The 234,540-nt window shown below is 36.5% G+C and overlaps 2 protein-coding genes and 1 long non-coding RNA gene across 9 annotated transcripts; 1 reads left to right on the top strand and 2 right to left on the bottom strand.

Annotated features, from left to right (window-relative positions):
- The first annotated feature begins 11,760 nt into the window (after positions 1–11,760).
- On the top strand, positions 11,761–44,735 carry GTF2B (general transcription factor IIB). The gene is made up of 7 exons (XM_042952661.1): positions 11,761–11,856; positions 16,752–16,858; positions 34,816–34,949; positions 38,822–38,968; positions 39,101–39,230; positions 41,470–41,751; positions 43,732–44,735. Exons 1-7 carry the CDS (start codon positions 11,840–11,842, stop codon positions 43,863–43,865), a joined length of 951 nt encoding a protein of 316 aa, XP_042808595.1. The 5' UTR covers positions 11,761–11,839; the 3' UTR covers positions 43,866–44,735.
- Positions 44,736–47,785: 3,050 nt separating this feature from the next.
- Positions 47,786–73,455, bottom strand: LOC122227891. 2 transcript variants are annotated; one of them, XR_006206264.1, is made up of 4 exons: positions 72,745–73,455; positions 66,617–66,743; positions 56,716–56,837; positions 47,786–48,306 (listed from the first exon to the last, which is right to left on the bottom strand). It is a non-coding gene; the product is annotated as an uncharacterized LOC122227891 (long non-coding RNA). The 2 variants fall into 2 exon arrangements; XR_006206265.1 differs by lacking the exon at positions 66,617–66,743.
- A 94-nt stretch (positions 73,456–73,549) lies between these two features.
- On the bottom strand, positions 73,550–202,785 carry PKN2 (protein kinase N2). Of its 6 annotated transcripts, none has more exons than XM_042952655.1 (22): positions 202,401–202,785; positions 154,108–154,408; positions 136,454–136,608; positions 128,397–128,514; positions 127,946–128,091; positions 127,641–127,854; positions 118,000–118,185; positions 116,969–117,078; positions 100,668–100,811; positions 100,274–100,349; positions 99,501–99,675; positions 99,135–99,261; positions 98,522–98,652; positions 98,364–98,439; positions 98,193–98,284; positions 91,604–91,780; positions 86,719–86,781; positions 85,461–85,537; positions 80,248–80,390; positions 76,880–76,987; positions 76,440–76,520; positions 73,550–76,354 (listed from the first exon to the last, which is right to left on the bottom strand). In XM_042952655.1, the coding sequence occupies exons 1-22, from the start codon at positions 202,446–202,448 to the stop codon at positions 76,151–76,153; spliced, it is 2,952 nt and encodes a 983-aa protein (XP_042808589.1). In that variant the 5' UTR covers positions 202,449–202,785; the 3' UTR covers positions 73,550–76,150. The 6 variants fall into 6 exon arrangements, with proteins under 6 accessions (XP_042808589.1, XP_042808591.1, XP_042808592.1 ...); XM_042952657.1 differs by lacking the exon at positions 202,401–202,785 and adding an exon at positions 187,446–188,082; XM_042952658.1 differs by lacking the exon at positions 202,401–202,785 and adding an exon at positions 173,781–174,288.
- Positions 202,786–234,540: the final 31,755 nt, after the last annotated feature.

The raw sequence follows: 234,540 nt of genomic DNA, 5'->3' as shown, positions 1-234,540 counted from the left end.
TGCCCTTCTCCTGGTAAGACCCTAGCCTGGGAAGTAACCATTTAAAATTTTTTTAATTTTTTAATTTTGTTTATTTATTTTGAGAGAGACCGAGAGAGAGCAAGAGAGAAAATCCCAAGCAGGCTCCATGCAGTCAGAGCCAAGCCCGACGCGGGGCTCAAACCCATGAACCGTGAGATCATGACCTGAGCCAAAATCGAGAGTCAGATGTTAAACTGAGCCACCCAGGTGCCCAGGAAGTAGCAGACCATTTTAAAAGAAAGTCAGCTCATGAAATTTCTCTGGTGAAAACCCCTCAAGGCCATTTCATCTCACCTCAGAGTAAAAACCAAAATCATTATTCTGACCTTCCAGCTCCTGCATGACCTGATCCTGCTCTTCTGTAATCTCATCTCCTACAAGTCTCCCCTTCCCTCGAGGCACTCCTTGAGAATCCCTGATCACAGGTGTAGCTCCAGATTAGATCTTTTTTTTTTTTTTTTTTTAATTTGGTATTTAAGTAATCTCTCCACCCAACATGGGCTCGAACTCATAATCTTGAGATCAAGAGTCGCATGCTCTGGGCCAGCCAGGTGCCCCCAGATCAGGTCCTTTGCACCTGAGGTTCCCTCTTCCTGGAATACTTACCCCCAGTGTTCACCTGGCTACCTCAGATCTTTATTTAAATGTCACTTCAGGGGAATTTATCTGACCCACCTTCAAAATTGTAAACCCTGCCTCCCTCCATCCCCTTTTCCTGACTTATTTTTCTCCTTGGCACTTAGCACCATGGAAGTTACAACATGTCTCTCTTATTTAATGTACCATCCATGTCCTCTCCTAATACCTATTCCATGAGACCAGGGATTTTAATGGTCTGTTCACTGCTGTATCTCCAGCACCTAAAGCAGAGTCTGGCATGTTGTAGGCACTCAACAAAAATTTGAATTTCTGCAGATGGAATTTGGCACTCAGAACAACATTGGTTCTTTGTTGTTGTTTTGTCTTTAACCACTGGCTCTCTCTTTAGCCCTTGTTCTTCTCTTATGAATGATTTTTGAAGTGCCAAAGATTGTTCCTAAAACTGCTGATATGATTAGCATGTCTCAGAGTCTTCTTCCTGACTCCCGAGTCATCTGTGCTGAGGGATCCAGCTAATCACTAATGGGATTCTGTCTGGTCTCTGGAAGCCCAATCCCAAGATATAGGACTCAAAGTTGTGTTTGGCTCCTAGCTCCAAGATAATTATATTCAATTAGTGGTCTGCAAGCATTTTTAAGCCAGTAGTGCATATATACACATGCAAACGCACACACATGCACAAATGCATACATAAAAGCTTAAAATTACATCCATCTCCCTTTTGCCTGGCAATAAATATTTCTAATCAGGCTCTGCTTTTCTAAAATCATATTGAAAGGATACCTCAGCCTCTGCTCTCCAAACATGGAGAAATAAGCACTTAAATCAGTGCAACATTTCTGGAAGGCAATTTCACAATATCTATCAAAATGTTTTGAGCATGACCCTTGATGCCCTGATTCTATCGCTAGGTATTTATGTTCTTTTTAAAATTTTTTTTTAAATATTTATTTTTTGAGAAAGACAGAGTGTGAGCCAGGGAGGGACAGAGAGAGAGGGAGACAGAATCCGAAGCAGGCTCCAGGCTCTGAGCTGTCAGCACAAAGTTCAGTGTGGGGCTCAAACCCATGAACCGGGAGATCATGACCTGAGCTGAAGTCAGATGCTTAACCCACTGAGCGACCCAGGTGCCCTGGTACCTATGCTCTTTTAACATGTAAACATTTGTCTATACATATGAACAAGAGTGTTCATGACAGCATTGTTTATAATACCAAAAAACTGGAAATAACCAATTCCTCCATTACTGATGGTGTAGTTAAATAAATTATGTATATAGTCAAAAAATGAAGTTCATTTCTGTTACTTGAAAAAAAAAATGAATAGACTAGTGAATATTATATGTTTGTGCAAATAAAACAAAAGTACATCAATGAATTAATATGCCAGGGTACAGTATGGGTTCATTTGCATGAGTTTGACTTGTGCAAATTAGATATTGGAACATATAAAATTTTTAACAGTTTTTCTTGTGCTCAGAATTTTAAATAATTTTAACTTCCCAAATTAGAAATTCATTTAAAATATTACATGATTTCAAACCTGGCAGGCCCAGTGCTTACACAGTTGCAACATAGTAGTGTCACCTGAGCTGTAAACATTGCCATCTTTTGGCCAAAGTGCTAAGGCAGGAGGGAGTTTGGGCGGTCTGAAGAACTGAACGACCGTCAGTGTGGTATGGCGCCCCCTGGTGCTGTTTTCAGGCAGAGACTTTTATTCAGGAAATGGGAGTAGCTGTCTGCAGTGCTGACAACTGATCTTAAGAACTGATCTTAAGACAACTGATCAGCATTTACAATTGTGTGGAAAAGTAAATTTCCATTAATAGATCCAAATACTTTTGAGTTCCAAATAAAAGTCCTTGAAGGTATGAGCCATCATAGTGTAGTTTAGTAGTTTGAAGGCAAGTCATAACTAAATTCTTACTAACTTAACTTTAATTCTCATTAAAGTGTAGCTAATATGTTACTCTGGAACAATTTTATGAGAATCTGAAAGAATCAAACAAATCTAGTTATTTTATATGTAGAGATTTGTGACCATTTAGTTTGGTGGGAAATTCTCAGAATTTCTTTTTTCTTTTTTTTTTTTTTTTTAACGTTTATTTATTTTTGAGACAGACAGAGACAGAGCATGAACGGGGAAGGGTCAGAGAGAGAGGGAGACACAGAATCCGAAACAGGCTCCAGGCTCTGAGCGGGTCAGCACAGAGCCCGACACGGGGCCGAACCCACGGACTGCGAGATCATGACCTGAGCCGAAGTCGGCTGCCCAACCGACTGAGCCACCCAGGCGCCCCTCAGGATTTCTATTGTAAAATCAAACTAATGACCTTGGGTTTCTGAGGAATCTTTTTTTTTTTTTTTTTAAACACTAGCTTTCATACATAACAGAAAAGAAAGCAGAAAGGTATAACCAATACCTCATTTGCAAAATAAACAATAATAGAAGACTACAGCAAGAGTGTAACTTAACCGAAAGGGTAAAGATGATAATCCACAGACCTGCTAGAAACGAGCATTTGATGAGAGGCTACAAAGTTAGCCTGAGTGGTCAGAATAGAGGAATGCAAAAAGTGGCACGGGTTTGTGATGGCAGGTTTTATACTGCATCTTGATGCAAAAGCCATAGAATAAGGTCGTTAGAACAGTGGAAGATGGCTAACCAATTAGGGCTTTGTCCTTTTAATTAAAAAGCTGCGTCCAAATTTACTTTGGTTTTTCTTTAACTTGAAAAAATCCACTTGCAGTAAAAGTATTCTATATAAGTGATGGTGTACCGAATACCAGCTCTATTAAGCTCTATTTGAGAATTACTTATCTTGGGGCGCCTGGGTGGCTCAGTCGGTTAAGCGTCCGACTTCGGCTCAGGTCATGATCTCGCGGTCAGTGGGTTCGAGCCCCGTGTCGGGCTCTGTGCTGACAGCTCAGAGCCTGAGGCTTGTTTCAGATTCTGTGTCTCCCTCTTTCTCTGACCCTCCCCTGTTCGTGCTTCCCTCTTTCTCTGACCCTCCCCTGTTCCTGCTCTCTCTCTCTGTCTCAAAAATAAATAAATGTTTAGAAAAAAAAAAAAAGCAGAGAATTACTTATCTTACTGTCACACTCATTACATGACTTGGTTTAGCAGTGGGTGCACTGCTAATACTCAGATAATAGTAATACCAGTAATGAGAGCAGAGACTCTTGATGTCAGAACATGAGTCCGTGAGCAGACTACCCATTTTGACTAAGATCAGTGGTAGAACAGTGTGTGGCAAATACCTTACTTCACAAGTGTGGGGCAGGGTCCGTTCATCTCGTTAATGTGAAAGAGTAAGAATACTAGGTACGAAAGGTCAGAAAATAGCAAGAGTGAACAGGTATAATGGACAATTTTGTAGAAGAGAGAAAGCATGAAGGATGCAGAAAAAGGGAAAGCTATAATTCAGAAAGCTCTTTTGGTGAGCCTGACTAATTTCGTCTAATTATTGTGAAGAACAGTCAGAATAATGATATTTTAAATATATTATTTCTTTTATTCAACCAACAACCCATACAAACCAACATTTATTGGGTGTCTTCTGTGTGCAAAGGATTAGTCACAAAGGTCCAAGGAAAATTATGCTTCAGCCCTCAGTGAGCTCACTGCACTTTCCTTTCAAGCACCTGAAATAGCAGAATCAGCAGTGGTAAAGCATTGCTTAAAACAGATCCCTGGTACATGCATTGGTTTTACCACTTACATTGCACTAAGACTTAAGGACCTTCTGTACATCATTCCCCTATTTCAAAGGCAGAGGTTGCTTCCTATTTTAGAGCATTATTACCAAAGCTCCAATTTTCCTATTTTTAGCATTTATCTTGCTTCCAGTGTTATATTATTATAAATAATGCTGCAATGGACATCTTTACAAACATAGTATCCCATATTTTAGATTATTTCCTTACTTTGGTTCTCAGAAGAGGGATTGCTGGCACAAGAGGTTTTAATATTCTTGGAGTATTGCCAAATTGCTTTCTAAAAGGTTGTATTGATTTATACTAGTGAGCAACACATGCTAATAATGAGACAAGCAATTTTATATTCTTATTACATGGTCATCCTTTATAATTAACACTTTCAGAGTTTTCATTTAATATTCAAATCATATGAGATTATTTGGAAATAGGTACTTATTTTATACAGTAAGGTTTTTAGCACATGATTTTCATGGAAACAATATCTAATATTAAAACTTAGTCTTGGGGTGCCTGGGTGGCTCAGTCTGTTGAATGTCCGACTTCGGCTCAGGTCATGATCTCACAGCTCGTAAGTTCGAGCCCTGCGTCAGGCTCTGTGCTGACAGCTCGGAGCCTGGAGCCCACTTTGGATTCTGTGTCTCCCTCTCTCTGCCCCTAACCCACTTGCATTCTGTCTCTCTCTCTCCAAAATAAACATAAAAAAATTTAAAAAAAAAACTTAGTTTTTAAGAAAGTGTCAAGTAACAGGTCACATGAATATGAACATGTCCATGTTCTTATTTTCCCCCAATAGTTCATCAAGGCACTTGAAAACCATTAACAGAATTTTAAAGCTAAATGATTTAAAAAATTTTTTTTTAACGTTTATTTATTTTTAAGAGAGAGAGAGAGAGAGAGAGCACGAGTGGAGGAGGGGCAGAGAGAGGGAGACACAGAATCTGAGGCGGGCTCCAGGCTCTGAGCTGTTAGCACAGAGCCTGTTGCGGGGCTTGAACTCGTGAACCATGGGATCATGACTTGAGCCGAAGTCAGACGCTTAACCAACTGAGCCATCCAGGTGTCCCTAAAGGTAAATCTTATGTACACTAAAATAAATATGCTTAAAAACATTTTTAGGAATTATAATCACGTAGATCGTTTAATGTCCTCATATTTTTTATTAGAAAATGAGGAAGTTGGTATTTTGGGAAAAATATTAGTTTTAAGACATAGAATAAAACAGCATTAAACAGTGCAGCATAACTTTTGATGTCACATACTTAATGCCAAATTATATCTTTTTGGAAAAATATTAATTTTAATAGTGACAAGGTATTAATCGAACTTTCTATTTTTTTTAAATGTTTATTTATTTTTGACAGAGAGAGAGAGAGAGACAGAGCATGAGCGGGGGAGGGGCAGAGAGAGAGGGAGACACAATCTGAAGCAGGCTCTGGGCTCCAAGCTGTCAGCACAGAGCCCGACGTGGGGCTTGAATTCACAGACCGTGAGATCATGACCTGAGTTGAAGTTGGACGCTCAACCGACTGAGCCACCCAGGCACCCCTAATTGAACCTTTTAGAGTTATTTTGTTTTGTTTTCCTTTTATCAGAGTATTTTAGAAGTTTAAGAGAAAAGTACCCACTGAATATTGAATTAAAAAGTGAACTAATTTCTAACAATCTTTGTTCCTGATTGTGTAAGGAGATAACTGACAGTTAATATCATCCGCTTACAGATTATTAATGTTTTAAGCCTAAATTCTACTTTCTAGCATGTGGAGTAGCTGCTGGCTTTTCTCAGTGAAAAGCTAGATTTATTCTCAAATGGAGGACAAGCTGCCAATACTGGGGCCTAAAAGATGTCACATAAATCAACAAACAAATGGAAAAGTTAAATTCAGGATCATGTACACAAGTACATTTAGCAGTGGGACATGAGCCAGGCACATTTCAGTGCAGGCAGCACACGGTCTGACAAACACAAGTAATCTTATGCAGACAGCTGATCAGAATATTTTAGAGCACAGCTGCCCCATACAATCAAGCCCACACGGTTGCTGCAGGTACACTGCTTGTTGAATCTATTCCCTGATCTCCAAGTCTGTAAATTGAATTTCTGTACATTGGGTTTCTATTAGGAGGCATACTGTGTGGACTCTGATGCAAATTGCCAGGGTTCCAATCCCAGCTCTGCCATTTACTAGCCTTGTGTTTTCAGGCCATTCTTAACCATCCTGTGCCTCAAATTTCCCTATCTATAAAATGGGGACAGGAACACTATCCAACTTATAGCTTTGTTGGAAAGATTAATTGAATTAATATACACAAATCCTTAAAATAGTACCTGGCACATAATAAGCACTCTGTGAGTGTAGGTTACTTTTTTTAAATAATAAACCAAGTAAGCCTTGGTTCTACCTTTATTTTTTTTCAAAAGAAATTTTTTTTAACGTTTATTCATTTTTGAGAGACAGAGCATGAGCAGGGAAGGGGCAGGGAGAGGGAGGGAGACACAGAATCCGAAGCAGGCTCCAGGTTCCCAGCTGTCAGCACAGAGCTTGATGCGGGGCTGGAACTCATGAACTGCGATATGACCTGAGCTGAAGTCAGAGGCTTAACCGACTGAGCCACCCAGGCTCCCCTACCTTTATCCTTTTTAATACATTTTTTAAAATGTTTATTCTTTTTTTGAGAGAAAGAGACAGAGCATGAGTGGAGGAGGGGCAGAGAGAGAGGGAGACAGAATCTGAAACAGGCTCTAGTCTCTGAGCTGTCAGCATAGAGTCTGACACGGGGCTCGAATTCACAAACTGTGAGATCATGACCTGAGCCAAAGTCGGACGCTCAATCAGCTGAGCCACTCAGGCACCCTTAACTTTATTATTTTTTTTTTAATGTTTATTTATTTATTTTTGAGAGAGAAAGAGAGAGAGGGAGAGAGAATCCCAAGCAGCCTCCACGCTATCATCACGGAGCCTGACACGGGGCTCCATCCCACAAATTGTGAGACCTGAACCGAAATCAAGAGTCAGACGCTCATTAGACTGAGCTACCCAGGTGCTCCTGTATGTGACTATCATTAATATCATGATTATTAACTTTTATTACCACTTCTACCTGAATTTAAAGAAAAATTTTATGTCTTTATTAAAGAATCAGAAGGATAGGGATGACTGGGTGGCTCAGTTGGTTGAGCGACCGACTCTTGGTTTTAGCTCAGGTCATGATCTCACGGTTCGGTCTGCAGGTTTGAGCCCCGCATTGGGCTCGGTGCTAACAGTACGGAGCCTGCTCAGGATTCTTTCTCCCTCTCTGCCCCTCCCCAACTGGAGCATGTGCTTGCTCTCTCTCTCTCAAAATAAATAAATAAACTTAAAAAAAAATCGAAAGGATAGTGAATGCTTCTACAAATAGCATCTGTATTTCCCAGGGGACAGTAATTTGGGCCCCAAAATATAGTCCTGCAGTATCAGTTACATAGTGGACATGCATAGAAGGGGACAAATTTTAGAGTCAGGTTTTCCTGGTTTGAATTCTACCTCCACCACTAACTTCTTGTGTGACCCTGGGCACTTTACCCACTCAAACTCTCTAAGCCTTTAGAAGGAGAATAACATCTTGCCTGATATGACAACCCAGATAGATAACCTAACGAATGTGAGGTACCTGACAGATGGCCTGACGCATAAGGACCTTAGTTCTGGCACTTCCCATGTGGGGCCCTCCTTTTCCCTCTCTGGCTCCCTGCCACCTTCAGCAGGATTTTACTTTTCTGCCTGGTGAAATCAAACCACCACAAAGCAGGCCCAGGACAATCACCAACTGAAAACTTCGTGTGTAAGGTAATTGGTAATATAGTAAGTATTATAGTGCTATTTTTAAGACACGTACGCTAAAATATGCGTGCGTCAAGGTGATGTGTGGGATTTGTTCCTAAAATGCTTTAGCAAGGGGAGACAGAAAGGAAGAAACAGATACATGAAACAAATGCAGCAAAATCTTGATACTCGTTTAATCAAGAAGAGAGACACCTGAGGATTCATTATGTTATGCTCTAATTTTTCGTGTGTTTGAATGTCTTCATACATGATAAAAATTTGAACAATTAAAAAACCCCCGCACATTTCTGGAAGTAATAATATTACATTAGTTATCAGGCGCATGAGGCTTCATCCCATTTCTAAGAGTCCAAGTCAGGTCTGGTCATATATTTCACTGAATCCTCTGTTCTTCCTAGTCCAGCAGAATATGTCATTTAATTTCCAAGTGAATATTTTTCAAGCCTTGCTTACATTAGGAAAATGTTATTTTCTCTAATGTCACCATAACAGACACTTAAATATCAATGTTTCCAAAAGTGAGGTCACAAGATAAATTCAATGAACCTCTACAACATTATGCCAAGTAAAAGAAGCCAGACAACATATTATATGATTCCATTGACATGAAAAGTCCAGAAAAGGCAAATCTATAAGACAGAGAGTAGATTAGTGATTCCTGGGGCTGGAAGTGGAATTTGCATTAACTGTACATGGTCATGAGTGCTTTTATTTGGATGATGGGAATGTGCTAAAACTGGATTGTAGGGATGTATGCACAACTTGGTAAAGTTACTAAAGGGGTGCTTAGCTGGCTCAGTCAGTAGAGCATGTGACTCTTGATCTAAGGGCTGTGGGTTTGAGCCCCACATTGGGTGTAAAGATTACTTAGAAATAAAATCTTAAAATAAAAATTTTAAATTACTAAAAATCACTAATTTCTAAAGAGGTGAATTCTGTAGTATGTGATTATACATCAATAAAGTTTTTAAAAATATTTCTAAGTGGGTCACGCACTTTTAAAAAATCATTTATTAGGCACGTAAAAGCATTTTACACTTCAGAAGAACCATAGCACATCAAGTGATGTGAACGTTTAAAATAAATACTTAAGTTAAAAAAGATGAGTTTGGGGCATCTGGATGGCTCAGTCAGTTAAGTGTCTAACTTCAGCTCAGGTCATGATCTCACGGTCTATGGGTTTGAGCCCCATGTCAGGCTCTATGCTGACAGCTCAGAGCCTGGGGCCTGCTTCGGATTCTGTGTCTCCCTCTTTCTCTGCCTCTCCCCAGCTTGTGCTCTCTCTCTCTCTCTCAATAATAAATAAATAAAGTTAAAAAAAAGTTTAAATTAAAAAAAAGATGAGTTGATTTAAATAATTGATTTGAGTGAATTATCTTACTTAATTCAGTCACATATTTAAGTTAAATAAAAATGACGATATTAACAAACCAGAAGTTTTGTTAAATTCTAGTCTGGGTCGTTAATTCCTATGTGATAAAACCCTAACTGTGAGTGTGTGTGTGTGTGTGTGTGTGTGTGTGTGTGTGTGTGTGTTGTGTTTTTTAATCTCAGGATCAGATGTAAAGATAAAATGGGATAACTGTTGATGCAAATGCTGTATAAATTGCCAATGCTGTACTAACAACAAAAAAGGAACGGCTTACCTAAATGGTTTCTATTTTAATATAAAAGAAATCCTGGGGCGCCTGGGTGGCGCAGTCGGTTAAGCGTCAGACTTCAGCCAGGTCACGATCTCGCGGTCCGTGAGTTCGAGCCCCGCATCAGGCTCTGGGCTGATGGCTCAGAGCCTGGAGCCTGTTTCCGATTCTGTGTCTCCCTCTCTCTCTGCCCCTCCCCCGTTCATGCTCTGTCTCTCTCTGTCCCAAAAAAAAAAAAAAAAAGTTGAAAAAAAAATTTAAAAAAATATAAAAGAAATCCTAACTAGGTTATGACAGATGAGAGACTCTCCAGGTGAGGCAGGAGTAATTTAACAGGTTGCCCAGCTTTCTTGCTCCAGGGTTTCAACCCCTCGGATTTCTTCCTTTTGGAAACATTACTGAATTCCTACCATAAACCATTAGGTGGTAGGTCCTTCTTCCTTTTTTTTTCTAAAATTTTTTATTAACATTTATTTATTTTTGAGAGACAGAGAGAGACAGAGTGTGAGCCGGGGAGGGGCAGAGACAGAGGGAGACACAGAATCCGAAGCAGGCTCTGGGCTCTGATCTGTCAGCACAGAGTCCGATGCAGGGTTCAAACTCATGAACGGTGAGATCGTGACCTGAGCCGAAGTCGGACGCTCAACCACTGAGCCACCCAGGTGCCTGCGTAGGTCCTTATTCTCGATCTTCCAGAGGTGCCTAGTTGTCCTCTTCTTCCTCCTCTCCCTCTTCCTCTCCCAAGTCAAGGTTCTCTACCTATGAAAACTTCCTGCCCCTTTGGGGTGGAGCACCCCCAAGCCCTTTTCTGGTTGCACTTGGCACAGCTGAAATGAACGGACATTTTTGAAACTTTTCCAGATATTAAGGGGGAACCCCCACCTCCACCCACCACCCCCCTGCCCCGCCACCAGCCAAAGTACAGTCATGTTTTTAAAAACAGAATTACACATAGGAAGACTGAAGGAAATGAGACAAAACAAAACTATCCTGTCTCCAGCCAGATTTCATTTCCTAAACTTCTGCTTCTTACACCCCTTGTTCTTTCCAAGAAAGCGAGTCTTGCCCATCTTTCAAGAAACAATGAGGGCTCAGTGGCATTTAAGTCCCATGTCCAAATGAACAAAGCAGCCACTATATTCCAAGTCCTCATCCCCATAGAAACCTGGAGCACCCTTTTCTTCTGATTCCTACAGGGACAAGGGTGGTTTATTTTCAGCAGATTGGTGGTAGTGTTGTTATTATTATTACTATTCTGAGGTTAGTTTGGCTAATTAATAAATCTAAGGAACTTTTGAGGTATCAAACGTTCTACTAAGTTCTCTGTACTTCAGCTAACAGCCAAATTTGCAAAGACCGTGAAAATAAATTAGGATAGGGCTCACATCTCCCTGTCTCAGGGGTGCGGAGTGTTCTTACAAGGTTTTGTTTCATCTCCTGCCAATTCTAAAGGGGTATGTAAAGCAGATACTATTACCTCTTGTACCGAAAGGAGAAGGAACGTGCCTAAGAAGTCACAGCTTGCCTGAATTGACACCTGTTCTGGCTGACCTAAGTGAATTTCTCTCTTTATTTCAAATTCCTTAGTGGAATCACCCGTCTGGGCCAGTAAGAAATGCGCTCAAACTGGAGTAACTGATTCCCCACTGGGAGGGGGATGGTTAGCCCTCGGTAATGCGGGCTTTGCCCCACCACGCAGGCCGGGTTGTCTTTGTGTTTTATATCAGCAGGCTGAGGGTATCTCTGGTGTACCCCGTTTGCTGAGTTCCCTTGAGAATTTTCCTGGGTAGTTTCGTCGATTGGCTCAGCACCATAGTATATCACAGAAACGGAATACGAAACTGAAAAAACGCAAAGCACGTGGCGTACAGGATCTCACTTTTCTTGGCCTTTCTCCCGACCCGTAGCCGCGCCCTGTTACGACTGCGTGGGTGACTCGCCTATAAAAGGCCGTCTCCGAGCGTCTTGTCGCCACAATCTCTTCCTGTTCTTGGTGCGTTTGTTGTGGCTTCTAGCTGGGACCGCAGTGGCCGTGAAGATGGCGTCTACCAGCCGGTTAGTATGTCCGGCCGAGTCGGGCGAGGTGAGGGGCGGGCGGGAAGTGCCAGGGTTGCTAGGCTGCTGCCGGGGCTGCCGCGTCGGGCAGAGAGCCCCGGAGGTGCGGGGAGAGGCGGCGGACTGGCTGGCCGACCCGGACAAAGGCACTTCCAGACGGCAGTGCTGTCAGGGGTGTCGCAGGGAGTACCGAGCCGTCTGCGTTACCACTCCACAGTCCTGACTTGTTTTCTCACCCAGACACCAACCCTGTGGGGGCCCCTGTGTTCCCAGCCCTGGCTTCGCATCTTTTGGGGGGGGTATTTTAACCCGTCTTTTTTCTTGTTAATTTTTCCTACGCTTGCTTTTCCAGCTGTGGCTCAACCAGCCCGCGATCCTTTCCAAAGGGCGAGAAGGGGTTAGTCCCAGGCCCCTATCGATCTGACAGCTAGAAAGTTAGGGACGTCAGCATTGGTAAGCCTGGTGGAAACTGGTTACCATCCCAGAGGCCTTCTGAAATGGAAGCTAGGGCATTTACCAAGAGTTGATAGGTTTCCTTCTAAGAGGTTTATTTTTCTACAAATGTCTTCTGCTTACTCCTGAAGAAAATCTTGCTTGCAGAAAATTATTTGCATATGTTGGGAAGTCACTGTCTAATATATTTTTAAAATGTGATGTATTCCTATCTACAGGAAATGCTTGCACTGCCCTTAGAGACAGCCTTTAATCCTGTGATCAGAAAAATGCTTGTAGACCCTAATTATATCTCTCATGATCACTATGAGGTAGATATTAGTATTTTTGCATAAATGTAAACTGAGTCATGCCAAGGTTGACTTTTCCAAGGTTAGTGTTCGAACAAAGTGTAGAATCTCTTACCTGTTTTCTGTTATCGCACAGTTGGTCCCTAGTTAACTCATAATGTATTAAAAGTATCAAATTAAGTACAAATTCAAATTAAGTACAGTATCAAATTCTGTAGCTTCTGAGAGGCAACTGTGGCATAATTTTCTGAACTTGTTATCTTCTGTGGAATTGAGTTCCTGATGAAAGCCATTATCACAAAGTAGTAAGCTGAAGTCCATGCCGTTTTGTGTAACTGCTAAGACTTACTACTTCATGTTACTGTAGTTTTAGAAAAGGTGTTGGGGAGGCAGTGTTAGCTAAAACAACCTGGAAACAACTCTTAAAGCCACTGACACTCTTGTTTACTGATTGTAATTTTATGATTGAATGCTCAATCATTCTGTCTGGGTGTGGCTCTGTTGGGAAACGCTTCCTTGTAGGTAAGTGGAAAACTTCAGTTTCCCAAAGACATCTAAATACGACTTATATTCTCTCGTGGCGATAGATCTGAAAGGTAAATGTGATACTTGGGCACAGCTTTTCCATACGATAGGACAGGAAATTGTAAGAAACGTTGCAACATTAAATATAGTAAATTCACGTGATAGATTCTTTACCAAAATAATTTTGCTTTGTGTGAGTTTTTTCTTCTTCCTTTGTTAAAAAATAATCTTTGAAATGAATTTTTTTCTGGAGATGTCTAGGTTTTAAATATGTGTGTCATTGCAGTTGTCTGTCTCTGAAGTTTTTCTACCAGTGAGAACAAAGGTTAAGTGTTAGTATTTCTGCCTTGAGCTTTGTTCCCCTCCCTGAGGAAGATGTACAGTTACTAGGTTATGAAACCGCCTGATGTTTTCACAGAGAAGAGCACGAATGTGAGTTCAGGTCTAAACTGCACTACTTAGTCTGTGATTTCAGGCTAATCATTCTCTGATCGTAATCTTTGGAAGGGAAATATGCTTACTTTGCAGGGTTGCTGTGAAGAGTACTGATATATTTATGGCATTAGACACACAGTGGACTCCCAATAAGTGATAGCTATAAAGTGAGATTTGGATTTATGTGGTTTCTTAGGTCCTTTAAATGATTTTAATGTCATTAGTGTTTGGTTGTTTACACCATTCCTTTCCTTTCGTTTCTCTCTCTTACTTCCCCCCACCACCCCACTCTTGTGGTTCCTCTTTTACATCACTCTTGTGGGTATTCTGATCGAAAGTTGACCAGTTTGTCATGATTCATTTTATTTTGGATCGGTAACACAAATAGTACAAAAACAAAACGAAAAGTGAAAAGCAGTTTCTTTTCTTCCCTCTCAGCCATCTCATTCTCCCTCAGAGCAGCCACTGTGACCAGTTTCTTGGTGTTTTCCTAATGATTCTGAGGTTTAACAAACATATGCATGTCTCTTCTTCCCCCAAAGGATGTTGTAAATACTGTTCACTACCTTGCTTTTTACCTTTTTTCATGAAGTTAGTACACACATTTTAAGTGCACGGTTTAGTTGGAAAATGAGCACACACACATAGCTACCACCCAGGTCAAGAAATTAAATACGACTCGCACCCTGGAAGCCTCCTTGTGCCCTCAGTCATTACCCTTTCCCAAAGATAACCACATCCCAACTTCTAACTCCATAGATTTGTTTTGCCCACTTTAAGGTTTATATAAATGGCTTATATTTTCTTCTCTGTCTAGTTTCTTTTGAACAACATTTTGAGAGTCATCTTTGTGATTGCAAAAACTGTAATTCATACTTTGTCCAGTTTTGTATAAAATCCCTACCTTACTCTTTTCACTTAGCATATCTGGTTTTTTGGGGGTTTTTTGGCATATTTTTGAGGTGTTTACATATCATTTATATACTTACAGACAAGATAATTCTACTTTTTAATAGCAAAAACTATATTAGTCCTTATAGTTGTATGATATGTGCCATATGGCTGCCCATTTGCAATTACTGTTATTCTAACATTTTCCTTTATTTCAACATAGTTTTTCATAATTTATACTAAGTTCTTAATTTATTTGTTATAATGTATTAGAATATTTTCCTAATAGGAATTTATGGAATGAGTGTGACTATAAAGCAAATCTCCAGTTCTCTATTTCCCCATTTTCCCACTGAAAAGATCCAAGACATGTTCTGGTTAACTTAAATATATACATTTTGGGAACGTGGATTATTTTATCACTTTTTCAGTGAGAATCACCTGTGTTGAGAGTTAACTTTCCGATTTGTGTTTGCTGACATTAGAAATTTATCCAAAACCACAAATACCTACTTACTACTGTAAGAATGGTCGATGATGTCTTCTGAGTGTATATTTGTGATGGCTATAACATAACCTTGTATTGTAGTATTTCAAGTGAACGTTTAAAGAGGGCTTATTTTGCATAATACCAAATATTTATTTATTTAAGTAATCTCTATACCCAACATGGGGCTTGAACTCACAAACCTGATATCAAGAGTTGCACATTCTTCCAACTGAGCCAAACAGGTGCCCCTACAGAGTTCATGTTCTTTTTTTTTTTCTTTTTGAGAGAGAGTGCGCGAGCGTGCACACATGAGCCGGATAGAGGAGCTGAGGGGGAGAGGGAGAATCTTAAGCAGGCTCCAAACTCAGCACAGAGCTCAACCCGGGGTTTGATCCCATGACTCTGAGATCATGACCTGAGCCGAAATCAAGACAGTCATTCAACCAACGGAGCCACCCAGGTGCCCCGATACCAAACATTCATAATTGTGTATAATTAATAAATCCATGTTAAATATTTTTGTTGCTTTTTATATTATTTTATATCTTGTTAAAAAATGTTTATTGATTTATTCTGAGAGAAAGCACGCTCTACCTGGGGAGGGGCAGAGGGAGAGAGAGACTCCTAAGTAGGCTCCATGCTGTCAGCACAGAGCCCTACACTGGGCCGTATCCCATGAACCTGAGCCAAAATCAAGAATCGGATGCCTCAGGGTGCCTGGGTGACTCAGTCGGTTACGCGTCTGACTTCAAGTCAGGTCATGATTTTGCAGTTCATGGGTTCAAGCCCTGCATTGGGCTCTGTGCCGACAGCTCGGAGCCTGGAGCCTGTTTCGGATTCTGTGTCTCCCTCTCTCTGCCTCTCCCCAACTTGTGCTCTGTCTCTCTCTCTCTCTCTCAAAAATAAAATAAAACATTAAAAAAAAAAAAAAGAGTCAGGTGCCTAACCAGCTGAACCAGCAAGGTGCCCCATTTTATTACTACTTTTTAAAGTGAGCTCTACACCCAACGTGGGGCTTGAACTCACAACCCTGAGATCCAGAATCACGTGCTCTACTGACTGAGCCAGCCTGGTGCCCCCTTTGTTGCTTTCTAAAACTGATTTTATTTTGTCTTTTAAGATTAGTGTGTCTTCTGCAAACTGCTTTATTTTCAAAATAAAATGATCAAGCACATTAGTACTATGACAAATAGAATAAAAAGTAGTTTTTGAAACCATTTCTTGAGTGATCTAGCAAACTCAGTTTCTGGACTAAATGAAATCATTGATCTTAAGTTCAGCAGAGGTATATCTACCACCCTCCTTTATCATACCCATTAGGTTCAGTGTGTACTATTCTAAATCTATTACTAAAATATCCAGCAAGTAGGAAAAAACAAGACTTGAAATGTATTCTCTGACCAGAGAAGTAAGTGATAAGTCACACAATCCAGATGATTATATGTAAATGTCACAGGTTATAAATGGTAGCTAGTCATTTCTATGCTAATCAGGATTTTTTAAAATCTCAGTAGCCTGTACGAAGAGAAAAAAACACTTGCTTTCCATTTAGGTTTTTAAAGCTTCCATGTCTGCAAATAAGTTACTGTTCTTAGAAAAAACAATTCCAGTGGAATCTATCTGTTAATGACTAGCTGGAATTAAAAATTACCTAACTGGGATATTTATTTTGAAGATTTCGCTTGAGTGTATTATACATGGATAGTATTGGAAAAGTATTCAGAACCCTCATTTTTTTCCCCTAGAACACTACTTTGTTACATGTTGGTTGGGAGGATATAAAAACAATTTTTTTTTTTTTTTTTATTTAGTTTGGATGCTCTTCCAAGAGTCACATGTCCAAACCATCCAGATGCGATTTTAGTGGAGGACTACAGAGCTGGTGATATGATCTGTCCAGAATGTGGCCTGGTTGTAGGTGAGCAATTATTTTGGTTTTAACTGAAATCACTATTTTAGGTACTTTGCTTTTGTGTATTTCCCAAAGTGTCTTTTAATGAATACATTTTGATTTTTTCCCTACAGGTAATTCATATTTATTATAAAACAAAAAGAATTAGAAAAGAGTAAAATCAGAGACACCATATTTTATTGTTTATACGAATGCATATATTTCATAATGTGGGGTATGAAGGAACATTTAAAATTGAGACAGCCCGTCCAGAAGAAAAAGCCCTCAGTCCATAGTCTCCTGAGTCCTTAGTCTTAACTATTTGATGGGGTTTGGGGATGGTAGTAGTGACGCTTGTGTGTATGAAATAATAAATTTAATCCAACTTTTGTGGCTTTTAGATATTTAAACATGATTCGTTTCAGGGTAGTAAAGGTATAGCTGTACTGAGTCTCATTCCAGGCCTTTTAGTTAATAGATCCCATTAAATAGAATGACTTAAGAATTTCTAGTATAAAATTGTTATTGTCAGAAATACTGCTCATAGGAAATTCTTAAAAAATGAGAACAAACTGAGGGCTGATGGGGGGTGGGAGGGAGGGGAAGGGTGGGTGATGGGTATTGAAGAGGGGGCATCTTTTGGGATGAGCACTGGGTGTTGTATGGAAACCAATTTGGCAATAAATTTCATATATTTAAAAAAAAATACTGCTTACAGTTTTTCATTTTGTTCCTGCTTTCTTACTTACCCAGATATGTAGCAGAACTTTAGAATATTCTTATGGTGGAGTTGTATTTAGCAACTGGAACAAAGGAGTAATACTTAGCAGTTCGAAATGCTTAAAAATGAAAGTGCTAGTAGGATTATGGGATGTATAACAGAAACATTGGTGGTGATATACTGTGGAATAGTGTTGGAGGATATAGGTAACATTCATCCACGTAGCCTGCTTGCCTCAGACCTCCAGTGGGAGGCTTAAATCATACAGAGTTGTTAACAGGAACTGAAATCCACTTATAGTTGAATTCTTCTCAATAAGCAATATTAACAACTTATATATGCTGGGCACTTTTTAAAATGATTTCTATATTCATTAAGTTTATCCTCAGAGAAACCTTTGAGGTGAGCGCCAATATTACCTTCATTGTAGAGATGAGAAACTCAAGTTTAGTGTGGCAGTGTAGCTCTACTGTCCGCACGGAGCCAATTTTCTATCCTGTATTGGCTTTTGTAATAAAATGAGTTCAGTCTGATTGGCAAACTGTGACCCACTGCCCGTTTTATATATGACCTGCCTGGTGAGAATGGCTTTTACATTTTTAAGTGGTTGAAAACAGTCAAAAGAATACTAACATTTGGGGACATACGAAAATAGTATCAAATTCAAATTTCAGTATCCATACATAAAGTTTTATTGGAACACAGCCACACTTGCTTGTTACATATTATCTATGACTGCTTTCACATGATGACAGTAGGACTCTGTAGTTACAAAAGAAACCATATGTGGTGCTCTCATCACTTCATACTGCCGCCCAGTGCACCATAAATCCCAGGAATGCACTTAAAACTCCTCAGCATCTTGAGTACAAAGTTTATCTCCATGCTGCAGCATTTTATTTTGTTACCATTGCATACCCATCGTGTCAAAAAACAGAAAGAAAAAAAGTGAACTTTGAAAGCCATGCCCTTAAGGTACAGTGGAGTGTAGGTTATTTTGTTATTGATCAAGATGGCAAAGCTCTGTGTTTATTATTCAGTGGTACGATAACTCTGCTAATAGATACAAGAAACTTAGGCATAAGCACTCATCCTGCCAATTCAGTAAAACAGCGATCAGAAAATTTAGAAAATGTAATGTCAATTATCTCATCACAGCAGAATTTCTTCACAAAAATAAAAGAATAAAAATAAGGCTGCATCTAAAATAAGTTTCTGAGTGGCTTATTTGTAGCTTATGCAGGGAAAGTCAACGATTAGTTAATGATGAGTTAATTAGTTCATGTTTGTTTGATTGTGGTAGTTGAAGAAATGTGTCCAGAGAAAACTTACTTAAGATGAACAGCTTCTCAGAAAAACAGTTGCTTGAAGAGTTGAGGATGTTGGGAACAACATCGATAGTCAATCAATTAAAGTCCAGGCAAATATCAAGGGTTTCTCCTAGACTCCTGATGACTAGGTAGATGTTACTGATACTGCTGAGTTGTTTATTCAAGGAGTCAGTGCAGAGTTTCTAGAGTTTGAATTGTCTGCATGGAAAAACTGCAGGAGAAACTAGTTTTAAGGAAATTACAAGAATGCTAATTCAGTACAACCTGAAGTGGAAACTGCTAAGATATATTATAACTGATAGATGGTAAAAATACGTGTGGAAGAAGTCTTAGGTGGACAGATTTACAAAGATTGTGAAAATGTAAGGTTTTTAAAGCTTCTAGTTATTCATTGTATTCATCAACAGGTACTTGGTAGAAAAGGTTTGAATCTATCATGTTACTGATCAGTAGGGTCAGTAGTGAACTTCATTCACTCTCGTGGACTTAACGGTCATCACTTCATTGAATCTTTGTCAGAAATAGAAGCTGACTATCTTGACTTGCCCACCACACAGTAATTTGGTAGCTTAGCTGCAGCAAAGTTTTCTTGTAATTGTTTTTGAGCTCAGGGCCAAGGTTGAAATCTTTCTGAACCAGTACTGCCTTCAGCCACTGCTGTTTAACACTGAATGGCTTTAGAAATTAGCTTTTGCTGCAGACTTACTAATACTTCATAATGAATTCAACCTAGAATCGGAAGGCAGAACAGTGCGGATACGTTAAAATCACACTGAGGTAAGGTCAGTTTGACAACAGCTAACATTATTTGAATCCCATATGGCGTCAAATTGCTTTAATGTATTTTATATACTTTCATTGCTGTCCAAAGTTAAAACGGGAAGTAGGGTCTTCATTCCCACACAAATCTGCAGCAGGTATATATTTAAAACTCAGACTGTATTTTAATCGGTATTTTCCAGACCTGAATGTAAGTGCAGAGGAAATTTTCATATTTCCAAATCCACTTAACTCTGCAATTAAGGAGCTTCCACCTAACTTTCAATTGGGAGTGATTAATCTACAATGTAATGACATGTTAAAAGGCAAAATATCAGAAGAATGTAATAAAATTCTATAAATGCCTTTCAGGCAGTGAATATGCTCAATTAAAATCATATGCTTGCAGATTAATATCAGTATTTGGCAGTACTTATCTGTGTGTGAAAAAGACTTAAAAAAGTGAAATACATAAAATCCTATTAACAGCATTGACAGATAACATTTGTAATTGATTTTGATGATAGAGAACACGAACTGGATTCCAGTTAAGTGAAATATTCTCACCCCAAAAGAGAATGCTGTTCTTTCTCAGTAGTAGATTTGTATTACAATAAATTATCCTCAATTTTTATATTTTTAATTTCATCGGTAAAAAACCAGTGGAGTCTTTCCTCTTTATGGAAGTACCTATGTAGTATCCTCAGTTTAGCCTCTTGACCCACAAACCCTAAAATATTTACTATATGGCCCTTTACAGAAAAGGTTTGCCAACCTGTAAGTTAAATGAGAGCATTCTAATTCCAAAGTATTAAGATCAAACTGATAGTATGTAAGAGTGAGACAGAAGATTGAAGGTAATTGCAGCTTCTTGGGTCTCGTAAACGGAGCCATTTAAAAAGTAGTGCAGAAATACTGCATTATATCTCCAGCCCTTCCATCTGCTTCACTTCTGCTTCAGACTAGCAAGATATAGTTGGGTGAGATTAACCAACTGGAGAAGGAAGATCTCATTCACAAGGCTTTACATGCTTTTTTATGCTTGAAATCACGAACTTTTACTTGCATTTTTCTGCTTATATCTAAGCCAAAGGAAGTTAATTTTCTTTTAGTTTTGTTTAATTATCAGTCTTGAACACCAGCATTGGAACTACGATATTTTATCCTAACTAAAGCAACTAGGCTAAATTGTAAAGCCTGAAAATTAAAAAAAAAAAAAAAAAAATACAATCTGATTAAACTTCCTTTATATACACAGAAGTATCTTCTTGTAACAGTTGGTTTTTCTGACCTAAACTGTAACAAACACCTGTTTTAAAAGATACGGTACTAGCCTCATTCGCATATTTGTAGCATGTGTAATATAACCTGCAGTGTGTCCTGCAAGTGAAGAAACTATTCCATGAAGGTGGGCAGGCAAGACTCTGCTAACAAAGTTCTGTTTTGCTGAAGAGATGATCAAATTATGTTGAAAAGAGCTTAATTGAACATGACAGACCATGAGTCAAATTTTAAAAAACATGTGCATGCGAGCAGATACACACAAACACGTATATTACTATCATAGATCCATAATAAATTTAGATTCTATGTATATTTAATTAGACTTGCATCAGCTTGCTTGTTCATTTATTTTAAATTTTTATGATTTTTTTTTTTTTTTTTTTTTTTTTTTTTTTTTTTGAGAGAGTGCATAAGCAGGGGAGAGGGGCAAAGGGAGAGAGAGACAGTCTCAAGCAGGCCCTCACCCAGCATGGAACCTGATGTGAGGCTCGATCCCAGGACCCTGGGATTATGACCTGAGCCAAAATCAAGAGTTGGATGCTCAACCTACTGAGCCACCTAAGCACCCCCAACTTGCTGGCTTAAAGGCATATGCTCTTTGTTGCCAGCTCAGTTCTGCCTTTATCTCTTATGCTATGGAGATAGGGAAGAAATTAGGTGAGGCAAATATTCCACAATCCACTAAGGGCATAAGACTAGTGGCTCTTTTCATACTTGTGTTCATGGAAATTTAAATCCAGCTGTCATCATGTGTCTCCTAATAAATTGTCTTGGTTTACATGGTTTGCGTGTGCTTACTGTAACATTTTACCTGGTCTGAAACTTTTTAGATTATACCATATTTATTGAATAAATGTTTACAGTAGGGTTAGGTTTAAATATCACCAGACAACTTTAGAAACTGGAACTCTTAGAATTGTTTTTGGACAACTCTGTACTTAACTAACATTTAATTTGGCTCAAAACTTAGGGCAGCCCATTGTCACTAACTCCTCTATTTATTTATTTGAAAGCATGCAAGTGGGTTAGAGGGGCAGAGAGAGAGAGAGAGAGAGAGAGAGAAAGAGAAAGAGAAAGAGAATATCCCAGGCAGGCTCTAAGCTCAGCATGGAGCACGATGCAGGGCTTGATTCCATGGCTCTGGGATCATGACCTAAGCCAAAACCAAGAGTCAGATGCTCAACCAACTGAGCCACCCAGGTTCCCCCAGCTACTCTTAATTTCCAACTCAAGACTAGATACTGCTCAACTGTCCTCTTTGGAGGCATATATTACCCCTTGCAACTGTCACCTTTTTTAGTGAAATAATTTGCAATAAAAAATATATTAATTTCACAGGATAAAAACTGCTTTTTCTCCAGTGTCTAACAACACTTTTTTTTTTTTTTTTTTTTTTTTTTTTTTTTTACTGTCCTTTAAACCTTCATTCAGTCTCCTTGAGGCCCACCACTGAGTCCCAAAACCAATGCCAAAGTGTTTTTGATTTTTCTTAAAGAAACATCGTACTTACAGGAGCCAGTTTCTGTTTTGATTACATAACAAACTATTGGAGAACTTAGTAGCTTATAGTAACCATTTTCTTTTGCTTATAGTTTTATGGGTCAGTAGTTTGGGAAGGACTTACCTGGGCCATTGTTTCTTTCCACATGGCACTGATTGGACCTGGAGTATTCACTTCCATGATGGCTTTTTCACTTATATTTCTGGCTCCTCTCTGTTCTTTGGCCTCCCCACACAGGCCATGCTCTAGGATTTCTCCACAGTTATCTCAGAGTAGTCATATCTCATACATGGTGGTTGATTTCCAAGAGAAATATCCTAAGAGCATGTGTTTCAAGAGTGTGGAAGCTGGACTCAGGTAGTTAAGGGCTATGCCTGGCATAGGATCACTTCTGTATTGGTCAGAATAGTCATAGGGCCCACCTAGATTGGAAGGAATAGAGAGACGCCAACCACCAATCAGTGTCATAGACAGGGTCATGTTTCAGAAGAACATGTTGATGACACATATTATTGCTGCCATCTTTGGAAAAATACAGTTGGTCAGACATTCATTGTCTTTAATTTTTTTCCTCAGTACTTAAGTCGTATTTAGTTTCACCTGTAGCTTGTTCCCAATCTTTTGTGGCTATTTTAAATACTGTTTAGCATGTAATAATTGTCTAATTGACTTTCCTCTTTTTATTTGAATTATAGGATTTTTTTAATTTTTTTTTTTTTTTTTTTGAGAGAGAGAGAGAGAGCACGAGTGGGGGAGAGGCAGAGAGAGAGAGGGACAGAGGACCTGAAGTAGGTTCTGCGCTGACAGCAATGAGCCCAGTGTGGGGCTTGAACTCACAAACCGTGTGGTCATGACTTGGGCTGAAGTTGGACACTCTATCGACTGTGCCACCCAGGTGCCACTTGAATTATAGGATTTTTTTTTAAATTTTATTTTCAATTTTTAAAATTTATATCCAAATTAGTTAGCATATAGTGCAACAATGATTTCAGGAGTAGATTCTTTAGTGCCCCTTACCCATTTAGCCCATCTCCCCTCTCACAACCCCCCCAGTAACCCTCTGTTTGTTCTCCATATTTAAGAGTCTTTTATGTTTTGTTCCCCTCCCTGTTTTTATATTATTTTTGTTTCCCTTCCCTTATCTTCATCTGTTTTGTCTCCTAAAGTCCTCATATGAGTGAAGTCATATGATGTTTGTCTTTCTCTGACTAATTTCACTTAGCATAATACCCACCAGTTCCATCCACTGAGATTATGTGAGATCAGTTGCAAATGGCAAGATTTCATTCTTTTTGATTGCCGAGTAATACTCCATTGTGTATGTATGTATGTGTATGTATAGATATATATATATATATATATATATATCTATCTATACATACACATCTCACATCTTCTTATCCATTCATCCATTGATGGACATTTGGGCTCTTTCCATACTTTGGCTACTGTTGATATTGCTGCTATAAACATGGGGGTGCATGTGTCCCTTCGAAACAGCACACCTGTATCCCGTGGATAAATGCCTGGTAGTGCAATTGCTGGGTCATAGGGTAGTTCTATTTTTAGTTTTTTGAGGAACCTCCATACTGTGTTCCAGAATGGCTGCACCAGCTTGCATTCCCAGAATTATAGGATTTTTATTTTAAACATAGGAAGTGTTTTGATTTGTCATTGGCTGTTTAATCTTACCAGTGATCTGTAGGATATTGTTACTGATCTCTAAAATAAGGCCAACTTTTAAAGCAAAGCTTTGTCAATTCTACCATGAAACTATAGGCTTTAACAGCACTGTTTTGTGGGATCACCCCCCCACACACACACACAAATCCTAACAGTGTGATTGTGTCACTTTAAAATTGAGCACTAGGTGGCAGTATAATATTTAGGTTATCAATTTGTTCATAAATTTGACCTTGTACATTGTTTATAGTCCGCAAAGTATTAGGTTAGTAAGCTGCTGTAATAGCTGCTAAAACATGAAATTGGTTATGACTTTTATAAATTAGGATTTCAAATAGGTAGTGTTTAGATCTACTGGTATCATTTCTAGTAAAAGCCACTTTTTATGTACCATTTAAAACTGAATTCTTTCATTGTTCTTAGAAGGAATGTAAGGAAACAACCAGAAAATAGTATAGGTAGATTTGAATGAGAAAAATGAGTCAATTTGACCTGTCTTTCCTAAAGTTATTCTGGATATTGTTTATACAGTGATTCTGAAGGATGAATGTATGAATGTGCATTAAGAATCAGCTGTTCAGGGGCACCTGGGTGGCTCAGGTCATGATCTCACGGTTCATGAGTTTGAGCCCCACATCAGGCTCTCTGCTGTCAGCGCAGAGCCTGCTTCAGATCCTCTGTCCCCCTCTCTCTGCCCCTCCCCTGCTCTCTCTCCTTCTCTGTCTCAAAAACAAATAAATATTTAAAAAAAAAAAAAAAAGAATCAACTCTAAAGATTCCAGACCCCATTTCTAGAAATTCTAGCATATTAAGAAACACAAATCTGTACTATTAACTTTACGGTTTACCATATTTTTTTATACATCTTCTGTACTTTTAGAGTTTTCATATTTCATGTCTCCAGACCTAGACTGCATAGCCTGTAGAGCAGATATCTTACGTATGTCCATAGCTCCTAGTGTAACTAGGGGCCCTCGATTCTAGGCTCGGCTCAACTAGTTAATGAGCTATGTAAGTAACTAACCAAGTTATATAATTTCTCTAAGCCTGACTTTCTTCACGTGTAAAAAGAAGTCATCTCCCTGCCCCAAAACAGGGAGCAGGTACCATACATCTTAGAATTGTTAGGAATTGTTAAGAATCAAATGAAATAATGTATAAAATATATAGTATGATTTCAGTATGAGATTTCAGTGATACATTTTTTGTGGGTGCAAGTAGGTAGGTGATTCTAAGTCTGAGATGCCATTCTTCATAACAGGTCATTTGCAAAATGTATTTGAGTGGGTCTAGCATAGTGAATGCTCTTCAGCCATATCATTTTAAAGATTACTGGATTACCATCTTTAAATTTGCATTAGTGATGGGGCCCCTGAGTGGCTCACTCGGTTGAGTGTCCGGCTTTGGCTCAGGTCATGATCTCATGACTCAGCTCATGAGTTGGAGCCTGGAGCCTGCTTCATATTCTGTGTCTCCCTCTTCCCTGCTCATGCTCGTGCTCTCTCTCTCTCAAAAATAAATTTTAAAAAGAATTTTTTTTAAAATAAAAAAAATAAATTTGCATTAGTGTTTCCTAAAGGAAATATTCAGGTTTAATTTAATATGTTTAAGCTATATTTTAAAATTAAGGAATATTCACTTTCAAATTCTTGCTTTAGCATCTCTTATAAGCCATCAGAGACTACCTTCTTACCTAATTTAGAATTTTTAACTAATTCAATTATTATTATTATTTTTTTAGAGACCGTGTGAGCAGGGGAGAAGGGCAGAGGAGGAGAGAGAATCTCAAGCAGGCTCCATGCTCAGCATGGAGCCCAGCATGGGGCTTGATCCCACAACCCTGGGATCCTGACCTGAGCTAAAATCAAGAGGCAAGACGCTCAACTGACTGAGCTACCCAGGCATCCCTAGAATTTTTAATGTAGATGTTACTTTAAGCATCAGAGAATTACTAACTTTACTCAGTTTACACAGCTACCCTTTGAGTGACACTGATGCTTTGAGTACTTAGGTAATTAGCTGAAGATTCCACATTTAGTAAGTGACAGAGTGGTTCAAATCCAGGTCTGTAGGACTTAGCAGGCCTGTTTCTGTTAAAGCAGTGTGCTGGGCAGGGAGAGTGAAAGAAGTATCAGATGCTGTAAGCAAGCTCTGGAGCAACTCTGGCTAGCGCGTGAAAGGGAGGAGGGTGCCTTAATACAACATAGCATGGTAAAAGCTCTATTACAGTTCTTCCAAGTTTGGTAAGAACACAAAGGAAGGAAGCAGTGATTTCCTGGGGAAATTGCTGTTGAATTTACATTGAAATATGACCATTAAGCATGAGTAAAGGTTTATGGAGGGAAGGTCATTCCAAGTGGAGGGAAAAAGAAACATGTGTCTTAGGATAGAGGCCTGAAAGTACTGGTATGTGAATGACTCAAATTATTGTGACTAAGGTTAGGATGCATCTTCCATGAGAGCTGCGGGTCTCTAGCTTAGATGCTGCTGCAAACCTGCCTGTATTTGAGGAAAAGCAAGATGTATTGACATACTCCGGGATGGAATTTACAATGCATTTTGCATTTTCCTTTACAAATGATTTTCCAAGTGGTAATTATACTCTCGACTTGTACAGTTTTGTGTTTGTTTTTTAAGGGCCTAAACGTCATAGGTAAAGTACGCTTTTATGGGCTGGTCTGGGAAATTAACCATGATGTGGGTTGTTTCTAAGGGATAATTCATTTTGAGTTCTTACTCAGTTTACATTTGGGGAAGATAAAACTGTGATTTAGAGACTGGCTATAGTATTAATGGTATTTCTTTTTAAAGTATCTGTTGATCAGACTTCTCTTGAAAATTATCTTTAATCCAGGCTTTCTGATAAGAATGTTTAGTAACACTAAACCAAAAATCAGGATTCTTTGAAATATCATAAGAAGGAATGGTTAGAAAGGGGTAAATGACTGAAGAAGGTGTGAAAGCTAAAGATGCATTTCAGTTTCAGCATTAGATTTAACAAATGTAATGTGTTGACTTAAACAATTTTCCACAGTACCTTAGTATTTTTTTAATTTAAAAACTCCCAATTTGGGGGGCGCCTGGGTGGCTCAGTCAGTTAAGCGTCCGCCTTCAGCTCAGGTCATGATCTCACAGTTTGTGAGTTCAAGCCCCTCGTCGGGCTCTGTGCTGACAGCTCAGAGCCTGGAGCCTGCTTCAGATTCTGTCTCCTTCTCTCTCTGCCCCTCCCCAACTTGTTCGTGTTCTCTCTGTCTCTGTCTCTCTCTCTCTCTCTCTCTCTCTCTCAAAAATAAATAAATGTAAAACTTTCTGAGGGTTGAAAAAAATTTTTTTTCCCAATTTGGGGTGCGTGGGTGGCTCCCTTGGTTAAGTGTCTGGTTTGGGCTCAGCTCATGATCTCACAGTTTGTGGGTTTGAGCCCCGTGTCGGGCTCAGTGCTGACAGCTCAGAGCCTGGAGCCTGCTTCAGCCTGGAGAGATTCTGTGTTTCCCTCTCTCTCTGCCCCTCCCCTACTCACACTCTGTCTCTTTCTCTCTGTCTCTCTCTCCCTCTCTCCAAAATAAATAAATATGAAAAAAAATAATTAAAAAAAAACTCCATGCTTAGGGTTTGTCCACCTTGAGTACTGCATTTTGATTATTGAACTTTTAGAGTTGGCATGTTTTGAAAAATTTTGTAGTTCAGACAAAATGGTTTTAGATAAATCTAGCCTGTGTCCACAAGTAACTTGCAGACTGTTGTTCTAAGACTCCTACTTCTGAATTTTCTACTGGTTGTATACCAAAATGCTTAAGTAAGATCATTTTCCAGAAAGATGGCAGAAAGAATTGAAATTTGGGGTGATTCTAATACTCTTTTTTAAAATACCTTTATTAATTTAAGTTTACAATAAGAAACAAAAACGTTTTGAATCTAGGTCAGGCCTAGAAAATCACTCTCCAATATTGGCTTCCTGGCTGTTTTTAGTATGTTGCAGTATTCCCCTGCAGTGTTTAGATTGCTACTATGAGCCATTCTAGGTTTTTCTCTTGTTTTGCTTTTTGTTTTGTTTTGTTTTAAATTTTAGAGTGCGTGAGTGGGGGATAGAGGGAGAAGGAGCCCTAAGCAGACTCCATGGTCAGTGCAGAGCCTGATTAGGGGCTCGATCCCACAACCCTGGAATCATGGCCTGAGCTGAAATCAACCAACTGAGCCACCTAGGTGTGCCCCAAGCCATTCTGGTTTTAATGTTGTACTACAAAATACCTCTGGTTGGATTTGTAGTTTATAACTTGCTTGGTTAGGAGCTTACATATCTGTCTTTGTGTACTGTTTCCTTTAGAGTATAAGGCAAAGTATACTGGTTCTACTGGACATTCTTTCTCCTCTCCTTTCTCTCATAGCTAACCCATTATTCCTTGTAGTAGTAGAGGCCACTGATCGTCCCACTCTTTCTTTAGTAATAGAATCCCTATGTTTTAACTGGGCATGTTGCTGCCCAACTGGACTGTATTTCCCAGCTTCCCTTGTAGCCAGGTATGACCATGTGATCTAACCAGTGGATTGTACATAAAACGGGTATGTACACCTCTAGATCCTGCCATAAGGAAGTGCCTCCTCTTTCTTCTTTCCACTGGCTAGAATGCAGACATGATAAAGGGAACCACCAACAGCCATATTAGGCTGGAAAATCGCATCATGATGAAGCTGGCTTATTAAAAAGATAGGAGGAGCCTGGGTCACACTAGTCTATGACTATTAACTATGGACTGTTAATGTGAGAAAGTTATAGCCTGTTTTAAGTCACTATTATTTTTGCTTTAATTACAAACCTGCCTGTATCCTTCCTAATAAATTTGTAGAGTCATACTGGGAATTTATTTTATTTGGGTCATATCTTAACTGCTAGGGACTGTGGGTATGCAGAGAGACAGAATTACTGGTAGTGGTGGATTGGGAGGTTTTCCAACATGACCACCACCACTGGACATGGATTGATAGTTCTTTAGTACAGGAGTACAGGATGAATAGGCACAAAAGTCCACATGGAGCTTCTAAAGACAGATTATTACAATGAAGAGGAGCAGTGATCCAGCGGACTGAACAAAATTCTCCTGATGTAGCTCGCTAGAAGGAAGTTATGGAAAATAAATGATTTTTGTGATCAGTGAAATAGTTTCCATAATATTTCTATTAAATGTTGTCAGAGGGATGCCTGGATGGCTCAGTCGGTTGAGCACCTGACTCTGAATTTCAGCTCAGGTCATGATCTCATGGTTTGTGGGATTGAGCCCCCGTGTTGGGCTCCGCGCTGACAGGGCGGAGCCTGCTTGGGATTCTCTCTCCCTCTCTCTCTGCCCCTCCCTTGCACGTGTGTGCTTGCTCGCTCTCATAAATAAGTTTTTTAAAATGTCAGAAAGAAATAAGATAGCACAAGGAAACAAACACAATAAAACTGTTTGAGATAGTGATTAGCTGACAACATTCTAGGAAATTGGATCAGTAAAGCAGAGAAGAAACCTGAGACTATAAAGAGTGAATGAGAAAGTGGTAAAGACAAGATAGCCATTATGGTTCTACTTGAAGATCCAGGTGAATATTGTAAAGTATTAAAGGTACAATAGAAGAAAACGTTACATTGTACCAGAAGACCCTTAGGGTTGCAAGTCAATCCACACACCAGTGGGGAATGTATCTTTTAAACATTTAAAAAATGTTATTAGTCAAGACTTGCAAATAATCAGCCAGTAAAATTAACTCTGATTCCTTGGTTTGTTGTGTGGCAGAAAAAGGAAGTCCTAGAGCAATCTTTTTTTTTTTTTAATGAATTTATACATAAATCCCACAAAATACAGTGCTTGATTCTGTTTGCTAATTGTCATGTGGAAGAACATTGATGATTATTTGCTAATAATTCTGGTTCTTCTCTTCTGAGCTACATGGCACATTTATGTTTCCATCCCCTCCAGAGTTAAGCATCATTCCTTGACTGGCTTTGGTCAAGGACATGTGAGTGGAAATGTTACTGTTGGAAAGTATATATAAGTCAGTGCATAACTTAATACATTCCCTTCCCCCTAGCATGTCTCAAGTGGCAGGAATTCTATCATCTTGAATAAGGATGGCATAGAAAGCTGTCCTACCCCTATATAGACATGTGGTATGAATAAGAAAGAAATCTTCATTTTAAGCCGCTAACCTTCTGAAATTACTTATTACTCCAGAGTAACTTAATTTATCGTAACACATAAGTACTAGAAGAATAATAACCCACAAACAACTATGGCTCGCTTTTATAATGTAAAAAGATAGTAGGTAAGAAATGCTATGGTTTGCTAAGATGACAGACATTTAATGAACTCAACACATTCTTAATAATGTAAGACACTCTGCATTGGAGTAGAATGATGTTTTAATAGATGACTATTTCAGTTCACCTGTTACTTTTCTGCATAATGTTGAAATATTGGAGACATTTCTGTTTTAAATCAAAGGCATTGTTTTGAAAGTTCTGACAAGCGCTTTAGATATAATATAGAAATGGGAGTTAAACATTGGAAGGGGAACAAGTTCTTTGCCACTGATGAGATTCTATATCTAGAATATTCAGATCAAATTTTAAAAATTAATAGTCTATTAAAAGTGGCTGAATATAAGCATATAAAATATTACAGCAATTACTAGTTAGAAAATGAGATTTTTAACAGAAAAAAATTAGATCTAGTCATAAATGTGACATACATATAATCTAAAAGATGAGTTTGAGAAAGAGTATATATATTCCCTTGTCCAAGAAGATTGTTATTCACAAAATCATGGATAGGTTTGGTGTGACTTAATTCAAAATCAACAATATTATGGTGGGAGCGAATTTTTATTTTTAATTTATTGAGGTCTAATTGCATGCAGTAAAATGCACAGATCCCAGATATACAGTTTGCATTTTGACATCTGGACACTGCATATACTGGTATAATCACACTAATCAAGGTGTTTAGACCATTTCCTTCCATTCCCAGAAGTTCCCATATGTTTCTTTCTAATCTGTTACCTCTGCCCCCCACCCCCAGCCCAGTAGCAACCACTGTACTGATTTCTATTTTCAGAGATTATTTTGCCTGTTTTTGGACTTCCTATAAAAATTTTTATTTATTTATTTGTTTTGAAAGAGACAGAGACAGCATGTGAGCAGGGGAGGGGCAAAAAGGCAAAGAGAAAAAATCCCAAGCAGGCTCCCCCTACATGGGGCTCAAACTCATGAAACTGCAAGATCATAACTCGAGCAGAAACTAAGAGTCAGACGCTTAAGCAGCTTAGCCACCCCGGTGCCCCTGAACCTCCTATAACTAGAATTATATAGTAGTTTTTTTATTTTTTATTTTTTATTATTTTTTTTAGTAATTGACTTTTTTCGGGCTCAGCATATAGTTTTTGAAATGCATTTACATCACTGCATGTATCAGTAGTTTATTTGTGGAGGGATATCCCATTGTATACATTTTCCTGTTAACACACATTTGGGTTGTTTCCAGTTTTTAGCTAATATGAGTAATGCTGCTGTGAAGATTCTTGTATGAGACTTTCTGTCTCGTGTTCATTTTACAAAAATTAGTGTTTGGTTGAGAACATAACTGGTAAACATTTCTATGTTTTTCCTGTTTGTGGAACATTAAAGGATATGGGAGGTTGTGTGTGTGTGTGTGTGTGTGTGTGTGTGTGTGTGTGTGTGTGTGTATTGGCAGGCTTCTTTGCTGAAGGTTGATTATACACTTACCCTTGAAAAGACTGTATTGCAGTTTCCTTCCAGAGCATCTTTTAAAATGCTGCCTCATTTAGGTTTCTTCAAATGAAAATCCTTTATGCACTCTGATTTTTCTGAATGGTCTGCCCTATTTTGTTACTCGTGCACTTAATCTGGTGCTCTAGTTATAGTTTCATGATGTGCTATTTGAGTTATTTTGGAAATTTTATTTCTTATAAATGCTATGTTTTGAGCAGTAAAATATAAAAAGAGGGAATGTCTCTTAGCACAAATCACAGATTGTTGAATGAGTCATGTAGATTGTTCCCACGTATGTGGAAAAATTACATCACTACCCGGTTCTGGCTTTTCTATTTATACTGTCCTAGGCCAACTCCCGCCACCCCCCTTTTTTCCCTAATCCATCTTGTCTTTCTAAAGGCAGTGCAAAGCAACCAATAAAAGAGACTCTTGGTAGGTTTTTGGGGGGCCAAAAGGAAAATGGTATGAAATAAAGTCTTAGCCAAGATGTTTCATCTTTAGATTTCTAGAGAGACTTAAAAAGATGTGAGCATACCTACCTGCCTTTTCATATACCGTGTTCTCTTAATTCATTCATTAAACAAATTAATGATGACATTTGAGTTTTTATTTGAACTTAGATTTTTGCAAGTAACTCCAGATATGAAGGCCACAGTTTTTTGTTATGTGCATGTTTGTGTATTTTTGTTTTTTGACTAGGAAAGTTAGATATAGTGTGTGGAGACATCATAGTATCCCTTTAATTGTCAGATGCTATTAAAGGGGCTGACCTGTTTAAAAAATCTTGTTTTGGTGTTTATGATGTGGATTTGGTGAACAGAGCTTTTCATGGAACAGGCACAATATGATCTAATTTTAATTTAAGGAAAAAACATACACATGAATTAAAAAGGCAGAAAGTATATATACCAAAATATTTACAGTGGCTTTCCCTAGTGTTGAGAATACAGGTAGTTTTGTTTTGCATACACACAAACACACACACACACACACACACATTTGTAAGCAGGCATTATTATAATTCTGTTATGAAAAGGAAGAAAAATCAGTCTTTTTAAATTGGTCTCTGAGATACAGACCTTGTTTAGTTAGTATTACAGTGAGACTTCAGTCCATAATTACAGGTTTTGTTACTTTCAGGTAAGTTTTTAAAATCTTAATTTATATAATTAGAATTGCTTCCCAAGTTTAGTGATGTTTATTTTTTTGAGAGGGAAGCAGAAAAATCCATCATGACAGTCCCATCCATTTAACCTTCTTTTGCTCTTATTTGGGGCCACCTGCTCAATCTCTCATCTCCTGAAGTTGCCTTATAAACTGATCTGCCTGCTTCTGCTTTCCTTGGCCATTCTTACTACATACGGGTAGGGCAGATGGGGACCCTGCCTCTCATCTCAGTTCCCTTGTAACAGGAAATAGTCCAAGTGATATCTGGTTACTCCCAAGTGTTTTGAGTGTTCAAAGAAATATAAATTATTCCAGAACCATCAGGAATGATTCTGTTGCACATTTACCTCCGTCCTTAAATAAAGCAGTAAGATTAGATTAAGATTACTATACTTGGTTCATAAGCATTTTAATTAATGTACTACATAGACAGTATCTCAGAGGATTTAACAGAGTTTACGTTGAGTTCCTTCCTTCTTTTCTCTTTGCTGTCCTTCTGGTCATATACCTGTAGCGGAGCACTCTGCTACTGTTAAAGTCTCAAAAGGAGGGAGATGTCAGAAGATGTGTCAAACTATTTTCATTTTCCTAGTAGTAGATAGCTAATATCAGGCACTCACCTTGAACTTTTTAATCACTTTACATGCAGGTGCTGTACCTGTTTTGGCTTATTTAATCTTTATGATCTTTAGACTGTGAGGTTATTAGGGAGATTTAAAGCTGAGAAATGCCATGATTTGTCCAAGGCTAAGTGGCAAATGGTACAGTCTGTGCTCGTAACCATTATATTAATTGACTGTCACCAGAAGCTCTTTTAATTGCTGAGTTAACTAATTTCTGCCATTTCTTTCTCCTTTCTCTTTAGGCAACATTGAAAATGGTCTGGTTCCTGCTCTCAGTTTTGTCACACTTTGGTGGAAAAGCTCATGTTTTACAAATCCAGTATAGAACAGTCTTTGGGATCAGTTGCACATTTCCATTCTAGTTGTGTCATCTTACACAAATTTTATTTCTAAAGTGGCAGTAAAAGTGGTACCTACCTTTATCAGACTGGAAGGATTAACAGAGAACATTTACACAGTGACTAGCGTGGGCAGCTGTTCAGTGGTAATAACTCTTGTCGCTGTGGAGATGTTACGAGCTACTGAGCATTCCCCCCAAAGCAGTGATCAACCAAATCTGTTCCTATTTAGTTTCCTAGCGTGACCTATTTTACCACTGGCCCTTTGCTTAAAAAGAAAATACCTACCTGGTTTTCTTCTCACTAATTCTAGGCTTAACATTTTACTCTGTATAAATTATTTAGCCAGAAATATTTTTTTCATTTAGTAGTTACTAAAACATAAGTTTCAGCTTAGTTCTTTGCAAAACATTTCCCATGAAAGCTTAATTTTTTTTTTTATATGAAACTGTGTGCATTAATACCATTGTGAAAAGTGCTTTCTGGTTTTTTCTATGTCCCTTGCAAATTTTGGTTTTGAATCACATTTATCTTTGTATAACATATGAATAGCTTTATTTTGCTGTGTGTGTTTATTTTGACTAATACTTTTTTCTTCCAAAAGTTAGAATATGACTAATCAAAGCATAATGTCTAAAAAGGGTTATTGGCCTGGCATCATAGTTAAAGGAACGCTTTAGGACAGATGTCTGAGACCTGATACTTAAGCTGGAGCCTAGATGTCCATGTTGAGATTTCCTAGGAATAAAAGCGCCTGAGTTGGGCATTAAAGAGTGTTCAGTAGATCCTATTTAGACTTGTGCTTGTATTTTTAGGTGACCGAGTTATTGACGTGGGGTCTGAATGGAGAACTTTCAGCAATGATAAAGCAACAAAAGATCCATCTCGAGTTGGAGACTCTCAGAATCCTCTACTGAGTGACGGAGATTTGTCAACCATGATTGGCAAGGTAATAAATCCGCTCAACAGGAAGTAGCAAGTATGGACTAACCAAAGACCTGGGGGTTTTGGAAACTTTGCAAAAGTATCAGTCACTGCCCCGTGAGGAATCTTGACCTGAGAATGAGATTTACCAGTCATACTGTTGTGGAATGATTATTCCCTTACACATATCTTCCACACAGATCAAAATTACAGTCTTTATATCTTAGGCCCTTGTTTTCATGAAGCACATTTTGCCCAAAAATTGAATGTAGAATGATCTTTATGAGGTCTTATTGATATGTTCCTTGAATATTATAAATGTCTTTTCTTTCCCCCCCACATTACCTAAGATAATTGTAGGTCAGCATAGCCTGTTTTCTAATATTGGTGAATTTATGACCTACCTAAATGACGTATAAAGCTTCACACTCCTCAGCAGTGAAGTGAGAGTAAGAGTACTTCATAGAAACATTGAGGGTTACATGGGAACGTATTGTAAAGTGTTTATAACAACATGTAGTGTGTATTCAGTAAATGGTAGTGGCTGCTATTAGATAAGGCAGTAGTGTAATCTGTCTGGCAACCTGGCTCTTTTTTGCTCTTTTATCTGAATTGGAAGTAGTGGGGGCAATATTCAAGAAAACTAATCAAGTGATGCTGTTTCAGAACTTCATCTATACCACTGCATAGTCTATTTTTAAGAAAGTGTTCTGAAAAGGCAAGTTATTAATTATTTTTTCATGCTCTATAAAGTACATATAAAATTTGAAAAGTGGTATATAGGCTTTGAAAAAAGCTGATAGTATCTTAAGTAGGTGATTTCTGCATTTGCTTTAGCCTTACAGGCTGAGTAAAAAGCATACTGAGGACATCTTAAAATCTAAGATCACAGCTAATGGACACTGTAACTTCTTTTAGTGTTTGTTTTTTAATAGGAAATACATGACTCATACACAAATGTAAAAAGAACACAATAAATTTTCTCTTGACCCCCAAACTCAGTTCCCACCACAACCCTCTTTCCCTGTCAAAAACAGGATAACCACTATCACTTGTTTTCTCCTGTATCCTTTGACCGTTGTTTATGCCTACCCTGCAGAAATTCTTAAGATGCTACATTTGTCATACACTGAATTTCTGTATGTATTTGGGAATATTTCTGGACATTCTGTCCTGGCCTAGTCAGTCACATGTCACACCACACTGTGTTAATATCTAGTAGTATTAGTTTTTCCTCGTTGCTCTTCTTTCTTAGCATTTTCTTCACTAGTCTTTTCCATTTAAAGGTTAGGATCACTTTGTTAAAAAAAAAAAGTTGGTATTTTCAGTGAGGTTTTGGTTAGACTTATTTGCAAGTTGACTTAGGGAAAGTAGACTTCTTCCTGTCCAGAAACATAGTATGCTTTTCCACTTCCTTAAGTCATGTGTGTCCTTCAGAGGATGTTTTCTTCATAAGGGTCTTGAATGTTTAAGTTGATTCCTAGATATTTGTATTTTTTTGTTGTTTTGTATTGGCGCTTTTGTTTTTCATTGTCTTCTGTTTGGTTATACGTATGAAGGCTATTGATTTCTATTCATTTTGACCTTGCCTCTAATGAATTCTATTATTTTTAGCAGTTTTACAGTGATTTTGAGTGTTCTAAGTATATAAAAAGACTACCTGCAAATCGTTTACCACTTCCTTCTCAAATTAGTACTTCTAATTTTTCTCTTGCCTAATTTTAAAATAATTACACCAGTATAGTTAATATAATTTTTGTCTAATTACATTATGTAATTATAATTACATTATATTGGCTAGTTTTCCTAGTACAGGGATACCTTAGAGATGCTGCGGGTTTGGTTCCAGACCACCACAGTAACACAAATATTCCAATAAAGAGAGTCAAATGCCTTTTTGTAGCTTCCCAGTACATATAAAAGTCATACTTATGCTGTACCGTAGTCTATTAAGTATGCAGTAGCATTATGTAAAAAAAAAAAAATGCATATGCCTTAATTTAAAAATACTGTATTGCTAATAACCATAATGTGAGCTTTCAGCAAGTTACAACCTTATTGCTGGTACAGGGTCTTGCCTCGATGTTGATGGTTTCTGAAGGGTAGGTGACTGTGGCAAATTTTTTTTAAAGTTTATTTATTGATTTTGAGAGAACACGCATGTGCATGTGTGAGCAGGGGAGGGGTAGAGAGGGGGAGAGTGAGAATCTCAAGTAGGCCCTGTGCTGTCAGCGCAGAACCCAACGTGAGGCTTGATCCCATGACCGTGAGTGAGATCATGACCTGAGCAGAAATAAAAGAGTCAGACATTTAACGGAGCCACCCAGATGTCCTGGCAATTTCTTAAAATGAGACAGTAATGAAGTTTGCTCTGTCAATTGACTATTCCTTTTCACAAGTGATTTCTCTGTAGCTTGTGATGCTGTTTGATAGTGTTTTACCCACAGTAGAACTTCTCTGAAAATTGGGAGTCAGTCCTCTCAAACCCTGCAGCTGCTTTATCAACTAAGTTTATGGAAGTCCTAGATGGCATCTTCTTCCAGTAGAAGGCTGTAAATCTGTTTGGTGTAGCCGCCTTCATGAATTCTCTTAGCTGGATCTTCTGGATAACTTGCTGCAGCTTCTACATCTCTTGCTGCTTCACCTTGCACTTTCTGTACTATAGACAGCTTCTTTTCCTTAAACCTCACGAACCAACCTCTGCTAGCTTCCAAATTTCTCCTGCAGCATCCTCACCTCTCTCCACCTTTATAGAAAGGAATAGAGTTAGGGCCTTGCTCTGGGATTAGGCTTTGGGGATTGTTGTGGCTGGTTTGACTTTCTGTGCAGACTTCTAAAACTTTTTCCACATTAGCAATACGGCTGTTGCATTTTCTTATCATTGGTGTGTTCACTGGAGTAGCACTTTTAATTTTCTTCAAGAACTTTCCCTTTGCATTCACAACTTGGCTGTTTGGCACAAGAGCCCTGTCGTTTGGCCTGTCTCAGCTTTTGACATGCCTTCCTCACTACGCTTAACATTTCTAGCTTTTGATTTAAAACGAGAAACATAGGACTATTCCTTTGACTTGAACATGGAGAGGCCATTATGGGGTTATTAATTAGCCTGATTTCAGTATTGTGTCTCAGGGAATAGGGAGGCCTGAGGAGAGGGAGAAAGGTGGGGAGACCAGCTGCTCAGTGGCGCAGTGAGAACATGCAGATTTATTAAGTTTCCCGTCTTAGAAGTGTGCAGTTTGTGGAGTCCCAAAACAATTACGAGAGTAACATCAAAGATCACTGATCACAGATCACCATAATGAATAAGTTTGAAATATTGCAAGAATGTGACATAGAGATCTGGAGTCAGCAAATGCTGTTGGAAAAATGGTGCCAAGAGACTTGATCAATGTAGGGTTGCTACAAACCTTCAATTTGTTAACAACAACCACCACCACCACCACCCCAATAACAAAATACAGTCTCTGCTAAATGCGGTAAAGTGAAGCACAGTAAAACAGAGCATGCCTTTTTTCTCCATTAATCGTTGTTCTGGCCTAAGCCTGGAGGAGTGATTTTCTAATAAGCACCACCCACTCATTTGTAGTATTTTGCGAGTTCTTCTCGAAAAATGGCTTTTGAATTTTGTTTGCCTGCCTTTATAGCACCTTTGGAGAAGATCCTTCAATTTTTCTCCCTAGGTCTGTTAATGTGACAGTTTGTGTTATTGGCTTCTCTCACAGATACTCATTTAAACCATCTTAACCTGGTATTTGTTCTACTAAGGAATAGGGAGGAGCCACAGGGTAGATTTCTTGGGCATATGGAGTCAGATCATGTAAGTTATGTTTTCTTAGAAATGTCGGTTCATTCTTTGAAAACTTTTTTTGCATAAAGTTATAAAACTTTGTTTTACAGGGTACAGGAGCTGCAAGTTTTGATGAATTTGGCAATTCTAAGTACCAAAATCGGAGAACAATGAGTAGTTCTGATCGGGCAATGATGAATGCTTTCAAAGAAATCACTACTATGGCAGACAGAATCAACCTCCCTCGAAATATAGTTGTAAGTTCTTGTCTGTCTTCTTTAAGCCATTCTGGCATTGACTTAGCATAATTTAATGAACATATGAAATTTTGATATTGCAACTAATTAAATGGCCTAGAGTTAATTAAACTTCGCTTCTTTGCTTTAAAGGATCGAACAAATAATTTATTCAAGCAAGTGTATGAACAGAAGAGCCTGAAGGGAAGAGCTAATGATGCCATAGCTTCCGCTTGTCTCTATATTGCCTGTAGACAAGAAGGGGTTCCTAGGACATTTAAAGGTAAGTTTTTAGTTGCGAAGATAAAAATGTTTTCTATGTTAAAGTAACAGACTGAAGTCAAGGAGCTTTGACACTACGTAGCTGAGTCATGTCTTCCTGGTTACCTCCAGTAATCCATCTTTGTATCATTTCCAGATGCCTCCTTATTTTGTTCCTTGACAGAAGATCTTAGCCATGTTCTTTTCCAGCTGTTTTAGTCATTCTAGTCCACGTAAGCTCCGTGTTCTTTGCTCGTGAGATCTTCTGACTGACTTCATCTTGTGGGCTTTGAGGCCTGGCTTCGTAGGCCAGAGTAAGCCTTTGTTACCAAGCGTGTACCCTTGATGCATGGAAAACCATTTCCACTCCTAGCACAGGTCTCTACAGGTGAGGGAATCAGGCCTTAGAAAACATTCTCGAGGTTTACAATTTGCACTTTTACACTTAAGCTGAAGGCTTTGGGAGAACTCGTATTTTTGTCCAGTTTGCAGTCACGAATACATGACAGCCTATTGGCTGTGACGCTCACACTGACTTGCCCTCCAGAGTTCGTTTTAGCTTAAGATTTTCATTACCTTTCATTCATCAGTGAGTACTTTACGATGCGGCAGTGGCTTTTATCATCATCATCGTTTTTATTATTACAACTAAAACGAAGGCTTTTGGTCTGAAAGTGGTAGTTTAGTATTTAGAATAACAGGGTCGAATATTTGATCTCATGTTATTATGCCTATAATCCCAGGGGTTGCATGTACATGTGACATTGGGTAGCTTGAGAAGTACGCTTTAGCTTTGAGGTTTTTTGTTTTTTTTTTCCCGTGATAGACATACTTCTTATAACAGATTAATACATAAATATCAACAAAGTTTGGATTAGAAGAAACTTAACTTGTTTGAATTGAAATTTCAGAGAAGTTAATATTTTGAGATATTAAGAACCTACATTTAACTTGTTTGAAAGACTTCTTTACAGCTAAAGTAAAAATGGTATGTTGTATACCATGCATGTATATATATACACACCATGTATACTATATATGAGTTTTGGGTGGACAGTATTATACATTTGACCCTTGAACAACACGAATTTGAACTGTGTGCATCCACTGATACACTGATTTTTTTTTATATAGTACTGTAGTTGCTCTTATAATATCCTTAATATTTTCTTTAGCTTACTTTATTATAAAAACAGTCTATAATACGTATACAAAATCAGTGTTGACTGTTATCGATAAGGCTTCCTGTCGATAATACACTATTGGTAGTTAAGTTTTGGGGGAATAAAGAGTTCTCTGTGGAGCTGTGACTGTGCTGGGGGTTGGCACCCCCTAACCCGAGTTGTTCAGGGGTCAGCTGTAATTTGATGTCTGTAATCACTATGAAGTAATCACTAAAAGTCTAGTTACCATCCATCATCAGACAGTTGCCTCCCTTCACTTGTTTTGTCTACTCCCCAAGTCCTTTCTCCTCTGGTAATCGCCAGTGTGCTGTCTGTATCCATGAGTTTTTGTTTCATTTGTCTGTTTTGGTTTTTTTGGATTCCACTTACAAGGGAAATCATTTGTCTTTCTCGGGCTCATTTCACTTAGCATAATACCCTCTAGGCCCATCCATGTTGTTGCAAATGACAAGATTTCATTCTTTTTTTATGGCTGGGTAGTATCCATCGTGTTTATATAGCACCTCTTCATCCATCTCTCCACTGATGGACATTTGGATAGTTTCCATTTCTTGCCTTTTGTAAATAATGTTGCATTGAACGTAGGGGTGCATATATCTTTTTGAATCAGTGTGTTAGTATTCTTTGTATGAATACCCAGAAGTGGAATAGCTGGATCATACGGTTTTTCTGTTCTTAGTGTTTTGAGGGGCTCCATAGTGGCACCAATTTACATTCCCACCAACAGTGCATGAGGGTTTCCTTTCCCCCACATCTTCTCCCCTAAGACTCGCTATTTCTTGTCTTTTTGAAAATAGCCATTCTGACCAGCATGTGCTGATATCTCGTTGTGGTTTTGATTTGCATTTTCCTATGATTAGTGATGTCGAGCATCTTTTCACATGCCTGTTGGCCATCCGCATGTTGTCTTTGGAAAAGTATCCATTCAGATCCCCTGCCCATTTTTTAATCAGGCCATTTAAAGCATAATTGCATTTTTGCAAATAGAATATATTTTACAATCAGAAATGATTTTTTAGTGAACCATATGACTTATGTGGATTTAAATTTTTTTTTTTTTTTTTTTTTTTTTTTCAGAAATATGTGCCGTGTCACGAATTTCTAAGAAAGAAATCGGTCGATGCTTTAAACTTATTTTGAAAGCTCTAGAAACCAGTGTGGATTTGATTACAACCGGGGACTTCATGTCCAGGTTTTGTTCCAACCTTTGTCTTCCTAAACAAGTACAGATGGCAGCTACACACATAGCCCGTAAAGCTGTGGAATTGGACTTGGTTCCTGGAAGGAGCCCGATATCTGTGGCAGCGGCAGCCATTTACATGGCCTCACAGGCCTCCGCTGAGAAGAGGACCCAAAAAGGTAGGATTCTTTCTCAGGAAGGGCAGTGATGAAACTGAAGTTTTAGTGTGTCATTGTATTTCCATTTTAGGTACAAAGCAGGTAAATGTCCCAAACCCACATTTAAGAGGTAGTTTCTTAGAGTCAAAACTGACAAGCAAAATACTACATTTTCTTAAGTGGCTCATAAACAAAAATATTTGTGGAGTTGTAACTCTGTGTATGACATGCTTTGTTCCCATTCACTTTAAGAATTGAGTTTGTCCATTTTTCATTTCTAGAAGTTGTTTTTGTCCCACCTAAACATTATTTTGAATAGTTCTTTTTTCCCCTCAAAACTTAACCAAAATTTTTTATATCTTGAGAGGTGGGGGCCATGCCTGTTTCCTGCTGTCCGGCGTGGCCCGCACAGCTCGGCACATGGGAAATTTGTGCTGATCGGCAGCTGTAACATTCCTCGAAGCCTCTTCTCTTTCTCCTTTCATATGTTACTCACTTTCTTAATGAAGATCCTGATAGAAGTAGTTCAGCCTTCTAGTATATGTGCTGCCAAAGTGAGCACAGTAGTTCAGCCTTCTAAAGCCAGTTTTGAGTTTACTGTCATAGGGGAACTTTCAAACAGAAGTCCTAAGTGAATTTCTTTACAAGCATGTATTCATCAATTACTTCTCTGATCCTTAAAAAGATGCATAAAGAAAAAGGAGCAGTCAGTTCAAAATTGAAAAGGTAGCGAAATTCCTTGCTGCGATGACTGTACTACCCTACTCAGAACAGCCTTTCGCCTCAGCTTAGGCCGTATGTTTCTATATTAATAAAAGTAATACATCACATAGAAGAATGATTAGAAGGAAGCCAGCCATTGGTTATCTGTTCCCTTTGGCCTCCAGTCATATTTTTTAAGGAAATTTTGAGTCTTCTGGTAAAATTGAGAAGTTGAAGCAAAGCAGATTGTCCTTACCTTTATTCCTACTTGTAAAGTTTGTTCTAATCAACACAGAAATATTGATCTTGGCACTTTGTTACATGAAGTTCTTTGTTTTTAAGGCCCCTTTCTTCCCTTCCCAGCGGCCGGTTGGCGTTCACTGGTATCTGTGTCTAGAGGATAAGAAACTTACAATTAGCTCGTTGCACAGTGATGGCAGGCATCCACACTGAAAACTCGTAAAACCTTATGATTTGAACTGTGGAAAGGTTATGGTAAAATGAGTTTGTTTTAAAGCCTGTCTTTTAAAACTCCATTTCGTTTAAGTATTTATAACCCAATACTTGTCAAGTGGCAGTCCTTTGGGACTTTTTAGTAAAAAGGAAGAAAGGTGACAATGACTTTGAAGGGTAAACGTGGATCTACTGTACACTAGAAATACTCGTGAGCTCCCTGTGCTCAGTGTTCTGTGTTTGCAAGAGTGGAAGCTTCCCATTGTGCTAGAACGTACAGCTGTATCAAGTAGCTGTGTGTACTATCTGAGGTACGAAGTAGACAGAAGAGGTTGTGGAACTATTTCTAGTACGATTCCCTTTTAGCTTGAACCTTTTAACCAGAGAACCTCTTAACAGAATTAACTAGAAGTTAATTAGAAGAGGAACTTTTAAAAATAGCAATGATGATGTGAGTTTCTTCATAAGAATGTATTCATGGGTTACTCCCGGGATCCTCAGAAAGACTTCCTGTCTTTCTAGATACTAGATCCTATGGCTAGTATAATTGTTACCACTCATGGTGCTGTGCCCTGGGCATTGTTCCAATGTTTTACATCTAGTGAATCTTTTCCTACTACTGTGACAGCCCTTTGATGTAATAAGGGCTCCTACCTCATTATTGTTACTAACTGTAGCCCTCCATTCTGCCTCTTCGTATGGACTTCCATCGTCAGGTTTTAAAAATCAACATTTCTCGTTTTCTCACTGTGGCTTTTATATTACCGTATCTCACAAACTGGAATGCAGGTAGTGGAAGGAGATAGGATGGAAGTTATCCTTAATATGTTGATTTCCGTCTTTTAGAAATTGGAGATATTGCTGGTGTCGCTGATGTTACAATCAGACAGTCCTACAGGCTGATCTATCCTCGAGCTCCAGATCTGTTTCCTACAGACTTCAAATTTGACACCCCTGTGGACAAACTACCACAGCTGTAAATCGAGGCAGCTGATGTCAAACTCCTGTGAACACTGAACTCGGCCTGTTGTACATAGCCTATACCAAGTGCTGGATTGAGCCTTTCTTTAATAAGGAAAAACAAAAGACATGGTACGCATTCCAGGGCTAAATATTAATTGCTTGGCATTCTGTATGTATATACTAGTGAAACATATTTAATGATTTAAATTTCTTATTGAATTTGCTTTCTTTTGTAGCAACCTAGGAAACTGTATTTTGGAAGATATTTGAAATTATGTAATTCTTGAATAAAACGTTTTTCAAAACTAAAGTTTTTGTTATAATTACATGTTACATGTAATTTATAATTACAAATAATGCATATCATTGCAGCTAATAAAGCTGATAGAGGTTCTCGTTTTGTTTTTTTCCATTTATAGATTTAGGTGTTTTTTTGTATAACAAAGTCAGAGGTTTGGGGAACCACTTTTGACATCAAGAACATCGGGGGGCCTGTGTGAATTCTTAACTGTACATATAGAACAGTAAGAAGTGAACTGGACCTTGAAAGGCACTGGCTTGAGAGATATAAAAACATTCCTGTGTTTTTCCTCAGTGAGCTTATGGAGCAGAGAAGATGAAATCTGTTGGCCTACCAACATCAATTTTTGGATGTTACCATTTTGTAACTATTTTTACTTACTGATATAAAGAATATTTAAAATGGAGGTTATTGGGCCTCGGAATGTCTGGTAATTTTTCTAGTAAGTACGCCCCCTGTAGGTGATTGGGATGTGAAGGTGTTCATTGTAAGCAAAGACCAATAAAATGTTGCCCTTTTACCAACTAGCTTACAAGGGGACTCGAATCCATGCTAGACACACACTACTGTAGACGGCACTGCCTCAGAGCAGGTGTACAGTTCTGACACGTAACGAGCTTAGCACCGGGTTAGAAGTACGTCTCCTGTTGCAGCCTAGTAGGGGGATTCAGACTCTAGTCCAAAAAGGGGCTTGCGCCTCTAGAGGATCAGACCTTCTCTCGTTTCTGTTGGCCACGGAATGGGGATGACTGCTGGGCCAGGAAGACAAATGCTGTTTCTCCCTTGTACAAAATCTGCGACACGCAAACGGCACTACTCAAAGCCGGGGGAGAACACCAGAGAAGTAAACGCAAGCACACTGTCACCAAATACGGGATCGCAAGGCTCGTGAGGACTCCAGGCAGAACTCATCCCACCCAGCATGAAACTCAGGACAAGAAATCTTAGGTCAGTCAGTGTCTCCCTCGGCACCCCCATCTTTGGTCCCCAGCACTGCACCTCTGCATTTTTCCAAGTACAGACTGAGAGCAGGGGTCCTCCCCTCTGTTCTCCCCAGTTTATAGCGACTGACCACAAAACTTCCCATCCACTGAAGACTCTTCACTGCAAGCTGCAACCAGTTAACTAGATCTTAAAATAGTCATTTTTGCTATTATCATAAGTACATGCACATTATAGAACATTTGGAAAATGCATAACGATAGCACCCAGAAGCCACTTAGGAGTGAGCACCGGTATTTTGGTATTTTTTTCTTTCCTGCTGTTGTGCTGTGTTTTATTTTTAAAACATAGTTGGCAGTTCAGGTATACTAATATGATTAGTATTTTCATTTTACTGGCTAGAAAAATGGAGATAAGCATAAAGGGGATTAAAAAACCTAGCCCCTACCAGTCTGCTGTGTCAACATTTTGCTCTATTTTTTGTGTTCTATCCATTGAAAGAGCTTAGATCAGTAGAACTGATTTTAAAGATTAATCTGGGGGCAGAAGGTATATTTGGGGGATGTAATTTATATTCTGGTAGATAACCTCTGAAAATAAAATTCTAGTTTTAAAAACTCTACGCCACCCAGATGGTTTGATCTGTTTAACTCAATTGCAGATATTGAAAGAAGTACCTCATCAAGAGCTAAAGTAGCAGGGTCACTTGTTCTTTCCTCGTACCCCAGGCCTCAGAGCATGTGTGTCCTTGATAAGGACAGCTGTGTTTGGAAGTGATGCATTGTTAATGACCCTGTTGAGGAGTCATTTCATCTGACCACTAGAACATTTTCACTTAGGGAAGGGGGGCAATCCACAGCAATGCAACATTTTGGCCTCTGGCCCCTCTAGCGTTCTCTCTAGCTCAATGGGACTTACTCCTTATTTGTCCATCTGCTTCAAGGCTGTTATAGAGGTTTAAAATCCACTCGTGATGTGGGGTGTTTAGTTGTAACTACTTGATTGCTTAGTACGGCAAAATTAGTAATACTTAGAAATTCAAAAAAATCATGGCCAGGTCTTTCTAACCAGCAAAAGGAATCTGACCCATATTCTAAACCAGGGATTGTGCATGGTTTCACAAAACCCACCTTGTTGAGAGCTGATCACACCAAGAAGTTGAAGCCAGCTTCTGTGTGGGCTACATTTTGGCCAGTTATGGATATTCCCCATGCAAGGCAATTTCTGTGAAGATAAAGTGGGTCCATCTTGTAACAGTTGAAACCTTGGTTAAGGTGGTCCATTCCATTCCCAGTATTTAAAACAAGGACTCACTACAGTCCACTTTGACAGTCTCTACTATGACTACAAGTTCGAGGGTTTGATAAGTTTCATGGAATCTGGGGCGCCTGGGTGGCTCAGTCGGTTAAGCATCAGACTGTTGATTTTGGCTCAGGTCATGATTTCATGCTTCATGGGATCGGGCCTTGTTTCTGGCTCTGCACTGACAGTGCAGAGCCTTGCTTGGGATTCTCTCTCTCTCTGCCCCTCCCCATGCTTTCTTTTTCTCTCTCAAATGAACATTAAAAAAAAAAAAGAAGTTTCATGGAATCTGAGTTTGAGCACTCTGGTCCAATCTCATTTTGTAGATTAGAGAAGACTGGAGAAATCAAAAGATGTGTCCAAGTTTACTATTAGGAAAGAGGACAGACTCAGGTCCCTTGATCACTCAATCTAGTGCTGGTTTCTATTAAACTATACTATTAGGTTTTATTTCACAAGAGGATGCCTTAGGACTGACTTTAGTTGTAACTTTCAAATACAATTCGGTTCAGTTATGAAATTAACAAAATTATTCAATGCAATACTCGTATCTGGCTTTTTGGGGAAAGCTCTTCAGAGTGAGTTTCTGAATTATTTTTGAATCAGCTCAGGTGGCAAGGAGTTAATAGCTAGAGATCACTCTAGCTCTTTCTCCAAACTAAATGCTTCTTAAACTAGATGCCTCTTGATAGTAAGCCTTTGTGTTCAAACCAACAAACGTACTTTACCCATGGTTGTCTTTGGTTTCTGAGCTAATTTAATATCACAGGTGCAAGATTTACTTTAATTATCAAGATGAACAGCTGAGGGGGTCCGCCTATTACCCATCTGGTCCTAATCCAGCCAGGAGGCCTCTCTATGCCCCATGCCAATATTTCCAATTGTCAGTGGCCCTGACTTTTCCTGTTGCTGGAGTTTTAATCTCATCTGCCAATTGTGGAACTACTGACAGATTCCCCAGTCCCCTAAACACCTCCCTCCCTCTCCCCCTCCTGGATATTTCCACATACACACTCATTTCATCAGGATCTCAAGACTTCAAGGTGTCACTACAAAAGTACCATTCAGCTGATCTCTAGGCCACAGAGGCCCAGCGTCTGGCACAAGCATAAACCTCCATTCATAACCTTCACTGGCATTTCTCTAGTCAAGGGGACTTTTAATCGCCATCCCGGGAGACTGCAACTCTTGCTTAAGGAAAGAGGAAGGGAGGCGGGCTCACCTGGGTGACTCAGTAGGTTGAGCATCCGACTTCGGCTCAGGTCACGATCTCACAGTTTGTGGGTTCAAGCCCCACGTCGGGCTCGGTGCTGAGAGCTCAGAGCCTGGAGCCTGCTTCGCATTCTGTGTCCTGCTCGCTCTCTGCCCTTCCCCCATTTGTGCTCTGTTTCTCTCTCTCAAAAATAAACATTAAAAAAGAGGAAGAAGGAAAAAGTGACCACAGAGCTTTTCTTTTCCTCTGCACATTATCAGAACAATTCTCAAGCACTGTCTGTGATCTGCAACAGCCTGTGGCTGGCACAGCCACTATTGGAAATGATCAATGTTTTCAGACATCTGAGAAAGAAGGAAGATGGCTGGAAGGCAAGGTACTTAGGAAGAAAACAGAGAGAAGTGGCATTTTGTTGAATTGAAGATTCTGCCAAGAGGTAATTTGTTTCAAACTGACACAGGTGATGAAACCACAAGAGAACTGGGCCCAGTGCCTTTAGAGATATTGGAAAGCCTAGCTTGTTCTACATTGTTCCAAAAGGCAGGTCTAGGAGGGAGAACTCACCTGAAGCTCTCAGATGAAGGCATGTCAGTCATGTTGAATACTTCACTGCAGGTATTTAAGCAGAGATTCGGTTGCTCTGTCAGAGATTTCTCTGGCATGTTCTTACTCCTTCTGTTGGTTCCTTCTAGCTCTATGGCTATGAGACACCAGAAAACCAAATGATGGGCCCAGAACTTCAACCCCTCCCACACTGTGGTGGCAAAGAAATCTCACCTGCTATGCCATCAGCTTCTCTCACTGTCCTAATTTGTTAACATGAGGGTGATCTTTACACCCTGGAGCTGCTTCTGAGGTCCTCCAGAGAAGCCCCAGGCCTGCATGGTTTGATGTCCCTGCACTGACAGCGCAGAGCCTATTTAAGATTCTCTATCTTTCTGCCCCTCCCCTGTTCGCTCTCTCTCAAATAATAAAGTTACTAAATAATAAAAGTAAAAACAAAATAAAATACAATAAAATAAGTTACTGAATACCCACCATGTCTAATATGCAGATAGAAGACAGTAATGCCAAACTTAAGGTCACAGCTAAACTGTGGTGTCTGGGCTAGGGTCCAGGCCCCTGTTGTGCATGAACTAGGCCCCCACTCCGCTTCTGCTCTGGTCATCTTATGTATTAAAGTCATACTGAAGACTATGTTTGAAATGGAAGGTTACAAATGAATGAGTAACTATAAGTCCTCCATTTAACAGATGAGGACACTGGGGTGAAATGTTCACATGTCACTAGCGAGGTGAAACAACATGTCCAAGGCCACACTACTAGCAGACGGCAAAATGATGGCTCGTCCCGGTCCTCTTGCCTCCACCATGGGCTGATTTTGAAAACACTCCCTAGTCTCAAAGGACAGCATGAGTGTGGAAGTTCTCTAGATTAGGAGGGAATAAACTTAGAGAAGAGATGATGCTTGTGGGGTGCCAGAGGGACACCTGTGTTATGTTGGAGCCCAAGTTCCTTTGGGCAAAGTAGCGGTTACTTTTTTTATTCTTTTGATAGCATAAAACTTGACTTTGAGGAGAGTTCTTTGAATCTCAAGTCTCCCTTTGAAAACAGCTGTTCACAGAAATAGAACAAACACTCCTAAAATTTGTATGGAACCACAAAAGACTCTGAATACCTTAAGCAATCTTAAGACAGAAGAACAGGGGTGCCTACGTGGCTCTGTTGGTTAAGCATCCGACTTCGGCTCAGGTCATGATCTCACGGTTTGTGGGTACAAGCCCGGCATCAGGCTCTGTGCTGACAGTGCAGAGCCTGGAGCCTGCTTCAGATTCTGTGTCTCCCTCTCTCTCTGCCCCTCCCCTGTTCATGCTGTCTCTCTCTCAAAAATAAAAATAAAAACATTTTAAAAAGATAATAAATAAATAAATGGACAGAGGAACTGAATAGACATTTTTCTAAAGAAGATAAACAGATGGCCACCAGACACATGAAAAGATGCTCAGTATCACTCATCAGCAGGGAAATGCAAATTGAAACCACAATGAGCGACCTCATACCTGTCAGAATGGTGACTGTGGAAAAGGACAAGAAATAACCAGCATTGGTGAGGATGTGGAGAAAAGAGAACCTTCATGCAGAGTCGGTGCAGCCACTATTGAAAACAGAAGAGAGTTTCCTCAAAAAATTAAAAATAGGACTACCGTATAATCCAGCAATTCCATTTCTGAATATTTATCTAAATAAAACAAAAACACTAACTTGAAAAGATACCTGCACCCGATATTCCTTTCAGCACTATTTACTATAGCCAATCTATGGAAACAACTGAAGTGTCCATCGATGGATGAATGGATAAAGAAAAAAATACATACAATCACACACACACACACACACACACACACACACACACACACACACACAGAGGAATATTATTCAGCCATAAAAAGAAGGAAATCTTGCCATTTGTGATAACATGGATGGACCTTGAGAGCATTATGCTAAGTGAAATAAGTCAGAGAAAGACAAATCTCAATTTTATGAGAAATTTGGGAAAAAAAAACAAAACACTAAGCTCATAGATAGGACAGCTGGGGGTTGCAGTGGTGTGGGTGAAATAGGTGAAGGTGGTCAAAAGGTACAGACTTGCAGTTATAAAATAAGTAAGTCATGGGGATATAATGTACAGCATGGTGACTATAGTCAATCCTACTGAATTGCATTTATTTTTTAAAATTTTTAAAATATTTATTCATTTTTTTTGAGAGAGAGGGAGACAGCATCAGCAGGGGAGGGGCAGACAGAGAGGGAGACAAAGAATCTAAGCAGGCTACAGGCTCTGAGCTGTCAGCACAGAGTGAGATGCGGGGCTTGAACTCACGAACCATGAGATCATGACCTGAGCCAAAGTTGGACACTCAACCAACTGAGCTACCCAGGCACCCCCTGAATTGCATATTTGAAAGTTGCTAAGACAGGTATGTCTTAAAAGTTCTTATCACAAGAAAAAAACTTTTTGTAACTAAGTATGGTGACAGATGTTAATCAGACTTACTGTGGCAATCATTTCACAATATATACAATGTTGAATCATTATATTGTACACCTGAAACCAATATAATATTATATGTCAATTATACCTCAATAAAAAAAAGAAAAAAATTGGCTGAATGTAACAAAAAGAGCTGATTTGTTTTGGGGGGATTATAAATCATGACTAAAATTTTATTTATTTTTAGATCAAATGGTAAAACACCAAACTGTTTAGATTTCTTTTCCCATTCAATGTAAGTTTCTCGAATAGAGGAAGTAGACTTTAGTTAAAAAGAGAAACTTCAGGGAAGCCTGGCTGACTCAGTCAGAAGAGCATGTGACTCTTGATCTGAGTGTCATGAGTTAGAGCCCCATGTTGGGTGTAGAGAATATATAAACAAACAAACAAACAAACAAACAAACGAAAAGAGAGAGAAACTTCAAACTCTTACTATAAATATGGTTCTGAAAATATTTCAGAAGGAAAAATGAGCTGGTTTGGTAAAAGCCCACCTTGTATTTTGTCTGAGTGATCTGAAATAAAGGTGGATTCGATTCTTTTCTTTTGATTGCCTTTAGCTTAAGACTGAAGAAACAGTTTAGAATTCTGAAAACAAAACAAAACAACAAAACTTGCGGCAGGGGACCAGGGGGAAATAAAGGCAACTTTTAGAATGATTTAAGCAAGTCTAAATCAATCTGTGGAATATAGTATAATTATTAAAATATATAAATTTAGAGGCACGTGATTGACTCAGTCAGTCGAGTGTCTGATTCTTGGTTTCAGCTGAGGTCATGATCTCATGGTTTGTGGGTTCAAGCCCCGCGTTGGGCTCTATGCTAACGGTGTGGAGTCTGCTTAGGATTCTATCTTCTTCTCTCTCTCTCTCTCTCAAAAACAAATAAAATAAACATTAAAAAAACATGTAAATTTAATCACTGAGAAAATATTTCAGGTAACATCCTGAAGAGAAATAGAATGAAAATTTATAGACCAGATGAAGGGTTTGTAGGTCAATGGAGAAGCAGCATGTTAGAGGAATAGACATCAAACCAGGGGAAGAACCTCACTAAATCTCTTGGAGCCAAATTTCTCATTTGTAAGATGGAGCTGAACAAGATAGTAGTAATCACTAGTACTTTATGGCAACTAGTGTGGGTGGGCTTGTCCAACATTCAACCTCCTTCTAGAATGCTTTCTTGGACGGAAGGCTAGAAGTAAAAAAATTAAAAAATCCCCCAATCCCAGATTTATTTGAAGCTAAGATTTTAGGTATAAATTAAGTTCTGACCAATCAGATGCACCCACATGATACTTGAATTCCAAAAGGAGTCAAGTGGGGGAAGACATGTGGCATCCATTTTGTTAGTATATATTGTGTAGCAAAAGCAGCTGCCAGATTCTCCAACAACTGCTAGATTGTGGCATGAGCAGCAACTCGTTCTTGGCCTTGCACCGGGGCTGTGGCTGTTAGTCCTAGTTCAGTCTGGCATCGACTTCCTTGGTCCTCCCAATGATTCTCTTAGCCATTTAATAGCTGGAGCTAAATCCTTTCTGGAAGGGAGTTCTGTTTTCTGCGAGTGGTAGAAGTAGTGGGGGCAAGGCTGTTCAAGAATGTTATGGTCATGGAAGTTCCAGAGAAGCTTACTGAACAGGGACTATCACTAATTCCATTTTACAGATGAGAAACACTGAGGTACAGAGAGTAACCTGCCCAGGACATACACTGTGATTCATTACTCTATATGGTTCCCCAACTAGATGATTCCAATGAGTTATTTCAAATCCAAAGTTCTAACTCTAAATTTTCTGGATCTTGGGATTGAACAGTGATATAAAATCATAAATCAATGACCAGAGGAAATTTGAGGTCCTAACATTCCCAGAAACAATTTCAGATTATGTCAGACATGAGATGGCTTCAATGTGATACCAGCATATGGTGGTCTTGGGGACGTAAGCTTTTCTTTTCATAGGTTGTGTGGCAGTTAGGCCCAGCACATAGAGCAGGCTCTCGGTGTCTCTTTATGTCTAGAGTAGGAGTGGACAAATGGGTTTGTGCGGTCACTGCAGGCAATCATTTTAAAGCAAAAGCCATTTTCTTTTCCCATGAAGAATTGGTCTTTTTAAAGTACCAATAAGTTCTTGGACCAGTGTGTTCACAGATGAACAAAGAGAAGATGATTGTTAATCCTTTTTGTTTTGTACAAAGGGAGAATAAGTGAGCTCCAGTGTTTGACAGACTGGAAGTTTACGCTTACTTTCAGCTTTATAATTGTTCCCTTTTTTTTCCCCAAAAAGTATTTATTGAACAATCAGTTTCTCTAAGTATGGGTTATGTTTGCAATGGGTGTAGAGGTTCATTTGTGGGAATTTTTTCCTTTTGAATTTCTTTCTCCCCATCCATTCATGCATTTGTTCACTTACTCATTGAGTATGGTGGGAATAAGAGCATGAATCTTGCTAGCAGATGAGGTCTGAGTCCTTGCTTTCCCAACCTACTGCGTGCTTTGCACACGTTATTTAACTCTCTTAAGCCTCTGGTTCCTTATTTCAAATATGAGAATACTGATAGTGCTTTTTCACAGGGTTGCTATGAAGATCCAGTATGATCACACAGATGCTTCATTTTAAAAATGAAGGTTATTCAGACTTCAAGATGTATTGCAAAGCTGCAGTCATCAAGACAGTACGGTACTGGCACAAAACCAGACACTCAAATCAATGGAACAGAATAGAGAACCCAGAAATGGACCCACAAACGTATGGCCAACTAATCTTTGACAAAGCAGGAAAGAATATCCAGTGGAAAAAAGTCTCTTCAGACAATGGTGCTGGGAAAACTGGACAGCAACATGCAGAAAATTGAACCTGGACCACTTTCTTACACCATGCACAAAAATAAACTCAAAACGGATGAAAGACCTAAATGTAAGAGAGGAAGCCATCAAAATCCTCAAGGAGAAAGCAGGCAAAAAACCTCTTTGACCTCAGTCGTGGCAACTTCTTACTCAGCACGTTTCCAAAGGCAAGGGAAACAAAAGCAAATATGAACTACTGGGGCTTCATCAAAATAAAAAGCTCCTGAAGACCAAAGGAAACAATCAGCAAAACTAAAAGGCAACCGACGGAATGGAAGAAGAAATTTGCAAATGACATTCAGATAAAGGGTTAGTATCCAAAATCTATAAAGAACTTATCAAACTCAACACCCAAAAAACACAATCCAGTGAAGAAATGCATGAATAGACACTTCTTCAAAGAAGACATCCAGATGGGCAACCGACACATGAAAAAAATGCTCAACATCACTCATCATCAGGGAAATACAAATTAAAACCACAATGAGATAGCACCTCACACCTGTCAGAATGGCTAACATGAACAACTCAGGCAACAACAGATGTTGGTGAGGATGTGGAGAAAGAGGCTCTCTTTTGCACTGCTGGTGGGAATGCAAACTGGTATGGCCACTCTGGAAAACAGCATGGAGGTTCCTCAAAAAATTAAAAATAGACTTACCCTACAATCCAGCAATTGCACTACTAGGTATTTACCCAAGGGATACAGGTGTGCTGCATGAAGGGACACATGCACCCCAATGTTTATAGCAGTGCTATCAACAATAGCCAAAGTATGGAAAGAGCCCAAATGTCCATCAATGGTTGAATGGATAAAGAAGATGTGGTGTATGTGTATATGTGTGTGTGTGTGTGTGTGTGTGTGTGTGTGTGTGTGTAAAGTGGAGTATTAGTTGGCAATCAAAAAATGAAATCTTGCCATTTGCAACTATGTGGATGGAACTAGAAGGTATTATGCTAAGCAAAATTAGTCAGAGAAAGACAAATATCATGTGACTTCACTCATATGAGGAATTTAAGATACAAAACAGATGAACATAAGGGAAGGGAAGCAAAAATAATATAAAAAAAAAAAGACGGGGACAAAACATAAGAGATTTAAATATAGAGAAAAAGCTGAGGGTTGCTGGGGCATTGTAGGTGGGAGGATGGGCTAAATGGGTAAGGGGCATTAAGGAAGACAATTGATGGGATGAGCACTGAGTGTTGTACATAGGGGATGAATCACTGGAATTTACTCCTGAAATCATTGTTGCACTGTATGCTAACTTACTTGGATATAAATTTAAAAAAATAATAAAAATTATTAAAAAAATAAAAATGAAGGTTATTACTTAATGAAGGATATATTAGTATTTATTGAACACCTACTGTGTCAGCCACAGTGCTGTGCACTTGGCATCTACTCTGAATAAAAGTTGCATATGGAGAAAAGAGATATATACCCAGATAAATGCAATAAAGTATGAAGAATCTTTGCAGATTATGGTGGGGGCACAAATGAGGATCTGATTAGTTCGATTTGGGGGGAGATGATTAGAAAAAGATTAATGTTTTCCTTTAGTAGAATCTGGAAGATGATTAGCATTTTAGGTCATTAGGTATAGTCCCATCTCTGAGAGAGAAGATGAGCATCATGAACGCTGGAGGCCCCAAACTGCACGGATCCTGTGCGAATTATAAGCATTTTGGCAATCCTCATCACTGGCTCCTTACTAGCCACATGTAAACACATTCCAATCACTTCTGTGTCCTGATCTCCTCAATCCCTGGCATTTCTTGCCCTTTATAGTCAAACTTCTTAAAAGATTCCCTCCCATCCTCCTCGTAAAACACTGCAAGCTAATTTGAACCCTGGGCAAACCAGTAGAACAATTCTCATCATGGTCCCAATAATATCTGTTTGCTAAAGCAGGTGGAAACATCTTAGACCTCACCTTAACTGATTAATATTTGATATTATTGTCCACTTTCTCCTCTTTCAAACACTCTTTCCCTAGGCTTCCACGAGAGCCCTTTAATCTTTTCATTGTCTTCCTACTTCTGGCAACTAACCACTTTCAAGTCTGTGTGGAGTGTTCCTATTCTACTCATGCCTTTTGTCCTACTCAACCTTGGATGATACCATCTACTCCTGTGATTTCAGCTACCATCCAGTGACCCTCACATCTCCAACCCTGTTCTCTTTCTGTACTCTGGACTTGGACATCTCAGCATAGGTCATTATGAAACTGATTACAGAATACATATGAATTGTTTTATTTTTATCCGAGGCATTATTAGGTAACTAAGCTAGACATAATTTCCAGTTTAAAAGTCATGCCCACTCTGATACAGACTGCTGTTTCTTTTACCGGCCTCACTTCAAACATCTTCAAGATGGAGTGTCATCCTCAGAGGACAACTTTTTTTTATTTGAGAGAGCAGAGAGAGCAAGAAGTAGCGCAGGGGTGGAAGAGAGGCAGAGGGGGCAAGGGAGAGAATTTTAAGCAGGTTCTGCAGAGTCAGTGCAGAGCTGGATACAGGGCTCGATCCCACAAAGAGGAGATCATGACCTGAGCCAAAATCAAGAGTTGGACACTCAACTGACTGAGCCACCCGGGTGCCCCAACAAATGACAACTTTTAAAAGGCTATGACTGAATATTCTTATTTTAGGGATAATAACATAATAGCATTTTTTCACCTTAAATAACCAAAGCAACATTAAATAATTCCAAAATATACACTTGATGATAGCACCAAACTCAAATACCTTCACCAAACTAAGAAATGCTTGACAACTATCCCTCAATCCCCCCCTTTAACTTACCGGATTTTTCCCAGTTGACTTAAATCTATTTTTTTCTTTTCTTTTTGTAATATGATATTGCAGATATTCAACAGCCTTTCTTTTTAATTTTTTTTAATGTTTATTCATTTTTGAGAGAGACAGAACATGAGTGGGGGAGGGGCAGAGAGAGAGGGAGACACAGAATCTGAAGCAGGCTCCAGGCTCTGCACTGCAGCACAGAGCCCGATGTGAGGCTCGAACCCAAGATCCGGGGCTCGAACCCAAGACCCATGAGATCATTACCTGAGCTGAAGTCAGACACTTAACTGATGGCCAGATGCCCCAAACCTATTTTGTTTTCATTATCATGCTTTAATAGCAAGCAGTATATGACAACTAAATGCTGTGTAAAAGGATTGTATTTTAGTTGATCTAAAATTACCTTTTTCAGTTCCACATTTAACTCATTCATTCCACAAACAGTATACACCAACCAGTAGTATCTGGAAGTATTTTGCATGCTGGGCATATAGTGTTGAACAAGGCAAGGCCTGTGCTCTCATTCTAGATGGAGAAATAAATAAATAGATAAATAAATAAATAAATAAATAAATAAATAAATAAGAAAAAAATTGGATCACTCTAAGGACAAAGCAAAGAACTAAAATATGATAGTGACCAAATATATAGTTACTTTTAAATAGTTGATAGGAAAAGGACCCTTTGAGATGTTTTTAAAAACCTTTTATTATGAAAACTTTCAAACATATTCAAAACAGAATTTGTAAATTCTTTCTTCTGCTTCCCATGTATCCATTACCTAGCTTTGCCAATTAGTAACATTACTCAATACTTGTTTTATCTACTCTGCCTCTTTTTTTCTTTTTTTGCTAAAGTGTTTTTAAAGCAAATGACAGATATCATTCCAACCATAAAGAGTTCAGTATCTATTGATAGGGAATTTCAGAAAAGCATATAACCTTGTGATGCCTGGCTGGCTCAGTTGGTGGAGCATGAAATTCTTGATCTTGGGGTCATGAGTTCAAGCCCCACATTGGGGTAGACTTTACTTAAACAAATGCACCCCAAAACCCATACATAACCACAAAATTATCATACCCAATTATCATGATATGCAGTCCATACTCATGGCTCCTCATTTGGTCTCAAATTTATCATTTTCCTTCCCAAATTAGGATCAAAGTTCATACATTGTTGCTAAGATCCATTATTTCAATAGGAGCTGCAAAAAGCCAATATTCTAATTCCAAATTTGTTTCATTTATTAGCTATGACTCTTCTATATATAAAAAAAAAAAACTCTCCCCCTATCAACTATTTGTTTACCCTGAAATATAGAATGGTATAGAAAAGACAGAATGGATGCTTGATTCTTTTATTTATGCATTTTCAGAGTAATAAATTAGAGTGCTTATCAAATCTGAAGAGGTGACATTTAAGCTGAAGCCTGAATGTGAAAATATAGCTATGCAAGAATTAGGAGAAATAGCATTTCAGGAACAGAGAACAGTTAGTGAAAAGGCCTTAACGTAGAAAAGATCTTAGTATGTTTACAGGCTAGAAAGGAATTCGTTTTGGCATGAGGGGAGTGATATGGCCAAAATTAAATGAGGTAAGATTGAGAGTTAGTTTGGACCACATTGTGCCTTGTGAGCCAGGGTAAAGGGTGGACATTTTATAATGAAAGAATTAGGACACCAATTTGGAGGATCTGGAGGGTTTGCATGTTTAAAAGAGAGCTCTGTCTGCTATAAGGGGCAACAGACTTTAGGTAGACAAAGGTGAAAGCTGGGAGACAAGATGTTAAAAAGAAGCCAATGGGCAGGATGTTAACAGCTTGAACTGGAGTGATAATAGAGCAAAGGTGGGAAGGGGAAGTCAACACTGTGTTAACCATCTTAAATTTGATCTGTCGCTAGGCCATCCATGTGTAAATGTGGAAAGGTCACACAGGCAATTGACTATGTCCTCAAGTTTCCTGGAAGAGTTGGGACTGGAAATATGATTTCAGAGTTAGTGACATATGAATTGTACTTCGAATCCTGGGGTAGAGGATTGTATCAACAAAAAAGGGGAGGATCTTAGAACAGAGCCTGGGGGGTTACATGAGCATCTAGAAACCAGAAGAATGTACAGTAGTTATGCAGAGAAGACACAGATACTGCACCTACTATATCTTCCCCTCCTTAGAAACAGAACACATACATATGTGCACCAGTTAAAATGTATGTGTCAGTCATTCTTGCAGCTAATTTTAGGTAAATGGAACAAGAGTGCAAGTGATGTAAACAACTTGAGTCATCCCAGTAAGGAAAAGGGTGTGCTCCCCTTCCTTTTCCCCTCCTTCTAATGACTATAATGCAAATGTGCTGTGAACCATCTTGGACCACGAAGACTAGGGCACCTAGAAATGGCAGAGCAGTAAGCTAAAAGGAGTCCGAGTCACAAGGATAACCTTGTGATAAATGCAGCCACACCAGCCTCTCCTTTATTCAAGTCATTGCTCTTTTGCATCTCTGTTACACGCAGCAACAGAGTATTCTAACTCTATTCTAACTCAGAGTCCAATCATTCTGTGAGCTGATAAATATCTCTGAACCTGCAAAGCTGAGGACCACACTATGAATCTTTGGTAACTTCATAATATGCCAATACTCACAATACTGAATGGCTTAATTTGCTACCTATCCTAATTAGACTATGGCAAACTCAAGGGAGTATTTAGGTAAAGAAAGAGCGGGTACCAAGGAGGCATCAAGGGTCCCTTAGAAATTGGATTGCAATTTATTTACTTTAACCTAAAGAGCCCTGGACTTGATGAGTTCAGGATTCCAGATGAGCAATAAAGCCACAACTCTCTCTTACAGTATTTAGATTGCTAGAAATCTCTAGAAGTCTACAAGTGGTTTACAAGCAGTTTGGTGGTCAGAGAATAATTAATGTGATTATTTTTTTAAATAAAATTTCAAATTTATAAAAGGTAAAAGTGGTTATTTCCATAGAAATCCAATTCTTTTGTTAGTTCTTAAATATGCACACTAGCACAGATTGCCTTAGATAAGGCAATAAGGTATTTTCATGTCATTTGCATATTAGTTTTGGTTCATTTGCATTTTTTCATTATTTTTACTGTGTTGCATTATGTCCACATTCCACAAGAAATAAACCAAAGACTCAAAAGTGCTCATCAAATGTAAAAGTACAAGGAGGCAAATACTACAAGTCAACATAATGCTGTAAATGTCAAAACATTGAACTGGATTCCACTGAGAATCTAAAATGTGAATCTGTACATTAGGACAAGTAAATTTGTATGTGTGATGATTTTGCATAAACAACTAAAAAGAAAACAGAAATTAGCAACTATGTTGACAATCACCTGGAGACTGGATTTTTTTTAAGATCACTGATCTATCCATCTTGTTCTCATTGGCATGAGACATTTAAATTTTCATATATTTTCAAATAAAATATAGTGATCCCTTTGTTGACAGTTTAAAAACTGCCCTATTAGGCCTGGAACCAAGGTGGTGATCTTGATATTTTGGACTTCTGGTTTTCTGCTTATGCGTGTTCATGATCAGGAAATACACAATGCTATTTGAAGGAAGAAGGGCTATTTTTATAAATTACTCTACATTATTAATATTACTATAAAATAGCAAGCAGGTATTTAATTTATACAAATGTAAATATACCTACTTGGCATGCATACACACATAAGAAAGATAACTTAAATTTTAAAACTAATTTTGCCTCTAAGTATGTCCTCCCTCCCTCCCTCTCTTCCTCCCTTATCTCACCTCTTCATGATTGTATCTTTCAGAGAGAGCATGAGAAGCCATTTTTACGGTCCTTTGGCTGGTCTCAATTTTGCATGCTTTTCATAATAAGTACATCTCACTGTGCTATGTGATTCTAGTACTTAAAGATTTGAGATATATCTATATCTATCTATATCTATATATCAATAAATACATGCACACACACATTTTTTTGGTGTGCCAGTGTACAAGAAAGTTCCTAAATGCAACCCCATCACTTAAACCTACACATGAAACACAGCAATGTGCTCCAAAGATGGAGGACACTTGACTCCTTTGACATAGACAGTATGTGTCTCTAGTGTATAAAGAAATAGGGCTACAACATCAACAAGCATCAAAATTAGAACAAGAAAACATCAGGCAAGAAATAAAAAAGGCATCCAAGTTGGAAAGATACAAGCAAAACTGTTATTTGCAGATAATGTGATCTTATATAAAGAAAATGCTAAAGAGTCAACCAAAAAACTGTCAGAACTGATCAATGAACTCAGTAAGGTTGCAAGATATAAAATCAACATACAGAAATCAGCTGTATTTCTATTCACTAACAATGAGAGATCTGAAATAAAAAACCATCCCATTCACAACAGCATCAAAAAACAATAAAATATTTAGGCATAAATTTAACAAAGGAGGTAAAAGATATTTGCAATGAAAACTACAAGATTTTCATGAAAGAAATTGAGGAAGACACATACAAAAGGAAAGATATCCTATGTTCATGGATTGAAAGAATTACTCGTTAAAATGTCCACATTACCTAAAGCCATCTATAGATTCAATGCAATCCCTATCAATTTCCAATGGAATATTTCACAGAAATAGAAATACCAATCCTAAAATTTATATGGAACCACAAGACTCCAAAAAGCCAAAGTCTTCTTGAGAAAGAACAAAACCAGAGGTGTCACACTTCCTCATCTCAAACTATAGTTGACCCTTGAACTCAAGCAGGGTTAAGGGTGCTGATCCCTGCGCTCCACACATAACTTTTGGCTTACCCAAAAGTTATTAATTGCTAATAACCTGTTGACTGGAAGCCTTACTGATAGCATAAACAGTTGATTAACACCTATTTTGAATGGTGTGTTATGTACTGAATTCTTACAATAAAATAAGCTAAACAAAATGTTAAGAAAATAATAAGAGAAAATACATGTATAGTACTATTCTGTGTTTATTAAAAAAAACTCCGCATATTAAGTAGACCCACATACTTCAAATAGGCATTGTTCAAGGGTCAACTGTACACACCTTCAAAGCTTTAGTGATTAAAATAGTATGGTACTACCATTAAACAAACAAACAAACAAGCAAAAAAACAACACAAAGACCAATGGAACAGAATGGAGAGCCCAGAAGTAAACCTCTGCGCTTGCAGTCAACCAATATTTGACAAAAAAGCCAAGAACACTCAACAGGGACAGGCTCTTCAATAAATGGCACTAGGAAAACTGGACAATCACATGCAGAAAAGTGAACCTAGACCCTTATCCTGTATCTCTCACAAACATTAACCTGAAATGGATTAAAGACTTAAGATCTGATACTGTAAAACTTCTAGAAGAAAATGTAAGGAAAAGCTCCTTGACATTGGTCTCTGGGGAATTTTTTTTTAGATGTGACACCAAAGCACAAGCAATAAAAGCCAAAATCAACAATCAAACTAAAAATTCCAGCAGAGCAAAATAAATAGGTAGCTTACAGAAAGGTAGAAAATATTTGCAAACCATATTATTAGTTATATTTGTATATAAACCATATATTCGATTAAAAAATGGGCAGAGTAGGGCGTCTGGGTGGCTCAGTTGGTTAAGCGTCCAACTCTTGTTTTCAGCTCAGGTCACGGTCTCATGGTTGGTGAGATTGAGCTCTGCATCAGGCTCTGCACTGGGGATTGAGCTCTGCATCAGGATCTGCACAGCCAATTTGGAGCCTGCTGGGGATTCTCTTTTTCTGCCCTTCCCTTGCTTGTGCTCTTTCTCTCAAAATACATAAACTTAAAAAAATTGGCAGAGTAACCAAATAGACATGTATATCAAAACAATGAGATATCACAATCCCTATCAAAATAACACCAGCATTCTTCACAGAGCTAGAACAAACAATCCTAAAATTTCTATGGAACCACAAAAGACCCCAAAGAGCCAAGCAATCTTGAAAAAGAAAACCAAAGCTGGAGGCATCACAATCCTGGACTTCAAGATGTATTACAAAGCTGTAATCATCAAGACAGTATGGTACTGGCACAAAACCAGACACTCAAATCAATGGAACAGAATAGAGAACCCAGAAATGGACCCACAAACGTATGGCCAACTAATCTTTGACAAAGCAGGAAAGAATATCCAATGGAAAAAAGACAGTCTCTTCAGCCAATGGTGCTGGGAAAACTGGACAGCAACATGCAGAAAATTGAACCTGGACCACTTTCTTACACCATGCACAAAAATGAACTCAAAATGGATGAAAGACCTAAATGTAGGACATGAAGCCATCAAAATCCTCGAGGAGAAAGCAGGTAAAAACCTCTTTGATCTTGGCTGCAGCAACTTCTTACTCAACACGTCTCTGGAGGCAAGGGAAACAAAAGCAAAAATGAACTACTGGGACCTCATCAAAATAAAAAGCTTCTGCCCAGCAAAGGAAACAATCAGCAAAACTACAAGGAAACTGACGGAATGGAAGAAGAAATTTGCAAATGACATATCAGATAAAGGGTTAGTATCCAAAATCTATAAAGAACTTATCAAACTCAACACCCAAAAAACACATAATCCAGTGAAGAAATGCATGAATAGACACTTCTTCAAAGAAGACATCCAGATGGGCAACCGACACATGAAAAAAATGCTCAACATCACTCATCATCAGGGAAATACAAATGAAAACCACAGTGAGATACCACCTCACACCTGTCAGAATGGCTAACATTGATTGACAACTCAGGCAACAACAGATGCTGGTGAGGATATGGAGAAAGAGGATCTCTTTTGCACTACTGGTGGGAATGCAAACTGGTGTAGCCACTCTGGAAGACAGCATGGAGTTTCCTCAAAAAATTAAAAATAGACCTACCCTACAACCCAGCAATTGCACTACTAGGTATTTACCCAAGGGATACAGGTGTGCTGCATGAAGGGACACATGCACCCCAATGTTTATAGCAGTGCTATCAACAATAGCCAAAGTATGGAAAGAGCCCAAATGTCCATTGATGGATGAGTGGATAAAGAAGATGTGGCATATATATATATATATATCCATCCATCCAGTGGAGTATTCGTTGGCAATCAAAAAGAACAAAATCTTGCCATTTGCAACTACATGGATGGAACTAGAGGGTATTATGCTAAGCAAAATTAATCAGAGAAAGACAAACATCATATAACTTCACTCATATGAGGACTTTGAGAGATAAAATAGATGAACATAAGGGAAGGGAAGCAAAAATAATATAAAAACAGGGAGGAGAACAAAACATAAGAGACAAATACAGAGAACAAACAGGGTTGCTGGAGGGGTTGTGTGTGGTCTAAATGGGTAAGGGGAATCTACTCCTGAAATCATTGTTGCACTGTATGCTAACTTACTCAGATGTGAATTAAAAAAATAAATAAATTATGAAACAAAAACAAAAACACCAATGAAATATCACCTCACACTTATTATAATGAATGGCTCTTACCAAGACAAGAGATAACAAGTGTTGGCAAGGATGTGGAGAAAAGGGAGCCCTTATGCACTGTTGGTGGAGATGTAAATTTGTTCAGCCATTATGGGACAGTGTGGAAGTTCCTCAAAAAATTAAAACTAGAACTACCATAAAATCCAACAATTCCATTCCTGGGTACTGTTAAAAAGAAGAACACAGGCACCAAATGGAGATTCTTATGCTATGCTGTATCACCAAACTGGAGCTTAGTACCTATACTAATTTCAGTTTCAACCTTTCTCAGAAATGTAGTCTTAATCAATCAGTCGGGAATTTTCTGGTCAGCACCAATAAGTTGATATGTCACTGGGGCCTTCTCCATCTCTCGAAGGACGATGAGGTAATCCACCTAATCAAGACCCAACTATCCTCAAAGGGAGATGACCACACCCATCTTTTCTCTTTATGACTTTCTTATCCTGCCTTTGAAAGCCTCTCCTTTTCTGCAGCCCATCGTTGCTCACCTGTACTTTGTAGAGAAAATGCTGCTTGAATCATGAATAAAGCCAGTTAGCTCTTTAAAATTTCTTTGGATTTTCATCACTTAAGTTTATATCCAATGGAAATGAAAATAGGATATCAAAGAGATATATATGCACTCCCTTGTTTATTGCAGCATTACTCACAATGGTCAAGATATGACAACAATTAAAACAATTTTTTACATGTTTACTTATTTTTGAGAGAGAGAGAGAAAGAGAGAGAGAGAGAGAGAGAGAATGAGCAGGGGAGGGGCAGAGAGAGAGGGAGACACAGAATCTGAAGCAGGCTCCAGGCTCTGAGCCCAACATGGGGCTTGAACTCATGAACCGTGAGATTGTGACCTGAGCCGAAGTCGGGCGCTCAACCGACTTGAGCCACCCAGACACCCCAAAATGAAAACAATCTTAAGTGTTCATCAATGGATGAATAAAGATGTGGTATGTGTGTATGTGTATGTGTATGTATACACATAGATATATAGACATACACATACATACACATGTACCCATACATACACATATATATGGACATATTATTCAGCCATAAGAAGGAAATCCTGACATTTGGAACAACATGGATGGCCCTTAAAGGTATTTGTTAAGTGAGAGGTATATGCTAGTGGTACAGTGGTAATTATATTACAATATGTAAATGTATCAAATCAACATATTGTACACTTTAAATTTACATAATGTTACATGTCAATTATGTCTCAATAAAAATAAATTAAAAAAAAAGGGAAAATGTCAAGCCATGCTAACAAACAATCCAGTATCTCATAATGTGATGAGCTGTTTGTTATAAGATTTTAATGAAGGTAAAAAATATATTAAACTTGTGGTTAGAAGACACAAATGGCAAATGTGTGCCTACAGTTGGTTACACATTGTGAGAAAATGAACTTTTCAAACTTCCTACATTCAGTCACAATTGGCTGTACTATTATAAGTTAAATAATTTTCAAGGAAAATTGATTACATGTAATTCTTTACTTAATTTTTAAGTGTTTATTGCATAAGATTACACTATTTGTGAACTACTTCCAATGCTGAATTAAAGAAGTGTTACTGTATATTTCCTTTGGCTTCTTTTGACACCGACTGCTTCACAAAAGTAGTAGTGTGTTTTTAGAGTTTACAATTACAGGGGTGCCTGGGTGGCTCAGTTGGTTAGGCATCCAGCTTTGGCTCAAGTCATGATCTCACAGATCTAGGGTTCGAGCCCCGCGTCGGACTCTGTGCTGAAAGCTCAGGGCCTGGAGTCTGCTTCAGATTTGGTGTCTCCCTCTCTCTGCCCCTTCCTGCTTACACTCTGTTTCTCTCAAGAATAAGTAAACATTAAAAAAAAACAAAACAAAACAAACAAACCAAAAACCTCTAGAGTTTATAATTACATAAAAACATGGGTACATTAGTCTGATTATATTCCCTTTAAGATTTTAACTCTCTTACTGACTTTAGTAGGAATAACATGTGACTATTTTCCAAGCAGATCACATATAATGGATAGGTAATAAGGAAAGTTTTGTTTATTTCCTGGACTTTCCCTTAGTATGTAAATAGCTTTGCCTCCTATTATCATTTTTATTACTTTTGCAACAGAGCTGCTACAAGGAAACAATATGTAATTGATAACATAAATGTTATAATTATGAAATTGTTTGGATTGTAGATACTGACATCAAAGTGATTTAAAAATTTCTTTATCTTTTAAAATTCATGACACTTGTTTTATAGCTAGACCAGAAGCATCAGTAGTACCTGGAAACTTACTTGAAATGTAAATTCTCAGCACCACGCCCCCTACTCCATACCTACCGAAGCAGAAAATAGGCGGTGAGACCCATGTACAAGTCCTTCAAGTGATTCTGATACATTGTGAAGTTTGAGAACCACCAGACTAAGGAAATTCAGTACTGGTTCACTTCATGGTAGCGAGAGGAGTTAGCATGGTTGTTTGCACTCCAGAGATGGATTGAACAGAGGTTCGGTGGGGGTTTTAACAGGTTTGTACAAAGAAGCAAGAGAGAAACAGGATGCTGAGGATATATGTGATTATGATGGATATGGGAATTTAAGCTGGAAAAGAAGAAAAGGGAGGACTTATAGGGGAAAGAGGTATATTACCTGTTATTAACATATTGAAGACTGACCAAGCTGAAGACCTAAAATACCAACAATTTCTACCTATCAACATATTGCACCAATACCATATTCTTTTGCCTCCCCATCAGATAATCACTATCTTAATTTTTGTTTAACATTCGCTTGCTTAAAAATGAAAAAAAAAATTATCACCTTTGTGTTTGGTTTGGCTTAAGCTTTTAAAAATGAGATCATGCTGCATATAGTCTTCTTTGATTAGCTTCTTTCATATATTTTGTTCTTTTGTACTGTTCTCCACAGCTGCAGTTAATTTTCATGGCTGTATAATATTTCGTGGTGTAAGTATACATTGCTTATTATAAAATATAAAATATTTTATTAAACCATTCTCTTCCATTGATGAACATTTGGGTTGTTTCCAGTTTTTGGTATTACAAACAGTGCTATGAACATTCTTGTTCATGGACCCTTGGTACATATGAATAAAGAATTTCTTCAGGATACACTACTTAGGTGGAATTGCTAGGTACCAACGTATGCAGATGCCCAACTTTACAAGATAATACCAAATTATTTTTCACAAGTGGTTGTATTTGTCTATACTCCTCACAGTAATGTATTGGAATCTCATTGTCCCACTCCATCTCCACCACTCAATAAGGTCAGAATTTAAAATTTTTATCAATTGAATGTGTTCAAATTATATCTCAAAGTCTTGATTTGTAGTTTCTGATTACTGTTTAGAGTGGGCATGTTCATTGTCCATGTGAAATGTCTGTTCACATATTTTGAACTTTTGACTGTTTCCTTCCTGAGCTCTAGGAATTTTTAATGTGGTGGCTATTATTCTTTCTCTGTTCCATGTGATGTAAATAGGCTTCCACTTTGTGCCCGGTCTTTTCACTTTGATGTCTTTTGATAAAAAGTTCCTAACTTTCTGATTGTTAAACTTGTCAATTTTTCTTACATTTTTGTGTTTTCCTATACACATATTTTCAGTGTTTTAAAGTTTTACTTTTGACATTTATGTTTTACTTCATTTGAAATATTTGTGTCCACTATGAGAAAGAAATTGAGTTTCTTTTTTCATTTCCACATGGGCACACAATTTTCCTACTTCTACTGAGAAAACATGTTTTCTTTCTCCACTGAATTATGTGGTTCCTTCTGTAAATTAAAATTTCAGATATATTTAAGTCTGTTTCTTGGCTCTTTTATTGTTCCATTTGTAATATGTACCAATACCTCAGTAAATGCTACACCTTTATAATTCTTGTTATCTTGTAGGGCAAATTCCCTCTCCTCTTTGTTCTTCAGGAATTTCTCTATCCTTTACTTTTTGCTCTTCTACATAAATTTTAGAATGAGCTTATGAAGTTCCACAAAAAAATTGTTGGGATTCTAACCAGAGTTGCATTGAATCTGCAGAGGATTTTTGAGAACTGACATCACTTCAAAAGATATGTCTGTCTATATTTACTTAGGTCTTCTTTAATGTCTCTGAGTTTTTTTTTTTTTTTTAGTCTATGTTTTTTTAATTGAGGTATACTTTATATACAGCAAATGAAACAGATCTTAAGTACACTACATTTAACATAATTACAGATTTACTTGGGTTTAAATTCACCATCTTTCTTTGAAAAACTTTTTTTACAGGTCTTGCACATCTTTTGTTAGGCTTATTTCTAGATAACTTGGTTTTGTTGCTATCATAAAAGTTGTGCTTTAAAAATATTATGTATTCCAGTTGTTTGATGATGGTGCATACGTCACTGACTTCTGTATTTTCATCTTACAACAAGCATCTTGGGTAAACTATGATTGCTACTAAATTGTAGTCTTTTGAGTTCTTCAGATAGACAATCATCATCTGCAAGTAAGCATTTTGTTTCCTTCTTTAATCCCTATCCATGTAGAAAAGTAGCGATGACAGGCATCTTAGTCCTAGTCCTCAATTCTTAAGGGGATACTTTCAATGTTTCCTCATATGAGATGATGGCATTGAGTCTATTTTTGTTGTCTTTTTAAAGTTTATTTTATTTATTTTGAGAGTCAGTGAGTGCAAGAGGGGCAGAGAGAGAGGGAGACAGAGAGAATCCCAAGCAGGCTCTGCACTGTCAGTACAGAGCCTGATGTGGGGCTTGATCTCATGAACTGTGAGATCATGACCTAAGCCAAAATCAAGAGTTGGATGCTTAACTGACTGAGCCACCCAGGTGCCCCAGTTGTTGTTTTAATATAGATACCTTTGTCAATTTAAGGATCCCCTGACCCCTTCAAATCAGAAAAGTGACCAGCTTTTTCTAAATATATTACTTTTTCCCCTTTAATATGGTAAATGATAATCAGAGATTTTCTAATATTAAGCCATCCTTTCATTACTAGCATAAGCCCAATTTATCGTGCCCTTTTTATACATTTGGTAATATTTTGTTTAGTATCCTTTATCAGTATTCATGAGTGAAATTTGCCAGTAACATACTCTCTTTGTATATTTTGTTTTCTAAATTATATTGACCTCACAGAATGAGTTAGGAACTATAACTTTTTCACATTATTTAAAAAAAACTTTCTATGTGGTCAAAATAATCTCCTCCTTGAAAGTTTGGGAGAATTCACTTGTAAAACACTTTGGACCTATTTTTTTTGTGTGTGTGGACTTTTAATTTCTGCTTTTAAGTGATTAATGTTAGAGCGACATTATTCACACTAGCTTAAGCTAATATTTTTAGAGTTTTCAGATTATTTTCACTATTTTTTTCATATTTATTTGCATATGTTAATAGCATCTTTTAAAAAATCTTTGCTTGTATTTGTATTTTTCATTTATAAATAGCATTTATATCTACTTTCATTTTTCATAGCTATATCTATTAGCATTTTCAAGGAATAAGCTTTTGGCTTATTTCTATTTTACTGTTTTTTCTATTGTTTACTTTCAGTTATTCTGTTGTCCTTTTTCTGATTTCTGAAGCTGAGCAATTTGATCAGTTTTTTAAAACGTTCCTTTAAAAAAATTTTTTTTTAATGTTTATTTTTTGAGAAAGAGAGAGTGAGTGGGGGAGGTGCAGAGAGGCCGACAGAATTTGAAGCAGACCCCATCCAGGCTCTGAGCTGTCAGCACAGTCCATTGCGGGGCTCGAACACAAGAACCACATGATGATGACCTGAGCCAAAGCCAGATGCTTAACCAACTTAGCCACCCAGGCGCCCCTAACCTTCCTTTTTTAAATAGGCACTTAGTTTGCAAATTTCCCCGGAAGAATCACTTTTGCTGCATTTAATTATGATTCTTTCTGTGAGCCAGTAAAGGGTATTTAATATTGGTTTTCAAATCTATTTATCTATTAAAAATCTATGTGTTCCAACCAATTAGAAAATATAATTGGTGTAACTATACTTTGTACCAATTAGAAAATATAATTGGTGTAACTATATTTTGTTATTTTCTACAATTTTTTTTTATGGCTCAATTTTTATAAATGTTCCATGTAATCTGGAAAAGAATGTGGAATCTCTTAATTGCTGGATGCAGAATTCTATATACATTCAGTGGGGATCAAGCTTATTCTATTCATTCTATCTCTCTTGATTGTAAAAAGTCTATTTTCCAATAATGAAAGTTGTAATCTTCCAACCTGATGGGTATAAGTATTTTGTAGTAGCTCTAACAATTTTTGCTTTATGTAGAGATTACTTTATTAAATACACACACATGATTAGTATATCTTTTTGATGAATTGAATCTTTTATCATTATGTAGAAACACTCTATTCTTGGTGATACTTATTTTTTCATGATGGGTCTAAAATCTGTTTTGATATTAAGTAGAGCTACCATAGCTTTACTTTTGTTTTTGCATTGAATATTTTTACTCATACTCTTACTTTCAACTTCCCTTATATTTTAGACGTATCTTTTTGCTAATAGTATAAAGCCAGGCTTTAAGAATCGATTACTTTGGGGGGACCTGGGTAGCTTAGTTGGTTAAGTGTCTAACTCTTGGTTTTAGCTCAGGTCATGATCTCACAGTTGGAGAGTTTTTGAGTTCTGTGTCAGGCTGTGTGCTGACAGCAAGGGGCCTGCTTGGGATCCTCTTTCTCCCCCTATCTCTCTGCCCCTCCCCCACATGTGCGCGCGCGCACACACACACACACACACACACACACACACACACACACGCTCAAAATAAATAAAACTTAAAATGAAATTTGTTGTTTTTTTTTTAATTTTTTTTTAAGGTTTTATTTATTTTTGAGACAGAGAGAGACAGAGCATGAACGCGGGAGGGGCAGAGAGAGGGAGACACAGAATGGGAAGCAGGATCCAGGCTCTGAGCCATCAGCCCAGAGCCCGACGTGGGGCTCGAACTCACGGACAGCGAGATCGTGACCTGAGCTGAAGTCAGACGCTTAACCGACTGAGCCACCCAGGCGCCCCTGAAATTTGTTTTTAAATAGTAAGTTTGTTCCATTTATTGTGATTATTGGTATATTTGAAATTATTTTTACAATCCTCTCTCTTGGTTTGAATGTTATATGCACTATATTCTTTTCATGAATATCCCTGGCATTTTATAATGTATATTTAACTAAAGTTAATTAATACCCTGACACCCCAATGATACAACAGAATATTTCAGCTCTGATCTTCCCTATCTCAGCTGTTTTACTACTACTGTCTAGAATTTCTGTTGACTTAAAACAAAGAAACAAATCATCTGTTCTACTGAGTTGCATTTATTGTGATTTACCTAAGTGTTTACCATTTTATTTTTTCCTAAGCGTTTTTGTGTTTTAGATCACCATTCTGGGATCACTTTCATCTCTTCTTGAAGCACTTCCTTTAGAGTAGGACTCCTTTAAGAGTAAACCCTTTAAAAAATACTTTCATTTGGGGGTACCTGGATGGCTCAGTTGGTTAAGCGTCTGACTTCGGCTCAGGTCATGATCTTGCAGTTCATGGTTTCGAGCCCCGCATCAGGCTCTGTGCTGACAGCTCGGAGCCTGGAGTCTGCTTCAGATTCTGTGTCCCTCTCTCTCCTCCCCTCCCCCGCTTGCACTCTATTCCTCAGAAATAAATAAACGTTAAAAAAAAGAAAAACTAAAACACTTTCACTTGCTTTCATTCTTAAACTAATTTCACTTTCTACACAATTCCAGGCTGACATTTGGTTTTTCAATGCTCTGAAGAGAATATTCCACTATTTTCACCGTTAATATTGAAAAGTCAGCTGTTAGTCTTTCTTTTATAGACAATTAGTCCTTTCTCTTTGGGTAGTTTCAAGATGTTGTCTTTGGTGGTCTATAGTTTCACTACAATGGTTCTATGTATACTTTTATTTATATTTATCCTTTATGGAGAATATCCTACCTCCTGGATGATTTTTAATCTCTGGGGGAATTTGCAGCCATTATCTCTGCAAGTACTTCCTCCCTTCCATTCTTTACTCTTGGGTCTCTACTCCATCTTCCATATCTCTTAACCTTCTTTTCATATTTTCCATCTCCTTATCTTTTTATCTATTTGAGATTGATTTTTCAGATATATCATTCAGTTCTCCAGTTGCCTCTTCAGCTGTCTAATGTGTTAACACTTCACTGAGTTTCAAATTTGGTCAGTCACATATTTCATTTTTGGATTTTAAAAATGTTTAATTTCTTTAAAATTTCATTGTACTTGCTTATCCTGGTAATTTTAGGTATATAAATATTTTGTACATAACTGTTTTATATTTTGTATCTGAGAATTTGAATATTTGCAATATTTTGGAGGAGATATCGAAATTTACTATTTTTGTTGGCTCTCATTCAAGGTAGTTTCCCATTTCTCATGTGTTGCGTGACCTTTAACAGTATATTACTTGATCTTAATTTGTGGAAGTCCTATGTTCCCATTCTGGAGAAACTTTCATTCACAAAGTATTTGATTCTACTGGTAGAAAAACAACGACCTGCAAATCAGAACTTGAGCTCCTCTAGAGGATTTAAACATAGAACAAAAGTCTTACTGCTATTGCAGGGTTTGTTATCTTCATAATGGCGTTGCTATAGGAATCCATCCATGGCAACCTCGCCTCTTCTGAGTGTTTGCATTTCCAAAGCTAGATCCTTGCCATTCTGGCTTTTACGCTTTCCACCTTCCTACTTCTCTGGCCTACTTTGTGGACTCAAGTTCCAATCCCAAACTCTGAGTACTCTCACTCTTGTGCTTGGGCACTCCTCCTTAATTCTTAGGTACTAAAGCTATAGCTTGTCCAGATCCATGCTCAAGTGTGTCTGTTTGTTTTGGGGTGGGAGGTTGCCAGACACCACTCTTACCTTTCATGAAACCAGCAGTGCCTCAAATTATGTGTCTTACTGGCAGTCTTGGGAGCTTCTATTTAGTCACGATACTAGAAGTGGAAATCATGCAAGATTTTTGACACTTTGAAGTTATTTAAGAACTTATCTCTATTTATATATGTATATATTTATATACATATGTTTATAAATACATATATTTATATACATATAAGGCCAATAGTTGGAGATACAGCAGATCTCAAAAGATAGCTAGAAAGTAAATAAGAATTTTCATTAAGATCCATGATTTGGCATTTGATCCTCTGAGTCTCTCATACTCACCCTCAGTTGCTTTGGAAAGATCAGTAACACCTGTAAAATTTTTGTTAGATTTGAATCTCTAATGCAGCTTTCACCTAGTTAACATATAATGGCAATTTCCACTGTGACCTCAGTTTGTGCTACAGGGATAGCACAGACCTATCTTAAAATATTCCTAATAATTCCTAATATTCCTTAAATATTCCATTTGTAATAGTTGAATAAGAGGACTATATAATGACTAGCATTCTGTTTTCATTTACCTATTTTCTGAAAGGTCAGGTCCTAAAAATAAAGTAAGTTACCTCAAACAAAAGGATACTACTGGTATCCTGATTTACTGGTGCTTGAATTTTAATGTATACTATTCCTCATTTATTAAGATTTTGATTTTTCTTCAACTTTCTATCCACATTGTCTAGCACACAGAAGGCATCCTATATATATATATATATATATATATATATATATATATATATATATATATATATATATATATATATATATATATCTCCACTGAATAAAAGATGCTATTGATCTTACAGAGGTAGAATGCAAACTTTCCCCATTACTACCAGTGAAGTGGACAGTTCGCGCTCAGATTTTGCCCTTCCCCAGGACCAAAAACACTTGCAAGAAGGCTAATAAGCAAAGTTAGTCTTTGAGATCTTGAATATAGTAGAGCTAATACACATTTTGACAAACAGAAAGCTTCCAAAAGGAAATAATACTTAAAACCAAAGTTACAAATTATAATCTATTTATACTTTAATTTGTGCATTTGTGGTAATTTATGACTGCAAAACACTTTTTTCTTAGAATGACATAAAGGCACATTTCATTTCAATGCATAGTGTACCATTCTAAAATATACTAATAATTTCCTTACAAAGTGCTTGAGCAGTCACTTACACATACAGTAATAGCAAAATATATTTACACTCTATAGAGTTTAAAAATTTAAAATCTGACTAAAATATATATATTTTTTAAAAACTACAGAAAATATTAGTGCTTTCTTCAGCTTAATTGTGTGAATATACCCTGCCCTCTAATTTTTTCTTAGTGATTGACTTCAATTAAAAAAAAAAAAAACTTCTGTACACTGTGTAGTTACATAATGCTATGTCAGGTTTTAATGCTAAAAGCCTATTTTAGACATTGCTTTCTATGCATATTTGAGAACCAGGAAAGGTGAGCAGACTGTACCTCAAAAGTATTTAGTGTTTTTTTTTTTAATGTGTTAACACTCTGTAAATTAAAGCCAGACAATTAAGCTAAGATCCTTTCCTGTCCTTTAACAAGGAACTTAACTGGCATTTTAAAATAACTTTAAACAACTTATTGCTCCCTCTTTCTATAAGATTTTCCCCCAAAGAATCTTGGGTAATAATAGAATTGGAAGGAAATAAGAACTCTTGGAAAAATTGTAACTGTTCTCAGAGTATACAAAAACATGCCAGCACACCCTAGCAAGGCTGAAGTATTGATAAACTTTCTATAAATCGATGTGCTTTTATGTTTCTCATAGAATTTAAATTTGAACAATTTTTAAGACATGAGATCACTGTGATTAAATGGCTAATTCAGTATGGTTAGTTCACAACTTGTTATTCCTGAGATATGATGACCCTAACATGCTAAGCACAGAATTAAAGATGTTATTATTGAACTAAAGAAAAATAATGCAGTCATACACGAGAGGAAAAGGATGCAAAAACTAACAACAACAAAAAAACCAAAAAACTCCAGGCAAGTGGAAAAGTCATGGCTTGCCAAAAGACTTTCCTCTAAGAGCATTAAAAAAAGCCACAAATGGATCCTCTGAAGAGTTGTAAAAAGTATTTGATCAAATGGTTTTTGAGACTTTTGAGGTACAGCTTTAGTGTTATAATAATTTTATAAAATATAGACTGTTTTATCAAAAATATTTATACATTCTGTTACAATATATTGCTTTTGCCCTCAGTAACTGCCAATATAAAATCTGGATCCAGTGGCCTAAAATGTACAAATGCACTTAACGTAAATGCTGGAGTTTGAGGTGTCTGCTTGGCCACTGTACAAAAGTGATGAAGTGGTGAAATTAAATAATAAACCTACAACACAGAATACATTACAACTTGCACATATACATGTTCACAGCATGTATACAACGATAATCCCTATGTTTTAACAGATATAGTTCCCTTCTACAGTAGATACAAGAATAAGATAAACTGGGTTGAAAAATGTACAACGAATATCAAAAAAGGAGTAATTAGTCCACTGATTTTGGAAGAAGGTATGATTGAATATATCGAGTGTCTAGACTTTGGGAATGCATACAGGTAATACAGTATCTTGGTTCAGGCTAATCAGAAGTCCTCATTCTTAAAATTTTAAGTAAATGCTGATGTTTAGTTGTTCCTGTTTGCTTCAGCATGGTTTAATAAACAAAAAATTGTTTGGCAAGTAGCTCTGTTGGAAAGCTATGAGGCTCTGTTACATGGTTGGTAAAGATAAGGCGATAAAAATTTTCTCCTAATAAATATAGAAAATTTATAAAACAAGACATCAATTCATTTTTTTAAAAAAACAAGCCAAAAAATGTGCACAAACTACCACTACATTTTTTTTGATATTATAGTAATTTCATTAAAAAAATAAGAGCATTTGCCTTATTCGAATAGATTTACTATGTGTGAACAGTAATAGCATCCCAAACCCTTTTTGTTCTTTTTGTAAAATATAGCTAACTGAAGTGAAATGATTAATCTTCCTTCCACTTAAGGCAGGCATAAGGCATAGCGAGGGACCGTGGAAGAGTGGTGTTTTTTTCTTTTCTTTTTTTTTACATAGACTATTGATCCAAAAGTATTCATTTGTGATAGGTTTTCATGGCCGATGTTCATTCCGCTTAAACTCCATGAAACTGTTTCCAGTGCTCAGATTTACGTTGAAAATACATTAAAAGAAGCCACTTTCAAGAAGATTTTACAATAGTACTTTTAAAGAAATCTTCATGTGTTTAAACAAAAAACTCAGAAGCTACTGGTGGCACAGAGAGCAAATGAAGGGTTGCTATTGTTAAGAGGTCTTCTTGTGAGTTAGTTTGCTTGGTTTCACAGTGTCTAGGAACTTAACACCAATCAGCAATGTAGTCAAAATCTCTGAACATTTCTTGCTCCTCTTCTGAAAGTATCCTTGGTTCTCGAGGCGGAGTCAAAATAGGTGCTTCTGAGGTAAATTCATCATCAAAATTACTAACATCTTCTCGTCCTCTAATGGTAGGTACAAATGGCGGCTTTACTTTTTTGTCCATCAGAGCACTCCAATCAATTAGCTGGATTACAAAATATAAAATGACCAGTTTAGTTACCTACACTTAATTTCTATTTTCACAAAAAATTTTAAACTGTCACACTTACCCGGAAAAATGGGTGCTTTTTTACATCCTCTGCATCTTTCTCACCAGCTCCAAGTCGCCGCTCAGGATTTCTTCGTAATAGCTAACACAATATAAAATATAAAAGTTAAAATAAAACCAGTGACTTCGTTGATAAAGATTCTCATAACTTGCAAAGATTTAGATGTTTTTTTTGGTATGTGTTTGTCTAAACCATGCAACATCTATGAACTAAAAAACTTCTAAAGTTCTAATTGGGTTCTCCCGGGAGGGTGAAGAGTTAAGTCTGGGGAGCCACCCCTGGAGCCAGAGATGTCGTGTCCCCCTCCTCTTTAATTTCCCGTTGCAAACAATAAAGGCCTTTTCTGCTATAAAAAAAAAAAAAAAAAAAGATAAAGTTCCAACTGGGAAATGTCCTTCAATAAAAGAAATTTAAGCAGTTTATAAACCATTAGCTCTTACCCTTCTCATTATTGATATGGCTTCTGTAGATAAGAACCTTGGATACCTTACTTCATCATTTACAATACTGTCAAAAACTTCCTCTTCATCATCACCAGGAAAGGGAGACTAGAAAAAAAAATCTCTAAGTCAAAATGAATTTCAATACTGTAAAACCTTATCACCTATCCAAAGTACAGACAAGAACCAAGTAGTGAGAAAAACAAACAAAGAACTTACCAAAACACCAAACAAGAAAAGACTGTGAGAAACCACAAAAGATACACAACAGATCTATTATACAGAGGATATACCATATACTCTTATTGAAATCTTCATCTTTATTTCACAGACTTTAATAACAAACTTGGTTATATTATACAATATCATTTTTTCACTTAATTTAATTCCATTCTATTTTATTTAATTCACTTTTTCATTTATCTGGCCAGTCAATATTTTGAGTGCATACTAGACAGTAAAAATTATTTAGATAATCAACATTTCTCAAGAAGCTCAATCTTGTGGAAAGACAGAAAAAAATGGGTAAAGTAAATATGGTAATAAGTGTCACCATAGAGAGAAGCTCAGAGTTTGTGAGAATACATCTGATATGGATGTACTTTGAATTTCACAGTCAATCGCAAATTAATTAGCAAAACACAATCAGAGATCTGCAGGCATAATGACGGCACTAAGTAGCAGCTGCCAACAAAATTCAAGTCTTAGGGGCATTTCAGTTAGCAGAGTATTATTAAAATGTTGCTCATATTGACAGGAATGACCCTAAGTCATAAAAACATATTTAAATTACATTCAGTATAACAATTTGATGCACAAAATGATAACTCTCAAATATATTGAAATGTTATTATGAAATATGACTTACTATTTCAGAATTTGAAATGACTTAGATTTGGTTGCTTGTTTCCTGTAAAGTATTAATGAATAAGAGCCAAGCAGAAAGCAGTATCAATGGAAAGGGAAGAATCTTTGACTTGAGGAATCTATGAAAATGAATTTAGAACCCAACCTCCTAAAGCTGAGCTGCCCATCTTATTGCTCATATGTAAGGAAATTTCACACTTTTCATTTACTGAAACCTTAGCTCATTTACGCACTCAAAATGAATAAATCAAATAGATAAATGAAGTAACTACTATGTGAGATAATATCATTTCTTTCTGGGATTGAGATAGCAGCAAATTAGAGAAAAATTCCTTTTCACAAGAATTCTCAATCAGAATTTCAAGTGGTAATACAAAACACTTTTGTCTATTTGATCAATTTTGTATTTAAAAAATGTCACTTTATAAATCCCTGAAGAGTGAAGATATACCCACATATTCATTAAGATGTTAAAGTTCTTTGTTTCTGCAAATAGATTATAAATTAACAGGATGAACAATGGAATGCTAACAAGTATGTTTTAAACAGATATAAAAAGAATTCAATAGTCTGTTCAGAGATGTCAAGAGTGCAACTCCAATATCTAAGTTTACTTAAAATTTCTCTGATGCTTCAATTCTCATTTGGCACCAGGAAGGGGAATCTGGTCCTTCCAGTCCTCAAAACCCATACAAACACAAATACACGTTTGAAAATGCATGATATATCCAGTGAATTTTCAAATCTTTGTAATAATAGAGTAATTAGACATAAACTTCAGCCAAACCTGACTTTTATCACAGTTAAAAGTTATTGCTAAAATTTTACCAATGTTAAACTGGTAAATTTAAAACTATCAAGTACTGATGAGTTTTAAGTTTAGTTCTTTTCCCAACTACCCTCTTACAAAGGTGCTAAAGAGAAAGGAAACTGCAATAAGCAATTGTGAAGGAATAGCTGGATCCACTGTCTTTTATATCCTAGTAATTAACAGGTTAATCAATTAGAAGCTCTTTTTAAAAATACAGAACAGGAGCTTCTTCATTTGCTCATTGCCAAGTTTTCCCGTCACTGTAGAAGAGGAAGCAGAATCAACTGGATCTTAATTGTAGTATTCTGCAATAAATTCACATTTTTTGCCTGTCAGAGCTAATATGGAGAGTCAATTTTAAGCAAGCATGTAATTTTTGGTAACCTAATTAAATCTCATACATAAATGAATACATTAAAAAAACCCAAAGCAACAAAACTATTACTTTGAAAAAAGGTATGGGGTGGGGGGAAGTTCAAGTAGGTCAGAGCTTACAGAAACAACTATTATGAGTACTTCTTCTTCTTCTTTTTTTTTTTTTTTTATTATGAGTACTTCTGGCATTCTTAGAAAGCAAAGACCACTGTGGATTAGGGATAAAATACATCTTTCCATCTTAAAACACTGTATAGCAGCTTTTCTAGATAGAGGTAGAAATTTTACTAAATCACTGGTCTTAAGAATAGAAATAAGGTTAGGTGGATTCTATACCCTGAGGTAACAAAGCATAATGGTTTAGGGATAGGAAACCAGAGAGCCAGAGTTAAAAATCGCAGCTCCACCACATGAGAACTCTGTGACTTTAAGCAAGTTATTAACTTCTTTGTGTTTCCACTTATACACCTGAAAATGGGCCCAAGACTAGTACTGAGCTCATTAAAGGCTGCTGAAAAATTAAATGAGCTAATATTTATAAAGCAAATAGGATAGTGCCCGGTACATGGTAAACATTTTAATTAGCTACTTCTTTTCCTCCTTTCCTAAATATCCACTCCAATATAACATACCAAAGTGGCTGTCATTTGGATGGACTAAAATACTTTATTTATATGAAATAAGTGCCATTATATGACAATACAGGGTAAAACTTCAGAAATTTCTGACATTCAATAATTTGGTCAATCATTTATTCAGCTACTAATTTATTCATGCCTAGAATGTACAAGGAAGGTTTTTGGTACTGGGAAAACTGCAAAACAGTGAACCAAATTCATTTTTTTTTCATCCCAAGATCATCCCAAGATCAAACTGTAAGCAGTTTTCAGTTACTTGTCTAAATATTTACCCTTTCCCAAGTCCAATTTATTTTGACCAATGCATTTATTTTGACCAATGTATAACTGACTTTTTGTTACAGGTATAGAGTACATTCTTTTCATTAGTCTTTCTGTTATTCCCTATGAAATGATCAATTATATATGATCATGTCTTAAATTCATAAAACACAAATAACTACAGCATACTGAAATACAAGGTATGATTTTCAAAGTTCTATAGATAATATAAAAACCTAAAAAACACAGTGAAGGTAATATAGAATTTCAGGCAATTACTAGTATATTATAAATGTGTATACACATTAAGTATGTGTAACTTAAGCTCCACTTATGCAGGAAACATATGAAGTCATTTCTCAATGACATATTTTGTTCTTTCCTAATTTCTCTCTCATCTATTTTATACTGCTTACCTCACCAACGAGCATCTCATATATAAGAACACCAAGGCCCCACCAGTCTACAGCCCTTGTATAGGATGTTTCTGTTAACACTTCTGGGGCAAGAAATTCAGGAGTGCCACAAAATGTGCTTGTTCTATCTCCATATCCCATTCCTGAAAAGGTAAAATTTAAGCATTTGTTAGCAAAGAAAAAAGTCTAGACCAACAGATAAAAAATTAGACGATATCCTTAGGAAGCAAAATTAAAGTTCCATTTGTGCACGGTGACCAAACTTAAGATATACCAGACTTCTACAGAAAATGTTAAGGACTGGTACAGAGAAAACTGTGCAACAGTAACTCTATTATTTAATTAATGGGTAAAAATAAAGAAGTGCAATTTTCACACTTTATTTTATTTATTTTCTCTGTCATTACAAATGATGCTAAGAAGTTACAAGAAAAAAATTGATTCTGAGCTTCAATTTTTATCATCTTTTCAATTCAATCTTTAAAATATTTTATCTGGTTCATTATAAAAAATAACATTTAGTTTGGAGAATACCAAAATGCAAACCCTTGGATAAGCAAGAGTTAACCACCAAAACAACCCTGAAGAAGAAAAAACAAAACTGGAGGTATCACAATCCCAGATTTTAAGTTATACTACAAAGCTATAGTAATCAAAGCAGTATGGTACTGGCACAAAAACAGACACATATATCAATGAACAGGATAGAAAGCCCAGAAACAAACCCACAATTATACGGTCAATTATTCTTTGACAAAAGAGGCAAGAATATGCAACGGGAAAAAGTCTCTTCAACAAATGGTGTTGAGAAAATCAGACAGCTACATGCAAAAGAATGCAACTAGACCACTTTCTTATACCATACATGAAAATAAACTCAAAATGGATTAAGGACCTACATGTGAGACCTAAAATCATAAAGATCCTAGAAGAGACCAATTTCTCTGGAATTGGTAGTGGCAACATCTTTCTAGATATTTCTCCTGAGACAAGGGAAATAAAGCAAAAGTAAACTATTGGGACTACGTTGAAATAAAAACTTGTGCAGAGCAAAGTAAACAATAAACCCAACTAAAAGCCTACTGAATGGGAGAAGATATTTGCAAATGACATATCCGATAAAGGGTTAGCATCCAAAATATATAAAGAACTGATACAACTTGATACCAAAAAACCCCACAAATAATCCAGTTAAAAAACAGGCAGAAGATATGAACAGACATTTCTCCAAAGAAGACATCCAGATGGCCAAAAGACACACTCAATATCATTCATCATCAGGGAAATGCAAACCAAAACTATAATAACATATCACCTCACACCTGTCAGAATGGCTAAAATCAAAGCCACAAGAAACAAGTATTAATGAGGATGTGGAGAAAAAGGAACCCTCTTGTGCACGATTGGTGGGAATGCAAACTGGTGCAGTCACTATGGAAAACAGTATGGAGGTTCCTCAAAAAATGAAAAATAGAACTACCTTATGATCCAGTAATCACACTACTGAGTATTTACCCAAAGAATACAAAAACACGACTTTGAAACCATATATGCACCCCTCTGTTTACAGGAGCATTATTTACAATAGCCATAATATGGAAGCAGCCCAAGCACCTGTCAGTAGATGAATGAAGACTATGTGGCATGCATATGCGCACACACACACACACACACACACACACACACACACACACACACACACACACAATGCAATATTACTCAGCCATTAAAAAGAATGAGAAATGTTTCCATTTGCAACAACATGGAGGGAACTAGAGAGTATAATGCTAAGTGAAATGAGTTAGAGAAAGACAAAGACAAATACATATGATTTCATGCACAAGTAGAATTTAAGAAACAAATGAACATAGGGGGAAAGAAAGAGAGATAAACCAAGAAAGAGACTCTTAACTATAGAGAACAAATTGATGGTTACCAGAGTTGTGTGGAGAGGGTGGAGGGGATGGGTGAAATAGGTGATGGGATTAAAGAGTACACTTATCGTAATGAGCACTGGATAATGTAAAGAATTGTTGAATCACTATATTGTACACCTGAAACTAACATGACGCTATATGTTAACTATGCCAGAATTAAAATTAAAAAGTTAATAAAATAAAAAAGGAGTTAACCAATGGTGCCATATACACATACAGTATTAATCTTTTAACTAGTTCACAAATTTATATTTCTTATAATTTAGTTTAGTAAATTTTGTTTAGTTCATAATTTTAATTTTATTTATCATAATTTAGTAATATATTAATCAAATACACATTCTACATATTGAATATGTCTCAATATATTCTAAAGTGTTAAAAGCTCCTTATAATCATCATCTTAGGTAAGAATTTGAAAGAAAAGCTCTCAATTCTAAATTTTAAAAGGTATGCATTTATAATGACTGAAAATCTCAAATGAACTTGGGAGTCTATGGACCAAGATTTGAAGAGCGTAATTAAATACCTTAGCACAGAAGGGTGGAAAAATTTGTTTTTGCAAAATTTCTTTAACATTGTCACACTTTTTTTTTCTTCAATAAAATATTATTTTTAAAAAGAGCTGATACAGTATCTACATAGGTTCTACACGAACCTTTTACGTGACTTGGCCAAGATTAAAAAAATGTTAATTAAGACCAAAATAGAACTAATATTTCTTGATTTTTATTTTATGCTTTGATAAAAACCAGAGGAGATTACAAACTCCCTATTTTCAGGATAAAACTACTCTTAATTTTTTGTTTCGTTTATAGTTGTAGTAGTAGTAGTATGAAATCTGTCACATTTTAGTGTAGTATATATGTCAACTGCAGTAGTTATCATATTTCATTCATTCTGGTAAATTTTCTTATCCTGATATTTTTATTGTCATTTATTTATTCTTTTTTTTTTTTTTTTTTTGAGAGAGAGAAAGAGAGAGAGAACACATGAGAAGTAGGAGGAGAAAGAATCTTAAGCAGGCTCCACAAGCACAGAGTCTTATGTGGGCCTTAATCTCATGACCGTGAGATCATGACTTGAGCTGAAAGCGAGTTGGTTGCTCAAAGCGAATGAGTCACGCAGCACCCTTGTCCTCGTATTTTTTTTTTTTAATTTTTTAAACATTTATTCATTTTTGAGAGTGAGAGAGACAGAGTGTGAGCGGGGAAAGGGCAGAGAGAGAGGGAGACCCAGAATCCGAAGCAGGCTCCAGGCTCTGAGCTGTCAGCACAGGGCCCAATGCAGGGCTTGAACTCACAGACTGCGAGATAATGACCCGAGCCAAAGTCAGATGCCCAACCGAGCACCCAGGCGCCCCTGTCCTGGTATTTTTAAAAAAAGGTGAAAGTAGGCCCAGTTGGCTAGGACTTCAAATTGGTTAAACTCCAAGGAAGGAGTTAACCACAGGCTCTTAAGAGTCAGAAAAATCTGGGTTTAAATTCCTGCTTTGCCACTAGTTAGAAAGCTTAGAAAAGCTATCTAACCTCAAAGGCTAGTTTCCTCATCTATATGCTGGGGGTTAACGCTACTACCTACCATCACAAGACTATTAGAAATTAAAGGAGATCATGCATATGAAGAATTTGGTAAATTTCTTGGCAATTATTAAGTGCTCAAAAAATGTTATTAGTACCTACATGGCAGGTTGATTTGCTGGACAAAAAATCTAGAGACAGGAAAGTTGAAGAAGCTATTAGTTTTTCAAAACAAGAGGACAGCTGGCAGTAGTAGAGGGGAAACGAAAAATTTAAGAAATATTACGGAGGTAAATGTCAGCACATTTTGGTCATTAACTTGATGTGGAAAGAGAACAGAGTCCAGGATGATAGTACATTTTCAAATAGGGAGACTGTGAGAAGATTGTGGCACCATCAACTATGAACTGGACTACCTGAAGAAAAGAACCTATTTTTGGTTGTATAATGTTGGAGGTACCTATGCATTATTCAACCAAAGCTGTCTAGTAGACAGTTGAATATTTATGTTAGGAAAGGAATAATAGATTTTGGAATCATTAACCTATTATTTATAGTTAAAAACTAGCAATGATGAACAACAGGCTAAGGACAAACTGAGGAACAAAGGCATTTAAATCAACGGTGTTTAATACAGGAAAGTCCAATAAGAGGAAAAAAAGTATTACTGAATTCAAATTAAGAGGCTGGTGGGTAACTGATGGTGATATATTTACAAAGTTCACTCATTTATTCATCCAGCTGCTTATTAATTGAATATTCACTGAATACTTAAGATGTGCCAAGCACTATACTGTGCTATGAAAACAAAGCCGAGGAACAAGAAGCTTGTGCAAAAGGGGGAACACAATGTTCATTACAATGCAATGTAATGAATTAAATGTCAAGATAACAATAACTATTTACTATATGTTAGACACTGTGTCACATATATCCAATTCTTGAAATACTCTTAAAAAAGAAGTACTATATTGATTTTATATTTGAGGAAACAGACTCAATGAGATTCAAAGTAACTCATCCAAAGACACAGCACGTAAGTGGCAAAGCCAGGGTTCAAACCTAGGACTGTATGGAGCCTAAACCTACAGTCTTTATACTTAAGCCAGCTCTGATTCATATTTCCCCAGTTTACTTATTTACTTTTGAATATATAGACAAGATTCTGAGATATATGCATATTTTCTTCCTATTTAAAAATGTTAGCAGTTTTAAGAAGCTGGACAGAAGTCATTAGGCCTATGTAATTTACTTTGTACAGTCCCAGCAAAGTAAAAAAAAAATTGGTGGCCTAACCAATGCTTTCTCAAGTAGTGACAGAATTTATTTTTTTAGAAAGAGAAAGAGGGGGAGAGAGAGAGAGAGAGAGAGAGAGAGCAAGCATGCGCACGTGTGTGGGGGAGAGTCAAGAGGGAGAGGGAGAGAGAATCTCAAGCAGGCACCATGCATAGCGTGGAGCATGGGAGATCATGACTTGAGCCGAAATTAAGAGTCGGACACTTAACTGACTGAGCCACTCAGGCGCCCCCATACAAAGAGGATCTTAGGTTTTACATTATGATTTCTGAAAACCTACCTTATTCATAACCACAGAATGCTTAATAATGTGATAATCAGATTACATGAACAGTGCATAATGTCTTAACAAAGAATAAAGTTAAAAATACATTTTGCTTTCCATAGACAAAGTTGAAAAATACCAAAGTACAAAGGAATAGTAATCCATTAGAAAAGGAACTTTAAAATATCCAATTACCTTCTTTGCAAAGACCAAAATCAGCAATTTTCACAAAGCCCTCTGTATCTAGCAATAAGTTATCCAATTTCAAATCTCTGTTCAGGATAAAAAAAAAAAAATGCAAAATGAAAAAAAATCAATAAAATCAGTAGATAATGTAGGATAAAAATAATTTCAACAGGAGCTGTACTTTTTTTTTTTTTTTTACTAAAAATGAGTTTTTCATGTTATGATCTGAGATTTAAATATATTACAAATGTTCACTTTTCTTCCTTTTTATTACTCTACATAATATAATGTCTGAATAATTTTCTCCACTATACAGAAAAGAATGTTTTTTAAAAGGAATGTTTTATCTATTTAAATATGTATTTTAAAGCGTGGAAGGAGTTCAAGTATTTTTAACTTTGGTTTTATTAATTTGTTATTTGTGATAGTCTGACTTGGACTAAGTTTGAAGTTCTTCTACACACCATCTGTAAGAAAAGACTGTCAAGGTATCAAGAGGGCAGTTTTAACCAGCCTTATTCTAAGAGAATAATGCGAAATAAAGAGAAAGCTATCACTGACCAAAACTGATTAAATTAAAAATTGATTAAAAATTAAGTTAAAAATATTTTATCCTTTGAGAGTAAAACAGGGCCATGAGGAAACACTCACCTTGGATATATTGTTAGAAGTTTGAATACACTGATGTTTATGGTCTCCTTACTAGCCTTCCTGAATTTGTCTAGTCTAGAGCAATGCTATTCAAAGTGTGGTCCATTGCTTGGCTGCTGGGCTATTATTTGTTGCTAGTCTGCAACTTGATAAGGAGCTTATATTAGTACATAAGGCAACTGTGTCACCAAGTACAGTGTTTAGTTGACAGCAAGACTTAAGGAAGCAGGGTGATGTTTTATACTCTGGTACACGCTACTTATTTTATCATGGACAAATTCTGAGTAGTATTGGTCTATCAAAGTTTTCTGCAGTGGCTCAGCTGGATGTAAAATATTCACCAGAATGAATATTGTTAGTGAATTTTGTTATCAGAGCTCAACTTATAATCTGACTATTTTAATTAGGTAATGGGAAGAAGAATAGGAACAAAGAGGTTCATCACATAATTATTGTGTAACTATTTCTTTCAAAATTGGAGTTTAAAATTTTTAGAGGTCACTTATCATTTGAAAGAGAAAATTAAAAAGCTGGTTAAACACAAAATATCCTTAATTATTTTTAATTCAAATTCACACCAAAATAAGCCATTAGAAAGCATCAAAACTTTACTCACCTATAAACAATTTTGTGTTCATGTAAATACTGCAACCCAAGAACTACACATGCAGCATAAAATCTGTTTGAAGAAATAAAAAGATGTTCAATAAATTCCACTGCTGTTGAATCCCAGTTTATAATTTTATGCTCCAAAGCAGAATTCTGTAGTAAACTAACTTCACAAGTATTTATTTAGTCCCTAGTATATGCCAGACACAGTAAGACATGTCCTAACAATCAGGGATAAAATTAAAAACTAAGAAAAATACAATGTCTACAATGGGAGCCATTAACTTTGCCTGTCACTAAAGTCCTCAGAGTAGACATTTGATCTGGAAAAATACAATTTACCACAAGGGCAGAAGGACAGTGTAAAAGGCAGAACTCTCAGGGGGGAAATACAGGGCATTCCCTAGGATGGAAAGCAACAGAGGTGTAAAAGGCACCTGTGGTAACCAATAACAAGTTTTTTGTGGCTCAAGTAAAGAATGGGGAAGAAGTGGGAGACAAGGCTGAAAGGACAGCCTGGAGTCAAGTTGTGAAGGACCCTAAGTGCCATATTACGGATACTGAAATTTCTATTTTCAGCGGTAGAGAATCACACCATTTAGGTCAGAGCAGAACGATCACATTTATGTTAGATTTTTCTGAGGGTAGTATGAAGGCTGGAGTAGAAGTAGGTAGATACCCAGAGGAAAAACAAACAGATGAGGCTATTGTGGTAGCACAGATGGGAGACCATGAGAACCTCCAAGGTAGTGGCAACAAAGAGAATAAAGAGATGGGTTCAAAAGAAACTTTAAAAGTAGCACAAGACTGGTGTCTCCCTAGCAGCAGAGGATGAGGGAGAGAGAAAAACTTAAGATGACTCTTAAGATTTCCTTAGTGTAAAGAGTAATAGGTAAAGAGACAGAGAAATAGCCAAAGTTTTGTGGGGAAAATGAGGTTGACTTAGGTTGACTTTGAATGGTCTTGGAGCTGGTGAAGAAATTGGGTAAATGGGTTTGGATCTTAGGCAAACTTGAGTCCAGCTAGAATATTAACTCTTGAGGAATAGGACCATGAGGGTCTTTTGCAGTATTTATCCTAAATGTTTAGAATAATGCCTGAAACATGGCAGGCTTACTAAATGAGAAGGGAGGTAATAAATACATGAATTTAAAAATGCAGATGTGTTTTCAGTGCAGAATAGTCTATAAGGAAACACTTAGGAGAATCAGTTTTTAATTATGCAAGTAATACATAGGTATTTTCTCTATCAAGTACACATAATACCTCTGGCCCCAAAGCACAATACTTCATTCATCCATCTATCCATCTCACCCCAGTGTCACTACCATCTATAGAGATAACTAACTACTCTTATTGGTTTGGTGAATGTTCTTCGAACTCTTAGAATGCACACGTAGATAATTTAGCTATGTCATGTGTTCCCTTATTTAACAAAAAATGGGATGATAATTTGGAAAAATTTTAAAGTGCAAGTATTTAGAAATATTTAATTATACATTAGATCTTACATAATTATTTGTTGAAAGTTTAAAGAATTTAGCTCAAGTCCCATTCAAACAGATATGATTCTAAAATTGCTTATTTTTATACATAAGATTTTGGTTAACTTATTTTGGTAACAAAACAATATTATAACAATTATAAAAATACCTTGATTTCTCTTTTATTTCATTTTTTGTAAACAAATCACCCTAATGACACCCAACAAATAATGGGTATATTGTTTAAAATATATATTTCACTAAATGCTTACTATGCTATGTGTCAGGTATATGTTACATATTTTCACTTATTAGCTTATTTAATCTTCAAATCAAAGCTTTAAATCTCTTACAGAAACATAATGAAGCTTTCAGAGAGAGTAACTACTCTGTGTAAAGGTACAAAGCTAGGAAACAAACTATTTTTGATACCACAGTCTCAGTCAATAAAAATTCACTGATCACCTAATATGTGCAACCACACTTCCAGGTGTTCCACTAATATACAGAACAGACATCCTCCTCCCTTTTAATGAGGGGAGATAGACAATAAAAAGATGAAAAATAAATAGATGATTTCAGGTAGAAATAAAGTGCTATGGAGATAACAGAAAACAGCGTTAAGACTGATCTGATTTGGACATTAGTGATGTAGTGGTATTTTAGATAGGGTACTCAGGAAAGGATTTCAAAAAAATAACATTTGAGGTGAGATCTGATCTAATCCAATGGGATCTAATCAGAGTGAGGTACTTCAAATTTGAAATACAGCAATGTAGCATTTTATTCTTTATATACATATTTTTTAAATTTTTTTTTAACGTTTTATTTATTTATTTATTTATTTATTTTTTTTTTTTTCAACGTTTTTTATTTATTTTTGGGACAGAGAGAGACAGCATGAACGGGGGAGGAGCAGAGAGAGAGGGAGACACAGAATCGGAAACAGGCTCCAGGCTCCGAGCCATCAGCCCAGAGCCTGACGCGGGGCTCGAACTCACGGACCGCAAGATCGTGACCTGGCTGAAGTCGGACGCCCAACCGACTGCGCCACCCAGGCGCCCCAACGTTTTATTTATTTTTGAGACAGAGAGAGACAGAGCATGAACGGGGGAGGGGCAGAGAGAGAGGGAGACACAGAATCGGAAGCAGGCTCCAGGCTCTGAGCCATCAGCCCAGAGCCCGACGCGGGGCTGGAACTCACGGACCGCGAGATTGTGACCTGAGCTGAAGTCAGACGCTTAACCGACTGAGCCACCCAGGCGCCCCTATTCTTTATATTTTAATGTTTGAGAGAGAGACACACACACACAAAATGAGTGGGGAGGAGCAGAGAGAGAGGGAGACAGAGAATCTGAAGCAGACTCCAGGCTCTAAGCTGTTAGCACAGAGCCCTACGTGGGGCTTGAACTCACATACTGCGAGATCATGACCTTAGCTGAAGTTGAATGCCCAACCAAGCCACGCAGGTGCCTCTATTTTTTTTTTTTTTAAGTTTATTTACTTTGGGGGTGGGGGGAGAGAGAGCGAGCGAGCATGCACTATCAGTGTGCAGCCAGACACAAGGCTCAATCTCAGAAACCACGAGATCATGAACTGAGCTGAAACCAAGAGTCAAACACTCAACCGACTGAGACACCCAGGTGCTCTGGAATTTTATTCTTGTATTTCATTGGGCTTAACTGTTTCATCTGTACATGATTTGTATTCTCAGCAAAAACAAAAGTTCCTTAAAGGAGAACTGTATTTTAAATTTCTTTTAAAAGGGGGGTGGGGGTACATATCAAAACAAAAACAAATTCCCATGTGCAGGTGGGACAGGCTAGGCATAGTCCAGATGCTCTGGTTTTAATTTTTAAATATTCAGGAAATGCCTTTTACTTTCTGGCTTCTGTCTCCATTTTGAAAGTTTCACTAACCATCAGAAATAATCTATTTCTTCCTTTTTTTTTTTTTTTAAATGTTTATTACTTATTTTTGAGAGACAGAACGAGCATGCGCAAGCAGGGGAGGGGCAGAGAGAAAGGGAGACACAGAATCTGAAGCAGGCTCCAGGCTCTGAGCTGTCAGCAAGAAGCTTGATGCAGGGCTTGAACCCACAAGCCAGGAGATCATGACCTGAGCCAAAGTTGGACGCTTAACTGAGCCACCCAGGCACCCCAAGAAATAGATTTCTTAACTATAGGGAACTGATGGTTACCAGAGGGGGAGGTGAATGGGAGGATGGACTAAATAGGTGATGGGGATTAAAGAGTGCACTTATGATGAGTACCACGCATGAAATTGGTGAAATCACTATATTGTGCACCTGAAACTAATATAACACTGTATGTTAACTAACTGGAATTCAATAAAATAAAACCTCTTAAAAAAAATTACTTCCTATCTTTTGGCTTGAACAACTGGTACTGCCTTTTATTAAGGAGAAGATTAGAAGAGTAGCAGGTTTGGGACAAGTGGGTAAGGTTGGGGGAAATAGGAAAAATCAGAAATTCAGTCTGCAAAGAGAAATACTTGTTAGCCATATGAAGGGAAAAGTCAAGTTGGTGCTGAATGTTATTAGAGTTGGAAGTTTAGGGAAGAGGTCAGGGCTGGAGATACAAAGTTGGTAAACATCAGCATACAGAGTGTGGCTATTCAGAGCACTTTCCTAAGATCAAATCCTAGCTTCACCATTTAAGAGTGATAAAACTGGGATAACAGTAAGGGGAAAATATATACACATCTATATTTAATCTCAAACATTTCCAATTACTTATTTTTATGCATTTGAAGAAGCACAACCTTCATATAATAGCAAATTAAAAAACTACAAAAATACAGTGAAAAGTCTGCATATTTCTATACCTTTCATTGGAAGCTATATGCATATGAATTTCTTTTATATTCTTTCAGAGATATCTTAAGCACGTGCAAGCAAAGACTTAATACACATTAATTATTACCCTTTAAAATGCAAAAACAAATATTTCATACAAATACTTGATAAAGACTCTTTTATATTATGTTTTTTCACTTAACAATGTACTTTGAGTATAGTTAAGTATTTAAAGCCATAGTTCTAAAAAAAAGTAAAATGAATAAATAAATAAATAAAGCAAGCCATGGTTCTAGATGGCATTTCCCAGGAAGAAAATATAGAAAAAGAAGGTATTTTACTAAAATGAACCTAAACTGCTCGTCTAAATTATCAAGTGTGATTTAGGGTAATCCATAAAATTTTCAACATGAACAAAGTAAAATAGATACATTTATATGTAGCAAAGAGGTAAATAAGTAGAGTTCTAATATTCTTTGCAGAAATATATTTTCCATTTGGAAAGAAAAAAGAAACTGAGAGACCTTTTCTCCTTCATAGCAAAAAATCTGTCATGAAAAAACTCAGAGAAATGTCCAAAGCATACTCACACAGCTCTTGGTTCAGAAAAGACATCAGTATGAATGTGCATCATTAGGTCCCCACCGGCAGCATATTCCATTACAAAGCAAACATGCTCTTTGGTTTGGAAACATGCAAAAAGGTTCACCAAAAAGGGATGTCTTACACTATTCACAGTTTCAAAAATTCTTTTTTCACACATCAGGCTGTAAGAGAAAACATTTAAAAATCAATAGGTTTTTCAAAAAAAGTTCTGGTTGGAGGTAACATTCTTTAAAAAAATTACTGAACTCTAAAATAAGCAAAGTTCTTACCTATTAGAACTTTAAAACCATAAAATATGCCTTAGTTTTGCTATAAATGCTTTGAAAAATTTGGTCTACTTGATATATAAAACTTCAACTGAAATATATTAATGAAAACTCAGGGTGCCTTGGGGGCTCAGTTGGTTAAGCGTCAGACTCTTGATTTTCGGCTCAGGTGATGATCTCATGGTTTGTGAGTTCAAGCCCCAAATAGGCTTCTGCACTGACAGTGCAGAGCCTTCTTGGGATTCTCTCTCCCTCTGCCCTCCCCTGCTCATGCTCTTTCTCTCAAAATAAAAAAAGGAAAAAAGAAATATATTAATGGAAACTAAAATATATGATTAGAATGACATAAAAATTAGAGTTGACAACGATAGCATCAGAGTAGCACATACAGGGCTATTGGTTATAGTTAATTAAAAAAAGGCTTACTTGGGGGTGATTTTATTGGGAATTGGTGAGAGAATAGACTGACCTAAAGAATAATTTAAAAAATATAAAATTTGTGGTGAAGGTAATTTCAAGGACAGTATTTATAATTCATAAGCTATAGTATTCAAATATTTTTTCAAATAATATATGAAGTTAAAAGGTAAAGATATGATGCATAAAATTTTAATTTACAAGGCTGACTAGAAAATAAAGACGTACATTGAGAATTCTATTAATTAACATGCTTGAAGGAAGCTCCTTGAGAATGATCTAATTTGTAAAATCTATAGCAATCACAGGTTTTGCCTTTGTAGCAGCTTGTGACTCTTACAAGCTTCTACAAAGAACAATGATCAAACTTACAGACTCTGGAACATTAATTTTGCCTACATAGCAAAAAATACCTTTCTCCCTTTCTTTGAAAATATTTAGTAAATCCACCTGACTTTAGAACTCAAAGTAGAAGAAAACCAGGTCAAATATTATTCAAATACAAGTTAGAATTAACTTATTAATATACATTTTATTAACAATTAGATTATGTGTTTTTTTTTTTTAATGTTTGTTTATTTTTGAGAGAGAGACAGAATGTAGAGGGGAGGTGCAGAGAGAGAAAGAGAATGGTAGAGGATCCGAAGCAGGCTCCATGCTGACAGCAGAGAGCCCAACGTGGGACTCAAACTCAGGAACTGCGAGATCATGATCTGAGCCGAAGTCGGATGCTTAGCTGGCTGAGCCAGCCAGGAGACCCTATATTTATGTTTCTAATTAAAATAGACACTTTTCTGACCTTAGTGTTTTAAAAAAGTATTAATAATGCTTTTATTTTTAAATTAAAACATTTCTTAGATTTTTGTTATTATTGCTAATTTCAAAACACCAAACTTTAGCTAATGTTAAGAGGGAGGTAGATCCATTCTTCTTTCTTTTGGGTCTTTTAAGAAGGAGTTATTTAAAATTTTTTTTTTTTAACGTTTATTTTTGAGACAGAGAGACAAAGCATGAACGGGGGAGGGTCAGAGAGAGGGAGACACAGAATCTGAAACAGGCTCCAGGCTCTGAGCTGTCAGCACAGAGCCTGACGTGGGGCTCGAACTCACGGACCGCGAGATCACACCCTGAGCCGAAGTCGGACGCTTAAGCGACTGAGCCACCCAGGCGCCCCAAGAAGGAGTTATTTTAAAAAGGTAATTTTAAAGATAAGTATTTATTTGTGTATCCCGACTACCCAGGAGCCCCTGTGTTTGTTTATTTTTGAGACAGAGAGAGAGACATAGTATGAGCAGGGGAGGGGTAGAGAGAGAGGGAGACAGAGAATCTGAAGCAGGCTCCAGGCTCTGAGCTGTCAGCACAGAGCCCAACATGGGGCTCGAACTCACAAGCTATGAGATCGTGACCTGAGCTGAAGTGGGACACTCAACTGACTGAGCCACCTGGGTGCCCCGAAGGAGCATGGAATTTTTAATGCTATGTTAATATAGTTGTCTTCTGGATTATGAACTGAAACATCTGTTCAGTTTTAAATACTGGCAGTAAATCCAGCTATTATGAAATAGTGTTTAAACTCCATTTAATAAGGTCACATTCTAACTCTTACCTTCTGATTTCACACAATCTGTTTATAGTTTTATACATACTCAGAAACAGGAAACACCACTACAATTGTTTTAAAGCTTCAGGCTTATGTCTACATATATTTGGCAAGGTTTCTAAATGTTATTACAAATTAAGTCATTATTAGAAATAAATTCATAAAGGGCTTTTAAAAAGTTAATAGCTTTGATTTTCATCACCACCAAAATTTAACGGAAAGTAATGTCCAACTGGGATCTAAGACTGATAAGATGGCTTCCAAAATAACAGATTCACAAAATCAACCTAAATTTTGGGCACTGTAGATAAAATATTCAGACAAAATAAAAACAAAATGACAAGATGTTTGGGCTCAAGTAGATGGCAAACACTGTCTCTTCATTGTCTATATGGTTTATATTTATGGGTGAATCACTAATTCTTATGTGTATTAGGTATTAGGTTAGACCTGTGCTGAACATGTAAATGATATAAAAGATTGAGAATTGTTGATCAGAATGCCTCCTAAATGGCTTTAATGCCATTCACAGGAATGCTTTGATGAGGACCAGCAATACTGATGAAGACTGGATACATGTCTCAGACTCTTAGTTAAAGGAGGCAGGCTTTTTATAGACCACAATTGTCACAATAATTTAAAGCATTTTACAGCACACCAAAAAGTTACGCTGTTAAGAGTTAACTTTTCCTAGCCTTATCTAAATTGTATACTTCCTTTAAAAGTTCATGAAACAACTCAACCTTACTCAAAACTTCAAACTTTATTCCTTCTATCCAGAACATTTCCCTCTAAATTGTCATTTAACTTTTCTCCATATTCCCCAGTATCTTCCATCAGCCAAGGAAGAACACAAATCCAACTCTTTTATAAGGTCTGACCTAAATCCATCAGCACCCCATGATGCTCCCTTTTGAGCTGTTCCTGTCTGTACTGTTTATTTTAAACCAAGCATATCTAGCCTCTTTTATTTACATAACTAATCCACTTATGTCTTATTTCCCTAAGTGATTAGTTTCATCCTAACATTTTTTGTGTACTTCCTTATGTACACAAAGTACACTACCTTATGAAATGTTCTAGAAACTTAAAAACTTGTATAAATAGTTATTTTGGTCACTGGAAAACAACATTGTTAATAAAGCTAAGATCTTAGGATTGAATCATATTTATATATAAATTTTTAAATATAAAGGTACATATATATGTTTAGCTGTGCTTTTGTTCTATGACTGCAAAATGGTATTTCCAGCTCTATTCTGTTGTCTTGAAATATGAACTGGTAAGAAAAGGAAGCTGAGTGAGGAGGCACTACAGGGACACAAATTTATCATTCTTACTCAGGACTGGGCATAAATGAGACTCACAGAGAATGTTCTGTGAATGGTAGGTGGAGAATGTAATCTTTGTACATGAATTACATTACTTTGGAGTTAGCCTATAATTTTCATTTTAAAAAGAGGTTGATTTGGAATTTTCTATGATCTATTTTTAAAAAAAGAAGGCAGTTTTTGAAGTAAAATAATGAAATCCAGACTAGAGAAAGAAAACATCAAAAGAAAAACTGTCATTAAGTAGCATCAAATATTTTGGAAACATCGATTTAAAAAAAAAGTCAGTAAGATGTAATAAGATTGAATTCTATGGATCTATTAAAAGGATGAATTAGGAAGTGAATATAAAGGATTCTGTTTATTAGTTTAATTTGAGTTGTTTACTATTCAGAATTACAAGTTATAAATATGTATTACTTTTCAAAATATGTTGATTTTTTAATTTTCTAAGGTATTTCTTCTTGCCTTCTTTTTTTTTTTTTTTTTTTGGAGAGAGAGAGAGAGAGAGAGAGAGAGAGAGAGAGAGAGAGAGAGAAAGAGCGTGGGAGCAGGGGAGAGGGACAGAGTGAGAGGGAGAGAGAAAATCTTAAGCAGGTATCATGCCAGCATGGAGGCCAAAGCAGGGCTCGGTGAGATCTGATGTGAGCCGAAACCAAGAGTCAAATGCTTAACTGACTGAGCCAGCTAGGTGCCCTAATTGCTACTTTTTGATGCCTTCCTCAAATTTCTATCGAAATTTTCCATTTCTCTGTTTGTATACCTACTGGAGGTTATTTTACTTCCATGTTGCAGAATATATGGATTTATAACTGAAGTTGGGTAAGGATCACTCCTCAACTTTTCAACAAGGCTGGATTAATTTTCAGTAGGGGTAACAGCCTAGATTCTGGCTAAAGCTCCATCCTCAAATCTGGACATTCTTCATTAATAGTAATATTAATGTTATTCTGTTAGATTTAATTAGAAAGTGTTCTTCTGTAAAGACTTGGCTCAAAGTAGTAACAATGTAGCGGAAAGCTATACAAATCATCAGGATTAACAGAGGTAGTACCAGTATATTATTATTTTTGGAAAACAATGAATTTACCATTCATAGATCTGGAATAAAGGAAACATTCTTCCAGAAAAGAAAAATATTTGGCTCATCTATTATTATAGTTATCAACAGACTGACAGTGTGATTAAAGGTTTGCTTTAACCAATTATTTCTGTAAAATAAAAATATAGTTCTAAACATACCACATGGTACACAGAATACATAAATATTCAGCAAAATTGTCTCTGAATAGTTTTACATATCAAGAGTTTATTTTGATGTAATTGAGGGATATGAAAAACAGGTAAAAAATAAATAGGCAAATCCAAAGGGAAAAATTTCTTTTTTACATAGGGAAAACTTCATTTTCAAGATCTATCCTAATTTTTTTTTTTTTTTTTTTAAATTTTTTTTAACATTTATTTATTTTTGAGACCAAGAGAGAGAGAGCATGAACAGGGGAGGGTCAGAGAAAGAGGGAGACACAGAATCTGAAACAGGCTCCAGGCTCTGAGCTGTCAGCACAGAGCCCGACGCGGGGCTCGAACCCACAGACCGCGAGATCATGACCTGAGCCGAAGTCGGACGCTTAACCGACTGAGCCACCCAGGCGCCCCAAGATCTATCCTAATTCTAAGAACTTCCCATATGATGGAAAAAATACTAAAAATAGCAATTTAGTATGTGCGTGTATGTGTGTGTGTGTGTGTGTGTATGTATACACACACACACACACACACACACACACACACACACACACACACACACAATGGCATGTAATATAATTAAGGCAAGCATTACCAAAAAAATATGTTTTAAAAATATGCAGGTTAATTGAAGTTTAAAGATGTTCAGTGAATTGCTCTGGGGTCAAGTCCTTAATTAAGAAGGAACAACCAGAAGTAGATAAGTCAGTCTTCTCATTCTTAGTACCAGGCTCTTTTCATGTCCAGGGCTGTCTTCTATTAATATCAACTGATGCTCCCAAGTGGCTTAAAAAAAATCCTGCTTGTAAATATCAAATGGAAGTCTATTTCTGTAATAAATATGCCATTTGTGGGGTGTCTGGGTGGCTCAGTTCGTTGAGCATCTGACTTCGGCTCAGGTCATGATCTCATGTTCTTGGGTTTGAGCCCCACATCGGGCTCTGTGCTTACAGCTCAGAGCCTGGAGCCTGCTTGGAATTCTGTGTCTCCCTCTCTCTCTGCCCCTCCCCTGCTCATGCTCTCTCAAAAAATAAAAAGTTAAAAAAATTTTTAAAAACAGCATGTAAATATGCCACTTGTTATACAATTTTGTATTTAGTCACTTTGTTAACATAAGTCTTTCTAAAGCATATTCTCTAACCTAATTACAATATTGTCTCCAAAGTCCTTGCATTTTAAAAATTGTACATAAAGATGTATCAATATCAACTTACATTTATTAAACCCAGAAAGGTAAGATGCTCTGGTCAAAAAATACCGTTTTAAGAAAAATGAAAGAAAAAGTAGATATATGTGCATTTTATAAAGCAGAATACATTAACCATTCAATGAAGTTCAGGTTACTTGTAAACGACATTGTATTACTTCGGTAATATGAAATGGGAAATAGTTTCACCCGACCACAGATGAGTAACAATTCCTATTGCATCTAAACACTTTACCATCTCCAAGTATGAAAAACTTAACAGAAGTGGTTTAAACATTTCATCATCTTTCTTTGGTACACACTAACCTGTAAACTGTCATAAGGAGACGTTGACTAGAGAGAAAAATGTAATTAATGCCTACCTTACATCAAGTACAAATACATTAAGTTAGATTCTTCATGTATTATAGAAATGGAAAGTTTTGCTGTTATAAAATATACATCAATTTTCATGATCTTATGTTAAAACTTTAGAAAAATAAACAATTTCGTGAAAAAAAAACTAACCTGTCTACTTCATCTCGAGCCACAATATCTCCTTTCTTTAAGGCTTTTATAGCAAACATCTCGTTTGTGTGTTTATATTCAGCCAAAAGCACCTGAAATGAGATTAAAATAGGTACTTTCTATTTGAGTTATTACTTTTAAAGTCATTCCAAGAAAACTTAAAAAGATTACCTTTCCAAAATGTCCTCTACCCAAGACAGCACAACATCTGAAGTCTTGGAGATTAAACTGAAACATCTGTTGAGATCTGAAAACAGTATGTCAATTAAAAATAAGGAAAAAGTATGGGACCAAACATGAAGTACCAAAGCTGTATACATATTCTTTACCTTCTATCCTCAAGTTCTCGAACACCACTGTATCCTAGGCCTGGTTGAGGAATATCAGGCTCATATTCAGATTGAGATTTTGGAAGTATACTATTTCTGTCATTCTCAATAGCAAAAACAGCTTCTGAATCCTATAAAATATTAAATACTCATTAAATCATAGAAACATTAAGAAAACAACTTATTTGGTAAAGTTTAAAAATGTCAAAAGTCAATAAAAATATTAGTGAGAAAAGTAAAATCCAGATAATGGACATTCATTCTTAAGAGTTGTTAATTCTACATTACACTTGCCTAAAAAATTTGAAAAATGAACACATTAATCGTCACCTTCAATGAATATTCTGAAATTATGTTAACCAAGTTAGAAGATGAAGAGTGAGGCAATATACCATCTTATACCAACCATGTTCCTATGCTTTTAGCTTCAGCAATCTATTCAATCCCTACTGGCCCATGAGCATCCAGAGGTTTCATGTTTCACTCACAAGAAACATAAAAACATAGTTCACACACGCAACTTTTAACTGAAATGTACACCTCATTCACTATGATGCTTTTATTGGTAATTCATTTGGCAAAAAGGAATTATACGAGGTTTAAAACGCCTTGCCTGTCTCGGTGTATCCGAATCTCTTAATTCAGCAGATTCATCTACTTCTCCAAGGGAAGAGTCACGTGGTGGGGCCGGAGGAGGTTCAGGTTCAAGATCAAAGTCCAATTTGGTTACTGTAGAATCACTTATAGAAGATAAAGCAATTCACCAAAAACGGAAATCAAAAGTATATATTTTAAGTAGCTTTAAAATTAGAGCAAACTTTTTTTTTCTTTTTTTACTTTTTGAAAGTAAGCAGAACACTAATTTCAAAATACTCTTTAGAAAAAATCAGATTTTTACTAGACCCACTGTAAGCAGTATGCATGAATGTTACAGTAACTATTTTATAAAAGCGATGCTTAAAAATCTTAAGACACATACCCAGCTGGAGGTGCTAGTTCAGGGATGCGTACATCAGCCACTGGCACTGTAGCAGGCACGGAGGCTTGAGGGCTAAAGGTGCCAGAATGATTTACTGTTGGAATAGCTCTTCTCACTAGTCTTCCCCAAGTGGCAATATTAATATTCATTTGAGGAGCTCTGAGAAATGTTTTGCCTATGGATATTGTGAATAAAGAAAATAGAATAAGTAATTTTTTTATATATTACCAAAAGCCATAATTTAAAAATTCATATTCATTGGTTTATAATTTATGAAGAACAAACAAAATTTGTCACTTAAAAATAGTTCTTAACTATTTGTTATTAAAGGCTGGTGAAAAGTAGTGAAAATAGTTTTAAAAATAAATAGGAAGGAACTGCTTTTTGTTTTTTTTGTTTTTTTTAAGTCTAGGAATGATATGTGGCTAAGGTTTAAAAAACAATTCTCTAAAAATAAAAGAATTATCTTTTAGAGATACTAACTGTATTTGTGGATGAATCAATAGGAGGTCTAGGTTTGCTTCTTATAATCTGAGAAAGTAGTATGTGGACGGGCTATAGTGAAACAAAACTGGCCATGAGTTGAATGCTGTTGAAGATGAGTGATGGTACATTGTATTAGTCTGTTAGGATATGTTTGAAATATTCCTTAATAAAAAGTTAGAAATGAATAAAAGGAAAACAAAAAACAAAGTTGGGTATTACTTTTAATGTTGGTTTTCTATATTTAAGAATACACCAAAATAAACTGTATTTGATTCCTTAGTAACTACCTTGTTGTTTTGAAAAAATTTTCTTTTGTCTTTGGAGTTTGGGTCTTCTTTCAATAACTGGATTAAAAAAGGTAACCTGCAGTGAAGAAAATTCAAGTTGACATGAATATAGCTTTGGATTTATGCTTCATGAAATTCACTAAACTCCTAAGTATTGAAAACTTGAGAATCTTAGATATAATTTAAGCCCAACTTCTCATTTTCTAGGTGAAAAACCAGACCTAGAGAGGATGATGATTTGTCTTAAGGTAATATACTTGTGCAGTAGTAGAGTTGAGCCAAGGATTCAAGTTGTCTAATGTTCAGCCTAATTCTCTGTCTACTTCTATGTCATGCTGCCTACATATATAATTCCAATTATAGTGATGTACGTTTAATAAAATATATTTATTACCTCTGCAAATAAAGTACCCTGTGGTTCCAAATAGAGACACATGCCATGCCGTTGGTTGTCTAAAAAATCTTCTAACCTCAGAAATTTTACAGCACACAGAGATCGCCAATCACGCCAATAAACTGAAATTTCCAGTTCACGTGACTAGGATAATTAAAAAAAAATAAAGATAACAGAGAAGACATGATTGGACACACACTTGAATAAAATATCACAAAAAATATAAAATACAAATACATAAACAAAGATAACACACACAAAAGGTACACTATTTTAAAGAGTGCTTTGTAATGTTTCTCTATTATATATTATTTTAACAAACTTATATATTTTAACTCCAAGGAACAAATTTATATTTCCACAATCTCTAGCTAAGATATTCCTATTATAAAGAATACACATCTGGGACCAATACAGATGAATGACCACAGAGACTCTTTGCTATGCAATAGCTTCAGTCTTTCAGATTTTCCTTCTCCACTTGGTATCACTTGCTGAGCTGTTGCTGGAAGACCTCAGTGCTCTCCTCAAAGAACCCATTTCAAACTGTCTTATTTCCTTGTCCCCATGTTGAATTAGGGAAAGGTCTATGAATAGCATTTATCCTGCACTTACAGTGCGCCCCACACACTGTGCTAAGCACTTTAAAAGTATTATGTCATTTAATCTTCAGAAGAATACCACCGGGTAATAGGACTAGTGACAGCAGGGGCCTGTGCAGGTAGGGGGCAAAAGGGAAATTCAGAATAGTTTATACAAAAAGATATTCATTTATTACAACAGCTCCCCCCACCCCCTGGTTCTCCCTGCAAAAGGCAGCAAATTAGCAACAAACCGAATGTCCAAAAACGAAGGGACAAGTATATTATACCATATCCATATGAGGGAATTCTCTATAATCATTAAAAATAATGCTTATGTGGAAAAACATACTTAAGACTTTAATGATTATTTTTATTATTTTTAATTTGAGAGAGAGAGCGCGCGCGCATGTGAGCAGGAGAGGGGGCAGAGGCAAAGGGAGAGAAATCTCAAGCAGGTTCCAGGTTCAGTGTGGAGGCTAATGCAGGGTTCGATCCCATGGCTGGGGGATTATGACCTCAGTCGAAATTGGGAGTCAGATGTTCAACCGACTGAGACAGCCAGGCGCACCCCTTTTTTTTATTTTAGAGTGCACAAGTGGGAGAGAGGGAGGGAGAGAATCTTAAGCAAGCTCCATGCTCAGTGCAGAGCCTGATGTGGGGCTCTATCCCACAACCTTGGAATTATGACCTAAGCCGAAATAAAGAGTCAGACACTCAACCAACTGAGCCACCCAGGCACCCCCATATTTAAGGCTTTAACAATCAATTAAAACATAATTACAACAGTGTAGAACACAGCTTATAAGTTGGGGGCCAAGCCAAACTCTGCATATATGTTATAATCGACATACATTCTAATTAGAAAGCACCAGACTTTTCTATGATTTTGCAAACCATCTGCAAGAACAGATAAACATTTTTCTCCCCTTAGGCTCAACAAAGTAATAAACTACTTCTTTCATATACTAACTTTCAACTCAGGAACTTATGCCTATTACATAAGCTCCTAGGACTTAACAGATCTTTGACTTTAAATAATGAGTTGATGCAAATGAATATAAAAAACACTTAACAAAAAACAGAACATGAAAAAAAAATGAGTCAAGACACAACGTGCCAGGTCTCATCAGAAAAAGGTATCTATGGCAGTATGTGAACCAAGGGCCTCTTCATTTCTTCTGATACATAGTTACTGTGAGAGAGAATACTCGTCATTAAAGGGGAAGTATGAGTAGAGTAGAATTTTTTAAGATCAGCAAATGACATTTATTTAAGCTAAAAGTTTAAGTATTTTGGTAAATACATTGAATGGATAACTGAACCAGGGATTGGTAATTTACACTACACTGTTTCAGACTAGAGGAGAAGAGGTCTACTTCCTCCTATATTATTTTGCCACATCAAGGGGGAAGACCAGTGATGGATCAGACAGACAGATGCAAGGGGCATAGATGCTGGGAAGTTCTTACTTATAAGAAGTTGTAAGAAGTTCTTGCAAGAAGATCTTATACTTTCACGTTGCTAACATCTGACACATGGTTAAGTTTATATCTTTCTCTGGATGAGAAGAGGTCCAATCACCTTATTTATATTTATTCTAGCCACTCTGGTAAAACATACCGGCTCATTTCGTTCTGCTTTCTCTTCATTCCATGCCTTAATCTCAAGTGTGTTAGAAAGATCTCAGAGTTGAGATGGATGGTCATCTCAAGGCCTTAAGCTAGCTTTCCTAGAGTTCTACTTTGAGATTTTAGGTATAAATTTATTCACTTTTTGTTACTTTGCATTGTTCCTTGGGAAATAGAACTGTACAATTTAAGGGGGAGGGTGACTGTGATCTAGAGCAGATTATGTTATTTTATGTCAATACTCCAAACACTGTTTCATGGAACCCCAAACCTACTTCAGTCTCTAACATCTGGTGTGATTTGGGTAGGTAAAGTAGGGATACAGCACCTAAAAAGGAAAATACTTTTTATATAAAGACATGTCTCTAATATTTATAGAATTTAAACTGTAAGTGTGACTGCTCATCTGCTGGCAATTTTCCAGATGAAGCAGGCCAGTTCTATAGAGCTAGAACATGCTTTAAGTGATGTCAAACTGTAAGAGCAACAAAATTCTAGATAGTGTAAAACCACCACTACAATAGCTGAGCAGTATAATCTGAGCTACTGATGGGCAGCACTAGTAAACTGTCCCAATTTGTTCTTTATTTGGTCTTACGAATTTGAACCTAGGGTCAAAGAAAAAAACACAGAAGATCTAAGGCACCTGTAAGATTTGTCTCAAGTCTCCTTAAGGCCTTGAAAGTAAACAGAAAAAGGTAAAAAAGACATTGAATCAGCCCTACATGTAGGAGAAGAAGGAGAACAACTTAAAAAAAAAATGTGCTTCAATTTAAAAAACTTGGCACAAATCTAGCATAAAAAGACCTGAAGCACAAGGAAGGCTGAAGTTTCCAAATTGTTCGTGAGGAACTCTGGGACAATGGAGGCTATTTTAACTTTACAAAGGAAACACAGTGACATCTGTGGGACACTGTTAAATACTAGCTCATGGTAAGCTCAGTTTCAACAACCGAATGTACCACATTCCTTTTGATGACATCTTCCTATCTTTGCTAAATTGGGTTTTCAACAACTGATTTTTTCCACATGAAAAATCAATGTGTAAGCATGCTGTGTTCACGCTTTGAGAAGTTATGTAGTATACAACAAGCAGACATACTCCATTAGTAAGTAACTGGTTATGCAAAAATGAAGTAAAAATACTGTATTTTCTTTCAATTTTTTTTTCACTCAAAAAGTACTAATTAGTTAGAATATAAGTACTAAATAAATATTTTTTAAATACTTTTTAAGTTAGGTATAAATTATGAGAACAATTTGACAATAAATTATATTAAATAAACAAGTTAGGTATAATGACAAATAAAATTGTGACATAAAATATATATGATATTTTGACATATGTATATACTATGCAGATTCCTCCCATTTAATTAACACATTCATCACCTCAGTAAATTGCATTTATATAGTGTTATTAACTACAGTCACCATGTTATACACTGGATGCTCAGACTTTATTCATTTTATATCTAAAGTTTTTACTTTTTTTTTTTTTAACCAAACTCTCCATGCTTTCCCCACCCCCTATCTCTCGGCAACCACTTTTTTTTTTTTACATTTATTTATTTTTGAGAAACAGTGAGACAAAGCGTTGAGTGGGGGAGGGGCAGAGAGAGAAGGAGACAGAATCTGAGGCAGGCTCCAGGCTCTGAGCAAGCGGTCAGCACACAGCCTGATGCGGGGCTCGAACCCACAAACCATGAGATCATGACCTGAGCTGAAGTTGGACGCTCAACTGACTGAGCCACCCAGGCGGCCCTTGGCAATCACTTTTCTACTCTCATTTCTAGGTGTTTGACTTTGTTTTTTTGCCTTTTTTTTTTTTTTTTAAGATTTCACATATAAATGATACCATGTAGTATCTGTCTTTATCTGGCTTATTTCACACAGCATAATGTCCGCCAAGGTCCATCCATATTGTTGCAAACAGCAGGATTTCTTCCTCTTTCTCATGGTTGACTAATGTTCCATATATATCTCACATCTTCTTTATCCATTCACCCCTTGACAGGTTATTTCCATAACTTGGCCATTGTGAATAATGCTGCAATGAACATGGAAGTGCAGATACCTCTTCGATATTGTTTTCATTTCTTTTGAATATATAACCAGGAGTGGGATTGATGAATCATAGGGTGGTTCCATTTTTAATTTTTTGAGAAACCTCCATACTATTTTTCATAGTGGCTGCACCATTCCCAACAACACTGCACAAGGGCTCCCTTTCCTCCACATCCTTGTCTGCATTTGTTATCTCTTATCTTCTTGGGAACAGCCACTCTAACAGGTGTGATAACTGTGATAACTCACTGTGGTTTTGACTTGCATTTCCTTGATAATTAGTGATGTTGAGTACCTTTTCATGCACCTTTTGACTATTTCTAAAGAATGTCTTCTTTAGAAAAATGTCTACTCATTTTCTATACATTTTTAATCAGATTTTTTTGCTACTGAGTTATATGATTTTTTAATATATTTTGAATATTAACCCCTTATCAGATACATGATTTGCAAATACTTTCTTCCATTCTGTAGGATGCCTTTTCATTTTGCTGATGTTTCCTTTGCTGCACAGAAAATTTTTAGTTAGTACTTTTTTTCTTTTTTTGAGAGAGAGAGAGTGAGAGACAGAAAGAGTATACACACGTGCTCAAGTAGGGGAGGAGGAGAGGAAGAGGGAGAGAGAGAATCTCAAGCAGGCTCCACGCCCAGTATGGAGTCTGACACTAGGCTCAATCTAACAACCATGAGATCATCACCTGAGCTGAAATCAAGAGTCAGACACTTAATGGACTGAGCCACCAGGTACCTCAATAAGTAGTTCTTAATAAATGAAATTGTTGGATATTTCCTTTGGCCTGGACACACTGTAAAACAACAACAACAACAACAAAAACAAAAAACCAGGACACTGAGGATGCTGTGAACCAAGAAAGTTTGGGAACCTCTAATAGAAGAACATGAAAGCTAGTCTCCACTGCTGAAAAGAAAAAAAAAAAAAAAAAGGAGGCAAGACGAAGCAGAGCATGGAATATTCAAGAGCCAAGAAAAGGTAAGACTTTGTAAAGGTACAACACGGTAGATATCATATCAATTGGTCTTCTATTTCTTCTTTAATTGGCCTTCTATGGGCTTCTGAAGACAACACAACCTTGAGAAATATCAGTTAAGGTCATAGAAGCAAAGAAGCTGCATACTCAAACAGTCTGAATTTTAATAACTGGCTATTTATGGAGGTGTGATTAAGGTTAAAGAGCCAACAAGGATGAAGCAACTGACATCTAGCAACAGCAGAAATCCATTACCACCCCTTGCCTCAATGTGTACGAGGTAATAGTTGTCAGAATCCAATGAGAACTGGACCTTGGAAAAAGGGACTGTCCAACAGGAGCTGTAGCCATAGTTGAACGAATGCTGTGAAAATAGGGAAGGGAAGAGGGAAACAAACACCTTGACTTCTCTCTCCTCCTATCCTTACACCTCCTAACAATGTCTCCCACTGTAAGTCAGAGCCTAGTTGTTCAAGTCCACAGCTATCAGCTTCCAGAGTCAAAGCACCGGCCAGGGAAGGGAGACCACTGGAATCTACTAGGCGCAAACCGAAAACAACCATATCAGGAAACAGCAGTATCTCTTTTCAGTTGAGGAGTCCAATAAGGGTGATTTTCCAGCTGGACCAAATATGACAAAAAGAGGAAAATCCTAGGATCTTTGGGGAGGATGGGAAATACAGAGAGGAGAGTTTGAGACTGAGACAATAGAAAACATAATGTTATGATCTTTGCTTGAAAAGTCTGCCTCCTCTATATGTGGGTGATTCTGCTCTTTTTGTAAGAGAGAAGTAAACAATTATGATACAAACTAGTGCTTTAATAGTTATATATAAAACTGCTTCCTAAAAAAATAAAAAAATAAATAAAACTGCTTCCTTTATCAATTCATATTGTATAAAAAGTTCCAAAGACTCCCTATTATTCCAAACCTATTATAAACTTCTCTGTCTTTACATACACAATTCCTATGTCTAATCTTATATCTTATTCCCCTGCTGAAACGTATATTTTCATATGAGATTTCACGTTTTTCCCCCTGTACCAGGTTCAATTTTCTCTTTTCATCAAGACTGAATTAAACATCTGTGTTCCTCACAAAGGCATTCTTGACTAAACCCAGCCCAGAGGTCTTTCCCTTGAGTTCAGATGTGTATAACTTTTTATATTTATCCTTCTAGGGACTTGTGTTCTCAAATCTGAGGATTCAATGTTTGTCATTAGTTCTGGAAAATTCTAGGTCATTATTGCTTCAGATCTGACCACTGCTCATTGTCTCCATTCGCTCATTCTGGAATTCCTCTTAGTGTGGTAGTCATTTTCATCCCATTCTTCCTGTCTCGAAGCCTCTCTTTCACATTTTTCATCTGTCTCCTTGTGTTGCATTAGGGCAACTTCTTTAGCTCTATCTTCCACCCACTAACTCTTTTGTTATTTAACTCATCCACTTAGTTTTCAACTAAAAATGTTCTATTTCTGATTTTTGTTAAGTGTTATTTTACTCTCCTTCCAACACAGCTTCAACAATTGGGGACTAATGGTCCCCCAATTATTTTGAAGATAATCTCAGATGTCTACTATTTGTTTTTTTAAAAAACTCTGCTTAGTCTTTGTATCACTCATTCTTTGCTCATGTTTTCAAATTCCTCTATTATTTAAATATTTTAAATATTTATTTTATATTCTATAACAAATAATCCCATTATCCATTGCTGCTTACTCATGGTGTTTGTATCTTCATGTATTTTTAAATTCTTGATGCATGCTCATGTTAGAAGAATTCTTCCCTAAGCTTCTGAAACACAATTCAACAGTTTTTTATTTTGTCTCCAACTGTTTTTTTTTTAAGCCTACCAGACTATAGAGTCCTTTATGGAAAGAATGCTTCTCGCTGTTTTGTTATTTCTCACTGTGCTAAATGTAGGCCTTTGCACATTAAAGGTTGGAAAGGTAGAAGAAAGCTAAAATGCCTATGCTGTGCTACAGAACAGTAACAGGTAAGCCATAAGGAAATAAGTCAGACTCAGTTGTGTGTGGAAGGGTAGGAGCAGGTAAGAAAGAAGACATTTTTAAATTATATATATGATCCCCCTCCCCTCAGATTCTAATGTGTGTCATTTTGGGAATCTATTTGGGAATCACTGTACCAAGCAGAGTGTGTTACCTGCATAAGTAGGGAAAAAAAAAAAAAAAAAAAAAAAGGAAATTATATAAAAAAAACTTTTAGTTTTAAAAATATTTTTGCATTAAGTTATTTTCAGTCATTCTGTTGTATATTTAATGAATACCTATACTAAATACTGTGATGGAAATACAAAGAGACATAATGTATGGTCCTGTTCTCATATGGTTCATAGTTTTGTTGGGGAGATGGAAATGTAAATAAATACTGGCAAAAGAGAGGCATATACAATTGGTATAATGACACAAAAGGGAGAACTGACCAATTTTTCCTAAGGGGAAGGTAGTAGGAAGATCAGAAAAGATAAGAATTGCTCAAATTGTGTTCTTAGATACAAATTATAAGAATAAGGGAGAGAACATAGGAGTCAAAGGGGAAAGAATGTACAAAGTTAAGCATGCACAAAGTATACTGTAGGGATAGGAAACAGCTTCATCTAGTTAACACCTAGAACAGAAGCAGGAACGCTTTGGGAAATAAAGATTAGAAGATGGGCAGAGACAAGTCATGAAGGGCTCTGTATGACTTGCAAAAGCATTTGGTCTTTAACTTGTAAATTATAAGCTCCTAGTAAAGGATTTAAAATACAGAGGAGTAGAGGTCAGGTCAGGCAATACAGTAATTAAAAACAAGGCCCCTAAAATCAAGATGGCCTAGTGCTGCATTCTTAATAAATTTCTGTAGAAAAAAATAGGTTAAAATCTTAGCTCTATACCACTTACCAGTTTTGTGACCTTGGGCAAGTTATTTACTTAGCCTTTTTGAGCCTCATTTTGCTCATCTGCAAAATATGTATAATAATAGTATCAACCTCCTAGGGTTGTGTGAAAATTAAAAGAGTTAATACAAGCTCAGCACATAGTCAGTGTTCAGTAAATGTCAGCTTTTATTATTAATATTGTGGTATGTAATTAAGAAAATCTATATTGGAAACAAAGAGACAAGTTAGTCCACTATTTAAAAGAACATATTGGTTTCAGGTAAGACCTGGCTTTGATATAAGATTCTTGTGATGATTCCCAGAACCACTGCTTTCCAGCCGTGTGGCAAAGTTATTTACCTTTTGGAACCTCAGTAATCCCCAAAACAGTGATAATAATTATACGTGTAAGATTACTGTGAGGATTAAATGATACTACATGTAATGTGCGTGGTTCAGAACCTCGTACAGAAGTTTTAGTGTAATGTGTAATGAACGATAGGATGAGGAAGAACAGATTGTGAGCACAAACTACTACTTCAAGAATCTCGTCTATGAGAGAGAGTCCTGTCAATAGAGCTATGAAGAAGCAAAACAATTTTTTTTTTTTTTTTTTTTTAATGGAAGGAAATGTGAACATATGCAGTAAGGATCAGAGGTGAGAAGCAAGGAGGTAAAAAAAATACTGGTGACAGAGTAACTGATGGAACAGGTTTAGGAGATGAGAAAGAATGGAAATTGGAGGACAAATTGGATGCTTATAGGCTCTTACAGGGTGGAAAGAGACCTCTTTCTCTAAAACCAATGAGGAAGATACAGAAATATTTGCAGGTGATAGGAGGAATCTGAGGAAGCTGCACCCTAATGATCTTAATCTTATGTATAAAATGGAAACAAAGAGGTCTGAGGTGGGATAGAAGACTGGAAGAGATAGGTGAAAGAAAAGCTCCTGATAAGGGGATAAAGATCTGAAATGCAGGACAACATTTACAAGCCCAGCTGAAGTCAGAAACTAAAATTTATAGTAATAGGTATGATTAATATTTCAGCAGCATTCAGTAGATTAAAGCAGAAAAGACAGATGGTAGGACTGATTTGCTGTTGGGGGTTTCCAAGACAGGTCTGATATAAAGATAAGATTAAAGGCTGCTTGATGTGGGAGCATCAGTAAGGGAATGGTTCAGGGTAACATTGGTTTTAGGGTACAGAGAAAAGAACATGAAATTTGTAAGGGGCTGATGGCCCCTTCTTCAGCCTCTTCCTGAAGAATTAAGGATATGAAAAGATTTGATCAAATATCTAGTTCTGTGGTAATACAGAAGAGACCAGAGGAGTAACAATAATTTAAGCTATCATTTACTGCATAATCATTATCTGCATAGTCATTAATCTAGGTTCTTTATCTCATTTAGGGAAATAAAAGATTTGGTGAAAGTGTGACATATCGAATTTAAGATTTCATTGCTCAATTCATTGCTAAAATGACAAGCAGTAAAGGTACACAGTGGCTGAGGTATTCAAAGAAGTTTGAAATAATACTGTTAAATGGGTTGTATACGTATGTAGTTTTTTTGTTTTTGTTTTTGTTTTTAATGCCCCATAATGATGCCGAACTGAAGAACCAAAGCTCTTAAGGAATACTGGAGCGTGTCTGGTGATTAAGAGACGTCAGAGATGGAAAAAAAGAAAAAAAAGAAAAAAATGTAGACTGTATACATAATTCACTGTCTCAGAGGATTCAAAGCCTCAGAGGAGAGTATGATGTGTCATTTAATAGAATTTGGAAGAGGTAAAAAGGGTCAGTATTTTTGTAGTTTCAACTTTTTTTTAATTAAGTAGGTTCTATGCCCCAAATGGGTTTTGAACTCACAACACTGAGATCAAGTCAACTGAGCCAGTCAGGGTCCTTGTCCATTTTAAGTTAAAAAAACAGCATCTCAGCTTAAACAATATGCTCAAAACAGCCAGCTCTTACACAGAAGAAATTAAAATGTCTTTGTATTCCTATTGTATGGCTTGTTCCCCCAGGAGGACCGAAGGAATTCAGAGAAAATGAGAAATTACATGGTTATTGCATTTACAATAAACATTAATAAGGATCAAATTTTATAAGAAAATATAAAAAGGGTAATCTGATAAGAATGGAAAGAACACAGAACTATCAGTCAGGAGACTTCATTATAAATCCTAGATTATTGGGGCACCTGGTTGGCTCAGTCGGTGGAGCATGTGAATCTTGATCTCAGTGTTGTGAAATGGATTACGTAATAAAAAAAAATAATAATCCTGGATTATTATGAAAAGCAAAAACTGACCCATAAAAACAGAGAAAAAACTGGTGGTTGCCACAGGGACGGGGAGTGGGAGATAGAGGCTTCTAGTTATGGAATGAGTAAGTCACAGGGATAAGGGATAAAAAAGCATAGGGAATATAATCAGTGGTATTATAATAGTGTTGTATGGTGACAAAGTAGCTGGACTTGTGGTAAGCAGAACAATTACTTGCAGATTTGTTGAGTCACTATGTTGTACACCTGAAAATAATGTAACACTGTGTCAACCATACTTCAGTAAAAATTAAAAAAAAAAAAAAAAAAAAAAAAAAAAAAGAATCCTGGATTATACCTCAGGCTAGTTATTTTATCCTTAGGCCATAATTTCCTTAGTAATTTGTAAAATGAGGGGGCTGAAGGGGCTGAATTATATCAGCAATTTTCAAAGCTTATTTTTCTTAAGTGGCAAATTCCAAATGATATCTTACCCAGAACAAAACAAAAAAGTCTCCGTGTTGCCTCCTAAGACAATTCTACAGAGCCCTGACCTCCCAGGAACATAATTTGGGCTTTTTTAGATTATTGTAGGTCTAGTTCATTTCCAGAGTATCTTACAACTCCAAAAAGATCTACAAATCTTTGTGTCTTGAAAAGGACAGAAATAGTATAACTTAGTTCCAGAATCCCATAGAAAAGAAACTTGACATTTGAGGCAAAATGCTAGGCATGGACACGTCAGACAGTTTAAAATAACATTTTCTATAAATATTTCAATAAACATTTTCCACAAATAAATATTCTATAAATATAAGGGATAAAGTAAAAGGGTAAAAAGCACATGAAAAAGTAAAACACAAGTTGTTATCATGATAACGAATGTAGTCTCTGCCAAAGAGAAGTTTATAATCAAATTAGGGAAAAGTAACATGACTATCAGGAGCCTAGAAGCTCTAGTTAGCCTCAGGGATGAATAGCTTTTCTTAGTCACGCATTGTCTTCAAACTTTCAAGGGGAGTACTGCTCCCAAGTCGGAAGAATGTTTGAAGTAATGGAAAAAAAACCCCAAAAACAACAACAACAAAAAACAACTTTAGGTGAAGATCACAACTTCACATAAAAAACAACCAATCAAAAGTTATCAGTCTTTGTAGTTTTCTAAGCTTGTAGTCTGGGTAATTTTTAATTATTTTCTTTCTTTCAGGTTTTCATCATCTTCTGTCATTTCCTCCTCTGTGTGACTGTTACCTATCTCATTCAAATTGCCATAGAGGAAAGAGCATCCATTTTGAAGGGCACTAAGGTCTAGTAGCAGCTCTGAAATTTATTAATATTTAACTACTCTGGTGCTCAGTTTCCTTAACTATAACATGATGATAACTTTTGAGTTCTATTTTATTTTATATTTGTGTAAGTATGTATATACTTACTACTTTTAAGTTCTATTTTAAATATTAAACTCTGTAATGCAAAAACATGGTGACAAGAGAAATCTTCTAACCAGCTGTTTTCTAACAATAATTCTCTTTGAGTTTCATTTTGATCATATCACTCATAAAAAATCCTATAATTACTTTAAATAGGCTCTGAAATGAAAGAGACACTGCACCAATTAATTCCCCATTACCTACCATGCTCTTCTGTTATACTTAAATTCATAGCCACCCACACATCAAAGCCTATGGCTAAGGAAAAAACTAATGCCATCGAGTGGCTAAAATGAGACAAGCAACACAAGGGATTTTATATACACTACCTCAGTTTTTCTTCCTAACTGTCCTGTAAAGATTACAGTTGACCCTTGAACAACACAATGGTAAAGGCACCAACCCCTGCACAGTGAAAAATTTTAGTACAACTTTTGGTTCCCCCAAACTTTACTACTTTGGTACTGTTGACTGAAAACCTTACTGATAACATAAACAGTCAACTAATATGTATTTTATATGTTATATGTATAATATACTGTATTCTCACAGTAAAGTAGGCTAGAGAAAACAATGTTATTAAGAACATACAAGGAGGAGAAAATACATTCATAGTAATTTACTATAAAATATCTATGTATTAAGTGGACCTGCACAGTTCAAACCTGTGTTGTTCAAAGGTCAACTGTATATTTTATCCCCATTTTAGGGATGGTGAAACAAATGCCCAGTAGTAAGGTTATGTACTTTGTCTACTATCAAAAGCTAGTAAGTAGCAGATGGACAATGAACCTATTTTGCCTGGCTTCATTATAGCAAATCTATTCACATTAAAAATGAAAGTGAAAGAAACATTTTATGGCCATAAAGATTTATATGTATTCACACGGTTTACAAAAAGATACAAATATAATAAGACATAGAAACAGCATCTATTTATACTAACAACCTCAACTTTTATTCCCTCTTAGTGGGCTTGACTGAATTATATTGGTCTATTTAAACAGCTAATTTATAGCATGTAACAATGCTGGTTCTTCTACCCTGAAAGAGAAAATATCAGAGTTGAAAGACCCATCTAGTAGACCTTAACAGTGAGCTCTAGGAAAGTCACTATTGATTAGAATAAACATATACAAACTGAAATCTCATTGCTATCCTTACCCTAATTTTTTTCCCACATGTTCCTCCCTTTAACTTCAAAGACAGTTATCAAATCTTTGTTAAAATTCTTCTTTGACTTTTAAAAATCCCATTTTTCTTCAATTGTTCCACATGTAACAGGATTTTCATCATCTCACCATTCCTGCAATTATTCACTGGATAAGTTTTAATAATGCTTCTCTAAGGTATGATCTGGCTCAACTCAAACTTTATTGTTTTTGTTCTCTCCCCCCCCGCCCCCGCCAACTCAAAGTTTTTTATTTCTTTTTGGGCAAACCTTCTTTCTCCTCCTACCTTTGGGATACGGCTTAAGATGTGATTGTGAGATTTTTTGTTTTCTGTGTTTATAAAGTTTTTCCCACTTTGTGTTAATAACTCTTCTATTAGCTTCTATGGTGCATGGTACTTACTTCTATCAGATCATTTACCATATAGGTAAATCAAATGATGCCAACTCCCCTATTAAAAGCCCTTCAACAGTCTCCCAATTCTTAGTCTACGAAGACCCTAGAGATCTGGCATCTACCTACATCATCTACTTTACACTGATCTTCTGTCTCACAATTTTTTTTTTTTAATTTTTTTTTTTTTTAACGTTTATTTATTTTTGAGACAGAGAGAGACAGAGCATGAGGGGGGGAGGGTCAGAGAGAGAGGGAGACACAGAATCGGAAGCAGGCTCCAGGCTCTGAGCTGTCAGCACAGAGCCCGATGTGGGGCTCGAACTCACGGACCGTGAGATCATGACCTGAGCCGAAGTCGGACGCTTAACCGACCAAGCCACCCAGGCGCCCCACAATTTTTATTCTTACAACATATCAGGTTCTCTCCTACCTCAAGGGGTTGTATACTTTGTCTCCTCTGCTGGAAACACTCTACCTGGATCTTTAAAAGTCTGGCAAATTTTCACACATCAGGTCTCTCAGGTCAAATGTAGCATCCTCAAAGAGATCCCCTAACTATCTACAGTGGCTGCTACCCCCTCATTATACCACCCTACTTCCTTCTTTCCCTATCCTTGTAGTTTTTAAAAGTTGTTTCCTATTTATCTTCCCTCATTAGAATATAAGGTCCTTAAGTATACGGACTTTGGACTTTTGATCAATCATTACCAGCATCTAGAATGGTGCTTGGCACAGAATAGAGATCAGTGATTATCAAGCTTAAGAGTTCTGTTACAGCAATACGTACATCTCCGTAAATCTAGAACCTAGTAAAAACCCTGGTACATATGAAATGTTAAATAAATATTTGTGAAATGAAAAGACTGATCTTACCCACTTGGATGACATTCACTATGACGTCTAATTAGATGATCTCCAAATCCACCTATCCAGCCCTGACCTCTACCTTCCACATCTTTATTTAATTGCTAAGAGACTAGGTATAGAACCCATCCCCCTCCAATATAGATTTTTTCTAATGATTGTGGCATAATTTGCTTTGCAAACTATAGACAAATCCCTTCCTTTGTACTCCAATCCAATTAGTTACTGACTCATATTATTTTTTCCTGCATGTATTTTTTTCTATTCCTACTGCCAAGTTTTACTTCAAGTTCTCCTGATCTTACAGTTGTAGCACTGGAGTAGCCTCCTGCCAAATTGCTTGCCTTTAGTTCCTCCTCCCTCAAATTCATTCTTCATACAAATTCCAAGATCAACTTTTCCATTACGTGTCTCCCATCCCGTCTCCGACACCAACAAGTATAAACACCTCAAGCCCAGCATTCTAAGACCTTAATATCATTTTAAATGAAATCATCAAAATAAAGGTACATTTGGGAAATGAGGTGGTAGACTCTTACACACTTTCAGATATGATGCTAAAAAGTCAGGTATGTACTGAAAGCCAATGAAGTAGAAGTTCCTTGAGGAAACCTGCAAGACCTTGTTTATGTCGTTCATTGCTAATCTACCCGAAGTGCCAGGAATACAGTAGATATCAATGAATTATATTTGTTGATTAAGTAAATACTTTCATAATAATTTTAAAATAAATGAAGGATCATAAATGAGAGAATGAATGCCAAGATGAAGGTAGTATTCTTTGAAAATCAGTTTGGTATTTAGACACATGGAGCTTAGTAAATTACTTTTTATTCTTTTTATTTAATGTTTTGTAAGAACATTAATCAAGTTCTTACCACTTTCAATGATTTTTACATGGATTTAATCTTCACACATCTCAGTGAGGTAGGTCGTATTAAAGCTAAGAAATCTGGTATACATAAAGTTTAAGCACATAAAACATTTTTTGAAGCAGGAAAAGCAGTGATGAGGATGTGATTAGGATGCTGGCCATGAGGAAAGAAAAAAAATAAATTGGAAAAAAAATTTTTTAAGTAGAGGCTAGAGTAGTAAAACCACCACCTCACATCATCAAGCACTGTAAATCTGCTTTCACTAATAAATGTAATTTTTAAAATGACATATGTATCATCAGTCTAAATACTAAATGATAAAAAGTTTGCTATCTTTCTTATTCTTTAGATAAGATTAAGTTGTATTATTTTCTTCCCACACCCCAGTGGATGGATTAGAATCTGAGTAATAAAGTCACCACCATGGATCTGAATCCAGTGTGGACCAGCTTTACCTCTGGATTCTACAGCTACGTATCATATTCCAGCCATTCATGTCATTCATGAAAGCCACTGAGACACATGGAAGCCTGGGTAACTGAGCACATTAGCTCATTTCAAATCCAGCTTTAGTAGTATAACCTACAAATGGTGAATCAGAAGAATCACCTTCATTTTTAGAGTACATCACTAAAGTAAATATATTTCAATGCTAGCTCTCACTTGGTTGTCTTTTATGTTAATACAAAATGTACATTCAAATCACTGCAGAAGCGAAAGCTACTGCAGCACTCTGATGTTCACCTCTGTCTTAATGCAGGCTTTTATACAACTCACCAGATGAGAAACATCAAAAAAAAAACCCCTAGGTTCTTCTTTTATTGTGTTAAAAATAAAACTTTCCAGGGGTGCCTGGGTAGCTAGTCAGTTAAGCGTCTGACTCTTGATTGTTGGCTCAGGTCATGAGCTCACAGTTAGTAAGTCTGAGTCCCCACACTGGGCTCTGCACTGACAGCTGCGGAGCTTGCCTGGGATTCTCCGTCTCCCTGTCTCTCTGCCCCTCCCCACTCGCTCACACCCTCTCTCTAAAATAAATGAATAAGCATTAAAAAAATAAAACTTTTCAAAGTCTTCAAAGACATAAAATTTACATTCAAAATGAATTATAAATATAATGAAAATTTAAGTAAAATGTTTTTCCTCTTACCCTGTCCAGTTCCAGTGTAAACTTCTGGTCCCATGACTGATTGGAAATGGGTTTCCAGCTCGTCTGACCAACCACAGTATTATCTAGCTTCAAAACCGCACAGACATCATCTGTAATTACAATTTATAAACTTGCTTAAATATTTTAAAACTTTAAAATAGAAGCATCACTGTTTAATAGGAACAAAAGTCTCATGAGCCTTTAAAAGTAAGATTTTTCTTAATACTGAAGCTTTTGAATCTTAAATGGCTACTTTTACATGTACACATACTTCTACCAGATGCTCCCAAATTATCCTCTGTGTTTGACAAAAACACAGAGATCAAATGCTGTCTATTTTGTATGTTTGTATATCAACAGTAATCATTCAGTTTTCTCCCTCTACACTTCTATTTGTAGAGTTTGTCACCTTAGACAATTTTTGTTTCCACACTTTCCCTAAAATCCCTTTCTAGATGAAGGAAGACACTGACATATGCACCTCTGTACTCTGTAGTAGGTTTAACTGTCACAGGCCTTCCCCGCCCCCAGTGCTACCTTTATATCATAGTTTATAATTACATTTTAGAACATCTGCAAAGTGCTTCATAAACCTATTGCATATTGCTCTTACCACTTCCACCTATTCCCCCATTTGTTTGCTAACTGAGCCACTACTAGTAAACACGTTTGGTCCTGTGGTTAGTTATCAAGATTGAGAAGTGTCACGATGTCATTAAAAGATAAAGATGTGACAAGACTCAGAGCCTCCGAACACTTTCAGTTTGGCATAGATTGATCCTGAGCATTTCATTCTTCCAAAAGAATTAATGTTACGTGTCATTCAGTTTTCTAACATAATTTCAATAAATTTGGTTGCCTTTGTTTCCTGTCAGTATAGCTTTCGATATCTTAAAGTTAAATTATAGAAGTCAGAACATAAAGCTTTTTGTTCAACTTTGGCTCTTTCCCATTGCTAGCTGCATTGTTAAGTTCTTTGTATAGGCCCTTTAATTTGTTATACGATTTTTTAAAAAATTTGGTTACTGAACTGGACAAGTCGTCGGTTTTTAGGAGATTTCGACTACTTCCACTTTTACTTTTACTTGTTCTGCTCATGAAAGATGATCTGGTTTCACTTGGACTCCAACCAGGTAGTGCAACCGATGTTGCTTTTGACCGTCCAGGGACATTCTCTAGAATATCTTGACAGCCCATAAGACGAACTTCCAAAGTACCTATCAGCATGAACAAATATCAAATAAGAACATCAATTTTTAATATATAGAACTATGTCTTTGTTACCTATTCAGAAAGGATGGGGAGAGATCTGCTAAAATAACAAAATCTCTTCTCCCAGAGGATCTGTGAGGTAACTAATCATCCTTCCTGTTTTAATTAGAGAAACCTATTGAAAATTCTTAATAAAACTATAAGAAATTTTATGGAAAGAACAGCGCCTTCCAATAGCTGTCCAAAAACTTGTTCTAAAAGAGGTTACATAAACTTCTTCTATGTCTGAATACTCATTTATATAATTACATGGAAGAATTACAAAATTATGTGGATAGACCATGTGGGAGGGAAAACAAAGCCAAATATCAACATAAACATACAGAAATTAGAAACAAGGAAATCTGACTACATGAAAAGCAGCTAGCCATGTTTAGTAGTTACATAGTTAATACAGAAAAAGACTTTACAGGGTTTTTTTGTATAAATAAATGGGTTTCCTGTTCTATTTGAGATGTAAAATAATATTAACTTTCTAATAGTGTAATGAGTCAAATAATTGACTATAATTATCTAAGCATAATTCTGATTTCCTTAGGCAAATAAATACTGAAGGTGTTCAAATGAAAATGAGTAACTCTAAGGCTATCTAAAGATACGGTTTGTCATCATTTGGGCTAGATTTAGTATACCAGAAGTTAGAAATGGTGCTATAGTATTAAAATTTTAGATAATGCACAGAGAATAACATTTTAGGAGTTATTTAAGTACTCCTATATATAACATTTAGGGATATTTCCTGGTCCCAATGAACTTAAATAATTAAAGCTGAACTTGAAAGTAAAAAGGCCTGGATTTATACCCAACTCTAAAAAAAAAAAAAAAAATCAAACAAAATACGTGAAAAAAGTGTTAAAGACATTGGAGGTCAGGAAATGAAGAACACTGATCCCCAAGAGATGGCAAACAAATGAGATGAACCCTAAGACTGCTTGAGTTTACTGCCTGGAATATACCTAGGACATAGTGCAGGGAGGGGAAACTCAGGTGCAACCAAGTGGACTACCTGTGTGAAGGAAACGGACCGGAGAGTATGACACAGAACTGATCAAGGTGGCTAGAATTCACAGGCAGAGTAAAAGATAGACAACAGCTGTCCAGAGACAGAACTAAGATGTGCAGAGGGTTCCCCTAATCAAGTATTCAGTCTTGCCCCAGTAGTAGAGAATAATTACTCCTACGTTAAATGATGTTCTGGTCTGTATAACAAATCTTAAAAGCAATACCCGGTATTGTTTAAAATCAATACAGGTATTGCTTCAAAGCAATACAGGTAACTTAACTGTGACCTAGAACAAAGCTCAAGAATATTTATAGGAATACAAAAATATCCAGCACCCAAAAGCTAAAACTCACAATGTCTAGCAATCTAATCAGAGACTACCAGGCATATTTGTTTTCTGTTGCTGGATTACCAATTACCACAAATTTAGTGGCCTAGAACAACACCCATTTATTATCTCACAGTTCTGTAGGTCAGAGTCTGGGTGAGTTGTCTGTACTCTCTGTTAGAAATCTCACAAGGCTGAAATCCTCATATCTGCCAGGCTGGGCTCTTATCTGGAAGATTTGAAGAATCTGCTTCCAAGATCATTCAGGTTGTTGGCAGCCTCCAGTTTCTAGCAGACATAGGATTGGGGTCCCTATTTCCTTGCTAGCTGATGGCCAAGGGTTGTTTTCAAGTTCTAAAGGCCGCGTGAATTCCTCACTGCATGCTGGCCCCCTCTATCTTCAAGCCAGCAATGGCACATACAATCTTTTTCATGATTCAGATTATTCTTCCCCTTCTGCCACTGGCCAGAGAAAATTCTCTGCTTTTAGGGGGTTCATGTGATCATATTACACCAGCCCAGATAACTGCCCTTTATATTAACTCAAAGCCAACTGATTAATAACCTTAGTCACACAGGCAAAATCCCCTTTTCCATATAACATAGTATTATCACAGGAATGATGTCTCATCGTATTCACAGGACAGGGGTTCCAAGGGTCATTCTTGAAATTCTGACTATTATACCAGGAAAACAGATAAACAGAAAAGTAAGAAACATAGTAAGAAAAAAAGAAACCAAATGAAAATCAATCCAAAACTGACATGAACACATTCACACAGTGATCATAATTATAGTCCACCTGTTCAAAAACTTGAATAGAGACATGCAAGAAATCAAAAAGACCCCAAACAAAATCCCAGACATAAAACTACCATGTTAGAGACTTTAGGAAAAATATACTGGGATGAGATTAGTGGCAGATTATACATTGCAAAAGAAAAGCTAGTGAACTTGAAGCTAAAGCAGTAGAAATGGTAAAAAAAAAAAAAAAAAATAAGAGAAAGGAAAGACTTGAGGGGTAAAAAACACAACAACAACAACACAAAAAACCAGTGCATATATAAACTAAGTTTAACTTCAAGTGGCCCAATATGTGTACAACTAAGTCCCTGATGAAGAGCAGAGACAATTGGGACAGAAATATATTTGAAAAAATAATGGCTGAAAAATTTCCAAATTTGATGAAAACTATAAACCCAGTAAGTATCCAAGAATTTCAAAAACACCAAGCAAAAGAGCAATAAGTAAATCACATGAAAGCACACGATAATAAAATTTCTCAAAACAAGTAATACAGAGAAAATATTAAAAACAGCCAGAGGAAAAAAGATACGTTACATACAAAGATTAGGATCACAGTGGATTTCTCATAAGAAACAATGAAAAGCAAGACGCATAAGCAACAATTTTAATGTACTGAGAAAATGAACAAGCAAATAAACTGTGAACTTAGAATTCTAGACCCACTGAAAATATCTTTCAAAAATGAAGACTTTTCAGATTTAAAAATGGGTAAAGAATCCATTTTCAGCAGACTACCATGATCCAGCCATATCATTCCTAAGTATTTACCCAAATGAAATCTACATTTACACAAAAACTGCATAAGGATGTTATTAGTAGCTATATTTGGAAAAAATACAAAGTGGAAACAACTCAAATATCAGTTGCAGGTGAATGGATAAACAAATTATGGACTATCCATACAACTGAATGCTATTAGTAACAGAAAGGAACTACTGATAGACACAACATAGATGAATATTAAAATAGTTATTCAGAGTGAAAAAGGTCAGAAATCCTTCTCTTCCCAAAGAAAACAGTATATACTGAATGATTCCACCTATAGAAAAATTCTACAAAATGTAAACTAATAGCAAGTGACAGAAATAGGTCAGTGATTGCCTGGAGTCAGATGTGGGTAAGGAGAGCATGAGAAGAGCAGGAAAGAGGGATTACACAGAGGCACACAAGGACACTTTTGGGATAATGGATATATTAATTATCTTGATTGTTGTGATGGTTTCACAACAAAATTTATGACAAAAATCTTCAAGTTATACACTTCAAATAAAACTGGATGTTGATGATGGTGGCACAACTATATACATTGCCTAAAAATCCTAAAACTAGGGGCACCTGGGTCATTCAGTTGTCTCTGCCCCTCCCCCACTCGTACTCTGTTTCTATGCCCCTCTCAAAAATAAACATTAAAACATTCTTTTAAAGTTCTAAAACTATATTCTTAACAAAAAAAAAATTTTTTTTTAACTTTTATTTATTTTTGAGAGACAGAGAGCATGAATGGGGGAGGAGCAGAGAGAGAAGGAGACACAGAATCAGAAGCAGGCTCCAGGCTCTGAGCTGTCAGGACAGAGCCTGACGAGGGGCTCGAACCCACGAACTGTGAGATCATGACCTGGGCTGAAGTCGGATGCTTAACCGACTGAGCCACCCAGGTGCCCTAAAACTGTATTCTTCAAGTGTGTGAATTCTATGGTATATAAATTATGTCTCAATAAAGTTACTAAAGTTGGAGGGGAAGCTTCAATTTTTATGTTTGGTTAGGCTATGGAAATATTCTGTAACTATAAAGTACTAAAACAGATTAAATAGATATTATTTTAATTTTAATTCAAAAGAAACAACTTGTTGTGTTTGTGTGTTTTATTTCCTTTTTTGTTGTTAAACTGGCAAACTTAGCTCATTTCCATTGTAAATGTTTAGCTGTAAAAGTCATCCTGGGGAAACTGAAAACATCTGGTCACTACTTCAAACCCTGGTAGCTTATTAAATATTTTAGTAATTTCAATATATTAGGAGATGACAATGCTCAGCACCTGCTTTCATTTAGGAAAAAGAAACCTGGAGGGATTTAAGAACTTTAGTAAGCATCTAGAAGTTTCTTTCCTTTATGAGGTGACACAGTTGCAATTGTGTGTAACCATATTAGAAATACTTTAAAATATTTTACTTTTATAACCCACAATATGAAATTTTTAAAACAAGCAATCCAAGAAGTAAATGTCTGTATTCATAAGCAGTAGCTATGAATTCCATTAGAACAAGTAAATGTGTTTTTTTTTTAATGTTCTGAAAAAACTATTTTATATCCATTTTACTAATTCAGTATTTCATCTTGGTACAACTGAGTAATGAAGGTATCTTCTTTCATAAAAACAAGTAAAAGTCTCAAAATGTGGACCAAAAATTCAATTATACCTTAGTTCAAAGTAGCACCAAATTTGCAAATTTCAATTTTTATTCATACAACCACAAAAGAAATCAGAATATAAAGGAGACAAACCACAAATAGCATGTAGTGAAAAACTCAGGAGGGTAAATGTTCCTACTACTTATCCAATATAATTCTTCATTGTGTCTAATCCTTTATTAAGACCAATAGTATTTCTCTTTCTAGTTACTCTGTCTTTAGCTTAAGGTTCAACATGAATTCATTAAAAGGTTCAGTAGGAATTTAAAATAATATTTTTAAAAACCAAAATGTCTTGGGGTGTCTGGGTGGCTCAGTCGGTTAAGTGTCTGACTTCGGCTCAGGTCATGATCTCGCGGTTCGTGAGTTCAAGTCCCGCGTCAGGCTCTGTGCTGACATCTCAGAGCCTGGGGAGCCTGCTTTGGATTCTGTGTCTCCCTCTCTCTCTGCCCCTGGCCTGCTTGCACTCTGTCTCTCTCTCTCAAAAATAAACATAAAAAAAAATTAAAAAAAAAAAACAAAATGTCTTAAGAACTGTAAGATACTTCCCTTTATGCTGACAATTTACATCACTTTGAATAAAGTTCAGTAAGGCAATGAAGAAGAGGAAAAGAGAATGGAAGAGGTTAGAGTTGGGGAGAGAAGTCAACAAGAATAGAAAGGGAAAAATAATTCCAGCTGTATCAGATGTTTTCTAAAACATGGCTTTATTACTTTTCTAGAAATATTGTTGATTTCCAAATATTTGACAACCATATTTTAATCAATGAATCATTCAAAAATTCTAAAATATTATTAATGCATTCAGCACTGAGTCATACAATGGCAAAACTTAAGTGCAGTGCCTTCCTTATTGTCAAATAATCTTTACCAAGTTTCTCCCGAAACTATAAATATCCTGTGCTAGGGGCTAGAATTACATGTAGGCAGACAACAAAGTCTTTGTTCTTCACAGGTCTATATTCCAGTTTTGATTTTAAGAAATACAGTAAGAAGATGGATAACAAGGCAGATATTAAACAGGGACTGTGCACAAACCAGTTTAACTGTGATAGAAAATTCATAATAGGAGTTACAGAAGATGTGACTAGAATGATAAACACTTTAATAAATATTTAAAACATTTAAAATAAAATGGAGCATTCTGACCAAAGATTCCCAAGCTTTCTTGTTTCATGGTACCCTAATGTACCAATTTTTTCACTGTGCTCCTAGTCTGAAAGATACCTAACAGTTCTGTTTCATAGAATATTGTAATCAATTAATAACTATAAAAACAATACACATAACTTGAAAGAAAAGGTAATCTTATTTCACTCGTAAATAACCATAGTTATTTCCTAATGGGATGTTTACACTGAGCACTGTACAACTTCTCAAACTCTGGAATTACACTGGAAACCACCACCTTCTTTTCTACTCCATGTTGATTTTCACATGGTATTTATTATATCACAGCAATGCAGGAAAACCCTGTTTCATCAACATTTATGACTTCACTCGAAGCACCATCTCCTGCTAAAACTATAACTACTTTGAGCTAGTAGTTTAAATGGTGACTGTAGGACGTGAAGTAACACTTTACTTTGAGGGCTTCCCTCAAAAAAGTTAAAATATCCTGTTGTATTCTGTTTATTCATTCTGGCATCCCAGGATACCTCAGATTTAGAAACTCAATTTGGTAACTGCAGGTTTAGACTGATCCTATTAGTGGCAACAGCACAGTTTAACTATAAATTTGTCCTTCAAGTTTTAATATAGAAGTCTGACATAAAACTGATTAATGATACCCAAAGCTACCAGAATGTGATAGCATGCTATGCAATTCTGAAGAACACTTTCACATCTTCAAAATACTCAATGACATTATTAAAGTAAAGCCCTTGTTGACATTCACATTCATATGGTAATTTAAGAATTTCCAGGGGTGAGAAGTCAATGTAACAAAAATGTCATAATCACATGGACCATAAAAACCTTTGTAGCTGATAGAGAAAACGGTGGGGCAACAAGGTCCTAAAGCAATTTCTCCACAGAAACACAGGAAACAAACAAAACAACCAAAAATTAGCAAAAACTGTTAGAATCAAGTGTATGAGAAATGTGGAAGATAGTCAAAGGTTTACTGCAACCAAGCAAATGCTTACTTAACAAAAACACAGTAAGTACTCAATAGGAGACTCTGTAGCACTTTAACTTACCCTTGCCTCATCTTCCTTCTACCCACATGGTTTGTTGATAATTTTCAAGACAGCAGTTGGAAAAGAAGACCTCATTCTCAAGGAAGTGTGATTGCCTGCTTTGAATGAACTGAGGGCTCTCTGATGAACACAAAAGCGTGCCTTAAAAAAAATTGTTTTTTGCCTTACTAGGAAATCTCTCAGGGCAGAGAAATAGCTAAGTGGAAGGCATTTAAAGGCAAATAAACCAGTCATTGCAACCTGAGGCAAAAGATATCAATTGGGACAAACAAGATATCCCAAAGACTCTTGGAGGAGAACATAAGGAGTGGGATGTTTTGGGGAATAAGGGCTTTGCAGTATTTCCACTGAGAAACTAGAAGGCTAGAGAGAAAAGGAGGCATCGTCAGAAAAGGCCTGAGAAAGTCCTAAGTTCTCACATCTGGCTGATCTTCAAGTTTTGTGCCAGCAAAGGCAGAGTTGTAAGATGCCTGGGTGACTGTTGGGGGTATGCCCCCAACACACAAACACGAGCCCAGCTACAAAGACAGGCAATTTTTTTTCTTTCTGCCTGCATGCATGAAAAGAAATGTCTGTTAAATTACTAGCTGACCATTAGTCTTAATAAAGACTTCAGTGACCATACATGACAACAACTACAGTGTTTACAAAATCATTTATAAAAGCCCCTAAAAAACTATATCCCACACAAACAACAAGAAATTCTAGAGAAAGGGAGTGTCTTCCAGAGTTACACATTATAATATTCACAATATCCAGTTTTCAATCAAAAATTAAGATGCAACCTGGAAAATAAGGAGTATGGCTGGGGTGCCTGGGTAGCTCAGTCGGTTAAGCGTCCGACTTTGGCTCAGGTCATGATCTCGCGGTCCGTGAGTTCGAGCCCCACGTCGGGCTCTGTGCTGACAGCTCAGAGCCTGGAGCCTGTTTTGGATTCTGTGTCTCCCCTTCACTCTCTCTACCCTCCCCTGCTTGCATTCTGTCTCTGTCTCTCTCAAAAATAAATTAAAAAAAAAAAAAAGAGTATGGCTAATTGACAAGAAAGGCAGAAATTAATGGAAACTGATGAAACCAAGACACTGGATCTATTAGACAAGGACTTCATATCAACTGTCTTACATATTGTCAAGGACCTACAAAACAAAACAAGAACAAAACCAAAACCAAAACTAAACGAAAGAAAGGAGAATGGTGTTTTAACAAATAGAGAATATTAATGAAGACATAGAATTTATCAATAAGAACCAAATGAAAGCACAATACTAAAATTTTTAAAATTTACTAGAAAATTGCAATAGAGTTGAGCAGGCAGAAGAACTGGCAAACTTAAAGACAGGTAAATTAAAAGCACCCAGTCATAGGAGCAGAGAGGAAAAAAAAAAAAAGAAAAGTGAATATAATTCCATGTTATTTGAAGCCAATGGTAATAAAGAACATTGCATGAAGAGATATATTGATAAAAAAAAAATACAGCTTTTTATAATAGGAAAATAGAAACAAGAAGATGAAATCACATTTTTAAAGAGCTGGAAAAAAGTGAAAGGGCAGAAAAAGATATTCAGTGCAAATAGTAATAAGGAAAAGACAGTTGAGGGAGCTACACGAATATCAGACAAAATAGACCTTCAATTCAAGATTCTTACAGGAGATAAAACAGGACATTATATTTTGATAGAAGAGTCAATCCATCAAGAAGATATAAAAATTATAAACATAAGTGCACTTCACAGCAGAGCCCAAAAATACATGAAGCAAACATTTACATAATGAAAAGGAGAAATAGGCACAAAAAATAACTGAGACATCACTAACTGACTTTCAGTAATGGACCTACTAGAATGGCAATAATCAAAAAAAAAAAAACAAAAGAAAAGGAAAATATCAAGTGTTGGGTAAGGATGTGTGCTCTTAAGAACATAAAATGATGCTGCAGCCACTGTGGCAAATAGGTGACCATGCCTCAAAAATATAAACATAAAATTACCACATGACCTGGTACTTACATTCCTAGGTATACACCCAAAATAAATGAAAACAGATGTTCAGACAAAAACCTGAACAAAAATGTTCATAAGAACACTATTCACAATAGTCATAAGGTGGAAACAACCCAAATGTCCATCAATTAATAAATGGATAAACAAAACTTAGTATATACCCACATATAATTGAGAACTATTTACCATAAAAAGAAATGAAGTACTGATATATTCTACAAGGACAAACCTTGAGAACAGTACACTAAGTGAAAGAAGTCAAACACAGAGGCCAAAAATTATATACTTCCATTTATAGGAAATATCTAGAATAGACAAATCTACAGAGACAGAAAACCAACAGTGGCTGCCAGAAGCTGTGGGAATGGGGAGTAACTACTTAATGGGTACGGGGTTTCCTTTTGGGATGATGAAAATGTTCTGGAACTACATGATGGTGATAGTTTTGCAACACCATAAATATAGTAAATACTTCTGAATTGTATATTTTTAAATGGCTAAAATAATATATTTTATGTTATGTGTATCTTATCACAGTATTTTAAACATCTGTGCATACTTCTTAGAAGTACTCATACTTTTTATTCATTTATTAAACCAGGACCCGACGTACACACAAAAAAAGTGTACCCAAAACAATTGTATGCAACCTACCTGTTAGTGCTGCCGGTTTGGACAGTGTACTATATTGGTTCTGTGTAGATATCATACTTTGACGTGGACTTAGTGTTGGTGATGCAACAAGTGAAAGCTCCTCAATGATAATACTGCTTTTGGGGTGATTCTTGGGGAGTTCATTTAATCTTTGCTCTAAGGAATACTTTAAAAGGTCCAACTTCTGACTTGATTCATTAAATCTTGCTTGGGCCTTGAACAGGGAAAAGACAATTGTTGTCATTTAAATAATTACATTCTTTGAAAAATGTATTTATTAAGTTAAAATATTTATTTAAAATTACTTCTGAAAGTGCTTTTCTGTCTGTTACTTTTCCTGAGCCAAGTAATTTCATTACATTCTTTGCACCTTCTGCTACTGCAAATTCTATCCTAAAATGATGCCTTAATTCTTCCATCCGAAGTTCAAGAGGACTTATGACAGGTTTTGCTAGAGGGGGGAGAAAAAAAATGCAATTGAACCATTTATTTGGTATTTTCATATACAGTGATTAAAACTCATGAAAAAGAAATGAATTCTTACAATGTAAGAGAAAAATTAGTTAAGTAAATAAACACTGAAGTAATAATAGATACAATGTTGAAATAAAGAGCCTTCCATTTTAGCCATCAAAACTCAAAGACATAAGGCCTCCTCCTCCTTAATTCTGAACCACTGCTTCTTTACTACATGATATTTATTAAGCACTATAAGCCCATAATAATAAGCATGACAATTTATCTCTATTCCATCACCATTATCAAAAGCCAATTCATTGGTCTGGACTGCCTGAAGAATCTGCATTCGTATCACTTCTATTTTTGTCTTGCTGTCCTGGAGCAGCTGCTGAGCTGTGCCATGGAGTTTCCGATCCTATTAAAATAAGTTTGAAAAGGTAAGCATATGAAAAGACAAACAGAACATTTTCACAGCTTCTAAATAAGATAAAACGATTATCAGCAAGTGAAAAACAGAGTTAAAAGCACACTGTAAGCGCTATAATAGATACACTTGTAGATACATTTATTTTAAAAAGCCATCAAACGAAACAGCTATAAATGAGAAAAACAACTTCATTTAGTTAAGACAATTTGTGAGAAAGCAAGTAAATCTTATTACTGTTTTAAAGAATTCCAAATTCACATTTGTAATTTTCTCTGCTTTTACACAAAATATAAAGGATTTTTTCACACTATGTTCAATAATTCTCAGAAGCATTGCATGTGACAGACGCCTCAGTGACTAAACCTAAATATTTTAGAAAATCTCTTCCTCTCTCATAACATTACAGTTAAATTCTTATGAACCTTCATATATGTAGGGAAATTTTTAAAGTAACTAATCATAGATGGTATTTGTGTTCCCTTAAATCTGATAAAGGAAACAGGAAATAGCATTTGTCAACACTGGTGAGATAGTAAGAAAGGTCCCTTGACACTCTTTAATGTCAAAAAAACCCAAGACATTCTCAATAAAGCAAAGGAGGAAATTATAGTGAATAAACTTCTGTTATCTCTTAAAACTTCAAGAAAGGTCCAGAATTAAGTGAAATAATGTTACTGTCATACCAGTTTAATTCTAACAACAATGACTGTTACTGACAGAGAGTAACAAAAAACTTACCATTTTAGGAATTGTGGTCTGCTAAATAATGATCCACCCAAAGATGTCCATGTCCTAATCCCAGAACCTTACGAATGTTACATAGCAAAGGGAAACTAAAATAGCAGATGGAATTAAGGTTGTTAATCACTCAACCTTAAAATGTAGAGATTATTTCCAGTTGGGCCCAAAGTAATTATAAGTCTCCTTAAATGTGGAAGAGAAAGGCAGAAGAGGAGGGCAGAGTAATATGAGAAGAAATGGACCCACTGTTTTTGGCTTCAAAGACAGAGAAGAAGGCCATAAGCCAAGGAATGTGGGCAGCCTCTAGATGCTAGAAAGAACAAAGAAACAAATTCTCTTCTCCATCCTTCAGAAGGGAATGCAGCTCTGCCAATGCCTTGATTTTAGCTCAGTGACATCCGTTTGAGACTTTTCAATTACAAAATTGTAAAATAATAAATTTGTATTAAGCTACTAAATTTATGATAATTTGTTGCAGCAACCATAGAAAACTAATACAGCATTTTTCCCCAAAAGTTTCATATGCAACAAGTAACAGAAATTAAAACCATCTGCTGCTTAGATTGTTATATTAATTGTCAAAGTCTAGTAGGCTTCAATCCACAAAAAAATGATAAAACTATGCATCAAGTTAGAAAGTACTTATTCAAAAGAAAAGCCAATTGTTGCTTCCTATTTAAGCATCTCTAGTTTTATCACTATGGCAGTCAGTACTGATTTGCAAATAAGATAGGATACAATCAACCTATATTCTCTAGAAGAGTTCAAGACTAGAAGCTAAGAGACAAGCATCAGATGTGCAGCATCATTTCAATAGAAACACACACACAGAGTCTATTATGACACTGAATAAAAGAGGAGGAAGGAGATGTGGGGTGGGAAAGATAATATTGCTATTATATAAGGGAAAAAAAATAAAGTGAACATATTTTATGTTAAACACCAAACAAGGTTAATATACAGTGGGAGAAAAAGAATTTGCAAATTTATGAATTCTTCTTCCATTTCTTTCCTGCTCCTAAGGCCAGTCAATTTAAGAAAGATCTCTAGTCAGATTTCATTCTTTATTAAATATTTAGATTTCACACCAAAGAGTTGAGCCAAATAATCTACTAAGTCTCCTAAATATCACTTTACACCATGAAGTGTACACACACACACACACACACACACACACACACACACACACACACACACTGAATTTGTTAATTATGCTTTACCATTAAAAATACTTGCTTGAGTTTGCTGCTTGGCTATGACTAATTATATGCTTTTATGAATATACCTATTCACCCTTCAAATTTAAAATGAAAATACTTTTATTTTAATTCCTCCTCCTTTCCACTATTAAGTACATCAGAAAAACTGAAGATTTGAAACAGCTTTTCTATTCCTTTGAGAACTTATTGGAGTAAGAAAAAAACTTAGTATTCCAAAGCTCCTAATTTAGTGGGGTAAATATGTTTTACAATCAGATAGACTGGTTCCCAAATCTTACTGTACTTTTAAACCTGGGCTTGTTAACCTATCTTCTGCAAGATTTAGGTTTCTTGCATAAATTACACAAATTGGGATACCATTCTTTAAAATATGAAGCTTTTGTAAGCACTAGATAAAACTAAAATCCTATTGCCTAGCACATGATTGGCATTAAAAATGTCCCCTTTTAGAGCAATAAAAATGATTATCTTATTTCAATGAAATCCTAATATAAATGAATAACTATTAACAAACTATTTAATGCTATGCTTTTCAATTGAGCTACTCCTTTTATTATTTAATCAGTATATGAGAAGACAGAAGTCATTTACTTCTTTGGAAATACTTTAACTATTTCAATTCAACATGTAAAGAAGAGCATTTTTAGTTCATTTTAAAAGTAATTGAATTTTCCCAGACTTTTGGAAGATCTGCACAGATGTCAAAGTATGATGAAGGCTTTTAAAACTGACACTGGATATTACCTGTCACAGGCGATTTATAGTTACTACACGTCAGTCTTATGCTTTCCAGCATTCAATAAATTTTTAATGTCAGTTTTATGCTTCTAGGCATTCAATGGATTTTTACTGAGCACCTAATATATATTCAAGGCAAGAGACAAGGTAGGTCCAAAGTATAAGAATTGGTTTAGGCATTAGAGAAATACTGGCTTTTATGTTAATTAAGGCTTTGGAAAAATTTTTATGTTTGTTAGGTTGAATCATATGAAAATGCCAATTTATCTGACTAATTCTGAACTAAAAAGAACAATTTTATATGGTTTATATTAGTAATTAGCACTCTATAATGTCTGATAGTTATATTTTAAATGTATAATATATTTTAATCATAAGTTAAAAAATTTGTAATATTTTCAAATTATATAATTTATTTTATAAAACAAATATTGTTTTGCATGTCATAGTGGGACATTATAACAAATACACTCCATCACACAGATTTCAGAAATAAGTAAACCGGGGCGCCTGGGTGGCTTAGTTGGTTAAGCGGCCGACTTCAGCTCAGGTCACGATCTCACGGTCTGTGAGTCCGTGAGTTCGAGCCCCGTGTCGGGCTCTGGGCTGATAGCTCAGAGCCTGGAGCCTGCTTCTGATTCTGTGTCTCCCTCTCTCTCTGCTCCTCCCCCGTTCGTGCTCTGTCTCTCTCGGTCTCAAAAATAAATAAACGTTAAAAAAAAAAAAAAAAAAGAAATAAGTAAACCAATAATTATCCTTTTTCCATCACATATTGATGGCTTATTTTGCATGTACTAAATGTTACATCCAGTGAAAATACAAAGATTAATCAGGATGGTACCCTATAAAACCTATAGTTTAATTGAACAGATACAGATAATTATTGTATGTATCAGAATGTTTAAAGTAGTCAAAGTAAAATCAAAGGAAGATGGGATCAATTTTCACTGAGGGAATCCAGAAAGGTTTTACAGGCTGTTAATACAGATGAGTCTGGACTATATCAAGACTGGACACTTAGGGGAGTGAGGCCTGGATATATGGTCAGGTATTTTCAAATGAGAAAAAAGTCTGAAAAGACCTAGATACATTTTAAAAGGTTAAAAAGAACCCCATATTTTAATAAATAGTTCATTTGCCGTCTGCAAACATCAGTGGAAAACATCTCTTCAACATGTCTTATCAAAGCCCTCATATTATTCTGAAAACCAATGGAGTTACTTAGAGTCATGACATTTACATTTTAATGTTGATAAAGATTATAAAGATGTAAACTATGGTAGTAGTAAAGCAGTGAAAGAGATAGGAGAGATGGAGGCTGCCATATATACATATATATGCATATATATATATATATATATATATATATATATATATATTTTTTTTTTTTTTTTTTTTTTTTTTTAGAGACAGAGACAGAGAGAGAGAGAGAGAGAGGCAGAAGGAAGAGAGAGAATCTTAGGCTCCACGCACAGTGCAGAGTCTGATGTTTGGCTTGATCTCACAACTGTGAGATCATGACCTGAGCCGAAATCAAGTCTGACCTTAACCAACTGAGCCACCCAGGTGCCCCAAAAGGACTGCTATTTTACATAGGATAGTAGTAAAGAGCTCACTGAAGTGTTAGCATCTACCAGAAACTGTAATGGAGTGAGAGATGAAAGCATTTGGGAGAAGAGAAATCTAGGTAGAGACACAGTAAATGCAAGGCCTCTGAGGTAAGAGTGTGCTTGGTATGTTCAAGAGATAGCAAAGAAGCCAATATAACTTGTAATGAGAGAGAATGAAAGTGTTTTAGAGAAGATCAGAAGGTATCTAGGGTAAATCATGTATGAACTCGCAGAGCCACAATAAGGACTCTGGATTTTGTTCTAAGCATGCTAGAAAGCCAATGGAAGGTTTTGAACCAAGAGTGTGAAAATACATGACTTGGCTTTTAAAGGACAACTCTGGCTACAATGTGTACTAGGATGGCAATTTTGTCATACAGAATTCAATAACCAGAGTCTTCAAGATGATTTTTACCACCAAAATAAATTCATTATCCCTGTCCCTAAATTTGCTCCCCATTGTGAATTACCTATACTTATGAAGGGCACCACCATCCACCAATGTGCCCACATAACCAATCTAAAAATCATCTTTGACTCTGCTTTCTTCCTTATAGCCAGACACCACATATTTATTCTACCCAAACAGCTTCATTCTGTCTTCTTTGCTTTTACTGCTGTTACAAGAGGAATGAAGCATGTTTAACCTGGACCCCTACAGAAGCCTACTTAAACTTGCTGTCTATATACTGGACCCTTCTCTAATTAATTCTTCAAGCCTGAGAAAGATGAATGTGAACTTTCTTAACTTTAAATCTGATCATGTATTTACTGTCTAGAAGTCTTTCAGCAGCTCCATATATCTTATAAGATAGAATCTCAACTGCTTAATTTTGTCCAAAGTACTTTATAATCTAGTTTGTCTTTCAATTATGCTATACCTCTCACTACACCTCACTCACTTAAAGCTCTACCAGTGAAAGGAAAAAAAGTCTTGTTGGAATCACTTGAAAGACTTTTCCCCAGAATAAATGTGCTTTTCTGGAGATTGAGATTTGTTTTTCCAAGAGGGCATGGCCTTCCACTGAAAATGACTGCTAGAGCTAATATTCTATCTACCTCAGATATGTTGGGAAAGAAATAGGTTAAGAGTTTCTGCTACAGCCATACAAAAGCACTTCTATTTCTTAGAATAAGCCATGCTATTCAACAGTTCCTTACTCTATCTGCTGGGTTTACCCATCATCTTCCCTAGAAAATAATTCCCTTTTAAACTCCAAATCATCCTTAAAATCTCATGCTAAGACTTTAATGATTTCTTCTGGTAGTTAAGTGATCCTTACCCACTGTTTCTAAAGTAACTTGGACAAATCACTATTATATAATTATTTACAGGCGATATCTCCTTTTTGGACAGTAGGGCTTTTGAAAGTGGAAATATTACCTGTTAAGTACCTATTATAAGGCATAATTTTATTACATTCATACTCCAGAGCCCAGCTGTTAAGACCTTAATAAATTAAATATTCCACATAACTTCAATTTACAATTTTCCCTAATCTCGTAGAGATATACTTTGACCTTTTGAGAGGTTTAAAGATGAGAAAGGAAAACAGCTAAGACCAAATCTAGACAGAAATAACTGGCAGGTCTACGTCAGAGACTACAGAAGCTGTTATATGCTCTGGACCTCCACCTGACCCCTTCCCTAATTAACAAATCTCCTAATTAAAAATAAAAGGCTATTGGAAAATAATCTTTTGTTTTAGCAGGATGCTCATAGTTCTGTTCATTTTGGACCTGTATTTATCGTAAGTTATCTATTTGTTTTACTTTTTTTTTTTTTTTTTTTTTTTAAATTTTTTTTTCAACATTTTTTATTTATTTTTGGGACAGAGAGAGACAGAGCATGAACGGGGGAGGGGCAGAGAGAGAGGGAGACACAGAATCGGAAACAGGCTCCAGGCTCCGAGCCATCAGCCCAGAGCCTGACGCGGGGCTCGAACTCACGGACCGCGAGATCGTGACCTGGCTGAAGTCGGACGCTTAACCGACTGCACCACCCAGGCGCCCCTATTTGTTTTACTTTTAATATGTCCATAAACCTGTTCAATTTGGGGGTGGAATGGGCAATTACAGACCACTTCAAGAATAGTGAAACCTATGGCCTTCTCATTCAGCCATTCATTCAAACACACTCCATTTTCCTTTAACTTCAAAGGGTTCATAAACATCTCAATCTAATCCATCAACTGTATATTTAAAAATCTTATTCTAGAGGGTGGTAGCTGGATAAATTTAAATATACCCATGCACTCACAACTCCAAGAACACTACTGCCTTAAAACAAAAAAGTCCAAATTGATAAAAATGAAAAATGCTCAAAACTAAAGGTCAATACTAAAAATAAAAACACAGAAAAAACAACATGCTATCATGTATTATATATCAAATAGAAAAAATTGTATTTCTCTAAAGATAAAAATTTATTTGAAATATGGCATATAATCTAATTTTAATTACTAGGCTTAAAAAATCTTACTTATTAACATATGCACATTTCTCTCTTTTCAGCATCTTCCCAGATTTCTTTGGGTGGGTAGGTAGGGTGCATAACTCCAAGTAAAAAATTCCACCCCTGCTCCTCCCCAATTTTAAATTCTTAAACGAAAACACACACACAAAAACCTCCCCAAACACAAATAACTTTAATTCTGAAATTACTTTAGAAATACCTATAAATATTAAAGAAACATTAATTTTCAGAGGCAAGATCTTTAAAATAATTTAGTTAAGACTACCAATGTAGATTTTATAATAAGTCCACCTTTCTAAGACTTTTTGGAAATTATAAAATTATAGAACCTTAGATTGGAAAGAACCTTTACAATAATCTGGTTCAGTGGTTCCCAACATTTTCTCTTCTACATTATACCTCAGAACAAGGACACATTCTCATTAGTAACAACTGTTCCCCATAAAAATGATTCTCAGTGAGGAGTTACATGCCCACACCAGATTCCCCAAGAACTCACAGGTCTAGTCCAATCAGTACTGCTAGAATGTCCTGTCTTTTCATTTGTCCTTTCCTAAAAACCCATGATAGAGTGATAGAAAACTCATTAGAGCCCAAATTTTTAAAAGTAAACTTTCTGTCTTAGAACAATTTCAGATTCACAGAAAAGTTGCAAATATGGATGGTCCTTTACTCACATAACTAAATTTTTTCTTGATTGATTTTGGTAGGAGTAAGCAATTTTAAAAACATTATTTTAAAAACTATTTGTTTCCAACTTATTTTATTGTCAATACTTTCAAATTTGGAGGCTAAATTGGTCTTAGAAATCAAAAAACAGTGTTTAAACAGCAAAAGCACAGTAAGCACAAAAATGCAAAAACTGTGGCACTACACAGACCGTGAAAAGGATACTTGTTTACAGTGTAAGAGCTTACAGAAGAAGGCAGAGCACCTTGTTTGACCTCAGCTGTGAGCATGCACATCAGACGATCACATTTTTCATCCCTCTGTGCATGTTCACGAATGACTGTGAAGGTGCCGCAAGTACTGATGCTGGGGTCACAAATAAATTTTATCAGGTGGGTGAATTCACACATATGGAATCTACAAATCATGAGGACTGACTGTATAGGTTTACATTTATAATTTATAGTACTTACCTTTGAAGAGCCATTTGAATACATCTGTATCATGTTCTCTGCACCTTGTTTTACTTTAAGTTCTATATCCAATTGTTTTTGTAAAGCCATCAATCTATTATTGCTAGTGGAACAACGAGGGTCACTGCTAGGGGTATCTGGAGTCCTTGGGCAATCTGTAAATTAAATAGTTATATCAAAATTACTAGGACAAATTGCTGTTTAAAAATGAATGTTAATATTCTCAAAGAATAAAGAATTACAGGGTTTGAGATGAGCTTAATGTCACCTAAATGGAATCTCTTTATACTTACAGATAATGTAAGACTACAAGCCAAGAAAATGTTCAAGTAGAGTTGCAGGATCATCTGCCAGGGATATACTGAGTCTGAAACTGAATTAGAGCATCGCCCCAAGTTTTCTCAACACTATTATGTTTAAATTAAATTAATTTGACTAATCTATTCAAAATATCCAACAATTAAACTAAATCTCTATTCATTACCTGACTAGAGAGCAAAGCACATTTAAACATTATACAAATTCCTCTAAAGTAATTCTTTTTAAGTAGAACTAAGGATACTTCAAATATAATGCCAGCATTCTTTATAGTAATAATCTAAGCACATATATAAAGGACTTCACATTTTGTTTTCTATTAGGAGGATGTTCAGTCACAATGGAAAATGTTTCAAAGATACTGACTGATACCACACTGCTGGTATGGGGATATCCAAAAATTCAAGTCCATGGCTTCTCATAAAGCATACGTGGTGCTTCTATTTTAAAACAAAAACAAAAACTTCAGCTAGAACCTTCTCATTATTTTGAATAATCCATTATCATTGAAATACTAATAATACATCATGAATACTAAAATTCATCATGTTGAAGTTCATTATTTTGTGTTTTATCTGCCCTAGGTCTCTCGTCATAAAAAAAATAAGCTAGAAGATGAGAGTACTAGACCTGATTTAGTTATAAGTATTGGCAATCACTGGAAAACTGTCTAAACTGCAAGTTACTTAACTTTGTGCTTCAGGGTTCCCTTCTCTCCTCTGCAATAAAAGATGGTGTGACCAACTGATTTTAATGAGTATGTTTTATATTTGGCTTTACATTCCTTCAAAAAATTCATTAGTTTAAAAACATTTCAACATAATTTGTTAACTGACTTGCAAAAATACAGGTGCTATGCTAAATAATGACATAAAATACCATTTTATCATTTATATACTATGTTACAAAGTGTACGTCCTGATGTAAGTGCTCTATAAACTCATCCATCCTCATAAATAGCCCTGTAAATGAGCACTGCACCCATATTTCAGAAACAAACAAACAAACAAACAACAAAAAAAACTAGGGTACAGAGTAGTTAAGAAACTGGCCCAAGATCATATACCTAGTAAGTTACTTCCATACCAAAGTCTACCTTAATTCCTGCGCTAAGCTGCTTTTTTGCCATTTAAAAACATTGTAAACAACTATGCTAGCTTCTGCGTGTGTGCATACTTACATATATGACAGTATAATTACACACACACAAATACATAAATATATGCATATTAATCTTAAATTTAAAATAACTTGAGACAGATATTATCCACATTTTACACATCAGGAAATAGGCAAAGTTGCACAATTATTGAACTGAGATTCAAATTCAAGAAAGGTTTCTACTGTAACTGAATTTCTTGCATTATAAATGAGCTGCTCCAAAAGGTGATTTTGTAGAGGACATATTCTTATAAAAAACTGATATTAAGTATAGACAACTTTTCAGATTAGGCTCACAAAAGAACTACTTAACATATTGCTATGGACAGAATATTTATGTGTCCCCAAAAACGCATGTGTTGAAGCCCTAGTGTGATGGTATTGGGGGTGAGCCCTCTGGGAGGTAATTAGATCATTAGGATGCTCTTTCTCTGTCATGTAAGGATGCAGAGAAAAGATGTTGCCTACAAACCAGGCAGAGGGCCATTACTAGAACTTTGCCCCTGCTGGCACTTTGATCTCAGTGTTCCCAGCCTCGAGAACTGTGAAAAACAAATATCTGTTATTTAAGTCTCCCCATCTATGGTATTTTGTTGAAGCAGCCTAAACTAAGACATACACACACATATATATATATATATATATATATATATATATATATATAAAATAGTAGTTAAGAGTACCCAGGTTTGAATCTTAGTTTTGGAACTGAGATTCAGTACAAACCAGGTCATAGAAGGTAAGTTATTTAACAGCTCTGTGCCTCACTATCCTTACTGTTAAAAAAGTAAAAACAGCATCAAGCTCACAGGATTATTATGACTGAATAAGTTACATGTACAGAGCTTAGAAAAGGGCATGGTGCATGATATTCAATAAACATTAGCTAGTCATACTCATTGTATGAAGTATAAGCATATCTCCTGTTGAGGCCACAAATGAAATTCACATTAGTAATGACTGAACAGTTAGGTGTATTCAGATCATGAATAATTAGGTTTTCTTTGTTTTTTTAAACTTTTCTTAACATAAATGATAAACGACTCTTGAAAGAAATCATAACCACATAAAATATGGCATACAAAGTTAATTTATAGTAAGCACATTTTAAAAAAGAACTGGGATGCATTCACAGAAGGCTCTCAGTTGAGAAAAGTGTGGAAATGTGTTATCTGTAAAATAGTTGATGGTGTTTAGTTTAGGATGAGAAAGAGAAAGGATTCTTGTTAAATATCTGTCTATGAAAGAAACTGTCCACTTACAGAGAATTAGGGCAAGAGAATTAGAACAAATGGGTAAAGGTAGTGAGGGCAAAAATTTTATCACAGAATATAAAGAAATTCTTTACATTTTGAATTATTTAACAATGAAATAGTTCCATTAAAATGCAATAAAATCCTTGTCTCTGGAGGCATTTATACAGAAGCTAGATTATAATCTGTAAAGGATGCTGTATGAGAAATTACTGCACATTAAAATAGGTTGTACTAAGGCAGTGAATGATCCATTGATTCTAACAGTCTATGAATTTGTAACAGTATTATAACATCTAACACTATTTTTATAGAAAAGTATTGTCAGTTTTAATAAGGATTAGAAGAACATAAGAAATAATATAATGATTAGGAGTCTGGGCTCTGGAGGTCCGAATGCCTGGGTTAAAATCCTGTGGCTACTGCTTACTGGTGTGGTCTGGGTCATACATTTACATCTCTGTGTTGCAGTTTCCTCAGCCACAAATTGGGGGTTATTGTGAAGATAAAGCCTGTGCAGTGCTTAGGCCAATGTTTAGGGCTCAATAAAATTACATGTCAGGGCACAGTTAAGTAGCTGGTATTTCTGCTTATTTAATCTTCGAAAGAATTCACAAAGTTTTGTAATATAACCTCACTTTACAAATAAAAACAAGCAAAACTTAATTCAAGTAATTTGCAAAAATCAAAAAGTGTATGCCAAGGCAGAAATTTAACCTTAGATAGGTCTTGTTTTATAAAGCCCATTTTTTACTCCTTTAGAAGTTAGAGAAACACTTTTCTGTCCTCCTCAGATTTCACCTATTTTTCCTTTTTTCTTAAAAAAAATTTTTTTTAACATTTATTTATTTTTGAGAGACAGAGAGATAGACCATGAGCAGGGGAGGAGCAGAGAGAGAGGGAGACACAGAATCCGAAGCAGGCTCCAGGCTCTGAGCTGTCAGCACAGAGCCTGATGTGGGGCTCGAACTCACAAACTGCGAGTTCATGACCTGAGCCGAAGTTGGACGCTTAACCGAATGAGCCACCCGGGCGCCCCTTTTTAAAAAAATTTTTTTTTAACATTTATTTATTTTTGAGAGACAGAGAGAGACAGAACATGAGCGGGGGAGGGGAGGAGAGAGAGGGAAACAGAATCCAAAGCAGGCTCCATGCTCTGAGCTGTCAGCACAGAGCCTGGTTTTTCCTTTTGTTTGTTTGTTTTTTTTTTAAAGTTTTTATTTATTTTGAGGGAGAGTGAGTGAGCATGAGTGGGGGAGAGTGAAGGGGACAGAGAGAATTCTAAGTAGGCTCCAGACTGTCAGCACAAACCCCGAGATCAAGACCTGCGCTGAAACCAAGAATCCAAGAGCTGGATGCTCAACCAACTGAACCACCCAGGCGCCCCAATCTATTTTTCCTTTTAATGAACTACTTTTCTTCTCTCCAGTTTCCTTTGTTACAGGTTATGGTAAATTACAGCATTATAAAACATATGGTTGCCGGTATATTTGCTAAACACTTTTCTTCACATAAAACACATTTCAAAACAGGGGCGCCTGGGTGGTTCAGTTGGTTGAGCATCCGACTTCGGCTCAGGTCACGATCTTGCGGTTTATAAGTTGTGAGTTCAGGCCCCACGTAAGGCTCTGTGCTGACAGCTCAGAGCCTGGAGCCTGCTTCGGATTCTGTGTCTCCTTCTCTCTCTGCCCTTCCCCCACTTGTGCTCTGTCTCTGCCTATCAAAAATAAATAAATGTAAAAAAAAAATTAAAAAAAAAAAAACACATTTCAAAACAGCGCTTACTAGAATTCCCCATTAATGTTCTCTTCTTTCAAAAAAGGCAATTTTTAAAAATTTTGTAAGATGAAATTATTTTTCCACTCTAAGAACAGCAAATGTTGAATTTCTTTTTTTTTTTTTTAATAAAATGTTTATTTTTGAGAGAGGGGGTTGGGGAGGGGCAGAGAGAGACAGATACATAGAATCCAAAGCAGGTTCCAGGCTCTGAGCTGTCAGCACAGAGCCCAATGCGGGGCTCAAACTCACAAGCTGTGAGATCATGATGACCTGAGCCGATGTCTGATGCTTCACCAACTGAGCCACCCAGGTGCCCTTGAATCTATTCTTAAGTAGATAGCTCAGAGCCTGGAACCTGCTTTGGATTCTGTGTCTCCCTCTCCCTCTGCCCCTCCCCTGCTTGCGCTCTGTTGGGCTCTCTCTCAAAAATAAATAAAAGCATTAAAAAATTAAAAAAAAACCCCAACTATATGTTATACATATTCACTAAGAAGGCTTTAATATAATGTTTACATAGTAGAATCAGAGAGGTCCCAAATAAAGTCCCACCTTCAGAGCTAGGCATTAAAGGCTGTATGCTGACTAGGTCTAAGTTAACTTTCCATTACTGTTTTTCATGAAACTCTATGTTCACTTAAAAAAAAAAAAAAATCTCTATCATCCCAGAATGCAATGCACTTGGCTTCCTCCATACTACTGTTAACTCAGCTTAGGCATTACTTTTTTCTTTGCTAACCATCCCCCAATCTGATCCCCTTTTTAATATGTTTTCAAAGCATACCTTCTTCCCATATATATATATATGTGTGTGTGTGTCTATATATATATATATATAATATAGTGTTACAATAATCTATTTTCATGTCTGTTTTCCCTCTAAGACTACAAGCATCTTCAGTGCTGGGACTTATACTTAGCTATTTTAATGGATGAGTTTAACACCAAATTAGATATAGAAAAATAGCAGATTACTCATGAAAAATAAGGAAGTTTAAAAATGAGGTGGGGGGAATACAAAATGAAAGATTAAAAGACACAGAGGGCAAAAAAAAAATCTAAATCTGTGTTTCAGAAGCAAAAAAGAAAAATGATTCAAAGACATTATGTGAACAGATAATGACAAATTTTTCAGAACTTATAAAAATATCAATCCATAAATTCAAGCTATTCAATCAACTTCAGACAGAAATATACAGAGGAAAAGAGTCCACACATGGACACATCATGGTAAAACTTCAAAAAATCAAAGACAAAGAGAAAATCTTAAGAGCAGCCAAGGAAAGGGTACTTTTAAGGAGATACTGTAGATTAACAACAGACTTTTCAAAAATAGTAATGAAAGCTAGAAGAAGACAGAATGACAGTTTCCTTACATGATACAATTATCAAGCTTATATTGCAAACTCAGTGAAAATACCTTTTAAGAATAAAGAAAAAATTAAAGACTACCAAGATGGAAAGAATGTCACAACTATAAACTCTTAAAAAGAAAACTCTAAAAGTGATTAGAAATAGGTATATCAAAAGAAAAATAAGGAATGAAGAGCACAGAAAATGGTTTACTGCGAGAAACCTTAAATGACCACTATATATCAATCAATAATAAAGTAATGTAAAGGTTTCAAGAAGCTAGAATAAAAAACTAGGCATTCTAAGGCCTTTGAATTCTATGGAGATGGGAAAGAACAGTGATTAACACTACAGTCTCTGATAAGAATGCATTTTGTACTGTTTAAATTAACTAAAATTTCCAAAATAATTGACTCATGTTTCAAAATACTATAAAAATGGCAAGAAAGAAGAAACACTGAAAGCACAAAATATAAACCCAAATATATCAGTAATTATTTAAATCTAATGGACCAAATGATCTAGGTAAAAGACAAAGACTTTAGACTGATTAAAAGATTTGTCTAGGTAAAAATGAGTAAAATTAAACTCAACTATATGTATTATTTACAAGAGACATATCTAAAACATAGTAATACAGAAAAGTTGAAAGTAAAAGACTAGAAAAAAATATTCAATCAATAATCCCAACCCCCAAACTATATTTACAACAGACAAAAGATACTTTTCAGGCACAAAAATAATTGGAGATAAGAAAGTCATTTCACAATGATAAAAGGTTCAATTCATCATAAAGACCAATCAATCCTAATTAGTGGGTGCCCAATAACATGGACACAAAAGAAAGTAAAATTGACAGAATTCAAAAGAAAACAGCAATTTCACATTCCATTAAATATTAACAGTGTTTTTAGTAATTAATAGAATAAGCAGACACAAATCCAGTAAGGATGCAGATTTTAACACTACAACTAAATGCTTAACCTATAAACATACTAAGGATAACACGCAACAACTGGAGAATGTGCATTATTTTTTTGGCACACACAGAACATAAAACAGGTATCAACACAAGGCACTACAGTAAAATTTAAAAAAAAAATCAATAAATAAAGGATAACTGGGAAGTCCTCATGTTTAATAAGAAACAACACTTTAAAAAATTATTTATTTACTTTTGAGAGAGACCACATGCAAGCAGGAGAGGGGCAGAGAGAAAAGGGGAAAGAGAATCCCAAGGAGGCTCCACGTAGAGCCTGGTGTGGTGCTAGATCTCCCAAACCCGGAAATCATGACCTGAGCTAAAGTCAAGAGTCGGATGCTTAACTGCCTGAGCCACCCAGGCACCCCTCACATTTTTTTTTAAGAGAGTGTGTGTGCAGCCAGGTACCCCAAGAAATTCACTTTTAACCAGTTCATGAGACCACAAAGACATAATGAAAATGAGAAAATATTTCAGGGGTGTCTGGATGGTGCAGTTGGTTAAGTATCCAACTCTTGATTTTGGCTCAGTTCATTACCTCATGGTCGTGGGATCAAGTCCCATGTGGGGTTCCACGCTGAGCATGAAGCCTGCTTGAGATTCTCTCTCTCCCTTTCCCTCTGCCTCTGCCCCTCCCCTACTTGTAGGTGCAGTCTCTTTCTCAAGAAAAAAAAAAGAAAGAAAAAGAAAAAATATTTCAAACTCATTAAAAACTTTAGGTGATATCGGTCGGCATCATGGTGTCACAGATGTTCCTCCTTTTTGTCTTTCTTTTTTAACAATAAATTACATATCCATCTATGTGTAATTTGTGGTATCTAGCATCATAGGCCAAAGGACCTGGGAGCCATCTTATCCACATTAGCATCCAGTAATAGGCAGACAAATCTTGGTAACCCAAAGAGAATCAAAGACTTAAACATAAGACCTGATACCATAAAACTCTTAGAAGAAAATGTAGGAAAGAGCCCTCAACAATAGCCATGACAATAGTTTTTTGGATATAACACCAAAAGCACAAGCAACAAAAGCAAAAATAACTTCAATCCACATCAAACTAAAAAGTTTCTGCACAGCAAAAAACAACAAAATGAAAAGCAACATACAGAATGGGAGAAAATGTTTGCAAATTATCTAATAAAGGGTTAATATCCAAAATACATAAAGAACCCACACAATGCAATAGGAAAAAGGAGAAAAATCTGATTAAAAAGTGGGTAGAGGAACTAAATATTTTTTTTTCCCCCCGGAAGAAAGCATTCGATCATCAAGAAGACAAGAGGTAATGAGTGTCCTCAAGGCTATGGAGATACAGGAACCCTTGTACACTGGTGGTGGGAATGTAAATTGGTACAGACATTATGAAAAAGTATGAAGGTTCCACAAAAAATTAAAAATAGAACTACCATATGATTCAGTAATCCCACTCCTGGGTATATATTTAAAGGAAATTATACTCACAATAGCCAAGATATGGGAAAAAAAAAAAAAACAAAAAAACCCTAAGGATCCATCAATAGTAGTATGGATAAAGAAGACACAGGGTGTGTGTGTTTGTATTTATACGCACACACAATGGAATATGTATTATTCAGCTAGTTATGACAACATGGATGGACCTTGAGGACATAATGCTGAATGGGGTAAGACAGATAATATGTATGTTATCCCTTCTATATGGAATCTAAAGAAGCCAAGATGTGACAAAACAGAAAGTAGAATGGTGGTTACAAGATGCTGGAGGGTATGAAAATTGAGGACATGTCTTTAAGGGTACAAACGTGGAACTGGTAAATAGGTCCTGGAGATCTAATGCACAGCAGAGACTAGATTTTAATTGTTCCCACCACATAAAAGATGATAATGATGTGACTTGATAAAGGTGTCAGCTAATGCTAGGGTGATAATAATATTACAATATATAATGTATCAAACCAACATGCTGTATCCCTTAAACTTATAAAATGTTACATGTAAATTATATATCAATGAAAATAAATTTAAAAATTTACATATGGAAACTTCTATGATGCAACTAAGCAATACTGAGAGGATTATTCATAAGCCCTGAACACATATATTAGAAAAGAGAATAAATTTAAGATGCTAAGCATCTGTCGAGTTGTTTTGTTTTGTTTTTTTCAGTTTATTTATTTTGAGAGAGAGAGAGAGCAAACAGGGTAGGGGCAGAGAGAGAAGGGGAGAGAGATCCCTGTGTAGCGTCAGCACAGAGCCTGAAGTGGGGCTCGAACTCATCACGAACCATGAGATCATGACCTGAGCCAAAATCAAGAGTCAGAGGCTTAACCAACTGAGCCACCCAGGCACCCCTCAAGTTAGTTAAAAAAAAAAAAAAAATCCATGTAATTCCAAAGAGAACAGGAGAAAGGAAGTATTAAGGTCAGAGCAGAGATTAACAAAATAAAATACACAAAAGAAAGGATCAGTAAAGTGTGTGTGTGTGTGCGCGTGTGTGTGTGCGCGTGTGTGTGTGCACGTGTGTGTGCGTGCGCGTGCGTGAGAGGGGGGAGGAGTGAAGGGGGCATAATGATAATATGGGAAATCTCAGAAAAGTGATCAAAGAAGAAAAATGGAGAACATACCAATATTATCAATGAATGAGGGAATGTTACTATAGATAAATGTGGACTTTAAATGAATAACAGATGTTATAAATTTTGTCAATAAATTTGAAAATTAAATGGACATCTTAAGAAACTAATGTCACCAAAATTAAGTTAAAAAAGGATAACAATTACCTATAAAATTCAAAGTGCTATGAGACACCTTAAACTAAAACGTTAGAAAATATTTGCAATCTGTAAGTACCTGACGCTATAGATTGACTAACTTCATACTCCATCTTCAATCTCCTCTCTTGCTTAAAATAAGAGGCAAGGGGGAAAATAAAACAAAATTTCTCAGTCTCACTTGCAGTTGGGGGTTAGGAAGAAGGCAGTGCATGTTGCATGTGACCCAATCCTACTGCAGATACAAGTATGACATCTGTAGGTTTATTTTTCTGAGAATGGTTTTGCTTTTCTGATAAAAAGAGACTTGCTAAGCTTTCATCATCCTGGTGGAATAAAACTTGGATTTTAATAAGAGCTCAAGAAAAGGCTGTGAGGTAATCCTACAAAGTGGGCAATCAGATCAGAAGAAACCTAAAAACAGAAAGCTCAAAAAGTGCCATCCATAATGGCTGAATTATTTGTTGACTTGTCTTTGGCTTGGGATGACTGTGGGGAAGGAGAATGGATATTCTTTAAAAATTCCTACTGCTCTCAGGGCGCTTGTGTGGCTCAGTCGGTTAAGCATCTGACTTCGGCTCAGGTCATGATCTCACAGCTCATGAGTTCAAGCCTTGTGTCTGTGCTGACAGCTTGGAGCCTGGAGCCTGCTTTAGACTGTGTCCCTCTCTCGCTCTGCCCTTTCCCTGCTCATGCTCTCTCTCAAGAATAAATAAACATTAAAAAAAAAAATTCCTACTGCTCTCACATAGGCCTGATGCAGGAAATCATATCATCTATGTGGCCACCAAAAAGTTAGTTTAAATTTATTTTAATTGGCCTCAGGTTGATAATGCTTCTAGGCATCTTACTAAAAATATGCAAATCTTCTTTTAAAAAAATGCATTTTAAATCCAGACTTAAAAGAATTCCCACAGATAAAGTTCCAGTGAAAATGTGCACACAATTAGAAATCACAAAGCTCAGGTAGAAAAAAATTCACCACTAGTGAGAACACTACACTGTAATGTGGCAAAAATTTCACTTATTATCATTATTTTCTACCACATGTGAAAAAGTGTACCTAATAGGTAAAACTAAATACAAAGGATATCAAAAGAATGACGAGGACAAGAGACTGTAAAATATTAACAAAACAGAACTTCTAGTATTAAAAATTATATAACAGAAATTAGAAATACAATATATGTGAAAAAGAGCAAGCTGGTCACAGGTAAAAAGAATATTGGAGAAATGGAGAGGATTTGAAGAAACTGTCAATGCATCTAATTGGAGTTCTAAAATGAAAGAGTTGAGAGTATATAGGAGATGCAATATTCAAATAAAAAACAAGGGCTAAGAATTTCCCATAATTGATGAAATATATAATCTCAGATTCAGGAAACCTAATAAATCCTAAGCAAATCAAATAAAAGGAAATCTACACCATTTTATTAAAAAAGCAGAACACTGCAGACAAATATTATCTTAAGAAAAGCTAGGGAAGTATCTTTTTAGAGTGTATACCTTCAGGACGAAAAAGAAACAAAATAATTCTAGAAGGAAGGTCTAAAAAGCATGAGGAAATGGTGGACAAAGAAAATGATAAACATATGGGTAATTATAAACCAACAATGACTATATGAAACAATAATTAGATCTAATTTGTGGAACTGAAGATAAAATGATAGAACTAGAATACGGACAACAATGGCATATAAGTTAAGTGTAGTTAAGTAGACTGGATTTAAAGTATTCTAAGTTTGTTGTGTGGTATGAAAAGAAGGTATCCCATTCACAGTCCAGCTGACAAACAGAAACCACACTAGATATTTTGAACAAAGGGAATTTAATACAGGGAACTGGTTACATCATAAATATCTAGATATTATGCCAAGGAGGAGGGACAAAACAGTGATAAAATTAAAGAGTTTAGTCAGGTGTACTGCTTTGGAAGTCACCAGAAAATATGATGTAGTTAAAATGTCCCCAGGGAGGAGATTTTCCAGAGCCAGAATGAGGAGTAAAAACAATTTGTTAGTAATTTCACCAACAACATTTAGAGCAAAAGATACGCTGTTTTTGGAGCTTTTAGTATTTTCTCCAAAACCACAACTGAGCAGTTGGCTTCCAAGATGAATTAGAGTTCTAGAACATAGGAACAATCCATATCCTTAGAAGGCTCCTGATTACTTAAGGTCCAGCCTTAAACTGGCTCCTTCGTTTGGAGGTATATAGTAACACAGCTGACCCTGAGTCTTCCCAACCCCAAGAAAGCTTCCTCAGACTTTATCTACATCCAACAAGAGGTTTCATGTTCAGAATTAGAAGAGCGTAGGTGCTCATAACTGACCTTTCGTCAAGCTATTAAAATGTCTTATTCACAAAACACCCTAGAAAGGGCATATACAGTCTATCCTCCAGGTTTTACAAATGAGAAAAACAATACTTAGAGGGGATGCAAGTGGTGTACAACCATACAACTATATAATGTTCCAACTTGGATGAGATCTCAGATCATATAACCTTTGATCTTTATTTTATACACAGCTGGTGCCCAGTGATCAATATTCATTAACTGGTACTTATACAGCCAGGATGGCTGATTATGGAATAAGTCTATTTACTTATTGCATTAAAAAAGATAGCACGAGGGAATACTGTTGAAACAAACCTAGCCAAATCTAAATTAATAAAAGTAGTAGTATGCTGAAGCACTCTATCTCCCTCACAAACTTCAATCTCAAGTCTTAGCTACTGTTCACTCACCATCATTCTGGTATTTACCTGGTATTTATAAACAGATATTTTAAGAATAAACTGCTCCAGAATCTTCCCATGTGTTACAGTTATATTAAATGTTTGTATTCCCCCCCAAAGCCAGCTTTTTTATTTAAACAAAATGGCTCACCTTATATAGCCATCTCAACATGCTCAGACTATAGGAATACTCATGTATTATTAATGGATGCTTATTTTTTTGTGTACTCAGGATGGCCTCTGTCATATGTCATCAATTAAAGTAATGTCACTGAGAACTTTTTTCTTTTTTTTTTTTGAAGTTTCCTTTCTTTTTTTTTTTTTTTTTTTAAGTTTATTTTATTTTGAGAGAGGGAGTGGAGGGGCAGAGAGAGAAGGAGTGAGAATCCTAAGCAGGTTCCATGCTGTCAGCCCAGAGCCTGACATGGGGCTTGAACTCACAAATGTGAGATCACGACCTAAGCCGACATCAAGAGTCAGATGCTTTTAACCAACTGACTCAGGCACCCTGCTGAGAAATTCTGTAACTAGTACAAACTGTGGTTTAGCTTTCTTAATATTTTATAAAAATAGCATGGATAAGATTGTGGGCTGTAACATTTTTTTGTTTAAGCTGAAATAAACAACGTAGGCATGAAAAATTTCAGAACTGCTTGTACCTGTTATATTACATCTTAATGTCTGAAAACTGTCCTTGTATTGCCTGGTAGAGAAGACTTCTTCATTCTGTGCATAACTCTGTACCTAGGGCATGCACAGTTCTTTCATAAATTCTCCTTAAGATAATGCTACCTTATTTTTCTTCTTTCCTACCTCTGACAACAATAATGTGTGCCATCAACCACTATACATCTGTTGGACTGGTTAAAAAATACATTAACAATACCAAGAGCCAGAGAGGATGTGGAACAACCAGAGCTCTCATATATTCCTGATGAGAATGAAAAATGGTATAACCACTCTGGAAAAGATTTTGGCAGTTTCTTATAATGTTAAACATACTCTAACCCATGATGTAGCAATCACACTCTTCAGTATTTACTAAAGTGAATAACATGTTCACACAAAAATCTATTAACAGGTAGATACAGCAGCCTTACTGATAATTAACAAAAACTGGAAAACTACCCTAATGTTCTTGGTTAATGGATAAACAAATTGTGGTATATCTATACAATGGACTTACTACTCAGCAATAAAAAAGAATGAATTATTGATAAATGCAAGAACCTGGATGAATCTCAAAATGCAATATGCTGAGTGAAAGAAGTCAGTGGCAAAAGATTATACACTTTACGACTCCATTGGTAGGACATTCTTGAAAAGCAAACTATATGGAGGAGGGGAAGGAAAAAAACAAAAAAAAGAGGTCAGAGTGGGAGAGAGCCAAAGCATAAGAGACCCTTAAAAACTGAGAACAAACTGAGGGCTGATGGGGGGTGGGAGGGAGGGGAGGGTGGGTGATGGGTATTGAGGAGGGCACCTTTTGGGATGAGCACTGGGTGTTGTATGGAAACCAATTTGACAATAAATTTCAATAAATAAATAAATAAATAAATGAATGAATGAATGAATGAAAAGCAAACTATAGTGATAGAGAACAGACCAGTGGTTGCCAAGGAATATGGAATGAGGAGAGGGTGTGACTCCAAAGAAACAGCACTGTTCCTTTTTCTGATTATGGTGGTTAGATAAACCTAGTGTATATTAAAATTTATGAAATGGTATACCAAAAAAGAATCAATGTTACTGTGTATTAGTTTTTTTTAAGTGTATCATTAAAGAATTCAAAGGTTAGGAATCTATGAGTCATGTAATCTCATGATTTTAAAGATGAGGAAAGAAATCCAGGGGTGTTATAAGTGACTTGCTAACTACTCAATGGCAACCCTTTCCTTAAGAATCCAAAATTTAATACAAAGTATGTTTATCTCAAAATGAGAAATTCAGTGAGAAATAAAAAATATGTAGAATCACATAACAAATCAGGCTACATATTTCACACTTATATTTAATACATATAAAAGTCAATTACAATTTCTATGCCATACTTAGGTAGACAGGTCAAGAATTAAAAAAAAATTTTACTTCTATTCAAGAAACACTTCATAAACTTCACTTGGAAAGAAAACTCCTTTAATATAGTTATTATCTCCAGAATTTAGAGGAATTTCTGAAGTTAACTCTAAAAAAACTCCAACATTATTGGTTCTATACCAAATCAGTATTTCCCTTCTGGATCTTCTAGATATTAAAGAAAATATCCATTACTTTAATAGGTAAAAATCAGTCTAAGTTTGGTGAAGTATGAGAAGATGGAAATGGGAAGAGGTATAAGAAAAGGAAATAAGATGAAAACGGGCTTATACTATACAAATTACCAGCTATACTTCACAAAATATGAAATACATTCTTATCATCTTCTTTAGGGATAATACACAAAAGTGAAATATTCAAGATACTGGTTCTTTCCCAAATATTTCCTTTTGGAGTCTCAGGTGCCAACTAAGACTTAAATTACCACTCCACTTGACAGAGATCCAATAATCTTTTTCTTAAGGTACATTCAACCTCATCTAATAGTATCTTTATAACTTCTATGTGGGCTAGTTCCAATGAGACTATCTTAAAGTATACAAAAGGTAAACAGTTATGGGCTTGAAGAAAACATCAAAAAAATTAATTTCTTGCTACTCTTAAGAATAAATGAACACTCAATATATCTTACCAATAACAGTCCCAAATGATCAGATCTTGATATTATAATATGCAATATTTCAGAGAGTTTTATAGTTAAGTCTTGAAGTTCATCTGATAAAACTCGTTATTTTACAAATAAAAAGCTAAAGATTAAGAGTTAATTATTTCAGAAGTAAAGTGAGAGCGGGCCTAACTAGGTACATAGTAATTATTCATATAATGCAGACTTAAATTATGTCCCTTTTCTTTAAGCATTAGGCTTGCATACCTCTAAGATGAGACTTATTAATATTAATAAACACTTGTTATTAATCCACATACTTTACAGGACTGAAAGCAAAGAACTACGTTCTTGAATCTTCCTGTCAGACCTAATTAAAGTAAATGATTTTGTTTACCTTAATATGCAATTTAAAACACAGAAAATTTTATGGCAATCTGACCTAAATTTAATTTTGAACTACTTTTAATCCTGTCCTTTTTACTGTTTTTTACTGCTATTAAATAAGTGATGATGGAAAAAGAAAAAAAAAAAAACTTATTACCAAATTGTATGAATATGCCATTTGCAAAGAGAACAATTTTTTTTAATAAACTCAAAGTCAGGGAAGGTTTCACAGCGATAACCAAATTGGCTTCTGAGAAAGGAAAAGAATTTGACAGTAGGACCTAAAGCTCATTTCTTTATATGAAACTCTAAGAAAGACAAACCTAAAGTTACAGACGATAGAATAGTGGCTGCTTAAAGCCAGGGATGCAGACTAGAGATTGAGAATTAATGTATACAAGACAACCAATGAAGTGATGGAAAGCTTCAGGATCCACTGGTTGCAGTGACAGTTACCTAGGTACATACATCTGTTAAAACTCATCAAATCATATACTTAAACTATGCATTTTATCATATGTAGTTTATATTTCAGTAGAGTTAGTTTTTTAAGAGGGACTGGGAAAACAAAATAGGCTATTCTTCATGTGGCAAAAACTCTTCAATATTCCAATTACAAGGTAGTTATCAGTACTGTGTGAGGAAAAAATGTTTTCTCTAAATAAACAGAGTTTAAAGCGCCAGGGCTGTTTCTTATTTTAGACCTCTCCTAAAGCAGTCTAATGGGCAAAAAATACAGAGCTCGGCAGAGTTCCAACAGAACAAGCTATTTCTAAGTTTATATGATATTGCTAAGAAAAGTATTTTCGTAATATAAATTTCCATTTATATACAATTATTGAATGTGTGGGTAAGAGAATAATACTAGATGAGGGGTTGAAGAGTTCTTAGCTAACTTTGTTATTCTGGGGAAATTAATTCACATCATTGGTATGACTTCAATTCTAAAATAAGAAGACTGGTTTCTCTATGATTTCTGTTATTTTTAAGATTCAACTATTCTTACAAGGTTGAAATCTCTACATAGAGAGTCTCCAATGAAATTCCTAAAGTCCTAGATGTTGAAACTTATACATTAAAGTAAGTTTTATCAAGTACACTGAATATCTGAAGTATTTTATGCAACTTTTTAGATTGGTAATTTGAGGTTCTTAGTCAAATTCATGTACTAGTCAAATTCAATTTTGCTTATATCTGTTATTTCTTATTAACTAATCTCAGAGATTCTAAATTCTAAATTCTATGAATTTAGATTATAAATTCTAAATTCTCAGAGTATTATAAATTCTAAAATTTCTATGCAGTTGGATACATTACTGTAGATATACCACTCCTTTTCTCTGCCAATGAATACATTGAAGGTTACAGAGATTACAAACCTTGCTCAAAATACAATCTCTGCAAAGACAAACTATTGACAAATGTGTCTTATGTATAAAGCTTTAGGAAGAATGTATATATTGATAAATATTGATACAAATATAGAAATTTTTTTCAGGAAGGATATACAACAAAAAGTAATGCTACTTTTAGGGAAAGAGCTTAGGGTAGAGAGAGCTAGTTTTCTGTTTTTACTTTCTGTACCATTGAAAAATTTCCAACATGAACATTTGTTAATTCTACTGTTTAAAAATCTTAGGTTGAACTCACAGGTTAGATTTTCCTTTTATTTTCTATATTTAAGGAAAAAAAAGTAATGTTTGGCTTTTAAAATTTTCCTCTTCCTTTTCAAATGATATGCCTGTTGGCTTAGTTGTTAATTCAGTTGCTTCGAGCACAAAGAACAAAGGTCATAGGTTTGATTAATTACGTTTGCAAAGAATAAAAATATCCCTCGGTCACAGAATACATTTTTAACTTTAAAAGTCATCTGGCAAACTCGTGTTGCTGATCACAAGGATGAATCAGGTAAGAGCATGTGGTTGACTCAGTACAAAACATTAATCTTGGAAAAATAACTCTAAGTGATGTCTTACTGACAGAGGGTAAGAGAGTAGACAGCAAAGTTACTCATCTCTAAGTAAACGTTTCAATTTTCATATCCATCAAGCCACTGTACTTCTGAACAGAATATAAACAAGACTTTAACTATCAGAGAAAATACGGTACTGTATTTTCAGGAAGCCCTGTACTTCCAGAAAAACTAAAAACTATAGCTTCACAAAGCTTACTAATTTCAAAGATGATATACTTATTAATGTACTATAAAAACATCAAATAAAATACATATATACCTGTAACATCTTCTGGATCTGATACAACAATATGTGCATTTAGTTCCTGTAGCTTGTGATGCAGTTCTTCTAATTTTTTATTTGATTTTTTCAAAATGTTGTCCACATAAGCCAAACTTTTTTTATCTGTTGTGACTTTCCTCAGATTTTCAGCTCCTTCTTTGATTTTCAGTTCTTTCCTTATTTCTCTCTTGATTCGATCCTTGATGTCATCCAATTTCTGTTGCACCATTGTATCTGAAAAGTCTAATTTTTGAACAGCACTCACATTCTCAGAAAATGGAAGACTCCGGGAATCTCCCTACAGGAAAAAAAAACGAAACATACAAATGTGATAGTTTAGGAAAGTTAGCTGCTCAGTAAAATGTGAAGCATAAGAACAAAACTGTGTATTCAGTGATTCTTTATTAAATACATTATACCTAATTACATTTAATTCTTTTCTTAGTAAGCAAGAGACTAGTTACCTTTATTATTGCCATATAAGAGCCTAAGTTAAAAAACTCCGCCCACTCACTAAATAGCATTACCTGACAAATTTATATTAAAATAAACACATCTACACACAAAGGCATCTTAGGGTTGTATAAAGACAGTGGATTTCTGATATCCTATGAACCCAAATTAGACCCTAACACCTACGCTATGAACCTTGAGCAAGCTACTTTTTTTAAACCTTTATTTATTTATTTTTTATTTTTTCTAATGTTCATTTTGAGAGAGAGAGAGAGAGAGAGAGAGAGAGAGACAGACTGATTGAGCAAGCAGGGAAGAGGCAGAGAGAGAGAGAGGGAGACAGAGAATCCCAAGCAGGTTGCACGCTGTCAGGGCGAAGCCTGATCTCATGAACTGCAAGATCATGACCTGAGCAGAAATCAAGAGATGGACCGTTAATCGACTGAGCCACCCAGGCACCCCTTGAGCAAGTTATTTAACCTTTCAAATAAATATTCAGTTTAATCATCTGTAAAAATCTACATAATACTGCCACCTTTCAGAGTTATTGTGATAATACAAAATATTTTATGTGTAGCTTCAAGCACAATTCTTGGCCCATTGTACAGTCACTCAATAAGTAAAAATTATTATTAAATTCCAAAGGTAAGATATAATTTTATTTGATCTTCTATTTTAAAAAAAAAAAAAAAACTTAAAAAAAGTAATAGTGGGGGCACCAGAGTAGCTTAGCCGGTTAAGCCTCCAACTCTTGATTTCAGCTCACGTGATGATTTCAGTTGTGAGATTAAGCCCCACATAGGGCTCTCACAGAGGGGTTGGTGGTGGGGGGTGGGAGGGGGGAGTCTGCTTGAGATTCTCTCTCTCCTTTTCTCTCTGCCTCTCCCCTGCTGGTACGTGCACGCACATGTGCTCTAACACACACACACACACACACACACACACACACCCCAAACAAATATTGGCAAAAATAAAGTTATACCCTTATGATCACTTTTTGGATAATGAATTAAATGCAACAGGATTCAGATAGACTATATACAGAACTCTATATATTTCATGGCTATTTATCCCAATTGATAATGTGATTGACTACAAAAACATCATTACCAGAAAATATGTCTCAATTATGTCTTACTGATAGAAGCTAAGACAATACACAGTACCAGTTATTCATCTTAACGTAAAAATCAGGTTGGGTAAGTACATCTAATCTACAAACCAAAGTTATGCCCTAGCTATTTGTATATCATTTGCTATTTTAAATTCCATTACTCTAATACAACTGGTTTTTAAATTTTCAACTTCTGAAACATAAAACTTAGGGATAATGTTTACTTTGGGGAAGAGGTATTGAGTTTGTGGTTATAAAAGGTTATAAAAATGAGAAACATTTCACTATGCACCCTTATGTAGCTTTTGAACAGATGCAATTAATTAAAAAATTTTCCTTAATTTCTTTGAGAATTCATCATAACCATATAAATAAGTTCTATTTAAGTTCCTAGGTACAAATACTTTTTACATCTAATTCTTAACCTCTAAAAAACCAGGTTATCTTGCAGAATAATGAGTTAATATATGAGAAGATATGGGATCTTGGCTTTGGACCAAATTACCCTGTGCCAAAGGGCATACTATGCAAAGAATGTAGTTGATAAATCTGTTCTTAAGCTTTTTAGGTCCAAGAACCGCTTTGGAACTCTGACAAAAAACAGTAGGACAAAGAAAATTTCATGTTTGTATATATAATTTCCAGGTTCCATTGATCTGAGATTAAGAATTCCTACGGGGCGCCTGGGTGGCGCAGTCGGTTAAGCGTCCGACTTCAGCCAGGTCACGATCTCGCGGTCCGTGAGTTCGAGCCCCGCGTCAGGCTCTGGGCTGATGGCTCGGAGCCTGGAGCCTGTTTCCGATTCTGTGTCTCCCTCTCTCTCTGCCCCTCCCCCGTTCATGCTCTGTCTCTCTCTGTCCCAAAAATAAATAAAAAACGTTGAAAAAAAAATTAAAAAAAAAAAGAATTCCTAGGATAAGGGGCTCCTGGGTGGATCAGCTGGTTAAGTGTCCGACTCTTTCTTGGTTTCAGCTCAGGTCATGATCTTACTCACAGTTGTTGAGTTTGAGCCCTGCATCCGTCTCTGCATTGATGGCATGGAACCTGCTTGGGATTCTGTCTCCCTCTCTCTCTCTCCCTCCCCTGCTAGCTCTTTATCTTTCTCTCAAAATCAATAAATAAACTTAAAAAAAAAAAAAAAGAATTCCTAGGATAAGTGATCTATACCTGATTGGCCTTAAATTTCTGATCCTCAACTATGTGGATACAGAATGATCTTGTATCTGGGTCGAAAAAAATGTCTACATTTTTCACTACTTATAATGGAATGTAAGTCCTATTATCCATTTATTCAGTTTCCAAAGCTGTGAATCTACCTTTGGCTGGTTATCAAAAACAATAGCATATTACTACTGTTAAAAAATAAAATGCCAAATTTCTGCTGTCTAGATTCAGGTAAAGTGGATTGAGGCAAACAATGCTCAGATGAAAAAGTTTAAGCTAACTTCATTTCTGTAGATCTTTTTATTTCTATCCTCACAGACTTAGAAAATATGAACTGCTTTCACAAATTTGTGCTTTAATATTATGTACTAAGCTAGAGACTCCCTAAGTTTCTTGGCTCATGGTGACTTTAGTGCATCAGTAATTTTTACCATATGCCCCACAGGCCAAGAGAAATATGTAACAATTCTGTTTACCAAATACTAAGATCCTAATTACTTAATAAATAGTTAAATTATGATAACTTAGTAGCTGATTGAAATAACACAAGTTGAAAGAAAACGTTACTTTTTTTTTTCATTCTTTAATAACCACAGTTACGTATTAATGGACTGTGTCTGACGACTGGGTACCTTCACAATTTCTCAAACCTTGAATTCATATTGGACACTACCAGCCTCATTTCCTGTTCCTCCATAAAGGGAATGTAGATAAATCTAATATTGAAACCTGAATCCAGTTAGTTCACATGATACTCAACAAATGGTGTCACTGTGTTTCCCTGGAAATTTTAAAATACACTGCAACATCCTGAGAGTCTGCTGAGGCACCCCAGAGAGCCTTGTTGCACAGTTTGGGAACTGTGGTAGTAAAATATACAGGCTGTTAAAAAATACTGTTACATGAAAATGGCATTAATATTTGATGTGAATCCTTGAAGGCCTTTTGCCTACTTCAACTCATTTCTTTTCAATTTTCTCCCTAAATTCCAATTCTACCAAACTACAGAATTTACTGCTGGACACAAACTATCTTGGCTCAGCTACTAATGCATGCTGTACCTTTGGAATGTATCACCTTTCCTGCAGAAATCAACCATTTCTTCCTAGTCCTTTCTCTGCTAACTTTTACTTTCTATCAAAGTAGATCACAATTCTTCATGGAAAAGAATTTCCTGCCTATACCCTCTTAGAATTTAGATTAAATGCCTCTCCTCACCACCCCAAAGACTATGATCAATTTGAAGGCAGGCTTACACCTGGCAGAGTAGTTCTGTTTTCTTAATGATTTGTCCATTATTTAATATTTTTCTTATAGAAGTCAGGAAAATCTGTCACTGCTGAGGAACTCAGGCTTTCCTCCTTCTGATAAGGAGAACTACTTATATTCCAGGAAACTCAAAGGCAAAATTGATATTCAACCACAGCAACTACATTAGCTAAAATTCGATATAGACCATATGTGGTTAGCATGTTTGTTTCCTCTTCCTTTTTGCATAGGACTAAATTTTTAGTAACCATATTTCACTCCCATCTTTTGTTGTGACATGGCTTAAATATTTTTTGAAAAGGAGTGTAAGAGATGTCTACAATATAATCAATAATTTAAAATAACCAAAAGTCCTCTGACAGTAGATAAGAAAGGTTATAGTACTTTCTATTACTACTTTCCTAAAAATTTTAGTTGCAATACACTGTGAAATTTCCTGAAAAATAGAATTTTCTTGCATTTGGAACATGTGGGATATTTTATCTATTAAATTATGTCCCTATCCTAAAAAAAATAATAAAATAATTATATCATAAATGTCAGAATCAGTACTAGGCGATGAAATAATATTCCTGACACAAGTAAAATAAATTAGCCTCAGAAAATAAATATTTAACCAGTGAAAATCTTCAGTGATAATCTTTGTCTCAGTAGGTTGTTCTATAGGCAGCAATAACTGTCTCCACTATCTACATTATATTAATTTACGTTTACAAGCTTACCACTTTCATCCTCCATTCACAACTGTTTTCTACTCTGTAAAATTTCATGCTTACCGCAAAATTAAACAGTAGATATCTTTTTTCATCTTTTCAAAACACAGTTAGATGCAACCTCTAATCACAAACTCTCTTAAAAATTCATTAATATACTCAGAAAGTATGCAGATAAAAGATTTTTAAAAGGAAAAAAATGAACTAATCTTAAGAATAAAATTAAACTCGTAAAAGTACTCTTGATGCTCCACCAACCTATACATGAAAGAAACCTCATAATTCTCATATCTTTTATCACTGAAATCATAAGCTAGCCACTCCATGCTAGTCAAATTAATCTAACACTTTGCTGTTTATATTATTTTGCCTTTGTCTTTCTTTTTCATGCCCTATTTATCTTACTATCAATCTAAATTCACCATCACAAAATACTTGTTAAAAAAATATTTCATGTGTTTCATGGTTAATTCTACCTACTTTATATTTTATATCATCCATATCCTTAATGCAGTCATTCAAACAGATGAATCAAATCCAAACACGAGGAAACTATCAGTGAAATTAATACCCTCAGGATTTATAGAACAATCGAAATTATTTTTAGGTAAGCTGGTTTCAAGTGGCTACATAAAAGAAATAATAGAGACCTCATTGAGTAGGAAACGAAAAGTAAAAATTACATGGATTTCAAAGGAATCAAAATAAATTAAAATCTCAGTAGATACATAAATAGCAGATTGAACCAAGATAATGAGTTAGTATACTGGCAGACAGAAAACTTAGGAAATTTCTGATTCATCACACACAGATATGAGAAATTAAAAAAGCATGGAAGATAAAAATGATAAGATCCAAGATCCATCTAGTAAGAGCTCCAAAATGAGAATATGGAAAATGAGGAAGTACTGCATGAAGATAAATGAATGAAAAGTAAACAGAGAAAAGGCGTTTCATCAACAAATGAATGACAATTAGGGCAACAGACGTCTTTTCCTTAGTGACAACAAAAGCCCCCCCCCAGCCCATCAAACTTCTATAAGATTTTGAGCTTTTATCTTTTTTTTTAACGTTTATTTATTATTGAGAGACAGAGAGAGACAAATACCACCAGTATTGTATAGTCTACAGTATATTTGCTATTTAACTAGGTTATTTTGAGTCAGTAAAATTCTACTGTAAAGGGTAAGACTACACATTCCACTCTAGACCATACCATGTGTAAATCAAGTATTTCAAATACACAGATGTGTTAATATGTATTTAATAAATACAACTATTTTTACTTCATAAAATAAAATTTTGACCTGTAGACTAAAACATGAATTGGTATTTTCCTTTCTTTTCTAATGTTTATTTATTTTTGAGAAAGAGAGTGTGCATGTGCATGCGGGAGAGGTACAAAGAGACAATTTCTGCACTGACAGTGCAGAGACCAATGTGGGGCTCGAACTCAAAACAGAGATCATGACCTAAGCCAAAATCAAGAGTCACTCAACCTACTGAGCTGCCCGGGCACCCTGTTATTTTCAATTTACTACATTTTAACAAACTTCCAGTAAGGTTAAAGAAAACTTAAAATAGAACCAGATCAGATTCAAAGAACAAAATGGAAAAGTCTGTCACTTATGATCAAATACTTCATTTAGGGAGAGATAGGAAAGGATGTTTACTCCTCACTGGCCAAGTTCCCAGAGAAGTGAAAAAGCTGTTACTTTCCCTACACTATAGAAATATAAAACAGTCTGACCTGATAGATGCCAAGAAATGCTAGAGCACCCATAAAAAGTCACTGGGTACAACGGCTCATACAATGTTTTAGCTAGAAGGAACTTCAAAGATCAAGTAGCCTAATTTCCTTTTAGTTTTGAGGAAAGCAGGTTCAAAGCAGCTAAGCAATTTGCCTAAGGTCACAAAGAAAAGTCAGTAACCTGGCTGGGTTTACAATGCCAGTCTTGTGATTCCTAATTCGGTGCTCTTTTACTCCATACTGCCTTCTTAGAGATCTTAGGAGTATCCATTTCCTTACATTTGAACTACACCTTGATCTAATTTGCATTAATTAATGGATATTAGGTGCCTTAAATCAGGAATAGTGGCAGGCCATACTTCTCATCTCTAATTTCATCCTAATCCAATCTGTGTCTCAGGGGAGAATACTCTCAACTGGAAGCAAGAAACCAGTTCTAACACCAGCTCTCTGTCACTAGCTATATGCAACCCCAAGCAGGTTATCCCATGTCGCTGTTCCTGTTTGCTCATCTGCAAAATGATGTTTGACTTTCCTATCTTCCAGTTTTTAAAAAAACTACATTTATTCAAAACGTTCACTGAATGCTAGGCAATGGAAAATAGCACAGTCTACTTTTCTTCCAGATATTCAATTTATTAAGGTAGACAGACATGAAAAACATACTCTGAAGAAGCAACATAGCTTTACACAAATGTAATAGGCCATAGGGGTTGTGTGTGTGTGTGTGTGTGTGTGTGCGCGCGCGCGTGCATGTGTTTAACAGAAAGCTCAGCTGGAATATAGTATGATGGCAAGAACTAAGCATTTGGAGTCAATCTGGTGATGTACAAATTCTGATACTGCAACCATGTTAAAGCTTCAATTTCCTCACATGAAAATGCAATTATTGCAACTACCTTGACTGTATCATTTCTAAGTCTCATAATAGATATGCCTAAGACTAAGAAGTATGCTTTCATAGTAACAGTGCAGTTCCTGGCACACAGCACTGAAGCAGATAGTACTAGATGCCTACATAATATCCATCCTCCCTTTATCCTTACTGAGAAAATTCCCACTCTGCTAAATGCAACAAAGTACACAGATAAAATTGTCACTTCATTAGACTTTCTAGCTGCTAGAAGTAGCTATATGACAATTTTTGTCAATGAGAAGCCAGCCCAGGATTTGGGTGAACCTCTCTCTCATTTTGCTTAGACTGCAGACCCAAAGCCTGAAGGTGCAGGAGCCATCTTCGTGTGACAATACGGGACAAATAGGACAAAACCCAACAAACTAAAGATGGCAAAGCAGAGAGAGGTCTTGGGACCCTGCCAGCTTTACTAAACTGCTACACAAGTCCTACCATGCCTACTTTGGATTTCTTGTTTTAGATATAATATAAATCCCTATCTGACCAAGGATCATTAGGGTCCTGTAAGCAATACAAAGACTTTGGCTTCTGGCTTAGGCAAATAAGTGATATGCTATGACCTCCTGCGTTAAGAGTAGATTTGAGGATTGGGAGAAGCAGGGAAAAGCAGGGAAGCTATATGCTCTATGAAGCTCTGGTAGACCACCGCAAAATGGTCTCAAATGAATCCTGCCTTCCTGCATTTACACTGTCTTGTAGTCCCCCTTTCAAAGTGATTCAACACTAGTCTTTTGACTTATTCTGACAGTGTGATGGAAGTGACATTTTGATGATGAGGAAGGGGACACAAGAGGTCTCATAACTTGTGTTTTCACTCTTGAAACCCCAAATACTATTTACAGAAGTCCAGACTACTCTGCTAGAGAGAGAGACAGGCCCTGGAAGATGAAAGTGACCATGTGGACAGACGCCATGTGGACGAGAACCAAAGCACTCCAGCTGTTCCAACCATTCCAGCTGAGACACCAGACATGTGACTGAGGCATTCCAGTCCAGGTTAGCCACCAGCTGAATACAGCTGCATAACTGAGCACAGGCAAGACCAGAAAAAAACACCTAGTATACCCAGAGAATCTTGAAAGTTTGTGACACTATAATAAATATGTAATTGAAGCTACTGTAGTAATGAAGGCAAGAAATAATGATTGCTTTAAGAAGTCTCTTCAATAACAATAATTATTAATTACTCATTGTGACTTCCAAGAGATAAAAAGTATAACAATCTAATGGGGATGATGGGGATGTCAATAACATTGTCATTATGTTAAAAATTGTTTTTCCTTTTCTTTCCCACCTTACGCCCCCTGCTCCCCACCTCCACACTTTGAGAAGGAAGTAGATAGAGACAACAATCCTCTTCTTTCAAAAAAACAAAATCATCACCTTTCAAAACAGATTTGCTTAAAAAAATCCACCTTACTTCCTCACCATTCCTGTGATTAAACTAACCATAAACTGCATGTAGGTCAGAGTACCCAATCCTTAGATTCAGTGATTGATTTAGGATTAGTCATGGATTGAAGTAGTCCTATTCAGAGGTCCTTTTCAGGGATTAATAAGAAAGTCCTTCTCCAGAGAACACCAGTTGCAAAGACAATAAAAAAAGCTATTAAAGCTATTGACAAAGAGAAGTGCATTTTTTTTTACTGTAAATCATGCAACATTGTTTTTTATTATAATGCATGGGTTTTAAAAATTATTTCCTCAATCTCTCCACACACAGGCAAAAATAAGTATACCATTTAACATATCGGAACTTGCAAACATTGATCATTGCCCAGAGAAGGGAAAATTATCCCTAAAACATGCTTAACCAGGAGGCCAATTCATCATGATAGACAGGCTGTCTGTCCCCCATCTGAACCTTCATTTGCCACCATTCAGTAATCTTTCTTCAGGCCCAGATCAGCAGCACATTTCTTCCCAACAATCACTAAATGTCTGAGAAGACTTTCATCATCATCTGCTACAGAAATCTGGGATATAAGTTTCTTGGGTATCACCAGAAAATGTGTTGATGCTTCATGGGAAATGTCACGGAAAGCAAGACACTGATCATCCTCAAATATGACCAGTGTCATATTGGCTGGGATTTTGTCTGGGATTTCCTTGTGAATGATCTCAAAGAGCATCTTGCTACCAGGCCAGACGGCCTGAGCCTTGGTGATTTCATCAGCCATCTCCCAAAAAAGTTTTTCTTATCATAGCCAACAGAAAACAAAGCTAACCCAGAAAAAAGTAAAGATGAAAATTAAAGAGAAAAAAACCATGGAGGACACAGGCTGAGCATCTAAATCCAATCACGTTTAAACATACTCCCATACCCCTAAACTTTTTAGTCATAGTGCTAACCAATTCCTCTTTTGCTTGAATTTGGTTTGACTTACGATTTCTCTTATCACAAATCAGAGTCATAAATAATACATCTGGCTTCCTGCTTTGAAACATGAAGTTTAATCTAATTTAGTAATGACAACTGCAAATCCATGTCTATATATGTTTTCAATATCAAGATCAATATTCCTTATTAAGTATTTGTGTACACTACTACTTTAAAATAACCTCATTTTATACCATGAAACTGAACGTAATGGGTCAGATTTCTGCCTCTGTTCCAAAGGATGCTGTTAGTCATTTTTATTTTTGGTCTTATTTTGCATACTCTTCTTCCTTGAGCTTTTGGGAAATGTTTCTTATCTCACTCAAACCATGTGACTCTAGAGAAGGTGTTAATGTTTTTAATGTGATTCCATAATCCCTGGCCATGGCTGAATGACCTAAGGATGGACATCTGACTGAGCTAAACCATAGTGTTCCATATCCTGGCCAAACATGACTAATTCATTCATCTCACAAATATTTACTGAATACCTATTATGTATGCTAGATGCTGTGCTGCATACTGAATACACAGTGGTGGGACAAAAAAAGGATATCTATATTGTATTAGAACTACATAATGACCCCTCCAACTCTATTCCATAATCTATATGCCTCATTCTAGTCTCCTTCCCTTGTTCATCTGTAAATTCTCTTCCACTAAGAAATCTGGCTCCTACTACTGGCCATCCACTTTAATTATTCAATTCCAGCATACATTTACAGCAGGATCAGAACTGTCCACCCATATCCCTATGGAAACAACTTTATCAACTACAGTACAGTGCTTACATGTACTTCCTTTGGCTTTTAGTATTACAGATTCTTTCCATTTTCAAGGTTACCTAGGTTAACACCTTTCCCCACCACTCCTTTCAGTGAGGTTGTTTCATATGTATGTGTAATATACTTTGATTCTCTTGTAACAGCCTGCGTTCCTTTCTCAGATCTCTGATCTCCTAAATGATACTTTATAATCATGACCTTACTCCTTAATGATACACCTAGTGCCCAGATCCTGGTTCCTAATACTAGTTTCCAAGAAAAGAAACAGGACTTCTTGGAGAAACGGCTGATTCTAGGAGTAGGAGAGATTCAAAATGAGCCTGGAGCATCTTGTAGTGCAAGAAAGTAAAGAAGTACTCAAAACAAAAATCATAGCCATTGATGGAGCTATGTCAAAGGGACACAAGAGCCAGCTTGAAGAACCCCCACTGGCCAAAACTAGAACAATTTTAGCAACAAAATAAGGTAGTACTGGATTATAATCCAAAGTATAAAATAAATATCTATGAGTCCATACTGGTATAAATAAATAACCAAATAAATTAATGGTAAAGGAGAGAAACCTCCTGTATATAGGAGAGAAACCTCCTGTATGTAAGAATTCAACATAATTTTTACACACACACACACACACACACACACACACACACACACACACACACTGCCATCAAAGAAGAGGAGCCTAACCCCCTTACTCCTTATGTCAGCTGTGCATAGTGACTTCCTTCCAAAGAGGACAGTATGAAAAGAAGGAGGGGAAAAAAATAACTTTAGAGTCAGGAGAAACCTGACCAAACACTACCTCAGCTGGGTGATCAAGGTCAACATCAACAGTGATAAGTCATGCTGGTATTATGTAAAATGGTACTTTAACACTGTAATTTACCTTTCAAAAACCCACAACTCTAGTCTAATAATGAAAAACACCAAATTCTAATAGAGGAGCATCTATAAAATACCTGACTGGCACTCCTCAAAACTGTTGAGATCATTTTAAAAGGAAGAAAACGAAAAAAAGCAAAGTCTAAGAAACTAAAACAGCCAAGGAGAGCCTAAGGAGAAGTGGCAACCAAATGTAATGTGGCATCCAGATGGGATGCTGGAACAGAAAAAAAATGAGAACTAAAGAAATCTGAGTAAAGTATGGATTTTAATTCCTAATAAGATTCATTAACTGTAACAAATGTACCATATTTACACACAATGTTAAAAACGGGGAAGTGAGTCTGGGGTATGTAGAACTTCCTATTGTCTTCTCAGTTTTTCTATAAATTTAAAACTGTTCTAAAAAATGGTAAGTATTTTTTCTTTTCATTTTTTGTTTATTTTAACATTATTTAACATTTTGAGAGAGAGAGGGAGACAGAACGTGAGCAGGGGAGGGGGAGAGACACACACACACACACACACACACACACACACACACACACACACACACACACACACAGAATGCAAGCAGGCTCCAGGCTATGAGCTGTCAGCACAGAGCCTGACGTAGGGCTAGAACCTATGGACTGCAAGATCATGACCTGACCCGAAGTCAGATGCTTAACCGACTGAGCCACCCAGGTGCCCCAATAAGCATTTTTTCTAAAAGAAAAGACAGGATCCTTACAATCAAAAAGCTTACATCTAGAGAAAAGACACACATTCAACAAGTAAACCGCAATTAAAAACTGTGATAACTGCAATGAAAAAACAAGATAGAACAATGAAAAACCCACCTATAATTTGATTAAAACATTGAGGAAAGCCTCTCTAAGACTCTCTGAGGAAGTAAATTTTATTCTGAGATCCAAGAGATGATTAAGAGTTACCCAAATAAGGTGAAAGAAAGAAGCACCCCTGCTTGAGAAACTAAAACAAAAATCAGACTTGTCAAATTTCTGGTTCTGGACAAGATCGAACAGGCTCATTTCTTTCTACTCCTGCCTGATAACTAACTACAACTAAACACTCTGGAAATAAAACAGCAGACAATTCTAAGACTCTGAGAGGTGAAAAAAAGGCAAACCAGTTAGAAACTTCAGGTCTTGAGGAACACAAGGTGGTAAATTCTCTGGGTTTTATTTTTATCACAGAATTATCCACCTGGGTATCAGACAAGAACCTCCAAAGCCAAAGTTAAAAAAAAAAAAAAAAAAAAAGGTGTGGGGTGGGGAGGTGGGGACATCTGGATGGCTCAGTTGGTTAACCATTCAACTCTTGATTTCAGCTCAGGTCATGACCTCATGGTTCATGGGATCAAGCCCCGCACTGGGCACTATGCTGACCAGTGCAAAGCCTGCTTGGGATTCTCTCTACCTCTCTCTCTCTCTCTGCCCCTCCCCTGCTCATGCTGTCTCTCTCAAAATAAATTAATTAATTTAAAAAAAAAAAAAAGAAGACTCTCAAGAAGAGTCTGCTTTCTCTCTAGAAGAATGGTGAGAAGGAACAGCTCAGCAGGACAGAAACCTTTTTTAAAAAAAAAATTTAAAACATTTATTTTTGAGAGACAGACAGACAGTGTGCGAGTTGGGGGGAGGGGCAGAGAGAGAGAGGGACACACAGAATCCAAAGGAAACTCCAGGCTCTGAGCTTTCAGCACAGAGCCTGATGTGGGGTCGAACTCACAAACCATGAGATCATGACCTAAGATGAAGTTAGACCCTCAACCGACTGAGCCACCCAGGCACCCCAGGACAGAAACCTTTTTGACAACACCCACCCTATTCGACCAAGCACCGTCTGGAGGAGCCTGGACTTAACTGCTAGCAGCAGATAGTCCAGAGTAGAATGGCAGACACCAAGCACTCTGAGGCAGTGCTCTCCTTCTCAGCCAGTAAAGCTGAAGTGAGTATACTGAACTTCTGCTCTTTGACAGCACCAGGGCCCAGAATGGGGCTCCTCTTACTCATCAAGGGGGAGGCATCAACAGAGACCAAGTAGGGAGTGTCGTCTCCTTCCCCAGAGCCTGAGGTAGCCCGGTATGTAGCTTTCCTTCCCTGACAAGGCAGCCCAAGTAGAGACTAAGCACAGAATACATACTTTAGCTCAACAAGAGTAGGCAAATCAGGATGATGCTCCCTTCCTTCAGCAGAGACCTGCTCCCACGTCCAGTGGTAGAAGATAAAACAAGGTGAAACTCCCATCTCCCACTTGTATGGTGTCATCATACAAGGAAAGAGATTCTGGGCTTTGCCCCTCATTGAGCAGTAGCAGGTAGTCTGAGACAGCAATTGTCTCCTCCAATAGTGTGCCGTCAATGAAGACCAAGTGGGGACCACGTCAATTCCACTCGTATCTAGCAGGAACAGACAGTCCTCCTCACTACCCCAAGAAGAGAATGGAGTAAAAGACAGATGACCTTGGAGGAGAGAGCTGGAGAAAAGAACTCATTAAACCTGCCTAAGAAGTCCTGCACAGAACCAGAACTTGGCAGAACCAATTCACACATCAAGCTGACCAGAATTCATATGCAAAAAGGTTTGAGAACCAAAGTATACCATAAAACCCAACTTTTTGGAATAGCTTTCAAGTGGTACACAAAGCACACAAGAATAATACTGTGAGGGCTTTGGAAAGTAAATTATCATTGGAACCAAAGCCCACAAAAGTAGGCCAGAATCTGTGTGCTAAACCTAAACAGTAAGTGCTTGCTAAAATAGAAGATTTAGATACAGGGACTCAATATAATAGTCAAAATGTCCAGGATAACAATTAAAAAAAAAAAAAAATCACTCACCCAAGAACCAGGAAAATGATAAACTGAATGGTTCTTGGGTTCAGAAGAACCCAATATACACCCCAAACTAAGATAACTCACATGTTGAAATGAAATTACAGGATTTTAAAGAAATCATCATTAAGAATGCTTTAACCAAAATTTTTTTTTGAAAAATTGAAAACAATGAATAGAAAACCTCAGCAAATAATAGAAGATAGGAAAAAGAATAAAGAAAATTATAAAATTAAAAAACAATTAAAATAAAGAGCTCACTTGGGGCGTCTAGGTGGCTCAGTCAGTTAAGCGTCCAACTTCAGCTCAGGTCATGATATCACAGTTCCTGAGTTTGAGCCTGGTGTTGGGCTCTGTGCTGACAGCTCAGGGCCTGGAGCCTGCTTCAGATTAGGTGTGTCTGTCTGTCTGTCTGTCTGTCTCTCTCTCTGCCTCTCCCCCACTCACACTCTGTTGCTCTCTCAAAAATGAATGTTAAAAAAAAATCAAAATAAAATAAAATAAAAAGCTCACTGGATGGGCTCAATTCTGGATTGAAGATAACAGAGTAAAGACTCATTAAACTTGAAGACAGATGAGTAGAACTTAACCAATATGAACAGAACAATAGAAAGGAAATAGATTGAAAAAATAAATAAACCACAAAAATCTAACGTTTGTGTTACAGGAGTCCCAAAAGGAGAAGAGAAAGAGTATGTGTCCGAAAAAAATTGGAGGAGGGGCACCTGGGTGGTTCAGTCGGTTGAGCGTCTGACTTTGGCTCAGGTCATGAGCTCATGGCTCGTGAGTTTAAGCCCCACGTCGGGCTCTCTGTTGACAGCTCAGAGCCTGGAGTCTACTTTGGATTCTGTGTCCCTCTCTCTCTCTCTGCCCCTCCCCTCGCTCATGCTCTGTCTCTCTCTCTCTCAAGAATAAAACATTTAAAAAGTTTTTAAATTTAAATTGGGGGCAAAATGGCTAACTTCCAAAATTTGCCAAAAGGCATAAATCCACAGATTCAAGAAACTGAGCAAGTCCCAGAAAGGATAACCCTATGGTCATCTAAAAAAAGCCAAAATATATCAAATCAGACTTATGAAAACTACAAAAAACCAACCAGCTTGAGTTCTGAAAGCAGCTAGAGAGAAATGATGCATTTCTTAACAGAAACCATAGATGCCAGAAGAAAGCAGTATAATATTTCAAATGCTGAAAGAACTGTCAACCTCAAATTCTATACCCAGTGAAAATATCCATCAGGAATTAAAGGGAAACAAAGACATTCTCAGACAAAGACAACTAAGAAAAATTGTCAGCAGCAGTCTTAATCATAAAGAATGGCTAAAGAAGTTCTCAAACTAGAAGAAAATGATAATTGCAAGAGGTTTATAACTTTAAAAAGAAAGACAAAATGAATAAAAATAGGGCTAAGTGTAATAGAATATCATTTTCCTTATGAATTTTTATGATCATCTGATGTGCTCAATGTAAAGTAAACAAGATAATTTTAACTTTAAAATGGGGAAAGGGACCTAAGTAGAAGTATGATTTCCACATTTCACTCAAAGTGGTAGAATGCCAATACCAACAGTATCCAAAAAAAGTTACACATGCACATCATAACACCCAAGGGACCACTTTAACTAATAACTGGTGATATGCTCAAAAACCTTATAAATAAAAATGGATTCTAAAAAATGTTCAGGTAGCCCACATATAGGCAACAAAAGGGAAACAGAGGAGGAACAAACAGAAGGAACAAACAGAAAACTAATAGTGATCTAGCAGACTTATGCTCTTACATATGTCAGTAATCAATTTTAAGTGTAAAGGGCCTAAATACAAAATTTCAAAACAGAGATTGGCATAATGGATTAACAAGTATGACCTGGCTAGAGGCTATTTATAAGACCCTAACTTTGAATATCAAGGCATAAGTAGACTGAATGAAAAGGATGCCATGCTCTTATCAAAAATAAGAGCAACAGTGGCTATATTAATACCAGGAGAAGCAGACTTGAAGGTGAAGAAAATTATCAGGGAATTTTAGAAGAGAGTCATTACAAAACAATAAAATGATCTATCCACCAATAAGGCATAGTAATGTTAAATGTGGAAACAACAGAGCTTTAAAATAAAAGAAACAAAAGCTGATAGAATCCAGAGGAAAAACAGAAAAAATATACAATTATAACTGAGGATTTCAACTCTCCCCTCTCAGCAAAACAGAACTACAAGATTGAAAACCAGCAAGAAGACAGAAGAACCAAACACCACCATCAAAAAGAAGATTTAATTATTAACATTTACAGACTACTCCATCTAACAAGAACAAAATACATTCTTTTCAAGTGCTCATAGAATATTCACCAGAATAGAACAGAACCAGCATCATAACACAAACCTAAACAGGGGCACCTGGGTGGCTCAGTCAGTTGAGCATCCAGCTCTTGATTTTGGCTCAGGTCATAATCTCATGGTTCATGAGTTTGAGTGTTCCATCGGGCTCTGTACTGACAGCACAGAGTCTGCTTGGGATTCTCTCTTTTCTGTCTCTCTTCCCCTCCCCTGTTCACTCTCTCTCTCTCTCTCAAAATAAACATTTTAAAAAAGTTAAAAAAAAAACCTTAAATAAATTTAAAGGAATTTAAACATAAAAAGCACGTTCACATAAAAGAATCAAGCTAGTCAACAGAAAGAAAAATTTTAAGCACTCAGAAACTAAAAACACACTTCTAAGTAATCTATAGTTCAAAAGAGAAGTCTTCAAAGAAATTTTTAAAATACACAAAGCTGAATAAAAATGAAAATATAATGTAACAAAATGTGTGGGATGTAGCCAAACTTGCACCTCAAGGAATAAAAAAGAACAAAATATACCAAAGGCAGGTTAAAGAAGGAAATGGTAAAAAATAAGAGCAGAAGCCAATGATATTAAAAATGACAGAGGGAAAAAAAAAATCAATGAAACAAAAGTTAATTGAAAAGATCAATAAAATCGATAAACCTCCAGCAAGACTAACAAAGTTCAAAAAGACACAATGTACGATATCTGGAATAAAATAGCAAGTGTGACTATAAATATTAAGCCATTAAAAAAACAGTAAGAAAACACTAAAATCAAATCTACAATCTGAATCAACAACTTAGATGAAATCAACCAACTCCTTGAAAAGGATAAACCACCAAAACTCACGTAATATAACTAATGTAACTATTAGACAATCTTTTCAGAAAATTCTCCCATAAATTTAGATGTAAAAAAATCATAAAAAAAAAAAAAAAGCCAAACTGAATCCAGCAATGAAGAAAATTATACATTATAACCCAGTAGGGTTTATTCTTGTATGGAAGACTGGTTCAATGTTCAAAAATCCATCAATATAATCCCCATGTCAAAAGAATAAAGATGAAAAATCACATAATCCTACCAGCTGATGCAGAAAAGGCATTTGACAAAATTCAACAGGCATTTATAATTAAAAATATGGAATAGAGAACTTCCTGAACTTGATAGAGAGATTCTACAAATACTTACAACTAGCATATATAACTGTGAATGACTAAATGCTTTCACCTAAGATCAGGATCAGGATAAGGACATATGCTTTCAGCAATGTTATTTAACACAGTATTGGGCATTCTAACCACTTCAATAAGACAATAAAGGGCATGCAGATTGGAAAGGATGAACCAAAATGTTCCTATTAACAGATAAAATGGTCATCTACATTAAAAAAAAAAATCCCATGAAATTTACCAGAAACTTCCACAATAAAATAGTTCAGCAATATTACAGGTTACAAGAACACTCAAAAATCAGTCATATTTCATGGCCTTTTGTAGCAACATGGATGGAACTTGAGAGTGTTATGCTAAGTGAAATAAGTCATACAGAGAAAGACAGACACCATATGTTTTCACTCTTATGTGGATCCTGAGAAACTTAACAGAAGACCATGGGGGAGGGGAAAGAAAAAAAAAAGAGAGAGAGAGAGAGAGAGAGGGAGGGAGCCAAACCATAAGAGACTCTTAAAAACTGAGAATAAACTGAGGGTTGATGGAGGGGTGGGAGGGAGGGGAAAGTGGGTGATGGACATTGAGGAGGGCACCTGTTGGGATGAGCACTGGGTGTTGTATGGAAACCAATTTGACAATAAACTTCATATTTTAAAAAAATCAGTCATATTTCAAAAAAAATCAATCATAGTTCTGTGGATTCACAATGACCAGGTAGACACCAAAGTTAAAAACACACCATTTACAATCATTGCCCGAGTGCTCCTGTGAGGTGATCCACAGTACCCACACCTGTTTCCTATCACATCCTTACTTATCGTACCTTACTTTGTCTTCCCTGCTTCACAATAAGTTAAACTCTCTAAAAGCAGATGAAGTATCTGTTCACAGCTGTGTCCCTAGCACCATGTCTGCCACATCCTAGCTAATCAATAAATATTTTTAAGGATTAAAAAAAAATGTGCTTCAAGTTCCATAGCTAGATTAACAATCCCCCATATCCAAACCCCAAATTCTACCCCTTTCCTAATAAAAAAAAAAAAATGCTAGTTATATAAAAAGTTTCAGGAAAAAAGAAAAAAAAGTACTGGGAATACAAACAGTTCCAGTCAGAAATCAAAGTAATCCTCACATTTTATAATATGGAAAGAGCTTTAAGTCACAATTGTTCTTTTCTATTAAGTCACAAGCATATTCAAACACAAAAGAAAATTATACAGTGAGCAAAATATGAATTTTGTTAGTAACTGTCTTAATGACTACTTGATTTTCCTGTTATTTTATCTTCACATTCCAAATTCTTAGACCCTTATATGATTAAAATAGAAATAACTTTATCTTGTCTGCATTCTAAACCAGAGCAGAGGGCTTGTATCAAGTGACAGGTACTAGAGCCACCGGTATTTCTAGGAGCATATAATCACCATTTTAGTGTTCAATTTTATCAATTTTCCCCTAGTAGTGATTCTTAAACTTTTTGTGTATGTGGAGTTGGGGTAAGGGGTGGGGGGCACAGATTACAAATCTCTGGGATCCTGATGAAAGCAACAGACTCTCAGAATACTTCATATGTGCAACACAACACATACACAAACACAGAATGGGAGGAAGTTTCAGGGGGTTCACTGATCCCTAAGTTCATCCAAGTTCATCCCAAAGTTCAGAACCCACAAATGTCAAGCCTTTTGTCAACCAATAGCTGTTAGCTATTTCTTAAGAGCCTAACATAGACTTTTTAGGAAATATACCATATTCACAAAAAGGCACACAATAAGACCCTGATTAACTTCCTGGAATAAAAATTAACCATGTTAAAAATATAAGTAACTTCAGAAATTATAACAGGCAGGGCTCTGGAAGACCAGAGAAACAGATCTTCCTCACTGCCTAGATTCTGTTTGTTTGCACACCTCTGAAGATAAAGCAGGGGATCTTCTTCATTCTGATTCTCTTCCATTCCTAAACTTCCCAGGAGATAATACATACAAGTTCTGTTTTGTGTTCATGGTCCTAACAATATAAGAAATAAGAAGAATAATCTCATACACCTATTAGTGACCATTATACTTTAACTGACACTCTTAAAAACAGAGTAAAAAAAAAAAAAATTAAGGGTTACTTATACATTAGAGTTTTCTTTCATCTCTAAACATGAACTAAGTCATTTCCCCTAGCCAGTACTTCTCAACAGGGGCTTTATCACCACACAGGGCATTTCTGAAAAATGTGGAAATTCTGGTTGTGAAGATGACAATAAGACCGAGGCACACAGGTGGGGAAGTGACTCAGGCAGAGGCAGAGAACTGTGACAGAAAGCAAAGACTCTAATGACAGAAAGCAAAGAAAGAAAACTATAAGAATATCAGAACAACTAAGAACAAAGGTTTTTGTCTCAAAGGACTTAAGTGATTAAATCAGTAAAACATCAAAATCTTCGGGGCGCCTGGGTGGCTCGGTCGGTTAAGCGTCCGACTTCGGCTCAGGTCATGATCTCACGGTCCGTGGGTTCGAGCCCCGCGTCGGGCTCTGTGCTGACAGCTCAGAGCCTGGAGCCTGTTTCAGATTCTGTGTCTCCCTCTCTCTGTGACCCTCCCCCGTTCATGCTTTGTCTCTCTCTGTCTCAAAAATAAATAAACGTTAAAAAAAAAATAATAATAAAAAAAAAATAAATAAATAATATTTAAAAAAAAATCTTCACCGTTTCTGGCATTTATCATCTATTCAATTACCAGGAGGGCCAACATTATTACCATTATCACTAAATAGAGCCAAAAAAATGGGAAGGGATAGTACAATATCAAAATGGAGAAAAGACAGAACCAAAGTTAATTTTTTATGTGTCATGCTTAATTGAGAACATCTGATATATCACAAACCTACAATGTACTAGAGTGTTAAATATTTTTAAAATAATAAAACATAAAATAGATAACATAGTAGCATATCTATTCCAAGCATAGTAAGAATTGGGGGTTTAAATAAAGAGATACTACGAGAAACAATTACAAAGGAAAAGTCCAGAGATGCTTTTGTTGTTTGAAAATATACAAAGAAGGCAACCAAACTAAGATTACAAACAGACAAATGAATAGATGGACAGACAGGGAGAAAGAAAGGAAGAAGAGAAGAGGAAGGAAGGAGGAAATCAAACTTGGGACTCTCATTTAGTGTTTTATTTACGGATTAGGTTGAAGAAATAGGAAGCAAATTGTCAGTTACTCAGAGTTGGGAGGTAGGGAAGGCAACAATCAACTACAGGCCATACAACAGAACATCCCTGTGGAAGTAAAACCAGTTAAGTGCAAGAAAAGTTAACAGCTATTTACAAATAGAAACAATAAAAGAGCCAAGTGACTTGGTTGAAACAAGTTAAAACTTAGTGCGTGATAAAGTGTTACATGGGCAATTTGGTAGAAATATGGTATGTGAAACTGAGTGCAACCTTGCCACTGTCCTTCATGTCCACTGATGACACAAGGAAAAATATTTATAATTACCATGAGAGTGAATCTCAGAGCTAGAGATTTCATCAAGAAATAATTTCTGGTGTAGAAGTGATAAATACTAGATATAGTAGTTGGGGGTGGAGGGGTGGGGAGGGGAAGAAATGCTAGAGACGTATCCTCTTTCAACTGCATTGGTAATCTTTATTTCTTTAGCTGAGTGAATATAACAGTGTTTTATTAACCTCTATACATCTTTTGTTATGCTTATATTATTTTTTTTAACAAAACAAGAAAGGAATAACACACACAGAAAGAAAGAAAGAAAGAAAGAAAGAAAGAAAGAAAGAAAGAAAGAAGAAAGAAAGAACGAACGGACGAACTATCTAATAGTAAAGATACTGGATTCATTATTGCGGAAGTAGTTACAGAAATCTGTAGAAGTCCCAGAAAGCCATCTAACATAGGGTAGTCCTCTGTCTGGAATTTCAACTCTACAGGTACAAATAAATGGCCTCTCAACCTCTTAAAACTGTTCTACTCTGAGAGCGCATTTTCTTGAAAACATGTTAAGAATGTTCAGTAAATTGGTGCAACCACTGTGGAAAATAATATGGAGGCTCCTCAAAAAATTAAAATAGAAATACCATAAGACCCAGTAATTCCACTACTGGGCATTTACCTCAAGAAAACAAAACACTCATCAAAAACATACATACATCCCTATGTTTATTACAGCGTTATTTACAAATAGCCAAGATATGGAAACAAACCAAGTGTTCATCAATAGATAAATGGATAAAGATGTGTTTTATACACACACATACACACACACGAATACTACTCACCATAAAAAAGAATGAGATCTTGCCATCTGTGACAACATAGATGGACCTAGATAGTATTATGCTAAATGAAATGTCACGCAGAGAAAGGCAAATGCCATATGATTTCACTGATATGTGAAATCTAAAAAGCAACTGAACAAATAAAAAACAAACAGACCCTTAAAAACAGAGAGCAAAATGGTTGCTCTCTGGTTGCCAGAGAGGAAGTGGGTGGGGGGATGGGTGAAATAAAGGGAGTTAAGAGATAAAAAATTCCACTTACAAAATAAATAAATCATAGAGATGAAAACTACAGCATAGGAAATAGTACTACTGTAATGAAATTGTGACAGATGGTAACTACACTTAAATGTGGTGAACACTGAGTAATGTACAGAATTGAACCAATGTCATACACCTGAAACATAACACTGCATGTCAGTTATATTTCAATAATAATTAAAAAAAAAAAAGAATTTTCAAGTTGAAATGCCATGTTACTGGGTATATTTCAACTTGTAAGAAGTATTAAGTATATTTAAATTTATGCCCAAAATTATATACAAGCTTCTTCTAGAATTCCTAAAAATAAAGTCTCCTAGCTATTATTTAATTAAATTCTTAGTAATATCACATTAATTTTTTCCTCTTATTGTAAAGCTGGTGTCCACAAATATTAATATATCACAATAAAACAATTAAGATGGCACAAATATATTAAGGGTCAAGTGAAATCTGCCCATGTTGGTGTCTTAAGCGGATCCTGACTTAGCCTTAATTTAAAATACTTTACATTAGGGGGCACCTGGGTGGCTCAGTCAGTTAAGTCTCTGACTTCAGCTCAGGTCATGGTCTCACGGTTCATGGGTTCGAGCCCCACATTGGGCTTTGTGCTGACAGCTCAGAGCTTGGAGCCTGCTTCGGATTCTGTGTCTCCCTCTCTCTCTGCCCCTTCCCTGCTTGCATTCTGTCTCTCTCTCTCTCTCAAAATAAAAAAAAATTTTTTTAATTAAAAAAATAAAATACATTTCATGCTATATTAATATGGTGTTTTTAAAAATTTATAACAAACTCTGATTATTACCCATCTGAAGGAATCCTACACATTACATTCTTAACAATTCAGAATATGGTGTATTTAATTCTCTTCACAAATTTTATAGTAGTATATCACCATAAAATAATTATATCACCAATATAATAATCATAATTGCAAGCACATTCCTCCTACAAAGGTCATATTCTAGGAGGTACTACAAAACCATATATGGGAATGGGTGGGAGTAACCTACAGTAGCCTGATCAGATACCAATGATAATCCAGCTTTTGACATATAGATACTCTGATCTATCTTCTGTCCTATACCTTAGCATACGGGTTTGCTTTTAAAAATTATTTCATTCAGCAACAATTTATTAAATATTACTATGTGTGAAGTCCTATTCTAGACATTGATAATACAAAGATGATTAAGCCACGCTTCTGATAAATTGGTGGCTGAGATCGAAGTTCACAGTGTATCTACTTTAGTAACTTATTTAAAAACTATAGTCCTATTACCTTGAAAAATGTGATTTTTAAGCTCACAAAATATCACTAAAATATATGTGTAAAACAGAAATAGTTTTTATTTTTTTTAAGTTTACTCATTTATTGGGGGGGGGGGGGCACAAGTGAGCGAAGTACAGAGAAAGAAGAAGAGAGAATCCCATGAGGGCCAGAAAAAGAAAAAAAGAGAGAGAGAAGTGGAACTCTCTCTGAGCTCAAACTCATGAACCGTGAGATCACAACCTGAACTGAAGTCAGATGCTTAACCAACTGAGCCACCCATGTGCCTCTAAGTTTATTAATTTATTATTTTTAAAAATTTATTTCAATGTTTATTTTTGAGGGAGAAAGACAGAACGTGAGCAGGGGAGGGGCAGAGAGAGAGGGAAACACAGAATCAAAAGTAGGCTCCAGGCTATGAGCTGTCAGCTCACCAAAGCTTGAACTCACCAGCCATGAGATCATGACCTGACAGATGCTTAATCGACTTGAGCCACCCAGGCGCGCCAAAGTTTATTTATTTTTGAGAGAGAGCACACATGCACATGAGGGAGAGACAGAGAGAAAAGAGCCCCAAACAGGCTCTGTATGCCAGATCACACCTGCAGTTGGATGCTTAACCGACTGAGCCACCCAGGTGCCCCTAAAACAGAAATAATTTTTAAACCAGTAATGTGTCACAAAAATTTACTCTTTTTTTGTTTGTTTGTTTGTTTTAAATAGGCTTCATGCCCAGCGTGGAGCCCAACACAGGGCTTAACTCATGACCCTGAGGTTCAAGAGTCAGACATTTAACCAACTGAGCCACCCAGGTGCCCCAAAAGTTACTTGTCTCAATAAAACTAAGAAGGCCTTACAAAATAGGTTAAAAATGATTTCACCACATTATTTCCATTTCTCTTACCAAGCCTACACATATATAAGTATACCAAGTACAATAATTTTATAAGTCAATGAACTCATACATGTTTGTATTAGAAGTGTAGAGGGCAATGACAGAAAATTACATAAAACACAGTTCTTCCTCCTCTAATTTTGATTAACAAAATTCAAACCTCAAATCTTATTTTACTCCTATAGATTTGAAACTTGTGGAAATTTCATCTACTTACTGAACAATTACAAATTATCACATTTCTATCTGCAGTTATAAACTGTTCTGAAAGTATTTGAAAAGTATTCCAAGGGTGCCTAGGTGGCTCAGTCAGTTAAACATCCAGCTTCAGCTCAGGTCGTCATCTCACAGCTCATGAGTTTGAGCCCTGCATCGGGCTCTCTGCTGTCAGTACAGAGCCTGCTTTTGGATCCTTTGTTCCTCTCTCTCTCTCTGCCCCTCCCCGGCTCATTCATTCTCCCTCCCTCTCTCTCTCTGAAAATAAACTTTAAAAAATATATATAAAAGCATTCCAAATACATATATTTTTTACTAAAATGCATTGTATATCCAGAGCAATAATTTAAATACCTATGGTTTAATTACTTCATTAATATGGGTATCATTTTTTCACCCCAATCATAACTCATATTTAGTATTACTACTGGTAAAAATGATATCTCAATCAAAATTGAGGGGGACCCTGGTGGCTCAGTCAGTTAAGCATCCGACTATTGATTTCAGCTCAAGTCATGATCTCATGGTTTGTGAGATCAAGCCCCATGTCAGGTTCTACGGTGATAGTGAGAAGCCTGCTTGGGATTCTCTCTCTCCCTCTCTCTGCCCCTCCCCTGCTGTGCTTGCTTTGCTCTCTTTAAAAATAAATAAACATTAAAAAAAAAAAACTAGAATTGAAAATCATCTCTATTTTAATAGACAGCATGTGCAAATCTCAGGCTCTCACATGCCTCCAACACAGAAACGTGTTTCATAACCAAAAATACCTAGAATGATCAAGCAAAGGTGGGATGTTAAAGGCAACAGAGAAAAGAGAGAAATAAAGATTATGAATAGGATGGGGTGCCTGGGTGGCTCAGTTGGTTAAGCGTCTGACTTTGGCTCAGGTTATGATCTCATGGTTCATGAGTTCGAGCCCCTCTGACAGCTCAGAGTCTGGAGCCTACTTCGGTTTCTGTGTCTCGATCTTTCTCTGCCCCTACCCTGCTCGTGCTCTCTCTCTCTCTCTCTCAAAAATAAACAAACATTAAAAATTGTAAAAAAAGATTATGAATAGGAAATCTTAAATTCATGGTCTGTCACTGTTTTGCTAAGACCCATAGCAAATTCTTAAGCTGTGCTTCCACTGTTTCGTTTCCAAAATAGTAATTGGTTCTAATTTTAACTCAAAGTTTACATTATATTCATTTTTGAATCCTATAAACAACTTTTGCTTTAATCATGATTTGGGATTGTAGGCTTCCTTTTTTTCCTTTATTATCCTGGTTCAGCAGTTCTCAGTATCCAGGAACCTTGAGGTGTCCCAATATCTTGGTGTAATTTTTTTTTTAATGTTTATTTATTTTTGAGAGACACACACAGATTATGAGCAGGGCAGGGGCAGAGAGAGAGAGGAGACACAGAATCCGAAGCAGGCTCCAGGCTCTGAGCTGTCAGCAGAGAGCCCGATGTGGGTACGAACTCACAAACTGCGAGATCATGACCTGAGCAGAAGTCGGACGTTTAACTGACTGAGACACCCAGGCGCCCCAATATCTTTGTATAATTAATGTCTATCTTCCTCTCCATATTTTAAGTTCCATAAGAGAGGGAAGTACATTTGATCACTATTAAATATTTTGATCATTATTATATTACCAAGCCTCAGAATAATGCTTTGAATATATAAGATAGTAAATACTTGTTGAATGAATGGAAAAATGGCTGCTCAAAGTTGACATACTAAACAAGAATACTGGATCAAAAAAGAAGAAAAATAAACATTCTAACCACTAAGGCCATTTGGTACAGGAATAAGTACTATATACCTCAAAAAAAAAGTCCAATTTTCTATGTAAATCAGGGAACAAAATGTGACAATGTACCACATAAATGTAATTTCCAAAAACAATGTTAAAAAAAAATCAATGCTCTAGATTTAAAGGATTAAGATTAATTAATTTGGAAAATATATTTCATCCCCCATTGATGAAGCATTATAATATGATTCAATATTTAATAAAACTACATGTTAATCACAATTCAGAATTGGTAATTTTGAAGTATGACTTATTACTGTATCACAATACATCAAGTCACATAATCCAAAATGAAGTACCAACTTTTCCACTGGTATAAGCAGCAAAGGAAGATAAATAGCCACATAAGAATTTGAGCCATCTTACTCTTTATTACCAAGTGGAACAAAGTTTATAAAATGACTTATTCCATTAGGGGTGAGGTTAGGTAACAAAAATCAGTTAATACCCATAACTAGTTTCTTTATTTCTATTCACATTAACAAAAGAACTACTACAGGTTAGACAGGTTGAACCACAAAAACCATAGTTAGAGGATAACAAGCAGGCTGCCATTGCAGATCGATGGGATGTCACTAAGGCATTATGTATCAAAGAAACACTTAATAATTTGGGTCCTCCCGCCCCCCAGGATGGTAATCAGCATTAGTGCTAGTCACGGACTGCATGAAACCAAATGGCAATCAATTTTGTTCCTAGATACTACTTAATACTGTCTAATAAACTGGCCTTCCTTCAAATACACAAAATAAGTAAAAATGCATCAAAATTAAAATACAGGAAAAATTATAGACCCATGTACCCTATTATTTCAAATATGAATTATACATGGATTACTTATGCCATTGTCTTGAGCATTCTGGGATAAAGAAATGTGACATATTAGAGTTGCTTTCCCTCAATATTTTGGTTAAAAGAACAGGCCCAGGTTATTAATACAGAAAAATTCAGAATGGACAATAAGGATTATCTTAGCAACTGAATTTAGTTTCTAGAGCTCCACTGTCAGTTCAATAATCACTAACCACATGTGGCTATGTATATTTAAATTTAAATTAAATTAAATTCAAATGTCAATTCCTCAGCTGTACTAGCCACAATGTACATATGGCTAGTACCTACCAAATTAAACAGTTACCAAAAGGATATATAACCTTTCTTTTTTACAAACTGAAGTGTGGTTGATATACAATATTATATTAGTAGGTGTATAACACAGTGTTTCAACATTTATAGACATTAAGAAATGATCACCACCATAAGTCTAGAAGGACATATGTATATACATACACACACACACATATATAATTTCTATCATCCTAGAAAGTATTATTGAATAGTGTGTTCTAAAGGGTAGAGGCCAGGTCCAATGTTGCTGTGTATATACTATACACACATACCTGCCTACCTGTATGCAGAGTCACTGCCAATCCCACTATGTGTATGTCCCTTACACTCACCTGTTCCACTAATTTATGTTACTTGTCTAGACCCTGAAGTCATGTTAGTTGTGACCGCTGCTCTATAGTTTATGGACATTTAAAAATTATTTTTTCTAAGTAACATAAAAATTAATTTTGATCAGTTTTCTGAAGCTGTAGGTAGTGTTACTTAAAATTATATGGCTCCATTTTGATATATAATCCTTTCAACAATGCAAGCCCTTAACTACTCTTTTTATGCAAATGAAAGGTTGTAAATAAGAAATTTTCATGTAGTGTCTAGTGGGCAATCATAAGATTGCCCAGATTATAAGAACTAATCACCATTTAGAATGACTTTCTCAAAGACAAGTCTTAATAGTGTAACTTTCGAAACAGAATAAAAAAGTTTCTCTGGGAACTACTGAAATGAAAAAAAATGTGTTTGTTTTAACTTCACAATACTATCACAATTCATTTACTCTTATTTGATTACAATAGCAGGAACACAACAGGCATTCCAATTGACTGAATTAATAAATTATATCCTTGCCTAGATATTTAAAAAACTTGCTGCAAGTATCATCAGGTAAAAACAAAATGTTAGTATTCAAATAGTGAAATGTGAAATTCTGGTTTGGTAACTTTTCCTGAACTCTTTGCTATTTGTTTCTGATATTTGTATAGAAGAAAATCTACAGTGAGAGGACAATTTTCCTTTCATTTAAATCTGCATTACTCTCTTGGTTATTGAAGGTTTTTTATGGTATCTACTAAACTATTTTTAAAAACTTACTCACTTTCCTCAGCTTCAGTCACTTACTATTATACCAGCTCATTAATTGTAATTGTAGTAAGCCAAGTTACTAACAGAAAAACAAAAGTTTCTATTTTCCAAAGAGCTGGAATACGAACTGGTATTCTTTCTTAACTCCAGTAATTAAGCCCCAAAAGATATCTCTTTCAGAGTTCTTAATATCACTCCTTTCTTTTTCCATAAAATCAGAACAAACAACAGTCTAATTTTTTATTCTTTAATATCAGTTCTAGCTGAAAATTGTTTTTAAATTAATGCAAGTGTCAACAGTTTTAGCATAGAAAAATTCATTAGATTTTCAAAAATGAGATTAGATCAATTTCCTATTTACTTTTGATAAGAAGTGCATAAACCATTATTCTTAGAAATAAAAGATCTTATATTCTTTTGGCTTCAAGTCTTTCAAATAACATACTCAAGGATTTAATAGTCTTAAGTTTCCTAAAAAACCCTAGATTTAAATGCCTTCTCAAACTCAAGCAATTTTTACCAGGTTAAAATAATTCGAAACATAGCATGTTCAAAAACTGTTTCAAACATTTAAAAATATCTTGTAATAGATCAACAAATTGGTATTAATAAAAACATACAATCCAGAGCGATATAGGAAATGCTACACACATACACACACAACATGCCCCTCCAGTTTTTGAGATGGCATCTGAGGTTATCAGAAAAAAAAAAAAAGCTTCATCTAATCTCAGTGATAGTAAAAGTGAGTAAGAATACAGAATTTCCAGTTACCAGTACTGTATATATTTGAAATATCTGAATCTTAAAAGTTCTCATCACAGGAAAAACAGATTTGTAACTATGTGTTGATGATGTTTAACTAAACTTACTGTGGTAATCATTTCACAATACATGCACATATCAAATCATTATGTTTTACACCTAAAACTAATACAATTTATATGTCAGTTATATGTCAACAACAACAACAAAAAAGTAAAAATCAAAAAAAATAAAACAGAATTTCTAGGGTAAGTTGTTTTAAGATCTCAACAGGAAGAAACCAGACAAATTATTACAAATCATTTGCTATCTTCTACACCTGAGATCAATTAAACTTCAAGTTCTATAGCACAAATGTCCCTAAGAGATAATGGACACGAAATAGGACTTAAAACTTAAACTACTTTTCTGTAAATCTTTGATATATACAGACACGTATGACAGTTTATATATTTTTAATATATTAAACTTCTAAGACATCACTTAACTTCACTTGAAAAACTGGCTTATTTAAAATTCATCCAGGGCAAAATATTTTTAACATGTTCCAGTTAGTGTGAACAAAATCCTGTGAAGTCACCGTAAAAATGTCTTTAAACAGACATTAATAATTTTCTAAACAGAATAAATTTCCTTATTCAAATATAAATATATTTCTATAATCCACAAGAGACTTTCCATCTTCTCTAAAATCAAGGTATTAAAATAGACCTGTGCATTCATTATCCAGTGCTGTTTAATAAACTGTCGTGATGATCAAAACGATCTATGTATCAATGCTGCCCAATATGGCAGCCACTAGCCACATGTGGCTGAGCACTTAAAATGTGATTAGTGTGACTGAACAATTAAATTTTAAATTCTATTTATATTTAATTAATTTAAATTTTAATAGCTACATGTGGCTAGTGGCTACAGAACCGAACAACACAGACTATCAAATGTTCATGACTAGGTACAATAACCTCCAACAGTGCTATACTTATTAAAAGAAAAGCACCACAAGGAAGCAACTCAAGTATCCACTGATGGACTGGTGGATAAACAAAATGTGGTATATACATATATGGAATATTATTCAGGCTTTAAAAGGAAGGAATCATAGCTAACAATCTTGAAGACATTATGCTAAGTGAAATGGGTCAGTCACAAAAGGACATACACTGTTTAATTCCACTTACATGTCAAATTCATGGAAACAAAAAGCAGAATACTGTATGCCAGGACCTGGGGAGTGGGGTAATGGAACATTAGTGTTTAGTGGGACCAGATTTTCAGCTGAGATAAAAAGAATTCTGGAGACAGTGATGATAGTTGCACAACATGATGAATGTACATAATGCTACAGAACTGCACACTTAAAAATGGTTAAGACGGTAAATGTGCGTATTTTACCATAATTCAAAAACAATTCTTAAGCATCACAATGTGACCAAATAAATACCTCTGATAGAACAGCTAACTGGAAATAGAAAGTCAACAATAAAGGAAATAAAGTGCTTCTCAGAGAAGGAAACATTATATTTGCTGAGAAAAAGTTACAGGAACCCTGCCATGAATCAAGCTGTACTGCATTACCACACCATAACCAAGATCTGAGGATTTTACTTCTACAGGATCAAGCTGGACAGAGTATATTGGAGCTCTTTTAAAAAGTCACAAGGCTAGACAAAGTAAAGTCAAAAAGCTGAATTGCAGAGTGTTTGTTGTTTTGTTGTCTGGTTTGATTTGGTTTTAGGCACTGTCAACAGAGCTGGCCTCGAACAAGTCACACACTGAGCAAGAAGAAAAACAAAACCTAGAAATATATTCAGTTATTTGTTAACCGTGTCCAGTTATTTTTAACTTCTTTAGAAGACTATTTTAGTGAAAGGGCATAATAAAAGTACAACTCTCAGGTTGTCAAGAACATAGCAAGGAAAAACTAGGGTAGGGATAAGAATACCACCATAAATAAAAAAATAACACACACAAGAAAGAAGGATAAAATTAATGTGGAACACAAAAACAAAAGCGATCATCCTTTTCCTCAAAAATTTATCTGAATGTATTTAGGCCCAAATGCCATGATCAGTAAGAGTGTTAACATATTACAGCAAAGTATTTTAGGAAAGCTGCTAGATGCTCAAGTGGAAAAGGCTTATAAAACAAAGTTTATTTTTAGGCTTTTTAAACACCTTTTTAATTTGTAACACCTTACCCCCATAAACAGACATAAATGAGAAATAAATGCAGACTAAACTTTAACATCAGAGAGAAATATATTATTCCTTTAAAAGATATAAAACATGAGTATTTTTCCAGTTCACTGAAATATCTCATGCATATAAAATACTCACTTTGCAAGTGTATATTGTGAGTAACATGACTGACCTCTTTTAATTTATAGAAGTAATTGCTTCTTTAAGCAATTTTTAAATTTTACATACACTTTAAACCACAATAAACTCTCCAGAAGTTACACACTACTTCTGCTGGAATCACCACACCTATACAGCATTTTTATATTATAAAAATACTACAGAGGTGCCTGGTTGGCTCAGTCAGTTGAGCACGTGACTCTCGATTTTGGCTCAGGTCATGATTCCAGGGTCATGGGCTCAAGCCTCAGGCTCTGTGTTGAAAATCTCTCTCTTTCTCTCCCTCTCCCCCACTTCCCTGCTCCCACTCGCTCTCTTAAAAAAAAAAAATAAGTAAAAAAAAAAATACTACAAAGAAATTTGTACCATGAATACTTACAACTAGATGGCAAATTATATATTCCCTTTTATACTCATTCTCAGTTCCCTTGAAAAAAAGATATTTGTCACATTCAGTTTTAACAGTTTTGAAAATGTTTAACTATTTTTTAGGTATACTAAAGAAAGAAAAAACCACCACCATGAAGTTAATAAAACTAGAATTGTATGGAGCACTAAAATAAGGAATAGGAGTCAGAAGGGCTCCAGTTAAAGCAGACATTGGCTGAGTAACATGAACACCTGAAAACTGGGTATAACAATCCCTCCCCATTCCTAACTCAAAGGGTCATTTTAAGAATCAGAGAAATAATACATGTCAAGGTGGTTTATAATTCAAAAATGCTTCATATAGAGTGATATTACTAACACTACTCATAGTTTTTCAACATGACTCTATTTTATATGAGGTACCTTTATAACTGGTTCCTTCTCTATAATTACCATTATATTACACTAAAAGAATTATCCACCATTTTGTCAACCTCAAAGAGGTTGCTCAAAGAGAGCAAAAGGAAAGTTACCCCATTCCCTCTTACCCCACTCCCTTTTTATAGACTCAGTACAGTGTTTTTAGGGATTTGATAAAGCAAGAATTTTGCTTTAGATCTGATATTTAAAGTTCCTGTTGGCTACTCAACCATCCTTAAAAAGACACACCAAAACTAACTGTAGGATTCTGTATAGAGTTTTACGAGGTGTTTTTGTTTTTTAACGTTTTATTTATTTTTGAGACAGGGAGAGACAGAGCATGAACAGGGGAGGGTCAGACACAGAATCTGAAACAGGCTCCAGGCTCTGAGCTGTCAGCACAGAGCCCGGCGCGGGGCTCGAACTCACGGACCGCGAGATCATGACCTGAGCCGAAGTCGGCCGCTTAACCGACTGAGCCACCCAGGCGCCCCAGGAGGTTTTAATACAATGAAAACATGTACCAGAACAACAATTTATAGTAAAATGAACACCCTCCTGATACCGGAGTTCAAAGATAAGATTTCTATAGCAACAAAATAGAAAGTCAGTTATGCTAACCAATAAGCAATAAACAATTGGACATTTACTATAATATACACAAAGTTCAAGCATATTCAACTACAGAGTTGGTATTATTTATTAATATTCAGAAGTATATTACCATAAATCTGTTTCTCTAGTGCTGAAATGTGCAGGACCATTCTGGACTTTGCAGATGCATAACCTTAGTTCAAATTTATAAAAAGTCCAAAAGCTTCTGAGAAAGAACAAAATAAGGATCTGAACTTAAACAGTTTCATGAAATAACTGGTCTATAGCTCCATATTTGCAACACATATTTTTTGCAAGACAAATAACACACCACAGATTTTCTTTTTACTTTTAAGTAGGCTCCATGCCCAATGTGGGGCTTGAACTTATGATCCTGAGATTAAGATTTACATACTCTACTGACTGAGCCAGCCAGGCAGCCCCAAACCACAGATTCTTAAATGAAAACTCAATCGTAGAAGTTCATCATATATCAACCTATGATTTCTTTAATTATTCTTACCCACCTAATCTCAGCATACTGTTATTTTAAACGAAGACAACCACGGAAATACACACACTTTCAGATAGCTATCCTCATTATACCCTCTATGATGCAAAAGAAGAAAGAAGGGAAAACAATTAGCCTATGAAGCATGACCAGCTCTCTAGGTCCCTAACACCCAACTTCAACTAGGCTATCAGCCACACAACTTAAGTATTAAAAAAAAAAAAAAAATTGTAAATCTGACAGAAGAGTTACTATTTACTATATCCCAGGCACTTTATGTATAATGTACATCATTATTAAAAAAAAAAAAATACTGGGGTGCCTGGGTGGCTCAGTCAGTTAAGTGTCCAACTTCAGCTCAGGTCATGATTTCATGGTTCATGGGTTCGAGCCCTGCATCGGGCTCTGTGCTGACAGCTTGGAGCCTGGAGCCTGCTTCAGATTCTGTCTCCCTTCCTATCTGCCCCTCTCTCACTCATGTGTATGCTCTCTCTCTCTCAAAAATAAACATTAACAAAAATTAAAAACAAATACAATAACCTTCTGAGCCAGAAATTATCCCCATTTTTATAAGAAAACTTGTCTCATGTTGCTAAATAACACTTACCAAGCCAGACAGCTAACATGTGTTAAATATGAGATTTAAACCTAGGTTTATGGGGCACCTGGGTGGCTCAGTCGGTTAAGCATCTGACTTCAGCTCAGGTCATGATCTCATGGTTTGTGGCTTCAAGCCTTGCCTTGGGTTCTGGGCTGACGGCTCGGAGCCTGGTGCCTACTTCAGATTCTATGTCTCCCTCTCTCTCTGCCCCTCCAACACTCATACTCTGTCTCTCTCAAAAATAAACATTAGAAAAGAAAAATTAAACCTAGGTTTATAGGATTCTAAAACTTGAATTACCTATTAGACCAGTGATTTTAACTAGGCTTTGAAATTACTGATTAGTAAATTCCAAGAAGAAATTTGGCAGATATATATATATATATACATATATATATATATACGTATACGTATATATATATATATATATATATACGTATACGTATATATATATATGTGTATATATATATTTATATATATATGGTTACTGATTTATTATATTGCCAGTTAAGACATTACAATTATCTTCATCATATTTTAAAGTTTATTTATTTATTTTGAGAGGGTGGGGAAGGAGAAAGGGAAGGGCAGAAAGAGAAGGAGAGAATCGCAAGTAGGCTTTGCGATATGAGCCCAGAGCCCAGCATGGGGCTAGATCTCACCAACAGTGAGATCGTGACCTGAACCAAAATCAAGAGTTGGGAGGCTTAACCAACTGAGCCACCCAGGCATCCCATCTTCATTACCTCTTAAGAAATAGTACTTTTTGACATCAAGAAAGTAAGTAAAGAGAAGTAGAATGGTAAAATCTCAGAATGGAGGACAGTCCACCCCTTTAGTTAAAAATTCACAATTTTATATCAACATATACAGCAGAATACATACTCATACATTGTCCTTAGTGTGAAAATATCATGAACAGCACTGGTCCCTGACCCAGTGGTTATTAACATGCTGTGATTACTGGAGTAGAGATGCATTTGGGATAAAAAGAAGCACAGAAAAATGCCAAAAGAAAGAGGAACTACAGTATGTGGGCTGAGAAGAATTTGTGCTCTCAAGGCAGTGAGACCTGGATTTCATCTTGGTTTAGGCTAATTATGTGACTATGGAAAAGTTATTTAACTTCTCTAAACTTTAGCTCTCTTACCTATAAAGTGGAGATAACAGCTCTACTTCAGTAGAATTGTCTTAAGTGATAAAACACCAATATGAAGTTGTAATTTGTTTTTAATAATGAAGCTTATTAGTTTTAATACTTTTGCTTCAGTTATATCAAGACGCTGTCACTCTGCCAATAGAAAATTCTCAGTCTGAGATGGAGAACTCAATTATTGTGACTGAAGAAAATACCTGTACCTGTCAAGTAGCTTTATCTAGAGAAAAATGATGCGATGCAGCTATGCTTCTTCATAAATAGTAAAACAAAAGCAGAGAAAAGTTTAAAGTAATAAATGTAAAACCTGAGGATTTTCAGACATGTGACTTATTTATTCAACAATAAGTAGCTGCTATGAACAAGTTGCCCTGCTTAGGACTAAAGAGATAAGATATCCTCAATAATTTATAATAATAAGTTTATAAATAATAATTTATAAGATATCCTCAATAATTTTTTTTAATTTTTTTTTCAACGTTTTTAATTTATTTTGGGGACAGAGAGAGACAGAGCATGAACGGGGGAGGGGCAGAGAGAGAGGGAGACACAGAATCTGAAACAGGCTCCAGGCTCCGAGCCATCAGTCCAGAGCCTGACGCGGGGCTCGAACTCACGGACCGCGAGATCGTGACCTGGCTGAAGTCGGACGCTTAACCGACTGCGCCACCCAGGCGCCCCGATATCCTCAATAATTTTAAGCACTCAGCTAAGGAGAGAGAAATCAGGTAGGATACAAACAACTATAGTGCAATGCAATATATGATAAATATGAGATAGAAAATTTCCTGCTTAAGTTTTGAGGACAGGTTACACGTGACAAGGGGTAAGGGGAAAAAAGGAGAATCTGAATTGGGTCTTTCAAAAAAAGTATTCCAGTAGATAGAATATAACAAGAATATATATAGGTAAAAAAACATTACTACTCATGGAGTGCCTGAAAAATAAGCTACTTGAATGAAAAGAATCAAGGATTAAAAGGTAATTTGTAACTACAATAATGACAGCCTTCAGTGCTAAGCTAAGGAATCAGGGCTATATCTCTCAGGCAGTAAGGAGTCACTGAGTGCTGGAGACAACTATTGAATCTGGCAGTGGTACATAATCTAAATAAAACAGAATGAGACTGAAGAGGTAGAGTTGGAATATGAAGATATTGTATTGTCCAAATGATAATGTGGGCCCAAACTTGGACAGTAGCAAAGTAATAAATGAATTCAAGTTGCATAATTAGAAAAATCAACTGAAGAGGCTGAGACAGGAGTCAAATAAAAGTGACCAGCAGATTTCTAGCATAGGCAACCAGAAGAATGGTAAACTTTAAAAAATATAGAGGGGCACCTGGGTGGCTCAGTCGGTTGAGGGTCCGACTCTTGAGCTCAGGTCATGATTTCAGGGTCATGAGTTCAAGCCCCACATTGGGCTCTGTGCTGGGCATGGAACCTACTTAAAAGAAAAAAAAATATGTAAAAATATAGAGAAGTCAGATGTAATAAATCAGTTATGAATCAGTCACAGAAATCAGTCACTTATTTATTCAAGCATAAGCTATAGGCCAGGTGCTAAGTACATAAAGATGAGTAAGACCTAATTCTTATACTGAAAGGGAGAGACAAGGGTGCTGGGTGGCTCAGTAGGTTAAGTGTCTGACTCTTGATTTTGGCTCAGGTCATGATCTCACAGTTCATGAGATCAAGCCCTACCTCGGGCTCTGTGTTTATGGTATGGAGCCTGTTTGAGATTTTTCTCTCTTCCCCTCTCTCTCTCTCCCCTTCCCCCCCTCAAAATAAAATTTAAAAAAAGTGAGGGGCACACATAGAATTTAACAATTAACTCCTATATTGGGTGATATACTCAGTAACAGGAGCTGCAAAATGGGAAGGAGGCAAATTTACCAATGGATCAAAATGCTACATGACCAATCACTAAATTTACTTATCAAAAATGTATCTTAAAGAAAATTTCTCTTAATTATATGATATGAATATATTCATACATTCAGTGAATGTAGAATTTTCTTGGTAGAATTTTAAACAGTGTCCAATTTGTCAAAAGTTTTCAGGCAGATGATCAATACTGCCTTTTTTTTTTTTTTTTTTTTTTTTTAGAGATAGAGCTGGGGAGAGGGCAGTGGGAAAGAGAGAATCTCAGGCTCCATGTACAGGGCAGAGCACGATGCAGGGCTTGAAACCATTATCCAGGGATCATGACCTGAACCAAACTCAAGAGTTGGATGCTCAACTGACTGAGCCATCCAGGTGCCTCAATACTACTATTCTTAAAGTCAGAAACAGTAAATACAAACAGTCAGAGGTATACAGCAGTGTCATTCCAAGAACTGCAAATAGTTTAATACGACAGAATAACATATGGGGAGAAAACTCTGAAAAGACTGAGAATAGCTGGATGATGGAAGGTCTGTTATATTTTATTATATAATTAATGGGAAGTGACTAAAAGGGCTTAAACAGAGAAGTGCTTTCTAACCTACAGTCCCTTCTTAGAGAACAGCCCCTATTTCTAACTCACAGAAGAGTCCCTGCAGTCATATTGCACTTATCAGTGCTGAGAACTCCATCCCTCCATTGCCATAGTTGACCAGATCAGGTGTACATGTTCTATATGGGGTCAATTAAATTTCCTCATTAAGAATTTAGAATTGTGGCACAGAATAAATGAGTCAAGTAACTGTAGATATTAGACTTACAGAGTTCATGGAAATTCAGAAGTTGGGAGTGCCTTTTGGGGGCCACATGAAAGAAAACCAGTATACAGGAAATATAAAGCAATGCACATACTTAAGAAGAGATATGAGAACATGTAGCCCTAGAAAAGGAAGCCTTTAGTTTCATGTTCAGTACTCATGGGACATGGCTATATATCCCACCTTTGGGTAAAGTGCGATGTCCCTGTAGCCTTCCAATGAATCCAATTATTGTTTAAGCTAATTTAAATGGCTTTCTATTCCCTGCAACCTTGACAAAACAAGGTGATTAATTCTGGTGGTTAATCTAAAGAGTACAGTAGAGGAAAAACAGGCTAGAAACAAGCAGAACATTTAAACTAGGGAGGGAGTTATTAAAAGAAAAGTAATAGTAACAAATATAGGCAGATTATGATGAAAGAAAGTAGCCAATATTGTACAGAGTCCACAAAGTTTAGTTTAAACAAGAGAGTTTCAGGATGCTAAAGCAGTATCAATTGCCCCAAAAGACTAGAGGAAGTAGAAGGTCACGGATGCTTTTAAGAGAAGAATTTCAACTGAAAAATTGGGACAGATGTAATATTTTTAAAAGTTAAGAAGTAAGTGGCATAAAATAAACACAGCTAAGAAATTTCCTTTAAGGAATGTGAAGATTAAAAGAAGCTTGAGGGGACAACAGTATTTTAAAAAAGCATTTTCTTAAACAAAGGAGAGATGTGAACTTATTTCTAGGAAAAGAGGGGAGAATGAAAGCCCCATCCTGCAAAGAATGGAATGATATTCCAAAAGAAGCAGAAGTCTAGGAAATCATAGCCTTAGAGAGGTCAATTTTTCCTTAGAACTGAGTAAGAAATCTTAGACGAGAAGAAAAGTTGGGAAAACTCAGATTATTAAATACTATGTATCACTTAGTAGAGGCAGTGACTAGGTGAGTCATTTGCTGAGAACAAAGCAGCAGGAATAGATCAGACTTAAGAAAATATAGAAGGTTTAAGCCACAACTGGGGAATGTGATGCAGAATTAAGAGGTAAATCAAGGATCTTACTGACCAAAGGCTTCAGAGGATATAACAAGAAACAGAAAAACCATAAGCTGGTACTTATCTAATGATTTAGATAAGGATAACTTCAAGTATAATTCATCACATGACCTAGTATGTATGTACCCTTAACTTACAGCTTGCAAAAATTAAATAAAGCTATTCAGAAATGTTTCTGCTGTAAAAACTGAAAAATGTTCTATTGTAAATTTACATTACAAGAAATATTGATATATATTTCATATTTTAAAAATTAAAAAATAACTCAGACCTTTATTTTACTCTGTATTCAAAAATCAACTCCAGATGTATGGACTTAAATATAAAAAACAAAACTCCACAACTCTTAGTAGAAAAATAGGTGACTGTTAGATCCAAAGTAAGGAATAGTTTCTTACACAAAAAGCAATTATAATAAAAGATTGACAAATTTGACTAAAATTAAAACTAAGCCTTTTTTTTTTTTTTTCCATCAAAAGATACCACAGCAGTGACAAGAAGTGCATTTAAGATTCTAGGCCTGGGGGCTCCTGGGTGGCTCAGTCAGTTGAGGTTCAGACTCTGGCTCAGGTCAGGAACTCATGGTTCATGAGTTTGAGCCCCATACTGGGCTCCTCCCTGACAGTGTGGAGTACCTGCTTGGGACTTGCTCTCTCTCCCTCTGCCCCTCCCTGCCTCAAAATAAATAAATAAACTTAAAAAAAAAAAAACAAAACAAACCCAGGTTTGTAGAGGTCCCTGAGTGGCTCAGTCAATTGAGCGTCTGACTCTTGATTTTGGTTCAGGTCATGATCTCACAGTCATGAGATCAAGCCCAGTGTCTAGCTCTGCACTGAGCGTGGAGCCTGCTTGAGATTCTCTCTCTCCTTCTCTCTCTGCCCCTCCCCTACTTGCTCCTGCATGCTCGCTTGCTCTCTCTCTCTCAAAAAAAAAAAAAAAAAAAAAAAAAGATTCCAGGTTTGTAAATACCAGTAAATTCTGCAATAATTTTTTTATATCCAGCATTAAATCAACTCTGGCATTAGATCAACTCCAGCAGTTTATTAACAAGCTATGCACATAACTGTCCAGCTTATTCTTTAAAGAAAAAATATTAATAATTAATAATAGTTTGTACAGAAGAGATATGTATGGAATGGGAAAAACCAGTAGCTGATAAACTATTTACATATATAATTTTCCCTACTTTTTTTGGTCATGAATTTATTCTTTAATTGACTCAACTAACTTCTGAGTCCCTAGTATGTGATACAACATTTTATACAACTTTCTATGGTTGTTCATTTGGACAGTTTGTGAACCACAGGTCAAAAATGTATAACTTTACCCTTCCTATACCAAATCCAGAATAAGATATTAAGTACAGCCTTGCTGATCACAATGATATAAATTATTCTAAATATTTGCCAAAAAGGTAAAACATTTAAAATTGTCCCTCCCACAAACTCCCTGAAAGAGAGTGAAAAGACAAGTTACAAACTGAGAGAAGACATTCACAATATACACAAAGGATTAATGTGAAGAAAATAAAGAGTTTCTATAAATCAGTAAGAAAAACAGAAAAATAGGCAAGAGACATGAATAGGAATTTCACTGAAAAGGAAACATAGGGGCGCCTGGGTGGCGCAGTCGGTTAAGCGTCCGACTTCAGCCAGGTCACGATCTCGCGGTCCGTGAGTTCGAGCCCCGCGTCAGGCTCTGGGCTGATGGCTCGGAGCCTGGAGCCTGTTTCCGATTCTGTGTCTCCCTCTCTCTCTGCCCCTCCCCCGTTCATGCTCTGTCTCTCTCTGTCCCAAAAATGAATAAAAAACGTTGAAAAAAAAAATTAAAAAAAAAAAAAAAAAAAAAAAGGAAACATAAAGGGCCAGTAAACATAAAAAGAAATGTTCTACATTAGTGATGATCTGGAAAATGCAATCAAGATGACAATGAAACAGCATTTTACACTCTTCTGACTTGTAAAAATTAAAAGACAATATCAAATGTCAGAGAAGATGGATAATCAAAGGTCCTTTCATCTCATATATTGCTGATATGAACATAAATTGGTACAATCATACTGGAAGTTGGGCATTCACTTACCCTGTGAGATGGCAATTCTACCTTCATGTATATAATGAATAGAAACTCTTATATGTATACAATAGGAAAAATGCACAGAATATCCGAAGTAACACTGGTCACCGCTACAAAAACTGGAAAGTAACTAACTGCTCAACAAGGGAGAGTAAGTATTCAAATATTCAACAAGGGAAAAGTTGATGAGTATTTTACTCAGTGAAATATTACACAGCAATTAAAACGACTGACTACAGCAACATACAATATGAATAAATCAGCAGTCACAGGTGAAAAATCAAGTTAAGAAAGATTACATTCAACACAATTATACAAACACAATTAAAAGTAAAGACATCTTTTCAAATTATATATCTAGCAAAACTAAATATAAAGGAAGAGAATGAACACAGGACTCAAGATGATCTTTACCTTAGTTAACAAGAAGGTGAAGATAGGGGGTGGAATGGAGAAAAACCACATGTAGGTTAAGTTCCTAGCTTCTAGGGGAGGTGGGGAGTGAGTGGTGGTCCCTGGGTGCATATTATAATGATAAACAGATGGATAATTAATCCAATGCAGTGTCCTAAGGTTTAATAAAAGGGAAAAAAAAACCCAAATTTAATGAAATTTGTTCAATGAAAATTCTTAAACAGGCAAAACAAGCACCTCCTTAGAGAGTCACTAAGGGAGCAACTACAGGAAAGGGAAAATAATATGATTAGTGTGTAAAACATAATATTTAACAAATGTATGTATGATATTTAGACATGTAAGTATGTCTTGGATAATCTAAAATAAATTCCAAATTCTATCACAATTTTCCAACAAGTTAAGGTGTTTTTGAGTCAGGGAAGCAAAGCTTTAATTAGAAAAAGCAAACCACCTCCAAGTTTCTAAAATAGATCCTAATAACATATGTTACGTAATTTTTTTTTTTAAGTTTAGAGAAAGAGAGAATGTACAAGTGGGGAAGAGGGGCAGAGGGGGAGAGAGAATCTCAAGGAAGTTCCATGCTCAGCATGGAGCCTGATGCAGGGCTTGGTCCCATGACCTGGGACTATGACCTGAGCAGAAATTGAGTCAGGCCCTCAATTAACTGAGCCACCTAGGCACCCCATGTTATGTAATTCTTATGTATCAGTTCATCTTTATAATGTGACGCTAACATTTACCTTCAAATCTAAGGTATTTATCATCAAATATACTCCTCCCATGCTTTTCTATTCTTCATTTAATTTTTTTTAAATGTTTATTCATTTTTGAGAGAGAGAGAGAGAGAGAGAGAGAGAGAGAGAGAGAATGAGTGGGGGAGGAGCAGAAAGAGAGGGAGACACAGAATCTGAAGCAGGCTCCAGGCTCTGAGCTGTCAGCACAGAACCCAATGCAGGGCTCGAACCCACAGACTGTGAGATCATGACCTGAGCTGAAGTAGGCGGCTTAACCGACTGAGCCACCCAGGTGCCCCTCTGTTCTTCATTTTAAACATATAATATATATGTAATATTACACAGTTTACTTTGTGAGATTGCAAAAACCATATATGACATACAGCTAATTTCAAATAAGGTTTTATTAGATAAAATTAAGAGAAACTAGACATATATCAAGATAAATGTTTTCTATTTCTGCTTCTCTAAGATATTAGAAGCTACTTTTTCATTAGTATGTTTTCCCATTAGAAATTTTAAATATCTTTTTAACGCTTTTAACTACTTTCTAACTTTGCTGCCAACTTTGAACTCTGATGTATATCAAAGTTAATCATATTATATCTGATGTATATCAAAGTTAATCATTAAGTGTTATATGACTTTTTTTATAGAGTAAAATAGGTTTTTGAAATATAGTAGACATTTGATAATTGTTCGACACAGTACATCTTACAAGGAAATGATGCAGAATTAACCATTCTATTTAAACATCATGCATACATCTGGAAGTAACATTGTTTTAAGTGATACTTATCTTTACAAACTACTACTCCACTCTTTTTTTGTTTAAAAGGGGGCACACAGGAATAACCTGATAAAAGGCATAAAAATCTACTGTTGCCAAATGTGAAAAGCAAAAAGAGAAGAGCCCAAGGTAGAAGATGCAAAGCCCTGAGGTAAACAGACAACGTCCAGAAGGTGCCCCTCTACCTCTCCATTTTAACAGGGATCATATGTGAAGATAAGTTGTACAAGACTAGAAATAATCTGCATTATACTAGAGATGACAGAAAAACATAATCCATTTGGAACCCATCATTTTGTAACACTAGTTTCAGCACACAGACTTTACCTAAGTAGTAAATATGTGGTAAGTTATTTAAAGACATGCCTTATTCAATAAGGTATGCTGCATTTTATTCAAAGAGGCAATAATAAAATCTAAGCTGGGAAACCACATTGTATCAATTTATTATTCAAAGAATTGATGCTATGTATCACTATTGCCTATTACTATGTCCATACTGTATTTCTTCACTTACTTTTTACCTCAACTGTATCTCACAGTACTGACTCAAAATCAAAATACTTTGATGTAAAATAGTCAATAAAGCTAGTAAGATCCACGTATCTAGAACTAGTGGCAGGAAATTTTAACATATGGCTACTTCTATCTTAAAATCCTTCGAACCTCTTCTCTTTAATGTTTATTTATTTTGAGAGAGAGAGAGAGAGTAAGTACAGGGAAGGGCAAAGAGAGACGAAGAGAGAGAGAATTCCAAGCAAGCTCTGTGCTGTCAGCATGGAGCCCAATGTGGGGCTCAAACTCAGGAACCACAAGATCATGACCTGCATGGACAGTGCAGAGCCTGCTTGGGATTCTCTCTCCTTCTTTGCACTTTCCCTGCTTGTGCACACGTGCATGTATGTGCTCGCTTACTCTCTCAAAATAAATAAATAAACTTAAAAAAATAAGATTCTAATAAGTGGGATAAAGGGAGGAAAAATATTAAATCAATACACTGTATGCCTTAAAGTTACAAAATATTGTATATCAAATTTACCTCAGTTAAAAAGGAGGGGTGGAAACATGAAATTGATCAAAATGCCATGGGATTTATAAATTGGAACAATTTGTCAGTTATCTCTGAATAACAGAACCATGAGCACCTTTTATTTTCTTTGTGCTTTTCTGTACTTCCAGATTTTCTACAATGAACATGTATTATGTTTATAACTTAAAAGAATTATAAAACTCATCTTACCTATTCTGCTTACTTTCTCATACTGCATTCCTCCAACCCACCCTAAAATCTTTATTCTTCCAACAGAGAGGCTTTCTACTTTCCAACATAACTGCAAACTTAGATGTCACCCAATTTCCCACCAAATGGGTAAAATTTGTACAAAGGTATAACTAGTGCAAAAATCTCTTCTGAACTTTTCAAGGCAATATTGTTGGGATAAGGGATTAGAAATGAACATTTTAAAAAATTAAGTAATTTCTTAGGGCAATAGTCAATTTCTCTTAGAAAAGTCAAAAGACATTTCATTGTAGGTGACAAATGAAGGGTGTCTTCTCATTAATGTATTGTGTGCCTACTAAGTGCCAAATACATAGCTTGGTTACACATGAGCTTAAAATTTTAAAGCAAAGTTCATTTTATGGATAGACTACAGAGAAATGCAAAATCTTTGGGAAGGATTTCTGCAAACATTCAACAACTTGCACCAGAAACAGTAATCATTAAATGATGAAAACCTGCAAAAAGGTTATTTTGTACTGTTAGTTTTTGTAGACTATTACACCTTATTCCCAACAACAAAGCACTGCTGAATTACAGACTACCAATAGAACACAGAAATCATTTTTCCTTGTAGCCAATATTTTCATTTTGAGTTCTTTATATAGTTTTCATTAATCCAGTTTCCTTAAAAATAAACTTTAATTTCTTTGGCCCCACCAAAAATATCTAAGTTACTACCTCAAATAAAAAATAAAGAGAACAGGATAAAACAAGTTAGTTATACAAGATAAAAATTAGAAACTGCCAATTAAGTTTATATTTTTTAATAGCCTTTTTATTTTTATGATAGTAAATATTCTTCTTTATACAGTGAAGCCTCTAGCCATCAAAGTTTATGTGTACTTCATTAATGATTCCTTGTTAAATAAGCCTCCTAAATTACTAGCAAGAGTTAGAAACATTACTCCATAGAAATATTACAATAATTAATAAGGAAAAACACTATGGTTTCAGGTTTTGTTTTTCCACAACTAAGGGTTATTAATAAGCCAATTCCAACTCAAGTAGTAAAGTATTTCAAATTCTGCAATATAATTTGAAAAATAACTTTAAAATGTTGGATATACAATGTTTCTAAAAATAAGTATCAATTTCATTAAAAGTAGACTGTCACATGTAACTTTCAGAGACAAGTATTCCCCTGGACAAGATATAGCAAAGTAACAGTTTTTAACTACTAAACAGCAGTTTAAAATTTGCTACATAATTAAACACTTAAAATCAGTATGTCAGAGAAGCATTAAGAACTCCATATTAATTTCTCAATTTAAATAAATTCAAACAACTTAGATGCTTTTTAAAAACTAGTTCTCCAAACATGCTTGATAAATATTTGGCTACTATATACTAATTCCATGACCCAATGAAATAGTAAAACATCTGAACAGATGGATATACAGTACTTGGTGAAGCAAATTTTGCCAACATTTATTTTACATGCTGATATAAATAATGTTCTCAATTTAACACACATAACAAAGTTCATATGCAGTAACTTTTATTAAAACTGGGAGTCAAGGGGCACCTGTTGCTGAAGTATCTGAGTCTTGATTTCAGCTCAGGTCATGATTTCAGCTCAGGTCATGATTTCACAGTTCATGGGTTTGAGCCCCACATGGGGCTCTGCACTGACTGTGCGGGGCCTGCTTGGGACTCTCTCTCTCCCTATCTCTGTTCCTCCCCTGCTTGTGCTCATGCTTGCACTCTCTCTCTCAAAATAAAAAAAACTTTAAAAAATTAAAAACAAAAAACTGGGAGTCAAATACATCAATAAAAATGCTTTAGATATACTTGTCAACTCATAAGGTAACAATATAAAACCCATTCTTTTTCTGGTAGAGACTTTTTTTTTTTTAAGTCTAACTTTAGCTGTTCCCCTACTTTGATCCCATTTTTTAGTCGTATTTAAAATTTCTCATCTTTTTGACTTGCTTCCTTCTTGTCAAAATTGATCTTATTAAAAATCCCTGCTATATTTTAATACACATGAAAATATATTTTCAGGTCAAGTGCCAAAATGAGTGTATTCTATGACAACTTTCTATAAAATACAAATAAGGATGCCAAATACTTTATAATTCTGAAGAAACTCCATTCAAAGAAAAATGCTCCTGTCCATTTTCATGGATTTTTCCCAGTCAGGACCAAAGTATGCTTTTCATATTTCAAGACTAGACAGTGGAAAGCATTTCCAACATGCCTCAAACAAACTTCATTTAGAAACCTTATGTGAAGTAATAAAACAATAAATTCCATTCATTTAGCAAATATGGTATGCTGTAACACCTTATAAAAGGCTAAGAGTAACTGGAATACTACATAGCAACATGTCCAAAGACAGGAAATTCAAAGCTGATTCAAAGGATTCCAAATTTGCAACCCTGCACTGGTACACCTTGTTGAAATCTCTACTTTCGTTCAGGAAATATCGAATATTACAACAATGCCTTCAAACTTATATTTAGCTTAACAACAAACAAACTTATAAAGGGATCTATTGAAAAATATATTTAAACAGCAAAAAATTTAGAAGCAGTTGCAATACTCAATTTTGGCATCATCAAAAATCAACCCTTCAGGATCTAGATTCAATCTTTTTAAAAGAATTAAATGCTCTATGCACAAAAAGAAATGTAAGTATATTTTTCTTCTAAGTCCTATCTCCAATAATCGAATAGCTAATAGCTAGAAGAGGTCTATAGCAAAACAAATCAAAATAATTCTTAGGTCAAAAACAAGCACAAAATTTTAAGCCAAATGTGAACGTCTCTCGAAAACTCCAAAGTAATAAAAATAAACTCAACACAGTAGTGTAGGTACCCCTGTACATCACAGACTTAAGGACAAAAATCGTGCCTACATCATTAAATATCTAGCCGTAAATGGAAAACAATGATACTGCTACTCGACATAGACTTAAGTAACGAAGGGATCTATTTTGTCCTCGTCTCCTGCAGACATGTGGTGCCCAACACTTTCCCTTAGCCCACTGCTTGCTCATTTGTAAACAACTTCTGTAGCTCTTTCTCTGGTGTCCAAACGGGAGGGAAAATGAAAGTCTGAAAAGCATCAGCATCTAAGTTTCCAGATCTGAGTAGGGAGCAGTAGACAAGAGGACCATACAGCTATCATCTGGTTAATAAAAAAAGAAAGAAAGAAAAGAGGGAGGGAAAAAGGGCAGCCTTCATATTAAAGAAATTCGGCGGTCACCTGAAGAGGGCTAGTGAAGTTAGGCAAGCATTTAGTGAGGCACGGTTTTTTGTTTTGTTTTGTTTTTTTAAAACTTGTCCGGGGGCTGGAAGTTATGGGGGCGCTCTTTGTGCGGAGTCTGAGGGGAAGGGGAGGGACGAGAAAACAGCTTGGGAGTCATTCAAAGGAGTTTAAGGAGCGGTGTACGAGGGAAAGGCGGGGCGGGGCCTGGCCGGGCGGAGGGAGGGGGCTGCAGGGGCGTCCGCGGGCGGCTCTGACACCAAGGAGGGGGCGGTGAGCTGGCCGCTCCGGGGACCGGGTGGGAGCAGACTCCGGCTGCAGACAGCCGACACAGATGGGGTCCCACTGGCAGGCAGAGTCAAATTAAAGGGGTGGCAGGCCAGAGCTCTGGCGGGGGAAGAGAGTCCGGCTCCCGAAGGAAGCGGTTCCCGAGTGACATCCCCGAGTTTCCGCACTTAGCGGGCTAGGGGCGCGGCGGCCGCACGGCGTCCCTGGGCCCCCGACCCCTCGCCAGACTTTCTCCCTCTCTCCGCCAGCGCCTCCCGCCCGGGCCGCGGCCCTTACCTGCAACTCTGTGAGCAGAATCTCCCCCCGTTCGGGGTTGGACGCCATTGCGCTCCGCTCTGGACTCCGCACCTGGCCGCGGCCGCCGCTGGCGAAGGGAGAAGGCGGGACGGGACGCGGGGTGGGGGGTGAGGAGCGGGGAGCGAAAGAAAAAAAAGCTAGGGATTCATGGAGGCGCAGCCCCTTCTGGAGGCGCGGCTTATTTCGCCCGGTTCATGGAGCGCGGCGGGGAGCGAAGGCACTCGGAGCGGGCTCCCCCTCGCCGCCCGCCCGCCGCCGCCGCCGCCGCCCGCCCGCGCCGGATTCTGTTCGTTCAGTCGCTCCCTCTGGGTGACGCCAGGAGCCGCCTCAAGCTTCTCCTTGCGGGGCGCTGCGGCCGCAGCTGCAGCTCCTCCTGTCGCACCATTTGGCTGTCACTGCGTCGCAAAAGCGGCCTCACTTGGCGGCTGCCAGAACACGTGACGGCCGCGGCCGCTACCTCCAGTGGCGAGGGGGAGGTGGGGCGGAGAGGACCCCGGGGGCGGGAGCATCGCGGGGGGCGGGGCGCTTTCCGACCCGGCTCCGCGGCGGCGGCAGCCATTGGACCCCGCCGGGGTGAAAACGAGGGGAAAGGACTGGGCTCTCGTCTCTTGGGAGGCGGGAAGAGGAAGAAAAAACACGCCCGCTTTTCTGCTGCGTTTAACGGCCCCACGGTGAACAGTATAACTCGGGAGCTTTCCCCCCCCCAGCGCCACTTCTTTTTTCTTGTTGAAGTTTAGGCCTAACGTTAAACGAGCGCCTTTCTAACCTCTATACTTAAAAGAGTTTCGGGGCTCAAATTTTATTATTCTCCTGCCCCTTATCGACCCAAGCTGCTAATCTTGCCTTTTTCTCTCTCCCACCCCCAGTGCGCCAATCTGACCAGTTAGGTGCACAGCTAGCTAAACTGGGGTGTGGTTTGTACTTTTCAAGAAATGTAAGCGCTCGGTATCTCTGGCAGTCCTTAACCTACAGCCTTTAAGATGCCCTTTTCCCAAGGGCTGAACTACTATGGTTTGGGCTGTGGAACTCCACTAAGTGCAGAATCTGATTAATTCTTGAATATAAACTGAAGAAAGTGGGGCAGATCATCCCCGCGAATTGGAAAAAAGGCCAACTTTGGATGCAGTAAACATCCAAGCTGACCTATGAGTAACATAGCTAAGTAGTGTACGTTTTCGTTTAAGAAAATGACAGTGTAGTATTTGGGAATGTCAATAAAGTCTCCAACAGGTAGCTTTTGTTTTGTCTCAGCAAAATATTCAGCCTGGATATTCTAGGCAGCTGCCTAACTTTAGATTGAGACTGGAATACAGTGGCTTTGTTAAAAGCTACTTGGGGAATGTTAGGGGTTATTTAGTGAGATAGCTACTTGAAACGCATAATAGGCATACTTCTTAGGAAGTAGAATATTATGTATTTATCTTACACTCCATGTGAGCTCTGCTGGGCTAATGCTAGGACTTGTGTTTATCTTTTTGTCTTCTCAAGTCTCCTGCATTAATTTGACAAACATTTGTTGAAGATAGAGTTTAATGACCACTATGAGTTTCTGAACTCCAACTCATAATATGTGATAAGAAATTTTTTTCTAGTGTGTATTTTAAAATTTTACAACATCTTATGTGTTTAATGCATTTCTTTGATTGAAATGATAATTAAAATATATGCAATAGCAACACTTGGAAAAGCCAAGAGATAATTGCCCTTCCTTGTAACTAAGAGCCAGTGTTACAGGCCCTGGAGTTACAGCTAAGATTAAGACAGTCCTTGTTCCTGGAGTGATTATATTCTTTGGAGAAAGACGTGTGTCCAAATAAATATGAGGCAGTTTTAAATGGTAGGCACAACATGTTAGGGGAGCACTGTATTCAGATATGTATACCCATATATAATGTTAGCGTGTTAAAATATACATAACATAAAATTTACCATTTGAACAGTGTTAAATGTACGACTCAGTGGCATTAAATGCATGCAGATATATTTTGCTTATTTTTGCGTTGTCTTACTCTTGAATGGATTTGACATGGCCGACATGCACATAGTTGGTGCTTAATGGTGGAATTAAAAATTACCTATGTAAGAGAGTGCCTGGCTGGCTTAGTGGTAGAGCATGCAACTCTCAGGATTGTAAGTTGGAACCCCAGGTTGGGTGTAGAGATTACTTAAAAATAAAATCTTAAAAAAAAAAGTTACCTATTGGGCACCTGGGTTGCTCATTCGGTTAAGCAGCAGACTGTTGATCTCAGGGTTGTGAGTTCAAGTCCGGTATTGGGCTCTGCCCTGGGCGTGAAACCTACTAAATGAATGAATGAATGAATGAATGAATGAATAAATAAATAAATAAATAAATAAATAAATAAACCTGTGTAAGGACTTAGAAACACAGTCAATGAACATTCTTTTAAAAATAAATTTAAATATGAGAGAGAATGTTCAATTTAGCACTCTGGAATTTTAGAATTAGAAGAGACTTAAAATGTCTAGCCTAACTCTTGGGGCGCCTGGGTGATCATTCGGTTAAGCACCCAACTTCGGCTCAGGTCATGGTCTCACAATTTGTTAGTTCAAGCCCCACATCAGGCTCTGTGCTGACAGCTCAGAGCCTAGAGGCTGCTTTGGATTCTGTGTCTCCCTTTCTCTCTGCCCCTCTTCCGCTCGCAGTCTGTCTCTCTGTCTCTCAAAAATAAATAAACATTAAAAAAAATTTTAAATAAAAAAAATTAAAATGTCTAGCCTGACTCTTAATATATGTGAATGAAAATAAGCCATAATTGACTTAACTAATAGGGAGCATGGCAACATTATTTTACTTAGTGGCAGAGATGAAGACCAGAACCTAAATATAATTGCCAGTCCTAGACTTCTTTGAACCTACACCATGCTACTATAAGTACTTTAAAATAGAATCCTCAGTTATACTGAACACAAAGCATTATAGTCCCTCATTTTTTTTGCCACAGAAAAAGACTTCAAACTGTACATATTTCTAGGGGTAGAGTATTGATAATAATTTTATATATCACATGTAAATATAAGTAACAAATACAAAAAGTTTTTAAACTTATAGGAATTCTGATTAGGTATGCTGAGGAAAATAGTGCATACAAAAGGGAGGCCAATACAATATCAAAACTGCTTGAAAATCTGGAAAATATGATGGTTTAAACAATAAATTAGTTTAAGCTAAAAACTACTACCCAGCTCACGGTTTCTGTTTAGGGGAAAAAAAAATGTAATAGGGCATGGGACATACTTATCAGAATGAAGCACACTTGAAAAAGTTTTAATGGAAACTCATATCATGTTGATTTAGATATGTTGTATTTAGTCTCTATTTGCAAATGGTTTTCAGGAATCCTACATATGTTAGCTCCAGTTATGTTCTAATTTATATTAACAATAAAGAGGAAAGCTTTGTTGTTGTTTTTAACAAATGTCCATGTGAGAAGTTAAAGACCAAAAAATATCTGGATTGTATCACTGGCTATGTGGGTGCTTTTGAAAGTTTTTCATAGATATCGAAAGGTCTTTAAGAGCTTAAAGTGTCCAAGGTGCCTGGGTGGCTCAGCTGGTAGACCACATGCCTCTTGATCTCAGGGTTGTGGATCCAAGCCGCATGTTGGGGGTAGAAATTACTTAAAAAATCTTATTTAAAAAAAAAAAAGTGGAAATGACTGAACATAAAAAAAGTGGAAATGACTGAACATATAGAAAGTTTCAATTAATAATAATTAGAAAATGTTATTTTATATTTTACTTTTTAAGTGAGAAAAAATGTTACAGAAAACATCCTAGTAGAGCTGAACTTTATTTTGTTGTTATTTTTGTTCTCTTGGTGAAAAACAGACATTCAGATATTCAGATGATAAGGCTCCTCTCTTCCCTTAGATCCCAAATGAAATGAGATAAGAACTGTATATCCAGGGAAAGAGTTAGAAACCTTTACTTTGTGAGTGTTTTTATTGTCTTGTGTTTTTCATTTCCCTTTGGCTCTTCCTTAACTTTTATTAAAATGTTTTTGAAAATTCTAGCTTATCCCGAGAACATTATGGAGAATCAAGGAAAGGGTTTTTGTTTTTGTTTTTGTTTTGTTATTGTTTTTCAATGTTAGTGTTGATAGAAAAGAGAGTAACCCCCTACCTCCAAGGGATCAAAGTGAAGTAGCAGTGGTAATCAAAGTACCAGACTCCCAAAGGAGAGACAAAAGTCAGGGAGACAGAGTCAGAACTACTTGGTCACCAAGCTTTTCTTAAGGAGCCCCCTATAGGGATGTTCCTTGTATGGATGATGATAATTTTGAGAACAAGATGGTTAAAGTCAAGGCCACAACAGAGTCAGCTGTAGTGACTGTAGCAGATACTTTTGGAGTATCTGTTTAGCTTCTTTCCTGGAAATTTCCCTATCCCCTGAGAAGAAGTCTCTGTAGCCATGTTGATTGGGCTTGACCTGGATCTTTCAGTAAACTGTGGATGGACCTCAATAGAACGTGTCTAACTTTAGCCAGCAAGATTCTCACTCCATGAATTTGGAAATAAAAAATATTGGAATACTGATCAACTGGTGGCCCTGGAGTGGGAGGTGTGGTGGTTCAAGAACTAGAGTGACCTTTTTTTTTTTTTTTTTCTTTTCTTAGTGAGAGATTGCATGAGCAGGGGAGAGGGGCAGAGGAACAGAATCTTAAGCAGGCTCCATGCTCAGTGCAAAGCCTGACACAGAGCTTGATCCCACAACCCTTGGATCATGACCTGAGCCCAAATCAAGAGTCAGGCCCTCAACAGACTAAGCCATCCAGGCACCCTAGAAGGGCCATTTTCTGTCATATGTTCAAAGATGCAGAAAAATCTGCTCTTTGGAAAGAGAAAAGAAGTTCTTTCTTCCTGTCACTGGAAATATAATGGTTACTAAGGCATATCTGGTCTTTGTCTTACAATTTAGTTCTAGAAAATTTAGCTAAACTTATAATTAACTTATTATAAGTTAAACTTATTATACAAGTTATATTATTAATATATATAATATACATGATATATAAACGTAATATATGTTATATTATTATATAAGTTAAACTTATAATTTAAAGAAACATAATGAGAAAGAAGGTGAATTCAGGGTACTTTGAACATAGATCAGGCAGTCCTTTCCTGAGTATTTCACATTTAAGCTGAGATCTCACTGGTGAGTAAATGTTAACTGGGCAAAAAAGGGTATAAAGAACTTTCCAAGGAGACAGAAGAACATAGATAAAGTTCTAAGGCAGGAGAGAGCAACTTGTGTAAGCACTGAAAGGCTAACCTACCATGTAGGTTATGCTGAGTAATAAATGATTCCGAAAATCTCAGTCTCAAAAATCCGCAATATGGTTTATTTATCTCTCATGCTATATGCCACTATGGCTGTGCTCCATGTCATCTTCTCTCTGAACTCAGGCTGAGAGTGGTCTCTATGTGGAACATTGTCATGGCCTTGGCAGAAGGAAAAGAAAAGTGATAAATCCCCCACGAGTTCTTAAAGTGTGTGCTCACATTTCACTTTCCCTGTTCATCAGCAAAACCGTTGCCATTCCTGAGAGTAAAAAGGGGCAGCGTTATATAATCCTCTGACAGTGAGGGACATAATAACCAGAGGTACCGAATGTGGGCGAAGAGTAATCCAATTCCATACCATGCTGAAGATTTTGATGTTTGTCCTAGGAGCAATAGAAAACCATTGAATACATTTTCCATTAAAAAAAAAAAACCTCTCTGGCTGTAATGAGAACAACAGATTAGAAATGGGCGAGAGTGGTTTTGGAGAGAAAAATTGGGAGGTCATTTCAGTTTTCCAGGCAAAAAAGGATAGTACTTTATAATAGGATCATGGCACTGAAAATGGGGAGAACCCAATAAATGTATAAGATAGGAGGATCTAATGATGTGCAAAGAGAAGCAGCGGTGAGAGACTATGTAATCCTAGGATGGTGGAAGAAATGTAGCTGAATTGGTTTCTGAGGTCTTACCATTTTCTGGCTCCTGTCTTCTGGGAAGTCCAGCTACTCATCTCTGTTTGTTCTCGTGTTTTCTGGACTCTCCTAATGAGTCTCCCATCTTTGTTTAAACGTGTGTGTGTGTGTGTGTGTGTGTGTGTGTGTGTGTGTGTGTGTGTGTGAGAATGTGTTCAAGCCAACAGCCCTAAATAGGCCATTGAGCCAAGGTGAAAACCATCAGTGAAAAGTGGTAAAGTGATATACCCTGGCTATACTGTAGAAGGAAGTAGGAACAGTTTAACTTGTGTTGTCTCCTCTTCCAACGATTCCTTCTCTACCCAGTGTACTTATCATTCCCCCAAAGACCCTGACACCAGCAAATGTATAAATTATAAACATCAAGTATACATTAAACCTGATACGAACCTTCCCACAACACTTTCCTGATACATCTATTTGGGCACCTATATTTCGTTGTGAAGTCTTGTATACAACCTTGTTCTCCTGCTAGACTTAAAGCTACTAGAAAACATCCATATTTCTTATATGGCCTATAATAGTATCTCTTGTGAGTGGATAGTGTGTGTGTTTCTGTATGTTTTCCAGAAATGTTTTAGTATAACCATCAGCTAGGGACTCCCCTGTCCCTCAGAAAATTAGGTAACCTTGTTTTATAGCCTCTAAAGTTGAGCCTCATTTCCCCAATTCAATTTTTGGAACTGTGACTGGTTATTTACACATGCTTGCCTGCTTCTCTCTCCCTATAACATACTCCCACAACACTCCCCCCACTGCTTATGTCCCTTGGTTATGCCTATATTGATATGGACCTGATGCTCAACCCATTACCAGTTACCCAATACCAACTGTCATCAACCATCTGTGAATTCATTAACTTGCACCAAAAATTTAAGAGCAGTCACACTATGGGATGTGATGCCTTTCACTTTGAATCTGAGCCTACCTCTCTTTTTCCACCCTCAACAGGTTAACAAGAAAATTCTGTTCCTTTTCTAGGCTGTTATGGTTTAACTATACTCAGGTTCTTCTGATTCTTAACTGTTATTACAAATAAGATTGTTTGGGGTACCTGGATGGCTCAGTTGGTTAAGTGTCTGATGTCGGCTCAGGTCAAGACCTCAAGGTTGGTGGTTTCGAGCCCCGTGTCGGGCTCTCTTTTGTCAGCACACAGCCTGCTTTGGATCCTCTGTCTCCCTCTCTCTTTGCCCTTCCCCTGCTTATGTGTGCACATGTGTGTGCTTTCTCTCTCAATAAATAAGTAAATAAATACAACGTTAGAAAAAAAATTGGAAAGTTCTCCCCAAAATATGCATGTTCTCCTCAAAGAGATATCAGAAAATACCATTTTCTTAGCGTGGTACCTAATCACCAAATGAATGGTAACATTTTAGGTTTTATGTATTTGAAGAAAGAAAAAGAAAGTAAGCTTTTAACAGTCATTGAGAAGTTAAACTTTTTGTGTTAACCATCAGGATCCATTTATACTCTTAAAAATCATCAGACTCCAGGGGCGCCTGGGTGGCTCTATCAGTTAAGTGTCTGACTTCGGCTCAGGTCATGATCTCACAGTTTGTGGGTTTGAGTCCCATGTCAGGTTCTGTGCTGACAGCTCAGAGCCTGGAGCCTGCTTCAGATTCTGTGTCTCCTTCTCTCTCTGCCCCTACCCTGCTCGTGCTCTCTCTCAAAAATAATGCTAAAAAAACTATCAGACTCCAAAGAGGTTTTGTTTTTATGGGTTATGTCTCCTGATGTTTACTGTACTAGAAGTTAAGAGTGAAGGATTTCTTTTTAATGTGTATTTTTGAGAGAGTGCAAGAAGGGGAGGGAGAGAGAGAGAGAGAGAGAGAGCGCGAGCTGAAGCAGGTTCCAAGCTCCAAGCTGTTAGCAGAGAGCCCAGCACAGGGCTCAAACTCACAAACTGTGAGATCGTGACCTGAGCTGAAGTCAGAGCTTAACTAACTGAGCCACCCAGGCACCCCAAAAGTGAAGAATTTTTAAAACACAGAATATACAAGCTCATATTTCATTGTGAGAACCTCATCCCACATCATACAACTTCTGAAAAACTCTTCCTTGTACCTTGGGATAATAAGAGTGAAGAGGCAAGTAACATCTTAGTATGGTGAAAATAAATTTGACTTTGCAGATCCCCTGAACCACACTTGGAGATCTGCTGTTCTAATTTCGAAGGCTGCCTGTGATGATTCTGGATTAGTAAAGCTTCGCTACATGTGAATATAAGAATGTGATGCCTGTGCTTCCAGAGTTTAAGATCTACTATCATGCCAAAATAATCACAAGCTTTTGGACTTTCATTTGAAACATTGGTGTGGCACATGAGACATTTCAGTTGTCCTTATGAAAATGGAAAAAAAAAAAACAGGCGTGAAAAAATTTATGTAAAACCTTACTGTTTACTAGTAGTGCTTCCTTTATTTTTTTTTATTTTTTAAATTTTTTTTAGTAGTGCTTCCTTTAAAGGAAAATTATTTTACAACAGTGAATAGTGATAAAAATTAATAGGTACAAAGAAGTTGTACATCAGTCATACCATACATTTTAAAGGGTTTGTCCCTGGTGGATGACAGGGAGGTGTCTTTTCCTACAGTCATTTCTTAAGCACCCAGCTGTTAATAATGTGTATCTAATATCTGAATTAGGGTAAAGCTCAACTTTTGTAGCGAAGAGCCTCCAAACACATGGTACAGAGAACACTGAGATTTATTATTCTATCACACATGAGGATTACACAAGGTAAGCAATCCAAGTCATCAGACTGGCTGTGCTCCATGAGGCCATCCAAGGATCCAGGTTCCTTCTATCTTACTGTTGTACTATCTGCTTTGGCATTATTCTCAACTGCCTGGTTGAAGATGGGTCAAGGAACTCCATGGTCTACCTTTATGAAAGAAAAGAGAGCACAGGGGATCTAATGTCCTATGTCTTCAAGCCCAGGCTCAAAATTAGTACACATCATTTCTGCTCCCATTCTGTTGTGAAAATGTCCTCATTTGACCACATCTAGCTTTAAGCGAGGCTGAGAAATGTGCTTTCTAACTAGTCATGGACCCCAAAACAACTCATTTACTGAACAAGAAGCAAGGTGGACATTGATGGACAATTCACAGTATCCATCACATAGACTTTTTAGCCAATGAGTTTTGCAATCAGCAAAGTGTTCTACTTCTCAAATTTGAATATGAAAGCTCCAATTCTACATCAGATTCTCTGAGTCTTAGAGTAAATAATATTCATTGTATCTGTTAAAAAAAAAAAAAAAGGGACCATGGGTTGTTTTTTTTTTTTTAACACTCATAGCAAGCGTTCCTATGTTTAATTGATTGCTGTCTTAGACTATTCCCTGTAAAGTTTCTTAGGACACAACCGCCACTCCTTGAGAAGCCAAAGCATCATAGTGAGGGCATATGTCGGTGTTCTGCTCAAGAGTCCCAGCTGAGCCTACGTTTCAAATCATCCCAGCCCAGGCACCAGACAGGTGAGTGAAGAAGTTATCTTGGTAACAGACCTTCCCTTCTCAGACATTCTAGCCCCCATTTGTTCAAGTCACCAGATGTTGGAATCATCCTACTTGAGGCCACAGACATCATGGAGGGAAACAAACAATTCCTGCTATCCCCTGTCTAAATTCTCAAACCAAATTTGTGGGCATAATAAAATGGTTTGTTTGCTTTAGAGACAGGGGTAACAATAGATATACACGGCAACATAAATTGGAACACACATTCCAAGCTGGATATTTAGATAAGCCCCTTTCCAAAACTTGTCACTAATAGATTTTTTTGAAATATTTAATTGAAATTCTCCAAACAAATCAATTAAAAGAAAGTTTAGCTTTTCTAATTTATTCACTCATTTGGCAATATTTATGGAGTACCTGTAGTTTACTGGGGTTATATCTATAAGCCTTAGGACCCAGTTATAATCACTCTTATGTTTCCCAAGTAGATTTTAAGCTTCTTGAGTGATAAAAATAATATGTCAGACTTCTATAATTTCCACAGCATTTAGTAAATGTAAAACTCATTATAGGTAGAAAGTACTTGGTGAGAATTTGTTTGATTGATAATTTTTTTTAAATTTATAGTAAGCATATAAATATATGTTCCCATTCTTCGTGTTCACATTTTATTCAGGTATTCAGTTTATTTAGGCTTGCCTGAAAACACGTGTATTTTCTAATTAAAAATAAGAACTGCTAGTTATAAGTACTTATAAAATATAAAGATGGCTTTAAAATATGTCACTTTATAATGATTCTTATGAAGGGTTGCCTATTAAAGATGCTATTTTGGAAAAGAGTATTACAGTCATTTGCATATTTATTTTTATATGCTGGTAGTTCACATGATCTGTGTATTACTTTTACAGTTTAACTGTAAGCCTCTCACCAAATGAAATTTTATTTTTAAAGTATCTTATCACCACACACATATACGCAAGCAGTTTGAATGGTGTAAAATATAAGATCCACATTTCAATTGCTTTAGTATGCTGCCTATCACGACGAGAGCTTCCAAAAGTTCTTCTTTATTAGAGCAAAATGTGGATGATTCAAATACCATGCTTCAGCTGCCTTCATCATTTGAATGAGATAAACTCTCAGCAAGATGTATTCAAGAAACTATGGTTCACACTGTGTTATCCTGCTATAAAGCAATCTGCTAAACATTTCTGAAGCAATTTAAACAGCTGTGACTTAGTTGCAAACAATGTGGACACTTAATCTATTGACTTGAAATCGGGGCTGCGAGAAGATATTCAAGAGTTTTCTCATGAGTTCATTTTCTACATGGAGAAATGCTTCCTATTTTTTACATGCTAAGAATGGAAAGCTCAAAACTATAATAAAACAAAGAATGAAAATGATTGACCTTACAAATTAATTTTTATTAAAGGCCATATAAGATTGTAGGTATAATGATATTATTCCACCTATTATAAGTATCAACAGATTTTAAGGACTTTTGCTCAAAAGAATATGATGTGCTTTTAAATTTGTTCTGGGTTATATTTATCTTAGTATAAATTCTTCATGGATTTTGGTCAGTGGCTTCCTATATTATCAGCATCCTTTTTTTTTTCACTGTTTTCTTATGTTGATAAAGTCTGTATTTGGAGTAAATAATTATTCACCTACAAAATGCATGCCTTCCTGATTTGAAATATTAAATTAAATATTAAAAATAATTCTTTGACTGAGATAGTTAATAAAATATGTTACATTAATGAACTATACTATAAACTTTGATATTGAGCAAACCATATTAAAATTTGAAATTCACTGTGTATAATATATTCATCAATATGTAAATAAAGACAAAGCAGTACAGACACAGACAGTTATCAAATAAGGGAAAATTAAATGCTCATTTAAGATGTTTTTGGTCAGTTTTTAAAAATTTTTTAAAAATATTTATTTTTGAGAGAGAAAGACAGAGCATGAGTGGGGGATGGGCAGAGAGAGGGATACACAGAATCTGAAGCAGGCTCCAGGCTTTAAGGTGTCGGCACAGAGCCCGATGCAGGGTTCAAACTCACAAACTGGGAGGTCATGACCTGAGCCGAAGTTGGATGCTTAACTAACTGAGCCTCCCAGGTGCCCCTTTAGGTCAGTTATTTTAAAATATTTTTAAAGATCATTTATACTGTGATTATGTCAAAGCTCACTGTGTAGATTATTCAGGTATAAGTATATAATGTTAAAATTCAGTTATATGTGCTTACAATAACAAGTAGATAAGCTAAATTTTCTCATTTTCAACTTCTTGGTTTTGCATTATGTGAATAGAGTTAACAGAATAATAAAGCAAATAATTTCTTACAGTCTGTTGATCACTTAACAGCTTTCACATTATCTCAAATTTTTACTTTTGAACTGTCTTTCTAAAACCATTACCCTAACATAGTTTTCTCCTCTCAACAGTTCCTAATATAGACTAGCTATTCTAGTTAATGGCAACTCTGAATGAGTCATTTTTCATTAGCACCTGTTTACTTGCCCCAGATACCAAGTGAAAGGTGATTTCAATTTGGACCTTCTATCACTTAAATGTTCCGAGAATTTAAATTCCTTAGCTATAATAATACACTCAACTAACTTGTTTTTCCTTGAAAGGTAAATGAGTCCAGAAGCTATAACGACTTATATGAAAAGCAAAGCTGATTCAGGGTGTTAAAGTTTTGGTTTGTAATCTGTATGCAGGACAGCCTTTGCCTAAGGCAGTATTAATGGATTAAAGGTAGGACATTCCTGGGAAAGATATGATATGTGATAGTCAGGATTGTCTACATATTCATTCCCTCTGCACTTGCTGTGATATTGATGTGGTCTCTTTGATGGACATAGCGTGTAGACAAATAGAAGTTAAATCTTGAAGTGGCAGAACATGTTTTTCAATATACCATCATTTTTTCCCCTGACTTAGGCCCCCTGCCCTCCCCTACTCACCTCCTTCTTTATTTACCCCATATGGTTAGAAATAACTTGAAATGGATTGGTTAAGTAAGACATGTAGAATATGGGTAATATCCCACAGCTACAGCTTCTATTCATTTGAGGGTTTGGATTTATTTTCTCAAATATATATATATATATATATATATATATATATATATATATATATATATTTGTTTTTAAAAAAAGCCTATAACTGAGGTGATTTGTACCTAACCCATCCCAAGAAAACAGTCCTCACCTTAAAATTTTCAAAAGAAAAAATATCCATATTTTCCCTCTAAAATTGGTCTTAAAAATCTTCCTTGTCTCAAATCTATACATTTTTTTCAGTCAAATTTGTCAGTTTTCCAACTCAACTTTAAAAATAGAATATGGGCGCCTGGGCGGCTCAGTTGGTTGGGCATCCGGCTCTTGGTTTCAGCTCAGGTCATGATCTCACAGTTCATAAGTCTCAGCTCACATCGGGCTCTGCACTGACAGTGCAGAGCCTGCTTGGAATTCCCTTTCTCTCCCTCTCTCTCTGATCCTCCCCTTCTCTCTCTCTCAAAACAAATAAATAAACTTTAAAAAATAAACAAAAATAGAATAGCCATCTGATTTTTACATTTAATAATTGAAATTAAGAGAAATAATTTTCATATATGTATATATTAGAATTAGATTAATTGGATGATTTATTCAGCTCTGTTCAGCAATTGTCAATGTTTACATTGTGATCCAAATTTAATTTTCTTAAATATCAAGGGAATGCTTTAGGACCCCATTTGCCTCTTCATCTGAGTTATCTTATGGATCTGATCAATATGATGAGCCAAGGTACAGAAAAAAAAGTTCATTTCCACTTCCAACAGGCAGAGTTGAAGACTTGAGCTCTAGCTTTAGTTCAAATTGCCCTACAATTTTACTGTTGTTGCATTTACCTGACTGTGTTGCACTATTTTGTACTTCTCAGTCTGACCATATTGGCATGTGTTTAACTGAGCCACAAATAGTAAAATAGTAAAGACCAAAGAAGCAAAAAGGATGAAACAACAGTAGAACATAGGAGTTAAATAGAACACATACTCAGTTTTACCTCCCTCTAGGGAACCTATAGTAGCTCTAACTTTTACTCCCTAAGACTGAAGTGAAGATTCTCTTTCTGCCTACCTGTTTCCCTTGACCAGAATACTTACTGGACCCAACCATCTCATTTGACAAAAACATAACTTGTATGTGTGTGTATTTGCATGGGTCAAATACATTTTTATGTCAATAATAATGATAATATTATTGTTACAACAGTAAACATTTATGCCAAGTACTATTCTAAATGCTTTATATTTTATCCCCCCAATAACCCTATAAAGTACTACTAGTGCTTACATTTTATAGGCGAGGAAACAAACTTAGAGGAGTTAAATGATATACCCAAGGCTTCAATGTTGTAAGAGACAGAACTAGGATTCACAGCTGCCTGGCTCCAGAGTCTATGCTCTCTCAACTCTAGCATGGACTGATGCAGCTATGAACACAAAAATCCGGGTTGAGGCAGAAGACATGTACAGAAACCAAACAAGAAGAGTGAGGCAATTCCTAGGAAAATAGGATTTGGGACATCATTATATTAATTCTAGGTTTTCTGTCATGTCCTCAACTGAAGTGGACACCACATTGAATACTTCCTCAGGTTATTCTTTTTCTCTGTTACACCCACTCATAGTAGTCATTCAAAATATTTATGCTGATTCATCGTCTAGGAAGGCCTGGCACCTTTCAGAGCTAGAAGACAACAAATAAGGAGTAAGTCAAGAACCTACTTTTTGACCTCGGACCCAGTGGTCCGGTCTCAGAGCTAGGTTTCAGACAAACGAGGCCATACTTTGAAGACTCACCTAATATTTATTGACTACATATTCCTTTATAGTAATAAAATCTTCCTCTTTGATAACATGCAGCAAAACTCCTTTTTATAGACGATTTTGGGGGATAAGATTACAACCTGTTTTACATGGGATAAAGCTTCCTCTGGAGATATATTTTATTCTATTCCTAGTCTATTCAAATCTGTGTACTAGATAGAATGTAGTATTTTACAGTAAAATTACTCAAAGGAGTTAGGGGATCATTGTGATCCTTTTATCCCTACCTTTTCATTTCAAACCACTTTCAGAGGTAGGAACACCATCTGTACATTCTACTAGCACGTGAAGGACATATGAAGGGCTTATTTTCATATCCCCAATGTACTACTTTTGAAATATACTCTCTATTACTGTGATATTTTTCCTAATTACTCATTTCTAATTATATTCACAAGTCATTATTAATAATGACATCTTACTTCCTTATTCAGTTAAACATTTGCATAATGTTTTTTATACAATTAAACATTAACACAGGTATTTTGGATTATACACTACAGGAAACTCTTTAAACTTTATACTTGAAAGGGCATATTTTACTTGTCTCACTTAAAACTATAAAATTAAGAAAATTCAGCAATAATCTTGAAAGGTCTTCTTTAAAAATATATTGAAAATAGATTTAGGGAAAAATGTTATGTGAAGACCACCTATTCATTCAGTATTGGCTGGAGATCTTGAATTTTAATGTAGCTGACACTAGATTTAGTTTATAAGACTAGTTAGGATCATCTTTCTAGTATTCAAATATTCTTACTCTGTATATTTAAATTTCTTTACTGAATTAATATAATTTTGAAATTCAAATTCAAACCAAGGCTCCCTGGTGTTTTGTGTCTCATACTATAGGCAATAAATGATCACCAGTTCGAGGCAATAATTTATCTTCATTCTACCTATTTATGGTTAGCACAGTATCTTTGACCCTTAGCAGCTACCTCAGTGATTTTATCTACTTTTTCAGCTTCTAGTAACATCATGGAGAGATAACTCCCAATATAGAATTCTAGACTGACCCCTCTCATTAACTTCAGCCTCAAACTTCCTATATCTTACTGAATATTCTGAGTATATCTCTTGAATATTTCACGTTCACCTCAAACTCAAATTATCTAGAGCTGAGAACATCACCTTTCCCCTTAAATTAGTCTCCCTTTCAGGTTTTCTTTTCTTCTATGAAGATTGTCTTCATTCTTCTGGTTATCCAAGCCTAAAATACTTAAGTGACGATTGACTCCTATCTCTCCACTCCCTTCCCACCTCACTCATTGTCCATTACCAAGTTTTGTCTGTTATTTACTTCATTAGTGTTTCTTACATCCATCGCTTATTTTTCTATTGCTGCTTTCTTTGTCAAGATCCCCAGTATATCTCATAGACTCATAATATCTCATATTAACTATCCTCCTAAATCACAGGATATTTAGATCAGCTATTTCTACAAAATCAGCTGCAATTTTCTTCTTCTGGGGTCTGCTTACTATTGACAACATGAGCATTAAATTCTCTGGGATTTCCCCAGCACTTTTTTTCTTGGTTGGTTTTCTTTTTTTCCATTGTTAGGACTAGCTGCTATACCTGAATGCCCAGAGTCTTTCTGTTTTTCTATTCATTAAATCTTGTAACAGAGTCCACATCTCTGGCAATAGCATCTCTCATTTGGGATTCTCATCTAGCCTTAGATCCCTTGGTTTATAGTTTTCTCCTTTCAAATTACTGGAGGAGTGAGCCATGATGTCAAAGGTAGATTACTCTCTCTCTCTTCACCTGTAAGCCCCTTGTCTCCAAACCCAAGTTCAATCTTCTCTTCCTAATCAAAAAGTGGGACTTACTTTCCCAAGAGACTACTGACATATACTAAAGTTCACAGGGGCCCAGTTGGCCAACACACTAACCTCAGTTGGCACTTAACATAAATAGTGAGATCGCTTGCTTGTTTAGTGATGACAATTGGTTTCTATTCCCTATCCCATTCAGAGCTTTACCATAATGTCTATCTGCTTTGGGGTTACATTATCAACATTCTGCTGCTGCTACGCATAAAAGATGAAGTTCAAATATGTGGCACATTCATAAATGTAAGAATATATATTCAGAAATAGGCTTCATATTATGTGAATTAACCAGTCATTCTGGCCCTTTTTCTTCTAATTTTATAAAGCATGCAAGTATTCAAGAGAATGTTATCATAGGAATGATCCTAAATCTTCTCTAAAAAAAAGAAAGCACTATTAGCACACTTTAGAAGCACATCTATATCTAGGAAGAAATTACTTGGGGGGGGGGGCACCTGGTGACTCAACTGGTTAAGCATCTGACTTTGGCTCATGTCATGATCTTGTAGTTCATGAGTTTGAGCCCCACATCCAGCTCTGTTTTGACAGCATGGAGCCTGGAGCCTACTTCAGATTCTGTGTGTGTATGTGTCTCTCTCTGCCCCTTACCATTCATGTTCTCTCTCTCTCTCAAAAACAAATAAACAGTAAAATATATTTAAAAAAATAGAAATTACTTGGGATATACCACATATCCTTTACAATAGATAGATACACCATTGTCCCATGACCTTGATGTAGACAACATTGCCATTAGTGGGTCAGCTATTTTTCTTTTTCTCCACAAGCTTTACAAGAAAGAATTGGTTAGACCTCGTGCTTAAGCTCAGTGGGGATGTATTTAAGTGAAGAGATCCCTTTATCTTTTGATCAGGGACCATAGTCTCAAAACCTATGGGGGATAGGGGGATTATGTATATGAGTGAAGTAGGAAAACAATACTGTGAGCTTGAGGATAAATGACACCACACACAGAACACAGCCTGGGAGATATTAAGGAGTGATGGGGACTATAAAAAATGGTAGAGTCTTCTGCCCATCTAAAAAATGTAGTTGCTGGGGCGCCTGAGTGGCTCAGTCGGTTGAGCGTCCAACTTCGGCTCAGGTCATGATCTCACAGTTTGTGGGTTCGAGCCCCGCGTCCGGCTCTGTGCTGACTGCTTGCTCAGAGCCTGGAGCCTGCTTCAGATTCTGTGTCTCCTTCTCTCTCTGCCCCTTCCCTGCTCATGCTTTGTCTTACTCTGTTTCTCAAAAATAAATAAAATGTAAAAAAAAAAAAAATGTAGTTGCTACACAAGGATGGAAGTCATTGTTAAGGACTGCAGAGCAAAAAAGATGGAAGGAACCTGGATCCCTGATGATCATGGAGCCACCATACCAATCCAGGACTTCCTACCGCCACACCTAGCTGCTAAGTCCAGGGAAGTGACAGCCTTGGGAATACCAGACCCAGGGATCAGCAAGACTTTCCTCATCTCTCAAGTCTTGCTTTCCTCTCCTTCTCTGTGTCAGCTTTGGCATCTTCTAGATTGGTTCTTTCCACATGGTGGGGAAAATGGCATCAGCAGCTTCTCATTTGGCACTTACATGGGAAGCAAAATCATTAGCAGGCTTCAGTCTCCATGCTTGGATTTTATGATCCAGAAGTAACATTGGGACATTCCTCCCCTCCTAACTCCAGCAGAAAAGTTCTGAGGAGGCCTTTGATTAGTCTAGGACAGTTACACGTCCATCCCTGAACCACTGTGACTGGTCCTTTCAGAACAAGGAGGTGGGGGAGGAATTGCCTGAAGGAACTAGGAGGAGGCTGGACAGATGGTAGTTCCCATCGTCCATTGCATCTCCTCTATTGTCACTGTCTTTTTAGTTCTGTCTCCTTTACTTTGTAAGGGCCTCGAAGGCAACAACTGTACCTTATTAATTTTGTATCCACCTAGCCAAAAACAGCACATGGCATATAGTAAACCTTCAGTAAATATTTGCTGACAAAAGAAATGAATACCCAAAGCCAGTGAAAGAATTTTGAGAACTCACGACAAAACTCTGAGCAATAGGTATAACCTACCAGCATTGAGCAGTGGCATTACAACACTAAGCCAGGGTTAGGTTTGGGAATTTTATACAGTTGTGGTGGAGGCGGGAACTTACTGCAATGTGGCCAGTTCATGTTGAATAAACATGTGATTAGCATACAAATTTGTGTACACACCAAGCAAGTATTTTTTAGCAGGAAGTTCTTGAAAAAGTATCTCATAATTTGTAACAACAACTAATCTTGTTAAAATTTCCAAAAAGCCATACTTCAGAACGTATTTCAGGATGAAGGGAAGGTAAATCACTATGAGAAATCAGTTTGACTGCCCCAAATGATAACAGGTATTTTAAATTCAGAATGGCTGGAGAACTGTGAGATCATTTCACAGACAAGTCTCAGTTTTATCAACCCTTTTCCAAGCACGAGCCTGGGTGGGACAGCATAATTTAACAGGAGAATTGTGCCAAGAAAAGATAAAAATAAAAACTAACATGAATCAAGTTCAAAATTGACTTGTTTGGAAAGAGTTTGAGGATAGTGTGTGAGGGAGGCTGTGGGGTAAGAATTGCTGTATTCAGGTTTAAGTGTATATAGAGACAAGACACATGCATTAGAGTACTAGCCACAGGATCAGTTTTGAAAAAGGCTAGTTTTGAGGCAATCAATGTTAAACTTGGGCAATAAATCATTTGTTGAAAAGGTAAGCAGGACCCAGGGCATGTCGGTGACTCAGTCGGTTAAGCATCCGACTCTTAGTTTCAGCTCAGGTCATGATCTTAAGGCTCGTGGGATCAAGCCCCGTGTCAGGCTCTGTGCTGGCAGAATGGAGCCTGCTTGGGATTCTGTCTCCTTCCTACTCTCTCTGTCCCTCCCCCACTAGCAAAGTCTCTGTCTCTCTCAAAATAAATAAATAAACTTAAAAAAAAAAAAGGAAAGGAAAGGTGAGCAGAACCTGACATAGTGCTGTTGCTGTGGAAAGGGTAGAAGTAAAACAAGTGACAGGTATGCTTTAAAGAAATTCGCTTTAGGAGCGCCTGGCTGGCTCAGTCAGAAGAGCATGTGACTCTTGATCTCAGAGTCATGAGTTCAAGCCCCACATTGGGGGGTAGCAATTACTAAAAAAATAAAATTTAAAGAAATTTATTTTACACTCAAATTTTGAGTAATATTTCTCTTCTATAGTGTATAAACTATCCCTGAATTTGTTAAACTACTACACTCTGAGTCAGTTGTCAGATGTTTGGTTTACGTTACATATTTAAAAAGTAAATATGCGCTGAGCTTATTTACACACCAGATGTTATCCCGATCTTATGTGATGTTATTAAGGGTAACAGTATCATATTGTATTTGTCTTAGTATTCTTAGCACCTGATAAAGTTCACAACCCACAGTAGACCTTTTAATACATTTTTATTGAATGAAAGATTTCTTAACTTCTGCACTGCTTTACATTTTCAAAGAAGTTTCACACGCATGATTTCATAAAATCCCATAATAACCATTTGAGGTATTTATAATAGATTTTTTTTGGGTGAGAAAATAGATTCAAATTAAGAAAATAACTTCCTGAGTCACAAAGGTTTTGAATCCAAATCTATCTTTCTTCTGGTTTAGTTTATTTATTTATTAAAAAAAATTTTTTTTAACGTTTATTTATTTTTGAGACAGACAGAGACAGAGCATGAACAGGGGAGGAGCAGAGAGAGAGGGAGACACAGAATCTGAAACAGGCTCCAGGCTGTGAGCTGTCAGCACAGAGCCTGACACGGGCTCGAACTCACAGACTGTGAGATCATGACCTGAGCCAAAGTCAGACGATTAACCGACCAAGCCACCCAGGTGCCCCTCTTCTGGTTTAGTTTAGTCATGATGTCTTCTTTCAATGAATGAAATATATATATATATAATTTTTGAGACAGAGAGGCAGAGAGAGGGAGAGAGAGAATCCCAAGCAGGCTCCATGCTGTCAACGCTGGGAGCAGGGCTCAAACCCATGATTCATGAAATCATGACCTGAGCTGAAACCAAGAGTCAGACACATAACCAGCTGAGCCACCCAGGCACCTCATCAATGAATTATATATTTTATTTTATTATTTTATTTTTTTAATGTTTATTTATTTTTGAGAGAGAGAGAGAGAGTGCACGTGCAGGGGAGGAACAGAAAGAGAGGGAGACAAATGATCTGAAGCTGGCTCTGCACTGAGAGTGAGAGCCTGATGCGGGGCTTGAATTCATGAGCCGCCAGATGATCTGAGCCAAAGTCAAACACTTAACTGACTGAGCCACCCAGGCGCCCTATAAATGAAATATATTTTAAATCACAACACACGCAGAGATATACAGACATGTATGTGTATCTAGTTTTTGTGTGTTCAGTACCACACTTTAGGGAACTAATGGTTGTCATTCACATTATTGTATCCCTCTGGTCAGTGGGGTAGCAAAATGATCCATTTCCAGCCAGTAATAGTACTCTGATGGAATTGTTTGGCTGAAATGAGGGTATTATCCAAGCTATGTCAACCTGAGTTCTTCTCCAAGCTTTTTTTAAATTTAGAAGTGAAAGGAATTATTGCCATTTGAAATCACAGAGCCTGAACAATGTGAAGGTGGGTCTGCTTTGGCCCTGGAGAAGGAAAGGCTAGTTGTAGTTGGAAAAAATGAAGCAAGCTGACTGTGAGATGGAGTGGGATAAAGCCCCTGGACTGGTCATGCCTAATGGGTCAGCTCCACCCTAGATATGTTAAAGCATATGAAATTGCCATCTTTGGTTTAATATCATTGTCGTTTGGCTCAACCTAATTTGCAAGTTAAAAGACCACACATCAATCTTATCCGGAATCTTATGTTTCCAGCTCAACTCTTTTCTTGTGATAAATGGGAACATGAGGGCCTAGAAATTTCAAAGGACTTGTTCTCAAGGTTAGTAGTAATGCCAAGTAATGCAAATATTCTGCATTTCAGTCCAGGGCCCATTCCATTAAGCATAATGATTCACAATTTTAAATTAGTCATTTCCCAATTGTGTAAACCAGTTGTTTCTCACTTTTTTTTGGTTTTGTTTTTAGCTTTGTATTTCTCCCCTCTTAAGCCTAGGGAAATATGCTGTTATGACTCAAAGCAGGCAAATTTATGTGCTATAAACTTTTCCAGGAAAACTCATCTCTAGGCTTTGACTAAAACCATGAACTTTAAAACCAGAAGAAATAATTTGATTCAAGTTAAACACATGGTTGTTTTTTTTTTATTTTTTTGTTATTTATTTATTTGAATTTAATTTAATTTTTTTTTTTTTAATTTTTTTTTCAACGTTTTTTATTTATTTTTGGGACAGAGAGAGACAGAGCATGAACGGGGGAGGGGCAGAGAGAGAGGGAGACACAGAATCGGAAACAGGCTCCAGGCTCCGAGCCATCAGCCCAGAGCCTGACGCGGGGCTCGAACTCACGGACCGCGAGATCGTGACCTGGCTGAAGTCGGACGCTTAACCGACTGCGCCACCCAGGCGCCCCCGAATTTAATTTAATTTTTAAAAAAAATTTACATCCAAATTAGTTAGCATATAGTGGAACAATGATTTCAGGAGTAGATTCCTTAATGCCCCTTACCCATTTAGCCCATCCCCCCTCCCATAGCCCCTCCAGCAACTCTCTGTTTGTTCTTCATATTTATGAGTCTCTTGTGGTTTGTCCCCCTCCCTGTTTTTATATTATTTTTGTTTCCCTTCCCTTATATTCATCTGTTTTGTTTCTTAAAGTCCTCATATGAGTGAAGTCATATGATTTTTGTCTTTCTCTGACTGACTAATTTCAGTTAGCATAATACCCTCCAGTTCCATCCACATAGTTGCAAATGGCAAGACCTCATTCTTTTTGATTGCCGAGTAATACTCCATTGTGTGTGTGTGTGTGTGTGTGTGTGTGTGTGTCTGTGTGTGTGTGTGTGTGTGTATCTCACATATTCTTTATCCATTCATCCATCGATGGACATTTGGGCTCTTTCCATACTTTGGCTATTGTTGATAGCACTGCTATAAACATGGCGTGCATGTGTCCCTTTGAAACAGCACACCTGTATCCCTTGGATAAATGCCTAGTAGTACAATTTCTGGGTTGTAGGGTAGGTCTATTTTTAGTTTTTTGAGGAACCTCCATACTGTTTTCCAGAGTGGCTGCACCAGCTTCCATTGCCACCAACAATGCAAAAGAGATCCTCTTTCTCTGCATCCTCGCCAACATCTGTTGTTGCCTGAGTTGTTAATGCTAGCCATTCTGACAGGTGTAAGGTGGTGTCTCATTGTGGTTTTGATTTGTATTTCCCTGATGATGAGTGATGTTGAGCATTTTTTCATGTGTTGGTTGACCATCTGGATGTCTTCCTTGGAGAAGTGTCTATTCCTGTGTTTCTCCCATTTCTTCACTGGATTATTTGTTTTTTGGGTGTTGAGTTTGGTAAGTTCTTTATAGATTTTGGATACTAATCCTTTATCTGATATTTCATTTGCAAATATCTTCTCCCATTCTGTCGGTTGCCTTTTAGTTTTGCTGATTGTTTCCTTTGCTGCGTAGAAGCTTTTTATTTTGATGAGGTCCCAGTAGTTCATTTTTACTTTTGTTTCCCTTGTCTCCAGAGATATGTTGAGTAAGAAGTTGCTGTGGCCAAGATCAAAGAGGTTTTTGCCTGCTTTCTCCTTGAGGATTTTGATGGCTTCCTGTCTTACATTGAGGTCTTTCATCCACTTTGAGTTTATTTTTGTGTATGGTGTAAGAAAGTGGTCCAGGTTCATTCTTCTGCATGTTGCTGTCCAGTTTTCCCAGCACCACTTGCTGAAAAGAGTGTCTTTATTCCATTGGATATTCTTTCCTGCTTTGTCAAAGATTAGTTGGCCATACGTTTGTGGGTCCATTTCTGGGTTCTCTATTCTGTTCCATTGATCTGAGTGTCTGTTCTTGTGCCAGTACCATACTGTCTTGATGATTACAGCTTTGTAATACATCTTGAAGTCCAGGATTGTGATGCCTCCTGCTTTGGTTTTCTTTTTCAAGATCGCTTTGGCTATTTGGGGTCTTTTCTGGTTCTATACAAATTTTAGAATTATTTGTTCTAGCTCTGTGAGGAATGCTGGTGTTACTTTGATAAGGATTGCATTGAATATGTAGATTGCCTTGGGTAGTATCGACATTTTAAAAATATTTGTTCTTCCTATCCAGGAGCATGGAATCTTTTTCCATTTTTTTTTTGTGTCTTTTTCAATTTCTTTCAAAAGCTTTCTATAGTTTTCAGTGTATAGATTTTTCACCTCTTTGGTTAGATTTATTCCTAGGTATTTTAGGTTTTTTTGTGCAACTGTAAATGGGATTGATTCCTTGATTTCTCTTTCTGTTGCTTCATTGTTGGTGTATAGGAATGCAACTGATTTCTGTGTGTTGATTTTATATCCTGCAACTTTGCTGAATTCATGAATCAATTCTAGCAGTTTTTTGGTGGAATCTTTAGGGTTTTCCATACAGATTATCATGTCATCTGCGAAGAGTGAAAGTTTGACCTCCTCCTGGCTGATTTGGATGCCTTTTATTTCTTTGTGTTGTCTGATTGCAGAGGCTAAGACTTCCAATACTATGTTGAATCACAGTGGCAAGAGTGGACATCCCTGTCTTGTTCCTGACCTCAGGGGGAAAGCTCTCAGTTTTTCCCCATTGAGGATGATATTAGTGTTGGGTCGTTTATATATGGCTTTTATGATCTCGAGGTATACTCCTTCTATCCCTACTTTCTTGAGGGTTTTTATCAAGAAAGGATGCTGAATTTTGTCAAATGCTTTCTCTGCATCTATTGAGAGGATCATATGGTTCTTGTCCTTTCTTTTATTGATGTGATGAGTCATGTTAATTGTTTTGTGATATTGAACCAGCCCTGCATCCCGGGTATAAACCCCAGTTGGTTGTTGTGAATAGTTTTTTTAATGTATTGTTGGGTCCGGTTGGCTAATATCTTGTTGAGGATTTTTGCATCCATGTTCATCAGGGGGTTGGTCTATAGTTCTCCTTTTTAGTGTGGTCTCTGTCTGGTTTTGGAATCAAGGTAGTGCTGGCTTCATAGAAAGAGTTTGGAAGTTTTCCTTCCATTTCTATTTTTTGGAACAGTTTCAAGAGAATAGGTGTTAACTCTTTTTTAAATATTTGGTAGGAAAAATAAATAAATAAATATTTGGTAGAATTCCCCTGGAAAGCCATCTGGCCCTGGAATCTTGTGTTTTGGGAGATTTTTGATTACTAATTCTATTTCCTTACTGGTTATGGGTCTGTTCAAATTTTATATTTCTTCCTGTTTCAGTTTTGGTAGAAACACATGGTTGTTTTTAAGGCAAACTTCATACATGTAAAGTTCTGACTGCTTTTCTCTTCTTCCTTTTTATTGGATCTTCCAAAAGAACTTCTCAAACTTCAGTGTGTACAAGAAACATCAGGGGTTACTTTTTCAACATGCAGATTGCTGAATCCCCACACCACACACTGGATCCACCCACCTGCTGGGGGTGGGTCCCAGGCATCTTCATTCTAGCAACCTTGCTGGGTGTTCTTATACACACTGAAGTTTAAGCAGTAGTGACTTAAATATTGCCATCCTCAGGGATTCTGTCCCTGAGTCTGTTTCTCAACACTCAAAGGGTAGAGTGCAGAGAGCACATCCCTAAAAAAATCACCATATTGTCACAGTTACCATTGGGGCTGCGATGTAGTGTGCAGGTGTGTTGGGCTGGAAATGGTCAGGAACCAGTGTTCCACATGTGGTGCAACTCATCAATGCTCATTTTTCAGGTTATTACCTATGCATATGTCCTGCTCAAATCTTTGTCCCAATCAACACAAGATTTCTAACAACCAACCAAGCATTTCTACCTCAAATCCTACATATCTTAAAGCTCATTTTTATCATTTTTCAAATCTGCTTTTCTTTTTATATTATCCACTTCAGTTAGTGACACCACAACCCACATAACTGATGAAGCCAGAACACTCAGATTTGTCCTCACGTCTGTGTTTTAACTGTCATCTAACTCGTCACCTAGTCTGTGTTGAACCTACCTTTCGAACATCTCTCAGATCAGTTTTCTTTTCATAATTCTCATTGCCATTGCTTTAGGGTCCTCCCTTAGATGCTTGTCTTCTCTTCTGGGCTTTAGAAAAGACTTCCTAAAAGGTCTCTACTCTCATTTTTCCCCGTAATCCATCTTTCACACTGCCATTGGAGATACATTTCCAAAATGCAAATCAGATTTTGGCATTCCTAAATCCGCTCCCTATCACCTCCCAGATAAAGTCCAATCCATTTGTATGACATATAAGGCCCTTTGTGATCATGTTTAACTTTCCAGAGTAATAGTCCTTTGCTCTTCCTGCCAGAGCTTCTGATTCAAATATAATAGTATTAGATTTCATTGAACTATCAAATATTGCGTTATTTTCATCATTTGAAGATGGCCCTAAAAATAATATCCTGTTAGTGTTTATTAACTGTAAAATTTGGGGCTTTCATAAAACATTTTGAAAACTATTAATGCATAACCAAACCAAGGACTCCCCGTGAACATGAGCAAAATTGTGCCCCTGTTTCTATGCAGATAAGATATGTTGCTTTATCCTATAATTTATCTATATGTAAAGATACGTTCTCATCATTATGTGAAAACTGGAAGACTTTCTCTACTGGGTCAGGTCAGGATGAACCTGATACTCTAAGCACAGCTCCTGAGAAGTTAAAAAAAGAAAATTGAAGGAAGAAAATATTACTCCCCTGTGTTCAAGGGGAGCACGAGTTTTGTTCAAACCCATACCAACTCGAGCCCCTGTATTGTAGGCATTCCAGGTATTTCTACTGTAATTATTCAACTAACCCTTTCATATCTATTTCCAATTTTGCATGCAGCCTTTCTTAGTGTCAGTGCTCTGTACTGCTAGTGTAGTGATCTTACAGGTCAAGAAATGATATAAGTAAAGTGGGAAAAGAATAAGACAGTCAATTAGGAAAACACAGTTTGCATTACAAATCTGTATGCACACTTTCATAAGATTAGTTCACTTTAAGACAATAGGAAGTAGTCATTAACATAAGTGTAATAAATTGAAAAAAGTCTTAAGTAAGAAAAAGTGTATTACAAATGAAAGAACAAATAGGATTATAGGAAAGGAAAAATATACTGGTAAGTACAAAAAAACGGGGTAATTGTCATCAATGGAGTCTAGAAGGGGGAGAATAAAAATGTCATACTGACCAAGGACAGCTCATGAAGCCACAGCTCAACTAATCCTGAATACACCATTAAAGAATAGCTATACTCTTTTTCATTTTTAAATGGAGCATGGAATAACTCTTTAGGCTCTACTGTCATCTTTAGCACTACTATTGCCTTTCCCCACCCTTTCTTAATGTTTTCTCTAAGAGGTTATACTAACCTTAAACTCATGTACTTAATCTCAAATCTCAAGTGAGTTTGTCCCTCTCTATTGACATCGGTTTGAAAATCATAAAGACTTGCATTTTAGATGCTGGGAATCTCTTCGGTAACTGTTTTCAGAGCTGGTTAAGAGGTAGGTTTGAATTTGATCCAACAAGATCCTACCTTATTTCCAAGTTGCTTCTCTTTGTCTTCCCTTATGAAACACAGCAGACACCACTGACTAGACCTGGATGGTTACTGGGTATAATAAACACCCTGTGTCCCTCTTTCACTAAACACTGTAAGATAAACACTGTTTCCAGCCGCTCACTATCTGGACTATAATGTTCTTTTGTTTGTATTCAGGAGTAAGGTGAATTATTTGCTTCTCAACTGTGGAAAGCTTAGCCACTAGTATCTTCAAAAACAGTCCAAGATCACTGAAGTCAGCAGTATTCTTAGAATCAAGCAGAACAGTAGAAAAATTTAATAAATTATACTTTCAGAACAGGAAATTTGACAACCTCCTGTGTTAATCCATTTTAATGATTAATAAATCTGCTGTCTAAAACGCTGCCATTTATGGCATGACTTCAAGTTACAGGTTAAGCCTGTTTTATCTTGTTTTGTCATCAGTGTACATGGCCACTCTTGGCCACTGTCCTGTTATTATAGAGCCTTTCCTTTATCTTGTCTGTAATTCCATTTTCTAATCTTTTTTTAACTGTATATGTTTCTTTATAGTTCTCATGTCACCTTAGGTTCTAAGATCTTTACCTTGTTCTTAAAGTGGTGGCTGTCCAAAAAACCACACACACACACACGCACACACACACACACACACACACACACACACACACACACACAAAGACTTGACTATAGAGAACAAACTGGTGGTTGCAGAGGGAAGGTTGGGTGGAGGGATGTGTGAAATAGGTGAAGAGGATTAAGAGTACACTTATCATGGTGAGTATCGAGTAATGTGTAGAATTGTTGAATCACCATATTGTACACCGAAATTAATATAACACTCTGTTAATTATATGGAATTAGAATATATATATGTGTATATATATATATATGTATATCTATATATGTATATATATATATATATAATGTCTTTGGGTGAAAAAAAGTGATACATAGCTAATGTGTCAACCAATAAATATGGTGCCTGCCAGTGTGCAGACAAATGCCTCATAAACTTCAGAAAATATTTGTATAAGAAGTTTTTCATGGTAAGGAGAATACCTTCAAGGGAATTAACCGGTTAATTGGAGCCAGGAATGGAACTGCAGCAGCTAACACAGGATACTAAGTGTGGACGGGGAGGTTTTTCAACAATGGAGGTCATGGTTAGAGAGGAAGGTCATTCACCAATAAGGTCCAGGCGCAAAGAGAAGGCACAAATGTTCTTTCCCGGGATATTTGTTGTTGCTGTTGTTTGTTTGTTTGTTTGTTTGTTTGTTTGTTATTTCCCCTGAGTATCTAGTATAGTAAACAAACTTAGAGATTTAGGTGTAGCTCCTCAATGTACTGAGTAGGAAGTGGGACTTGGATACAATGTGCCTTGTCCTTCATAGTTAAAATATTAGGAAGGTTGCTAAATTACTATGCTGTGGCATCAATCACTGTTTATTTGGAAATACAATGGACTTAAAGCTCTCTGAGAAAAAAAGTGATGGCTGTCAGAATTAGCAGGTGTCATGATAGAGGATTCACTAACACTGAACACACAAAGAAGCCGACCTGATGGTCCTTGCATACCAGATTCCAGTGTACAGATCAGAAAAAAATGCAGTGCTTCATTGCTCTTTCATGGTCAGCTAGTTATTCACTTTGACCCTACATGTTTCACTAACATGCATCTGTACAGCCACAGTCAGTCCCTTTCTGACTTTCCTTTTTGATAGTTTAGTTTGTCCTTGTTGTTTGTGTTGTACCTGCCCTTACTCAGTACTTCATTCCTTGTTTCTAACTCTTCTCCAATTATCCAAGGTCATTTTGAATTCTGGTGCAGCCTTGTGGGTAATGGTTATCCATTGCCTGAGATAGTTGAGAGCATAGCTTTTATCCTCTCATCCAAGTCTACCCTAGGCTCACAACAATTTACTTAATATATCAGCAGCTATCAGTGAGAAAATCTAAAGGGGGGCGTTTCACCCAAAACAGCAACTAACTACATGAAGTACCTAGAAGCCAATTTAAGAAGAAACACGGAAGACTCATATAAACAAACATGCAAAACTACTGAGCTATAAAATCATTTTTTGCACAGGTGTGTTGCAGCTGAGAAGGACTTAGCATTCTCCCAAAGGCATTATGGTGAGCTAGTGAAGTGACTGAATGCTTGCATTCCTAGGGGACGGGTGGTGAAGCCCTAACACTGTGACTTTTTACTTATGAATAGACAAAGTCAAGGACACTTGGAGGATACTGTGTCACCTGCAACCCAAATTACGATAGGAACACTAATTACAATGAGCATTTGGTCAGGTTGCAATATTTCTTGTAGGCAATGATTTCTGTTTTACTTTCTGAGAAAATATAGGCATTTTTCTCTAGAAATTAAAAAGAAACATTATGGACTTTCATTGATAGATTTTTAAATGTGATTATTTAAGGGCAGTAAACAGGCTTAGAAAATTACGTTAAATATGTAATAAATTGGACATTTGAGCCTTAATGTAGTTAAATTTTTAAAGTGTTCATGTCACTCTTTTTCATTGAAACCTTTGGTGTCTGGAACACCTAAAGCAATGAGTTTTCGAGATAGCTTAATTTTCCCTAACAGTTCTAACAACTTGAAATAGGTAACGTTTTTAGATGGACATTTTCCTTGGACTATTGTATGTTGTCCTACGTTTGTGAGCAGAAAATTCAGAATAAAACTTAACTTTTACTTGATGTCACAGGTTAAAAAGAACAAAGGGGAGGAAGGACCTTTTTCTAATCAAATCCTGGTTCTGCCACGTAACACCTGTGCACTTGGGTAAGTCCATCTATCTCTCCATGCCTTAGATCAGACATAACCTGAGCCATTTACTTTTCCAGGTTGTTGTGAATACATGAGAGAGGAAACCAAAGTTTGCATTGTATGCTATTAAATGTAGCGGTGTTGTTTTAAGTTGAATTTGGGATTCAAAAGAGAGAAGTAATGAGAAGTAATATAATTTTTTTGGAGTGATGGTCATGTGTCAAGTACTTCATCTGTTTTGTCTTCTTCGATATTAATAACAATATTTTTTTTTTAAGTTCATTTATTTTGAGAGAGAGAGAGAGTGCACAAGTTGGGGAGGGGCAGAGAGGGAGGGAGAGAGAGAATCCCAAACAGGCCCCATGCTGTCAGTGCAGAGCCTGATGTGGGGCTTGGACCCACGAATCATGAGATCATGACCTGAGCCAAAAGCAAGAGTCAGATGCTCAACCAACTGAGCCACCCAGGCGCCCCAGATATTTATAACAATATTACAATGTGGTTATTATTATTCCCATTTTATACATGAGATGTTAAAGCTCAGAAAAGTTAAGTAACTTGCTCTTTGTAACAAAGATGAGAGAATGAGAATTTAGTTGGCAAGACATTTTCTTCATTTCAGGAGAGGTAAATAAAAGGCCAGAATTTATCATGGTCATCATCTGGGCAAAACTAAGATTTAAACATAATCTTTTTTACTGTTCATTCATTGGGGTTTTTGTTTTGCTTTTTTGTTTTTGATTTCTTTACTTTTCCATTTTTTTTTTTTTTTTGGAATCTGTAGAGGCAATGGCTGACTAGATATTTCTTTCTTTCTTTTTTTTTTTTTTTTAAATATTTTTAAGTAATCTCTACATCCAGTGTAGGGCTCAAACTCACAACCTGGAGATCAAGAGTTGTGTGCTCTACCTACTGAACCAGTCAGGCACCCCTATGTGCTTCTTGATGTTACAGAATTACTGTTAATTTCAAAAGTATTATAGTGATATTATGGTTGTTATTAATTTTTTTGACAAGTCATGTTATGCGCTGAATGTTTGTATCCCCCAAGATTCATACGTTGAAACCTCCCCTACCCAGGGGATGGTATTAAGATATGGGGATTTTAGGAGATAATCATCAAGGTCAGATGAGGACACGAGGGTGGAGCCCTCCTGGATGGGGCTGATGCCCTCAAAACAGCAGGAGAGAGCGCCCTGCCTTTCTCTGCTTTCTGCCATGTGAGGACTTAACTGGCAGTCAGCAGTCTACAACCTGGAGGAAGGCTCCCACCAGAACTTCACTGCACCAGCACCCTAATTGCAGACTTCTGGCCTCCAGAACTGTGAGAAATAAATCTCTGTTGCTTGTAAGCTACTCAGTTTATGGTATTTTGTTACAACAGCCAAGCTGATTAAGGCAAGTTCTTTCTTTCAGAGGTTCCTTCTAGAAAATTGACCAATGAACAGTTATGATTTCTGGAATTCGTTTTAAAAATTTCTTGGAGGTGAAGGGGATTGAGTGTGGGTTGGGGGTATACACAAAACAAGGCCAGCATGAGTTAATAAATTATGAAACTGGGTGATGAGATCGGATTCTAAGTCCCCTTGGTTCCAAAGTGCATCCACTGTTTTATCAGGCGGGACTTCCAAACACCCTCTATTACAACACCATATTTCTTGGGTCTCCTCTAAATGAAGTGAAGCAGTGATTTTTGAAAACCACATATTAGGATGCACTCTTCGTGTGCAGAGATTTATCCCCCAGATGAAGCTTCCGAGTTATTGTTGATGCTGTGTGGTTTAGTTACAGAGGCTGCAAGTGATTCCCAAAGTCTTCACATGCTACTTGTGGGAGGGTTCTATCTATGGGTGGCTAGCTGCTGTTGCCGCCACACACATACTTTCTACTGAGCATTCTACGGCTTCTCAAATCTGAATTGGAAATTATCTGCTCACACAGAAGTGGAGTTACTATCTGGGCTGCTTCCAAGGCCCCAGCAGTAGATGAGTGTCATGAATCCAAAGAGCACCTTAGTGTGTCCCTGCCAAGAAAACTTGAATTGCCCCGCAATCTTACAGTTGGTTTATGATAAAAACTTGATATTTTCCAAGTTTGGGCAACAGTCCTAACAATGATATTGGGAATGGCGAGCAGTGAACTTGGAAGAAAGTTTTCTAATCTATCAGTAATGAGAAAAACCTTGATCAGCTGTTCTAGAGGAAAGATGAATAATCTTTCAATTTCCTCTGTAGATAATATTATAAAATCACTATGGTTTAAAGATGTTATCAGAGAATATGCAGCCAAAAAATATAGGAAGAAAGATGATAGATTATGTCGTAAAAGTAACTAGTGAAATATGTTATTTTTCTGGATTTGGCAGTGTTTGTGGTGTTTGTCAGCTTTGCAAAATTTGTAATCTCTTATTGTTCTTTTTCTTATTCTACATGAATACTCATTTTTGAACTTAAGTGTTTTA

This window comes from Panthera leo, chromosome C1, assembly GCF_018350215.1.
Source record: "Panthera leo isolate Ple1 chromosome C1, P.leo_Ple1_pat1.1, whole genome shotgun sequence".
In the NCBI taxonomy this organism is placed as follows: domain Eukaryota; kingdom Metazoa; phylum Chordata; class Mammalia; order Carnivora; family Felidae; genus Panthera; species Panthera leo.
The sequence above is the reverse complement of the archived record's forward strand: the minus strand, read 5'-3'. Positions and strand labels throughout refer to the sequence as shown.

Bases quoted from the DNA above. Each gene is read 5' to 3' on its own strand.
- PKN2 (XM_042952655.1), bottom strand. From the start codon at position 202,448: ATGGCGTCCAACCCCGAACGGGGGGAGATTCTGCTCACAGAGTTGCAG. The intron at 128,515-136,453 runs GTAAGTACTATA...TTATTTTAATAG, and splicing joins ATTCAAATGGCTCTTCAAAG to GATCGGAAACTCCATGGCAC. The intron at 127,855-127,945 runs GTAATTTTAAAT...TCCCTGTTCAAG, and splicing joins ACAGAAAAGCACTTTCAGAA to GCCCAAGCAAGATTTAATGA.
- GTF2B (XM_042952661.1), top strand. The intron at 34,950-38,821 runs GTAATAAATCCG...TTTGTTTTACAG, and splicing joins TGTCAACCATGATTGGCAAG to GGTACAGGAGCTGCAAGTTT. The intron at 39,231-41,469 runs GTAAGTTTTTAG...TTTTTTTTTCAG, and splicing joins GGTTCCTAGGACATTTAAAG to AAATATGTGCCGTGTCACGA.